This window comes from Leucoraja erinacea, chromosome 32, assembly GCF_028641065.1.
Source record: "Leucoraja erinacea ecotype New England chromosome 32, Leri_hhj_1, whole genome shotgun sequence".
NCBI classification, from domain to species: Eukaryota; Metazoa; Chordata; class Chondrichthyes; order Rajiformes; family Rajidae; genus Leucoraja; species Leucoraja erinaceus.
The window spans coordinates 11,339,372-11,550,535 of record NC_073408.1 but is presented as its reverse complement, the minus strand read 5'-3'; the positions used below and the strand labels follow the sequence as shown (position 1 = coordinate 11,550,535).

The following is a 211,164-nucleotide window of genomic DNA, read 5'->3' as shown; positions in this document are numbered from 1 at the left end:
TTTTCTTCATTTTGTGGATCTCTCTGTCTCCATCTCAGGAAACAAAAACGATCCACTAATATTGATATAAACCCACTGCCTCATAGACTATCTAGACTATACCTCTCCCCATTGAGTCTCTTGCAAGAATGTCATCCTTTTCTCCCAATTTCTTTGCCTTCACCGCATTTGCCTCAATATGAGGGTTTCTATTCCAAGACATCTAAAATGCCACTTTTCAGGAAATTTGCTTCCCATCTACAGTGGTTGATGGAACCCTCTCTCACATTACCTCAATTTCCTGGACTTCTGCTTCACACCTCCATGCTCCATTCAGAACAGAGATAGTTCCTCTATTCTGCACCGTTCACCCTGGTAGCTCCACATCCAGCAGATAATCCTTTATCATTTCTGCCAGCTACAACAGGCTCCCACTACTAGTCACATCTATTCTTCCCCACTCCCTCCGCCTTCCATGACCACTCTCTCTGTGACTGCTTGGACTTCTCATCACTCTCCACCTACTCCTCTCTGACCCCAGACAAATTCCCCTGCAACTGTTCCTACTCCTACCTCATCATCATTCAGGAACCCAAGCAGTCCTTTGCACACTTCTCCTCCAACGCCATCTACTGCATTCAGTGGTCATGCTGTAGCTTCCTCTACCCCCTTGACCCAGTGCAGACTAGATGATCATTTTCTAGAGCACCTGCGTTCTGTCTGCAATGTTTGTCCTGAGCTCCCAATGCCATTTTGACTCTCCTTCCTATTCCCACACCAACTTGACCAGACTAGACCTTCTCCACTGTTACGATGAGACCCAAAAGCAAACTAGAAGAACACTTCATTCCTCAAGAGAAAATAACGCCAGAGTGTAGTGACGTTTTGCCAGCAGCTGGGCTGGGTAATTTTAAATATGTACAATTTAAACTTTTAATGCTAACAAAAGCAGAATAGATCATCATAACGTGCAGACTCTTGGGCCAATTAGATGAAATAGTGATTACAATCCAGCTATCATCTACTACCTACTGTCTCACACCTCCCCCTCTCCTCTTTATACTGGCTATCTTCCCCCTCCACTCTCGGTCCTGATGCAGGGTTTCAATCTGAATCATTCCCATTTCGTTTGGCCTCTTGATCTCACAAAAACAATTAAATACAACTGTTGAAATGAATGAGCTGATACATGTTCACCTTATCCCTGCAATGAATTTGGGAGGATTTTGCAAAAATGGGGCTGTTGGTAATTGTAATGGTTTGGGGTGGGTGCTGTTGTTAGCCCATGTGTCAGAAGTATACAGGAGAGTGCTAGGTGAACAATTTGCTTTGTGTCTGAGGGAGTGTTGTTGGACTGATGATAGGTTATGGTTTATGTTTGTTTTCAGGATGAGGTTTTATTTTGTGGACGTGAAGCATAAGGTCCATTCTTTCATACACATCAGTGAATGAGATGACAATGACTTGGAACTTGTGATCATAACCAAGTCATTAGAGTATAGCAGCTTAGTAACTGAAATTGGACTGTAGGAAGGAACTGCAAATGCTGGTTTAAACCGAAGATAGACACAAAATGCTGGAGTAACTCAGTGGGACAGGCAGCATTCCTGGAGGGAATGGGTGACGTTTCGGGTCGAGACCCTTCTGTCGTTCTATCTGTAGCGGAAGTAATAAAGATTAAACAGTTACCCAAGTTTCCTTTCGGCTAGCTCCATTCTGATAAAAAGCTTATTGGAGATAAGGTGTAACACTATGGTGAAAAAGATTGAGGTGGCTGTGCAGACTTACTTGATACCTGTTTGCACAGGAATTGGGTATGTTGAGAGCCCATTAAGATCACAGCTTCCTAGCTACCATGCAGCAGATGCAAAATGTCAGCAGGTTTTGTATGGGGATTTGAGAAGAATGTTTAAGAATTTCTCAGTTAAAGGTTTTTGTGAGGTCAAAAGCCCCTGCATTTCTCTTGAAATTAATATGTTGTGAAGTTTATGTACATTTAACTTTTTAGATGGACAGCAATTCACGGATCAGCTTTTTAGCGTCTGGGAGGAGATAGTTGAGGAAAATGATTTGCAATTACTTTATTATTGGGGCAGTATTTGCAACAGAGCCAGATTGAAACAACTTTTATGGTTGTTCAGCATAACACCAAATTCTCTTGTACTGTTCAGTAAATGAGTCGATAACTTGACTTGGAACGGATGTCAAGAGTTATGCGGAAAAGGCAGGAAAATGGGGTCAGGAGGCAGAGATCAGCCATGATTGAATGGCAGAGTGGACCCGATGAGCCGAATGGCATAATTCTACTCCTATAACTTGTGAACAGTGATTTGTATCCCAATATGGGCATATTCAAGTATTACCTGCTTACTCCATTTTAATGAATGAGGTAACTTTTGTTTCAGACTGGAGACAATTAGGTATGTATGTGCGTGTGAATGTGTGTGCTCACTAATGTTAAATGGACATAGCCTACTGTAAAAGCTTGCAAAATTGAATCCCATTCAATTAAAGGCACAGTGAGAGTATAAAGTTGGCTGAGCAGAGTACTGTACAGGTGATGGAGGTATATAGTAGAGTTCTTCAATGTTGGGTCACTGCTGCTTTTGATATATATTACTGTAAACAAAGGTCATTAAATTGGATTTTTACATTTTCATCAGATCTGTTCCACCCCGCCTCTTTTGTTCCTGAATTTTTTTATTGGTTTTGTTATGTTTAGGTTTTTCCATTACAAAGCAAACCGAGCCAATTTCTTTTCATAGAGACACAAGAAACTAGAAATGCTAGAATCTTAAATAAAAAAAACAAAATACTGGAGGGATTCAGCATGTAAGACAGCATGAATGGATGGCAATGTACAAATGATGTTTTGAGTTGGAGGTACACAAACGTGTTGGAGAAACTCAGCGGGTGCGGCAGCATCTATGGAGCAAAGAAAATGGGCAACATTTCAGGCCGAAACCCTTCTTTGGACTGATGTAGGGTGGGTGGGGGAAGAAGAAAGGAAGAGGAGGAGCCAGAGGGCTGAGGGAGTGCTGAGAGAAGGGGAGGAACAATAAGGGCTACCGGAAATTGGAGAAATCAATGTTCATGCCGCTGGGGTATAAACTGCCCAAGCGAAATATGAGGTGCTGCTCCTCCAATTTCCGGTGGTGCTCACTTTGGGAGGTCAGATTCGTAATGGGAGGGGGAGTTGAAGTGCTGAACCAGCGGGAGATCAGGTAGGTTATTGCAGGCTGAGCGGAAGTGTTCGGCGAAACGATCGCCAAGCCTACGCTAGGTCTCACCGATGTAGATCAGCTGACATCTAGAGCAGCGGATGCAATAGACGAGGTTGGAAGAGGTGCAGGTGACCCTCTGTCTGAGTTGGAGCCCTTCTTGCATGTGATGATAAGTTTGGAGGTGGTGTTGAACGCCAAGTTATAGTTGGGTAGTGATGGACAACAGCCTGACATACTGTACGTGTTCTTATTTTCCAAGTGGTCAGAACCTTTGCAAAGTAATTTGGAGTACTTCAGGGTAGGGATCATGATCCATTGTGCACTCTAGTATGATTAAGTTACTTGTAGCTAGAGATACCTTCAAATTACACCATTACAGTTAAATAATTTAAATTTGAATAATTAAAACTGGAATAGAAAAAGCTTGTTACAAAAATTAAAACTGGTTTACTAATATCCGTCAAGAGGAGGGTCCCGATCTGGAATGTCACCGATACATGACAATAGACAATAGACAATGGGTGCAGGAGTAGGCCTTTTCACCCTTCGAGCCAGCACCTTTCAATGTGATCATCCCCAATCAGTACCCCGTTCCTATCTTCTCCCCATATCCCCTGACTCCGCTATTATTAAGAGCCCTATCTAGCTCTCTTTAAAGCATCCAGAGAACCTGCCTCCATAGCCCTCTGAGGCAGAGAATTCCACAGACTCACAACTCTCTGTGAGAAAAAATGTTTCCTTGTCTACGTTCTAAATGGCTTACTCCTTATTCTTAAACTGTGGCCCTTGGTTCTGGACTCCTCCAACATCGGGAACATGTTTCCTGCCTCTAGTGTGTCCAAGCCCTTAACAATCTTATCTGTTTCAATGAGATATCCTCTCATCCTTCTAAACTCCAGAGTGTACAAGCCGAGCTGCTCCATCCTCTCAGCATATGACAGTCCCGCGATCCCGGGAATTAACCTTGTAAACTTACGCTGCACTCCCTCAATAGCAACAATGTCCTTCCTCAAATTAGGGGACCAAAACTGCACACAATACTCCAGGTGTGGTCTCACTAGGGCTCTGTACAACTGTAGAAGGACCTCTTTGCTCCTATATTCGATTCCTCTTGTTATAAAGGCCAACATGCCATTAGCTTTCTTCACTGCAGAGATGGTGCCTGACCCGCTGAGTTACTCCAGCACTTTGTGTTTTATACAAGATTCCAGTGTCTGCAGTTCCTTGTATCTTTACCAATAACCTTCATGGAAGCAAATCTGCCACCCTTACACGAATTGGTCCATCTTGTGTATACAGACCTACGAACACGATTGAGTGTTAACTGTTGCATGAATTCAGGGGTAATTAATGATGAACAATAAAGGCCCGTATTGTCAGCAACATCTACCAAACAAAATAAATAGCAAATTTTGTTTCTGGATGTCGCTTATTTCTAGGTCAGATTCATGATAGTTGTCTTTGCAAGGTAAATCTGTGAGGAATATCATTGATTCCTCCTTGGCCTGCTGAGATCATCCAGCAGGTATTTTGATCGAAAGTTATTGTTTTGGGGTCTTTGTTGGTTTGGAAATTACCCTAAAACGGAGCCTCGAAACTGAGGTTCGTTGCATCCTTACACGTCCCCCAGTTAATTTAGGGCTATCTTCTTCTGACATACTGAAAATCGTTAGCAGTCTCTTGCGTGTCCACTATCATTGATCTGTTTACCTCAAATTAGTGGAATGGGCATCACTCCCTGGGAATGCAGCCCATTAACCGTGGGTGTGTCTTTCTGCCGGTCCCAGGGATCAGTCTGTGCACAATGCAACTGGTTGTGGAGGTAGAGGACGGGGGTTATACCATTCGCCACAAATAATTGGATGAATAGATTGCACGTTATAGCGGCGGTGAGAGCCCTTGTTTTCCGCGGTCTAGCTTTGGGCCTGGGTCCAGGCCTTTGTTGCCATGGTGATGCCGCGGGGAGGTCACGTGTCGCTGCTGTTTACGCATATCACGTGTTTGCTGAAAGATGTTGTGACGTCAGCTCCGCAGGCGCGTACTCGGGAGGCGCGCTCTCGCGGCCGCTGTCGGCAGCAAAACAGACCGGGAGCGGAGGCGGGAGGGTGAGTGAGTGAGGTCCGGGGCCGTGTACACCGGTGGGTGGGGAGAGCGGGGCGACTCCCGGCACAGCAGGGGATGGAGAACACGGTGGTGACACCGCGGCCTCTGGTGACTGAAACGGGGCGCAGAGACCGGGCACAGGCCCGAGGAGGGGGGTGTCAAGTTGGGACGGGAGGGATTAAACTGGGAGAGGGCATTGGAAGAAGGTCGAAGAGAAATCGCAGGCCAGGAAAGGGTTAAAAGGAGAAGCAGGAGGTCACGGTGGTCAGCTGGGCGGAGCATATCAGTGGAGAAGGATCAAAGTAGAAGCTGGTCAGGGGAGAGGAGGGGACATCGAGAAATGGGTTTCAAGATGGAGAGAAGAAGGTAAAGGGAATTAAAAGGATTCAAAGAGAATGACGAAATTGGCAAATAGAGTGGAGGAAGGACGATGAAGGAGACCATGGTTTGTGATGAGGGCAAGGGATGTGGATTGGGGGAAAGAATGTTAATGGGAAGGTTTGATGTATATTACAAGTTGGGTGGGTATGATGCAAAAGGACCAAAACAAATCATGAAGACTGAAGTTGGTTGTACCCTTACGGATTCCCCAGTACAGTGTAACATTGCCATCTTATATGACATCCTGACAATGTTTTAGCATTTTGTTCAAAGGTCAATTGCCTTCTATTTCTAGATGTCATTTCTGTCGGTTGTTTCTAAGGTAATAATAATAATAATAATACATTTTATTTATGGGCGCCTTTCAAGAGTCTCAAGGACACCTTACAAAAATTTAGCAAGTAGAGGAAAAACATGTAAGGGGAATGAAATAAATAGTAGACACATGACTAGTACACAAATTAAAGACAGAATTCAATTCAAAACACAATATGAGGCAATTCAAGCACAGATGAAAAGAGAGGGGGACGTGGGGCTAAGGATAGGCAGAGGTGAAGAGATGGGTCTTGAGGCGGGACTGGATGATGGTGAGGGACACGGAATTGCGGATCAGTTGGGGGAGGGAGTTCCAGAGCCTGGGAGCTGCCCTGGAGAAGGCTCTGTCCCCAAAACTGCAGAGGTTGGACGTGGATGGAGAGGAGACTGGCTGATGTGGATCTGAGGGACCGTGAGGGTTGGTAGGGGTACCTTGTCCCTTTCTCAGTAATCATAAAGGGTATATTTGTTTACATCCTTTCAGTATTTTCATAAGAGCCAATGTCAGACTGATAAACCTGTGCCTTCCAGGCTTAGGATTGGTTTCCTTTTGGAACAGTCAGGTGCCAGTTTAAGGAAGCATTCTGCTATCCATCTCTATTGAAGTTGTGGGCATAAGTCTCAGCAAATCTATGTCCCATATCTTTAATCAACTTTGGAAGGATATGTGGACCCAGAGTCACATCAAGTATAAACTGATTATTTTGTCTAAATTGCATTACTTTTCTCTTTATTAATTTCAATAATAATAATATAGCCAAACCAATCTGAAATACTAAGTATCATCTACCAGAGTATAGACATGCCAGATTAAGTATTTCTTAACTCTGTCATAACTTATCTTTTTTTTTGTCAATGTCTTCATTCCACTCTGTTTTGCCTTGCTTGGTTTGTTCCTTTGGTGGTCCCAAAGGCTGTGCTGACGGGTATGGTTAGGATGTTTCTATCATCTGTACCTGAATCTATCTCTTCCAGTGCAAGAGCTGCAGACTTGTTCTCAAAGCCAAAGATACAATCCATAGTTCAGAAGGAAGTGAAGTCAATTGGAAAATAAGATTTGCCCATCGTCTAATTGGATTTTTCACCAGGTATTTTGAATTCTTCCCTTCTTTTACTTTGCAAGTTGGCTGCATAACAGACTCGGGGCTCCAAATAATTAGAGCAGATGAAGGAACAATAATGTCTAATATTGATTTTTTTTTGTTTGCAAACTTAAATATATTCTAATTTTATACTGGAAATACTCTTCTCCAGAAACTGGCTTGGATCTATGATATATTAAAGGATAAGAGAAATGAAGCGGATATCATACCGAGCACAGAAAGCTGCAGAGATATGCAGCTCACCTGACATTGAATGCTGCTTTGCAGGTCAGGCAACATCTCTGGAGAAAAGGAATAGGTGATGTTTCAGGTCGAGACCCACCTATTCCTATTCTCCAGAGAGGCTGCCTGACCTGAGTTATTCGAGCTTTTTGTGTCTATCTTCAGTGTAAACCAACATCTGTAGTTCCTTCCTACACATTGAATGCAGCTTGCTCCATTCTTTGTTCTCAGAGCAATTGCATCTCCATTCTTTTGGACAAAAGTTGTAAGTTGTTGAGGAGAGCTGGATTCAATAATGATTAGATAGAGAAAAAAGCTTAGATTGAGAGAAAACAAAGGGAATTCAAGGCTATCACACTTTAATAATTCATGATTATAATAAAATTAAAGGGTATTTTTATGACCGATAGGGTATTGTTCAATGTTCAATTTCGCAGGTGCGAATAGGTGATAAAATAAAGGATGAGAAGACTTTGAGTGAAGTTTAGAAATTAAGTGATGGGTGTTAATGAAGAAAAAGTGTCTGCTCATCAAACTGTACTAGATGTCAAGTTGCCAGTCAAGAATGCTGTGTATTTAGAAACATGATTGTGTCCCTGTGATTGCAAGAACTATTGATCTTGGAAGAGATAAATTTGGTTAATAATTTCAAAATCTGTGTGACATTTGTGCACACTCTCAGGGTTAAGTAGTGTGCTCTGGCAAGGAAGATTCTAGTAACTGTTGAGTTCTTTTGTTGTGCTCTAGTTGCCTTTGGATACCTGACAATTGTAGTTGTTGGATTCCATTCCGGAGCGGTTCTATAGACTCAGCAATTTTAAGGTTATCATAAATAAAAATCCATCAATTTGATCTGCCTCTGGACATTCCAATAGTAGGTTAATATTTTATATTTCCTTTATAAAAATAGTTCACTTTGCAATTATCCTTTGTGTGCCGTAGCTCTTGTGCTAGGAATAAGAAATAAACTTTGAATGTGTTTTTTAGTGGTTGGAGCTGGTCAATATTTCCTCTCCTGTTATAAGCTGTTGGGAAGGATTTACCACAAAATACTTTCATCCATTTTGTGCTCTTCTATTTCAATTGTTGCTTTTCATATTTCATGAACATAATCCTTAGTTTTAATGTGGAGGCTGGCCAGTATCATTATAGGATTATAGATTTTACTGATTTTAAGTCACTGCCTACAAGCTAGTTTTGTTTGCCATAACATGTGTTTTCAATGGTTTGATTCTTTTAAAAGGGGCCACTTGCCCTTCATGAATACTTTACCTGTTCAACAGCAGTCTCGAAAATCAGCACTATATCTGAAATTGTCTTCCAATAAAATATCTATAATATGATTAATTATCTGCTGCTTTGGAAATTTTATCTGATGTATTAAGTTTCCAATTGCAAAAGCCTGCTCCTGATTCTTAAGGAACACAGCAGGGGTTATCTGTCAGCCATCCTGAGCTGTATTTCTTCTTTTTTCAACCAGAGCTTTCTCATTCTTTAACCACCTTCTCACACTCCAGTTGTCCTTGATGCAAGGATGCTGACCAGCGATAGTGTTGCTCCCAATTATACACTGGAGTTACGGTAGTTCCAGTTGTATGTGGATACAAGAAAAAATGCAATTAGTTGTGATATTTTCAATCTGGAGTTTGATCAGAATTGTGCATCCCTTTTCAATCGCATATCCATTTGAATAAGCGAGCTTGGTATTCCGAAAAACGCAAGGAATCATGGGATTTGTCAAAGTCATTCGCGATAAAGAAAAAGTCAACGTATTATTGGCTGTATAAGCTGTGTATGAATTCTTATCTTTATTCATAATTTCTGTGTAAAAATATATTTAATTTGAACGGGGGTACCAGGTAGCTGGAGAGCGGGGTGTAACAGCGAGAGAGAAGGGGCATATTCGAGTGGGAGATGGGAGAGAGACTGGACCGGCAGAGAGACATTCTTGCTGCTGCGCGCACGCAGACCTGAGCTTCATCCGCAGCCAGGATCGAACCCGGCGGCGTAAACGTGTGGAGCCAGCGCCGGCTGCCAGCCTGGGGCCGCCCCGGGCCACGCCACGCCAGCCCAGATCCACTCCGGCTGCTCCTGGACCAGGACGGGACACCCAGGAGGGGACAGGGATGGCCAGCAACGTCCGCAGCGCTGGAAACCCAGGCCCGACCACGGACGAAACGCAGGCCTGCGCACACGCAGCAGCACAGCTGCCGAGAATGTTTATAGCGAGTGACCTATGACCTGAGCATGCACAGTCGGAATACCAAACTCGCTTATGCTTATTGAGACAGGTTCACTTGCACTTCCTCCAACCTTATCTACTGTATCCACTGTTCCAGGTGTCAACTTCGCTACATCAGAGAGACCAAGCACAGGCTCTGCGATCATTTCGCTTTACACCTCAGCTCAGTCCGTCTTTACCTACCTGATCTCCCGGTGGCTCAGCACTTCAACTCCCTCTCCCATTCCCAATCTGACCTTTCTGTCCTGAGCCTCCTCCATTGTCAGAGTGATGCCCAGCACAAATTGGAGGAACAGCACCTCATATTTCACTTGGGTAGTTTACACCCCACTGGTATAAACATTGACTTCTCTAACTTCAGATAGCCCTTGCTTTCGTCTCTATCCCCTCCCCCTTCCCAGTTCTCTCACTAGTCTTACTGTCTCTGACTATATTCTATCTTTGTCCCACCCCCACCTCTGCCATCAGTCTGAAGAAGGGTGTTGACCCGAAACGTCACCCATTCCCTCTCTCCAAAGATGCTGCCTGAGTTATTCCAGCATTTTTTGTCCCTACGTTCTCAATCTCTCCACCTACTGCTCCAGTTCCCATCTGTTAATCCTTTTCCAAGTAGCACAAGCAAAGTTCCCTGCAGGGAAGTCTGTGCCCTTTTGGTTTAGGTCCAATCTTTCTTCCTTGTGCAGGTTTCATGTGCCCTGGAAGAGATCCCAATGATCGGGCATCTGAAGCCCACCTTCCCTCTAATAACAGCTCCTTGGCCAAATATTTAACTACTGTTTCCTATTTCTTGCCTCACTAGCACCTGGTACAGGGAGTAATCCCAAATTGACAATGCTTGATTAATCCATGTCTTTAAATGGTTTATATTTCTCTCAGCATTGATTCCAATAATTTGTCACTGAACTTTAATTGGGCTTTAATTATTTGGTTATCTCTTCCTTGTTTGAACAACAGTACATTAAAAAAGCTTCAATCCTTTGTTAACTGTGGTGTAGATAAGGATGATTCAAAAATAATTGTCTTTCTAATTTCCTCCGGTGTTGTTTTTTTTAAACATCCTGGATATATTACATTTAGGATGGTGGTTTATTCACTTTAAGATAGCAACCTCCTTGATTATTTCACTACATGTTTATCCCATCTATTTCAAATATATTGACGTTTTCTGTACAGGACAGAACTGCAGATGCTGGTTTAAATCGAAGATAAACACAAAATGCTGGAGTAACTCAGCAGAACAGGTAGCATCTCTGGAGAGAAGGAATGGGTGACGTTGCAGGTCGAGACCCTTCTTCAGAGATGCTGCCTGTCCAGCTGAGTTACTCCAGCATTTTGTGCCTATAAGTTTTCTGTACATCGGCATGTAATTTATAAGGTGACAAATAGGAAACTCAAATATCCGTCTTTGCACATTTTTTTGACATGCTTTGGATTATTATTAACTGTATTTTCCTTATAGTGTCGCAGGCAGGTGGATGCATGGGTTTTGTGATCATTTGTATGCAAAGGTAGAGTTAACTAAAAATATGTTAATTTCCGCAAGGATTTGTTAACTTCCTAATTTTAACATGGCTGATAGGAAAATGCCAAATTCCAGTGAGTTGGTTTATGGAATTCAAAAAGATCTAGTTGAGGCATTTGTTCAAAATTTACTTGATGACCTGTGAGTCCCCATGTCAAATAAATGGAAACACAAAGCCTTAATTATAAACAGAGCTGTCAGCCTTGCCCTCATGGGCTGCCAGCAATTTTGAAACCATGGAAACCATATAGGGTAGAACATCATGAGGACAAAATCAGCACTATATAAATGCAAGTTCTTTATCTTGTTTTGCTTTTTGAAATAAATACTACTACCTCTTTATTATACACAAGATAAAGGTTCTACATTTTGACATTTTTTTTACATACATATTTTAGGTATGTTACAAAACCTACCTGAATCGTCATTGGGAATCTGCCCAAAGCCATGTCCGCGATTTTGGCGCTGTTTGGAGGGGGCGGGTTTAAAACGCGATTTTTACTAGGCTGTTCTAATCGCAGATGTTCAGCCTAGTAAATCATTAACGAAAAATTGCTGCAAGACCCGGTCGCAAAAGGTATTATTAGTTTTATAGGCCTCGAATAATAGTTATAATAATTTTAAAATCACTCTCTCACTTCGCAACCTCTCGCAGCCCCAGGGTTTTATAAAGCAAACAATTAAAGGTATGTACCTTATTTTTACATTAAATGGGGCGTGTATATAACCCTGTTTATAAAGTTTTCTATAGCGAGTAGCTCATTTTGGGCTTTTTATATCCCGCAGTATTTTTCTCGGCATTTGAGGGCACTAATCCAGCGCGATGTGAACGTTCTAAACCAGCGCGTTCACAGGAACCCACTAGAAAGCCGATTTAAATGGGCATTTATTTACAGCAATTGAACACTAAATTCCTTCCATTTGGCCTATAAATTAATGTAAATTAGATATAAAATTCATGTTATATTGTGAATTATTTGTGAATAATCTTTGGACACTTAGGCTATTTAAGAAATGGATAGATGTTTATATCTAGTAATTGAATTTTGATTAAACATGATTTTCTTTTTTAGTATTTACTATTTGTTTTAGCGTTTAACTTTATAATCTCTACCTTTTTTTCTAAAATTGAAAAATTGAGGAAAAACAACGTGTACAGAGTTGCTTATTGGTTGCAGTCTGAGGAGTATGATGATGCTACTGATTATGATATGCCAATGTACCAGCTAGCAGCTGATCTTCTCCATAAAGACTTGGTCTTTTGCTAGAAATTGTAATTTATTTACCTATCCATAACTGACTTACAGCATATTATACAATAATATTAAAGTTCTGATCTTGAGAATATCACATTTTTGAATTTTCAAGGCAGCCTGGTTGTTTATTACCATTTGTGTCACATCGGTCAATTTTGTAATTAGCTACAATTATGTAATGAGCTAATTATATGCTTTAATTTCATGTCATCTAAGTAAGATTGTTTTATATTTTTTTAGAATGCTTCAATCTATGATAGGTGAAAATTTCATTCAGTTCTCTTAATTCTTAAGAAAGTTACGGGCTTTTGACTATCCAAGATCACAGCTTTTTTGTAATGTCCATTGAAAATCAATAGGGAACAAGATGCTAATTTCCGAGTATGAAAATGGCCATAACTTTTTTAATACTTGAGATATGAAAGTGAATTTGGTGTCAAATTAAACTTGTTGTTATGCTTTATCTGATGGGATAAATTGCAGACTTGATTTTTAAAATCTCAAAATCTTGTAACATTGCTACATATTTAAATAGTTAATAATCTATTAGCTTGGCTAATAATATACACAATTGTTTCTCCAATGTTGAAGGTCTAGATTTGTGTGGGATTGTAAGTACTTTGCCAGTGATTTAGATCCTATTATTAATTAGTTGGTATTGCTACGTGGGACTTCCATTTAGGGGTCGTAGTACTTCCACCACATTTGAGGGAACCTAATTATTTGCAAAGCAATGGTGGTTCTCAAAGCTAATATATTTTATGCTGCAGCATTCTACTCAAATGAAAGTTTGTTCTGAATGCAAACTTTCTCGTGCTGTAAAATCTGTAAAAACAATGAAAACATCCTGCAGTGGAAGATTAACCATGTATATGCAGTGAAATGCATGATGAAAAAAAATAGTTCCAATATTATAAAGACAAATGAGTAGGATCCACTCTAAACTTGCGTTAGACAATTTTGCATATCTCAAACAACTTCAATTAATTATATAATTTCTCTCATTATTATGGGTGTTTTGCATGCCTAGAAACCATACAAAATTATGATTAAGCATAACTTGGTCTCATTTTAATACTTTGCCTGCATTCCTCTAATCTATTTGTACAGGAATAAGTTTAATTATTTGGCTCTATCTCTACAGTCTGCAGACTGCTCTTGTCAATTGAAAGATGAGTGTTACACGTGGACGCAGTTTTGTTGAGGTTATTTGTGAGAAGTACAGCCCAGAAAACTTCCCGTATCGACGAGGAATGGGTATTGGCATTCACATCGCTTTTGGGCCCCAGGGCTCACCTGTGAAAGGTGAGTGAGCCTCTATATCTGCCACAAAACCTAGTTCTTGCTTGTTTTCTTGCAGAAAATCACCAATTTACCACTTATGTGGTCCTGAAGTAAAATGGATGTGATGATTGCAGACCCCAAGCAATTCCTTACATGTTCAATGCAAGCTTCACTCTTTTATATATTTTTTCTAGCATTTGGGAGAATTATCAATATGAATCTAGAACCAATTTGCAAAGAAATCCAGTTTTGAAAGGCAGGTTTTGGTATGGCACTATGGAAAAGGTCCTTTAATGATCACCGTTACGTTTTTGAATTCTGAAAGAAGGTTCTTCAGTCTGAAGAAGAGTCACAATTCAAAATGCTTGTTCTCCTGCGATGCTGTCTGACCCGCTGAGTTACCCCAGCACTCTATGTTGTCTTTTGTAAACCAGTATCTGCAATTCCTTGTTTCTACCTTTAAGTTTTAGACGTATAAATCCAAAGTATGAAGGTACATTTCTCATTACTTTTAATCGAGATTTCTCCTGGGGCAGGGATGACCTGTACAAAAGGGATGGGTTGCACCTTAACTGGAGGGGGATCAACATCCTAGCGGGCACATGGCTAATACTACACGGGAGGAAATTCTCACTTGCTTCTGACCTGACAACACAGTGAGGATAGGCAACAAAATATCCTCCACAATAATTCTGATCATTAGTCCCCTGCAAGAATGCATTCTCAACCCTTCACTATACTCCTTGTACAAATTCTGGAATTTTTTGAGGATGTGACAAGTAAAATGGATGAAGGGGGGGGGCAGTGGATGTAGTGTATCTAGACTTTCAGAAAGCCTTTGATAGGGTCCCACACGGGAGACTGGTGACTAAGATTAGAGCACATGCTATTGGGGGTAGGGTGTTGACGTGGATAGAAAATTGGTTGGCAGACAGGAAGCAAAGAGTAGGAATGAACGGGTCCTTTTCAGAATGGCAGGTGGAGTACCGCAAGGTTTGGTGTTGGGGCCGCAACTGTTTACCATGTATATATTAATGATGTGGAACGGGGAATTAGGAGCAACACTAGCTAGTTTGCTATGACACATAGCTGGGTGGCAGTGTGAACTGTGAAGAGGATGTTAGGAGGTCGCAGGGTGACCTGGGCAGGTTGAGTGAGTGGGCAGATGCGTGGCAGATGCAGTATAATATAGATAAATGTGAGGTTATCCACTTTGGCGGCAAAAACAAGGGGGCAGATTATTATCTCAATGGGGTTAGGTTAGGTATGGGGGAGGTGCAGCGAGACCTGGGTGTCCTTGTACACCAGTCACTGATCACTGAAAGTTGGCGTGCAGGTATAGCAGGCAGTGAAGAAAGCTAATGGAATGTTGGCCTTCATAACAGGAGGATTTCAGTATAGGAGTAGAGAGGTTCTTCTGCAGTTGTATAGGGCTCTGGTAAGACCACATCTGGGTATTGTGTACCGTTTTGGTCTCCTAATTTGAGGAAGAACATCCTTGTGATTGAGGCAGTGCAGCGTAGGTTCACGAGGTTGATCCCTGGGATGGCGGGACTGTCATATGAGGAAAGATTGAAAAGACTAGGCTTGTATTCACTGGAGTTTAGAAGGATGAGGAGGGATCTTATAGAAACGTGTAAAATTATAAAAGGACTGGACAAGCTAGATGCAGGGAAAATGTTCCCAATGTTGGGCGAGTCCAGAACCAGGGGGCCAGAGTTTTTGAATAAAGGGGAGGCCATTTAAGACTGAGGTGAGAAAAAACCTTTCCACCCAGAGAGTTGTGAATTTGTGGAATTCACAAATTCCACAATTCCCAGAGGGCAGTGGAGGCCAAATCACTGGATGGATATATGAGAGAGTTAGCTAGGGCTCTAGGGGCTAGTGGAATCGAGGGATATGGGGAGAAGGCAGGCACAGGTTATTGATTAGGGACGATCATCCATCATCACAATGAAATGCGGTGCTGGCTCGAAGAGCCGAATGGCCTCCTCCTGCACTTATTTTCTATGTTTCTATGAAACATTTCCCATGATGGTCATTCATTAGAGAGTTGAAGATCAAATTCTGATCTTCATGGAGTTATTGAGTTTATCACCATCAAAAATGCTTGTAGCAGGCCATCATATAACAAATTCAACATTTTAATATACTAGATCTACACAATGAATTGACACTGAACTATTAATCTGCACTATTTCTTGCTTCCTTATATATTGGTCCTTGTGTACTTTGGTTGCCTGAATGTATTGTGGTTTTGAAGTAAGGAATGATTTCCTTGCGTGCAAACTTTGGTATCAGAAAGGAATAACTTAACCATTAATAGAGCAATTATGTCATTCCCATCTATTGTCTCTGAGGGGAAAATATGCAAAATAATTATCTGTTAAAGTTGGTCTATTTACTCCATTGTTCAGAATTAAACAGAGTATATGTTTCCTTTAGCACGTCTAAACCTTCCAGCTATCCTCGTGCTGGATGGTTGTGGAATTAACACTGCTGGAGAGGAAACTGACATTGCTGCCTTCTGCTCGCATGTTTGTGAACTCGACTTATCCAATAACAATCTACAAGACTGGTACGAGGTAAATAGGTTATGATCCAAGAATTGCAAAGTACAGATGGTAGGTTTTACACACATTGCATGTGCCGCTGTGTCTTTTGTATGCCATTTCACTGACATGGTTTAAGAAGACTTGCTCTTTATTCGTGAAATTGATTAGCTTTTTCTCCTGTTTCATTTATGGCATAATCAATTTTTTTCTCTATTAGTCTTCTCTACTTGCCTCCTTTTACAGGCATTGTCTTGTTAATGGCATGCAGTTCTAAGGTAGTTACCGTTAAAAATGGAAAACTCTGGAAACATGATTGAGATCAATCAGCAATTCAGGAGAAAACCAGCAAGCTAGCTTTTTGGGTGCAGCTCTTTCCTCAGAACTATTTTCATCTCGTGCTTCTCCCAGTAAATAATGTTGGCCAGCAATTTAATGCCACATTGGCATCACGGATAATATCAGTTCTCTCTTCTGATGTTGATCAAACTCTTTCCAGTAGAGATCACTGGGTCAGAAATAAGAACTTTGAGATTTTTCTCTTCGGGCACAGTGGGCGGCACAATGGCGCAATGGCGCAATGGACGGAGTTGCTGCCTTCCAGTGCCAGAAGAGACCCAGGTTCGATCCTGACTACGGGCGCTGTCAGTAGGGAGTTTATGCTTTCTCCACGTGACCGCATTGGTTTTGTCCAGATACTCCGATTTCCTCCTACAATTCAAAGACGTACAGGTTTGTAGGTCATTTGGCTTTGGTAAAAATTGCAAATTGTCCCGAGTGTGTAGGATCGTGAAAGTCTGCGGAAATTGCTGGTCTGTGTGGGCTCGGTGGATCGAAGGGCCTGTTTCCGTACAGTATCTAAACTTAACACGTGTATCTCTATTCAAGCCTTTCACTATTCAGTAAGTTTCTATGAGGTATCCCTTCATCCTTCTAAACTCCAGTGAGTACAGGCCCAGTGCCGTCAAACGCTCATCATATGTTAGCCCATTCATTCATGGGATCATTCTTCTAAACCTCCTATGGAGCCAGCTCCACGTCCTTCCTCAGATATGGTGCTCACAATACTCCAAATGCAGCCTGACTAGCGTCTTGTAGAGCCTCAGCATTGCATCCCTGTTTTTGTATTCTAGCCCTCTTGAAATGTTAGCATTGCAGATATGGAGTAAACTCACTCAAATATCATGGAGCTCGTAGATAAACATGAAGTCTTCGTCACCTCTACAAAGCAATCATTAAAAAGTAACAAATGAGATCTAAATATAAGGCAGGAACAGAGATTGGAAATGAATAAAGGATGTTGTATTGACTTTCACTGTCACCGGTCAGTCTTTTTATTATTTTTTTGTTCCTGGCACTCAGTAACTAGTGGAAATATTCTCCTTCACCACTCAGTAACTAGTGGAAATATTTTATTGCCTACAATTTAAGTATTCGGTACCATAAAGCAAAATGTTCGAATCAACATAAGCAAAAAGGTTTTAAGCATTGAAAAATGAATACTAGTGACTGAAATGTTCACGTGTGTTTCGTATAAGAATTGTAAATTGACACCAAGTTTGCAAAAAGCTTTCAGATAATTTCCTTTCTCATTGTATTCTTAAACTAAAAATAAATTGAATATCTAAAATAATGTGGAAAATCCCAAATGGTGTTTCCATGTCTCATTCAAAATGTAGTGTCTACAAATTAAAGGTGTACCATGGCTAATCCCCAACCTGATTAGCCAAAGAAGGAGGATAGTCTTGTTGGGGAATAGCTCCAGCAACTGCAAGTTGATGTTGAGTACTTTTTAATGTGGTTCACTTAAGGACTCTGGATGTTGGTTGCAAGGGTAGCATTTATTACTGACCTTTATTTGCCCTGGTGCATTTTATAAATGTCACGGTATGCAGGTCATGGAGGAAGTGAATATTTAGTGTGCAAGATTGTGCATCAATTATGCAGGCTGCTTTGTTCTGGGTAGTTTGAGACAACCAAAGTAAATGGCTTGTGTCTTGATGGAAAGTCTCTGGGGCGCAAGGCCACAGTATTTATGCAGCTGCAGCAGCAAAAATTAAAACTGCATCAGTACATATAGACCCATCCAACATTCTTCAGGGCACAGGGCTGACATTTACCCACACCTGATGCTGTAACATTGTGCCAAAACTTGGATCTCAATGTAAATGTCACAACTACTACCATATAATTAGAATGATCCAGTTAAGTTTCTAATCAATATTTAATTCTACCCCACCTCCAATCAGCAATTTTCTAGGAAATACAATGCCGGTAATGTTACTGGCATGGGGAATTGGTTAGACACTCTTGTTGAAAATGGTCAAAAGAACATCATGTTATTTGCCAATCAACCCATGGCAAGTCTTGGAGGTAATATTTGAGAAGTTGCAAATAGATGAGGTTACTCGTAGCCATTTGTGGCTTATGTTTGGGAGAGGTAAAATAATCGCCTGGGATCTGCATAGAAATGTCATCAGTACCAAGTAGAACTGCAGCTGTTTCCTTTTGTAAGTTGCAGAAAGTTTGGGGATTCTACATAAATTACCAGTTATGTGATGGTGATTCTCCAACTGCATTTCACTACCAAACTATAACCGATTGTGGAAGCCAGAATTACTGGCTGATGTCCAGCATTTGCACCTGAGCAATCAATTACCAATCTCCAACATTTCTGCCAAGTTCAATGTGATCCCATAACCAGTTACATCATTCTGTCTGACCACCTTTTTGTTTTTCATGGAGACCACTATCTCCACAGCTCCTTGGTTTGTTTGTCCCTGTACACCCAACCCTTCCCCAGACAATTTCCCCTGCAACCAGGGGAAATGTACCACCTTCTGCTTCACTTCCATTCAGCAGCCCTGCCAGATGCAACAGACTTTCATGTGCACCTCTTTAACCATATCCATTGCATTTAATGCTCCCGATGTGGCCTCCATTACATCAGCAAAACCAAGCGTAGACTTGGCAACAGGTTCACTGAAACCTTGTGCTCTATCTGCCAAGGCTTACTGAAACTCACTATTTATAAGAGTAGAATTAGGCCATTCAGCCCATCGAGTCTACTCCGTCATTCAATCATGGCTGATCTTTGTGTCTTAATCCCATTTTTCTGCCTTTTCCCCGTAACACTTCATATCCGCTGGTTGCTAACTATTTTAAATACCTATTGCAAAACCAACCTTTTTCTCCTCGGTGTCCTTCATTGCCAGAGTGAGACCACTTACAAACTGAAATATAACACCTCATTTTCCGCTTGGGTAGCTTACAATCCACTTCTCCAATTTCAAGTAATACCCCTCAATTCTGCCCCACCCCAAGCCAGCCAGTCACCCAGCTCCTTTCCACTCCTCAGTGCACTATTCTCCCATCCGAGACACACATTTGCCATCTGCCAATCAACCTCCCTCACTTATTATTTGCATGGCTTTTCTCCTCCCCAATCTCCCCATTCCAGCTTTCTCCCCTTTACTCCATTCAATCTGAAGAAGAACCCCGACCTGAAATATCATGTTAATTCCCTGCACAGATGCTGCCTGACACCCCAGATAATGGTCTTATGTCACTGAAGTCATTGGAATCTTGCCACTGAGGCTTGGAAAGCTCTTGCTGTGAAATTACTCTGACTGGAAAAGTGGGCCCAACAAACCAGCTGCAAATAACTTGGGCTTCAGGCATATTCCTGGGAAACCACTGCAGTGAAGTCGTAATTAATCTGCAACCATAAATGGAGCACACATAAATGACCAAATCGCTTCTATTTATTTAGTGTCTTTGGGCTCATAACTCCATCGTTTGCAGATTTTTCGCTTTGATTCTCATTAATTTCTGTTGTACTAAGGCTTATTGATGGTCGGTTTTCTCATCTCATTTCTTGTATCACTTCTGGACCAAAGCTGTAAGATCTGGAGCTGAATGAACTAGAAGTCAAAAAATTCAAGATTAGCAAGAATAATATAACTTAAATACCAAGCCTGTGTGGAAAAAAAAAAAAAAAAATCCCCAGAAAGAAATTTCTGAAATATTTAACTTGTTTTCCAGCAATGTTCCTGGAAGACACAGGGAAACAAAATTGTGGAAGCGTTTGCTAAAGAGATTGAGATCGGAGACTTGTTGCAAGAGCAGTTATTGTTCTGGTTATTTTTCAGAGTTGATTGGAACCAGCCCAATTCCCAAATAACTGGAAAATACTAAATATAAAGCCCATTTTCAAAATAGAAGGGAGCTGAGCTATCATACCACATCTTTAAGCCTTGTAGATGGTAAACCGGATTAAATTTTGTGAAAATTATTTAAGAACAATCAATTGTGGATGTTAGCTGCCTGAATTCCAGGAATGTGTTTAATACTGCCCCATGTTTTGTGTTAATGTGTTCTGAGATGATATCTGATTTATAAATATTGTCTGATTAAAAATTGTTTGGTGAATGAGCAGAGAACATTGGCATCTACACCTCTGCTCAGTTCGCAATAACCAACCTGATCTCCCGGTGGCTCAGCACTTCAACTCCCCCTACCATTCCGAATCCGACCTTTCTGTCCTGGGCCTCCTCTGGCCAGAGTGAATTCCACCGCAAATTGGAGGAGCAGCACCTCACATCTCACTTGGGTAGTTTACACCCCAGCGATATGAACATCGACCTCCAATTTCAGGTAGTCCTTGCTTTCTCCCTCCCCTCCCAAGTTCTCCTACAGCCTACTGTCTCTTTCCCCCCCCCCAACATCAGTCTGAAGAAGGGTCTCGACCCAAAACGTCGTCTATTCCTTCGCTCCATAGATGCTGCCTCACCTGCTGAGTTTCTCCAGCATTATTGTCTACCTTTGATTTTTCCAGCATCTGCAGTTCTTTCTTAAAAATTAGCATCTAATTTGTTGGCAAGCAATTAACTAGATGTTTTGGTATTGGTTACACTTTTTATTTTAAATAAATAAATTTTATGCTAACTATTGGAAATTGTCAGTTAGATTTTTGCCCTTTGCACAGGACTGTAGAATTGTATTTTTAGGTATGCATCCATTTGTTTTTTAAATTATAATTGAGTCTGCATCCTTTAATCGTTCAGACAGTGCAATTCAGCTAATTCCGTCTACTGCAAAATAATGTGTTTTCTCATCTCGCTTTTTGTTCTTGGTTTTGCATTTGTATTGCTGAAAATTTACTCCTTCATACTTCTTGGCATAAAATGTTATCAACTATATATCTGTCCATTTTATGCTCCTGAAGTGTTCTTTGCTGTTTACCATAACTCCATGTTTTATGTCATCTATAGACTAAAGAATTAGCCAGGGTATCATCAAAGAGCATGCCGTATATATTCATTAGAAGTAGCACGGTTTCAATATACGAGGTCACCACAGTATACTTCACATCTATCTGATAAACTGCCAATGACTGCTGCAACTATTTTTCTTATTTCTTTCTTGTCGGTTTTCCATTCATGCTGCCACTTCCACTTAAATCTCATGGAGGTTTTGGTGATATCTGTCAAATGTTATTTGAAGGTACATATCTACAAAAGCAGCTATGCTGTCTTCAACAGCTCTCTGTTGCTTCATTAATGAACTCATTGTGTTGGTGACTATGATTTCTCTTTATCAAATCAGCACCAGTTGTAATATAGTAATCCTTATTGAAGTGACAGTTAATTTGGTCTTGGGTGATTATAAAATGTTCCCAACCTTCAATTGCCTGGCTGTATTTGTGCAATGTATCCTTTTTTTTAGTTTGTCCTATAAACATCTGACACTTTTCCCATATCTAAAGAAAATTGGAAGATTATGAGAAAGTCCTCTTCAATTTCCACTTAGTTACCTCTGGTGACCTGCTTGTATGCTGTCCAGAATAGATGTCGTTTTTACACTTGGTGAAGAGCCAAGCTTTAGAATTGCTTTGGAGATGCAGGGAACTACTGATTCAGGGATCTTGAGTAAAACACAAAGTACGAGATGAACTCAGCGGGTCAACTAGCACCTGTGGCAGGGCTGTATTAGGGCTGGAAAATGGGAGGAGGCAGGACAAAGGCTGGCAATTGATACGTGAGGGAGGTGGGGGTTGGAGATGCATAAAGGGGTGGGATAGTGGGAGAAATGAGTGTGCACTAGGATTGATGCGCCCCCTTCTGAAGAATGGTCCCGAACCAAAACATCACCTATCCATACCTTCCACAGATGCTGCCTGACCCGCCGAGTTACTTGGGCACTTTGTGCTGTATTTAAAATTGCTTTGCTTGTTTTCATTCAATCAATTTGTTTTCTACTTCTATCATTTATTGGCATTGTCCCCGTCTTCATTTGATATCTTAGAGAAGCCTTCTGCCTCCGCGAGCAGATCTCCTTTTGTATCCTAAATGCACAACTCCTCCTTTAACTTTTATTATTCTACTTGTTCAGATGACATCTGGGTGTCTTTTTACTCTTATTTCCTTGTCAAGTTATTTGCACTTCATGCATTCAACGTGGTTCTTCACCATATTTATCATATTGTCTTTTATCATTAGTCTCCTGATTTATTTTAGTTTCTATACCATTACCCATCTCAAAAATGTGGATGCTCTTTCTTTCCCTCCTGTTGGAAAATGCCTTATCTGTTCTTGACCCAAGTCTTCTTCAGCATTCTGAGTCCTCCTACTGTTCACTAATTATTTTACCTTCCAATCCACCTCAACCTATTCCCTTTGAAACCCCTGAAATTACTCCTTAACGCAAAGAAAAAAAACAACAGGGCATGAAGATGTGAAATTAAATGTTAGCGAACATCTATGGAGAGAGTGTTAATTTTGGGTTAATGTCCTTTCATCATTAGACCGGAGCATCCTGATTCTTGATTGTTACTTGCCTTTTTTTGTCACTATCCCATCAGTTATTATATTTCTCATTGAATTTTGCAACACCAATAAAACAAACAACAGATTTGTAAATGCACTTAATTATATAGTTCCTGTTTTATTGCTAGCCTTGAGTAAGATGAAGTTTATGAAACACTTCCATGAATTGAATCAAACGGAACATATTTTATTCAAATTTGTTTAAATTTTTTGTGCTAATGTTTAGTGATCTAAAAAATTAATGCAAAATTGGGACCCATAATAATGTAATGCCACAAATAATCATCTGTGCCTGTTATCTTGAGAAGCCTCCCATGCACATCTGTCATTCATCATTTTTGCTGCTTGCTGAAATCACTATCGCCCATTTCAGCTTCACACATCTGCATAATCCATATCCCATTGAACATCTTAGCTGATTTCAATGAGCCACTAACTTTTTTTTAAATTGGTTTCTATGCAAGTCACCAGCTTGGTTGGAATCAATAAAACTCTATGATGTATGTCTGCTGAAATAAAAACATTCAAACTGTATTTTGATGGTACATTCATGCAACATAGAACAAAGATTTTCTGCCGATCGCACCTTTGCATTATATACACAACATTCTCTTCACTCCCCCACTTTTTATCACAGAATTATAAAACCATAAGACACAACCAAAAAATTCATCTCATCGAGTCTGCTGTGCCCTGGCTGATCTATTTTTTCCTCTCAACTCCATTCTCTTGCCTTTTCCCCATAATCTTTGATGCCCTCACTAATCATGGAGCTAAAAGCATTGAAAAAAAGCCTTTTTGTCCATCTTGTTCATGCTGAGTTGGTATTCTTGGCTAATTCCATTTGCCTGCATTTGGCCCGTAGTCCTTTCAATAAATATGTCCAAACGTCTTAAAAATTGCAATTGTATCTGCATCTTTAGCTTTCTCTGGCAACTCGTTCCAGACAAGGGCTATCCTCTAAGTGAAGAAGTTGCCCCTGATGTCCCACTTCCCCACTCACCTTGTACTGTATCTATGCCCTCTATTTTTTAAATCCTCAACCCTGTGGAAAAAGACTGTGAGCATTCACTGCATTCATGCCCCTCGCGATTTTGTACATCTCAATAAGGTCACCTTTCAGACTTCTACCTTCCATGAAATAGTCTGAGCCTGTCCAACCTCTCAACTCAAGCCTGCCAGTCCAGTTAAAATCTTGATGAATCTCTTCTGCACCTTTTCCAACTTAATGACATCCTTTCCTTTAGCTTGCCAACCAAAATCATGAACAGTGTAATCTCACTAACAACTTGTACAGCTGCGTTGTGTACAAACTTTAGTTCTCACTGCCATTTCCAATGAAGGCAAGCATGCCAAATGCCTTTTTCACCTCACTTTCTACCTGACTCCCCACTTCCAGCGAACTGTACTCCCAGATTCCTCTGTTCTGCAGATTTTCCTTTTTAAGTACATAAATTTAATATGGAAAATCTATCTTTTAAATAATACACAAACAAATCCAGGAATTATGTAGACTCCCTGTTTTTTGTGTGTATTATTTAAATATGTTTCTCTTTGCTGACCTTCTTAATTCCACTTCTAAAATGTGAGGTGAAATCTGATCGCAAATGCCTTGTTAGTAGCTGAGCATAAGAGCCGAGCTTGTAATTGAATACGCAGAGTGGTAGTGTATGAGAATAGCAGCAGATTTTTATTCTTTTCCTGCACATTTCATTACTGGTAAGGCCACTAATTATCACCTTTCCTAAATGGTCCCAAGCAGATGGTGGTAAGCTGGAACTTGAACAATTATATTGGTTTGAAAGTTTCAGGATTTTAGTCCCAACCTTGCTAAATAAAGAACAATATATTTCTAAAACAGAATGGTGTATGAATTTAAGAGCAACCAATATCTGATGGTTCAAACTCTACTTGGAGGTAAAGCTTGTTGGTTTAGGAAATGCTGCTGAAGATGCCAAAAAGATTGAATGCGAGTTTATTTTGTCAATTTGACCACGTTCCTGTAGTGCCTTAATGATGGGAAGAGGGAACGTTTAGAGTGATTGGGCTAATCAAGTTGCTTTGCACTGCATGGTGTTAATCTTTTTTGGGCTGCATTTATGCATCGAGTATATCAAGATCTTCTCGATGTATTTTGCAGGCAGTGAAATTCTTTGGAGTCGAGATGAGTCGGTTGTCATAGGAGACCCAGTCTCTGACCTGTTAACGCAGCCAAAGTATTTATGTGACTAGTCCATTTAGATTTCTGGTCAATGGTGACCTCCCGAATGTTACTGGTGGTAGGAGTTGCTGGTAATGAAGCTAAATGTTATTGGGGAAAGTGGTTATTCTTGTTTGTTGGAATAGTCATTGCTGACAATTCCGTGCCCTGCGTTCTACACTGGCTGCGATGCTCAGGCACCAACAGGCCCTCACTCTGACATACAGCCTAGTCATTGCTGACATATTGACTCTGGCGTGGGTTGATTCAATATTTGAGGAGTTGTAAATGGAATTAAGCATGGTATCCATCAGAAAAAAATCCTTCCTGACATGGAGGAAAGTTCATCATTAAATTTCAGAAGATTTTGTGTATTCAACATAATGGAGTTTTTGCATTTGTGTCCGTGTGTTGAAATGATTGACCTTCAATCTTTGTTTGTTTTATTATGACTCTAAGCAATGGAGTACAAGTAAAGAACCTGTAGACCATCAAGCAATTCCCATAAAATTGAGACCAGTCCTTGTATGTCACAATGTTAATACTCTCCACAGGCAAGTTGGGAGTGTATGGATTCTGACTAGTAGATAGAACTAGTATACAGGACACCCAGAATGGCCGAGCATGCTCAATAGTCTAAATGCTCTCCTCTAATTCCTGTGATAAAGACCAAAAGTAATCGTATCATTTAATTAGTACTTAAAAAAAAAAAAAAGTATTTGTAGAAGTAAAGTAGAATTAATTTGGAAGTATTCCAGAGTTTTAGGCCAAGATGGTGTAACTGTTGTTGTTGGTGAGACTAGAAGGTGATAACACCGTGGTGTTTGAATGTTCTGGCATTGGGGGACTATGTGTTAACAATGCTGTAATTTCTACATGGTAAAACCAAAATGTATAAAAATGGCATTTGTTAAAATCTGACAATGTGCACTTTAACCACATGTGATTTTTTTTTTTCTATTACAAATCTCAAATTGTGGAGTACAGAGGCAAATAAATAAATGATGGGTCTTTGGCCCAATTATGGAGGGCACTGTATAACTGAAAACTTGATAGTGTGCCTATACTTGCAAACTCTCCTGGCAGGGATGTAGAAACCTGGAGAAAAGCTGAACTGGCAATATAAGGCATAGAAGAGAATCTGCTTTTGCTCAATGATACCTCAATCATGTAGCAAATATGACAGGCAAGCTGAAGGTATAGATGGACACATGGAAATATGGTATTTTAGCTGAAACCAAAGCATGGCTCTAATAGGGACAGGAATGGCAGCTTAGTGGTCCTGGTTACAGACAGGATTTAATAAAAACAGATGTAGCCATATTGGTCAAAGAAATAAATTGCAGCATGAGAAAGCCAGATATATCCGAAGGATCATCAAATGAGACTATATGGGTTGAATTAAAGAACAAATACAAATACAATAGCAGATTTGTCAAATTTCTGGCATATACAATAACATTAGGCCATGATAATGGAGGATATCAAGTGGCCTGCATTAATTAACATAGTTGGCATAAAAGGCATGGACGGCACAGAATTCTTACGTTCCGTTGAAGGACACTTTTAACCAATATGCACCAAGCCTGATAAGAGAGTAAGGCAATTCTGGAGTTAAATTGGACTGGTGGTGTTAATTTCAGTGGGTAATCATAATTTTGTCTTGGTAATTCTGTTAAATTTATAACAGTTATGGGAAAAGGCAAAGATAAAATTGAAATATGTTCTAATTCGGGGAAAACCAATTTAGCATGGGCAATAAAGAAAAGCAAAGAAAGGAATCTCATTCAGACTCTGGGAACTTAATGCAGCAGCAAGCCTAGGAGTATAGGAAGTTCAGGAGGGAAATTGAAAGGAAAAATTAGGAAAACAAAGAGGACATGAAAAAAATCGAAGAAAATCCAAGTGAGATAACTAATGAAATAGTAGGGCCAACATGTAGAGGTGAAGAATGTAAGTAAGGTTCTTAAAACTGTCGCTGTGTTAAAAAATATTATATGGGATTCACGCACTAAAAGAGAAAGTTTTAAGGGGTATGTTTAAAAGTGGATAAATTTCTAGGGACAGACAGATTAGGTTTTGGTTTGTTGGAAGAGGCAAGGAGGAAAATTGCAAAAATATTTTGATCTCCCTGTCTGCCCAAGTGATGGCAGAGCATCAAAGGACTGTTGATGGCCCTTGGGGTATAGTGTTGACATAGATAGAAAATTGGTTGGCAGACAGGAAACAGAGTAGTGATTAACGGGTCCCTTTCAGAATGGCAGGCAGTGACTAGTGGGGTACCGCAAGGCTCGGTGCTGGGACTGCTGCTGTTTACAATATACATCGATGATTTGGAAGAAGGGATTCAAAGTAACATTAGCAAATTTGCAGATTACACAAAGCTGGGTGGCAGTGTGAACTGTGAGGGGGATGCTACAAGAATGCAGGGTGACCTGGACAGGTTGGGGGAGTGGGCAGATGCATGGCAGATTAAGTTTATTGTGGATAAATGTGAGGTTATCCATTTTGGTATATAAAAAAAAAATCAGGAAGGCAGATTACTATCTAAATGGTGTTAAGTTGGGAAAAGGGGCAGTACAACGGGATCTGGGGTCCTTGTTCATCAGTCTATGAAAGTAAGCATGCAGGTACAGCAGGCATTGAAGAAAGCAAATGGCATGTTGGCCTTTATAACAAGAGGAGTCGAGTATAGGAGCAAAGAGGTCCTTCTGCAGTTGCACAGGGCCCTAGTGAGATGACACCTGGAGTATTGTGTGCAGTTTTGGAACCTCAGTTGAGGAAGGGCATTCATGCTATTCAGGGAGTACGGTGTACGTTTACAAGGTTAATTCCTGGGATGGCAGGACTGTCATATGCTGAGAGAATGGAGCAGCTGGGCTTGTACACTCTGGAGTTTAGAAGGATGAGAGGGGATCTTATTGAAACATATAAGATTGTTAAGGATTTGGACACGCTAGAGGCAGGAAACATGTTCCCGATGTTGGGGGAGTCCAGAACCAGGGGCCACAGTTTAAGAATAAGGGGTAAGCCATTTAGAATGGAGAAGAGGAAACACTTTTTCTCACAGTTGTGAGTGTGGAATTCTCTGCCTCAGAGGGTGGTGGAGGCAGGTTCTCTGGATGCTTTCAAGAGAGAGCTAGATAGGGCTCTTAAAGATAGCGGAGTCAGGGGACATGGGGAGAAGGCAAGAACAGAGTACTGAGTGGAGATGATCAGCCATGATCACATTGAATGGTGGTGCTGACTCGAAGGGCCGAATGGCCTACTCCTGCACCCATTGTCTATTATTTAATAAAGAAATAAACTAATTACAGCCGTTAATTTAACTTTGGTGGACAGAATTATTAGAATTGATTCAGAGAGACAGTATAGACTTTCATTTACGATTATTCAACCACAGCGTGAATTTGTGAAGAGAAGTAAATTTCTGACAAACTTGATTGAGTTTTTGGAGTGATGACAAGGAAAGCTTTTGAGGGCATTGTTTTTGTTACAATCTGCTTGAAAATAGAAGGCTTTTGGCAATATTGCATACGGCAGACTGGCCAATTAAGTAAATGCTCTTGGAAAGAAGAATAGTAAATGGGATGCAAAATTGGCAAAATAGAACAGGGTATTGGTTGGAGTATACGAGAATGAAGCATTGTAACCGGTGGGGTTTCAAAGGGCTTAAGACTTTGTCCTTTGCTTTTCACTGTATATATTAATGATTTGACCTTAAACAGGAGGCTTTCCTTTACTCGCCAAGGCACAGAATCTGGTGGTGGCATGGTTATGGTTGGACCATAGCTTGTGTACTGCGTATGGTTCTGGCGGCACTAGAAAGATATAATTCCACTGGTGAGGATGCAGGGGAGCTTACACGCATATTGCCTGGACTGAAAAACATTCACTGCCAGGAAAAATGGGATCAGTTGGGGTTGTTTTCTTTAGAACTGAAGAGACTGAGGATGACCTAAATGAGGGAAATGAAATTGAAAGATGTGGACAAGTTAAGTTGGAAGAACCTATTTCCTGTAGCAGTTGGGGAAGAAAATTGGGAAAGATTTAAATTAGGATTTGAGGAACGTTGAGAAAAAAGTGTGCTTTGCCCAGATGGTGGAAGGGATCTGAACCTCACTATCTCAAAGGGTAGGCAAGGCACATGCCCTCATCACATTTGACGAATCATTGGACATGCACTTGAGGCACTGCAAACTGCAGGGCTACAAACCAAATTCCAAGGTCTGGGATTAGGTTGAGCCTTTTCTGACCAACATGAACACAGCGGACTCACAATCCTTCTAATGTTTAATTTTCAATGATTATTTGATCAAAGAAAAGATTCAGGTGATATAATAATAATAATAAATGTTATTTATGGGCGCCTTTCAAGAGTCTCAAGGACACCTTACAAAAATTTAGCAGGTAGAGGAAAAACATGTAAGGGGAATGAAATAAATAGTAGAGACATGACTAGTACACAAAGTAAAGACAGAATTCAATTCAAAACACAATATGAGGCAATTAATGCACAGATGAAAAGGGAGGGGGAAGTGGGGCTAAGGATAGGCAGAGGTGAAGAGATGGGTCTTGAGGCGGGACTGGAAGATGGTGAGAGACACGGAATTGCGGATCAGTTGGGGGAGGGAGTTCCCGAGCCTGGGAGCTGCCCTGGAAAAGGCTCTGTCCCCTAAACTGCGGAGGTTGGATTTGTGGATGGAGAGGAGACCGGCAGATGTGGATCTGAGGGACCGTGAGGGTTGGTAGAGGGAGAGGAGGTCAGTGAGATATGTGGGGGCCAGATGGTGGAGGGCTTTGTAGGTGAGGATCAGGATTTTGTAGGTGATCCGGTGGGAGATGAAGCCAGTGAAGTTGTTTGAGGACTGGAGTGATGTGATGCCAGGATTTGGTGTGGGTGATGAGTCGGGCGGCTGCGTTCTGGACCAGTTGGAGTCGGTTGATGTAGGTGGTGCTGATGCCAAGGAGAAGTGAGTTGCAATAGTCCAGTCGGGAGGAGATGAAGGCATGGATGAGTCTTTCAGCAGCGGGAGGTGTGAGAGAGGGTCTGAGTTTGGCGATGTTGGGGAGATGAAAGAAGGAGGTTTTAATGACATGGCGGATGTGAGGCTCAAGGGAGAGGGTGGAATCAAAGATCACGCCAAGGTTGCAGGCCTGGGGAGATGGGGAGACAGTGGTGCCGTCGATGGTGAGAGTGGGTTTATTGATTTTGCTGAGTGTGGCTTTGGAGCCTATGAGGAGGAATTCTGCCTTATCGCTGTTGAGTTTGAGGAAATTATGTTGCATCCAGGTTTTTATAGCCGACAAACAGGAGTTGATATGGGAGAGGGGGGGGGGGGGTGTGGGGGGATTTGGTGCCAAGGTAGATCTGGGTGTCATCAGCGTAACAGTGGAAGTCCAGGTTGAAGTGGCGGAGTATCTGACCAAGGGGGAGGATGTAGATGATGAAGAAGAGGGGGCCGAGTACGGAGCCTTGGGGGACGCCTTGAGTGACTGTGGCTGTAGCAGAGGTTTGATTGTGGAGAGAGATGAAGTGGGATCTGTTGGAAAGGTAGGAACGGAGCCAGCTGAGTGCAGAGCCTTCAATGCCGAGGTCTTTTGAGTCTGGTGAGCAATGTATATTAATTCTAAGGACTGGCCAGAGCCAAGTACAGCAAATGATTCGGTCTTGCTTAAGATGAGAGTGGAAACCAGTTTTAACTGTGGCACAAATAAGCCAGTGAAGAAAGAAGGTATTAGGTATTTACGGGAGTCAGTATTGTGCATTCAATTATAAAGGCTGGAATTGCTTGTTGATGTTGACGGTTAAAGTCAGATTGAAGTGATGGGATGAGGTAAAAGGGTTGCACATGCTGAATGGAGATAACAATGTTGAGTTTATTATCATACACACAAAGTATGTTTAGGTAGGGGTACAATAAAAATCTTATTTGCAGGAGAATCATAGGTTGAGATAGCACACAAAAACAAATTAAATATGAGTTATAATGCAAAGAAAAAGACCACAAAAAATAAATGCAAAACACAATGAGAAAATTGCGTCTATGGTGTTTTGCTGAAGGGGTGAGATTAGGGTTGTGCAGGGTGGTTCAAGAACCTGATAGTTGAAGGAACTGTTCCTGAATATGATGATGGAACTTAAGGGCTTTTAGTACATCCTGCTTGATGATGGCAATGAGAAGACTGTGTGACACAGATTAAGGGGTTCCTTGGTGATCGATGCCACCGCCTTGAGTTCGGACCTCGTAGCTGTTTTTGATGATGGTGCAACATAACGAGTTTGGAAGGCATCAGTTTGAGAACTCAGCAGGTACAGCGTATAATGGAAATGAACTTGCACCAAGACAACAAGGATTGAGGAGAACAAGCTACTGGTTGGGCTGTGGAATTGGCGCATCTATTTTGATAGGTGATTCGGGCAGATCATAAAAACAACCCAAAATAGCAAAACTGAGTCGAAATTAATTATCTTAATGTGGGTAGTCACAAGCATGAACAAGAAGTGCAAATCATACTTGGATTGGTAAATTATGGGCTATTACATTTCATTTTAATAAATTAGCCACTGTTCACTTTTGATTCTAATTGCCCTATTCTGTTAAACTGTCATTTTGCATTTACAGATCAGTAAAATTGTGTCAAATCTTGCCAATCTGACCTTTCTGAATCTCACCTCGAATTCGCTGACTGAGGCCAGGTTAGACTCGAAATGTGCGGCCTCTTTCTCCCGAATACAGAGACTCGTCCTCAACAATACCAAGGTTTCATGGGAAACCATTCACACATTTCTGCAGGAGTTACCAAGGTAAGAACAAAGGATGACTTGCCTGTATGTCCTTGTGTCTATTCTCCCATTTGTCTTGGTTCGTTTCTTGCTTTACAAATTTCTCATGATGTTACTGAAGACTTGAGTTAACCATTTTTTATTTGGATCCTCTGTCGTCATCATCACCTTGAGTTTTGCTTTTTTCCATTCTTCTGGCAGGGAAGTAATATAGCCTCAAATTTAGATTCGAAGGTTCATATTTTCATTACATATAAATCTCTGTGCCTCTCTTAAGCCCTCCAATCCACCAGCATCCAGTCATCAGTACTCCTCCCACACTCATCTTCTTCCCCTGTCCTTCACCCTGCCCTGCCTCTAAAAATAATGAAGGCTCAGTGGAAGTTTACTCATTTATAATTGATGTTTTGAGCTATGGTGCCTCACCACTGGAGGTCAGTGTTGTTTATTTTAAATAAAGTAGCTACACGTCAATGGGATAAATCTCTGATTCTGTTGTGCTGTAGGGAAAAGATTTTCCTTTGATTTTTCTTTCGTGCAGATTCCAATGTATGGTGCTTGAACACCTCTGCGTATTGGAGTATTAGAAACTAAAAACAAATACATAAACCCTCATCCAACAAGATGTGGAATTTGTTCCAGATTGTTTAACTGGTTAACTGACTGGGGTTTCTAACTGAGCCCCATAGGAGTCTCTGGGTGTTGGTACAACACGTGTCAGAGTGTATTAGTTTTATAATCTGGTGTGTGCATACATGCTGCCAGTTTACTTTTTAACGTAATCTTCATTTTTTGAACATTACTTGGGGCATTATTGTTTTATGTAAATAGTAAGTTGCATGCAAAAGCTTTGATTAGCAGTTAATTTGCAAAGTACAATTAAATGTTCATCCATCTTATGTTCATGTAGCAAGATAGCATTCAGACTTCAATCTTAGCACCCTTACGTATGAATACATTAGATGATTCAGATGCTGGGATTTAACTATTCACATCAGTGTCTGCTTCTTCAGTCAGGTGGCAAGCGTGTTTGATATCAAATGCCACCATTCTCCTCTACAAGTGATTTATTGAGTATTTATGGACCACTTGGTATTTTTAACCTTCCAGTTGTTTTTTTTACATAGAATTCTGTGTGAATCCATTCTCCATACTGCCAATGAAACAGCACAGCAACTGGTCCTTCAGTGCACAATGCCTGTGCAATTAGAATATATTTTATGCTTTTCAACATTTTTATTTTAAGAAATAGTCTAGTTTGTTCTTCCCTTGTCTTTGCTCTGTCTCGATGATGTATACGAAACTTTAATAGGAAGATGGATGAGCTTCCGTCAACACCTGGAATACTACATAGTGGCACATAAATGATTTCTCCAAAAAGCGCCTGGTGTTTGAGCAATGTAGTGGGGAGATTAGTGCTGCACGCTATCATATTTGTTCCTTTGTGAAACAGTGCATTTGTGTTACATTAAGCACTTGGTCCCATCTCCTTTCCTCAGATGTAATACTTAAGCAATGAAGAGAATTAATTACCATGGCTCTGCGAGGAGAGATGATTGAGTTGCTACAGGTTTCATCTGCAGATAAAAACGATGACGTATAATTGTGTTGGATGGACTGCTAAGATTTAGGAGTGTAATATGGCCTGATTCATGAGTCTGTATGCCATTTATACAGTGATGAAGGATATTTGTTTTTCTGCCTGCACTTTTGATCTATTCTTCTTTCTTTCCAATTATTAATTTATTCCTGTGTAGTGCATATCCTGCCCTAAGCTGTGTTGTTACAATAAGTGTCAACAACCTGTTCCTGGATGTTGAAATTCTGAATGCATGTTCCAAATAACTGCATATAGTGTAGAAAGAGATGAATTCAACACTTGAAAATTCTGTTTTAGTTCGAAATGTATTTCTAATCTAAACATATTACCTAAATAAGAAAGGAAAAAACCCTGCATATCTCAATGCAATACAATACAATACACATTTATTTGTCATTTGAACCTCGTTGAGGTCCAAATGAAATGTTGTTTCTGCAGTCATACATACAAAAAGAAAAGACCCAAGACTCAACACAATTACACAAACATCCATCACAGCGCATCTCCTCCTCGCTGTGATGGAAGGCAAAAACTTATCCCTCCCATGCACTCCCCATTCCCTCCCGATGTCAGAGTCAAAGCCCCCGGCGGGCGATGGTAATTGTCCCGCGGCCATTAACGCCGCGCCGTGTGATGCAAGGCCGCACTCCGGGTCTTGTTGTTGGAGCCCCCGGCGGGCGCTAGCAAAGTCCCGCAGCCATTCCAAGCCGGGCGATGATGTAAGGCCCCGCTCCAGGAAATCTTCAACCCAACAACTCGGGCGGGTGAAGTCGCCGTTGCGGAAGTCCCGAAAAGCGGTCTCCCAGCAGGGACCCGCGGGCTCCCGGTGTTCCTGTCTGCCAGACCTGCGGTAAGCCTCCGAATCCCCGGGGTCGGGTCGCAGCATCGCGCCACCACCGCTCCTCCCGCTCCGAACTCGGCGAGCTCCGCAATGGTGAGTAAGTCCACAGCTCCGTGACTGGAGCCCCAGGTCATTCCGGTTGGAGGCCGCTCCACGTTGCTAGGCCCCAACGACAACGGAGACCCGACAGAGAAAAGGTTGGGTTCTCCGTGCAGGGGAAAGATTTTAAAGTTTTCCCCCACCCCCCGCCACCCACACCCACACACACCCACACACACACACACACACACACACACACACACACACACACACACACACACACACACACACACACACACACACACACACACACAAACACACACACACACACACACACACACACACACACACACACACACAAATAAAATAAATAAAAACTACATTACAACGAGACAGAAAATAATAAAAAAAGACAGACGGACTGCAGAGGCCGCTGCGACGTGAGTCGCGCCGTTCTAACATTTCATTTTTTCCTATTCTTTTGATTTTACTGTATGAAATGCCTATATGATTTCTAAACAATATCTTCAGAATCTAATAGAATGAGACAATTTATCTGCTGCTTGTTTATTTGTATGCATGTTACACAGGCACGATATGTAAAATGTAAAATTGTTATTCAGTATTTGTGTAAATATACGAGTTGTGCTGGTTTAGTGGAAAATCTTAATTTTTCTGGCGGCAATTCACATGTTTTGCAATGGCTATGTTAACGTGAATGTATTTCTTGAATGTCTCTGTTTATGAAACTAACTGTTCAACCCTGTGTATTCCTTTTTTTGATCTATTCCACCATTTTTCTTTGCTATATTCTTATTTTTGTGCTCTCTGGCATTTTTTTTATTCCCTTTCAAATGCAGGTTGGAGGAGCTTTTCCTGTGCTTAAATGACTACAGGACAGTTCTGCTATCGCCCTGTTCCTACCCATCACTGCGACTCCTCCATATTACTGACAATAATCTCACCGACTGGGCAGAGCTACACAAACTTGGACAGATGTTCCCAGGCCTGGACACATTAATCCTGGCAAACAACCCACTGACCAGCATCGTGGATTCACAAGAAACATTGGCACGGCTTTTCCCAAACCTACGATCAATAAATCTTCATAATTCGGGTATGAAATGAGATAGAATTATTTCACATCACCATGCTTAGAATGCAAATTACATTTTTTATATTGTCAACATTTGTTACGAGTTTCATTCTCGAGTCTATAAAAATATTTTGAGTCAACTTGTCAGTTTTACAAATATTGGATTGGGCATGTTAGCTGTGGTTCTTATCATTGCTATTCTACTCTCTTTTGTCCTTTGGGAAATTCCACTGACAGAAGAGAAAGTTTCATGGATAAAAATAAAAGTTTCATCTATCACAACAAATCAGTACAGTGTACACTGAAAATGATACCTTAATTCAAGAGAATTGGCCACCTTCCTGGAAATACAAATCCTTTAGATCATCCTCTGCAAAGTTTTTGAGCACTTTAATATGAGGCCATGCTATACATTAGCACACATGATTTGCCTAAATGTAACCTGTACCAGTGTAAGCGATCTATATTGTAGGAATGATCTGTTCTAATGACATTTCCTTGAACTATTTTAAAATGATACTGTAGCATCTGCCTCCAAACCAATTGTGTTTAAACTATCTTCCAGTAATCCTCAGCAAGAGTTTAAAAAAAAAAAAAAAACTATTTCCACTCCCGCCAGTTTCCAATTCGGGCATTATCTTATATCGTTATCAGAATTTCATTTCTCTGTTTCTCTTATTTTATTGGCACTGTTAGCTGACTGTTTCATTTTTGAATCATTTTTGTTTTGTTTGTATTTTTTATTCTTCCTTTTCCCCCAAATATACCAATTCATTCCTCCCCCATCCCCTTCACGTACCTGCCCAACTCTCTGGTTATTTTCATCTGCTTTCAAGAGAGAGCTAGATAGGGCTCTTAAAAATAGCGGAGTTAGGGGATATGGGGAGAAGGCAGGAACGCGGTACTAATTGGGGATGATCAGCCATGATCACATTGAATGGCGGTGCTGCCTCGAAGGGCCAAATGGCTTACTCCTGCACCTATTGTCTATTATCACCTGTATTTTTCTTGGCTTACTATGCATGTAATGAACAAACCAAGTATCTGGATCTGTTGATTTATGTGAGAAACATTCTCAGCACAACTAACTCCTTGAGCCTTTTATCCCAACCTCCCAAAAATCTGGTTGCTATTACTTGCCTTGTTTACTGAACATGTTAACACTCCCTTAATATGACCTGCTGCCTTCTTCAAAACACACCTTTTCAGTAAACTTTAACACACCTTATGAATATTTCATAAACAAGAAATGTGTATGATACATTTCACTTTAATCTATGCTGTGTGGTTTCCTTCAGCTACGTGCTCAGAAATTAGCATTTAGTCTTTCAGGAATTGTTCTTAACATATCAGTTCTTCCTTATTCATATCTAACCCCTTTTCTTCCACTTAATGTCATCATGTGTAGTGTGTTACTATCAGAGTTCCTCATGTTAGATCACATCTGATTTGCCTTTTTGTTTCTTTATTCTTGCCACTTTGAACTCTACATACTTGTTTTGTACAACTATTTACTTTGCCCTTTTGAAAGTTCCTGGTCACTTTTGCAAAGTTATTATCTCTCCGAACCTGTCTGCTTTCTTGCATATTTAGAGTTCAGAGATACAGCAGCCCTTTGACCCGCCGAGTCCACACTGCACACTAGAGGCAATTTACAGAAGCCAATTAACCTACAAACCTGCATCTCTTTGGAATGTGGGAGGAAACCGGAGCACCTGGAGAAAACCCACGTGGTCACAGGGAAACCGTGCAAGCTCTGTAGCACTCGCATCTTCCAAGCTAAGAGATGATCCTTTGGAAATTTCTTCCCCCCCCCCACCCACCACATCCATTAATTGGGAACATTCCCTTTAGCCCAACTTTCAGTCTCCCATCTTCTAATCGTTAACCAACCTATGTCACAGATACCTCAAATTAAATGCACTTTAATTTTGGTTTTCTATACTGATTCTTTAATGTTCTCGGGTAGAGTTCATCCTATCTGAAAGATCTGTTTAAAAAATGTTCCATTTATTTTCTTCATTACAATATGTTTACTTGGATCACATCCAGGCAACGTTTCTCTCTCTTCCTGTGGATAGATAGTAATCAATTTGAAATCGGGTGTAAAGTTTAGATATACTTTAAGTAAAAGCAAGATCAAATGGTAACTGCTGATGCTAATAGAGCGCTGTTATCCAATAGGACTAAGCTCATGGGATGACATTGATAAACTCAAAGCATTCCCTAAACTGGAGGAAGTGAGGCTTCTGGGAATTGCATTACTGCAAAATTATTCTGAGGAGGAACGACGCAAGCTCGTCATAGCTAGGTAATCAATCTTGAGAATATTCTGCGAGTCAGTGGTGTGCATCTGAGAATGTGTGTGTGTGTGTGTGATAAGTTTTGTATTCTGGTTGGGCTGTGGAGGATTCTCTGTCAGCTGAGGGAAGGATTGTATTAGGCTAATGGTGCGGTACTTTGGGTGAGGGGTGTTTATTTTCCCGTGGCTGCACATATCCTTTCTTACAGTGTTAAGATCTTTCTAAATATTTGGCATTATTTTAGTGGTTCATTGGTTTGTTTCTTAGCCATTTCCCCTGGGGTCAGGACAATTTCACTTACAAGCTGCTTAATATTTGGTGTACTTATGTTACTCAGATCTCAATGGGTAGTTTACAAATGTTGATGTCGTTGTTTGGACAAGGTTTTAAACATAAATTTTACCCTTCTCACCCTCCTGAACTGCGACTTCCACATATAATTATCTGAGCACACCTAAGATAATATGCTCCATCTCTAGCCCATGACGATCAATATCACCTCTCAACAGTGGCCAAGCAGATAACTGCACCTTGTGAATCAGAAGATTATATTTTAAACGCATAAGAATCTAGGAGGATGCCTGAGTGTAGTATTGGAGACTACTTCACCACCATAGACGTGGTGCTTTGGAGGAGATGTTGAGGTACATGGTTAATCCATGGACCCATATGCCCTTTCATGTCATTGTAAAATATCCCATGACACTTTTGGAGATGAGCCAGGAAAATAGGAAATACCCTGTAGCCTGGCCAGTATTTATTCATCAATCAACATTCCTTAAATTGTCTGGTCATTATCATATTACTCTTGCAGGGACTAGGGCAAATTGGCTGTCATGTCCTATGTTATAATAGACTCCAATTCAAGTAATTTGACTGTAAAATGCACGGGGATGATAGACCGCTCTGAAAAGCAAGGCAACCTATCTTTAAAATTATCCAGCACGAAATTGACCATAATTAGCTATTGGAGATGTAGAAGCTCAGCTCTCTAAGTCTGAACTAATTAGGTGAAACAAATCCCAAAAAGAAAAATGCCTGCTTCAGCTCAGACAATATGCTACACTCACTCCAACAGGAAACTGTAGGTTTTGCATCCTCATGGGCAAAGTCATACGTTTGCTTCTAATGGTACATTAATTCATGAAACAAAATTAAAGAGACTCTTTTTTTAAAACAGGTTACCATCAATTATTCTATTAAACGGGAGTAAAGTTGCAGGAGAGAGGATAGATGCCGAACGATTTTTGATACGTTACTACATAAAGCAGCCAGATGACGATTTACCAGAAAGGCAAGTGATTCAAATTAAAGATTCTGGTCATTGCCACCCGTTCCCTACTACCTCTACCTTATTACTACCTTGTTGCTTCAAGGTCTACCATTTTATACTTTTTAAATATATAATTTCAAATGAATATGGTCTGACTAGCTGTGGCTTTTTTTTAATTTAATTTTTATTAGAAGTACGGTAAATTACAATAATACACAACATATGTCTTAATACATTTTTTATACTGCTTCATTTTTTGAGCTTTAAGAAAAAGATAGAAGTAGAAGTAAAGAAAGTGCGCAAGAGTCGTGAAGGTGCAGGAGAGTGTTGAGAAAGGAAAGCCCCTTGGAAAAGAAGTTGGGTAAAGAAAGAAAGTAGACCCTAGAAAAGAAGGAAAATGAGAGGAGAAACAATCGCTCTATTATAACATTACCCAGCAATTCTCTCCCCTGCCCCCACCTTTATTCTCTCCTCTCTTCCCTGTGCCCAATCTGGAACAATTGTGTATTGAGCAACTCCCCATAGTTCTGTTTCATCATCCATCTCAAATATTCATCCTTCAGCAGAATGTTTCTTATAAATTTTGAGTAAAATATTCAGTTACATAAGAAATATTTAAATATACATATTGCGTCATAATTTTAAAAAGCTACTAGACTAGAGCGTCTATTGTCTTTCCCGGTATGAGTCCTAAAAATCTTCTCTATTTCCTCCTTATAAATCTATTCTACGTAATCATATCTTTCTTGTCCTGCTGTGTGGCAAATAACTGCACACAACATTTCAAGTGAGGCCTAACCAATATTTTATGCATTTGTAACATGACATCCTAACTCTTGTACTCTGCCTCAACTGATGAAACTAAGCATGCCTTATACCTGCTTCATCACCCTGTTGTCACCTTTAGGGATCTGTACACCATGGTCCAACTGTTCTGCAATTCTAATTATGCAATTTTTAATTTTGGATGCACATTGGGTGTAACTTTTTCATCAAACTGCCAGGCTTTATTTCATAATGTTTGTTGGTCTGCCCTTTCTCGTGATGTGAACCATGCATCCCACCCAAAGTAGGTTTGTAACTAGTTGCCTAACCATTGAGGTTGGATTGCCTAAAGCATCGATGTACAGTACCCTCCATGTTTGGGACAAAGACCCATCATTTATTTATTTGCCTTTGTACTCCACAATTTAAGATGTGTCATAGAAAAAAAAACATGTGGTTAAAGTGCACTTTGTCAGATTTTAATAGGGGCCATTTTTATACATGTTGGTTTCACCATGTAGAAATGACAGCAGTGTTTATACATAGTCCCTACCTCTCCCTCCCTCCCTCCCCCCTCATTTCAGGGCACCATAATGTTTGGGACATAGCAATGTCATGTAATGCAATGACTGCTTGAAGGCTGTGATTCATGAACATCACCAGTTGCTGGGTGTCTTCTCTGGTGATGCTCTGCCAGGTTTGTATCAAAGCCATCTTTAGCTTATGCTTGTTTTGGGGGCTAGTGCCCTTCAGTTTTCTCTTCAGCTTATAAAAGGCTTGCTCAATTGGGTTCAGATCGGGTGATTGACTTGGCCACTCAAGAATTGACCGTTTTTTAGCCTTGAAAAACTCATTTGTTGCTTTACCAGTATGTTTGGGATCATTGTCTTGCTGTAGAATGAACCGCCGGCCAATGCGTTTTGAGGCATTTGTTTGAACTTGATGCTACTACCATCAGTAGTTGTATCATCAATGAAGAAAAGTGAGCCACTACCTTCAGCCGCACATGCCCAGGCCATAACACCCCCAACCCTGTGTTTCACAGATGAGGTGGTATGCTTTGGATCTTGGGCAGTTCCTTCTCTCCTCCATACTTTGCGCTTGCCATCACTCTGATATGTTAATCTTCATCTCATCTGTCCACAAAACCTTTTTCCAGAACTGTGGTTGCTGTTTTAAGTACTTCTTGACAAACTGTCACCTGGCCATCCTATTTTTGCAGCTATTTCTGTTCATTTCTGTTCATGAAGTTTTCTGCAGACAGTGGTCATTGACAAATCCACACCCGACTCCTAAAGAGTGTTTCTGATCTGTCGGACAGGTGTTTGGGGATTTTGCTTTTTATAGAGAGAATTCTTCTGTCATCAGCTGTGGAGGTCTTCCTTGGCCTGCCAGTCCCTTTGTGATTAGTAAGCTCACCAGTGCTCTCTTTCTTCTTAATGATGTTACAAACAGTTGATTTTGGTAAGCCTAAGGTTTGGCTGATGTTTCTAACAATTTTATTTGTGTTCCTCAGTCTCATTAATAGCTTATTTGACTTTCATTGGCACAACTTTGGTCCTCATGTTGATAAACAGCAATAAATGTTTCCAACGGTAATGGAAAGACTAGAGGAAAGGCTAGGTGCTGAGAGCTCTCATATACATGCATTAAGGAGGCATTTAAACACATCTGATCAATTACAAACACATGTGAAGCCATGTGTCCCAAACATTATGGTGCTCTGAATTGGGGGAACTATGTATAAACATAGCTGTAATTTCTACATGGTGAAATCAAAATGTATAAAAATGGCCTTTAATAAAATTTGACTATGTGCACTTTAACCTCACGTGATTTTATCTATTACAAATCTCAAATTGTGGAGTACAGAGGCAAATAAATAAATTATGGGTCTTTGTCCCAAACATTATGGAAGGCACTGTATCTCAAAATGTAGTTGTACCTCCAGCCTGCAGTTCTCACTGAAAAACTGTGAAAGGCTTTTCGAGGACAAGGATGGCTTGAAGGGCAGTTTCCTACTAGAAGTGAAGGCGGGAGCCTCTGAGCTGCAGTGCATGCTGTGCATTCAAATACCAGAAAGAAGCAAGCCTGCGCTGAAAATGTCCACGTGGTTAGAGGCAGCAGTATTGTCATCAGAACCTGGTTCCACTGAACTCGTGAGCAACAATGGTAAGTGTAGGTCTACACTACTTCCTCAAATCACCTTTATCATTCCTTTCACCTTTGCTTCCTGTCTGTACAATTCCTTCTCAGCTATCACTGTCTCCTCTTTCCCCCTTTGGAGAATGTGCAGATAAGGTCTACTAAAATGCTGCTTGAATTAGAGGGCATCATCTATATGGTGAGGTTAGACAAACTGGGATTGTTTCTCTAGGGTATTGGAGATTGAGGGGAATCTTGATATGTATGTAAAATTATGAGACGCAGAGATACAGTAGTCAGTCAAAACCTTTTTTCCAGGTTGGAAATGTCAAAGACTAGGGGGCATAGGATTAAAGTCACAGGGACAAAGTTTAAAGGAGATGTGCAGGGCTAGTCTTTTTTTAAACACGGATAGTGGTGGGTGCCTCAAAAACACTGCCTGGGATGATGTGATAGCAGCATTTTAAAGGCTTTATTTAGGCACATAAATATGCAGAGAATGGAGGGATGCGGATCGTGCAGATGGAAGAGATTAACTTGGCAACATGTTCAGCATGGACTTTGTGGGCTTGACTGCTATGTTCTGTGACTGGGAGATAGGTTGTCAGGGATGAGCAAGATGTAGACAACATTTAAGATTAGATAATGTAGAGGTTGGAAGTGTAGCTGGGACAGCATTAGCCAAATAAAGGTATGATGAGGATTTAATTGTCAGTTGATCTGAAGCAGGGTCAGAATTGGGCATCATTAGAGCACAAGGGGTGGGAAATCACAAGGCATTATCAAAATCATGAATATTCAAAAAGAAGGATTACATCAGATGGATATCTAGCTATCACATTTCTTCACCTCGGCAAATATCAGCAACCTTCATATTTTCAAGCTGTATTGTCAAGAAAGACAAGGTGCTTTTTGTATCCTAACACATGTTCCTTTTCTCTTTTAGGTTCTTCTCGGAAATGGAGGTTCTTGCACAGGAGATATCCCCCTTGGGGCCACACCACCATACACCTCATCCACCTCAAGCATTCTCTGCACGTGTGTTACAGGGGAGACTCTAACTCCTGATAAAACTTCAGATAACAATGGCAGGGCAGCTCAGGAAAGACCAGGCCCTTTCCCAGCCCCTGAGGATGAGAGAAATGCAGGCTTCATGGATAAGAAAACTGCTTTCCTCCTTGAAATAGTTGTGAGGGAAATGCCATGGTGCTTAAACAACATGGCTAAGTGTGTAGAGGAATCTGCTTCAGGCCAATGTGGCATCAGTCCGTATGTTGTGAGCAATCTGCAGTTTTACTTTAGTCACTGGGATAGCTCCAGGATAGCAGCAGTCGATTCCTCAGAAATTACGTCTATTACATTAATTTATTTGTTCATTTAATACAAAATTCAAAAACTATATTGGAGTGATATGGTTACTGCAGTTGGAAAGTGTTTTCAAGTGTTGTCTCAAGGGCTTAAAGCCTTGAAGATCAACGATAAACATTTTGGGATGGGAAAAGAAAGTGACCATTTTTTTGTAATATTTGAAAGGGGCAGCATGCACAATCTGTCTCTGATAACAACATCCTGCCACTTGAATTATTACAAAGCACCTACCATTGTTTGTGCATATCTAGACTTGGGTGCAAGTAATAGGTGTTTACTTAACTGAAGAGACTAATACAAATTCTGCAGTTATCACAAAGGTGTTACCTACATTGCACAAGTCAATTCTATTTTACATTATTAAGAAGCACAGTGAACAACATGCCAGCATTAATCAGTACACTGACAGTGAGAGAGTATCTTCCAAGCAATGATTGTCTGATACAGTTTGAACAGATCAAACGTGAACCAAGGTTGACTGAAGGAATGCTATTCCAGCTGCAGATGTTGACCTGGGTTGAACTTTAAATAGGTGAACAAAATGTATTTTGTTTCTTACCTCGTATATTAACTGCAGTTGTTTGGCTAATTGATGCAAATGGAGAGCAATAAAACAATGTACTTCTGGTTACATTCATTGCAGAGCTGCTGTAAAACTATGCATTGCATAACAGTATCTAACAAATCCTAAAACTCAGGAAAATAAAGCCTTTAATAAGAGATCTCAGTTCCATTGTATCTTTTTTTTTATGGAGCAGATTATGCCCGATCCTTTAAAGTCTGTATCTCATTATTTGCTTTGTCATTGTGTAGAATTGCACTGTAATTGGTTGAAGTAATGAATCCTGACATTTGCAGCTACTGGCTATTTGTAAGCTGCACAAAGAAACGATTCATTGTAAAATACTAGTGTCATCATCTTCTGACTGACATTTAACTTTAGGAATGTGACTTACAATTTATCTTGGACTTTACTTGCAAATGTATGTTAAACAGGCTGCAATAGTTAGGAGGATGACTGACTTCTTAGTGAAAAGTTGCTTTATTAAACATTTTGATGTTTGATAGCTATCAGTATGGGTCATCTTTCTTGTGATTGGAACAAAATAATTGAATAATCATGCGATCTCAAAAAAGTCAATTGTCACTTAAATTCCAATAGTTAAGAAAATAAATCAGGACTTGGATATTGTATAAAAAGTTACATTAGTTGCTTTTGGCTAGAAGTCCCTGGTATGTGTGGAGTCTTGGAAAAACAGTATAGAAGAAGCCATTTAATCATTGATACCTGTACTTTGTAATCTGGCTACGCATCGGTATTTATTTAGTTCCATTCTAACCACCTGAAATTTGTTTCCATAACAATTTGTAGTTAAATATTCCATGTCACAAAAACCTAGTGAAATATTAGCCTTGTCTGTTGTTGGGATGAGGCATTAGCGTTATACAGCACAGAAAGAGCACAGAAATTGGTTCAATTTGTCCATGCTGACCAAGGTGCGTGTCTGAGCTTGTCCCATTTGTCTGCATTTGCCTCATGTGTCCCCTTTAAACCATTCACCTTAAAACTATGCTCTCGAGTTTTAGACTCCCTTACCCTTGGGAATAGCTATGTACTGTCCACCTATGCTCCACGTCATTTTATAAACCTCTAAGGTTGCTTCAGAGAAAACAGTCCCAACATGTCTAGTCTTCCCTTATAACTTAAGACCCCCTAGCAACATCCTTGCATCTTTTCTGTACTCTTTCCAGCATAATTACTTTCTTCCTATTATGGTCTCCACTTTCAGGGATCTTTTGTACTTGTACACGTAGGTCTCTCTGTTCTACAACACTCCCCAAGACCCCGCTATTCACTGTGTATGTCCTTCCTTAATTTAACTTGCCAGAATGCATGTCTTTGCACTTGTTCAAGTTAAATTCCATCTATTTTTCCTTACCCCGCTTTCCCAGTTGAGCTGAATCTTTTTGTAACCTGATACAACCACTGTACCTCCTATTTTGGTGTCTCTGCAAACTTGCTAAATATGCTATCTACATTCTCACCCAGGTAATTAATATAGATGACAAAGAATAAGGGGACCCAGCACTGATCTCTGTGGCACACTCTTGGTCACAGGCCTCCAATCTGAAAAGCAACTCTCTGCACCACCCTCGTGCCTCTTACCGTAAACCCATTTTTGTAGTCAGTTGCTAGCTCACTCTAAATCCCAGATGATGTAACCTTCCAGACCAGTCTACCATGCCGAAACTGTACGTATCATGCAGAAAGGTTACTGGAACTTCATCAAAGGCCATGCTGAAGACCATGTAGGCAATCACCTTATTTATCAAGGATTTATTTTGTCTCCTTCTGATTTCCTTCTTGAATGTAACCTGCATCGCTTTTCATCCATTCGCTGGCATAGTTGGTCCCAAGACCATCCTTTATGTTATTAAGTACACATTTTTATTGAGAATCGAGCGCACATTACTGAATTTTACCCTGCTTAGTCCAGGTGCAATACAGGCAAAAAAGTACTACCCCAACATCTTAACCTAATAATGTCCTGGTTATTGTCTTAATTTTATTCCCCAAGCAGTCTAGTTAATTTTAAAATTAAGTAGATTTATTTTTTAAGTAATGGTCAGGAATTCCATTTCCTTCTGGCTGCATTCCAAGTTCCTTTTCCCTACGAGTGTTCCACCATTGTAGAGTATTTCCATTCACTCTCTTCACAATCCAAAAGCATTGTTTCTTGAGATGAACAGCACCTGTCTCTTGGTTCAGTGCTCTATCATCCTCCGACAGCATTCATTGACAGTTTTTATGCCTTGTGTTTTGTAATTAATCATGCATATTTGTTATCTTTCCAAACAAATTCCAGTAACTGATTACTTGTTTTGTCAAGCTAACAATTCCTTTTGTCTTTTCCATTTTATTATCTCTCATTCTTTGGCACAAGTACAAATTGCTCCACTTATTGTATTTAGGAACAATCTCTAAATCTCTTTAGGAAGAGTCGAGAGAATTTTATTGTCATATTTCCCAGACAGAACAATGAAATTCTTACTTGCAGCAGCCCAACAGAATATCGTAAACATAGTACTCTATATGGAAAAAAGTTGTGAATAATTTATATACACATACAACTTTTCTTCATACAGAGTACTATGTGTACATACTGTTATGCTGCTGCTAGTAAGCATTTCTCTGTGTGTGTGTGTATATGTATATGTGTATATACATATATATATATGCATACACATATATATAGATAGATAGATAGATAGATAGATAGATAGATAGATAGATCGATAGATAGACAGATAGATGTGTGTATATAAATATATATGTGTGTGTGTCTGCATATATATATATATATATATATACAAGATACATTTAATTGTCATTTGGACCCCTTGAGGTCCAAACGAAATGCCGTATACATATGCATGTGTGTGTGTATGCATACATACACATGAAAACAAAACCAGCAAATAGTGCAAAAAGACAAATCCAATGCCCCCAAGTCTATGATCGACACAGTGCTGGAGTAACTCAGCGGGCAGGCAGCATCTCTGGAGAGAGAACCCATTCTTTCTCTCCAGAGATGCTGCCTGTCCTGCTGAATTACTCCATCACTTTGTGTATATCTTCGGATTAAACCAGCATCTGCTGTTCCTTCCTACACATTTTGTCTGCCATTTATGTAGTTCAGAGCTTATTTGCTGGTTGTAGTATTTAACAGCCTGATGGCTGCAGGGAAGAAGCTGTACCTGAACCTGGTGCTATAGTTTTACACTTTCTAATTTCCATCTGAGGTGTAATTCAGTTTTCAATTCCACAATTCCTTTGACGTCAGATCTGTTCAAGTGGTGCCCTCAAACTAGAATGTCAAGGAATATCAGTAGAGTCTGGCTAATGGAGGACCAGATTTGCTTTTCAGGCTCAATTGGAGCTTGTCTAAAAATGCATTGGTGTTATGCCTGGGAATTCTTAGATCATCTTTTCTTGCTGTAGCAATCCATTAACTACAAGGGCCACTTCTGAAAGGGAATCGTTCCCATTACTAATCAATGGAAGTACCTATGACTCATTTAGATATTTACATTGCAGTAACTTGGCTGACTTATTCCACAGTCAACATGACCCCATTCAATCTTGTTAATTTTTTTTGTGTTTCATGCTTCAGATCTTACAGTAATATCACGGCTTGGCCTTTCATCCAAGGAGCAAGTGGGCAATGTACATCACCATCATGAAAGCAGTTGAATTATTTATATTAGTGAATGGTTCAGGTATGAGGAGCCACCAGTCAATATTACAAAAGCAGAATATGAGGAATGTTTGGCTGATCTTTTATAAAAAGGTGTTAGCATTGTAACAGTGCATCTAGTAAAATAACAGTACAAATTGGCTTGGTGTACAATTGGATCTCTTTTGCAATAGAAAAGGTTGAGGTGACAGAGGACAAGGGGGAATCTCTAAGGAATCATTTATTCTGCTGAATGGTATGTTCTGTTTTTGTCAAATACTAATTATGCCTTGATCTGTACTGAAAGAAAACTCATAATCGTTTGCGTCCAATACTTTGCATTAAACCTGGAGGGAAAAGGCCAAGATAATGCTGGAGCCTAGGTTTACTGACCTATTAGTTCTTAATAATACATTTGTATTCTCTGTCAGGGAAAGATAAGCTCTTATTCCACCAGTAAGGAAACATCATACAATAAATTCTGTATTTTGCCCACTGCCCTATGATTTAGATGCCCTCTATAGAAACTTTGATCTAATGTATTAAACCTACTAAGTTTTCAGATATTCAGATTGATTGTTTAATTCCTGCTATGATCCAGGATTTGTTGTAGTTCGAGATCTGCAACTTGTTTCATGTGATCTTAATTATATGGTGAACTGAAATATTCTTATTTTAAGATTCTTCTGTCTGCATTGAAGCAGTCTCTTAGAGTGCTTTCAGAATCTTTATGCATGTACAACTAGAATCATTGCAGGTTTTGCAGGCTGGGAAAGTGGCAATTAGCCAAGCGGCAAAGTGGATTTGATTAACAGAATTGGAAAGTATTCCTTGCTTAAGGTATCATTTCAGCTTCTGATTATCTCCATTTTGAGTTGGGAAGAAAGCTCATATTGTGCAGAACTGCAAATGGTTCTAACTGGGACCAACTCTGTTAGTGAAGCGCTGCTGGAGTGAAAGTGAAGCCGGTGAGGTTCAGATCTCCAGAGACACTTTCAGGTGCTGGAATGTCCCTTCCAAACAACAGCTTTCTGTTCCAGCTTTGTATGAGCCCAACTCTCCCATGAACAGCTCATATTGCCTTATTTGTTGACAGGGACAGTTCCAAATACTCCAGGGACAGTGTTTCATTCTCGCATTCATTCTTTAAAACACACAGGAAATAAGCAACATTCGAGCTGTTATCTGGTTAATTACAAATTTATTGCTAAAATGATATTCTTTTCATAATCGGTTGAGCAATTTGTTTTTGCATTCTATATTGAACAAATCTGCTTTGATTTTATTTCTCTGAGATGACAAGCCTTGTCTATAGCCGTGTATGTAGTAAGGCTCTCAGTAATTGATGTTGTTGCTAGAAGTACTTAGATGCTGCACACATTGCTGTTTTCTGCAGAGCCTCTTCAGTAATTTTATATTGCTTCTGTGTGTTTCTTAATTAACCTCGCATTTATCCACAAGTAAACTTTATCTCCATTGGAGGCAAGAAAGTAAAAGGCAGATTGTTATCTGAATGGTATCAGGTTAGAAAAAAGGAAGTACAGGAGACCTGGGTGTCCTAGTACATCAGTCACTGTGAAAGTAAGCCTACAGGTACAACAGGCAGTGACGAAAGCTAATTGGCCTTCATAACGAGAGGTGTTGAGTATAGGAGCAAAGAGGTCCTGCAGTTGTACAGGGCCCTGGTGAGACCACACCTGGAGTATTGTGTGCAGTTTTGGTCTCCTAATTTGAGGAAGGACATTCTTACTATTGAAGGAGTGCAGTGTAGGTTCACAAGGTTAATTCCTGGGATGGCGGGACTGTCATATGATGAAAGAATGGAGCAATTGGGCTTGTATTCACTGGAATTTAAAAGGGTGAGAGGGGATCTTATAGAAACATATAAAATTATTAAGGGATTGGACACGCTAGATGCAGGAAACATGTTCCTGATGTTGGGAGTCCAGAACCAGGGGCCACAGTTCAAGAATAAGAGGGTAGGCCATTCAGAGCTGAGATGAGGAAAAACTTTTTCACACAGAGTTGTGAATTTGTGGAATTTTCTTCCTCGGAAGGCAGTGGAGGCAGATTCACTGGATGCATTCAAAATAGAGTTAGATAGAGCTCTTGGGGCTAGCGGAATCAGGGGGTATGGGGAGAAGGCAGGACCGGGGTACTGATTGTGGATGATCAGCCATGATCACATTGAATGGCAGTGCTGGCACGAAGGGCCGAATGGCCTACACCTGCACCTATTGTCTTATGTATCTCTTCCTTTTAAAATTCCATGATTAATTTACATATTATGGAACATCGCATTGTCAATGTGTGAGTTTTTCTTAACTGGATTTGCCCCAGTTTTCAAGACTCTTCTCTTGTATGATGAAGGCCTGTTAATTGAAAGTGACACCTCTAAAGGAATTCCAAATAGAAAGTGATGACTGGGGACAGTAAAGAGTGAGAAAATATGGTAAAAATGTGAGATGCAGAACATTGATGGAAGTCGGAAATAAGACATTGCTGGTCAGGCAGCAGCTGTAGAGAAAACAAAGGTAGACAAAGAATAACATGATATCCAAATTGAAAACAAAACCACTTTTATTTATCACTTTTCATTACATTACTGTTTGGACAGCAAAGATGATCCTGCCAAATGGTTTAATTCTCAATCCTCCTTGAGATCTCTCGATTTGTTAATCTCTTACATTGGGTTCTGCTGGTTCAGTGTAAGCTATAAGAATATGTGGAGTCTCATCTTCTGATAGCTTGGTTTGACCATCTGAAAATAATGGTCTTAAGGGTCTTGTCCAGAAATGTCACCCATTCCTTCTCTCCAGAGATGCTGCCTGTCCTGCTGAGTTACTCCAGCTTTTTGTGTCTATCTTTGGTTTAAACCAGCATCTGCAGTTTCTTCCTACCTACCTGAAAATAATGGTTGTCCATTTGTTTTCCAGATATCATGAACTGGTAGCACAATATGGTGTGTTGGAACCGTTGGCTGTGGTGGACCTCCGGCCCCAGAGTCGTGCCAAGATTGAAGTTCACTTTGAAGATAAAGTTGAAGTGATGAATATTCGTCTCGATCAGACTGTGGGTGATCTGAAGAAACGCCTTCGGACTGTCGTGCAGTTGTCAACCAATAACATGCGGTTGTATTACATTGATCAAGACATGGTAAACACATTTGGACCAGAAGAAATGAGATACAGCATGCGTGCCCTTCACTCGTTTAGTATTCGAGATGGAGATGAGATTCATGTAGAACCAAAAACAAAATAGTCTTGTGAATTTACTCAATCTTTGCACTTTTTACACAAGTATTTTGTTTGCTAATGAAAGTATTGCTCGGTTACAGCGCGTTTTCACAATTGTAACTGTTAAAGGGTTAGCGATCCATGTATAGGTACCGATTAATGCTGAAACTAGTTCACAAAAAAAAATCAACGTTCCTGCCAGTAATGGAAGAAAGTTTCTAAGATGGACATAAGAGAAACCTGTCTGAGGCGACCCAGTAACAACAGAGCCCGAGATCGCCATCAATCTTCGGTCAATAGAGGCGTGGTGTGATGTGATTATTGAATACAATGGTATAAAGTATCGCTAACTACTTTACTGTGTGATGTATCAAATGAAAGCAGATATTGAGTGAGGTAACACAAATCTGGGGTTACGGCCTGTGGATGAGTTTGTTTAATTACCAATCACTCAAGGTTTTGTGAACATACAGTATGTCATCAGTGTCATGCAATAGAATTTCTTATAAACAGGTCTATGGATAATGGAAAGCTGTGATAAGATGCAGAGCACAAACTGTTCTTGCTCATAACAACATTGGTTCATACCATGCCATAGTTTGAATTGCATCGCTCGCTCACTCGCCAACTCGACATCATTGTGTATTTTAGTTAAGGAGCTGGTCCAGACAAGATGAAGGGAATGTCCTCCACCGTATGATAGCTTTAATATCACTGAAAAAGCATTATGATTTTTGAAGCAATGACAAATCATTTCAGCAGAATCCATTTCTTCGCACTTGCAGTATCTGGTTCAGTCTTGATTGAGGTGTTTATATGTTGTATGCAATAAGCGCTGAACTACAGTCAGCACTTTGAATATAATTCCATACATCAAATGACTTTGCACACTGGCTCCAGACTCCATATGCACCAACACAGCACTTTAATAGTACCTGTGCAGTGTGGCTTTTGCATTCCATTCAATGTGTTGACTGTACAATATACACTCCCACATATATATGCAAATGTGTGTGTGTGGGTATATATTTGTCACAATTACTAATGCGGGTAGTAAAGCAGCAAAAGTATCAACTTGTATGAAAGTTCAGAATACATTGCGTATTGTCTCATCTATTTTAAACCTGGAGATGTTAAATCTTTTCAACACACTCCATGTTGCCTTAATTTCATTTCATGATGTTTTAGCAATTTGTGTATATGTTTAATGTATTGTTCACAAACTCAATTATGTTGCTTTTTTTACCTTGTTGAGTTTAAGACTCTTGGTGTGCACAAAATCAAATTCTCTGGGTGCGATTGCTGTGAACAATCCCATCTCGGGGTTCATTGTCTCATGATTTATAATGCTCGGCTACTTTTGGAAGACCTTAATGCGGTGATACTCCCATGCATCATTTGTCAGAAGTGTGTGATGTAATCTATTGTTGGCTGCAATGGAAAGAATTGATTTGTATTCTGGACTGAGGCTAGTGTAGAATCACCACAAGATGTGGTCTCGGCAAGCACTGTGATAAAAAAGGACTTTATACCTTATTGCCAGTCCCCAACAGAAGCTGAATATGTCTGTATGTGGCAATTGGCTACATTCAAAGGGAAATTAAATCTAAACAGTGTAATAACTAGTCGCCTGCAGTTTGCAAGATATTTGTCCAGGTTTAAAGTATCATACTGGTGTATCTGCATATATTGAACTATGTCAATACTTTCAATTCTGTAACTTAGATAATTTATTGGTTGTTAACAAGGTGGAAATCGGGAACCTGGTTTATCTGATTATGGCTTTATTCTCTGAATGATGTTTGCAATTATTTGATATTAGATACTGATTAATATGGGACTCTGAAGATGAGTTGGTCTGTAAACTTAGATTGCTTGTGTGCAAATTTATATACGCTAAGGATTTCTGCTGTGGTGCAATAATGTTACTAGATAAATATTGTGGAAATGGTGATGGCGGAAAAAAAGTGTGAATCTCAGTCTTCACAGGCAATGGATAGATCCTCTCCAGTCGGCATTCATAGGCGATCATAGCTGACTTGTTGCCCCTCGCCTACCCTTACCCCTTATCACTTATTATAATATTTTATCTCTTGGCAAAAAATGAAGGTGACGGAAGAAGTCTGTATTTTAAAAGCTTTAGTTAATTTATAATGTTTCCTGGAGATTTATAATTACATGTGCTGGGGATTAAACCATGCAGAGTATCCACTGGCACAATGTGTAACTGCCCCTCTGACTTCTGTGGAAGTGGTGTTACTGAATAGTCTAACAACACTGTGCAGATGAAGCTCAATGTTACTTGTGGCTGGCAGAATGTTAAGGTAAATGGCCACCATCCTCTCAAGAGCAAATCAAAATGGGCTTTAGATGGTGGCTTTGGCACTGATCCCAACAGCCTGTAAATGAAGTTTTTAAATGGTGGACAAAGGTGCATCTATCTTTTAATCAATCTCCATTTGTTCTTATTGCTGTACCATGAGATGGAATGCAATTATGAAAATTGAGGTATGAGGGCCACACCATTTTACAGTGTAAAGTTTGTAATTGGTTATTTAAACATTTGGTCCCAAATCTTAGTACGTCAAAGTTTGGGGCCCAAATTTTAAAGAGTTAGCAACAGCCATACCGCATACGCCTTTTAGTAACATGTCTTCTCAAAGCCTCTTTAAGATGCCTTTAATGTTACTTCCATTGCTGCCTCTCATGCTCAGTCTCTTATGTTGCCATGCAATGTCATGTTAGAATCTGCATGTTGATCAAGTTTAATTCTGTCTGATATATTAATGGAAAGCTTTCCCTTAATGATTCAAGTTCCACATTACTGAGTCAATCTCAATTATACTGCATGTAAATTTTTATTTTAGTAAGGGAGTGAGCATATAATAATTATTGATGGATAAATATAGGGAATATTTTAAGTACTGTAAAGCTTCATGAATTATCATGGCTAATAAAATGCTTAATTTCAATACCAAAAATTGCAAGTGATTTTTTTTAAACCTTAGATTTGAGTTTAGACAAAGCAAAGTTTCTCTAAGTGTAGATGCAGCAGGTTGTACTTGCATTGCAGTGAGAAAACACAGAACATTTTCACTTATACATTTCTTCTCTGTCTAAAATTAGCCTTTTCTAAATTAATTAGAACCTACAATATTATATACATAGAACCTTGTATTGGCAAATTCCCAAATTTATATGAGTGTCCCTAGTTGCATTGTGCAAGGCCAGTGTCCTATAATTTATCAATGTCAGCCAAAGCTGTTACTGAATGTAGACAAGAAAAGCTGGAGTAACTCAGCGGGCCAGACAGCAACTCTGGAGAAAAGGAATAGGTTTGACAGATTTTACTGAAGGTGTTTGTTTTGTGTCGTGTTTTATTGCCACAATACTGTTTCCCCATCGAGTCACTGCTGTGATCTGGTCTAATGGGGTGGCATTAATAGAATTTGGTTGAGTTCCACAGATCTCAGTTCCCATATCAAGGAGAGACTGAAGCTGTTCCCACAGTGCTTTCTCTCCATTTCTTATAGGACATTCAACATTGTACATTCAGGAAGTTTGAGAGACAACTAAGGTGGATAAGACAAAGGCGAACATGCAATTAATTCCCAAATAAATGACGTTGCAATAATCCAAAATATATTTTGATTCAAACATGACATGAAGTCAACATGTAGATTCACAGATGAGCTGAGACTAGTTTTTAATAGTCAAACCACAATATACTTATTTCAATACGTCTGTAGGCAAAGCAAGTTATTGGTCATAGAGTCGTACAGCATGGAAATAGGCCCTTTGGCCCAGTTAGCCCATGCCGGCCAACATACCCCATCTACACTAGTCCCACCAAGTATTCAACTACCTCCTCTGGCAGCTCGTTCCATATACCCACCATCCTTTGTGTAAATTAAAAAAGTTACCTCTTAGCTTCCTATTAAATCTTTCCCCCTCCCCTCTCACTGTAAACCTAAGTCCTCTTGTTCTCAATTCCCCTACTCTGGGCAAAAGAGTGCATTTACCTGCTCCATTCCTCTCATTATCGTGTTCCCCTCTGTAGGATCACCCCTCATCCTCCTGCGCTCAAAGGAATAAAGTCCTAGCATGCTCAACCTCTTCCTATAGCTCAGGCCCTCGAGTCCTGGCAACTTCCTCAATCTTCTCTGCATACATTCCAGCTTGATAACATATTTCCAATAACATTGTGACCAAAAAATATCACAATACTCTAAATGCAGCCTCACCAATGTCTTATAGAACTGTCAAATAACCTCCCAACTATATTCAGTACTCTGACCAATGAAGGCCAATGGGTCAAAAGCCTTCTTGACCACCCTATCCACCTGTGATGCCCGTTTCAAGGAACTGTGTACCTGCACTCCTAGATCCCTCTGCTCTACAACACTTCCCAGAGTCCTGCCATTCACTGTGTAGATCCTGCCCGAAATGCAACTCCTTGCACTTCTCTGTAATACATTCCATCAAACTCAGCTCACCTGCCCAACTGATTAAGATCCTACTGCAATTTTTGACAACTTTAGTGTCATCTGCAAACTTGCTAATCATGCCTTGATTATAGATGACAAACAGCAATGGGCCCAGAACTGACCCCTGAGGCACGCTGCTTGTCACAGGCCTCCAATTGGATAAGCAACCTTTGACCATCACTCTGCTTCCTTCCATGAAGCCAATTATTATCCAGTCATCTATCTCTCCTTGGATCCCATGCAATCTAAACTTCCAGGATAGCCTTCCATGTGGAATATTGTCAAACGCCTTGTATACAACGTCTATAGCCCTGCCCTCAGACTTCAGGAAGTGCAATCAGATTAATGGTAAGAAAAAAGGACACAAAATGCTGGAGTAATTCAGCGGGTCAGGCAGCATTTCTCGAGATGTGGATAGGCGAGCTGGTCGGGCAGCATCTCTGGAGAAGATTGACAGCTGAAAGGTCCTAGACGAAACGTCTCCTGTCCATGCTCTCAATAGATGCTGCCTGAGCCGCTGAGTTACTCCAGCACTTTATGCCATTATTTTGTAAACGCCATCTGCAGTTCCATGTTTCTACTGTTTATTATAATGAAGCTCGTTTTAAACGAGAGTTAGCCAAACCGGACTAAGCAAATGATTGGCGTTAACATAATAATCTCAGGAACAAACTGAGAGCTCACGAAAAGATTTGGATTAGCGTCATCAGAAGAAACTGTGTTGGAGAGGAACAACTGACCAATTGAAATAATTAGATTTAGTGTAGATACTAAAGTTATTAGCTTGAGCCTTTTGGAACAACGGGTGAAACAACTTTCCACCGACACAATCAACCTCGTTTGTCGGGTTCGCAACAATTAAACGTTCAGGCAAAAGTGAAGTTGATGGTTTTAACAAGCGGGTTAGAGGACAGCAGGAGGGTGTCCTCGCCTCGCCAATATTAATGGAGTTATTAGAAACAGCGGCTTTGCGATCAAGCACCCTTAGACTTGGCTAACGAGTAGCTGTATAATGACACTATGGACATATACAAGGACACTATATATAAAGGTCGTGAACAGATCAGACCAAAGACACGGTTTCACTGACATGGTCAGAGGGAGCAGAAATGCAATCTGAACAACTGTAGACATAGTGTAGGCATAGTGACATTGGTCCAGTCCACAAAGACGGGCTGGACCAATATCAGAGGTTATAAGGAGAAGGCAGAAGAATGGGGTTGAGAGGGGAAGGCGGGGATACGATGGGCCGAATGGCCTCATTCTGATCCTATCAGGTATGAACTGACAGGAAGAGCTGCCTCATATGCGAGCTGAAATTACCACCGATGTATAGCGATATTCCCAAAAGGGGTAGATATGCATTTTCTAGCATAACTGGAGTTATTAGGAACAACATTGCAAGCAGCAGAATTGATCTTGCTCAACATGGGATCGCATGGAGAAGAATCGAGGTGGTGGAACTGGTGAGGGTGCAGAGTTGAAGTTTGGATGTTAACGGGGGTGGTGGTGAGAGAGAGAGATGGGCCGGGGGTTTGCAGGCGAGGCTGCTGTGCTGCTGAATATAGTGAACGTGGGGGCGTCGTGTAGTCGCCAACACTGAAACGTTCTACATTTCCTTGAGCAGCGTCTGCTTTGATCTGTCCTTTTCACCTTAAATTCACTTTGAACCTCTCCACATCTCTCGTTTCCCTCTCCGCTCAGTCTGAAGAAAAGTTTGACCCGAAACGTCACTTTCTCTCCAGAGGTGCGGCCTGTCCCGCTGAGTTGTTACTTCAGTTTTTTGTGTATGTTCTCGCTGTTACAGCGTCAGGTACCATTGAGGAGTGGCCGCTGCAACCTTGGACATCAGGGACGAGCTGCAGTTTAGGCTGTGGGGAATGTTTGTTTATGAGGGGGTTTCTTAAGAGAAAGAAGGCTGTGTGTGTGTGTGCGCTGAGGTATCTGTCCCGATAAACAATTGCAGAGATACTCTTTCCTGCCAATGGAAACTTTATCTCCCTTAGTTTGAAGTCTTCTGTTGTGAATCCTCTCTCCTCCTGGGAACCAATTCGCCCTTATCACCAATTATTTAATCAAGATGGAATTTCCGCCACCAATTTCTGACAGCGGGGAATGCAAATGAAGAAACCAGAGCCAGACTGAGGGGGAAAAAAGGGAATGCTTTTGTTTGCGGGAAAAAAAACGTTGATCGAGGCCCGGGAGCTCGCGTTACAACCCAGACCCTCATCCAAACCTGCCTGAAAGTCACCAGCGCCGACCGTGTCGTCAGCTCGCAATCAAACTGAAAGGCAACTCTCTATTGTGGCGCCTCGCCCGCTGGCTTCGGGGGCGCATTTGGCAATCTGGAATAATTAGTTAAATTGTTCGATTTTAAACTCTGTCTGTTCCAGTTTCACCCCCTGTGCCACTACAGCGGATGCTTCCACGCTGCAGGACATGCGCCGAGGCTGAGATCAGGTATGTTCCTCTGTCCCAGTCCTCGCCTCCGATTCAAACCTCGCGTCTGAACTTCCAGGTGAAGTCAAGTCGCCTTTCACCCACTCGACTGCGCGGATCTTTCGGCTTCCATCGTTGGGAAACAACGTTGTAGACCAGACGTCAATCTGTAGATAGACACAACAAGCTAGAGTCCCTTCGTCAGGTTGCATAAAGTGCCATAGGGCGTTAAGGTGATTCCCAAAACACTCACTCAACCGTAGTTCCACTTCACAATGTGTTGGCGTGAGAAACTGGGGCTCAAGATCCCAACGCGCTCTGATAGTTACCAGACCAGATGGGAGTTTATGCCCATTGAACCATTATGAAAATACTCGAATTCCCATTCCCCGTTAACCTCAGCCGCTTGGACAAGTGCAAGTTGCTGAGAGGCAACCTGTGTCCAATTAAATTAATGATGCAGGTGCTGTGGTAAATGGACTTCCGAGAGGCATTTGCGAAAGTACCGCACTGTACTGTCATATCACGTCTACCTCGCCGGGATATGACAGCACACAAGACTTAACGCAATTGGCTTGTCTTCAAGATTCAAGCCGATGGAATAAAGTTAGTAATATGTGGCGATATGGGTAGTAAACTAGCCAACTAACAGAAGAGTGTTGAGTGAAAGGATGTTTCTTAACTCAGCGGGCAAGCAACCCTTCCCTCCAATGGGTAAGAGACGGAACACTTATTCAGACTGACTGGTTGGAAGAAAGCTGGAAGATATTAAAATATCTAAAGTCCAAGTATACCCGGTAAATTTCTTCTATTTTTGGAAACCATATCTTTGGAAATATGTCCCTTTGGAGAAGGCGCAGAAAACAAACGCTGTAATGAATGGAATGATGAGGGATTTTCATTATGTGGAGAGACTGGAGAGGCTGTGATTGTTCTCCAAGTTGGTCTTGCAGAACCAACTGTTGCAAGGAAAATGCAGGAAAATGGGGTTGAGAGGGGGAAATAGCTCTGCCATGATTGAATGGCAGAGTAGACACGATAGGCTGAATGACCTAATTCTAATCCTAGGTCTTATGATCTTGGTATCTGATAAAAAAAAATATTTACAATTATGATGAGTGTTACTGTGGACAGAGAAAAAACTGTTGCCTTTGGCAGAAGGGTCAAGAAACTGGAGACAAATACAGTGATGTAAAAGAAGAGAAGTCACAAATGATAGAGGTTAGAATTTGGAGTGCAGTGCCTGGGGTTGATCCCACTGCAGTGTTCAAAAGAGAACTGCATAGATACAAAGTATATGTGGGCAATGGGAAGAGGTGGTAGTATTTGACAAATTGGATTATTCTTGTACAGCCAATATGGACTCGATATATCAAATGGCCACCTTATGTGCTGTAACCATTCTGTGCATTTGTGGTTGTATAAGTGATATAGTCCAAAACTCCAACCCCAATAAGTAGGAATTAGCTAAACCATGTACCTGTACTAGTTAGACAGGAGAAAGGAAGAACAGAGGAGAGATTGTTCATATTCCATCCCAATATATTGAAATGACATGCTCCAATCACCCAATGAACCGGGATGTGAATATACCCAAGTCCTACTAATTCCCAGTGAGATGGTCCATATACCCCAACACCTGTAAGCAGCAGTCAGCCGACCCATATTTCTCATCCCAGTGATAGAGGTAATATGGTCTGTGTGCTTACATCTCCGTGATTTGCAAAGAGATGGTCCACACATCCCCAACTTGGAAGTCAGGTTTACTCTGGTCCATGTACTTTGGTCAATATGTGGTCAATATGTGATGCCATTGACCCATCATCTGTGGCATCATCTCGTGCAAATAGCTATTCAGTGCACTCTTTAAACAATAGGAAGTTGTTGGTTCTAAGTCGGGATTTGTGAATAAAAGTATCAGAAGGTATTTATGGAGCAGCAGCATACCTCAATTCTGAGAATGTATCAGCCACTTAGCACTGTTTCACTTTTCCTTTCCCAAAAGACTTTCTTGATTTGTTCCAAACATCTGTTTATTTTCCCTTTCATGATTGGTGATTCCAATTTCAAAACTAGTTTTGCCAGCAATTTTCCTGGCTAAAGTTGTAGCTGAAGGTAATGTTTTTATGTTTTTGTTAGCATCTTAAAGTGATCCAAATTAATTGACTAATGGCCCATCATCAGTGTATAAAGGAGAAAGATAGTCCATGTACCCCAGTCCCAATGAACCCGAGGAGAGATTCTTTGTGTGTCTCGTTCCAATAAACTGAAATGAGATACTTCAGTTGCCCAAGTCCTAGTGAATGTGAATGAGAATGTACCCGAGTCCTGCTAATTCACAATGAAATGATCCATATACCCCAGTGCCAGTCCGTAGCAGCAAACCGCTCCTTACTCCACAGTCTCATTGATGATACTGCATTCCTAATTTACTTAAACACGATGTACTTATAAGATTTTCCTTTACTTGACGTGTTATGAGCCAATGACCTTTTTTGCTCCAAACATAACACAACACCATTAAATAGACTTTTGGGGTATTCTATCCAATAATTTGTGCTGGTTTAATGTGCTCATGTACATTATCATTTTGATTTGCAGAACATCAGGTTGGCCTTTCATATTTAAATATCTCTGTAGTTAAATCCCTAAGTAATTCTAGTTTTAGCATTGTATGATCTCACCTTATTCGTATTTTTAAATATATTGCCTTGCTAATTTATACTATTGCACTACCAACCCATGTCTTGCCAGACAAGCAATATTTTTTTTTTCCTTTCTTGAACCACTGATCATAGACAATGTAGTTTATTGCTCTTTTTGATTTAGGGCAGGTTTGCTACATTTTCGGTCTCCCAGACTTATAACTTCCATATCTGAGAATATTTGGAAGATTGTTGCCAAAACCCTTGCTGCTGTTTTCTTCCCCACAATTTCTACAGTGTTTAATGATGCAGAAAGTTTATTACGTTATTTTAAATCGAGTTCCAACATTTTTCGAGACTATTGTTTTTAACTATTCCATGACAGTGGGAGAGTCTAGGATCAGAGGGCATAGTCTCAGATTCAATTCAACTTTAATGTCATCGCACAAATACAAGTATGAGTACAACGAAATGCAGTGGAGGTACAAAGGAGGTACTTTCAGAATGGAGATAAGGAGGAATTTCTTTAGCCAGAGGGCGGTGAATCTCTGGAATTCATTGCCACATATAACAGTGGAGGCCAAGTCATTGGGTATTTTTAAAGTTGAGATTGATAGGTTCTTGATTAGTAAGAGCGTTAAAGGGGAGAGGACAGGAATATGGTGTTGAAAGGAAAACCTAGAAAAGCTATGATCAAATGGCAGAGCAGACACAATGGGCTGAATGGCCTAATTCTGTTTGTTTATGTTATCAATCTTCCTCATACCCACTGCACACTCTGGTGCCACTTTATTGGCAATGACAACAATTAATCACATGGTAACTAACCTTGGACTACTGCACCATGTGCCAAAGTAGAGATGTTCAAAGCTTCATGTTCTTAGGATTAAACATTACCAGCAATTTGTCCTGGACTGGCCATATCGAAGCAATGGTCACGAAAGAACACCAATGCCTCTACTTCGATAGAAGGCTTAAGAAGTTTGCCATGTCCTCAACAATCATCTCCAACTTCTGCAGATCCACCATAGAAAGCATTTTATCGTGATTCATCACAGCATGGTTTGGGAACAGCTCCTTCCAAGACTGCAAGAAATTGCTGAGTCCAATTGCAAATTGGACATAGCCCAGACCATCAAGCCATTCTCCCTTCCACTCCATCTACACTTCACAATGGTTCGGCAAGGCAGTCAGCATAATCAGGGACATGTCTCACCCCAGTCACTCCCTCTTCTCCCCTCTCCCATTAGGCAGGAGGTCCAAATGTTTGAAAACACATGCCTGCGGGCAACTGAACCACACTATCACCACTAGAGAGCAGTTCTGACCAACCACCTACCTCATTGGAGTCTTCAAACTATCTTTAATCTGACTTTACTGGACTTTACCTTGCACTAAACATTATTCCCTTCAATATGTATCGGTAAACTGTGGATGGCTTGATTGTAATAATGTATAGCCTTTTTGCTGACTGGATAGCATGCAACATAAAGCTTTTCACTGTACCTCTGTATATGTGATGATAATAAAGAACATCTCCCCTGAGATTTCCTCTTTACCTTCCCCATTCAATTCCTTTCCACTTAATCTGTTGAGAAATAATTGACAGTTTTTCTCCATATGTTTCAATAATTTTTCTTTATGCAAATTGATTAAAGATACAGCATGGAACAGACCCTTCAGCCAACATGCCCACTTTGACCATCAATTACTTGTTCATTTTTGTGCTACGTTATCCCACTTTTAGTCCACACCCTACAGAGAAGGGGCAATTTACAGAGGTCAATTAACCTAAACGGGATGTGGAACAAAACCCGAGCACCTGGAAGAAACCCACGCAGTCCCAAGGAGACAGCATCAATGGAAGCTGATCCTCTAAAGATATAACCTTTCACAAAATGTTATCTTTGCTCAAAACGTTGTATCCTTTATCCGTTATCTTTGAACTGTGGACACCTTGATTATATTCGTATATGGTATTTTATTTTACTAAATAGCACACAATCAAAAGCTTTTCACTGTATCCTGGTACATGTGATGATAACGATAAACAACACCAAACTACTGATGAATAATGTCATTGAAGGAGTTGAAGATGTAACTCATAATGACATAGGAATGCGGCTGTCTTAAAGCAGGTTAATGGCATACAGACATGGATGGATCAAGACCCAAAGGTAGCTGGTACAGCATGTATGTGGAATGTAATAACATGCACTGCAGATACTGGTTTGTACCAAAGATAGACACAAAATGCCTGAGTAACTCAACGGGTCAGCCAGCACCTTTGGAGAAAATGGATAGGTGACGTTTTGGGTCGGGACTGTGGAAGCTGATCACAAGATTACTGCATTTAAATCAGAAAAATAGGAATGCGTTCAAGCAAAGGCAATGCCTACTGTGGTAAATGCTGAACACTGGGGAATTCTGAGTTTTGGAAGGGATTGTGTGCTATGAATACAATAATATGTTCACAGTCTGATCTTGGGAGAAGAATGGATTGGGTACACGATAAGGGATATAACCACAGATCTTAGCAGGAAAAGCAGTTTGACCGAATGGCACTTGACAAAAACTGCCGAAGAGTTGGATGTATTGGAAAGGGAATGAAGGATGGTGCCTGCTCTCAAGCCCAACTGCAATAGGAATCATGAAATGAACCTGACTAGATGGAATGGAAAAGAGCAGGAAGTGAGCGCTATCCAAGGGGAAAGTGAATTCAGATCCATGATGGGACAGAGAGGGAGAGAGCAGGAGGACATCAAACGGTTTACTAGGTAGGAAGGATCTGCAGATGCTGGTATACACCGAAGATAGACACAAAATACTGGAGTAACTAAGAAGGAACTGTAGATGCTGGAAAATCGAAGGTACACAAAAATGCTGGAGAAACTCAGCGGGTGCAACTCTGACAGGCAGCATCTCTGGAGAAAAGGAATAGGTAACGTTTTGACTCCGGAGTTTGTGACGTTTTGGATCGAGATCCTTCTTGATACCTTGTTCAAGGCTGAAGAAGGGTCTGGACCCAAAGTCCACCTATTCCTTTTCTCCAGATATGCTACCAGTCCCGCTGAGTTACTCCAGCATTTTGTGTCTATCTAAAAGGGTTTGGTGTTGTGCACAGTAATTATTTTGATACCGAAGCAGGCATAACATCCACCTTTGTTCTGTTGCAGGATCATGAGTCCCGGTTCTCTACTCGTGTGCATCTACAGCATTCTCACCATGGCCTGCACTGGAGGTCAGTGTTATTGGCGAAGTTGCCTAGAGCTTTGAGCATTAATGTTCGCTCCTGCCATGAACCTCTCTCTCTTTTCCAGTGTTGTGCTTAGACCTGTTGTACCCGTTTGGGATCGGGAACCTGGACAGCGAAACCCCGAAGGTGGATGACGGAGGATCCCCTGAAATTTCGCTACTAATCACCTTCCCATTTTTCGCAGTTGGGCAGAGGTCGCTCCACGTGAGTATGTGGCAGATGCGCCTCCTCCACATCACTGCTAAAGTGTTGTGTGCATTAAATGTTTTCAAAGCCCTTTGGAAGATTTTAATCAAACTCATGACATGTTAAGTGGGATATTGGGTTTAATCGATCGGAACGGACAGCTCCGTTGAGCCGAGTGATGTATAACTGAAGTTCTTGTCCAAAGAGAAAGTGTTTAATGAATTCTTTATCCTGTCCACCAGGTGAATAACAATGGGGTGCTATCCTTCAACGTGCAAGTCAGTCAGTTCACTCCCGAGGTCTTCCCTCTCTCCGATGGTCGCTCGTTCATTGCTCCTTTCTGGGCTGATGTCCATAACGGGATCAAAGGAAATGTGTATTACAGGGAGAGCGTTGAGCAGAGCATCTTGCAAAGAGCCACCAAGGACATCAGGAAGAACTTCAAGGACCAGGCTTCCTTCTCGGCCACATGGGTGTTCATCGCCACCTGGGAAAAAGTCACTTTCTATGGAGGCAGCTCGACCACCCCGGTAACGGCCACTCGGCCCGGCAGAACAATGCAGGGAACGTTCGCCAGGATGGGCGGCATCTGTGGAAAGAGAAGCAGAGCTCGCAGAGAAACTCAGCAGACCAGGCAGCATCTGTGGAGGGATTAAACACAACAACATTTCGAAGATAGACACAAAGTGTTGGGGTAACTCGGCGGGTCAGGCAACATCTCTGGGGGAAATAACGGATGGGTGACGTTTCCGCTTGAGGACCTTGTTCAGACCCGACCCGAAACGGTTCCCGTCCTTTATCTCCAGACATGTGGCCTGAGTTATTCCAGCAATGCGTTTATCTTCGGTATATACACGCATCTGCGGTTCCTTTCGACACGGGCAACAATTCTCCAGTCTGAAGAAGGGTCCCAACCCCAAAACCCATTTGCCCTTTTTCCTCCATCGATGCTGTCTGGCCCATTAAGTTCCTCCAGCAGTTTTTGTTTGGCTCAAGATGCATGTGTGGTTTCCCGTGTCTGTCATTGAGTCAATGGGTCACCTCTGGCAAAGGATCTCTGTTTTTCTCTCCACTAATGCTGCCTTGCTTGTTGAGTGTTTCCAACATTTTCTGTGTTTGATTTGGTTTCTGCTCTCTGCCATTTTAATTTCATTTACGGTAGTCAGACACAGATCTTTTCACACAAAGGAGTAGTTCTTTCAGCAGTGAATGGGGGTAATGCAGGCGTTAGTGGGATAACCAAGGGTTGTAGTTACTCCACGGGCGGTCAACCCTTTGGTGGGAGCGTTACCCATGTGAGTGCAGGTGGATGCCCCTGATGAGTGGGATATTAACTCTTTCAAGAAGTTCAATGGATTGAGGTGAGTAGTGGGGCGGGAGGAATGTACCCCTGTAGGTAGGAAGGCAGTTAACCCATGTGGCAGGCCAAGTAACCATGTTGGGGAGGAGGCAAACCTGTATAAGAGGGGGTTCATCCCACGGGGGATCTTGGTAACTATTTGAGTTCCCAATCAACTGTTTCACTGGCGAAGATGAGCTTTGCTCGCTCTGGGAGACTGAGCCCCACCGGTATCAGATTGAGCCGCCGCCCTGTACTATTATTCCCATGGTATACATACAGGACTGGGGCTTCTTCCTCGTACGGTTGTGTTACTGACATTGTTAATTTAGTGCATTTGTACATATTGTTTTGGTCACTTTCACGCCAGTTCCCCTCAGCAGCTTAATGAAACCTACTGCCCAAACCCCCGGACAAGCGTCAACTCTCTTTCTTGTTCCAGGGTGAGGTTGGTGCTCCTTTTCGACATTATTCATTGACCAATTCTTGTGGGTAACGCCGTGTGGTGCGTGACGACAAATCACAAGCTTTGCAATATCTCCGGAATTTTTAACCCAAGTGGACTGAGGGGGACTGGTTGCCAAGTGCATTCATTTCAAAAAGTGTGAGGTTTGCAGATAGCGGAGGGACACAGGGAAAGGGGGTGAGTGCAGGGAAATATCAATGGGACAATGGACAATAGGTGCAGGAGTAGGCCATTCGGCCCTTCGAGCCAGCACCACCGCCATTCAATGTGTTCATGGCTGATCATCCACAATTCCTGCCTTCTCCCCATATCCCCTATCGTTAAGAGCCATATAGCTAGATCAATAAAGACCTTATTAAACGGGGGAGTAAGTACAAGGGACTGGCCTATGCCTGCTTTCATTTCACCTGTTCCCATCAGCCTTCACCAAGGTTGGATTGTGTGAGCATGTTACTTCTCTCTAACCCTGTCATCCCCGCTCTACAGATGAACACCTTTCAGTGTGTGCTGGTGACAGATGAAAGGAATTCCTTTGCCATGTTTAACTACGCTGATATTTCCTGGACCACAGGGACTGCAAGTGGAGGCGACCCTCTGACTGGTGTTGGTGGCTCAGCAGCACAGGTTGGATCTTCCCATTTCCTAGTCGGCTCTGAATTGCTTCAGATCCTTTCAAAATGAGCGGTAACATTTCTGAATATGATGACAAGAAAATGGGTGGCAGTGGTTTGAGATAAATTGGTATAGCTGAGTCCCAATACAAATACAATACAAATACCAATACAAATCGAGCAACAGCAAATAAGAGAGGGTTAAAGAGACGTGTTGTTCGCCTGGACTCTCTTGAACATACATCCCTTATATACACTGTATATACTTCTATACACTGGCCTTCTATCAGGTCTCTCCGCAGTCTCCTGCATTGCAGGGAAAACAATCCAATTCTGTCCAACCTCCCCTGCAGCTAATACCCCGTAATGCAGGCACCTCATCTGCAGCCTTTCCAACGCCTTCGCATATTTCCTGTAAAGGGGCGACCTAAAATGCTCGCACTACTCCAAATGCAGCCTGGCAGTGAAGCTGCCAGTCTTTTTATCTCAGTTTCACCTTGTTACTTTAGACACGGTGCCGGAGTAACACAGCGGGCCAGACAGCATCACCGGAGACGCTGCCTGACCCGCTGAGTTACTCCAGCATTTTGTCTCTATCTTTGATATACGCCAGCATCTGCAGTTCCTTTCTACACATTATTTTGTGCGTGTCTCAGTTAAATTTATCTTAACCTGTGATCAATTGTTGCTTATCGCTCGCGTGTGTGTGTGACACGATCTAAAGAAGGGTCCCCGCCCGAAATGTCACCTATCCATGTTTTCCAGCGATGTCGCCTGATCCCTGAGTTACTCCAGTACGTTGTGTCTTTAAAAAAAAATAACCATCCCTCTCTCCCCTCCCGCGATGCACAGACGGGGTTCAACGGCGGGGACCTCAGTCACTTTTTCAGCCTGCCAACCTCTCGGACAACTGAGATGCTGAACATCGAACAAACCAGCAACGTGAACTTCCCCGGCCGCTGGATCTTTAAGATAGACGGGGAGGCGATTGACCCATCGAGTGGCTGCAGCCTGAACGGTGAGCTGATTCGTGGTAATACCTCCAGCGAGGGACAATACATATCCCTACAATATCGAACGACGCCATTCGGCCCATTGACTCTAAACTGGTTCTCAGTGCGATCCCAATAGTTTGAATCCATCACCAAACGGGAAATAACGGGGTGTTCAGACTGCTGGGATCGCACTGAGAATCTGTTTAGAGCCAATGGGCCGAATGGCTTCCTTCTATGTTGTAGAGAATGTGCTAAATGATAGACAATATAACGGGTTCAGCAATGGCATTGGGCCCTCAACTACATTTGCAGTTTTTGCAAGTGTCACAAATGTAACGTCACAAACATGGAAAACAAAACACGGTGGGGTTACACCTGCCTCAACCGTATTCCAGATCTCCCTTCGCCACCGTGTGTGGAAGGCCTGTCGCCCCGGACTGAGTTGCCATCCCATTGTTCGCCGTGTCCTGACCTGGGAACGCATGATGCGTCGCCACGCTGTGTTTTGCCCTGCTAGTGCCTAATCCTGCAACTTGGTTCACATTTTCCAGAGGTCTGTGAACGGGCTCCGCATCCGTGGAGATGGTGCATAGAACCATCCCCGGTACAGTGGCGCAGCTGATAGAGCTGCTGCCTCACAACATCAGAGACGCAGGTTCGATTCTGACCTGGGGTGCTGGCTATGTGGAGTTTACAGGTTCTCCTTTTGACTGGTTCTGAACAAACACATGTTGGCAAGGGGCTTTGTAGGTTAATTGGCCGCTGAAAAATATAGAGGGTGGGTGAGAAAATGGTCTAACGTGTGAACGGGTTATCGATGGTCCGAGTGGACTCGATGGGGTGAAAGACCTGTTTCCCTACTCTATCTCTAAACTCAAAGTCTCTAACTCTACACTACACACCAACTGACCCAGTAACCGGGTCCATCTTGGTTTAGGTTTATAATTGTCATATGTATCGAGGTACAGTGAAAAGCTTCATAGAAACATAGAAACATGAAATTAGGTGCAGGGTAGGCCATTCGGCCCTTCGATGTGCCATTCGTCATTGATCACAGGTTCCCGTACCTTTTGACCATACCCCCTGATCCCCTGAACAAGGGCCACATCAACATGTTGGCAAGAACTGGCTTTGTGGCAGGTTAATTGGCCGCGTGAAAAATATAGAGGGTTTCCCCTGAGAAACCCCTTGTCCTGGACTCCCTAACATCGTGTGAATCTAGGGTCCAACCCCTTATCGATGGTCCCCTCTCAATCTTCTAAATTCTAGAGAGTGGACTCGATCTTTCTGAAAGACAGTCCTGTTCAGTCTGGTGAACCCTACTCTATCTCTAAACTCAAAGTCTCTAACTCTACACTACACACCAACTGACCCAGTAACCGGGTCCATCTTGGTTTAGGTTTATAATTGTCATATGTATCGAGGTACAGTGAAAAGCTTCGTTTTGCATTGTTATTCAATCAGATAATACTGCACATTAGTACAATATATACGGACTCAAGTACGACAGACTGAACAAAGGAGACGCTATGGAGCAAGAAAGAACTGCAGATGCTAGAATTAAACATAGAAGCTAGAATATATTTACTAGAATGTTGCCTGGGTTTCAGCACCTAAGTTACAGAGAAAGGTTTATTCTTTGGAGCGCAGAAGGTTAAGGGGGAACTTGATAAAGGCCTTTAAAATTATAAGAGGGATAGACAGAGTTGGCGTGGATAAGCTTTTTCCATTGAGAGTAGGGAAGATTCAAACATGATTTGAGAAGTAAGGGACAAAGGTTTAGGGGTAACATGAGGGGGAACTTATTTACTCAGAGAGTGGTAGCTGTGTGGAATGAGCTTCAGGTGGAAGTGGTGGAGGCAGGTTCGATTTTATCATTTAAAAATAAATTGGATAGGTATATGGACGGGAAATGAATGGAGGGTTATGGTCTGGGTGCAGGTAGATGGGACTAGGTGAGAGTAAGTGTTCGGCACGGACTAGAAGGGCCTGTTTCCATGCTGTAATTGTTATATGGTTATGTAAATGCTGATTGGAATCGAAGGTAGGCACAAAATGCTGGAGTAACTCCGCAGGTGAGGCAGCATTGCTGGAGAAAAGAAACGGGAGGCGTTTCGAGGTCTGAAGAAGGGTCTCGACCCGAAACGTCGTCCGTTACTTTCCTCCAGAGATGCTGCCTCACCCGCTGAGTTACTCCAGCATTTTGTATCTACCAGAAGATATGGCTACCAGCAGGACCTCATTCTCAGCATTGTAGCGCATCAGTTCCATAGACAACGTCCAAAGTCTGCAAAGGGGTAGAGATGAATAGAAGGACCAGTCATTCAGAAGCCTGAAAATAGATGCGTAAGATTCAAACAAGGGGACATGACATGAGAATTAAGGGACTGAAGTTTAGGGGTAACATGAGGGGGAACTTCTTTACTCAGAGAGTGGTAGCTGTGTGGAATGAGCTTCCAGTGAAGGTGGTGGAGGCAGGTTCGTTTTTATCATTTAAAAATAAATTGGATAGTTATATGGATGGGAAGGGAATGGAGGGTTATGGTCTGAGCGCAGGTATATGGGACTGGGGGAGATTATGTGTTCGGCACGGACTAGAAGGGTCGAGATGGCCTGTTTCCGTGCTGTAATTGTTATATGGTTATATGGTTAATGGTTAACGTTGTTCTGACTGGCGCCCTCTGTTCCAGGTCAGTTTTTCCGCCGCGGGGATGTGTTTTGGATGGATGATAAATGCCAAACCAAGTGCCGCTGCCTGGACTTGGGTAACGCCATTCATTGTCAGAACCTGTCTTGCGGGCAGTTCGAGCAGTGCCACTCCGTGGACGGGGTTTACCGCTGCGTCCCCACCCAGACTGCCTCGTGTGTGGTGTTTGGAGACCCTCACTACCACACCTTCGATGGGCTCCTGTACCATTTCCAGGGAACATGCTCGTACATCCTGGCCAAGCCCTGCTGGGAGTTGGAGAATCTGCCCAGTTTCAGCATCGAGTCCAAGAACGAAAACCGGGTGGGGACCGCTGTATCGTGGCTGAGGAACATCAGGCTGGATGTGTACGCTCACAGCATCGTCATTCCCAGGGGAAACACGGGCCAAGTGCTGGTGAGTTTGCTTTGCTGCTCGGCAAAGGGCGAGACAATAATGGTTTAGGAAGGAACTGCAGATGCTGGAAAATCGAAGGTACACAGAAATGCTGGGGAAACTCAGCTGGTGCAGCAGCATCTATGGAGCGAAGGAAATAGGCAACGTTTCGGGCCGAAACCCTTAAGGGTTTCGGCCCGAAACGTTGCCTATTTCCTTCCAGACAATAATGATGCCGTCCCAAGGCAATGAGGATTATTGGCAGATGTCAGGCTGAGATTATCTGTAGAGAGGAAAAAAAACGTTTTGTTTTTTTTTCAAATTAATGAGTTTTCTTGTCATGCACCTAATTCGTGGTAATTACATTACACAATAAAAACGACAATTCTTGGAAACCTGAAATTAAAAGCATAATACTGGAAACAAAATATCTAGCCAGGTAGCCTCCGTGGAGAGAGAAACAATCGGGTCAATGATCTTTCATCGTTTCTGATTCCCAACATTTTTTTTTTGGTGTTGTACTTAAGCCTGGTTTCACGGAGTGCAGGATCTCCTTACCACAAGAAACCAATGGCAAATCTTCTGTATTCAGTGACCCCTTGCGTTGGCAGGAGGTCAGGTGGAAATCCTTTACTGAGGGAGACCCGGACAACACATAAAGCCCATGGGATTCAGGGCAATTGAATAAAATGCATCCAAAGTTTCTTGGTGACGGAAGACATAAGGTGATGGTCAAGAATTGTTTATGTATTTGGTAGCCTGTGTCCAATGGGTTGGTGTCAGGACCCTTGGAGTTCATCATCCGCATGAACAATCTGGATTTCAGCACTAGAGGCATGATGAGTTTGCTGATGACACTTATGATGCCATTGCACAGAAGAATACGCGTTGGAAAACGTGATTAGATAGATACACGAGGGGTGGAATGGACATGGTTTGTCAAAGGCCAGGCGAGGTAAAACAAAGACAATTCTAACTAATAACACTGGGGGCTCATTGAATAGGAGGGTCAGTGTCTGTTTGGATAAGAAGTCAGTTGAAGGGTCAAGAACAGTAACATGCTAAATGGTTGATTTTCAGACTGCATGGCTGTTCCCCAGGTTTAGTGCTTGCACCATAGGTTGTTGTTGTCTCTGAATGACTTGGATGTAGGAATAGACGGAGATTTCAAACTCTGCCACCAATTGCCTGGAAAATGGAAAATACTAATGGACTGAATATTGAACACATGAGGCCAGAATAGTCAAACCAAGTGGCAGGTGGAATTTAAATAGGGAGATGCAAGGTGGTGCAGTTGTAGCAGAAGGACTTGGAAATGGCAAATGGTCAATGAGGAAAATCTCAATAAGCTGCAGGTACAGAAATACTTTTATTTCTAAAGATCTTCAAATATGTCAAGATGTAGTTTGTAGAGCACATGGACCCTGGCTTTATAAATACAAGCATCTAGTGCAAAAGAGGGGGATAATACTGAGCATTTATAAAGGTCTGTTAAGCAGGCTTTCTGTGCTGAGCTTCCCTGTTTTCTGTCCACAGATTGTATCTGACCTCCAGCATTTTCAGTTTTAATTTTATATTTTGGTTGCATTGAGACCCGGCCACCACGTGTTAGGAAGGAACTGAAGGGCCATGAGAGGTTGCAGAGGAGAATTTGCAGGATAGTTCTAGGGATGAAGAAAAATTAACCCTGCAGATGCTGGAAATCTGAAACGAAAAGAGAAAGCACTGGGATAGGCCAGGCAACTTCTGTGGGGAGAGAATCAATGCTTCAAGACAAATATGGAGTTCCATTTCCGATTTGGGGACGAGGGATCACGATTTCAAGATTATGTAAGAGAAGACAATTTCTTTGAAGTAAGGGAAGGGGGGGGGGGGGGGGGGGGGGGGGGGGGATTTGACTGAATATAGAGCTGTGCAAGTCCATAGGTCAATGACAGTGGCAAACCAAGTAGACAGTGTTAAAGAAGGCGTGTGTTGTGCTTTCCTTCATCGGATGGGTCGTTGAGTAAAGATCGACACAAAGTGCTGGAGTAACTCAGCGGGTCAGGCATCCGACCTGAAACGTCACCTATCCTCTTTCTCCAGAGATGCTGCCTAATCGGCTGAGTTACTCCAGCACTTTGTGGCTATCTTTGGTATAAACCAGCATCTGTAGTTCTTTGCTTCCACATTGAGTAAAGACGCGCGTTTCAGCTTTATAAAAAGTTGGAGTGGGGATGAGAGAAATAAGGGACACTTGATTGCTGACACAACAAACTGCAGATGCTGGAATTTTGGGCAAAATATAAAGTGCTGGAGTAACTCAGCGGGTCAAGCGGCAACTACAGAGGAGATGGACAGGCGACGTCCTGGATGGATAGGCAGTCTGGAGAAAGGTTCGGACCTGAAATGTCCCTCTACAGATGCTGTGTGGCCCGCTGAGTTACTCCAGCACTCTAAGCTGTAAATGTTGGTGGCAGTCGGAGAGATGACCTCCCGTTCGCTGTGTTTCAGGTGGATGGGCTGCTCGCCACGTTGCCCGTGCATCTGGAGATGGGGGCGATCAAGATTTATCAGAGCGGAGTGGCTACGGCGGTGGAGACGGATTTCGGTTTGCTGCTCACATTCGACGGGGAACATTACGCTTCCATCTCGTTGCCCAGTTCCTTCCTGAATAACACGTGCGGTCTCTGCGGGAACTTCAACAACAACCCGGCCGATGACAACATGCTCCCAGAAGGAAGCCCATCCGAGTCGCTGGCGGAGCTGGGCAACGGCTGGAAGGCTGCCGACCCGGACTGGTACTGCCAGCACGATTGCGGGGACAACTGCAGCGTGTGCGACCCGCACACAGAGACCTTCTACTACAGAGCCGACTACTGCGGCATCATGAACAAGACCGACGGGCCGTTCCGCGACTGCCGAGCCGTGGTGGACCCCACCAGCTTCGTCATCAGCTGTGTGTACGACATGTGCGCCAACCGGGACAACATCACCACTCTGTGCCAGGCCATCCAGGGCTATGCCCTCACCTGCCAGGCCGTGGGCATTACCATCGGAGCCTGGCGCTCCCGCACCTTCTGCGGTAAGGAGACCTTGGAACACGTGCAGGTGGTGGTCTATATCGAAACTGGACACATGGTGCTGGTAATAATTCCGTTGGTCAGGCGGCATCTCTGAAGAACATGGACGGGTGACGCCTCGGGTCAGGACCCTTCTTCACACTGGGGTCCCGAAGAAGGGTCCCGAGCCGAAACGCCACCCATCCATGTTCTCCACGGATGCAGCCTGACCCGCTGAGTTACTCCAGCACTCTGTGTTCACCATCACACCGTGAAACATCCCACCCAGTCCGTATCCCTGTCCCTCCCCTTGTTGGTGCATCCTAATGCTTTTTTAGTTCCCGCTGGGCCAGAATGCGAGGGTCGTGTTGCAATGGTTGCAGCCTTTGCCGAGACTTGAGTGGAGACCCTACCGTCCATTAACGGGGAGTTGGGCAAAGCTCAAACTGGTGTCTTGTTGAACGGCGCCGTGAAATAGTGTGAGACACAGGAGAAAAGTACCATCTCACATGGACACCCACAAACGGTGCTCTGACGTTGATTCACTTTTCCTAAACTTTCAGTTATCTAGTGCTGACGCCAATGTCCTTGTCCGCAGCCTTCTCTTTCATATTTGACTTTTTGATCTCTATTTTCAGCTCCAATCGATTTCCCATGTTCCCATGTTCTTTCTGTTTTGTTTTAATTCCACTCGGGCCCCGAACCTCACATGGGTGACTAGTTGGGGGTTATCGAAGGTGAATAGTGCACTACATTTGCTGCCAGCTTCCACTTTGCTCCCAAATGTTCCCATCTCTGCCTCTCCCCTTCCTTCACTCGACCTATGTACCCACATCACAGGATATAGTCGAGCTATCAGTATCTGCAGAACCCCTCAGCCTACCTCCTGTACCCAATTCTCCCAGCCTCCACCACCCTGCTCCACCCTATTCGCTCAAATGATTCAACTTTGCAACTCAGAAGTCCTCTGCTCTGTACCTGTTGAGACTAGTTTCCTTTTCCTCGGCTCTCAGTCTGCAGAAGGGCCTCGACCCGAAACGTCACCTATTCCTTTTCTCCAGAGATGTTGCCTGGCCCACAGAGTTACTCCAGCATCTTCGGTGTAAACCAGCATATGCAGTACCCCCCTACACACATTGATTATAGACGTTGTGGTGTAATGTTATTTTTCCGTCGGGAAAATCCCAATAGGCTGCTCGTCGTGATAAGGTCTGCACAATTTAATGGGGGAGGCGATCGCGGGGGTCACTGACTTTGGAAGAATTAACCGTGTCATTGTGCCTCTCGCGTAGCCTTGCCGTGTCCGGAGAGGAGTCACTACGAGGTGTGCACCAGCAGTTGTCCAGCTTCCTGCACTGACCTGATCTCGCCTCTGTACTGCTCCAGACCCTGCACCGAGGGTTGCCAGTGTGACGAGGACCATGTGTTGAGTGGGAATCGCTGTGTGCCGCTGGACGGGTGCGGCTGCGAGTTCCAGGGGCGCTACTACGACTTGCAAACCAAGTTCTGGGCTGCGGACGACTGCACAGTGCGTTGCCTGTGTGAGGGTCACGGAGAGGTTGCGTGCACGAACGAGACGTGCTCGGAAGGGGAGTTTTGTCTGGTGGAACACGGGCTACTGGGTTGCTTCCCCAGGCGAGCCGCTGTCTGCACAGTCTCACGCAGCAACGGGCTGCAGACTTTCGACGGCGCCTCCCTCGATTTCCGCGACGAGTATGCCTACACCTTACTCAAGGTTTGTGGAGCAAACAGCTACAACCTGTCCCACTTCGAAATCAAACTCGGGAGAAAGAAAATGGTGAACGGTTCTTCGATAAAATCGCTGACTATAAAATTCCCTGACTATGAAGTAAAAATTGATGGCAGTGACAACGTTATCAAGGTAAGACATACTTCACAATTATTATATTCTCACAGAGAGTGGTGAGTCTGTGGAATTCTCTGCCTCAGAGGGCGGTGGAGGCAGGTTCTCTGGATGCTTTCAAGAAAGAGTTAGATAGGGATCTTAAAAATAGCGGAGTCAGGGGATATGGGGAGAAGGCAGGAACGGGGTACTGATTGGGGATGATCAGCCATGATCACATTGAATGGCGGTGCTGGCTCGAAGGGCCGAATGGCCTACTCCTGAACCTATTGTCTATTATTGGAATATTCTGATGCGCCTCTTTCTCTCACAAAAATACTTCCTTATTCATGATGCTAATAGTCTAAAATATCCTACATCTTCAGAATGGGAGGCTGATATAATCTCAGTGTAAGGCCGAGGGCATAACTACATCACTGTGACTCTGATACAACTTCAACCCTCAGCATAAACGCTGCACATTCGCCCCCCTCTCGCCCTAGTAACCTGTAACAGAATACTGTGAACCGTTATTGTACCGTTATGGACTCGCATTGTACACGCTGGAATTTAGGAGATTGAGAGGGGATCTTATAGAAACTTACAAAATTCTTAAGGGGTTGGACAGGCTAGATGCAGGAAGATTATTCCCGATGTTGGGGAAGTCCAGAACTAGGGGGTCACAGTCTAAGGATAAGAGGGAAGTCTTTTAGGACCGAGATGAGAAAATCATTTTTTACACAGAGTGGTGAATCTGTGGAATTCTCTGCCACAGAAGGTAGTTGAGGCCAGTTCATTGGCTATATTTAAGAGGGAGTTAGATGTGGCCCTTGTGGCTAAAGGGATCGGGGGGTATGGAGAGAAGGCAGGGATGGGATACTGAGTTGGATGATCAGCAATGATCATATTGAATGGCGGTGCAGGCTCGAAGGGCCGAATGGCCTACTCCTGCATCTATTTTCTATGTTTCTGTTTCCATGTTAACACAATCTGGTACAATCCTCGGTCCTCGCCGCGATGACACTTCGGCAATCACTCAGTGATGGCAACCCATCTTGTAGTCATCGCAAGTTCTTCGGTGTCATTCACAACATAAACCTCTCTGATCGATCTATGCCTGACAATCATCACGTTGCAAGTGACGAGGAGGGGCACAAAATGCTGGAGTAACTCAGCTGATTGAAGAAGGCATCTCTGGATAGAAGATGGGTCTCGACCCGAAACGTCACCCATCCCTTTAATCCGTCTAGAGACGCTGCCTGCCCCGCTGAGTTCCTCCAGCATTTTGATCTACAGTGTAAACTATCCCGAGTTTGCCCTTTTCGAACTTGGAGATTTATGGTAATGGCCACTCGCCGGTACTCAGGGCTCTCGTGGACATTTTTCATCATGTTGAAAAATCTTCTCGAGTCTTCCCGTGCTTACCTGCCTTTAGCTAGTTTTCCCGAGTATCTGCCGTTAGCGCTAAGAGACGTCCCCGAGCCCCGACGTACCCGCTACGTTCATTCTCCATGCTTACCACGAGTTGATTTTTTTTAAAACTCAGGAGAGCTCTTGGAATGAACTCGCACCGTGGGACAGGGCAATGTTACATTGGCTATAGCAGAGTTGACAGTGTGAAGTATGAGATACTCTACGACCCAAATGTTTTAGTGAAGGTGGATTACGTTGTAAAGGGAATATCAGAGCAGTGCTTTGAAATCTTTATCATGATGTATAACACTAAAGAGACAATAGGAATGTCAAGTGTTGTATCAAAATGTTACATTAAGGGGTTTTAAAAAGGTTGTTATATCCTGAAGGATATACCAGCGAGCTGGGACTAATGGAACTGGAAGGTCTATATACTGCAATCAATAAATTATATATGGGGATTCAATTGGAGGAGGAGGGGGTCTCAGATTAAAAATCGTCCAAGAATTTTAAAATGAATAGTATCAGAGCTTCAGTGAGCATTCAAAGTAAGTTTGTGATCAAGAAATCAGTTTCACTGTGTTGAGCATGAATATCTGCCAGTTACTGGAGTGTAATGCATGATCTCTTGCCAGGTGAATGCTTTTCCAATTTCCTTGCCATTCATGCATTCGTCTGGAAAACTGAAGATCTACAGGAATGGGAATTACACCATGGTGGAACTAGACAACAGTCTGCAAATCTTGTACACGAGTGAAGATCGAATAAATGTCATGCTGTCCACTGCCTACTATAACAACACCTGTGGCCTCTGTGGATATTTCAATGGGAATCCCACTGATGATTTCCGGAAAGCCAATGGGAAAGTGACGGAGAACACTGCAGAGTTTGTGGATAATTGGAAGACATTTGCAGATGATATGACATGCAATGGACAGTGTGAAGAGCTTTATACCGTGTGCACTAATGAGGATTTGATCCTGTATCAAGGAACCTCTTTATGTGGGATAATCAATGATCCCAATAACAGTTCTTTCCTCAGCTGCCATGAAGCTGTCAACTCATCTCCCTTCTTCAGAAGTTGTCTCTACACCATGTGTTTAAATGGCGGGAACATATCTGCACTTTGCAGCTCCCTGCAGGCCTATGCAGATGCCTGCACTGGTGCTGACGTCATGCTGGCTAACTGGAGAAGCAGCAGCTTTTGTCGTAAGTAATTCTGCGGAAATGTGTTCCGTCTAATACCTAGTCACTGTATCATTGCACTGTCCAGTGTTTATAGTAGCATTGTTCACACCTGTTCATCCAGTGACTGTGCCATGGTATATATTTATAATATCAGCATGCAACCAGTAACGGTGTCACTAGATCATCCCGTGCTCACTGTGGGTAACAGTGATACCCAGAGTCTGTGGTCTTGTCCAATGCTGCATCCATTTTGATAGCATTGTACAGTCCCATGCTCTGTGAGTTTTGCCATACCATGTCCATTGGCAGTAGTATTGTTCCAGTTAACACTCTGAGTTCAATGTTGTATCCAGCGCAAGTAACAATGTACCTTCCACAACCCAATATGTACCAGAGGTGAATCATTCTGCACCTCTTATGGGGAGGAGGAGGTTATGGGGAGAAGGCAGGAGATTGGAGTTAGGAGGGAGAGATAGATCAGCCATGATTGAATGGCGGAATAGACTTGATGGACCGAATGGTCTAATTCTACTCCTATTCCTTAATGACCTCTTATCAGTGTTGTTGTTCTAGTCTATATTCTTGTCTTTGAAGCATAAATTCTATTTTGATTTGGTAGAATTCTTGTACTTGGATTACTACATTAATTCACACTGTCAACGACCTATTAGATTAGTTACCCAAATTATTTGATCATACTCAGAGCTGCACGTTCACTGTGGGAAGGCTGACTGACCACGAGTGTTCTGCAGGCTGGGCATTCAGTGTGATGACCTGAAGCCTAGTGTGTGACCTTATGGGCAGCGACCTGTTGCCGGGGTCTCCCTTTTCCACTTTCCGTGATAGCAGGTCACCTACATGCTTCTTTCATGGTGTGTTTTCCAGGATCACCTGCTGAGGTTCTAGTTTCTTGCTATAAATGCGAGCCACAGTATAGGATTGGGAAGTGAGAGGGGCAAAGATGTTTACACAATCTTCAGCTTGTAAGTCAAAACTCGTCTCATCTGCCTGCACATAATCCACAGCCCTTCGTTCCCCGCATATCCAGGTGCCTATCTAAAAACCTCTCCAACACCACGTGTCTGCCCCCACCATCACCCCTAGCAACACTCCCAGTTTGTCCAATATATCCTTGCAGCTAATGCCCTCTAATCCAGGCGGCATTCTGGTTAAAAACAGAGTTAGTTTGACCCAGTTAATGATAATTAATTCCCTGTTTGGCAAAATATCCACCAACCGAAAGTCGCATGATTTGTGAAAGTCCAGAAGGTTAGATTTGGATACAGGACTGGAAGATTTGCCTCGAAATTCAATCTGCCCGGTATTCAACTGGCATGAAAAGGAAGACACAAACTCAAAGGGATGGGAGTCTATTTAATCTTCTGGACCCACTCAAGCATTCCGTACACCATATCACTGACACCAAATAAAAGTCCATTGATCACTGTCTTGAAAGCTTCAGTTGATAAGATCCATGACGTTTATGTAGGGAAGGATGTCTCAGTACAGATTGTTCAGCCCATGTCTGCTGGGTTTGGGTCAGGTTTATGTTTTGATCAATTATTTGGATTCAGAATGGGCCCTGCAATACCCGCACCTTTACCACACAGTGTATCCAGCTCTACCCCACCAGTCTACATTGTATCCAGCTGAACCACACTGGTCCACATTGTCCAGCTGAACCACACTGGTCCACATTGGGTCCAGCAATAATGCACTGGTCCAGCCTGTTCAGGATGGTTTGGGGCTGTATCCCGATCCGAATCATCAGTGTTTCATCCTCCAAGTCTATTTGAGGTTGCTGTATTTAGAGTGATGGTGGGTTTGGTTGTTGCCAGGTGGGGGCGTAATGTTATTTCTGAGCAAACTATCAGCTTGCACTTGATCTATTGCTTTTCTGTGATGAAGGGTAAGTACTAGTGCAATCTTCACAATCTCTGCTTCACCCGGGTTGTACACCATGAAGGGACAAAGGCAGTGAAAGGGATAACCCCCAGCTGCCAAAACAACGGGGCTTCCATAGTTTTCTGTCATTTCTCCACTCCTGCTAAGGTTTATATAACGGTAAAAACATAAAGGACTGGATTTACTTGGCAGTTCAGACAGCATCTGTGGACTGAACAGCCAGGCTATATTTGGGGTCAGGGACCTTCTTCAGACTGATTATAATTGGGGGAAGAAAAACTGGGAAGGGGGGGGGGGGGGGGGGGGGACAGGAGAGAAATCTGGCGAGTGGGACAAAGACACACAGTGCTGGAGTAACTCAGTGGGCCAGGCAGCATCGCTGGAGACCATGGATACATGACGTTTTGGGTTGGTACCCTGTTTCAGACACGGCGAGTGATAGGTGGATACAGGTGAGTGGGATTTGACTGGTAGATGGGTATATGTGGAAGATGAATATATATGCTAAAGATGGAAATGAGACAAAAGTGTGTCCGATACGTAAATAAGGAGGAAGAGTGAAATCTAAAGCCATGGGGGGAGATAAATGTGATGGGGGGAAGGGGGTGGTGATGGGAGGGGGTGGTCGGGAGGGTGGGGTTCGGGAATTGCGTCTCCGCTAAAGGCTCTCAATCTGCGGAGCGGACACTGGGCGGTGCTTCCACCCGCCGACTCTTCAAAGGAAAGTGTAGGAAGGAACTGCAGATGCTGGTTTATACCGAAGATAGACACAAATTGCTGGAGTAATTCAGTGGGCAAGCAGCATCTCTGGAGAAGGTGGATAGGTGACGTTTCGGGTCGGAACCCTTCTTCAGACCGAAAGATCTTTCTTCGTTCTTTCTTTGTGAAAAGGGGTTCCGATCCGAAACGTCACCTATTCCTCGTTCTCCAGAGATGCTGCCTGGCCCGCCGAGTTGCTCCAATATTTTGTGTTTATATCTTTAAAGGAAGGTAGCAGGAGACGGGATCCTAATTAACCAGTGGTCTCTTGTGTCTCAGCTTTGCCATGCCCCGAGAACAGCCACTTTGCCGAGTGTACCACGGCGTGCCCGCTCACCTGCCAGTCCATGCGGCACGATGCCGACTGCCACCTGCCCTGTGTGGAAGGCTGCCAGTGTGACCCAGGCTTCACTCTGAAAGGCGGCCGCTGCATCGCCATGAACGAGTGTGGCTGCGTCTACGAAGGCTCCGAGGTGGCGAGCAATGAGACCTTCTGGGCAGACGGCGAGTGCCAAACGCGCTGCTTCTGCAACGGCACGGACAACGCGGTTTACTGCGAGAGCGGCCCCTGCCGCGCCGACCACTTCTGCTCCGACCAGGACGGGCTGTTCCACTGCCTGGCCCGCGCCGAGGCGATGTGCATCGTGTCCGGATACAGCCACTACTACACCTTCGACACGCTGGGCTACGAGCTGCAGAGCACCTGTAGCCACGTCGTCAGCACGGTGGCCGCCGACACCCCTCACCTGCCCCACTACCTGATCCAGGCCAGGAATGAAGAGCGCAACACGTCGCTCGCCCTGTGGCTGCGGGAGGTGGAGATCACAGTGTACGGTTACAACATCAGCGTGTCCAAGAGCTACAAGCACACAGTGATGGTGAGCGAGGGGGGGGGATGGGGGATGGGGGGGGGGGGGGGGGGGGGGGGGGGGAGGGGAGAGCCATGACCAGGGGCAAATGCAAGAGGGAGGGGAGAGTTTGAGGGACTTTAAGCGGTGTTCATGACTGGAAGAAGCATTAGATCTCGGGTCAGCGATACAGCTGGTCAACAAAGTGGGGACATTGTCAGGGCAGGTGACATTGTGGACGCATGAACTCATTGAAAAAAAAAACACTTATTTCGGATGTGGGTGTGGCTGGTGAATTCAGGTTAAAGGTTGGTCCCTGATCGGGAAGGGCTGGAATCGGGAATGGCAAAGGGATAACATATGGGAGGACCGGGAGCGAGAGGAACACAGGAGCTAAGGGTTACCGGCAATTGAACGAGTCAAGGCGACTGGTACCCTAATATGCGTTGGACCTCACCCAGGTAGCGGAGGAGACAGAGAATGGACTGATCTGTCACCTTGCAACACATGATGTAATTACAATGTTCCAAATACATTTGGATAGGTCCATGGTTAGAGAAGGTTTCGAGGGAAGTGGGTCAAATAGAACTAGCACAGGAAAACACCTTGGTCTTGGGTGAGCACAGGAAAACATTCAGTTCTGGTGCAGTGTCTCGATAATTCCTTCCCCTCCTCAGATGCTGCTTGACCCGCCGATTTCCTTCAGCAGATCGTTTAAGAAGGAACTGCAGATGCAGGAAAATCGAAGGTAGACAAAAATGCTGGAGAAACTCAGCGGGTGCAGCAGCATCTATGGAGCGAAGAAAATAGGCAACGTTTCGGGCCAAAACCCTTCTTCAGCAGATCTCTTGTTGCAGAAACCAGGAACTGCAGGTGCTGGTTAATACACAAAGGACAAAGTGTTGGAGTAACTCAGCAGGTCAGGCAGCATCCTTGGAGAACATGTATGGGTGAGGTCTTGGGTTGAGGTGTCTGAAGATCGCTTGTAGCTCCAGATTCTTGTGTCTCATAGTTACTGTTCCTCCTGCCAAACAATAACAATTGTTCTTATATGAAGTGGGTGGGTGTGATCATGGAGGGGTGTGGGTACCGGCAGTCTCTGGTCTTGATGAACCTTTCCCCCTCTCCCCAGGTCAATGAGGAGCGCCTCTACTTGCCCCTGCGACTGGGCGGAGGTCAGGTCAACCTCTACTCGTTCGGCTTCTACATGGTGCTGGAGACTGACTTCGGGCTCAAGGTGATGTACGACTGGGACACGCTGCTGGCGGTGACCGTGCCCCGAGCCTTCTCCAACGCCACGCGGGGTCTGTGCGGCCAGTTTAACGGCGAGCCGGATGATGAGCTACAGACGCCCAGCGGCGAGCCGGCCGGCAGCTTGCTGGAGTTTGTGAGCAGCTGGGCAGTCGGTGGCACATCCTTCTGCCAACCGGGCTGCAGCCGGGGCTGCCCTTCGTGCGACCGGGTGCTCAGCCTCCCCCTCCAAACGCAGCAGCTCTGCGCTCTGATCGTGTCCAAGGACAACCTGTTCAACCGCTGCCACGGGAGAGTCAACCCCACCTTCTTCTACCACAACTGCATCTTCGACTCGTGCATCGACCGCGGCAACAGGGAGACGGCCTGTAAGTGGCTGCAGAACTACGGCAGCACCTGCCAGGCGCAGGGCGTGTTGATGCAAGGATGGAGGAACATCACCAGCTGCTGTAAGTCCCGGCACACAGACGCAGAGTCCCAATCTCACAGTTTAAGAAGATAGACACACGATGTTGGAGTAACTCAGCGGGTCAGGCAACAGAATCATATAGGGGGAAACAGGCAATTCGGCCCAACTTGCCCACACCCGCCAACATGTCCCATGTGCACTAGTCCCACCTGCCTGCGTTTGGCCCATTTCCTTCCAAACCCATCCTATCCTTGTACCTGTCTAATAGTTTCTCAAACGTTGCAATAATCCCTGCCTCAACTACCTCCTCTGGCAGCTCGATCCATGCACCCACTACCCTTTGTGTGGAAAAAATAAACCCCCTCAGATTCCTATTAAATCTTCCCCCATTCACCTTAAACCGTCCTACTCTTATTTATTTAGTTGAACAAGATAGACACAAAATGTTGGAGTAACTCAGCGGGCCAGGCAACGTCTCTGGAGAAAGGAATAGGTGACATTTCGGGTCGAGACCCTTCATCAACTCTTATTTAGTTTAGATTATTATTGCCACTTAAATGAATGAATGCATGAATGAATGAATGAATACTTCATTGTCACATGTGACAAGTCGCAGTGAAATTATTTGCGGACATATCCAAGGTATGCAAATAGTCGCCCATAAAGGGCACTTAAAGTTGCACCAAGTTACAGTGGAGATAACTAGAAACAAAGAACTGCGGATGCTAGTTAATACACAAAATGACGCAAAGGGCTGGAGTAACTCAGCGGGTCAGGCAGCATCCCTGGAGAACATGGACAGGTGGCGTCTTGAGTCAAGACCCTCTTCAGCGCCAGCAGGTACTGGAATCTGGAATAACAAGGCTATCTTCAGACTTCTTGATCCGAAACACCACCTATCCATGTCCTACAGAGATGCGTCCACTGTTTTTAGGAAGTTATTTACAATAATCCCCTTTCATATAGTGACATAATTGTCTCCTTGATGTATATTATTGAATTGGAAAGTTATTGTAAACACTGTTGGATGCTGGATTATTAACTTGCATTGCACAACGAGATGAAACTGTTCTTGGGTCATGGAACAGTGCTGTAGTCGAAACAGGGTGGACCACGTAAAGGTTGCAATCTCCCACCCCAATGATGCCTGTCCCCTGAGTTACTCCAGCATTTTGTGTCTATCTAGACAACAAATTCTGTGCCTTAATTTGGGAACCTAATCCGAGAGCCTTTTGGCTAGGGCTCCTGGTTTTTATAGTGGTTGATTGGATTTATTTCTAACTATTACTTGGTTCTCAATCTGGTTGATATAATGAATGAATGGAGATATGAATCTGATTGATGCATACATTACTGTATAAGCCATACAATATCGCTTCATAATTGAATAATACAAGTTAATTTACACTGTAGAAATCTTTCATGGTCTCTTCAGCATAATTCAATTACAATTTTTTATAAGAGTGAAAAAGAAATGATCACACCTTGAAAAATGATGTTTTTGGTAGATAAATATGACCAATTCTATGGAGTTGATCCTCTTCACACAGTGAATCACTGTGATGCAAACAGTACACTACGAAAGATTGCTGATTTGTCAGTGTGACGCGGAGCCACGGTCTCCGTTCCACATTCAAAATTCCACCAAGGGGCCTGTAACCTATTACTGTGTGGGAGGGATGTCATTTTTTATATACACACGATGGCTACTCTCTTACTCAACGGCAGAACCTGTATCCTGCCCCAGGACTGCGGCTGTGTGGCAGAGGACATATACTATGAGGTACGTAGCAAACGTCCCTCAGTAAGCAGAAGCAATTAGGTTTTTGCACTGTACTGTTTTGTGATGTACTGAATTGGTTGACAGAGTTGGGCAGAGAGAAAAAAAAAATTTTTTGGTCTCTCTTTAAGGTTGTCCTAAACAAAAAGAAATGATGGGGTGGGGTGGGGGGGGGGAGGGGGAGGGGAGGGGTGCATAACTTTAAAGTTAGAGTCACCACTGGTCAGAGGTGGTTGGGAAATGTATTCTCACACAAAGTGTAATGGAAATGTCAAGCTCCAACCGCACACAAGAAGTGTTGGAAGTGCCCCAGGACTGCGGCTGTGTGGCAGAGGACAAATACTATGAGGTACGTAGCAAAGTCCCTCAGTAAGCAGAAGCATCATTTTGTTGACCTAAGGGGGGTAATTGGAGTTCATCTATATTATCTAGTTGATGATCAAACGTGCTTTCAGTCAGAAATCTCCTCCTGTTCCTAAACATGATGCATACATTTATATAGTTATACAGCACAAACAGGCCCTTTGTCCCAACTTATCCATGTTAATCAATCCCTTTTCCCTGCACTTGCTTCATGTTGCTCCAAAGCATTCTTATACATCCACATACCTGTCCAAATGTCCTTTAAATACTTGTTCCATAGACTCACCACCCTCTGTGTGGAAACATTTGTCTATCTGTTCCCCTATTTATCTTTGATGATCAAACGTGCTCACCTTCAGAAATCTCCTCCTGTTCCTCCAGTTTTAGACTCCCCAGCACAAAAGAGGCCCGTTCTCCCATTTATCCCTTTTAATCAATCCCTTTCAAGTGCACTCAAGTTCATTTGCTCCAAAGCACTTATACATACCACGACCTGTCCAAATGTGCAGTGAAATGCTTGTTCAATGCTCGCGGACCTTTGTGTGGAAAGACAAACAACTTATCAACCAAACCCCCTTTTAAAACACAATCATCTCACACAATCCATGCCCTCTTTTAGACTCCCCTACCCCAAAGACTATATATTTAGGTCTTTTCAACGATTTTATAAACTATTATAAGGTTAGGCCAAGAATTATTAGAAATCCACAATCTTAGATTGCCTCGTGCGTTGATCTTGCATCATAAGTGGTGCTTTCTGCTACCTATATCTTTTGGATGCTAATGTTGATCCGTGTTCTGCTTGATGCTGGAGTCGGGCTGTGCTTTTGCTCACTGTGCTTCTGTCTTCTTCAGGCTGGGCAGTTCTTCTGGAACACAAACTGCTCCAAACACTGTCGGTGCATGGGTCGCAATATGGTGCAGTGTGACTCGCGCCAGTGCAAGAGCGAGGAACTGTGCTCGCTCCGCAACGGCATCAGAGGCTGTTATAGCAGCAAGAGCTCCCACTGCATCGCTGCCGGAGGGGGCATATTCCAGACCTTTGACGGTGCTTTCCTACGGTTTCCTGCTGCTTGCTCATTTGTCCTCTCCACAATCTGTCACAAACTTCCAGATATCTCTTTCCAACTGATCATAAACTTTGACAAATGGAGTATGCCGAACATGACGCTGATCTCCCCGGTTTACCTTTACATCAACGAGGAACAGATCCTCATCTCAGGAAATGTTGTCCAGGTAAGTCTCAAACCACGGAAAGATCTTCAACTAAACCATCAACTGTGTTTCTTTTCCACAGATGCTGCCTGCCGTGTTGAATGGTTCCTGCAGTCTTATATTTATTTCAGGTTTCTTGCATTTGCTTATTTTTGATTTTCAAGCACTGGGATTTATTTCCAGACACTCTCATTCACTCGTACATCCATTCTCTCAGATATTTGCCATCCCTCACACATTCCCATCCAATATTATGCTTTCATGGTCCCAATCTCTGACACGGTGCATATCTAACACAATTCCTCACTTTGGTTTCTCTCACTATGTTATTTCCTTTATCACTCTCATCAGCTTCTCATTTTTTCGGTCTCACTCACATTAATCCTCACACAGTCACCCTTTATTCTTTTACATTCAAGTACTCGCATGATGCTTGTTTAAGAGGTAGTTCCAGGATTTGGATCCAGCCATCTAGAAATAGCAGTGATATATCCAAGCAGGAAGAGGTGTGATTGGAATGAATGCTATAATCGTGATGTCCCAGTGTATCTCTCGCCGTTGTCCAAATCGTGGAACTCTCTCTCAAACAAGTATCATGTGAGTTGGCGCCATTGAGTAGAATGGTCAATTAATTGCAGTGCGTTTTAATGAAAACAGCAAGTGGAGTGTGTGCCTATAACAGTGGCTAACACTATCCTATTCATCAGGTGAATGGAACCCCAGTCACGATTCCTGTTGTCACGGCGCTAACAAAGATCTCAACAGCTGAGGGATTCCTGATCATTGATACCATTCAAGGCATTCAGATCCAGTACAACTGGTTCAATTTGCTGTCTATCAGGATGGGTGAACGGCTGCAGAACAAGGTGTGCGGTCTGTGTGGAAACTTCAATGGCAATCCCAATGACGACGACTTAAGTTCACGAGGGAAACCCACGGAAACGATCCTGGAGTTGGCAAAGAGCTGGAAAACCAATGGCATGCAGAACAGGTAAAAAACCCCTCTCTGTCTCTATAGGCAGATGGATGCATCGGGATTAAATCAGGTTAGAGCTATTAAAGTTTGCTCCCGATGCTGACCCTGCCAGAATTCCCAATGTCTCTCCCGTGTATAAAACCAGTGTATGAACATTTCCATACAACAGTTGCTCAGAGACTGTAGCAGAGGTTAAAGACACTTTGAAAATAGATGATGGTCTCTTCACGAGAGAGGCTTCAGTGGCTTGGATTTAATACTCCATCCTCTCATTTGTATTGCATTTATGTTGTTTCACTAACAGAATAGAAATCCCTATCCCCAGCCTGGTTGCTGCGGCGACTGTACTTCATAAACTTTTCCCCTTGTTCTTCTGTTTAGTTTAGTATAGTTTAAGGATACAGCATGGAAACAGGCCCTTCACTGAGTCCTGGACGACCAATGATCACACGTACACTAATTCCACCCCACACACTAGGAACAATTTACAGAAGCCAATTGACCTACAAACCTGCATGACTTTGTAATGTGGGAGGAAACGAGAATACCCGGAGCAAATCCACCCGGTGCAAACTCCTTACAGAGAGCACCCATAGTCAGAATCAAATCCAGGTCTCTGGCATTATAAGGCAACAACTCTACCACTGCAAAATCCCTGATCTTGGTTCAAATGAAAGACTCTGGAAGTTCATAAGTTGTCAGAGTAGAATTTGGCCATTCGACCCCATCAAATCTACTCTCCCATTCAAACATGGCTGATCTAACTTTCCCTCTCAACCCCATTTCTCCTCTATTTTCTCCATAACCCCTGACACCCGTACTAATCAAGAATCTATTTATCTCTGCCTTAAAAATATCCATTGACTTGGCCTCCACAGCCTTCTGTGGCAATGAATTCCACAGATTCACCATCCCCTGACTGAAGAAATTCCTCCTCATCTCCTTTCTAAAGGTGCGTTCTTTTATTCTGAGGCTATGGCCTCTGGTCCTAGATTCTCCCACTAGTGGAAACATCCTCTCCACATCCATTCTAGCCAGGCCTTTGACTATTCGATAAGTTTCAATGAGGTCCCCCCTTCATCTTTCTAAGTTCTCCCAGGTCTTGCAAGATTCAAGTACTCTGTATAGAGCATTTGAGAGGTGGAGGGGGTGTGGGTTGCATGCAAGTTGCCTTGTCTCTTTGGATACTGAATGCACACGTCCCTCCCGCAGCTGTGATGAAGAGCAGTACACAACCTTATCCCTCACCTGTGATAATCGCGACATCATCCGGCTACAGAATGAGGGAAGCTGCCTGAAACTTACGGAAATGAAAGGTTTCTTCCAGCCGTGTTATGGCTTCATCAACCCGGTGCCGTTTTATGAGTCCTGTGGAATGGATGCCTGCTACTGGGACAAGAAGTCCCAAATCTGCAGCTCGCTGGCAGCGTATGGAGAAGCCTGTCGCTCGCTGGGGATCCTGAGCACCGACTGGATTAGGCGGGAAAACTGCTGTAAGGAGAAGCTGGTAACATTGGAGGCCGGGGTCAGGTGTCCGAGTTCAACCTGGGGTCAGGGTCGGGTGTTTCCTTTCTCTAACCTTCCCTTCAGGTACGGCTTCAGGACCACAATCTCCCCTGGGTTGGGGCTTTGATCTTCCTCAAGGGTCTGAGTTTAGGCTTTAAGCTCTTGCTGTGAGGGGTCTTCAGGTACCTGAGCTACCCCTGGAAGTTGGGTTCAGGGCTTCGATCACCTGACTGCAGTGAAGGTTCAGGGGACTGAACTTCCCCATGGGGTTTATAGTTCAGGGCCCCCTTCACCTCATGGGTTTGGAGCCATGGGTCTCTGATCAACCCCCTGGAGAGGGGGTGTTGTATTCCTGTTCCCCCCCCTTGGAGAGGAGTGTAGTTCGGGGACTGATGAACCCTTGGCTCAGGGTTTGGGGGTTCTCATCTCCTCTTGAGCGGGGGTGAGAGGGCAGGGTGGTCCAGAGCACTGATCCCTCTAAACTGCCAGCAGTGCTTTTGACTGAGTGGATGGGTCTATTGGGACTGGTGTTTCAACGACTGGAGTAGAACAAGTCTGTTTGCTAAGTGTAAGGGTTAATCATTTACGTCTGTCTCCTTTTAGCAGAATTGATCGAAGACCCATGTGCTGGAGGTATTTGCACCAACTACAGTTTATGCCGACAGGGTAACGGTGACCTGTGTGGCTGTCCTGAGGAACCCAGCCCCAACAGTGGTAAATACATTGTAATAATGGATACTTTAAACCCTGAGCAGGCGGATGTCCTCACCCCTAACATGCAAGAATGGTTTAGGCATTTTTTAACCAAGGAAATCCACGTGGAAGCTGTTCCTCTGGGTTTCCTGTTTCCACATTGTGACCAACCTTTGTCAGACTCAAGAAGGGAACTCGACCCGAAACATCACCTTCCATGTTCTCTGAAGATGTTGCCTGACCCGCTGAGTTATCCCAGGCATTTGTATTCTCTTGTCAAGTCATCACTGCATGAAAGTGAGTGGTATAATGTGGAAGTGTCCACCTCCTTGGGATGAATCCCCATTGCTCTGGGCACCACACTGGTGCAGTGAAGTTGTCAATTTCCTATAATGTATTGGTACTGCAGTGGAGTAAAGGGCCTGTCCCACTGTACGAGCTAATTCAAGAGTTCTCCCAAGTTTCCCCTGATTCAAACTCAGAGAATTATGGTAATAGCTGCTCGTCGGTACTCGGGGCTCTCGTGGACATTTTTTCAACATGTTGAAAAAACCTCACGAGCTTACCGTGTTTCCTGAGTACCTGCCGTTAGCGTTACGAGCCGCTAAGGGACGTCCCGAGCTCCAACGTACCGTCTACGTACATTCTATGTGCTTACCACGAGTTTGATTTTTTTTTTAAACTCGGGAGAGCTCTTGAATGAGCTTGTACAGTGGGACAGGCCCTTAAGTTGTGGTGAAGTTGTCAAAGTTTCCTGGGACAGATGGGGCCTCTCTGGTGTAGTTCACACCAGGTTCTCCGTGAAGATGCTGGCGAATGCTGGATTAGCTTATATTAATGTCATCAGCTCCCAGATATGAAATGGAAGAATCACTAAAACCCCTTTGTAAATTGTGGGGAATCTGACTCCTCAGGAAAAGGTATCGCCCAATGACTTTAAACATCTGAATTTGACCTTTTAGAATATTTAACTACGCTTGGAGCTGCTGGGTTAAAACTGATTATTAAATATTAACTTGAAAATTAAAGAACCTCAGATGCTGGAAATCTTTAATAATTAAAATCTGAAAAGGCTAGAAATACTCAACAGATTGGACAGTATCTGACAGAGAGAATCCAATTCAACATTTCTTATGGTTTTCATCCTGAAACATGAACTCAGTTTCTTTTACCGCAGATGCTGCCTCACCTGCTGAGTGTTTTCAGCGTTTCCTCCTCTCTATTTCAGCTGAGAATCAGATTGTGGGGGTTCTGCAGCAGCAAACACTTCACCATTAAGAAATATTAGGGTTTTGGCTGTTCCACATTGTCAAGGATGTTTATTCAAAAGAAGCCCCTATTAAAAGAGCCTCTTTTAAAAGAATATCTGAAAAAAACATATAGCAGCCATTGAATTATTCTTAGGTACACAAAAAAGCTGGAGAAACTCAGCGGGTGCAGCAGCATCTATGGAGCGAAGGAAATAGGCAACGTTTCGGCCCGAAACGTTGCCTATTTCCTTCGCTCCATAGATGCTGCTGCACCCGCTGAGTTTCTCCAGCTTTTTTGTGTACCTTCGATTCTCCAGCATCTGCAGTTCCTTCTTAAACATTGAATTATTCTTAACTGACAGTGTTATTGTGTACAAAGAGTCGCCAGTAAGCACAGCAAGGCCCAAGAATCAAACAAAACAGAATGCTTCAAAGACCCATTTGGTCAGATGGCATACACTGGAGGCAGAATTATTGGAGTTAATCTTTGTCCAGATGTTATGTGTACTCCTGCTATTTGCTGTCTGATTTCAGATTTCCAGCATCTGCAGTATTTTGCTTCTGAGAAACAGAAACCCATCCCAGCTGACATATTCTTTGATTCTTCTCTCCACTGTGGGCTTCTATCCATTCCTGCAAACTCCAGCATTTGTTGCATTGTTAGTGTTTGCTGCAGCTTGCTATGTAGCAGCAAGCCACACCTACCACTCTTTTTGGATGAATAAATTGCTCCTGGATTCTCTGTGGGTTGATCTTCTGTACAGTGATGTGTGTTCCCTGTGGCTTGACACATTAGCTCACAAATATGAAGGATGCGTGGGCTGGATCTTTGTTTGAACCGTGCCCAGCGTAGACTACGGCCTTGCTTCCCAAGCGGTTGCTGCTCTTTAATCCTTGCGGTTCTCTCCACTTTCCATTGCAGATGATATTGTCCAGGCAGACGTGGTGTGCAAATACTCTCAGATGGAGGTTTATATTTCCAAGTGCCGACTCTACCAGCTGGGGTTTGAACGCGGGGATGTTCGCATTAATGATAACCGTTGCATGGGCTCAGAGGGAGATGATTTCATTGCATTTCACATCAATAACACCAGACGAAACTGCGGAAACATCATGAAGGTGAATACTTATTGTCTGGTCTACATTGAATTCTGCTCATCGTGTTGCAACTCCCTGCAGCACTTTCTCTGACTTTGATCAAAAGTACCAATTAATCCATTACTTTGTTCCACTCTTCACACGCTACAGAAAACAGTTTTTTTTTAAATTCCCAGGGCCTTTGTAAAAATCTGCCGGGGTTGGGACAGGAGGAGGTTTGTCAGGAACACTTCCATCTTCTTTGTGAATGAAAACAAATGAACATAATATTTCTGTTTGTATCCTTGCATCCCTTCGTTGTCACCTCTTCCCCATAATTTGCTGCCCCATGTTGTTCTGGCCTTTTCCTACCTCCAGTTCCCTCCCATCTGCAGGATTCTGACCCAAAATGTCATTCATCCTTTTTCTCCGGAGATACTGCCTGACTTGCTGAGTCACTCCAGCACTTAATGTATATCTTCGGTATAAACCAGCATCTGCAGTTCCTTTCAACACAAGCAAAACATTAGAGCGGGTCTGAGCTCTTGCAAACCTTGCGTGCAAATTGAGGGCCAGTTGCCTGTAGCTGGGTCTTGCTAGGCGTAAAGGCTGGAGTGAATGATGATAACCAGGAGAGAGTAGCTTGAACTGGAGAAATAGCTCGTCTTGCAAAATGCACAGCGCAAAATGCTTGGGTAAAGAATAGTAATTGCCTTGGAGTTGTCAGCGTGTTCATTTAGAGTATGGCACCATTTAGGTTAAAAAAGATATGGACTAGATGTTGGGGTCGATGCTTGTGTATGTTTATCTGGTATAGATTACAGGATAAGAGCAGAGGTTTAAATTACTTCTGTGAGTTAGAGCAATCTTGTCTGAAAATGACTGTGTTTTAGTCGTTATTCCTTCCCACAGACAAATGAAACCCACATAATGTACACCAACACTGTCTGGATCGAGAGCCTGAACAACACAGGAAGTGTGATCACTCGCGATAGAGTCATTAACGTCGAGTTCTCCTGTGCCTATGAACTTGACCTGAAGGTTTCTCTAGAAACTGTTGTAAGGCCAATGCTAAGGTAAGCAGTCTTTCTAAAACCTGTTCTCACTCCTGCATTTTGTGGGAGATTGGGTAGATGGGGACTGGGAAACACAAGGGAGATGGGGGCCAATACAACCTGGACATATGATGGACGTTAGTTCTATTTAATCATTCTCCATTTTCTCAAAGTCTTCTTTGATTCTTATTCGTTGTCTTCTTGTAGTCTAACAAATGTACCAGACAATTGGTGCACAACAGATAATTTACATTAATTAACTTTGTTAAATATTACACATTGTTAAATTATATGTACTTTGTTTAATATTACATACATTTAACACCCAAGATTTATCTTGAATTGGGAACCCAAACCTGCCCACCAGTCGCAGAAAGGTTATTAAAAAGGCATCAGTTCAAAAGAGTACATTTTTGCTATAGGAAACTCACAGTAAATTTGACCCCCCACCCCCCCATCAGTCTGAAGAAGGGTTTTGGCCCGAAACGTCGCCTATTTCCTTTGCTCCATAGATGCTGCTGCACCCGCTGAGTTTCTCCAGCATTTTTGTGTACCTTCGATTTTCCAGCATCTGCAGTTCCTTCTTAAACACGTTGTCTACTCCACTGCGAAATCTCCTCAAGTATGCCTACTTTGAAGAAGTTCTCTTCTCTCTCCGGAGACAGTTTCACACCTCCTCTCTAACTGTCCCCCCTTCTGTGGACCCCCCCCCCCCCCCCCCCGCCCTCCAACTCTACGACCACATCCTGACCCAGACTTGATCCACTTGGGGAGTCTGCATCCTGGGGGCATGAACATTGAATTCTCCCAATTTTGTTAGCCCTTGCTGTCTCCTCCCCTTCCTCAGCCCTCAGGCTGTCACCTCCCATCCCTCAGCCTTCGGGCTCCACCTCCTTTTTCCTTTCTTCTCCCCCCCCACTCCCACCCCCTATCAGTCTGAAGAAGGGTTTCGGCCCGAAACGTTGTCTACTTCCATCACTCCATAGATGCTGCTGCACCCGCTGAGTTTCTCCAGTATTTTTGTGTACCTGATTTCATGTTGGCCGATTGTCATTTCAAGAACTGGTTTGCAATTTCAACTTGAGCAATAGCAAGAAAACTTGCAGATGTGGTAATCGTTAGTATTGTGAACTAAGCGCTCTATCTTGGCCATATTTGCAAAGTTCTAGCAAGGGGCTGAACAACACAAATCAGAGTCTTGGAAACATTCTGCTGCTCTAATGGTTATAGTGCATGAATGACAATATGAAAAGTCACTTGCCTGGGCCATCCTAGTGCAGCATAGGTGTAGAAGCAGGTACTCACTTGGGAAATGTAGGGTCATTTTGTTCCTCTGGATGTTAACTGATGCTGTCTGTTTATCTTAGTGTTGTCAACCTCACTCTTCCCACCAAAGAGGGTAGTTTCATCACTAAAATGGCTCTGTATAAAAACTCGTCCTACAAGTTTCCGTATGGAGAAGGCGAGGTGACACTCACCACCCGTGACGTCCTGTACATTGGGGTGTTTGTCGAGGGAGCAGATTCTACGCAGCTCATTCTCATCACCAATCGGTGCTGGGCCACTCCGTCTCGTAATCCAAAGGACCGACTACGCTACATGATCATAGAACAAGGGTTGGTGTGAATTTTATTTCTCCCCAAATCTTTACGGTGTGGTGTTGGTGTTCTTACATTGTGTACAAAATCTCCATCCTAAAATTGCCCATGACATTTGCATTTGCATCTTCCCAACCCCCCTAAGACAAGCTCGCCCTTCACAGGTTCGTGTCAACTTAGTGGAAATGGTGGGTCAAGCAGAATCTTCTTCAATGTTACAGGCATCTTGCGTTTGATTTGCACATTTTTGAAATAACGCGTTTGTTCATTTAATGTCAAATTTTGATTTATGCTCTAGTATTTTTGGAATAACGGACTCATATTTACTCCTGGCAGTGCAGTTGCGTATATGTTTAATATACACATTTATGAGGGAAAATTGAATGGAGATGTGGCGGGGCAAGTTTGTTTTTTTTTACACAGAGTGGTGGGAATCCGGGACGCATTGCCAGGAGTGGTGATGCAGGCAGATGTGATAGTGTCGTTTAAGAGGCTTTTAGATGGGCATAGGGAATAGAAGGGTATGGATCATGTACATACATGATCATACAACAAGAGTTGGTGTGAATTTTATTTCTCCATAAAAATGGAGATGAGAGGAATCGTGTTCGGCACAAACATTGTGGGCCAAAGGACTTATTCCTGTGCTGTTCAAAGTAAACTGTGAGATGCCTGTATCTGATTCAATTGTAGGGATGCTGGAATAATAGACAAAGACAGCTGTTATTGCTCACCCTTTTATTGCTCATCCATAAAACTCTGCAGTTACTTCCATCTCAGCCGGTTTCCCCCACCAACGAGCTCTGCTCAATTCTTCTGCTCCACTCCTAATACTCTCCACTCCTTCAGCTGCCTGCATTTCACTCCCAAATCTGCCTTTTAAAGTCTCCAGCAATTCTTCCGCTGGTCTTGCCTGATGCTCGCTTTTCCCTGAATCGGCCTCTGCTTTCTGTCAAGGCAGCTTTGAGATTTCCACTGCCATAATGACCAGGGGTCTTCACACGGTCTAAGACAAGCTCGCCCTTCTCGTCCATCGGACCACCTTGGTTATTTGTTTGGAGATGTTCCTTCACACCCACTGAGGATGTACAATCTGCCTATTGATTCCACTAACCAGGGCTGAGGGAAGGTGGCTCCAGGTTCCATCACATTCCCTTTGGGGGAAACAGCCAGACTTGTGTCCCACCCGCAGTGTTGATTGTGATTCCTGATCTTCACTCCCTCCACTACAGAGGCTATGTCTAACCTTATTATCCACCGTAATGATCTCTCTGTTCTTGCCTTGAGCAGGTGTCCAAACTCAAAGGACAGCACCATAGAGATGGAGGAGAATGGCGTGTCTCTCACCTGCCGCTTCCACATTGTTGTATTCAAGTTTATAGGGGATTATGACAAGATTCATCTACACTGTGATGTGTCGTTGTGTGATGCAAATATCAATAATTGCCGAATTGTGAGTAATAGCGTCATTCAATCGTACCAAACCCCGGAGAGAAGGAATGGGTAACGCTTTGGTTCGAGACCCTTCTTCAGACTGAAGTGGCTCGATTTGAAACGTCACCCACTCCTTCTCTCCAGAGACGATCCCTGTCCAGTTGAGTTACTTTTGTGTCTGTCTTTGGTGTAAACCAGCATCTGCAGTTCCTTCCTACACAAACCCTGTGTATTCCACACTATACCAGTAAGGGAATACAGAGGAGAAACTGCTCATTTACTGTCACCTACACAAACGTGAGGTGCCTGTATTTGATTAATTGTAGGGATGCTGGAAATATAGACAAAGGCAGCTGTTGTTGCTCATCCTTTTATTGCTCAACCCTAAAATCCTGCAGCTGCTTGTTGCAACCCTTTAGTCAGCATTGTGTAACTGAGAATGTACTTTCTCTTCGAACACCCAGCAATGCTTCATAAATTGAGTTCTCTATCCTGGTCATAGTTTAAAGTTTGAAAGGGGGGCTGAACAGTTAAGAAACACGGCTCTAGTAACTTTGGTGTGTCAAGTTGTAATGTGTCCAATGTAGTCTGGTACAGAATAACACTAGTGCAGGATATCGGATGTTGAAAAGGAATGATATTTCATAATCCCTCCAAAACCATGTCCAAAGTACTCATGAGGTCAAGAATTTACTTTAAACTTTTAGCAATTTTGTGCTCTGTTTGCTAAGTGTCTGCTGGCATAGGTTTCAGACACAGTGACTACATCTTTCACTCCTGGTTCCTGCAGACTTGCCCCACCAGCAGCAGGAGAATCGCAGACGATGGACAACTCGCAAAAGAGCAGATCCTCTCAGTCGGACCTATCAGGAGAAGAGGTTAGTTGCAGGGCTGGGGATGTGTATTCTGTGGTTGGGGCCATTTGCAATGTTTCTGAGGTTTTGAGTATGAAATATCCTCAACTTAAAGGATATAATGGAAACAAGCTCTTTGACCCAACTTGCCCATGCCGACCACCTACACTATTCACATCTGCCCTTGCTTGGCCCATATCCCTCTAAACCTATCCTGTCCATGCATCTGTCCAAATGTCTTTTAAACGTTGATAGAACCTGCCTCAACTACCTCCCTGGGCAGCTCCTTCCGTACACCCACCACCCTTTGTATAAAAAAAATGTACCCCTCGGGTTCCTATTAAATCTTTCGGCAACAAAGGAGAAAAAGGCACAGTTCATCTCTCTGCAACCTGCTAAGAGAGTGAGAAACCAGCAGAGGGAGTTGCTGGTAGTTAGGCTCAGAACTGCTGACCCACCTTTCATGTGCTCTCCTGTACCTGGTCAACTCTTCAGAGACTTGTCCATGGATCTTGTATGGCAGAGGGGAAGCTGTGTACGGACCCACAGTGAATTGGTTGTTACAATCCTTCCAGTGAAGGCTTGAAACTAAGTAGGACACTCAGGATATCGCCATCAACCACCAGGAGAGAAGACAGCCCACAGCACCATTAAACACATTGTGATACTGAAACTAGCATACATGTCAGTTTATCAAGATTTTGTTTAAAGAGGATTTTAATAGAGCCTGAGGGAGGATGTTCCAGAGCTTGGGCCATGATGTACCGTGAACAAGGACACTATTAATAGAACAATTATAACTGCAGGTCCAGAATTGAAGATATGGTTTATAGATACAGCACAGACATAGTTACCTTCAGCTCACCGAGTCCATGCTGCCCATCGATCACCTGTTCACACTAGTTCTATGTTATCCCACTTTTTCATGCACTCCCTACACATTAGGGGCCATTTTAGAAGCCAATTAACGCACGTCTTTAGATGCTGGAGGAAACTGGAGTACCTGGGAGAAACCTACGCTGTCACAGGGAGAACATACAAACTCCAGACAAAAACATCTTTTGTTGGATGGAACCCGGGTCTCTGGAGCCGTGAGGCAGCAGCTGTGCCACACTAAAGATGAATGGCTGTAGGACATTACAAGTGTCAGGAGAGACCAGGCTACAGAAGGATTTAAACTATAATCAAGTGGATTGGGAGACAAGGTTGAACGGCAACGATGTGTGGGTTCTGATACGGACAGCAAAGATTTTGATGTGCTCAGATTTACAAAGTTATCCTGCAACATTCAGGGAATAATTAAAGCATAATCAATGATTTACAGTAACTATCCCAACAGCAGGAATGGAGAACCATGTTATAAGAATAATATAGTGCTTTTGTGGGTTGAATATCAGGTTCTGGGCATTGGCTCCTGATAATGGGGCTATCTATCCCATGTCTGTGCTGGCTGCGTCTGTGTAAAGGGGTTGGTGAGAGTGATTAGAGGATAATGATTGATCTTGACCAGAGTCGTACAGCGTGGAAACAGGATCTTCAGCACAACTTGCCCACTCTGACCAACATGTCCCATCTACAGATCCCACTAGTCCCATCTGCCACTAAACCTGTCATATCCACATACCTGTCTAATTGTTTCTTAAACATTGCAATAGTCCCTGCCTCAACTACCTCCTCTGGTGGTTGTTCCATTCACACACCACCCTTTGTGTGAAAAGGTTACCCCCTCAGATTCTTATTAAATCTTTCCCCTTCACCTTAAACCTATATTCTCTGATTCTTGATTTCACTGGGCAAGAGAGTGTGCATCTCCACGACCCATTTGGGTAAATGTGAAGGAAGTTGGTGACGGTGTGGCAGAAACTCTGACATCATTGGCTCGACCTCTGTTTCTGCAGCAGCTGATTTGTGTGAAGTGGACAATGGCGGTTGTGAACAGATTTGTACAAGTCTTGGAGAGCGGGCAGTGTGTAGCTGCATCACCGGAGTCTTGCATTGGGATGGAAAGCACTGCCGAGGTAAGCCAGAGAATTCAACAATGCCCAGAATGGTTAAAGTAAAGTCACCTGCCATCTCCCAGAATCTATCCTGTATTCAGGGGTACAGGTGTTGGCTGAGAATGGGGTGAAGGACAATTTCACCAAATGCCTGGCCCCATTGCAAGCAGAACAAACATTAAGCATCAGAACCAAGATTTAGTGTCCGCCTGCAACATGGAGCTTAGAACTGGCACCTCGTTAATGCTGGCCAATAATATGAGTGGGATTCTTAGGGGCAAGGTTTACATCTGGTATTTATAAATACCTAAATCCAAGCCTGCAACCTCCAAAAATAGCACAAGTGTAGAGGACCATCACCATGTGCTGGCACTTTCCCAACTCGTGCACTGTCCTGAAAAATTCTTCCCATCTTTCACCAGACAGGTACATGTGATGGCTCTGCACTATTTTCTCCCCCAAGGGCGAATAGAGATGCCCAATTACGAGATACAAGATACATTTAATTGTCATTTGGACCCCTTGAGGTCCAAACGAAATGCCGTTTCTGCAGCCATACATTACAAACACATGGACCCAAGACACAACATAATTTACATAAACATCCATCACATCGCTGTGATGGAAGGCCAAATAAACTTATCTTATAAATTAAGTGCTGGCCTTGGTAGTTCATGCCCGCACCCTAAGTTTTTTAGAAAGTAGAAAATTACTTGATTAAAAACAAATTAAGCCATCGCTATAGCCAGGCTGCAAGTCCTAGTATGGTGATAGAAATGCGATTGTAACACCATGATATTAAGACCTTGATGTTGACACTGACACAACCCCCTGTGGTCCCAATGCAATGTTACTGCAAGTGTGATCTAGCTGCTGGGGATGCTCATTAAACAGAAAGGCCCACCTCGGCATGACAGGAAGTTGCTAGTTTAACTTGACTGACTTAACTCTCCTATACTTCTCTCTTTTTTTCTCTCTCTAGCTCTAAGCGCTTCCAGTGAGCCAACAATACTGCCTCAGCTTTTGGTGATCACTCAGATCATTAGTTGGTTATTGGTAAACACACAAAACCTGAAACTGTAGCAGAGATGGAGCAGTCAGACATGGGAGCAAGATTACAGTGGGATTGACCAGAATTAAACAAACTGCAATTTCATTTTTTTGGGGGAATCAATTTTATTTAATTAAATAATGCTTTTGTAGTGAAATACTGTAATATCTGGACTGTATCATGCATTTTTACAGAGTTGGAACTTATTCTTTATCCCGATATAAACAGCCAGGACTGGTGTATGTTTTAGGATTTCAACTTTTGAACTGTTGTGTTTAGGGTAACAAACATTGAAATAAAAGATTTATTGTCAATTGAACTGAGGGTCATTCTGATTCAAACCATCTTGAGCTCAATGCTCAACAACTAATCAAAAATTGAGATCTTTGCTCCATGGACAGTTATGCCATACAACCCCTCCCCACACACACACACACACACATAGCTGACATTCTTCCCAGGTGATCTCTCCACATACATGATGTGAACATTTTTGACTATTATTTTTGGTGATGTACCTTCATAAAGTGATTGCAGGATTTGCACCATGTAAAGGTTACTGCAGCTCCAAGGATTTGTATTAAAATCATTTTGATCCAAATCAATCTTTCGTGTCTACGGCACATTCCAAAGTAATGACTGGATTGAGGAAAAATGCCTCGAATTCTGGAACTTGCAGCAACACAATTGCCAAAGCTTGGCACAGTAAAATAGTTGGTGCCCGTGGAACTCATCCTTCAGTTTGTCTCTTGCACCTAATCCCGATGGGTCAGTACCAGCCGGACTTGTGGGGCAACTGGAACCAGTTCTCTCCCAAGAATCTGTGCCCCAGGTGGATGTGGTGTCTGACAAACACCTACCACAGAGAGACAGGAAGCTATTTTACAAAGTTAGGGAGACAATGTTTTACACCAGAATGCAATATCCATACCTTGACTAACTTAGCCATCGTTCCATCTCTAGGGAACACAGACAGGCAACATTTCAGGTTGGGATATTTATACGGATTGTAGGGTCTTAACCAGAATCATCACCCATCTATGTTCTCTATAGATGGTGCCCAATCTGCTAAGTTACTCCAGTACTTTGTATCCTTTTTATAAACCAGCACCAGCAGTTCCTTGTGTCTACATAGCTTTCAGCAAGTAGTCAAACACATATTAGGTCAAAAACAACAAAAGCAAATCTTTCCGCCACAGCTTTTTAATTATACGGAAACAATTTAATTATAATGAAACATTTCTTTAAAACCCAGATCCCAGAAACAGAATTATATTTGTTTTTTTTTCAAGTAACATAATATCATTGCTAAATCTTAAACGAGATGCTATTTTACAAAGTTAGATAAAACCAATTGAAATATGTCATAAACTTGAGACAAATAAAACTATAGATTAGGGGAGGCAGCAGAGTTAGTGTGTTGCGCAGGGTGATGTACAGGGCAACAACAGGAGCTAGAGCAGATCTGTACACGTCAGGGCAATAGGTAAAGTTAGGACATGCACTCACACCAAATCAGCATCATCTCAGAAGCAAGAGTGGTGTGAGGAAATTTATTGGAGAGTCTGAAGTATCTGCTTTAGTCAGAGTTAGAACTGATATCCACCAGGAGGGTGTCTTGTGCCTTGTTAACAGATTTTATGTTCACTTTACCATCAGTACCAAACAGCAAGAACTAGGTGACAGTAATTTCCAGTTATTCACACCTGATGGGCTCGCCAAAATTAAGTTTCTCCCTCGAGCCCTGTGTAACACTGAGATGAGGGTTGATATTGAATGGGACAGGAATTATGAGATGGACACTGCAGGTCTATGGAAATAGCAGCTACCAGGTAGATTTAGTTACAGCTGCTGTTTCTGCCAAATGGAATATAGGAAGCCACATGATTGAAAGTTGGGGTTATTTGTGGTGTGGAGAAACTAATCCTGGGAGGTGATGCTCTAAATGCAAATCAATCGATTATATAAACACGATTCTGGCAGTACAGAATGAACCAGACCCAGTGCCCACCACATCAACATTTCCAACATCTCGTGTCAGAAGTCTGCTCTGCTATTTTGTGACCAAATTGTTCCAAAACCACAGTATCAGTGAGAGATAAGCATCTGAAAAATAAAAGACGCGACAGTCCTGGCGATGTGTGGATGTGAGGGGTGAATGTGTTTGCCAAGTACTTAGAGAACAAAGAATAAGAAACTGTATGTTGCAAACACACTGCGTGCCCAGAGTAAAGACAAGTTAGAGAGGTAGCGGCTCTCCAGCAGAGAAACACCACCCTGTCCCTGCACCTGGTACTTTGCTCTGAGTGGAGGTTTTGCTACAAAGCAGCTTTGGTCCACAACCCTGATTCTACATCTGATCAGGATCATAACAGCAGATATAATGTGGATCTTGAACCTAACTGAGCTACCAAGAGCTTTGCTGTAGTAATGAACTGTGTAATAACACACCTTCTCTCACAGCCCAGCTGTGCTGTCAGTCTTGCAGTCTGTGCGCTAACTCTCTTTCGTGTAAACTCTGCTTGCTCCATCTCTCACACTCCAGGCACCTGCTCTCCCTTGCATTCTCTGTGCACTAGCTGTCTCTCTCTCTCTCTCTCTCTCTCACACACACATACCGAGCACTAGCTCGCTCGCTCTCTCACATTCACTCAAATTCCAGAAGTCCAGTAACTGACTCAACCCATGAAGCGTCTCACCCTCTCTCACCCTGTGCTTTAACCCTCTTACCTAATGGAGCAACTAATTTTCTCTCGCCTCCTCTTGCATACACCATCAGTACAGTAAGACACACACAGATACAAACACACTATTTCTCTCTCTCTCTCTCGCTAGCTTTTTCACACACACACACCCCAGCAGTGTAATAACTCTCTTACCCTGATTACATGGTAACTCTCCTTTACCCCCCAGCTGTCTATTCCACTGTCCCCATTGCTGGAACTCAGCACGTGGGCTCCATGCATTCACCAGATCTTAATCTTCATCTGCAAATCAGCTTAAAACAGGCTATGAAAATAAAAATTATAACAAAACAATTGCATTTATCATAGCAAGTGAATACAAATAAATACATCTCGATTTCATCAAACTCTAAGCTGATTTTCTGTACATTTGGTTTTTGGAGATGTGGAGAGCGAGATCAGTTCTATAATTGAAAGAGGTGTGTGCATACGTGGGAGGGCGATTTCATCGGCCAATCCGGGATGCACCCATAACTGGCAAGACACACCAATACAGGCAGGACTCACTGATACACCATCCCAAAAATGACCCAGAAATCAGCGGCATTTGAACAAACAATCAGTTCCACAAATGTCTCTAAAGTCCAGAGCTAGCAGGAGCTTCAAGGGGTCATCTCCAAGCACCCATATGTTCCATCACCAAGCCTGGCTTGATTCCACTTTAGAACAAACTCCATTAACTATCTCCTGTAAACAAAGCAGAGAGATTGTTTCACACACAACCCATAATATAGTTCATGCTCCCTTGCCCCTTCTCCCCAAACCCATCATTTGATCCATCCATTCTGTTCAATTTACTCCATGTATTCCACGATTGCATTATCCCTTTGATGAAAATAACTTTCAGAATTAATTTTAGTGACTCCCTCTATCACCCAATAAATTGTCATGCTCCAATCATGTTTCCTCACAACAGTATTTATTACAGCTCTGGTCATTATTGGATCCACAGAGACAGAGACTGGGCCTGTTGGCCTTGGTGTGCAGTGTACAGTTCTTCACAGCGGATTTTTCATTTCAACATTTGCTCCTGATTTTTCCAATGGGGAAAGTATTAATTGACTGGATATTTCAGGCAAAAGAAACATGGGGAATTCTCTCTCAACATAAGAACACAAAGACAGCAGTATGCTTATATTGCCCCTTATACCTATTATGTCATTCAGTGTATCATAACTGATTCCATATTTTCTTCATCTGTTGATACCTCTGGAGGTCAGAGAGCAATCAACCTCGCACATTTTAAGATCAACAATTGACAAATCAACAATTGCTGCCTGTAAAACGCTTTAAACATCTAACACCCTTTGTGAAACTTTGATCCCAGAAACCTTGGCTTTATTACATAAACCATAATTCAAATTGTTATTGCTTGCAACACCAAATGTTCTGTGGAACCTTAACATCAAAAAACACAATCTTATGGCACAGAAATGGACATTTTCATCCATGCCTGTGCTGTGTATCTATGCTAATCCTATTTGCTTAAATTATTCCTGTATCTCTCTACGAGGACCCCAAGTATCTGTCCAAATGCCACTTAAACATTGTAATTCTATCTGTTTCCATCGCCTTTTCTGACATGTTATGTCAGATAACAACCAATCCTTCAGATCTCCTTTACATTTTTACACTATCACCTTAAACCTGTGCCCCCTGGTTCTAGTTTCCGCTATCCTGGGGGAAATGACAGATAATCCATTCTACTTATATCCCTCATAATTTGACAGAGATGCAAGGTCGCCCTTCATTCTCCTACAATCCAGCCCATCCAATCTTTGTTTATAACTCCATCACTCGTTATCAATGAAGGTTGTCATGGTTGGAGTGTCCTCGACTGATAATTTAATCCCTGATATCCAAGCATCATTCTTCCAAGTCTCCATTGCACTCACTCCAAAGTCAATAGACCCTTTCAAAAGCACAATGCCCAGAGTTGCTCACAATACTGCAACTGTGATCTGACCCATGGCAAAGGCAGCTGCAGAATAATCTCTATCCTCACGTCCAGTTCTCCAGCATCCTGCAATTCTTTTTTGCTCTTGTCAATAATTGAATCTACATACAACCTTGGAATCCACACAGTCTATTTGTTCAGAAATAACTCTATCCTTTTAGATAATTCAAAGTTGTGCTACGGATAAGCAAGATCATTGTAAAAGCTAAGAATGCCGATGTAATTCTTTGAGTGACAGAGTGAAAAATAGGAAAGGTATGCTACATCTATATCGAACTTAGTTCAGACCACACTGAAGTATTTTGTATAGTTCTGGATCTCATGTTACCCAAAAGGATGCAGATGCAATGGAGAAAATGTACAAGGGTGATAATAAAAATGCTAGAATATACATATCACCATAGGGAGAACATGCTGGGCTCCTCTTCTCAAGATAATTGAAGGGACAGAGAAAGGACTATTACATGGAAAATAAAATTGATAAGAGATTAAGGAAAGCATGTTTCCACGTGGGGAAAAGTATAACTAGTGATTATTTAATTTCAATGATTACCAAGAAATCTGAATTGAGAAGAAATGTATTTACCAGAGTGGTAAGAAGTAGAACTCTTATTTCAGAAGCAGCTGGATTAGCAGAGGGAGAAGGGAAAAGTGGGTTACACTTGACTTGGATGAGAAAACACAGGAAGAGGGCCAAGTGGAATATAATTACCAAAATGGACTGGATGGATTGAATTACCTATTCTTTCGTCATAATGTCAAGACTGCAGAAGAAAACATTCATGGACATTTCACATCAACCACTCCTGTCACCCCCAAACAAAAATCTATCAGGTATTAACATTTTCAGTGTTCAGCTATCTGGTTCTTAATTTAAAAATAAAGTCTTACGGGACTATAATTCCCTGGGATGGGTCCTTGACCCAAAACATGTGGTTTCTCTTTCCACAAATCCTGCGTGATGAGGCCGAGTTCTTCCAGTATTTGGTTTGTTTCAGATTCCAACATCTGCAGTTTTATTGGTTTTAAGTAATTCCCTGGTTTTCCTACCAACTTTCTTAAGCAGCAAAATGACAAGCATAATCTTCTAATTTAAAGGAATGGTTCGTGACCCAAGACAATTATGGTAGCGCAAGGTTACAAAGTATCCCCTCTAACTGTGCAGACTGCTTTCTGTTGAGGGCCTGTCGGAGCAAAATGGTGCTAAACATCGCAATGTAATCAGACACTTGCCTGTTGGCTCATGCGTAGCTGAGAGCTCCAGGACCTGCTGACTGTGGCATTCCAGCTCCAACTCCTGAAATGAACAGTGAAAGAATAAGTTTACACACAAAAATTGCCTTCAGTTAGTAGCTAAGGCTACGGACTGCAGCTATCTTTAGCTCATTATTTCAATAGACAATAGGTGCAGGAGTAGGCCATTCGACCCTTCGAGCCAGCACCACCATTCATTGTGATCATCTACAATCAGTATCCCGTTCCTGCCTTTTCCCCATTATCCTGACTCCACTATCTTTAAGAGCCAACTCTCTCTTGAAAGAATACAGAGAATTGGCCTCCACTGCCTTCTGAGGCAGAGAATTCCACAGATTCACAACTCAAAAATGTTTTTCCTCATCTCCGTTCTAAATTGCTTACCTTTTATTTGTAAACTGTGGCCCCTGGTTCTGGACTCCCACAACATCAGGAACAGGTTTCCTGCATCTGCCGTGTCCAAACGGTTAATAATCTTATGTTTCAATAAGACCACCTTTCATCCTTCTAAATTCCAGAGTATACAAGCCCAGCCGCTCCATTCTATCAACATACGACAGTCCCGCCATCCCGGGAATTAACCTTGCTGCAATCCCTCAATAGCGAGAATGTCCTTCCTCAAATTTGGAGACCAAAACTGCACACAATACTCCAAGTGTGGTCTCACTAGGGCCCTGTACAACTGCATGAGGACCTCTTTGCTCTTATACTCAACTCGTCATGTTATGAAGGCCAACATGCCATTAGCTTTCTACACTGCCCGCTGTACTTGCATGCTTACTTTGTGACTGATGAACATGGAGCCCCAGGTCTTGTTGTACTTTTCCTTTTACAACGAGATCTGGGGGTCCTTGTTCATCAGTCACTGAAAGTAAGCATGCAGGTACAGTGAGCTCCTGTCAACACTACACAAGAAGTCAGCAAATGTGCTCCTGGGTTACTCGCTAATTGAAATGAGAGATAGTATTCACTGAAGCTCTTGAATTATCTTCAACCTTTTGTGGACATTTCTACCTTTACCCATTCTCTTACAATGTGCAACTCTGTTTGTGAGGATAAGACACACATACATTGCCAGATCCCGTGATCTCTATTAGAGTTTGCCCAAATTCTCAATTTCAAGCAGCCATTTTCATTGTTACCAGGAAATGTCAGTTTTCATTTTGTTACTTAACAATACAAAGGAAACTGGTGGTGAACTTAAGTTCAGGAAAAAGCAACTCTGATTACATGCTTTGAGCTGCTCTATCTGGGGACTATATCACGCAAAAACACCGAAGTCTGGAGAAGGATCCCGACCCGAAACGTCAGCTATCCCAGAGAGGTTATAACCACAGACCTTTCTTCTCCTCCTAATGATATCATTTATTTTTTGATAAAAACATTCTGAACACCGGCTAATTTTTTGCAAATCACACCGACAATGAAAATTCACCATTGAATACAACCTTGGGTTGGGGTGTCACACTAAAGATCAGATGCACCAGTACCAGGCTGTGCCGACTGGATAGATCTCAATACGCATATTACCTTTAAATATTTCAGATCAGACTCGATACTATGAATTAATTGGAGGATTTGGTTGCGCACATGTGATGTAGGAAGCAGCTGTCTAATTCCTGCCTCTGGGCCTTCTGCATTACAAGGATCAGTTGCACTGTTGCTTTCCCTCGCCTCTGTGCTCTGGGTGAGACAATCCACAGAATAATCAGATGGAAGTGTAGACATTTCTACTTCATCAGTGGAGCTTCCTTCTGTCTGTGGAAATTCATCCAGGGTTATAAAGTTCCCTGCCAAAGTGAACAAAGATTTTAATAAAAGTTAGTGATACCTCTTGAAGATCTCAGGCTGAAGAATGTTTCTTACAAAGAAAACAGGACAGAACCCAGAAGCTCTCATTGTAACTACCCAAACCAATACATTATTTTGAGTGACGTAACTACTCAACTCTTGTGGGAAGTCAAGACTAAACAATGGACAGTTGGTGTGGAAAACTACTTGGTAATTAGTCTCAAGAACTCAAAAAGGAGGACACATTTTTAATCTTGACTGAAGGGTCACAACCCGAAATGTCACCTATTCCTTTTCTCCAGAAACACTGTCTGACCCGCTGAGTACTCCAGCTCTTTGTGTCTATCTTCAGACAATTTCCCTGTTGGGAACACATTTCTTTGGAGAATGGACACCAGTTGTGCAAGCAGTTCATGCTTATAACCAACCTGATGAACGGGCTTGTGACTTTGCCTCCTCTTCTCTATTTGGACTTGAACTGTTCCCTTGTAATCGATGCTCATCCGAGTGATCTTCTGGGGCGTCGTAGAACCTATCTCCACCATCGTCAGCTACCAAGTCTGGTCCACGTCCTTCAGTTGGGATACGTTCGCTGTGACCCGCTTCCAGTGTGAACTGACGGGGAAGTTTAGTCCTTTCACTAATTCTTGTGTCAGCCTCTACTTCCTCCATTGTCCCATTGGCTATCTCCAGCTGATGCTGCAGTGCCTTGTTGGGTGCCCCACCTTGACAACACGTCGTGCTGTTGGATGGCTCATCAGTCCCCTGCTTTGGTGACGGCAGTACACTGTCATCTTCTGGAAGGTGCCGAACAGATGCTCCATCACTGGCATCATCTTCTGAACCCATCGCATGAGCCGACAGCAATCGCTTCAATGAGTGAACTAAAGAGATGGAGAGAAGGCTGCAGTGAATCAAATGCTTAGGAGCTTTGCAGCAATCAAGAAACATTTTCGCTTGCAAGCATTATTTACCTTTAAATATCTGGCAGCATGACAATGAATGGGCAACTGTGGTTGAGAATTGGCAGAGGACAAAACAGCCTGAAACAAGCCCTTGCTGAAAAATGTCAGTAAATGTAGGAATTGAGACCCCTGTATGTCCCACCACTGCAAAGTTTCCGAGATGGACCACTGTGACAAGTAGTCATTCCCCCCTTATCATACCTACAGCCCGAGATGACAGAGAGTGTTTACTTACGGTTTATTAGTGCAGCCTCAGCTCTTGAGTAAGCGATTGATGACATTGAACCCCGAGCCCGACTGGAATAGTGCAACTCAGTGCTTCTGTAAGGGGGCCGCCCGGCAGAGGGTCTTCGGAGGTTGTTATAGTCCTGTATGTACCTGGGCTGCTCCTCTGTCTCCTGCGTGGGGATGATCGCACTGTGTTTCTGCTTGTTGTTCGCTGAGAGATTCGCTGCCAGCGGATCATCAACCTCTTTACCTGTGACAGAGATCGATTACTCAGACCATGCAAGAAGAAGCTTATTTTGCCTGTGTTCCTGATGACCAGTGCCGGATTTAGATGAAGAGAGGCCCTAAGCTGTTCCACTTATGAGGCCCCCTCCACGTTGGTTTTCAGCACTGGCGGCGAGGCTATCCGTGCCTGGGCCGCCGGGCTCCACTCGCTCCTCATCCGCCGGCATGGACAGCCATGGCGGCCAAATCTCCCACAATTCAAAGCGAGGGAGAAAGTGCCCAGCGCCGACCAGTTGCCGTTGCAGTGCACATGCGCAGGGCGGCCGACAATGTGCTGGCCGTGGTTGTGCGCATGTGCAGGGGGTAGGACGTGCAGGACGCAGCAATGCGCATGTGCAAGGCGGCCTGCCGTGCCGGCGGATGAGGAGCCCGGCGGCCCAGACACGGATAGCGGGGGGAGATGGGGAGAGAGAGATATATAGAGAGGGGGGCCCGCCCAGAGTTGAACGGTAGGTGTCCTGCCTTGGTCGGAGGCCCCCCTGGACCTCGAGGCCCTAAGCCTAAGCTTGTCTAGCTTATAGGTAAATCCGGCCCTGCTGATGACCATTTAAGATCGTAAGGAATAATAGAATGAGGCCATTCGGGCCCATCAAGTCTACTTCACCAATCAATCACGACTGATCTTTCTCTCCCTCCTAACCCCATTCTCCTGCCTTCTCTCCATAACCTCTGATACTTGTACTAATCAAGAATCAAGAATTCCCTTTGACTCCAGGGAAGCACCTGTACATACAACTGCAGAGGGTTGCAATGGCATTTAATAAGACAAGATACAGATGAACAGGATGACCTTTGAAACATCACTTGCTTTTGGTTTATTTGAAGCCATAATTATATCCACACCTCTCTATACAAGCAGCTCACATTTTCTCTCACCCTTTGAAAATCACATTTTTTTTTACAGAGAATGTCAGGAAATCTAGAAAGAAAAGATCAGTCATTTCCAAACTGAATGATGATCCACAGATGGAAGCATATCAAACATGCAAATCTCTCCCATAAAACACCTAGAAAAGCAATCTAAATAACATTCTCATAAATAAGTGCCTCTGATTCACAAGTCACACTCATAAACAGCTGTGTATTGATTCAGGTATCTGTTCCTTGCGACATTTTGGTACCTTGTGTTGAATCACTGCTGTTCGATATCCTTGCTGTGGCTTTGCTTGATCCACCTTGCTGGACTGTGCTCAGATTCTCCTCATCCTCTTGCTCACTCCTACATTAAATATTCAATCATTACATTAGTTTGGGGGGCAGGGAAGAAACATACACACATGCACACCCACAGACAGCCAGTATTATTCTTGAACGAGGTAGCTTGGTATACGCACATGTGGGTTAGTAAAACAGCTTTGTTTCCATGACACCTCAAATGTAAATGAATATCTTCGGGGCATCAAACATTATGAATTGTTACGAGCAAATCTTGTCATGAAGGAAGACAATATCATGCTCAGATATGTGTTTTCAAAAGGGGTACAAAGGATAAGGAGGGAAAGAACTGCAGATGCTGGTTTCAATCGAAGGTAGACACAAAATGCTGCAGTAACTCAGCGGGACAGGCAGCATCTCTGGAGAGAAGGAATGGGTGACATTTCAGGTCGAGACCCTTTTTTAGACTGATGAACGATGATTAAGAGGGAACTGATCAGTACCAAAAATGGCAGGAAGTGGGCACAAATTTGTCACAAGAAGCCAGAATTGAAAATAACACAAGGAAAAAATCTGGAGACGACCTGACCCCTCAAGTCTGTCCCTCTATGCAATATGATCATAGCTTTAACTCCTCTTCTGTGGAGGAGTTAAGGCTATATGGGGACTGATGATGAGCAGAGTATATCCAGGTTGGGCCTCACCAACATTCTATAACAATACTTCCCTATTTCTAAACACGTCATAAAGGCCAAATACTATTTGTCTTTCTAACTATTAGTTGTACCAGTCTGTTACATTTTACGATTTATGCACAAGACCATTGAGATGTGGCAGGGAAATAATTGAAGCATCTTGGGGATGGTACCTGCGTTTGAAAAAGCATAAACCTATTTCGGAAAATTAGCATGGCTTTGTATGGGGGAGAATGTCTCATAAATTTGAGAAAGATAATGGATGGTATCTACAGTACATGTACTTTAGCAAAGCTTCAGACAAGGTCCCCCAAGATATGTTGGTCCAGTGGATTAAGTCAAATAGGATGCACAGTGGGTTGGTAAAATGGATAAGGTCACACACGCCTGCCTCCTTTGATCCAGTCGAAATAGTGCAAGCCAATTCAATCTCTCCTTATAACTTAAGCCCTCCATTCCAGGCAACATTCATGTGAAGCTGTTCTGCACCTTCTCTAGCTTTCCTATAGTGTGGTGACCAGAACTACACACAAAACCCCAAGCATAGCCTACTCACTAATTTGTACAACTAGAACATGATATCCCACTCCTATGCTTTGGCTGATGAGGGCAAGCAAACTATATGCCTTGTTCACCACTTTCAGGGAACTGTACACTTGTACCCCAAGGTGTTGCTGTTCAATAACGTTCCGCAGGGACCTGCCATTCACTCCGAGCCCTGGCAGGTATAACTTTCTAAAATGCATCACTTTGCATTGGTTTGTGTTAAATTCCATCTGCCATTCCCTTGTTCCCAGTTGATCTTGATGCTGCTGAAACCTTAGACGATCTACATTCTCCACAATTACACCAATTTTGATGTCATCTGTAAACATATTGCAATCTTCAAATGCAAACAGTAAAATGGCAGGACCCTTAGGAGCATTGATGTATGGAGGAATCTGGAGTCCAACTTCCTGAAAGTGGCAGTGCAATAGGATAGTGGTACAAAACTCATATGGCAGGAAAAATGTCAGGAGGTTACCTTGCGGTGGCATAAAACTTTGGTTAGGTCATACTTATGAGTATTGTGCACAGTTCTGGTCCCCACACCATAGAAAGGACACGGAGGCTTGAGAGAAGGTGCAAGAGAGATTTGCCAGGCTGTTGTTTAGATTCAACTGTATTAACTAGAAGGAGAGGTTGGACAAACTTGGATTGTTTTTGCTGGAGCAGGGTATGAGGGGATGAGATAGAAGTATATCAAGTATAAAAGGCAGGGACTGCCTACACTAGGAAAGAGACACTTGCTATCTACCTTATATAAGCCTCATAATGTTGTGTACCTCTATCATTTCATCTCTTAACCTCCTACACTCGAAGCTCTGTGGATAACTCAAGCCATCCATCCAGGCAAAATCCTGGTAAATCATTACTGCACACTCTCCTACTTAATCACATCCTTCCTAGACTGTGGTGATCAGAGCCACACACAATATTCCAAGTGTGGCCTAACTGACGTGTGTGCAACATGACATCCTACAGTGACAAACATCAAATATGTTGCATAGTGTTGCAAAGTCCATATATCCTCAACACAATGTGTTCTCCCAAAGATTTCTGGTAGAGAGTTATGGGTCCATATGAGATTTCTCAGTGTGGAAACAGTTACAGCAAAAGGGAATCATCAGCATTCTTTCTTGACAAGCACCAATTAGTGTAAATTCACAAAATGTATCCAGCTGTTCCCTGTTACACTGTTAGGCCAAAGGATGAAGCCCAACACTCGAATGAAAATACTCTGCTGACCTTTTTATCCTCCCCCCACCCTAATATTAACAAAGCCGCATAAAAATAGCTCCGATTATTGAGAAGCTTCATCACCACATGGATCAAGACAGTTACAGATCTGCTTTTCATCTGCAAAATATTTATGGACTGCAATGGTGGAGAACTCCATATTTTAAATTATATTTGATTAATTAACATTCAGTAACATGACACAATGCAGGTGAAATACTTACTCAGTGGCAGGCGGCTCAGGGGCCACATGATGGCTTGGTGCTTTTATCGATCCCGATGTCTGTGTGATTAAATACTGCCATCTGTAAATGTAACAGGGAAAGATCAGTGAGAAATGGCTTTCAAAACCCCACCAGACTCGGCCTTAAATTACTAATTTTAAAGGCACAGGAAGAGACTATTCTGCTATAATTGTTCCCATCTCCTGTCCATTTTAATGTTTTTTCCAACGTTAAAATACTTATGTTAATCGGGGCTGGCAAGTCAGTCCAAAAGTCTCTAACAATGATAACAGAGAACATGGAACAGTACAACACGGGAACAAGACCAACAGCTAACAATAGTACACAAAAAAGCTGGAGAAACTCAGCGGGTGCAGCAGCATCTATGGAGCGAAGGAAATAGGCAACGTTTCGGGCCGAAAGCCTTCTTTAAAAAGGTTTTGGCCCAAAACGTTGCCTATTTCCTTCGCTTCATAGATGCTGCTGCACCCGCTGAGTTTCTCCAGCTTTTTTGTGTACCTTCGATTTTCCAGCATCTGCAGTTCCTTCTTAAACACAACAGCTAACAATGTTTGTGCCTGTCATTTGTAACAAACTACACATGTGCATGTATGTGGTCTATATCCATCAATTCCCTGTCTATTCAGGTGTCTGTCTAAATACCTCTTAAAATAGTTTCAACTTGTAATGCATCAATTCAAATATGATTTGTGGACAGCATTAAGTTTAGATTTTAGCAAAACCGGTCAAGAGACTGCAAAAGCACACCAACTCCCCCTCCCATTCTGAATCCGTCCTTTCTCTCCTCCATTGCCAGAGTGAGGCCCACCGTAAATTGGAGGAGCAGCACCTCATATTTCGCTTGGGTAGATTACAACCCAGTGGCATGAACATTGACTTTTCCAATGTTAGATTGTCCCTGCTTTCTCCTTTCCCCTCCCCTTCCCAGCTCTCCCACAGCCCACTTTGTCTCCACCTCTTCCTTTCTTCTTCCCGCCCCCCCCATCCCGACATCAGTCTGAAGAAGGGTCTCAACCTGAAACGTCGCCCATTTCCTTCGCTCCATAGATGCTGCCTCACCCGCTGAGCTTCTCCGGCATTTTTGTCTACTCTCAAAACATACTGTCTACTCATTTAAAAGTTAAAGCCCTGTCCCATGGTATGAGTTCATTCCAAGAGCTCTCCCGAGTTTAAAAAAAAAATCAAACTCGTGGTAAGCACAGAGAATGAACGTAGCGGGTACGTCGGAGCTCAGGGACGTCTCTTAGCGGCTCATAGCGCTAACGGTAGGTACTCGGGAAGACTCGTTAATGGCAGGTAAGCTCGGGAAGACGAGTGGCCATTACCGTAAATCTCCGAGTTCGAATCAATTCATGTGAGTACAAGCCCAGCGATATCAATGATATGACTGGACCTGTACTCGCATTAATTTAGAAGGATGATGGGGACCTCATCGAGACTTACTGAATAGTGAAATCTGTGAAGATGTTTCCACTAGTAGCAGAGTCTAGGACCAGAGGTCATAGCCTCAGAATTAAAGGACGTTCCTTAAAGCAGATCAGGAATTTTTTTAGTCAGGGGTGGTGAATCTGTGGAATTCTTTACCACAGATGGCTGTGGAGGCCAAGGTAATGAATATTTTTTAAGGCAGAGATAGATTGATTCTAGATTAGTATGGGTGTCAGAGGTTATGGGTAGAAGGCAGGAGAATGGGGATAGGAGGGAGAGATAATCAGCCATGCTTGAATGGCGGCAGACTTGATGGGCCAAATGGCCTGATTCAGCTCCTATCACATGACCATATGAATCCTGAAGTTACTGTTATTGAGATATGTATACAATTATGGATACGCCCCACAAATCCCGATTCTGCACTTTCATTGCAAATTCCTCCCTATTTGCCCAGTCATCAAATCTGTTACTAAAAAATAAAATTTATTCCCACAATCTCAGGTTTCCAACTTTATTACATGGACCTACGTTTTCCGTTCAGACACTGTCTGGGCCACCAGCTCGTAGATCTGTGCACCATCAGCTGACATTGAGATGACGAAAAAAGCTTTGTTATCTGAAAATGGCAAAACTTGATCATTAGTGAACAAACTGGAGTTCTAAACATTCCACAGTTCACTATGGGTTTCGGCCCGAAACGTTGCCCATTTCTTTCGCTCCATAGATGCTGCTGCACCCGCCGAGTTTCTCCAGCACTTTTGTCTACCTTCACTATATCTATTTCCTAGTAGCAAAAATCTGAACCGTACACTCCTATGCCCTAACACTTTCAGCTGCTTATGCCTGCTCAGCATTCAATTTATCAAGGCTGATCCATATGCAAATTAGATCTATCTACCCGCCTCCATTATCTTATATACCAGCAGTTAACCAGCTTTCTGGCAATTTCAAACCCCCAGGCCTAGTAGTTGTTCAAGGGATAGAAATCTAGATTTCTATTAGCATTTGTATTAAGTGGTTGCTCACATCAGCAGAGCAGATCTGGTTGTCCCTTTGTTGTGGGCAACAACTACTGTTGTGAGTTGCTCCCCACAACCCAAAAAAGGAAACAATTTCTGTTTACCAGATCAAATCCTTTAACCGTAAACCCCATAAACAGATTAGCCTTTAATCTTCAACACTTACAAGAATACCAGTGTAGTCTCACAATCAGACTGAGAATAGGCGTTCTATGGTCACATCTGGATGACAGCATGCAGCCAAGATATCACACCACTCGGCCAGTGCTGAATGACTAACATCCACAAAGATACTGCACTCTCAGATGCATTGCTTCTGGCTACCCTTTTCATCTCCTCATCCTTGTAATTTTTAATTTCTTTCCACCCAGTACCAGCTGATTGCTATTCTGGAAGCAACTAACCTGTTGCAACTTCTCGCACAAGCACAGCAGAGAGTTTGATGATGGGGCTGAAGGTGTGTTTGGTATCAGCATTGGCAGCAAGATTCTTACTGTGACACTTCAACACCAACCGTTCATCCTGCTTCTGAGATAGAACCAAGATGTCTTCCAACAGAAGTGTGTAGAGATCTATGTAGATAAGAAAGGGCAGGTAGAGTAAGTATCCATAAAGTAATGCACATTGAGGACTACTGGACTGCTTTGTGTGAATTATAAAATTATAGGAAAATGCAAAGATTCTCAGGAAGCTAATTTCCATGAGTAAAGGTTAGATTCCATGCTGAAACAGCTTCCCAGCATTTAAAGGCAAACTGGTAAATCTAGTTCAACGTCCAAGTTCACCTTAGAAAATGGACAGTGTCCAGGACCACTGTTTAATGACATTGCAAACCATGAAATACAATTCACAAACCAATACCAAGGGAATGTCTGTGGAAAAATCAGTTTCTTTCTGATGCTATGGTCAGTAGAGTGATTCAACGCAGGCCAAGAGCTTTGTAAAATGTCCAGGATCACATCTTAAAGGTGAACTCTGAACAGAGCTTGGTGTAAGCCCTGCCAACATTTTCCTAACTACGTATAGCTCCAGTGAGCACTGAACACAGCATCTGACAAACTATGACTGTTTATCCGTTCACATTGATCCACTTACCATTCTCATAAAAAATCATTAAAAAAGACACCTCTGTACTGTGGAGAGGTTGTATAGGAAGGAACTGCAGATGCTGGTTTACACCAAAGATAGACACAAAATGCTGGAGTAACTCAGCGGGAGAGGCAGCATCTCAAGTGAGAGGGAATAGGTGACGTTTCGGGTAGAGTCAAAGAAGAGCCTCAACCCGAAACGTCACCCCATTCCATCTCTCCAGAGATGCTGCCTGTCTCGCTGACTTACTCCAGCATTTTGTTTCTGTGGAGGAGTTGCCTTTCTGCAAAAATGTTTGCATAGTGATTTTCCAACATTTGTTGCTTACTTTGCATTTTGTGTTTAGTTACAGTATTTTTCTTCCTCAACACAAGTTCTGGAAGTGCAATGTGAATTCCCATGACCCAAACTGCAATAAGGTGTAGGTGCACTCTATGGGTATGTGGTTAAAGCTCCAACTCCTACAACATCAATGACCAAATACAAGAACATAAAGAACCAATATCACTAGTACTAGACAGCCAGGATTCCCTGCACTGTAGAGAGCATCCAGTTGTCAGATATTTGTACTACTGCAAAAATAAGAACCAATACCGTGAATCGCAGGCAATAATCACATTTATAAATAGCTTAGATATAAACTGCTGCATCAACACTTGAGAGAATAAGTAATCCTATCGGCCGATACACAAGACTCACCTATTACAAATATCCAAAGGACTGAAATTCATAAAAGAATAATCCAAACACTAAATTCCATTTAAAAATACAAGAACTAGAACTGATAAGTATGTACCCAACATGCAAGATCCTGAGCTGTAACCACCCGTCTCCGAAACAAGAACCCTATACATTATAACAGAGACACGACTCCTTTTCTGTAAATACTGGACAGATGGAACCCTGCACTGAACTACCCAAGATAATGAAAACACGTAAATACAGAGATAAGATCCAGCAACGTAAATACGCTAAACATAATCCTGTATAGTAAGCATCTAAGTCAGAAACTTCCACTACCAATTGATGGAGCAGGAACATTCATAAATACCTGAAACCACAAACATCCCAAAGAGATATTTGTCCGACAGAAGTAATGCAGTATTCTAGTTTACAACATGGCAGCAATAAAGGTAATAAGAATCATTTTTCACTTGACATCTGAATACTTTCCAAAATATATTCTGGTGTCTGGGGTGTAGTGATCAGGAAACAATGTCCAATACAAACTTCCAGCAGTATACGGATGAGAGGTTCCTGCCTATTTTTCAAATGATTTCAATCTTCAAAAACTGCACTTGCCACCATGTTCTGAGGGAGCTCTTTACTCACCGATTGTCTTATCTTTATTCACCCGCCAAGTCAGGGGCCCTTCATGAATCATGATCCGTTTTGTAAGGTCCAGACTCTTAAATTGGGAGATACAGAAAAAACAAATTGTGCTAAATGCAAAAATGGGTCTCTGCAATGTTTTATTAATCATTTCTCATCTAAACTTTAATAATGCCGGCCTTTTCATATTTTCCCCATTAAATAACTTACCCGGAACTCCTCAATCAGTGGATAATCTGACTGCTTCAGGCCAGACAGGTCCAGGCGGCGCTGATAATCTTCCAACCGCTGACATAAGGAAAGAACCCATTAACTTTCACAAGAAAATACTGGGCAAATCACAGAACAGAAAGCATCTTGACTAGCTGATGTCCCCAACTCTTACCCTTGATGTTTCAATGATAGCCTTTGGCTCGTTGATAAGCGTGAAGCTTTATGAAGCTCACATTACCACACCATTTCCCTTTCGTTCTGGAACCAATTGTCTAACTCAGTTACCCCGCTCTCAATGCATACTGTTTCAGGCATGTCCAAATAATCCAGTCATAAAACAGGTGGAGGTCGAAAGGTAGAGAATGTGATTTGAAATAAATTAACGGAGGCAAACTAGCTTCAAAAAAAAATTGATTTTTGTAAGGAAATACTGTTCACTGTCTTGGACATAACAAGCCTTGGTTATTTTTCCTTTCAATCCCTTAACTTGTCTGAGTGAATGTTGATGCCAGTCAATGAAAACCAAGGGCTGATACTGATGCAGTCATAGCAAATAGTGGCAATGAATAGGGATGAAGCAGCTGGACTCATCCGACAACAGTGCACTATTTGTGCCTTTCATAAAATCCATTTTCAACCAAAAAAATATACTTTAAATAATATATGGGATTGATATCGAGAACTTTTCATATATATTGTACAAGAGTAAAGAAACGGATGTACATACTGTGCAAACGTTCAAACACAAAATCTACCATGTTTTAAAGGCAAGGATCAATGCCGAGTCTTCCCCACTCAAACCAACGTATCTGTGTGGCATGGTAGGGGTTCATGCATAGAGTCCTCACCTCAAACACTCACCTGCTTATTTTCAGCTTCCTTTACAGCCTGGTTCACAAAGTTCAGGATCTGACGGCAGCATTCCGCTGCCTGTTTTACCTTTTTCTTCTCATCGTGCTGTTCTGGATCTAAGAACAAGACCAATTGTCACTTTAAATAAATTTGTTCCATCTCTCTCCAGAGAAAACCGTACAAACTTCATGAAAACACTTGTAAAATGAAATATTAAGCCTGTTTTTGGCATTATGGTTTATTTATGTGCAATTATTGGAGGATCTTTTATCAAACACAGCAGAACTAGAAGAGCTTCTTTAGTTTAGAGATACAGCGCGGAAACAGACCCTTCAGCCCATCGAGTCCGCACCGACCAGCGATGCTCGCACATTAACCTTAGCCTACACACACTAGGGACAATTTACACTTATACCAAGCCAATAAACTTACTAACCGGTACGTCTTCGGGAATTGGGGAGGATACCGAAGATCTCGGAGAAAACCCACGTGATCACAGGGAGAATGTATAATACTTCGTACAGACTAGCGTCCGTTAGTAGTGCTTCCCATATATGTCATCCTCTAATGCTCACAGCATATACACTGCGAAGCACGAGGAACGTGATGAAACACAATTACATAGCTATCGTCCAGAGACCCTCCCACTGCCATCTCCTGTGTTCACATGTGTAACCTGGCGGTTCTATTTTAATTATCCCTTGGGTTCTCTATGCAGCTGACTCTAGACTGGACATACCTGTATTTTTAGCGATGTTCTCCAGGAGTAGTGGGTATTTGGTCAGGCGCTGCATTTCAGTTGGGATGATGTCTTTAAGTTGCAGCCTCCGGCATTGTGGATTACTCTGTGCCTCCTGCAAAATATCACCGTGTAACTAAGATAATCCACTTAATGCAGCACATCTGCTTCTCCAACCATGTGAAACATCACCAATGCCTTCTGCAATAGTCTCCAATTCCATCTACATTTGGAATTGATTCATATTGCTTGAAAATTACATTCATGAGCATAAATAATACCCAGAATAGATCTCCCCATCTGTCTGTGCACATTCACTGTGCAGTTTATGCTCTTGTACAGATCAGACTTTCTGTCCAGAAGCATTTGCAAGGAGCTTCAGCAAACATGCGCCATGATAACACCTCTCACCCCCAATGGAATGCCTGTAGGACATAGGGCAATAAGAGATGTGGAGAAAACAGGTGAAATGAAGAGGGGGTGGGGAAGACGATGGAACAGCATAGAGCAAGCCGTATGCTGCTGCTAACCCATAGTGTACTTAGTGGCATTGCAGCTAGTGATGCTGCCTCATAGCTCCAGAGGCTGGGGTTGATTGTGATCTTGGGTGCTGTGTGGTCTCACTGTGGATATAGAGCAGATATCCAGTTTCCTCTTTCATCTCAAAGTAGTGGTGGTAAATGCGCTGGCTTCTATAAATTTTCCATTTATCTATGTGAAGGGATAAAGAATGAAAGGGGAGGAGATAACAATACAAGAGAGAAGAGTTACCGGAATGTAGCAAGATATGGAGACGGTAAATGGACCAGTGGAAGTATCTGCTGGGAATTGAGAATCAAGATGAATCTAATGTGCTGATGCCACTTGTTGCACCCAAGTATGCTCCAAGATGTTAGAAGCTTCCTTTAAAATTCACCTAACCCAGATGATGATTCCTGCTCTATGTGCATTTGAAGGATACTTTACTTTCAAGGGCAGGAACCATGTGGGTTAGGTGCATTTTATGCACATTAGCACTCCCACGATGTAACTCATTAACAACTTTCTTGGTTATTCATGTACAAGTTTAAAGCATGCAATAGCTTGGAGGCAATTCAAGATTTGGGAGAGTTATCTCACCTGAATGATTGCCTGGAATCTTGACTCTTTCTTCTGCTTTGACTTGATTAGTTCCAAAGCGAAGGGCTGATTGCTGCAGAAAGTGGCTGCAGCCCGTTTAAACTTATCCTCTTCAGAACCGCTGAACTGAGAAATTAAATAAGAATTACTCAGACAGGAGGACGTGCAAGGAACACACACTACGTCTAGTCACTGGACAGGAGAGAGAATGCTGATCAATGCCATACTGTACAAGAGCTTCAAAGAGTACAAAAATAAATTTTCCATAAGATAGAAGTATCATCACATCAATTTCATTGGAATTCTGGTGTTGGTATTAATGCATTATTGTCAAGAGATACCATGAAAACCTGTTTCTATGCTGTACAGTCAAATCATACTACACGAGTACAATCAAGTCATACACAAATATAAGAGGTAGTGTAAAGAGAAACACACCAGAGTGAAGGTTAGAGTGCTACAGCATCATAGCAAGACAGCTGCAAAGTACAGACAAAAAAGATTGTGTGATCACCACAATGAGGTAGGTTGTGAGATTTAGACTACACTTATCTTTTGAGAGGACCCTTCAATAGTGATGGACTGGGTTACATCTAATTCTCTACATCTTGGGGTCTTGGTCAGAGCCGTCACCAAATCAAGCTGTGACGCATCCCAATAGGATACTTTCTACGGGGCATCTGTAGAAGTTGGCAAGATGCCAAACTTTCTTAGTCGTCTGAGATGGAAGAGGGGCTGCTTTGCTTTCTTGGTTGTAACTTCAATGTAGTTGGACCAGGACAAATTGTTGGTGACATTTATACCTAGGAACTTGATGGAAATGACAAGGAGGGCACCGAGTGATCATCATGTGCTCCAGCCCTAGTCTTTCACACACCACTGCGGTGCATTCAGAGTCGGAGATCTTGGTGCACAATAATGTAGGAAAAGGAATCAATGTCCATGGCAGGATGCTGTAATATTTGGCATCCTGTCGATTGTAGCTGCTGAAGCTACATTGAATCTGTTGAGTGGATGCCAGGTTCAACAGCAAAATTATCTAAATACTTTGCTCTGGATGGTACCTCTGTGCTTGTCTATGGGAGTGTGTTTCATTACAGTTCTGATTTAAGCTGTACCAGCTGCTCTACTGTGTCTCCCTTGAAACCCATGTTCTTAATATCTTGTCACAGGAAGGTCTTTTTAATCCCAATTACCTCAATAAATCTAATTTTAATGAATGTGCATTAATTTCCAGGAGTAATGCTGCAGGATGTTTGCCTATACTATCAGCCTTTGCACAGGGGAAAGTTCTATTCATCACTGTTCATATACAATTTATTCACGGACACTCACCCAGCTCAACAAGTCCTCGCCGATCTGATCAACCACAAAGTTATCATTTCTTTTCCAGACTTTCCTCATCTGCTCATTTAATGAAACTGGAAATAAAAAGAAAATCTGACTTTAGAATCATTTATTTCATTATCACTCCATATTAAATAGCTCCAGGGCAGTAAATCGTGGAATCATAATGCAGTCCAACAGAGGGGATTCCATTCAGACCATTGTTCCAATGTAATCATGCTCTTTGCAAGAGCTACCTAGTTTCATTCTTCCTGGCTATTTTCTTTTCAAATATAATTTTTTTTCAGTTCTTCTTTTAAAAGGTATTATTAAATCAGTCTCCACCAGCATTTCAGGCAGTGCATTTCAGATCATAAATGCTCTGTATAAAATAAATTATCCTCTTCTCCTCATATTTTGGGGAAATTGCCATAAATCCGTCTCCACTGATTATTGACTTTCCATCTCTTGAGCTTCTCCTTAGTTTAATAAACCTGTTTAGACCGTTTCAAGGAAAATGTCACATTAATCTTCTCTGCGATAAGGAGATCAATTCTAGATTTTCCATTATTCACTGCAAAGTTCACATCCTTATCTTTGACTATCATCAGCAATAATGCTTTCCATTGCCCAGAGATGCGTTTCTTTGTCTCAGTTACTACTGTGCACTCTCATAATATTTGGGCTCCTGCCCAACCACTTGTAGCTGCAGGGCCTCACACAGATTAGACTAGACTCTTACTGAAACCCAAAAATGTTTTCATTGCCAATAACTACAACAGTTGTTGAGAGAACCTGAACAATGTTGGTCTGGTCAACATTCACTTCAACCTTTAATTGTCCTGTGATGTGAGAGACAAGCTGGAGCAATTTAGAGGACATTTAAAAGGATGGCTCTGGAGATGCATTTGACCAAACTAGATAACAATGGCAGATTTCCAACTGTGGAAGACATTATTAAATCTGGAAGCTTCAGAACATTATTATTAAGTTTGGCTTTTTAATTTCATATTCGCGTGATTATAACTGTCTTGTTGGAAAAGCCCATCTTAATAGTCCAGAGCTTTGAATAGTCATCTGGTAAGTTAAATATCAGAGCCATCTGTGCCAGCAACCCCCCCGACAATCACAGCTTTGTCTACATTTACCATGAAGCTGCAGGATTTCATCGAGGTTGGAGAATATGTTTTTCACATCAGTTATGGGTATGCTGCCATCTCTCTTCATCTTCTGGTAAAAGATCACATCTAGAACCTTCAGCATTCGGATGTGAGCACGCTCCGTGTGGAAAAGTTCTGCACAAGATAATCAGAGAACAAGACACACAAATCTATAACTAATGAGAAACACTGCAGATTAGAGTCAGTGCTCATGGTAAACTCCCACATATGGATTTGCCAAATCTGAACTAAAAATGAACAAATCACTTGCCAAAAGTCAATAGTCGTGATGCCTCCTGGTGCGAAGGCCATAATCCTCTGCATTGTCTCCATGTGTGGCTGACCTTAATAGGCCCCTAGATTTGCTGACATCTCAACAGCAGTCCCACCACCTCATCCCACAGTTCATATCCTCACTGAGATTGCTCAGAACTTTTCATTCTTCCCAGGATCCTCAAGATATTCCCCATTTTCCCTGGGATCCTCCAGACACTTCCTATTGTTCCATGTATTTCCTGTCATTTAGCAATCTCAAATGCATCTAACATTCCACTGAATCCACTTCCATACACATCCCACCAATCCCTGGCATTGTCTCGCTCTCCAAAAGCCCTACCAATACTGCTTGTCCCCAAACCAGACGGTCCTCCCTATCCTTAATGATCCCAACCCGTCACTAACTCTTGCCTTACCGTTAATAACTTCCTGCCTCTTGATCTCGTGCGGTTTCAAGCCAGACAGGACATCCCGACTGACCAGCTGCTGCCAATTGGCTGGGTCCTGCTCCACATCCGACAAGTGCATTTGATCATCCTCCGTCTGGCTCAGGGAGTGAGTCTGAGAACCAGCCTCGGTCCATGCTCCATACCCATGCCCATCCCCTCTAGGAAACAAGATCATAAATATTACTGCAAGTTGAGGACCAGAGAATACAATAAGAGTACATACAGAACCGCACCAGTCCCACCATCTCATCCCCAGAATCCACATCTTCACTGAGATTGCCCAGAAGATTGCAGGGCCAGGAGAATAAACAAATGGGACTAATTCAAAAGAACCACCACAAGCATATTGGGCAGAATGGTTTCCAATTCATTTTATGATGTACAGGAGAAACCATTTGGCCCAAAATACTTGCAGTGCCAGCAGAGAGAGATCAAATACCCCACCCATTGTTTCTGCAACTTGACAGAAAGAACTTGGGAAATTGATTGGCTACCAATTTACAATACTGGTAGCAATATCACAGGAGAAATCCCAATTAAAAAAATGCACATTGTGCAAATGAGGATTATGTTCTTTCTTTGGAACTAATCCCTAGAGTACTGGTGGGAATTAAGTTGTTGTTTCACCGTTTCATAGTTGTAGCCATCTGTACCTCAATGTTATGCAGTGACAGATCAGTACGTACCAGTGCTGTATTTTGGTGATATATTCATAGACTGCTGTCCAACGGTATTGCTTCTCAGTGAAACCCCGGTACCCAGTACAATAGTAACTCACTGTTATGGTGCCAGATTTGCACTAGAATAGTTGTTCACCAGCACAGTGTATGCAGTGACAGATCAGCAACTACCATTACTATATCTGCATCAATAATGACACATTAGTTACCTAGTATTACAAAAAGGCCAGTACCCACCAGTTCTGTATCTTTGCTTTGTGTAGCTTAGACTGTGACCAAGCCCTTGTCCTCAACAGTATTCAAACCAGTTGAAAGGAGAATGCGAGAAAAGTAAATATCTGAAGAGGGGCTAGCTAGATTCACCATTTCTCTACAGCTGCAGACATTATATTAGTAGATCCACGTTCACAAACACATCTTTACATTGCCCATTCTTAGCAAAACCCAGATTTATTGGGAACTCACCGGCGACCTGGTTTAGGAGTACACGGGGGTGTAGAAATCTCGAGACTTCTGAAAGACAACAGAAGATTAGGCAGCAGGAACACAAATACCATAATGCAATTACCCGCAACCTTTGACACTTAACGCAAAGCGATCAGCAGACAACTACACTCTCCGACTGAACTCATCTCCTCTAAACACAACGAGAAGTGGTTCCCGGTGAGATATACAAGCCATCAGATCCTTCGAGTCCTGATCCAGTTGATCAGATGTGCTTCGCTCTGCAGCTGCTTTGCTAAATTGATCACAGAAAATTACTCACTTCTCTGACTCTCGGTCCTCCTCCATCACCTGATCGAGGGTGGATAGCTCGAAGGCTGACTTTGGTGTAGAAGTGCTGGAATCCCCAATGAATAAGTTGTCTGCTAACATCTTCAATGTCGCAGGTGTTGCAGGAGCAGAATCTGAGAAGGATAGAGGCAATTAGAGAGAAAGAATCATGTATACATCCGAGAATATTCTGCTGCTATTCCCCCATCATTTCTCACACTCATTTTTTAATGTTGACATGCTCCGTTTCAATCACACCCGTGAAAGGAGAGAAACAGTGATGCAGAGCAAGAGAGCCAAATGAGAAAGGGAGAGGGAGAAGTGTGGACTGGGGTAGAGTAGGGGGTGAGCGAAGCCCAAATTGGTTAATAGGACAGGAAAGGGCAGTGGGAGGGCAATGTGACAAAAACTGGAAAATAGAGTGGAGGGGAAATGAGAGAGGGTGAGAAAAGGAGGGAAAATGAGTAGTATGGAGCAGAGAGAGGGAAGATGATCGATAAAAGCAGAGACAACAACTTATGACAGCAACAACATAGTCATCACATACAAATTATTTTGTGCTGGGTGCTGGATACAATTCATTGCACTGCATTTCCCGGGTACCTGTATCGCTCTCTGAGATCCCATCATGAACAACGTTGGCCGACGCTGGACCTGATGAGCCGGTCACCGCTGACTGATCGCTTCCCTCGCTGAAGAATGGAATAGATTTTGATCTCTCGCTGTGGTCAGAGTGAGAAGTAGATCGGCTATATGGTCCCATTTGCCTCTGATGCAGTAACTTGGCCTTTTCAACTACACAAAGATGTCACAGATCAGTCTCCTGATGCTTTGATCCTACATTTAATAAAGAATAGCCAAATAGCGCACTGCACGTCCAAGTCCCACTTACTCGCGTTGCGATCCTGTTTGCTTGTGCGCCGGATGGGATCCAGGATGCTCTGGAAACGTTTCCTTTTCTCATCATCTTTCACCGTCTCCTTTTCTTTCTTTACACTTGGCTGTTGGTAGTGCAATGATTAAAGGCAGAATAAGACCACAGGTAGAATCACGCCCCAACTGATAACACCAGAAGTGGAAAACTAATCAGCACATCGGCTAAACTGCCACCTCTAAAATAATCAATTAAGTCTGCAGCATTCACAATTCTTACTGCTCTCAAAAGCCCGGAGAGAACATCTTTACTCACCATCCCAAACTGAAACCAATTAAAAATACCAGCTCTTCTCCTCCATGAAAACCTGATAGTCTACATCACAAAACACCCACCCCAACGTTAAATTTCTCATCAATTTAGAACTGAACGGATCTCACTTTTCCATTCTTATTACTAACTTCGGTATCACAGCACTGCAACCAATTTGATTCACTCCAGGGAATATCGAGAAATAGCTGGATCCAGCACTAGCCATGGTCCCAACAATATCCTGGTTGTATACTCTAGAATTAAAAGCACCTCTATCCAAATCAGGCACGTGCCTTCAGGGTAGGGAAGGTAGGCACTGCCTACCCTGACTAAAATTATAAAATGATAATTATTAAATATAAATAGTAAAGGCACGGGAGAATTATGCCTACCTAAGAGATCGATCTCTGGGGCAGGCATAATTCTCCGTGCCTTTTATCCTACAGCAGTACGTGTAATACAGGAAAGTGGGTGCAACCCACGTGCCCTAGTCGCTGCTTCAATCCGTCAATTTCAAACAGAGCTGAAGGCAGCTGAAATTCTGCCTTTGCAGCGTGACTATGTACTGCGTATGCGCAACGCAAGTGGGAAGCGGACAGCACCGCTGTGGGGGGGGGAGGGGGAGGGGGGGGAAGAGTTCCTTTCACAGTGTGTGGTGAGTCTGGCCAGCGGTAAAGTTGCGGGAGGGCAGGAGCATTGAGAAGGAGGGGGTCGGAGATCATGCCAGAGCAATCAGCTCAAGAGCGGGTCAGCGGGCGATGGATAACAGGACAGCGGGCGGTGGAGCTTACTCCATGTGTCAGTGCAAGTAACCTCAATTGGTCCCTTGTTCGCGCTGACACAGGAGTTTCCACTACCCGCTGTCCTGTTATCCATAGCCCACTCCGCTCTATGATCTTTGCTCTCGAGCTGGTCCCCTCACTGTTCAAAAGGAGAGCACTGCCAGAGGCGAGCGGGCCGGCAGAAGGCTCTGAGGTTCGGCGGCCGCTCGCAGCCACCCGAGCTACCTCCCTCCCCGGCCACAATGCTGTGGCTCAGCGCCCGGAGAGCCACGGCAGCAGTGAGTGAGTCGCTGGCATGATCCCCGACCCCCTCCTTCTCAACGCTCCTGCCCTCCCCGCAACTTTACCCCTGGCTAGACTCACCACACGCTCTGAAAGGAACTCTCCCCCCAATTGGTTCCTTGAACTAGTATTGTCATTCAATAAGATCGCAACTGATTTAACTTGTCCTGGTGCACTCCCGTTTTTCCCCACCATCTCTTCACCTGCCATCACGCTCCACCCATTCAATAATTCAGAATGAAGGAGATTTGGAAGCCTTGGGCAAATTGAATTGTTACTTTCTTTATTTTTATTCTTTATTTTTATGGAGAGGAGAACAATCTGCACATGCGCGGTTTAAGAATTTTTAAAAGCCGACTGACTGCCTACCCCGAGTAATTACCCACGGCATGTGCCTGATCCAAATGCTATAGACACATACCTTCTTCTTTGGGAAGAATGCAACTCGTAACCTGCGATCTCTGTCCAGGTTCCTCGAATCCTTCACTTTCACGCCAAGCTGCTTCATATAGATGAGAATCACATCCGCAACCGAATTACTGCCACAGAAAGAGAGAGTGGGAATGCAACTCAAATTTCACTGTACCTTAGTTGGTTAAGTGACAATAAATACAAACTTGAACTTGAAGAGTCTACTGTTTGCCAGGAAAAATATCACTGCCCAAAGAGGAAGGACAGAAATTTTTGAGCGCCAGGAAAAGGGCTGTTTATTAGCTAACATTGGGTGAAGATGACTTGTTTCACTAAGAAAAGCAGGTATTCAAACGTGAATGAAATGCTTAACGTAAATCAATGAGTTTAGCTGAAAAAAGTCAGTGATTGCAATATGCAACGAAGAACAGGAATATTGAAAATATAGATGGGTATATTAAACACGTCATTTGGCCCGTTATGCAGTTGAGGTGAAGTTAAGCAGCTAATTGTCAAACTTACCTTTTTTCTTCTTCAGACGGGGACAAAGTCGCTCTAAAACCAAAAAACAAAAATAGTGAGGAATTTGACAACATGAACAAACAAGGAAAGTCCAGCAGGTTCAATCATTCAACTATAACTAAGAATGACAAGTCCCAGTTTGATGAACAAATTACTCCTAAACAGCTTGAGACCTGTGTGGGAAGTGTAGGCTAAGTAGTGGTGAGCCAGAAGACTTTAAATAATTGGGAAGGAGTACAGGAACACAAATGAAAACCACTCAGAAGAGAGACAAGGTGTATAAGTACAAGTTGAAGTCATGTTGCATCTCTACAAGCTTTGGTTCGGCTGCATTTGGAGTATTGCGTGCCGTTCTGGTCGGCCCATTACAGGAAGAGGAGGGGGCGCAGAGAAGGTTTACCAAAATACTTCCTGGATTAGTGGGTTTAAATTACAAGGAGAATATGGATAAACTTGGATCATTTTCTCTGGAATGGCAGAGGTTGAGGGGAGACTTGATAGAAGTATATAAAATTATGAGAGGCATAGATAGGGTAGATAGTCAAAATCTTTTTCCCCCTAGGGTGGAAATGAGCAACACTAAAGAGAGAGTTATAAGGGGAGAAGGAGAAAGTTTAAAGGAATTGTGCAGGGCAAGTTTTAGATTTGATTGTGGAGTTCAAGAGCCTTTTAGATAGGCACAAGGAAGTGCAAGGGATATGGATCATGTACAGGCAGATTAAATCAGTTTAACCTGGCATCATGTTCAGTGCAAACATTGTAGCCCAAAGGACACTCTTTCCTGTGCAGAACTATTTTCTGTTCTAATGTAGGGCAAAGATTAATAGGAGGGTTCAGTGACAGGGCTGAGGCAAGTTTGGACATGGCGGGGAATATTCACACGCATATATGTGCAAGTTACAAGGGATTATGATAAAGCGACAATAATAGACGTGGTTTAAAGGAGGGGCTTCATAATCTTCGGCACAACATATTCAGGAGAAATTGTGAAAGAGAGAAGATGATGGTCGATGTGGGAATGGGCCTATTGCATGCAAGACGGTAAAGAGCTGTAAGGAAATGTGACAAAAATTAGGATATTGGATCTGTGTTGTAAAGGGAGGGCAAAAATCTCAGCATGACATGGGAATCATAATGTCAGTTGAGGGAGTGCAACTGAAAAGTAATAAAAAAAATAGCAGGAGTAAATAACAGGTTGTAACACAGAAAAACCTCAAGGATCTGAGTGTTCCATATCAGGTTCGGAAAACTGTAGTGCAAAGACTGCAAGTACATTGATCACGATTTTCCAAAACATTCCAAACATTTTGAATTCGACAATTGTAATTGTAATACTGTTCTTTAAGGCTGGTGGAAGTAAAATCTAGAACTCAATTGTGGCGAAATTAACACATCATTAATCCAGATGGAGACTGGATAATTGAATGAGTCGGAGCTAATCACAGTATGGATTTGGAGGTCATCAAATATCTAAGTTGAATGAATCTTGTCCTGAGGCCAACAACGCATCCACATCCAGCTGCCTTCCCAGAGCCCTTGTTTGTAACCAGACAATCTGAAACTTAAGGCCTGCAACAATACTCCCTTGAGGCTGGATTTTAAACCGATACTTACAGGACCTCGTCGATCTTCTGTAACAGTTGCTCTGCACACACCCGCTCCTTCTGTTCTGCTGCCACGCGATCCCGCATTCGCTCTGCATCTAACTTAGCCAATTCATTCTCTCCGATTGTCATTCCCATATTCCGTTTTTGTCTGTTGGAGTACAAATATAGATTAAATTTAATCCTCTCAGACACAGCTTTGAACCAGCCAACTCCATTATGAAATCTCAAAGCAAATGGCTAAACAGATGAGTGATTGTATTGTCATTGGTCAAATGGATAACATATTTACAATTAGTCAGACTCTTACCATGGTTCTGGTACATAACATGGAGTGCAAAGGTCTGGAATGCAAATCACAAATGAACAATACATAAAACTGAAAAGAGTGCAGCACAGGAGCAGGCCCTTCAGCCACACTGTCTGTGCCGAACATGATGTCAAGTTAAATTCTGCCTACATATAATCCATGTCCCTCCATTCCTTGCATGTCCATATGCCTGTTTAAAATCCTCTTAAATGCCACTATTATATGTACTTCCACCACCATCCCAGGCAGCATATTCTAGGCATTTACCATGGATGGCACAGCAGCACAGCTGGCAGAGCTGTTACCTCAGTGCCAGAGACCCAGGTTTGATCCTGACCTCAGGTACTGTCTGTGTGAAGTTTGCAATTTCCCCCTGTAACTGTGTGGTTTATTCCAGGCGTTTTCCGGTTTCCTCCCACATCCCAAAGACATGGAGGTTTGTAAGTTAATTGGCCGCTGTAAAATTGCCCCTAGTGTGCAGAGAGAGGATGAGAAAGTGGAATAAGATAGAACTAGTGTGATCGGGAGATCGATGATCAGTGTGGACTTGATGGGCCAAATGGGCCGGTTTCCAGACTGCATCACTAAACTAAACGCCACTGCCATTTCTCTGCTCATATCTGTAACTGAACTATTCCCACTGTATCCTTTGGTAGCCTTCTTCACGGTCAGCAACCACCAATTTTGTTGTCTTCAAATTTACGAACCAACCCACCTACAATTATGTCCATGTACATTACCAGAGGTTCCAGCACAGATCGCTGCAGAACACCACTGGTCATAGGCCTCCAGCCAGAATAACACTCATCCTCCACCACCCTCTGTCTTTATAGGCAAGTGTGTAGTAAATCCAAATCACCAAGTGGATCCCATGCATTTTAATCCTCTGGATCAGACTACCACGAGGGGCTTGATCAAATGCCTTAGTAAGAGCCATACAGATAACATCCACTGACCTACTCTCAACAATCACCTTAGTCACCTCCTCCAAAAAACAGAATCGCATTGGGGAATGCAGGAAGAGGGAATCAGACAAGGGACAAGGAAGCAAAACTGTACCCAAACATTCTCGACAAAACCGCAGGAACCATTAAAGTATATGAAATGGATGGAATGGTAGGGACAGGTAGCAGAACTCTGTATCTCTGGCAAACATAAAAATGAGACAGGAAACATGGCTATATATATCTCTTTATATCTACTGCAAAACTGCAAGAAACCTTAAGGATGTATTCCCAATCTTCCAAGGAAAAGATTAGTTAAGATAAATGTGGGTCAATTGAAGACAGAAACAGGTGAATTTATTATGGGGAACAAGGAAATGACAGATGAGTTGAACAGGTACTTTGGTTCTGTCTTTACTAAGGTAGACACAAACAATCTCCCAGATATACTAGGGGACAGAGGATCAAGGGTGATGGAGGAACTGAAGGAAATTCACATTAATCAGGAAATGGTGTTGGGTAGACTGATGGGATTGAAGGCTGATAAACCCCCAGGGCCTGATGGTCTGCATTCCAGGGTACTCAAGGAGGTTTGCTCTAGAAATCGTGGACACATTGGTGATCATTTTCCAATGTTCCATAGATTCTGGATCAGTTACTGTGGATTGGAAAGTAGCTAATGTTATCCCACTTTTTAAAGAAAGGAGGGACAGCGAAAGCAGGGAATTATAGACCAGTTAGCCCGACATTGGTGGTGGGGAAGATGCTGGAGTCAATTATTAAAGAAGTAATAACGGTGCATTGGGATAGCAGTAAACGGATTGGTCCAGGTCAGCATGGATTTATGAAGGGGAAATCCTACTTGACTAATCTTCTGTAATTTGAGGATGTGACAAGTAAAATGGATGAAGGAGAACCAGTGGATGTAGTGTATCTGGACTTTCAGAAAGCCTTTGATAGGGTTCCACACAGATTAGTGAGCAAAATTAGAGCACATGATATTGGGGGTAAGGTATTGACATGGATAGAAAATTGGTTGGCAGGGAGTAGGAATTAACAGCTCCCTTTCAGAATGGCAGGTGGTGACTAGTGGGGTGCCGCAAGGCTTGGTGCTGGGAACGCAGCTGTTTACAATATATATTAATGATTTAGATGCATGCTTACTTTCAATGACTGATGAACAAGGAGCCCCAGATCTCGTACTTCCCCTTTTCCCCCAACTTGACACCATTCAGATAATAATCTGCCTTCCTGTTTTTGCCACCAAAGTGGATAACCTCACATTTATCCACATTAAACTGCATCTGCCATGCAACTGCCCACTCACCCAACCTGTCTAAGTCACCCTGCATCCTCATAGCATCCGCCTCATAGTTCACACTGCCACCCAGCTTTGTGTCATCTGCAAATTTTGAATCCCTTCATCTAAATCATTGATGAATATTGTAAATAGCTGCAGTCCCAGCATCGAGCCTTGCGGCACCCAACCAGTCACTCGTGTATGATTAGATTGCAATCATCCATGGTATGATCGGCCTGTACAGCACGCAAATCCAAATTATTCTACTGTATCTCGATATACCACGTGACAATAATAAACCATTACCAATGCCAGGGGACTGGGAAAGAGAGGAATGCGTTGATGGTGGCTCATCTCTTCCCTTGGACAGGTCAGTTCTATTACATTGCATGGATTTGTTGCTTGGGACTTGCTCTGGTAGTTCATGATGGCAGTGACTCTGTGCTTACCTGAAATCTTCCAGATGTGTCTGAACATCAGGCAGGACAATGTCCTGCATCCCCTGCACACAACTACGTTGCATTTCCTCAGACTGATCTCCTTTTCTACGTTCTGAAACAATTGAACAGAGAGAACAATTATGCTGATACATTTGCCACTTATTCAACGAATGAGAGACCACATTTTGGTCATGAACACCACATCACTGGAAACAAATTGGAGCATTTACCTCTGGTTAGCAGCTCTGTACAGAAGCAGTAGAAATGTCCTCCTTGCAGGTGAGCTTGTCTCTGGCTTACACTCCTCCACATTGAAATATGAAAACCAGTTATGGTTTAATGCCACCAAGACTGGTGTTGGAGCACAAACGTGCTGGAGGTTGGAGCAGAGGCACTCGCACATACCCCTCAACTTTACACCAGATGAGCAGATGAGATTTATTTTTAAAATCTTATTGTTTCAAGCACTTTTTAATTATTGTTGTAATTATTTAAGACTGCATTTCTTTCAAATGCGTTTGATTACCAGAACAAATAAAAACAATCTAGTGATCTTTTTGAGACTAGTAAATGTCAAAAGGATTTAAGGCATTTGACAGGTCTCAGAGTTTCACCATCTAGTCACCCCTTCATGATTCTAGAGTATAAAGGATCAACGTGACTCGTTAAGTGAATGTGGGCGAGTGCGATAGGAGGCAAATTCAAAGAACAGATGGATGTAGGATCAGCTCGGAATAATAATGTATCAATATTAAAGATAATCAGAGCAGGCAATTGCAGAGCAAATATTTCAATTCACTCAATAGTTAAAAAGAGAACACTAAACTGTTATTGAGACACCAGGGGATCAACATTTTTAACCGTATTGGAGGCGTTGGCACAAAATAAGTCCTAAATTGCAAACTGATTTATCCAGTGTCGATTGATCTCAGTGCTACAATCTGTTGACCACCTATGTATAGGTTGGGCCGAAGGGTCTGTTTTCATGCTGTATAGCTCTATGACTCTATGACCCTAATGGCAAAAGGGCTTGCGATCACTATGATGTACACAGACTGTTCAGATCCAAGGAGTTGTTTTTATTCGATTTCAGGAAGCATCGATTACAGGTAATGTCAGCACGATAGAAAATAATATAATCACATGCATTCTTCAAGATTCAGATTAGACCATGTTCTCTCGAGTATTGGAAGCAACAGGCCCGTGAGGTGCTGCTGAAGATAATTTGGCAAGAACTGACTGACGCTACGTGGCACTGGATACCAAAGAGCGAGCAACAGTCCAAACCGTTTCGGAGTTGGAGACACCTGGATTGTTATTTTGTGTTATTAAGCGGCATTGTCATTCTTCCTATATCAAGGCATTTAGTCAAAGTAGTGAATGCACCTGGGTCTCATGAAAAATATAGGTTTGGAAACATATTGGCTTTGGGGACTTACCTAGTTCTGTGCTGATCCATTCTGGTACGTGAACTTTGAGATTCTGGGAGAAAATGCAGAACAAAAATGCAATGAATAAACCAATAGGTAAATGCAAAGTGGCATAAACACCATAATGCAAGCAACATTGAAGCTTGAATCATTAATTGCTACAAACACACATTATTTTGCATCCACAGTAGTGAACAGCAGAACAAGGCAGTATCCACTGTTTGTGGTTTCATAGATGTTATGTTCAACAACTTGAATGTTATTGCTATGTTGTTATTGAATATGAATATATATATATATATATATATATATATATATATATATATATATATATATATATATATATATATATATATATATATATATATAACAAAGATTGATCTATAGATACTATAAACCATACTAGGACATAAGCAATAACATTCAAGTTGTTCCAGATAGCACATAATCCTTGTGCCAAAGGTCTGGACAATTCCAAGATACAGAAAGTGTCACAGCACTATTGCACTGTACGACTCACCGAGCCCTTCTCAAGGAAAAGGTGGCAAAACTCGAGAAAAATTCGTCGATGATCCTTGGAGTTTGTGTGATGGTAGAGGTCGGCGTAGAGGTAACAGAGCTGAGTAGAAAAGAATAAACCACTAACTATTAAAAAGCAATTACCAGTAAAACTGATCTCTTGTCCAAAAACTAAACAGCCCCTTTCATCACTGGCAGTTCTAATACAAAAATGTGACCCTTCCCAAACGTCAAGACCACACCTATATACAAACCCCAGCACCAATCTTCACCATCTGTCCACATCCTTATAGCTGACACTACAACTTTTGCTCTCAAGCAAAAAAAAAAAACTGTCGGAGGAGCTGAGCGGGTCAGGCAGCATCTGCAGAGGGAATGGTCAGGCTGATGGAACAAAGCTGGAAAAGAAAGGTGGGGGTGAGAAAGGGCCTAGTGGGGGGAAGGGCTTGAGGTGAAAAGGAGACAAAAGAATGTCAAATATGATATGCAGTTGAAGAGGGATATGGGTGGAAAGGAAAGGGGGAGGCGAAAGAAGAAATATCAGACTTTGGAATTGGAGATAAGCGTACATTCGCAAGATTGAGCATAGACTGGGCAACTGTTTTGCTGAACTCTTGCACTCTGTCTACGAAGGCTGCTGGAGCTCCCAGTTGCTAACTCCCCTTCTCATACTGATCTTCCTGTCCCGGACTTCATCCGTAGCCAGAGTGGGGCCACACGCAAACCGGAGCAACAGCATCACATTTTCTCCTGGGTAGCTTACAACTTAATGGTACGAACATTGAATTCTCCAAGTACAAGTAATACTCCACCTACTGCCCCTCTCTTTCCCCTGCCCCAACCCATCATTTTATCCTTCAGCCTCTTTAAAGGCACATACATTTCTCCCTTCCTTATACACCCACGACTGAAAGCCAAATACAAATGCAACTCAGTTTATAAATTTGTAGATACCACTGTACTGGGTCGGATATCCAATAATGACGAGATGGGGTACAGGAAGGAGTTTGAGAACCTCGAAACCTGGTGCCAGTCAACAAACCTTGCCTCAATGCCAGCAAGACAAAGGAGACTATGATCGACATCAGGAAGCAAAGCAGTACACATAGCCAGGTATACATTGACAGTGCCGAAGTGGAGATGATCAAAAGCTTCAAGATCCTCGGAGTAAACATCACCAGCGACTTGTCCTGGACCAGCCATATCAAAGCAATGGTCAAGAAAGCACACCACGCCTCTACTCCCTTAGAAGACTTAGGACGTTTGTCATGTTCCCGATATCCCTCACCAATTTCTACAGATGCTTCGTAGAAAACATTTTATCAGGATGCATCATAGCACGGTTTTGGAGCAGCTCGACCAAGACCACATGAAATTGAAGAGAATTGTGGACATAGCCCAGACCGTCATGCAAACCAGCCTCCCTTCCATCAACTCCATCGACACTGCCTCGGCAAGACTAGCTACATAATCAATGTTGAGTCTCACGCCAGGCGCTCTCTCTTCTCCCCTCTCCCATCACACAAGAGATACAGAAGTGTGAAAATGCATAACTGCAGATGCAGGGAGTCGGAGAACGACTTCGAGAACTCCAAGCCACAGAAGCGTCGATCGTCACGACACAAGAGCTTCGATCGTCACGACGTGGGAGTTTCGATCGCCCCGGCCGCGGGAGAATAAAGGAAAAAGATTGGACTTTATTGCTTTCCATCACAGTGGAGAACCTGCTGTGGTGGATGTTTATGTTAACTTTTTATGTAGTTGTGTGTCTTATTGCTTTTTTAGTATGGCTGTATGGTCATTTGAATTTCACTGTACCTTAATTGTTACATGTGACAAAAAACTGACCTTGAAACCTTGACGGACAGTTTCTTCCCAGCTGTTATCAGGCAACTGAACCAACTAGAGAGTGGTCCTGACCTACCGACTACCTCTTTGGTAACCCTCACACTATCTTTAATCGGAGATTACTGGGCTTAATCTTGCCTGTTCATTCCCTCCACACGTGCTGCTTATCCTGCTGAGTTACTCCAGCGGTATGTATTTTTGCTCGGGGTTCTATCACCTGCAGACACGTGTCTGAACTTTACCTCTCACCTTAGTTCATGATCCTTACCAATGGAGCTGCTTCAAACTGCGACACGACATGATGTAAAAATGCAACCAAATGTGCCGGCCGGGATTTCACCAGGTCAATAGTTTGGAAACAGCTGCACTGGACATCAGTCTGTAAAGTGAGCAGACAGCAATTACAATCTAGGTAGTTTCACACTACCTCTGGTCAAATTAACTTCAGCAATGGACACTTACCTGCTCAGCTTCGGTATCAAAATCATCATCCTCCGCTCCAATTATCGGCACTGCAACCCGTGGTGGGCTGAGCCCGGAGGACGGCGAATCCTTCAGGTAGAGAAAGAAGAAGAAGAAAAGCTTATTACAAAAACTATAGTCAAATATTTGACATTGACACCAGCTTCTGCACTAGCTTACCTCCATCATTTTATCCTTTAGCCTCTATCTATGTTTACTTGCTCAGTAAAGGCTATTGCCCCGAGACATGTTCGAGCTATCCTCCACTGTTGCCCTGGCTGATGTAGGATCATTATTTGCTACAGGTGCACAACCTTTTATCCCAAGTTCCAAATAACGAAAACCTCCGAATAGCGACATTTTTTCAGTCCTTGAAGAAAGGTCCTTGAAAACGTTCACCGAGGGCGGCCCGCAGAGGTGACAGCGGAACCTCCGGTCGGTCCTCGAAGAAAGGGGAACTAAAGCCCCATTCATAAAAGAGAAGGTGAGGGTATATTGCGCGGGAGGGTTAATAATTGACAATCTGCTGCTGCCTGCCCGCTGAGTTAAAAAAGTTCCCACGGTAGACTCACGATACACAGTGTATCGTGAGTCTTGCATGAGAACTTTTTAACTCAGCGGGCAGGCAGCAGCAAATTGTCGCTCCCTTAAGTTTCACCCCACCTACACCCCTCTGCTTCCAGGCCATGTGTGTGACCCCTTCCCTCCCCTCTCCAGCTCCCCGCCCATTGCACCGGCGCGGGGGTTTTGCACTGTCTTCACGTCGGAGCTAGTGCCAATCACCGGAGACGTCAGGACCAACGGGACACCGGCCCCCAGGCCCACTGCAAGCACGGAGATCCCAGAGACCCACAGCCAGCAGCAGCCCAGCCCCGTTCCAATTCCAGAGGAACACGCTCCCCGTAGGGACCGAAGCTGATGGTGTGCAAGGTACGTCTTGGTCTTGAGGTTGCGGATGAGGGGGCGCAGCTCGGGCTGTGACGTCTCCGGCCACCCCCCTGTACAGGAGCTGAGACTGGGAACTGTGGAGTTGTTTGCAGTTGCAGAGGGAGGGGGCAAGGGCGGTACAGTTCCCAGTCTCAGCTCCAGTCCAGAGGGGTGACCGGAGACGTCAGGACCAACGGGACACCGACTGCAAGCACGGAGATCCCAGAGACTCACAGCCAGCAGCAACTCTAGCCCAGCCCCGCTCCAACTCCAGAGGAACCCGGGTTGCGGATGAGGGGGCGCAGCTCGGGCTGTGGGCGAACTGCCACTTGTCGCCATAGCGGCGCATCGGGGAGCGGATTCCTCTGGAGTTGGAGGGACAGGGAGACACAGCGGCTTTTGAGAATGGTGGGCAATCACTTCCAAAGTTCTGCCCACAGTCAGTACACCTCTCCTACACTTGTCTCCCGCACTAAGATCATCTCGCAGAGAATGATCCCAGCCTAACCCTCCCTATTCTCTCCTATTCTGCAAGAAAAAACTACATTGAAGACTCAAACTCGCGATCGAGTAACTGCCGGGATCGAGGCGCAAACTCGCGACCTTGCGGATATGAGCCAAGCACTCTGCCACTCCACCAGCCATTAAAATCTACGCTAAAAATCTTCCATTCCGAAAGCCGAAAAATTATGAATTACGAAAAGTGTCTGGTCCCAAGGCTTTCGGATAAAAGGTTGTGCACCTGTACTAGGTTGGGACTCATCCTTCAATCAATGAAGGACCAGTCTCACCCTGGTCACTCCCTCTACTCCTCTCCCTCATCAGGCAAGCGATACAGAAGTTGGAAAACGCATACCTCCAGATTCAGGAAAAGTTTCTTCCCAACTGTTATCAGACAACTGAACCATCCTCTCCAACTAAATCCCATTCCCAAACTGCCATCTATCTCATTGGAGACCTTCAATCTTTAATTGGACTTTATCGGACTTCCATGTTATATATTTGCACTAAATGGTGTATTCTCTATCTGTGCACGGTGCACAGTTTGATTGTATTCATGCATGCTAAACTAAACTCTCTCACCCTCCACCCTAGTCACGCTCCTATTTATGGTTCCAATCCCACCCATGAGTTCCATGCCCAAAAACATTTAGTTTCTTTGACTGGATATAGCAAGCACTCAAAACCTTTTCACTGTACCTTGGTACATGTGACAATAACTAAACACAATGTTACTGCTTCATGGCAGCCCACTCTCTTGTAGAATCCTTCAGATCATGTACCAAAATGTTGAGTACTTCAAGGAACTCACTGAAAATGGATGTTTGGAACAATTGCATTTACAGCTCAATTATAAATATGAATATTCGTGGAATTCAAAAATAATTGTTTACAACAATCGACAAAAAGGACAGAAAGAATTGACAGCTTCCTGGGGGGGCAGTTAAAGTAGTGCCTGATGGTCAGAAATAAACCATACCCAGTCCTGGTTCTCATCGACGTCCATACTCTCACAGAAACTGCTGGCATCTTTTGGGGAGATCTTGGGGCTACTGTTGAGGGAGTCTCGGTGAAAATGGCCATCACATGGGGGAGACGGGCTACTTATTATAGACTGCAAAAGGAAAAACAATGCAAACTCGATTAAATACTCAACCTTTCACAGCCTCGACATGCCTCAATGGGCTTCACCTAATTTTTGACGTGCAATTGTGGTTCATGCATCTGTAGGATCGTTGGATTGTTCAGGCTGAGCCAGCTGCCATGCAGAATGTCATAACCTAATAAGGCACCCCCATTTGCTTTCAGCAGGAACCTATGCATATCATCGTGATAATGCCAGTGCCAATACCTATGCATATCATCGTGATGATGCCATGGAATCAAGGAATATGGGGGGGAAAAGCAGGAATGGGGTACTGATTTTGGATGATCAGCCAAACGTCGCCCATTCCTTCTCTCCAGAGATGCTGCCTCAACTGCTGAGTTACTCCAGCATTTTGTGTCTACCTATGGTTGATCTATCTTTCCCCCTCAACACCATTCTCCTGCCTTCTCCCCATTACTCATGACACCCATACTAATCAAGAACTTATCAATCTTCATCTTAAAAATAACCATTGACGGCTTCCACAGCCTTCTTCACAGTCCCACCACAAGGAAGAGTTGTGCATGAGGACACATTTGGAATCCAGGGTCAGGACACATTTGGACACAAGGGGAGATCAGCAAGTATGCAAATGCTCACCACTCCCTGGAACTTCGGGGCCAACAAATAACCTCCCACTATCATCAATCAGAAGAACACATTGGTTGAAATATGGGTATCTCAATATTTAAAAGAAATGTAGGACCTTTGAGGACAACAATTCTTTTCAGGGGCATTTAGTTTTGAAGTGTAGTCTTTATGTCGTAGAAAATATGAGTCAATTTGCACGTAGCAATCTCCTACAATTCAACCAGGTGATAACAACCAAGTGTCTGTTTTTAAAATTGTCATTAACTGAGCCATTTGTCAGGTCCCAATTCTTATTGCTACAGGATCCTCTACATCCACCTGACACCACAGATATGATCTTCATTTAACAGCTCATCTGAAACAAGGCACCTTTGCCATATTAACATTCCCTCAGCACCACGTAAATATTCAGCCAAGATCTTGAAGCTCTGGTTGCCGGCGCGGAGATTGAGAACACCATAACAATTTCATCAACTAAACCACAAGTAGCAAAGGATCAGAGACACTACTCAGGGAAAAATTAACATCAACATTTACTCTATTGAATTGTAACTCAGTAAAATATTGCTAAAATCCAAAATCATAAAATTGTTTGGTGCTTGGCTTTATAATTTGTATTTAAACAATTTTAATATTTGTAATTGTTATGTTAAGAAACAGGAGGATTTGAGTGATTGCAGAGCTACACAAGTTGCACGCTTCAACCACTGTCAATCATGCAAAATGCAAGATTACAGAAAAATATAAATCTCATATAAAGTCATACAACAAGGAAACAGGCCCTTCAGCTCAGCTTTCATATCCATGCCTTCTAACTGTTGTTACAGTTTCTGTCTCAACTACCTCCTCCTGCAGCTCATTCCATACACCACTCACCAAACTGTGTGAAGAGGTTGCCCTTAAGATTCCTATTAAATCTTTCTCCTCTCACCTTAAACCTATGTCCTCTGGTTCTCGATTTCCCTACCCTGGATAAAATACTATGCGTCTACCTTACCTGTTCCCCTTCATGATCTTACACACCTCTATAAGATCTCTCATCCTCCTACGCTCCAAGGAATAGAGTCCTAGCCTGCCAACCTCTCTCTATAGCCCAGGCACTCAAGTCCTGGCAACACCCACATAAATCCTCTCAACATTCTTTCCAACGTAACATCTTTACTAACATGCTGACCAAAACTAAGCACAATACTCCAATTGAGGCCTCACCAGTGCCTTGTAGAAATGTAGCATAAGATTCCAACTTCTAAATACCCTGCCTGAAGAAGCCCCATGTGCCAAAAGCCTTCCTGACCACCTTATCTACCCGTAATGACACTTTCAAGGAACTAAGTACCGGCACTCCTAGATCTCTCTACACTATAACACGGTTCCCAGAACTTTACTCTTTACCGTAAAGGTCCTGCCCCAAAATGCAGCATTTATATGCACTGCTCACCTCTGCACGGCTGAATGAAATGCGACTTCTATCGGACCCTGTATTCTCACTCGGTGATTGAAGGTCATGCTCCCAGTCCCCTGCATCTGATGAGTGAACAAGAATCAGTCAGAAGACAGAAAACAGCAAATATGCAATTGTACTTGAACAAAGGTGACACCTAGCAATTCAATGTTCTCTAGCTACCTGGAGAATGCAGTCGATATATCGTCTGCTTAACTGACCCAGAAAGCGGTACAAAACTCAAAATAATTCAGCAGCAGAATCTGCAGCAACCAGGCAGAACCTGGTGCCACCAACACTCCGAGAAATGCTTAGCAGGAGTGCTGTCAAACAAGATTTGACCCGAGGCTAAAGACAAAAATGTTGGGCTGTCTGTCTTCTGACAGATAAACACATCAGCCATCTTAATATTCAGTTGCATGATGTTTTATAATCCAAGATTGAATTTTGGATTAACGGTTTGCTAAATTAGGGACTCGGATAAGAATATCACAGATCATGAGGCGATGTAAGCATTAAAAGAGTTGATATGCTTATTCCAGAACCATTCAAGATGGATTATTTAGTGTGATGTTTGAAAGGACGTCACAAAGAACTAATCTGAAACTATCATGATATGAATTCTAAGAATTTAGAAGGTAATGTGCCAAAATCAAGCAAATGGGACTAGCCCAGAAAGCCAACATGGTCAGCATAGATAAATTGGGTCGAAGGGGCTTTTTTCATGGTACATAAGCTCAATGACTGGAAAAAGCAGCATCAACCAGTTATTCACAGGTTCCACATCAATACCAGTGGCTTTCTCTCACTTGATTTGGAAAGGAAATTAGATAAGGATTTGAGATAGATTAATTTGCTGGGCTTTGAGGAAAGAGCTGGGGAATGGGACAGAAGTATTGCTGATGAGCAGAAATATATTCTGTAACAATGCCACAATTTACCTTTAGATCTAATGCATTATATTGCCAAAGCAAGTTACTAAGACAGTGGTAGGTAAATGACTAGGCAAAAGACCGATTTACAACAACAACAAAAAATGTTTATAAAATGTTTAATGGATCATTTGATGTGAGAGATAATTTTAGAACAAGAGACCAACAAATGTTTTGAAAATGAATTAAAGAACAAAGAGATTATCAAAGGATACAGGGACTGAGCAAATTAGTGAGATTAGATGGATTTGATGAGCAGGGTTACTTCTCTACTTCTTATGCAACTAGAAATTACTAAACGTCCCATTCCAAATACCCTGCAATAAAAACAAGTCTACTATATACAAAAAAAAGGGTAAAATAGGGACACTTGGATGTTTGAAAAGATGGAAGGAATGGAGGAGAGGGAGGGTACAAAAAGGGGGTGGATTGGATTGTGAGGTTCCCAAGGGGGATGCTATTGTGTACAGGAGGACAATGTTGAGAAAGGAAATGGATGTGTGCAAAAGTGCGCCAATAAAAAAGTATGCTTAAATAAACTAAATAAATTAAGTAGCTGACAGAGAGATCTCATTACTGATGTTACTCAGGATTTCTAATGGTTGTTACAAATAAGGAAAATAAATAACGGTTTTCAACGCTACACATTTTACTGCAATAAACCTGACAAATTGAGGTGTTGCTTGAAACACTGAGAGAACATGGCTGCCAGATCAAAAATAACCTCCTTCAAAAGAAAACTATCATTTTGCTTCTGTAATGAGAATCTCTCTCCCCAGTATCTCACCCTGGCGAGACCATGCGCGTTGTTCTCAGCCTGTAATCCATTACAGCCACTAGAAGACATCTCAGTCCAGGATCCATATACATCCACAAATCCCAATTAGGGATTTAGATTAGTAAGTGAAGATTTTAGGTAAAGATTGGACTGTTTAAAGAGTCACTCATCAATAAGGCATGAAGAAACAATTTAGTCCTCACCTTCAGTCAGTCTTTCAACAATAGATAGTGTTTCCGAGTGTCGACCTGCACTTGAGCCATCCTGAAGGAAAAAATAATAATTAGAATAAATTACTTTAAAAACATTTAGAACAGGGATTGTAGGTGGAGGATGGTGGGAAGGTAAAATCAAGGCAGAGACACAGCTTCTTCTTCCACCATATAGATAACTAAAAGATTGGATTAGTTACATTACAGCAAATTAACCCAGGTTTATTTAGAAAACACCTACCCAGAGTACGAATTAGCCATCCAACAATAAGCATCTTCTTAAGGCAAAGCATGGATTGTGACATAAGTAGTAATAAGCTCACAAAGGTTTCTTGCCCCAGAGGATGGACAAGGGGTTGTTAACAAGTTCTTACTTTAGACAAAGACGCCTCACCTGTAAGGAACCTGTAGCTTTGCTAAGTTGTTCCTGGAGTTGCTGGATGTGCTTCTCCACCTCCTGTTGATCTCGAAGTACCTGTGGCGATGGATTCTTTGTGTATTTCTCCTTAAGTTGCTGTTTTTTAAAAAAAAAGCACCACAAATTATCAACCCTGGTCTTGAAATTGAGTTAACATTAGTGTTGGGCCAAAACAGTCCCAGTGGAAGGCAATAGATTCTTCTGTGTCTTATTTGTATCACCCAGGATTATTTGGTGCACTGCCCAAAACTTTGTGTAAACATTGGTGAAGAGATCCCATCAGTTCCAGCAAATCGCTATCAAATCGCCAAACTGTGAGCAGCTGGCGATAAACAGACAACTCACACAGAGATGACAATGACACTGAGCCTGCAAATGCAAAGGGACTGTGTGAAGGATGTTTTATTCAATAAATAATCCATTATGTATCTGGCATAGCGACATTTGTGGTCAATATTAAAACCTGCACTTGTCAGGCACACGACCAGAATGACCTGTGATCAGAATCATCAGTTCAGCAGGTGAATGTCAAATTTCATAGGTTTGCAAGATTTCATGGGATAGAAGATTTCCATTTTTATCTGCTTTTCTGTTAAACAAGTTGTGGCTTGAACAATCTGACATACCTCCAGCTGCCGTAACTCTGTGCCCAGCATGTTCCTCAGAATTTCAACCTTCTGGTTGTGCACAATGTTATCTTCCTGTGTAAGGAATAGGAGAGAGTCAGACTCCATTCTGGTCACTCACTTCTTCAAAGAACTCGGTGCAAGTCTCCAGTTTATATTAAATGGACAGAGAGAGGGTAGACAAGTGACAGAGAGAGGGTAGACAGTTTTTCTTTTGGAGGGTGGCGGGGAAAGAAGCAGGTAGGGGCTCATTGTGAAAAGGCAATTGAAAAGATACTTGGAGCGAGAGAGAGATGCACTCATTGGTAGAGAGAGGGGGCTAAAGCTTGACGTTTGCTTGTCTGGCTCTTTTGAGCAACACAAAGTTCAAGACTATTAGACTGCAACAATTTATTTATGTTCCCTTTAGGATAAGAATACTTTCCCGTTTACTGGTAGAATGTGATGGTACGGGCTCCTGTCAACACCACTCAATGAGAATTTAATTTTGCAAACTATCACTGCTTAAGTGATGAAATACTATTTCCACCACTAGAGGGAAAGAAAACACCATTCATGCTTTTTATTGCCAGGCAGCCAGACTTGCCAACGTTGATCAAGAGACAGGCGAAGAGGATTGTGGGTTTGATGATCACATGTTAGTTTACAATAACTTCTGTCGAGAGTAGTGTTCCATTCACACAAAGGTGCTTGGAATTCTGCCACTCAAAGAACAAGCAGATCTGACAATACAGCACAAATCCTGTAGGAAGCGAGTGGCAGATTGATACTAGAGGGAGCCAATAACAGTTAACTCTGAGAAAAAGTAATATCTGAGCCACTGCAAATCAGCTATGCATGGAATTAGAATAAAGTTTTGCATACTCACCGCCACAGGCATGGGGCTTGTGATCCTCTCAGGACAACTGCTGCTTGAAGAATGGTGGGAGAAAGTTGGATTTGGGGCCATTTGACTTTGTTGACCGGGGAAAAAGAAACCGCCAGCATCTCCATCGACAGAAGTCAATGGTATCTGGGGAGAGCCAGGAGGACGGCCCAGGACCGTGAGAGCCACGTACGACCCAGCTGGTAATAGAAAGCAAAACACAGTGTACACATCTCCTGCAATAGGCCCAAACCAAAACAGATTTAGGTTCAGTCAGTCTGAGCAGCTCGACAATTGAGCAGCCAATATTTAGTTTTAGTTTAAGAGATGCAGCGTGGAAACGGGCCCTTCAGCCCTCCCAGTCCGTGCCGACCATCGATCACCCTTACATTAGTTCTACCCTACACACAAGGGACAATTCACAGAAGCCAATTAACCTTCAAACCTGCATGTCTGGAATGTGGGAGGAAACCGGAGCATCCGGAGAAAACCCACGCGGTCACAGTGAGAATGTACAAACTTCGTACAGGCAGCACTCAGTCAGGATCAAACCAGTGTGTCTGATGCTGTGGGGCAGCAACTCTACTGCTGTGCCACTGTGCCCTTCCTAATTCTGGGAGTATAGGAGTTGTTTTGTATATATGCGACTCTTTAGGCAGTCACCTCAATGGGTAAAAATACAGATTAACGAGTCATTATTTAAAGATCATTTGGGTGGGGATCTATGCTCCGCATATTGCAAGCTTCTTACATTACAATAGTGATTACACTTCAAATATACTTCAATGGAAGTAAATGCTTTCAGATATTCTGAATTCTGTAGGATGTTGTAGAATACAAGTGTTTCTTTCTGATCGACAATGAAAGGCAACGCTCATCAACTGCTCAATGAACAACGGGCAAAGCTAATCTTAATGAAACACGCCCACTGCCTTATCGCAAAGTCACCCGACATTTTAACTACTAATTCTGCAGCTGCTTCAGTGAGGAACTTGTGACAAAGTGACTGTGGTCTTAACTACTTCCCTAATGTGGAACCAAGATTACACCGAGGCACAGAGCTCTGGTGCAGACCACACATGTCAGCTGTAACTTCTGGAAATCTGCAACCACCGGCAGTAACCTTAAAACCCTAAATGGACAGCAAACTGCAGATCACTTTGCTTCTAGGTTTATGCTGAAGGCATGTCATCAGGACCTAAGTTATACAGACACTGTGGATTTTGCACTTCATTGGCAAACATAATTCAGAATCGAACACTTCTGCCCGCAATCACTCAGTTCAAATTTTCTCCGGGGCATGAAATAGCAATCTGGCAAAGCATGGCAGGGAGGGAACAGGTCTAAGAGTGGCAATCTATTGGAATGGGGAGGGCACACAGTACACTGCACAGTCCGATGGGGCAATATTTTATTAGTAACCGTGACATACTTTAGATGAATCATTAAATCTGTATGTCTGGAAAGTAAAACATTAGAGTCTGTGGCATAATTCAGTTTTCTCTTTCACCACAACTAAGGCCCACTCTATCTAGAAACTGTCAAGCTGGAAAATGTGTCACCACTCAACGATGATGGAATTTTAAAGGTATATAGTATGAGCCTCACATTTCTGTATCCAATGCCCTCCATAATGTTTGGGACAAAGATCCATCATTCATTTATTTGTCTCTGGACGCCACAATTTGAGATTTGTAATAGGAATAAAATGACATGTGGATAAAGTGCACATTGTCAGATTTTATTAAAGGGTATTTTTATACATTTTCACCATGTAGAAATTACAGCTGTGTTTATAGATAGTCGTCCTCCCCCCCCCCCCCATTTCATGGCACCATAATGTTTGGGGCACATAGTTTCACGGCTGTTTGTAATAGCTCAGGTGTGTTTAAATGCCTCCATAATGCAGGTATAAGAGAGCTCTCAGCAGCTAGTCTTTCCTCCAGTCTTTCCATCACCTTTGGAAACTTTTATTGCTGTTTATCAACATGAGGACCAAAGTTGTGCCAATGAAAGTCAAAAGAAGCCATTATGAGACTGAGAAACATGAACATTAAATTTTAGAGACGACTTTTCAAAAGTTAATGCTTCACTTACATTTAATTAACCGAACCACCTCCACATGGTTTGAATGAGTGACCAGCGTCCCATTAACCTGCAGACAAAACATCACCATTGACATACTTCATATTTCTAACATAGGAAATGGGCACACAGCCCAATGCTAGCTCTCGGAGTTGGAGTCCATCAATTGAATTCCCCCCGATTGTTACCCCTCAACCAGTTCCTTTTCACATCAACTCCTCATACGCATTCTGATCAGGTCCTCCGCACCTCCGAGTCTTCTGCCAAGCACTGATATTTCCGCTACCCAATTAACCTATACATCAGCGTGTCATTGGGACGTGGGAGGAAGTTGGGCCAGCAGAGGGAAACAGACAGTCATGGGAAATCGTGTAAGTTCACACAGGCATCATGAAGGTCAGGATCAAATCCATGTCGCTGGAACTACAAGGCAGCAGTGCTGATCTGCATCAAATCTGCAGCATGGTGATACAATTCAACATTTAACTAAACGTCTTTAGACCTTAATAAATATCTGTGAAAGGTTACCAGAATTAAAAGAAATTACATACATGTAGAATCTTAAACCGACTGCTGTTCGCAGATTTAAAAAATGTTAATAAGACAATTATCCTCGTGATCAAAATCCTATAGGAAGGACATCAGAAATAATTCCACCTCATAGCAAGGGAGGGTTCTAGAAGGCTAAAGTTATGAGTGTGTGATGGTTAGAAATTCCCCACACATATATCCTTAAATTTATTTTATATATCAGATCTCTCTTAAACCCGTGACGTTCCAGAAAAGACAATCCATGTTTGTCTGACCTCTCCTTATAGCTGATACCCTCAAATCCAATCAGTATTCTGGTGAACCACTTCTTCCACCCTTGTCAAAGTATTCTTCCTGTAATGAGCAACCAAAACTGCACACAATATTCAAATTGCAGCCTAACCAAAGTCCTATCAAGCAGCAACATGATTTCCTGCATCTTTTTGGATCTACAATCAAGAAGAACACCGATAACCTCAATAATTTATTATGGAGAAACAGCAGGGATGTACAAAGGAGACACATGGCCCTATAAACACCTCAATTTTCTGATGCTGTTATGGACAAGGCAGTTGGTTGAAATTACTGAAATAATTCACTTGGACTTTTGACAAACATCTGAAGTTTCACATGAAAGTTTTCTATTACACCAAAGATTTACAGATATAATTTATCAGGTTATACAAAGTGTTAAACATTGGTTGAAATAATGCGAGTGAAAAGCACAAGTACACAAGGTGTGGAATGATCTAAATACATATATGATTACATAATTCCACACCTTATGGTCTTGTACTTTTCAGTCACATTTTTCAACCAATTTTTAACACTTTGAATAACCTGCTAAATGCAAGACGCATAGTTATATTTGTCTCTTGGGCATTACAGTGACTGTAACAAGCATTTAGATGTCAAATGACAAACTCTTCTGCTCCTGCAGAGCAGTTCTCACCTGGATACACTGCTCACTCACGCCCATATGGGAAGGGCCATCAGTAAACAACAAACCACAAATACAGCTCCTGGGAATCATCAACTTTAATAATGGTGAATATCAATTCCCATTCACACATCATGCTCAATCAGAAGAATTCTCCTTGCATATGACTGGCACCAGTGAATGCTGTACCTCACCTTAATGATTCTGTCGCCCTGCTGCACACCTGCACGCACAGCTGCTCCATCTGCAAAACAAACATGTGGAAAGTTGGAGCTTAAAATGGAACCAGTGAAGACATTCTGACTCCCGTTTCATGTTGAGCTAAAATATTTCACTGAAATTTCCACATGCAATTTAACAGAATAGGACCATGAAAGCTACACTAGATTGATCGGAAAAAAAAAAAACATCACCAGACATTAAAGAGCAGAGTAAGTGTATAAAATTACCCTCTTTGACAGACTGGACAAACACTGGGTTATCTCCACTGACCGTCAGGCCAAACCCATTTTCATCTCTCTGGATTATGACACAGCGCTGAACTAGACCTGGTCACAAAGAAAATGAATAGAAATCAGTCAGTCAATGAGTAATTTACCAAAATGCGAGACAAAGGAAGCCAGGAACTGCCAAGACCCACCTCACTACCCCCAATTCTTGGGATGGGAAGGGCATCTAATCACACCTTTTGGACAGCAGAGTGGGTATACAAGTAAATATATGGATGCGAGGGGAAAAAACAGGGTCTTTTTTTGTTTTTGTTTTATTGCATATTATAAAAACACATTTAATGACAAATCAGCATTTAATTTACACCGTAATATCACGATTTTGATTAGGGGAAATTAATTATAAAATATAATTAGAGTGATCAATTTGGCACTGCGTGTTGCACACTGCTGCTTATTGACTGTCCTTGGGCTTCCAACTTTTTAAACTAAGGCATTTAGAACAGAGGAACCTACTCAAAAATAAAATACTGCCGATGTTACAAATTTGAAATAGAAATTGCTCAAAATAATAATGAAACATCAACTGCATTTCTCTCTCCATAGATGCTCCTGGTATACTGAACACATGCACCATTTTCTGCCTTATTTCAAAGAACTTGTTTTAATCAATTTCCACTCATGTTAAGATACGACGAACTACTCAACCCGCGGAACAACTACAGAGAGATGTCTAGAAAAATCAAAACATAAATTTTCAATGGAATAGATATTGGAAGAAAGGAAAGCAACATACAATGTTTATCCCATGGAGATGATCTACTGTAAGAATCAACATGTAACAAAGCACCCCAAACATTTAAGAGGCCACAAATTCGCATTGGAAAGGTGAGAGAAGCACAGCTAGATTTATGATTGGAAAAGCATGGGCACGTGATTCAGGTGAGAGACTTGACATAGGAGCACCGATGGGTTGATCTGACACCGTGGGTAGAAAGGCAAGGCCATGCTGTAGCACAAGCACAAGTTTTTCTGAGCCAGGAGCGTTTGGCCAGGTTTAAACAAGAAGAAAGGGTTACAAACAGTAACTGGTTTTGATCAACCAGGAAAGGACTTAAAAAAAAATAAAGCACAATATAAATAGAACCAGGATTAGGCCCTATAGCTTATCAAGCGTGCTCTGCTACCAATAAACAGCCACAAGAACTCCACGTCCCAACACATACAAGACTTGTTCATGTTATGAAATGCCACCAAGTACACTTGACGTTTTCCCCTTGGAGTCCAGTGATTTGACATTGTAAATATGTTTGGAGACTGAACTTAATTTCCCAAAAGCAAGTCTGGCCAAAATATATACTACATCTGGAACACAGAGGTTCTGTGGACTCAGCAAGGTGGGAGATGGGTGATTGAAACACATCCTCTATTCCAACCCACTGTAAGATAGCAAAGCAGCTTCTGACACAACAAGCACATAGAATCAGTCAGTGGCACCAAGCAAGCTGACAGCCAGCAAAGCAGACTAGTTAGTGCACAGATTAACAGGACTCACATTTATGGTCATTGCAATTGAACCTGGGCTTCTTTTGTTTAGACGAGCTCTCTGCATAACAGCAGAAAAAGAGAAGGGTAGGGAGAGGGTGGGGTGGGGGCAAGGAGATGTATGGAAACATGTAGATTCACTACTCATAGAAAATGGTATATAAATACACACACATATCAACACAAAATTGGAAAATTTTGTACAGACTCAATATATACAAGAGGAACTATGACACAAATTAGGTTAATGTGTAACGTGATGGGTTAAGAAATGGAATTAATTGTTTTGACAAAAAGCTGGTAGCATAATTAACACATTGATGTAACACAGGAGACCATCCCCCCCCAATGGCACCAACATACCATGCAGTTATGTTCCGATATGATTTAGTCACATCAAATGGGCCAGCTCAATACTAATTCCCCGAGTTATACAACAGTTTGCTGGATAAATTAGCTATGGAATGCAGATTTGTGAACTCACAAGAATGTCATGACTGCACAAAGCAGAAGTAGACAGTCAATTGCAAGCACCGAGCAAACCATTCAGAAAGGCAGCCAGATCAATACGAGTGGTGGGAACCCTGGACCTACCGCATAGCTCTTGTCCAACAGAAGACATTGGTATTCTAGCAATTCAAACTACATTTGGGAAATGATGACTTTATCTTGCTTTTCAAAACCCGACATCTCAGATTGTGAAGTCCACATTAACTATTTGATATTTTTGGTCAACAGCCTGAACCAAGATGGAACAGTTTACTGTGCAAATGCGCTCAGCCATTCTTCTCTAAATGACATGGAGAAAAAGCCTTCTCCATTTCTCCTTCCCTTATTATTTCTCTTTCTACCATATCATTTCCAGCCTGTCTGCCTCAGTAAAGCTTTTTAGTAAAGCAAGTTAACTTTTGGCCTGAAAAGAAAATTCTAACTTTCCTCTGAATCCCATCCCCACTATCAATGACCCTTGGAATACTAGATGCTGTTTGCATCCAGAGCCCCAGAAATGTAAGTGCACTTCACATAAGTCAGTCGGTCTGAGACTGCTTCTATAACAAATTTTGTAACAGCCTGCAGGTGCAGAGAAAACCCAAGGGAAGTGGCCTAATAGATACATCCACATTCCACCCTAGCTCAGAACTATTCCCTCCAGCAGTGAAACACCAAACATTGCCAGCACTCTGACCCGTTTGTTGAAAAATAATGATCCATCCAGCAAGCTACCCTAACCAGTTTATTCACTAAGCATTAAAGCAGCGTGGTAGAATGTATTCATCAACTCACTCACTCTCCTGTTGATCAAAAAAGTGCCTAAATCTACTGTGGATGAGCATTAAGGTAATGTAAACCATGACTTATCAGTAAGAAGGCAGCAAATGAAAGAGTCCAACGTGTACATAGACACAAAAAGCTGGAGTAACTCAGCAGGACAGGCAGCATCTCTGGAGAGAAGGAATGGGTGACGCTTTGGGTCGAGACCCTTCTTCTCGACCTGAAACTTTACCCATTCCTTCTATCCAGGGATACTGCCTGTCCTGCCGAGTTACTTCAGGTGTTTGTGTATCTTTGGTTTAAACCAGCATCTGCAGTTCATTTCTACACAGGCTAATGTTTGTGACCAAAGTCTAACCATTTGAAGCCTGGAACTGAAAACGGCTCAAAGACTCTACAAATGTATTACCTGTTGGGTCAAATTCATACAGAGATGATTTTTCCAAGTTTTTTTTGTCATACTTTTTATCAGGCGACAGGTCCTTGTTCAGTATGCTTCCTTGCCTGTAATAAAGAACAGTTCACATTTTGACAATCCAACCGCAGCACAGATATACAACATACCTAGTACTTATTCAGCTTTACATAACCTGCACCCCTTGTTCCAGCTTTTGTTCTGAGGCATATCACACATTCTTCCTGTGTACTGGGGAATCACCCACATTCAAACTGACACCAACAACCCTCTCTTATCTTTGCAACAAACTGAGACAGCTGCCAGGGAGTGGCTCAGAAACGACACAGAGTGCAAGCAACAAAGGTTGTAACCAATGTCTTTCATTTTGCCAGTATAGAGGATACATTTGAAGACATAAGATTGCAGAAGGTAGAATCTAAAACAAATAAAAAACAGGGTGCTGGACAAATTCAGCAAGTCAAGCAGCCCTTTGGAGACAAAACATGAAAGCTGACATTTTGGTCAGAACTGGGAGGGGAGAAGAGAAATTACCAATGTATAGCAGTACAGGTGGGTGGGGGTGGATAGAGGATGGTAGGCGATAGGTGGAAACAGATAGGATGGGGGGCAGTTGAAGGGTGGGTGGAACTATACGGAGGGTGAAGAGGGGGAGGGAAGAGGTGAACAAAAGTGAAAAGGAAGCTAGGTGGACAGGTGAATGTTCATGTTCTAGGATTAGAATTAGGCCATTCAGTCCATCCAGTCTATTTAGCCCCTGACACCCATATTAATCAGAATCTGTCAAACCCCACTTTAAAAATATCCATCGACTTGACCTCCCCAGCCTTCTGTGGCAATGAATGCCACAGATTCACCAATCTCTTTAGTCAGAGATTTCTGCTAATTTCCTTTCTAAAGGCACATCATTTTATTCTGAGGCTATGGCCTCTAGTCCTAGACTCTATTTATAGTGGAAACATCCTCTCCAAATCCACTCTATCCAGGCCTTTCACTATTCGGTAAGTTTCAATGAGGTCCCCCCTCACTGGGGCTGTGAGTTAAATGAAGTAGAAAAATGAAATACTCATAGCATTGGGCTGCAGGTTACCCAAGCAGAATAAAGGAGACACAGTATATAGAGCTTGGACGTCTATGCTAAGGATGAGAGGCTTGGGACCAGGGAATTGGAACGGTAGAGGCCCTGAGAGATGTCACTGATGCAAATGCAAAGGGACTGCACAAGGAAAGACAGAATAGAGTCCAGGTATGAAAAAAAATGGTTAATTGGAGCTAGAGCAGGCAGAACAATGTGTCTACCAGAACCGTCCTGTTTATGGATCTTGGGTGAGAGATTGAAACAGTGCAGGGTTGGGGCACTTTAAAGGCTGAAGGTTGTGGAAGGGTGATCTCCTGATGTGATGAAATCATTGTCCAGGAGACAATGGCCTGTGTTTATTATCGGGGTGATGGCCCAGTGAAGGCACAAGATGGTGACAGAAATTTGGAGTCTAACCTCCGTAACATGGAGGTCAGTCACTAGACTACCACAGCACCTCCCTTTTCAGTGGGTTTGATGGCAAAGTCAAAATTGGGCTGATGTGATTGGCGTGCTGCATGTTCATAGGCTGATCGGCAGAAGGAGACTAGCTGATATGACAGTCATGTTTGACAATGTTTTTGTCAAATTTAATGTTTGGGGTTTGGAATATGCTGCTTGAAAGGTTAGCGACTATGGTTTCAGAACCTTCAAAAGGTAATAAATTTACATGCAAAAGAGGGAAAAAAAATAAGTATATGAGGAAAGAAGAGGATTACAAATCTTCAAAAAGAGTCAACATAAACTCCGTGGGCCATGACGTCTCAAGCAGTGTACTATTCTAAGATTCCTTAATTGAAAGAAATGTTTTTGGACAAATCAGAACACATGAGGGGGGTGGGGGAAAAAGGGTTGAGAAATTAGGAGTGAAAATGCAAGGCCTTTGAAATAGAAGATAGATACAAAAAGCTGGAGTAACTCAGCGGGACAGGCATCAATCATCTCTGGAGAGAAGGAATGGGTGATGTTTCGGGTCGAGATCCTTCTTCAGACTGGGTGTTTAGCCTTCAGCCTTTAAAATAACTGTGCTCATTGGCATTAGGAAGAGGATTGCAAGGTTTGAAGACTGATATAAGAAGGTGGTTCAATTTTTTGGCAATATGCTGCGCTGCTGGAATTACTGGGCTGGAACCAAGCCTTAATGGAAAGATGAAGGAGAGACCAATAAATGTATGCCTGTGGAAAGATGACCTGGTGGAAAAATAACATCTCTATAATCATAAAAAAGAGGGTTGAAAGATCAGATCAGCTTTGGAACAAGTTGGAAAATTTCCAGGCATCAGTATGTTCAAAATGTCAGTAACATAATATCTATGTTGCAGTCGACATTTCAGAGTCATGGTTAGATTAAGTGTTAAATCTTCCTAGCTATACAATGTTTTAGAGACGACAAAGAGTTGGAGAAGGGAGAGCAACAATATTAATAGAAGACAATTTTGCAGTAGGGATTTCAGTAAAGGCAACAAGGCAGTGAAAACAACACGGTTCGAATTAAGGAATGGCACAGGATGGAAGGCTCTGACAGATGTTTACAGACCTGACAGTGATTTGTAGGCGAGACGTACAAATACCAAGATCAGGGAAGAATGCAACAAAACCATTGGTTATATTAGAATTTTATATTTTTCATAGACAGAGATGAAAGACAACCCAACAGTGGCAATGGATTTCCAGAGAGCATTAGAAGCTGTTTTCTAAAAATATGTTTTAGAATTGACATGGAAAGAGAAACACTAACCAAATTTTATAATGAATCTGAAGCCTGAATTAGTCAATAATTTGATAAGTGAACATTTTAGAAATACATAAAATATGATTGAACAATACTGGATTTTGAGGGAGAGGAGGAGACTTTAATAAGAAAACCCAAAATAGTGGGGGGTTTTTTAGAGGTACAGTATAAAGCTAATTTTTACCCACAATATGTAGAGACTACACTTGCCTATTGAAGCAACAAGATATACCAATGAAAAAAATGACTATCACGTTAGACCAAGTTACCAAGTTGTGTGAACTACCAAGTTCACACAAACCGCTAAATTGAGATTCAACAGACTGGGAGAACTATAAAGAACAAAGAACATGAGAAATTGTTGCAATCGTGGCCAATCATTCTCCGTGAACCTTCTCCACCATTCAATAAAATAATGAATAACCATTCTCCAATCCAATCCACATAAATCCCATGTTCAAAAATATACTGATGTCAGCTGTGAATATACTCAATTGAACACTGTCATTTGGAGTGAAGCAAACCAAAGACTATGTGAAGAAATCAGTCCATGTGTCGGCGATGCAAAACAGCATTTCATACGCACACTGAAGTAGTTTTCGATTTTGTGCATTTCAACATATAGGGTCACATCATTCTCTCATCTCCCCATGTTGTCTAAACACTACGCAAATTTTTTGGTATGGAGCCCAAAATTGTTCAAATATAAGCCCACCAAAGCCTTAAATAATAACAAAAAATCTAATATTACAACTAACTTCAAATGACGACTTCCCCAATTGCTGATTGTTCTGTGTTGATTTAATGAGATCTTGTTTCACAGGAAAACAAATTCTGCTGCAAACTAGTACAAATCTCTCTCCTTTAAAAATTGTTTTGCTTTTCCATTTGTTCCACTGCATTATATGCCAGCATTTATTCTTGTCCACACACTTAACCTTATTTGCTTGTCTTGGTAAACATTTTGCTTCCCCTGCCCAAATTATTCATTTGCCCTCTTTTGTACCATCAAAAAACATGAATGCATGACAAAATCCCCTTGTTTAAAATCAATGAAAAAGATTAGGAATAGCCGAGCCTGAAGCATTGATCTAGGCAGCACCCCACCAGTTAATCCTTCTAACTTGAGAATGGTCAATTTATTGCTACTTTATTTTGTCCATTGCTAATCCTCAATCATTGCTAACAAACTAATTTCATCCCAATTCCTATGCAGAAGCCTCTTATGTGACTCACATCTTATCAAATACCTCGTGAAAGCTCAAATGCATCATTTTGTCCTCAACCATCCCATTAGTTTCATTGCCAACAAACAGTTTTCCCCCCCCCACAAAACCCCGTTAATAAGTCCACAAATTATTTTATGATATTTCCTGTATCCAGTTATGGAGGGAAATATTAAGTTAGTATTTATGAATGGGGGATAAATGAGATGGGGGCACTGCCAGAGCCCAGCATGTGAATGCGGAGCAGAACAGCAGACAGCCAACTATGTCATCTCTAGGTGCCCGCTCCGCCACCCACCAAATGGAGCTCAGGGCCTGGCATACATTGACGCAGAGACGACAACCTGGCTGCTCAACATCCGGCGAGATCTAACTATTCCTTTAGTTTATTTAATGTTTCATTCGCAAGAAGAAATGGATAAAGAAATAATAGTCATGAAAGAAAACAAAAACTAAAAATAACTGGTTAGATTTTTATGTATATTAAGAAAGGAAGTAGAATTGTGAAAGAGGCCCTTTTAAAAACTGGTGAGAATATAATGTACAATAAAGAAAAAAAAATACTTAAGGAAAGAGTGTCGGTTTTCAAAAACAGAACCTTTATTGGTTTTTGTTTTAGTGGACATATTTACATTGACTCTGCAGTTTTAAGTGCCACCGTTCACCTATCCCAGGACATTTGGATGAACTTCACTCACTCAGGATATCGAATTTGTCCAACGAGTCTCTGCCAAGTTGATAAGCGCTCAGTTGAATAAAATTTCAGTTTTCAGTTGGATAAACGGTCCCAGACAATGAGAAGAACAAGATAGTGTAGACACAAGCAATCTTCCCTCTCTACTCCCATCCTGATGCTAGGTTTCGTCCTAAAACAGGCTTTTCATCTTAACCCCCCCCCCCCCCTCTCCACTGATGCTGTTCAACCCACTAAGTTCCTCCAGCAGATTGCTTGTTGCTCCAGGACAAGATAATATCATTTGAATTGATTTAATATAATTAACTTGTTTTTGTGTTCTAAACATTTAGTATTTTAAAATTTATTCTTTGAATGTTTGCAGACTTCACAAAAAAAACATTTAAAGAACAGTTCTGACTGTGGGTGTACCCAAGGGCGGGTCTCACACTGTCAAAACAATTAATGGAGCAGAGCAAGTCAGTTATTCTGAGACTCAACCAGACTTGCCAGAAGAATGCTTCAGGGTCCCATTGCTAGAATGCAGCAGCACTAAAGGCACGTTTGGGTGACTCACCAGTCCACTGAAGATCCCCCCACAACATATGAATTTAGCATGAGTAACACAAATCTTCAGATGATTGCTTCTCCACCAGGGTGTAAAGACAAGACAGAAAATCACTTATGCCTCTGTCACAATTTTTCAAAGATCACAATGATTCAAGACCTTAGTTTAAGCTTTGTTAAACGGCAGATGTCATGTCGTCTAGGGATCTGTTCCAGGGTTTCAAGCTTTTGAGCACATATTACGGTGTTGAATTAATTATTAAATGGCTGAGGCTACAAGCTCTGGAGCGTATTTAAGGAGTATAGAGAGAAAGGGCAAGATTGAAAGGGACAGATATAAAAGCATGTAAATCTACAGCAAGTAAAGTTAATTGAACGGAATTTTGAGCCTATGAACCTTGGATTTGGGAAAGGTAATTTGGAATATAGTTCAAATAGTGAGAAATCGGGATCAAGGACAATGGAGAGACAGAGACATTTTGGGATTTGTATGCATGAATGCAAAAAACATCAAAAAGGAAATAAAATATAAATTGTATCTCAATCTTCACAAATTCAAAGGAGAATTTAAACTAAATTGTTGATAGTTTCAAATAAATGCCCTTCTGAAGCAGTGCATGCAATTCTGGGCAATACATCTTAGAACAGATACCACAACAAAACAGGTTTAATACAAATTCACTATAATACAATGGGTTGCATAAACATTTCTTGTATTCCCTTTTGAGTAGAGAAGATTAAGGATGATTTTATTCAGGTTTATTAATTGTTTGAAGGATAGAGCAAGATGGACAAAAATAATCTTTCTTGTGGAGGAATCCAAGTACATGGTGACAGAATGCTCCGAAGCGATGCTCAGAAACTCCTTTTCCCCATAAATGATAGTGAGAAATCTAAAATTCCCTTCCCTAAAGGGCTGTGATTGCAAGGAGTCAACAGACACTTTTAAGATCAAATTTGATAGACTTTTATTCAACAGGAGTCTCAAGAGCTCAGGGGCAAGATGAGGAAAGCAAGTTAAGCTTCAGACCAGCTACAGTTCAAGTAAATGTTGGAAGTGTCAAGAGGATGAATGGTTTCCTGCTGACCCCATGATCTTTTATATTCCTGACAACCTTCATTGCTCTTGTACTTCGATTTTTATTCTATTTGTGCAGTTTCAGATGCCTTACAAACCACATCAAATGCAAGACCACCAGCAGAACTGGTCAGATGGCTTCACTTCCCGCGCATAACTATTCTCATCCATGCAGATTTGTTATGACAAATGTATAAAATGATATAGTGGCTCAATGTTGTCAAAACCTTTAAAGTTTGAATATCTGTGTCATATTGTTACAAATAAATATTTATTTAAAGATCTCCTATTTCTCCAATATCTCTTTGTAAAGATAATTTCAGAACTCGGGGATCTTCTCTTTTGCACCTTTTACATTCAAAACTGGGCATTGCCAAATCAATAATTAGTGTGGATTTCACGTTTTATTTTATTGTAATTCATAAGAAGTCGGCTTCAGTGCCAAGGCAAGCACTTAGCCATAATCCCTACATGCCCAGAACGATACTGGTGAACTCCTACAATCTCCATAATGAAAGCGCTCCTACAGTACTGCAAGTGGCGATTTCCAGGGCTTTAATTAAACAACGAAGGAGGAAAAGCAAAACGTCTCCACATCAGAGCAGAGCAGGATTTGGGGACAAACTCACAGGTAGTGTTGCTGACATGTGCCCATGCTCCTTCATTCTAGCTAGTAGAGGTTGTGGGTTGGGCAAACAACATTGAAAAGCTTTTGTGAATTACTGCAGAACACCTTGTACATGGCACAATGACAGAAGGATCGAGCACTGAAGGAGATAGGTACATTGCCATCAAGTAGGCGGTTTTGTCCCCAAATAACATCAACATTTGGAGTCTGCATGGGCTGTACTCATCTAGACACTTACTAAAATGAATTTGAAATCCATGTTTATTAACACCAGGCTACATCAACTGTTCTTACTACTTCCAATTTATGTAACTGAAACAGCAAATCTCTACTTAGACCAAAAATCTTTTGCACTTCTCACCTCATCATGAAGCTCTCCAAGTCACAGGCCAATCTGGATATATATCAGCATTCCTTCATCATCCCCAAGTCACAATCTTAAAGTCCATATCTAACAGCACTGGGCGAAGATACCTTCAACACATGGAGCACAGCAGTTCAAGAGAAAGGCCAACTATCGCCACCTCAATGATAACTAATCCCAACCTTCTCTAATACCCACATCGACAATTGACTTAAAGTACAAAAGCCTGACCAGGAACATTTGAAACGGGAATGTCTTTGTGAACCGTGTTTGTCGGATATTAATATATCCGGAATATTAGACAAGCTAATTTCTAAATTTTCCATTATCCTTACTTGTGCTGCAAGTTCCATATTTTCCAGTTATCTTATTAACCCAATTCCATTTTTTTTGTCTTCTAACAGGGCAAACACACACAGCAGGTAAGAGATGTCAGGAAAATGGACAGGGATGGGGATCTTAGAGCATTCCACTCATACGTACAAGTTGCTAAGCCTTCTAATTGCTGCTTGGACAGTCAGAGATGGCCAATCACTTTCACCCATTGTGTCGAGAGTTCTTACCTGGGAAGTCTTCTGATGGGAAACCTGGAATTGAAGAGAGCAGCTCAAGTTAGTCTTAAGAGGGCTCAGTGTGTTCCTACAGAAATCCAACCACTCCAATTCATTTAAATCCATTCACTCAATATTTGAAGCCTATAGTAAATACAGAAGACTATTCAACATATTTTGCGTGTGCCTTTTGTTATAAAGAAATTATTCAATTAATTCCACTCCCTGTAGACCAGGCAACTTTTCTTCCGAGTAGTAATCCAATACCCTTTCAAATTATTAGCGAATTTGCTTCTACCAGTTATTGCGTCAGAACGATCTGCATCGCAAAATAATTTTGCAATAGAAGTCATTCAGATTCCTTGACCAAACAATTTCTTATTTGGACACGTATGTCATTCAGCTTATAGGGTCCATGCAAGGTCCCAACCATGCAGTCCCATCAGCCCATTCGCGTCTCCTTATTTCACTTTCGCCCTGCATCTCATCAGCCACCAACTTCCCCTTAATTATTTTGCCACTTAGCAACTTATAGTTGCCAGTTAACGTACCAGCATGTCTTTGGAATGTGGGAGGGATACAAGCACCAGGAGGAAACTATGTATTTACAAGAACATGCAAACTCCACGTAGATAGCACACAATTTCAGGAACAAACGAGTTATTTAAGCTGTGAGCTGACAGCACTAATTGCTGCAGCATTATGCCACCCTTAAATACATCTCTTTGGTTACTGGTACCCCTCACACTGGAATCAATCTTTATTTTTCAAATTGCACTCTGATCAATCTTTATTTAACAAAATGTATTACGAGTTTCAACTCTTTACCTTCTCCGCTTTAAGAAGAACAACCGTTTTATCCAGTTATCTCTCTACATAATTGAAGTCTACTAGGCATGGTTCAACAAATCATTTTAGTGTGACGACCAGAACTGCTACAATACCCTAAATTCATCTTTCAAATTTTATACAGCTGCAGCATAACTTCAAGTTCTAAATTCAATGTCCTGACTTGCCTCCACACTGCATTCAACCTGCAGCAAGCTTTCATCAGCTTGGTTATCAATCTATCTAGACCACTTCCACCACCCCATAGGAAAATGCTCCAAAGACCCACCACCGATGAGAGAAAAGAGTTTAGTCTCATCTGTTTTGTACATGCTGACCACTAGTTCTAGAGTTCCCCAAAACAACCTTAACACATCTGCACTGCCAAAACCTCTTCGCAACTTGTGTTTTCTCACTGAATCTTTGAAACTCCAACAGATAAAATTCCAACCTGAAGAAGATTCAAAAAGGAAATACAGGATCCCGAGGGGTCCAGACGCGTAAAATAACCAACCTACTTCAGGAATTTGTCCATTAAACCCGAGCCGAACTGCTTCCAACAATTATCATCCTTCTTTCCATTAGGACACTATTTCTGTACCCTGTACTCTAAAAATGGCCTTACCAATGCCCCTACATTTGCATTCATTTTCTCTACACCATGTAGAGTAGTTATTTCTACTTACAGGAATATACAGAAATGGAGAGTATATATAATATGTTATTGGTAACTGCAATAGTGAATTCAACAGAAACATTATTACCAGACAGTGGTTAGAAGCTGACACTTCCAATCAGATGAGTAATTGTGGCAAATGGCACCGATGTATTTAATAAGTGCAACAAATGAAAAAAGATACATCAGGCGAATGAGATAAAATTGTACATGGGCAAACTCATCTGAAGTATAAATGATGTTGACCTAAATAGTTAGTTTCCTGTGGAAAAACAATGTAATACTCGACAATATAACACTACGACTGCAAAATTTGAGAGTCGGTTGGGATTGCAATCACTTGGTGATTGTCATCCAAGGACAGTCAGTGCCTATAGAATCACATCCCAGTGACAGTTAATGTCAATAGGATTTAATGTCGGAAGGTCAGCATGAGAAGTAACAAGAAAAAGGCAATTCACTCTCCTCACATCTGTCCTAACCCCAAAATACCCTGCTCGAGGGAGCTTGGATATACAGTCGTTGTTTCTGTGCCTCGAGTATAATATAAAATTGCACTGATTACTTGTGACAAGCTACTGCATTAATTTGAAAGAAAATAATTACTGAAGCCAGTCTTGGAAGATGGAAAAGTACCACATATTCAAGAGTGTGGGATATAATATGTACAATTAATCTCAGTGTCACAGCAAAATCAATTACCGGAGGCACTGCAATTATAAGCTCAACATAAATAGAGGCGGTGAACACAGCACTGATAAATGGAAATAAATATCTGAACTTTTTTCAGAAATAAAAAGGAGAGCATTAGGTAAATGTGTTAGGGAATGAAAGTCAAAACATTTACTGGCAGTGCAGGCAGCTGGATTCAGCAGATAGTTAGGACGGAAAAGAATCTGCAAAGGCGTGATAAATGTGGCCCCACCCTCAGGCTGCACAGCTCAGCCCTGCAGTCCAAAATCCGTCACAAATAAACCAAGGGCTAGCTGGAGCTTTTTAATTTGTGTTGCAGGTTTATAATTTTTCTGAGAATTTATTTTTCTTTGATCACTCACAAAAAAAAATGGGTTAAAATATCTGGAATAGAGTATCTGAAAAATGACCATTGTTGGAAAATTATCCTGAAATTTCAAAGAAGCAACATTCAGTTACAAAATCCCTGGTAAAATCTAGCACAAAAGTTTAACAAAATATTGTGGAACGGCAATATGATTTTTATCACCCTATTCCTATAGATACAGCAACCTTTTCAAAAACAAAATAAGCTCGGCTATAACTCACTGTGACGGCATAAAACTGCTTAAGAGGCAGGATAAACAAGTCACTAATATTTGCACCAATTGGCATTCAGCTGGAAAGAGGGGAGAAATAGGCCAAGCGTTTGATAAACAGTTCTGTTAATTAAATCATCCCTTGCAGAATGATTGAAAAACATCAACATTAAGTGAAGTCCACAGACATTTCTTGGCTGCAATAGAGTATAAACGGCTGGACCTGCACTGTTTACCTGAGCATCAATCAGACCAAGTGATTCCCATCCTAACTTATCCCTTGACTGGATCAGAGTGAGGTGACACCAAGCCAGAGGCTCTTCGTGGTGCAGATTCAGAGCAGGTTAAAGAGAGTCATGGCAGCCTGCTCCCTACCCTCATTCTAAGCCTTTAGCGTGCCAATAATGACAAATTCAGTGCTGATCTCACACACACACCTCACTGAGCAATCTCACACATCTTCTCCAGTCAAGTCTTAAAAGGGCAATGTCTTGTCAAGACTCTTAAGTCTCAACATGCTTTACAAAAAGGCATCCACTGTCACTTCCATTCCATCAGCTTCATGCAAAAAATCATGATAAAGTCCATAAGCACCAATAAAGTAAAAATTGAAAGCAAAATTCTTCAGTGGACATGAAAATACTAAAAGCATCAATTTCCCTATCTTCAAGGAGCAATTGCGATAGGGAAAAAGGGTTCCTGCCCCCTAGTCCTTACCTTTCACCACATCAGCCATCACATACAACACATAATTCATGACATTTACGCCACCTCCAACGGGATCCCGCCACTAATCACATCTTTCCATCGCCACCCCATTTCGCCTTCCAGGGACCGTTCTCTCCACAACTCCCTGGTTAACTCATCAGTTCCCACCCGAACCACCCCCTCCCCAGGTTCCTTCTCCTGCAAAACCGGTCCCTATACTTCCTCCCTTGACTGTCCAGGGACCCTGACCGTCCTTTCAGGTTAGGCAGAGGTTCACTTGCACATCCTCCAACCTCATCTACTGTATCCGTTGTTCAAGATGTGGACTCTTACACATCGGCGAGACCAAACATAGACTGGGCAATCATTTAAGCTGAATACCTTGGCGCAGCCCGCCAGAACCTACCTGATCTCCCCAGTTGCTAAGCACTCATTTCCCTTCCCACCACACTGACCTTTCTGTCCTAGGAGTCCTCCATTGTCAGAGTGAGGCCGAATGCAAATTAGAGGAACAGCATCTCATACATTGGGCAGTTTACAACCCAGGGGTATGAATATTGATTTCTCTAACTTCAAGTAACCCCTGCATTCCCTCTCTCTCCATCCAAGTCACACCAGCTTTTTGTTCTCACCTAGCAAACAGTTTCCTTTATCATTGTTACTTTTGTGTATATCTTTCATTCATTTGTTGTATATCTCTCTCTCTACATCATCGTCTATATCTCTCGTTTTCCTTTCCATTGACTTTCAGTCCGAAGAAGGGTCTCAACCCGAAACGTTACCCATTCCTTCCCTCCAGAAATGCTGCCTGTCCCACTGAGTTACTCCAGCATTTTGTGTCTTTGGCTCATGGTTCAGTTCAGTTTATGCATTTTCCATTTCAGTGATAGTTGGTGAAACACTTGATGCAGAATTAATCAGGATTCTACTGTTACTTGGGGAGAGCAGGGAGTGCAACAGCAGGATCTGAGAAAAAGCAAATATGGAGGAAATTTATAGACTATGCGAGAATAAATAAAATGAGAAAAATGGAAGAGATGAGATAGCAAACTTAGCTACTTTGATAAGTTGCGGAAAGTGCAAATAACTAAGTGAGGGCATCACAGTGTTATCGATGCAAATAAGAAACTTGAAAATGTTCTTTAGCCACTTGTATGCTAGCAATCAATCATCATTCTCTGTCTTTATTCCATAACCCTTATTGCAAAATGGCTGGTTCTGTAGAAAAATACTTCCGTGGACATGAAAATACCAGTAGCACCCGCAGTGTAACCTCAGTTTCCCTCTCCACAGATGCTACCTGGCATGTCGAGTGCCTCCAGCATTTATTCTAGTAGTCTTTTGTCCACTAGCTTGAGGCCGTCTCTATACATAAATTCCCAAATCACTCGCTCTTCGACAGGTTCTTATTTTTGGATTAGAAGAGAAAAAAACGAGACAAATAGTCCAAGAAAAAATGGATAGTCATGAAAAACAAAGGAAAGCAGGTAATAGGAAGAGATGGAAGATAAATGAAACAAATTACCAAAGATTATAAAACTAAATGCAAAATTCAAAAATGCATATTTCAGAATAGTGAAAATCATTCAATTTTTATTTTATGAGATGTCGTCTAGTGTGGTTTCTTCCCCCACTCCTCCCATTGCAGAGCCCCACCTTGTCTGGAATATTCTATCTCTTGCGTCTTGAAAATACATGTAATTACTCTGCCTTTCTACCAAATCTTACTCCAGGCAACTCTCACATTAAAATTGTTAGAAGTGAATCATTTATTATAAACCGCACTGCCATAATCAACATACACCATGTTGAAGTAAAGGCTATTTTGTGTTACTGGAAAAGATAATTACATTTGCTCATCAAGAAAAGGATTCAAATCTCGATGCTCCTGCAAATCAAAGGAAGTGGAATAACATGGAACGAGTGATCAACAATTGGCATGGACCCATTTAGCCGAAGGGTCTGTTTCTTCAATGGTATGAATTAGTAACTCTGTTAGAAATGGCAGTTCATGGGGTAATGATACAGTGGGGTGGTGGGGGAGTGGGCTAAATGAAGAAGCAAAAGCATGTAATGCAAAGCCCCCTCACAGGTCACATCCAATTTTTCAAGAGCGGCAAACTGCAATTTATCCCATTACTCCAAAGGGCTTATCAACCGTTCCCAAATGCAGTGACTTGTAGAACTTGTTACCAGTCTCCACAACAAACTTTCAAGGGGCAAGAACGTTTAATTATCATACGTGCCAAAGCAGGATAACATTCTTAAGGTTTGCTGGACATTCAACCACCAGAAAGTACCAAATCACAGGAGCAAACAAACCATCCCACCTCTGTCGTTGTGAGATTTATTTTACCTTGTTCATGAACACTCTCCACATCAACTGCATGGACTAAACCTGGAGAAATCTATTTGAAACTCAGAATATCCTGAGATTTAAAATTTAGTTAACCAAGCAAAATTTGAATAAAGAAGCAAAATTAGCTGTGCTAGTCATAAAACTGTCAGATTATATGAAGACGTAGTGCTTCTGCTTTCCTTACTCAGTAAGAATTATCCATGAATGCAATCCGCACTAATGCGGTTCATTCACCTGTCTTTTCAAAAGGGCCTAACAGTTGTTTAAGAAGGAACGGCGGATGCTGGAAAATCGTGTATCAAGTCACAACAAGAATAAAACAGGTAACCTACTGGCCATTGCACCTTAATTCTCAAATACGATAAAAGCACTCGCAGCACAGGCAACATCGAAAACCTCTCTCCACCAACAACGAATAACATGCCAAGACTGCAGAAACAGGCCCATGGCCTCAATAACCTGCTGCAGGATACAGGGAAAGAGACAGGATGATTTGTTTCCCTCATTTGAGGCAGGGTCACAAGTCTTGAAAGTCTCTTCCTCAAAAGGTCAGTAGAAGCAGAGTTGTAGAATATTTTAATGTTAGAAGTAGATAGTTTCTCCATCAGCAAAGAGGTGAATGCGTACCTTGGGGAGGGAGGGGACGGGGATGGAAAAGTAGAGTTGAGTTTATCATAGAACAGTACACAACACAGGAACAGCCATTTGTCCCATGATATCTATGCCAACCATGATGCCAAGTTAAACTAAACTTGCCACATCTGCCTGCACATGATCCATATCCCTGCCCCCTCTGCATGCTCATGTGCCTGACTGAACATCACTGAAATCTATTAGATCTCCCCTCAGCTTCCAACACTCCACAGAAAACAATCCCTGTGTGTCCAACTTCTCCTTTCAGTAATATTAGTCATTAGTTTATTGTCACATGTGCTGAGGTATAGTGAAAAGCATTTGTTGCGTGTTCAGCAGTCAGCGGAAAGATAATACATTAAATGAAAATGCATAAATACATTATTCGCTAATCAAGGCAACATCCTTGTGAATCTCTTCTGCACCCTCTCAAGCCTCCACATCCTTCTTGTAATGGGGCAACCAATCTGGCCAAACCAAACTTTTATACAGCTACGATAAGCAAGTTTGTTATTCCGACTGGGCATGCCCAGGTAACTTGTCATAAACATTGTTGGTAGCTGAGCAGCTAAACCTTCGTTTCATCCATATTTTCCAGCTTTGATTCTTTTAGGTAAGAAAAATACTGCTTTCAAACTATGAATTAGTTGTATTCATTGTTCCTTTGTACAAAGCTACGATGATTTTGTCATTTTTATTGTTTTATGCTTCAGTGAGTGAGCGAGATCACGCTGCAGCGTGGGGTCGAGGTCCGGCCTGGGTCTCCAGCACTGTTGAGTTGCTGCTGGGCCATCCCCATCCCCTCCCGGGTGTCCCGTCCCTGTCCAGGTGCAGCCGGAGGTGTCCAGGGTGGCCCTTGGCTGGCAGGGGCTGGCTCCAGCTGGGCTCTGCTCTGACTCCCTGGGGCCCCGTTTCCTGGAGGGCCATGGACCATTGGCTGCGCCTCTCTCCTTGTCCAGTGGCTCTCAGTTAACCCCCTCGGTGCCGGCGAAAGCCGAGCACCAGTCATCAATGGGAATACACACAAAATGCTGGAGTAACTCAGCGGGACAGGCAGCATCTTCGGAGAAAAAGAATAGGTGACGTTTCGATCGAGACACTTCTCCGGAGATGTTGCCTGACCCGCTGAGTTACTGCAGCATTTTGTGTGTATCCCCGTTGGTGAATGAATGGTGCTCGGCTTTCGCTGGCACTGAGGGGGTTAACCAACAGCCACTGGATAAGGCGAGAGGTGCAGCTGAAGGTCCCCGCCCCGTCGGGGAACGGGTTCCTCGGGAGTTGGAGCCGAGCCGAGCTGGAGTTGGCGAATCTTCTCCGCGCTGGCTGCAAGGCTGGGGTCACCACTGCTCCGGGCCAGTATCCTGTCAGTCCAGGGTCACCTCGGACACCTCCGGCCACCCCCTGACAGGGATGGGACACTCGGGAGGGGAAGGAGACCGCTCACAAATCTGCCTCCTGGGGTTGTGCAGGAGAGGGGTGCGTGGTTCGCCCCTGTATAATAACCCTGTATAACCCAGGAGGGCAGCCAGAGTGAGAATGGAACTCATGCACCCAGGCTGAGGGGGACCGAACTGTGATTCATTAGATTGTCACTGCTGAGATTTCTGCATGGACCAGTGGAGAAGGGAGAAATAGTGTTGCTCACTCCAGTAGCAATTCAACAGCACTTGCAGTGCCGTTCAATCCTGACTACGGATGAAACGCAGGTCTGTACACACACAGCAGCTCAGCTGCAACAAATGTGTTTCTCGAGTGACCTATGATCTGAGCATGCGCAGTCAGAAGACCGAACTCGCTTATACGAGCCCTCGAGCTGTCTCCTCCCCTCCCCCAGCCCTCGGGCTCCTCCTCCCCCTTTTTTCCCTTCCTTCTCCATGCCACCCCCTATCAATCTGAAGAAGGGTTTCGGCCCGAAACGTTACCCATTTCCTTCGCTCCATAGATGCTGCTGCACCCGCTGAGTTTCTCCAGCGTTTTTGTGTACCTTCGCTTATACGACTTCCTGATTCTTGAACTCAATACCCCGACCAATATATGGCAAGCATGCTATGTGTTTTTTAATGACACTATCTAGAGATTGTGGCCAAAGGGCCAGCTCCTGTGAGATACCATTCTATGTCTATGTTAATATGTACGTAATCATACCTGCCAAAGATGCTAATCTTCAATCAATTCTAATCACCACACAATCTAATGTGAGGCTAAACACAATACAGCAGGGCTCTAAAGATGTACAGGTTTGTAGGTTAATTGGCTTGATATAATTGTAAATAGTCCCTAGTGCGTACGATAGCGTTAGTGTGCGCGGATCACTGGCTGATGTGGACTTGGTGGGCTGAGGGGTCGATTTCTGCGCTGCATCTCAAACTAAAGACTTTGGATACCAATAGCACACTGAAGTGTTGAAGACATGTACTACAGAACTTGTCCACAGCCAAGCTGTTCCACTAAAACTACAATGCTAGCATCTATTTGACAGTGACAAACAGTATAGTTTTGTCCTTTCCACTGAAGGCAGGATATATTTAAATGAATCAATTACTGCCCCTGATAGTTTACTATCAATCATCAATAATGACAGTATCCATTTACTCACAAATAACCCAGCTTGGGATTGCATCAGAATCATTCAGCTCTGGGGCTCATTACAATTTATGTCTAAGTGTGGAAGAGAGTTGAATTATATAGATGAGCAGAGAATAACTGACTTTGATATCATTGCAGTATTAAACACACTGCTGTGCAACAGCCCGAGTAAAATTGAAGTTAGAGTAGGAAAACTTAGAACAAAATGGTTGTTTCCTGGAGATTAATCATCTTGGCCTCAAGTGCATTGCTGAACCATACCCAATCAGTGCTAATTATTGATCAGTTTTCAGTTCTAACCGTACTCCTTAGATATTCTAGCAACAACAACACTTAGCAAAACTGGGGTAACATTTGAGTCTGGCTTAATAAGGCAATGGGCAGAAACAATCTAACCAGGTTCTCTTGGTACTTCACATCATGAACATTGTCAAATCCCCACCTTCAACAGTTGAAAGTCACAATTATAAGTGGCCCAGACTCAAATGCTGTGCCTATCAAAATCATTCCATGGATAAATACTCTGGCATCTTCTATTATACAGCCTAGCTCACCTATTGACTCCTCAAATGCTAACAATCCACTACATAATACATTCAGGAATATCATTTACTGTAGCTATAACACTTGAGAAGCTCGACATCCAAAGGACAATGTATGATCAACACCTGCCTCGTAGGCCCCCCTTGGTCATGACTGACAATGGGTGATGCATCCTAGTTGTTGGCTGCTTGCTCCAAACCTCAGCTAGAGCAGTGTCACTTGTGGCTGAAGAGACCAATGCAGGAGTGACAGTCTGTCGCAAAGATCACATTTGTGTGTGGTCTCTGGTTAGTTGAAGTTGCTGCGCTCCTTTCTGCGTGCCTGCTTGTCTGCTGCTGCGTTCAACAGTTTCTCTTCCCCCGTTTTGCGATGTTGGTTCAGGGTAACTCTCCACCTCATGCGGTCAGCTGCAAGGTTCTCCCAGGACTCCACATCGATGTCGAGCGCCTTCATATCTCTCTTGCAGACATCCTGCCTACCATCTTAAATATTCACCCTCGTCTACACCAGAACACTAGGTGCAATCACATCAGCCATTTGCAAAGATTTCTATGGGAGATACCCAAAATCTGCAAATCTACCACCGAGATGAACAGCAACCACATGGGATCATCACCAATTGCATGTCTATCTCCAGGTATATCACGATGATGCCTTGGAAATGTGCATTAATTGGTCAAAATAGTAGAACGATGGTAATCTATTCAACACTTGATTGCAGCAGCTCGACAGCAATTCGTCATCCCAATTTGACTGTCTCTTAACTTGCTCAATCACTCCTTCACTTCAATAATATAGGGATCAATCAATGAGTCTCAGATAATTGTAGCTCAAAGAAATCGAAGGGCTGTGCGAGAGAAAGTGAAGAAAGATAGTATTTCAGTGCTTAGATACAAGAGAACGAGAGGATGATCGGGGTCAGTGAGCAGGGAAGATTGGGAAGTAACTGAATGGATGGTTTGACATTAGTAACAAAACTTCTCTGATTTCCCAGTTGTTATTACAGACAAGGTGGAAGGAGCAAGGGAGCAATGGAGAAGGAGCAGTGAAGAAGCTGTGGGATAATCTGTCAAGTTACTGTCCGTCTTGCTTATGCAGTCTATAATCTTCTACTAATTAAAATCCTTCTGCTCAAATACATGCTTCCTCATTGTTCAACAGTTAATTGTATCAACCAACAAACAGCCTGAAACTTAGTTTAATAGTTTATTTTAAAAAAAAGACAGAATGTCTCGAAGAGGCAGACATAGATACAGAAAAGGCAAGAAAAACGAGAAGAGATAAATACAGGCCGCTATGTTTATAATGTGATATTGAAAACAATTGTTCACATATTTATAAGTTGCTATGATATGGGAAAATACAGGCAGGTTCTTGGTAAAAAAAAAAGCTAATCATTGCTTCCCTGCCACTGAACAAAACATTTGGAAACCTCTTTCCAAATTCAGTAACTATAATTACCCACCCCAGCAAACCCCTCCCATTCACAATGCATGTCCACTAACCTCTCTACCTCTCTCCCTAATACACACAAATAAACTGGCACAACATAAAATCACAGTTCTGTCCCCAAGGTTATTAGATAAACAATCACAAATGAACACGCTCTCTCAAGAAATGCGGATGAAGGAATTGACATCTGTCCAGATTTTAAATAAGTTTCCCGCAAAACCTGACTGAGAGTCAATGTGTAGGAGGGAACGGCAGATGCTGGTTTAGACTGAAGATAGACACAAAATTCTGGAGTAACACAGCGGGACAGGCAGCATCTCTGGATAGAATGAATGGGTGATATTTCTGGTCGAGACCCTTCTTCAATGCTTGGTTTACTGACTGTTTTGCAAAGTACCTGCACTATTTTCCATAGGGATAACTGGGCTTCCTGTTGCCCACCAGGTAATACTACATCCCAATCACACTTCAATTTATCTGTGATCTCCTGTACTGTTATAACAAAGTCTAAACCAAAGCTAATTAACCTACGCACTCTTACGTCTTTTTGAGATGCGGGAGAAAACCGGAGCATCCGGAGAAAATCCACACGGTCACAGGGAGAATGAGCAAACTTCATTCCGACAACCCAAGTTAAGGATCGAACCCAGGTCTCTGGAGCTGCAAGGCAGCTGTTCCACCAGCTTCGCCTCTGTGCCGCCCTTGCATCAGCTTTAAGGAGGCTTACAAGCTATAATATTAACCAATGGATCAACAAGAGAACTATTCTCAGTATAGGCAAATGTCAAACAGGGCTCTGCCAATGCACGAACACTTTCTCAATCTGCTTACTGCAATGTTTTGTCTGACCTCCAAATTTCCAGCGGTATGGAGTTAATCATCAGAACTAATAAGAAGATATCCGATGTTGGGGAAGTCCAGGACAAGGGGTCACAGCTTAAGGATAAGGGGGAAATCCTTTAAAACCGAGATGAGGAGAACTTTTTTCACACAGAGAGTGGTGAATCTCTGCAACTCTCTGCCACAGAGGGTAGTTGAGGCCAGTTCATTGTCTATATTTAAGAGGGAGTTAGATGTGGCCCTTATGGCCAAGGGGATCAGAGGGTATGGAGAAAAGGCAGGTACGGGATACTGAGTTGGATGATCAGCCATGATCATATTAAATGGCGGTGCAGGCTCGAAGGGCCGAATGGCCTACTCCTGCACCTAATTTCTATGTTTCTATGTTTCTATATTCACAAACAAACAAAGCAATGGTAGACAATGCAGTAAAGAGCTTGACATATTCTAATGCTGTGTGTTCTGAACCCCACTGCTGCTAATCTGAAAATGTGGTTCCTCATCATTAGCTCCAAAGTGAATAGAAATGGTTATTATTGTCCAAAAATATTTGGATCAACAACTTCTATTGTTGCTAATATATAGGACCCAATTCGATTGATACATCTTTACTATTCTCACCCAACTCTCTTTATTGTTGGACCCCATATTAATATTGTACTCATTAAAATAGCACCACTGCAATGCGAAAGTTATACCTTTCTTAACATTATAATCCTACTTGCACTTGTGTCAATCATTGGCAAATATTTGTTCCCGATGTTAGCACTAAAGAAGAGTTCAGAAACTGCTTTGCATAGTAGAAGTAGCAGAACTATAACACAAGGATAGACACAAAAAGCTGGAGTAACTCAGCGGGACAGGCAGCATATCTGGAAAGAAGGAAATGGGTGACGTTTCGGGTCGAGGCCCTTCTTCAGACTGAGAGCCTGGGGAGGGGGAAACTAGGGATATGGAAGGGCAAGGTGTGAAAAGGCATACAATCTGAAAATTTAATCATGAGTGGAAAACACAAGGAAGTCAATCAGGGAGGGGATTAACCAACAAATCTCTATGCTATTATTCCTTTGGTGATAAGCCCAGCAAGGAGCAGAGATACGAAAAAATAGGTGCTAGCTTCAGCAACGGCAGATCCATCCTGTGGAAAACAGTACTGTGGTTAGCAACAGTCCAATTGGCAGGGTACGAAATAAACCTACAGAGAAAGAGATAGATCGGTGCTTAAATACAGCATCTGAAGTGGCTCTAATTAAAATGGACCAAAAACATGTACCAATTTTCAGGCAGACAGAAACACAGACAGCCAACAAGGTCTGCTTTTGCTAGGAGGGTAATCTCAACTCTAATATCCAGTCTGTAACCCTGCATTGCAGCAATATCACGCCCAAATGAAAACCATTCATTTAACTAGGCAGCGACCTTCACAGCCTCACTGCACCACTTCACAACCTCGTGGATTCATCAAATCACAGGGATTGCATCCTTGGTTACAATTGGTAAATAACACACTGCAAATGTAAACTAAAATAAGAATGGACCAAAATGTGCGCACATTAACCCCCATTCACTGACATGGTGGCATTCGCTTTTTGCTTCTTAAGGGCCTGTCCCACTTAGGCGATTTTTTAGGCGACTGCCTGTGACGAGGCTGCCACCACACGGTCGCCGGGGTGCCGCCTGTATAGTCGTGAGTAGTCTCCTAAGTCGCCCAAAGAGTCGTATCGTTATTCTGGTCGCCGCTGGATTTTGAAATGTTCAAAAGTTTTCAGCGTCAGTCGGCGACCGTGGGCTTATCGTAGCTTGTCTACTCCCGACATAAGTGCTGTCATTGGTTGTCACCAGGTTACGTAGGTTGTTGCCGGTGCTGACCGGTGAATTCCATTGGCGACTACCTACGTCAACATGTAGCGCCGACTGAATTGTCTTAAGTTGTCGCCGACAGGGCCGTAGCTTGTCGCGGGGTGGATGTAGGTTGTCGTAGGTGGACGTCCTAATGGGTCATTAATAGTCGGTAGCTTGCCGCAGCTTGACGTCGACTAGCTGGTAGGTTATTGTAGACATTGTCGTAGACATTGTTGGAGGGGGGGGGGGGGGGGTCCAGTCCCCATTTTTTCGGTGACCTGCTACGACTATGACAGTCGCCGAAAAAAATCACCTCAGTGGGACATGCCCTTAATTCTAACAAATCTGCTTCTGTAGCAACAATTTGCAACAACTCAGGGCCTACAAATCCAGTCCTCCCCCATAGAATCTCAAAATATTTATACTCTCTAAAGTAAACAAGGGCACCAGAATAATGCAGGGCTCTCTTTTTTGGCAGACCAGCCTGTATTCTTGCACAACAACAATATCGGAACGGACCCGCAAGTTTTTCACACCTCTATGCTTGCTGGTCCTCGATTCTTCTTCCCACCAATGTCCCAGCCCCAACTCTACTACGTCCATTTCTGTAGACCCCTCCTCTAAGCCATCAAACTCCATCGAAGATGCACGTGAAACTCTTCTCCCATTGCCTGCACGTGTTGAATGTTAATAGCACGAGTTATGGGAACTTTAAACCTTACAAATTCACTGGCTGCAGAATTCTTCACTGAACCTTAAAGTTTGAATATTCTCTCTGTTACAGAGCACGAAGAAAGGTTACGGTAGTTGTTACTTAAATCTACTCTCCCCCTATCTATCCAACCAACGGAAGAGAAGTAGTGAACGTTGTCCATGCCGCATTCAGCAGTCATTTACTGCATGGATGGTGCAAGCCTGCCCTTAGCTGGATTTCAGTTTAATTATGAGCCAAGTTCTGAAGAGATGCCAACAATTACTTTGTCACCACCAAAAAGCAGAAAACGCTCATTTACCAACTGCAAGCGCTGCCAGAATGATCTGTCAGTATCCATTCAATGCTCTTAACCTGGCAAAACTAGAATTTACTTCTAATATGCTTTTGAAAAAGGTGGTGTAACAGTCAGAGCCCAATAGATTCTGTGCCACCGACGTCCACCATGCAGTATCAGAATCTTCAGCTTAACATTCTGTAACAGTTCCACAGCCGACCAAATGTGAACATCATGACAGGTTCGGCCTTTAGATCAAGTCTGTGCCAGCCTGGCTGCCTGCCCCAGCACAATTCCTGGAAATTCTCAACTCTGAACACTGCCTTTGGGATTCTGCCTGGTGTTGCAGTGGACAAAAGGCTGTTCATGCTCCTTACAGACTCCTTGTGGAAATTATCTCAAACTCTTAAATTTAAAAAATCATAACAAACAAAGAGTAAAATCAGACACGTTCTTGCTGTGGATATACTTTTCCCTTCTCATCAGTCATCTCTCTCTCCTGCTCAAATATTGGATCAGCTATTTCAAATCAAACACTATAATTTTTATACATGAAACTAATCAGAATTCTACAATGATCTTTGAATTTAGGGATAGTGGCAGAGTTCTGGAGAGTGGTGAATGTTACCCTCTTGTTCAAGGTGTAAGCATGGTGCAGGTTGTTTGGTTTACCCTCAGTGGCGAGAAAGCTTTTAAATGTAGGATTAATGTAAATGGGTACTTGGTCAGCATGAGTTCAGTTGGTCCAGTGTCCCGTTTTCCATGCTACATGACTTCACGACACTGAACACCGACTCTGAACACCGAGCAGGATATATATTCACTTGGAGAAACATGTATTACTTTTTGACAAACCACTAAGGACAAAATGCATTTAACTAGTTTATTAGAAGTTTTTTTTCAATAAAAGATAACAGATAGAGTTGGTGGTAATGCAGTTGATGTTGTGTACATGGAGATGTTTTTGACCAGCAAAGTTTTTGATAATGTTACGCATGGCAGGCTGCTCTGGAAGATTAACTCACAGGGTATCCAGGGAGATCTGGCTGCCTGAATACAGAATTGGCTTCATTGGTGGAAGGTTGTGATGCATGCGATTGGGCCCGTTGCTGTTTGTGGTTTATTTTAACGATTTAGATGACAATGTGCAAGGCATGATTAGTAAGTTTGCAGTTGACACTAAAGTAGGTGGAATCGTAGATAATGAAGAGGGTTAACAAAAATTACAGCAGGATCTTGATCGGCTGGGCAAATGGGCTGAATAATGACGAATGAAATTTGATGCAGATAAGTGTCGGGTGTTGCCTTTTGGAACATCAAATCAGGGCAGGACCTTTACAGTGAATCGTACAGTGCAGGGCAGGACCTTCACAGTGAATACTACAAGGATGCATTAAAGACACCGGGACTGTTTTCTTTCGAGAAGACTGTGGGAGGTTTGAATATGGGTATATAAAATGAGGACTGGGCTGGGCAGAGAGGATCATAACACATTGGTGGAGAGTTCAAGGACTAGGAGAAGAGGTATAAAATAATGGGAGAGAATTCAGGGCGACACGGTGCTGCCTTACAACGTCAGAGACCCGAGTTTAATCCTGACTACGCGTGCCGTCTGTACGAAGTTGGTACGTTCTCCCCGTGACCTGCGTGGGTTTTCGCCGAGACCGTTGGTTTCCTCGCACACTCCAAAGACGTACAGGGTTGTAGGTTAATTGGTTTGGTTTAAATGGAAATTGTCCATAGTGTGTGTGTGTGTGTGTGTGTGTGTGTGTGTGTGTGTGTGTGTGTGTGTGTGTGTGTGTGTGTGTGTGTGTGTGTGTGTGTGTGTGTGTGTGTGTGTGTGTGTGTGTGTAGGATAGCATTCGTGTGCGGGGATCATTGGTCAGTGCAGACTCGGTGGGCCGAAGGGCCTGTTTCCACACAGTATTTCTAAATTAAACTAATTAAAAAAGATACAAGGTATGGTGTGGTAGGTTCCAGAATTGCCTTCCATAGCAACAACATAACAATATGGAGGCTAAACATTTCCAAAGCTATAGTAAGAGGTCAGGGATGGAACTAGTGAGTCACTCTGGCAGTGAGTCATGCAGCACGGACCAGACGGACTCTTTCTGGGCTGTACTCTGTGACACTGTGATTCTATAATTGATATTACAAAATTGGTATGCAGCAGCATCAAGAATAACCCATTTAGTTGGTTGAGGGGTAAATATTGGCAAGTACACAGAAAGGATTTCCATTGTTCATCCTTCAATAATATTGTGGGATTGTTCAATCACTGAAGTTAGACAAGCATTGTCGCAAAGATGACATTTCGAATTTCGAACATTTTCTAAACTACCCCTCCAACAGTCCCATGATCTCCCTCCCTCGATGCCTCTGGTCGAGCCCAACTGGCCTCTGCATTAACTGAACTATGCACGTTTTCAAAGTTAGACCGAGAGTTCTTGCCCTATTCTCATCAACTTCCCCCAGATCCTACCACTTGCCTACAGACTAGGTCAAATTACAATGACCATTTAACCAGCCTGCATGGCTTTGTGACATGGGAGGAAAATGGAACGTGAAGTGGAAACCACAGTCACAGGGAGAATATGCATACTCCGATAGACAGCATAGTCATAGAGTCATAGAGTGACAGTGTGGAAACAGGCCCTTCGGCCCAACTTGCCCAACATGTCCCAGCTACACTAGTCCCACCTGCCTGCGTTTAGTCCATATCCCTGTCCTATCCATGTGCCTGTCTACGTGCTTCTTAAATGCTGGGATAGTCCCAACCTCAACTACCTCCTCTGGCGGCTTGTTCCATACACCCACCACACTTTGTATGAAAAGACATCAGGAGTGAACCAGGTTGCTATAGCTACGAGGCGGCAGCTCTATTAACTGTGCCATTGTGTCACCTAAACTTTCTTCTCAGCTCAAACTTTAGAATATCTGTTGTATCTCTCCTTATAGGACACTAGACCAAGGGCAGACCCATTGGACTCGCTTCCCCCCCCAACGCAATATTCCACCAAACTGCGCATGCGTGACGGCCGCATTCAAAGTTGGGCCGTTCACAGCTGAAATTGATGGGGCTGTCCCACTGTACGAGCTAATTCAAGAGTTCTCCCGAGTTTCCCCCGATTCAAACTCGGAGAATTACGGTAATAGCCGCTCGTAGATACTCGGGGCTCTCGTGGACATTTTTCAACATGTTGAAAAATCTTCACGAGTCTTCCCGAGCTTACTGCGTTTCCCGAGTACCTGCCGTTAGCGCTATGAGCCGCTAAGAGACGTCTCGAGCTCCGACGTACCAGTTCTGTACATTCTACGTACTTACCACGAGTTTGAATTTTTTAAAACTCGGGAGAGCTCTTGAATTAGCTCGTACAGTGGGACAGCCCCTTAAGTTAAACTTAATAAATTGAAGAGAGGACCCGTGGAGATGTTTGTAAAAGAGAAGGAAACTTACCCGTGGAGCCGTTGTGTCCCCATTCTGGGGCCAGGCAAGTACAGGCGAAAGGGAAAAAAGATGGCGACCGGAAAATTTACAAAGGGCCCAACTGCGCAGTCGCGGCTGAGGGGTTCCTGTTGTGACACCAGAGACCCCCATTGTGACGCGCAGGGGAACCTTCCCCCAAATGCGCATGCACGGATGGGGGCGCTGTTTTAAGTTATTTTAAGTTTTAAATGTGAATTACGTAAAACATACCATCAATCTGAACGAAACTGGTTTCATTTACATCGCAGGACAATAGTGAGTAAGGTGGGCCAAAAATTGTAGCGCTATCGTGCATCGTTTTTGTGCAAAGATAGGTACAATTTACAAACAAAGGTACAAATATAGGTACAAACAAGATGAGTTTGAGAAATATAAATAATATTTTGATATAGATATCCCTTGCCTCCATCCCAGCAATCTATCTATTGAGCCTGTGTTGCCCTCTCTAGCATAAGCATACCTTAGAGACATTGTTCTAATACTATCTTCGACCTCTCTGGCTAGCCCAGACTGGTTACATTTTTCCTTAACTATATGTATTGTTGAAAGTTGTGCATTAATCATTCAAGTATTAGCCACTGCTTGTTAACTGTTATACTTTGAATGTCATCTTCCTATCTACTTTTGTTTAGATTTAAGGGTCCAGTTTCCTCTGCTCTCACGTTTATATGCTCTGCCCATTCCTTCCCAATTCTAGTTATCATTACTCATTTTGCTGTCCTGTACTGAAATCTTGTTTCTTCTCCTCAGCTTTATAAATTTCCCCTCTCCAGAGCTCTCCATCTTAACTACTTAGTTTAAAGTTTTCCACAGCTCTGGGTATTTCACTTGTTTGAATAAATACTGTGGCCACTACGTCTGAAGAATGGTCTTTGTGTCCGTCTCCATGAATTGAAGCCCATTTATTTTCGCATGCAAGCTGCACATTCAACTCTCTGATTTTGTTCATCTTATGTCAATTCGCACATAGCTCAGATTTGAACCCAAGCTGCTCCTACACCTTCAGAAGAAACTTCTCTTTTATCTTATCTATGTTATTGGTTCACACATTACTCACAACTACCAGGTCTTACCTCCTTCCCCTCTTGAAGGGTCAATTCTACAGTACTTCATCTTAGTGGCGTGACTGCCTTCTCTTAACAAGACAAAATGTCCAGCTACCTTTCTCCTTCGCTGGTGCATCGCAGTACCAACATCTTGGCCTTCGGTTCATAAACTCTGCGCTTAAATTTGCTTTGAGCTATAAGACATTGCAAATGTTGCCATGATGGATCACAATGTCTTAAAATCACCTTTCCACATCATGTATTACATCTTTTACCCAACAATGCTGTTCTTAATTAATGTCGTCAACAGAATATAGTTGCTAAATGCCTTTTAATATAATGCTGCACCATTACCTATACTCACCACACATGGTGGGCATTGCACACTGCTAAAACATACTTCACTTTAACAAAACCCATATATTCCCTATTCCCACACGTTCAGTTAGATGACTTTATTAGTTCGAGCTGGATACCTAATTACTTGGCAGGTGACTTTACTATTTTAAATGACTGATTATCACTACAAATGAACCCTATCAAGCAAAACTAACCATTAAACCAAATTAAACCAATAAATATTTAAGACAAAAGCACCTCCTTCAATGCTAAAGCCCATAATTCATACTCAGTAGCATGCGTCAGTGCGCTATAGGAACAGATATGGGCTATTTAGCATCTGTGAAATGCAGATCTTAACCATATAACAATTACAGCACGGAAACAGGCCATCTCGGCCCTTCTAGTCCGTGCCGAACACTTATTCTCCTCTAGTCCCATCTACCTGCACTCAGACCATAACCCTCCATTCCTTTCCCATCCATATAACTATCCAATTCATTTAAATGATAAAATCAAACCTACCTCTACCACCTCCACTGGAAGCTCATTCCACACAGCTACCACTCTCTGAGTAAAGAAGTTCCCCCTCATGTTACCCCTAAACTTCTGTCCCTTAATTCTCAAGTCATGTCCTCTTGTTTGAATCTTCCCTACTCTCAGTGGGAAAAAGCTTATCCACGTCAACTCTGTCTATCCCTCTCATAATTTTAAAGACCTCTATCAAGTCCCCCCTTAACCTTCTGCGCTCCAAAGAATAAAGACCCAACTTGTTCAACCTTTCTCTGTAACTTAGTTGCTGAAACCCAGGCAACATTCTAGTAAATCTCCTCTGTACTCTCTATTTTTTGTTGACATCCTTCCTATAATTAGGCGACCAAAATTGTACACCATACTCCAGAATTGGCCTCACCAATGCCTTGTACAATTTTAACATTACATCCCAACTTCTATACTCAATGCTCTGATTTATAAAGGCCAGCACACCAAAAGCTTTCTTTACCACCCTATCTACATGAGATTCCACCTTCAGGGAACTGTGCACAGTTATTCCTAGATCCCTCTGTTCAACTGCATTCCTCAATTCACTACCATTTACCATATAATAATAATGTTTTGTTTATGGGGACAGTGCATATTAATTAACATTTGCATATAAATATGCGAGATTGTAGCCGATCAGCAGCTAATTTCCGTCTCTATATACATCCTATCTTCCTCAGAACGATCCCGACTAGCAACATGCTCTGTCCAAATGGCCCCCAAAAGGCACGCAATTTCCAAACCCCTCTTCCAACAAATCTGCACTCCCTCAAGAACTGAATTTTTATGAGTGCCATTTTATGGCTGACCTATCATTTAACTACTTACATTCATATTTTTCCCCATCTCCTTTACTACTGTTGGTTTCACATTTAAAAGTTGAGATCTATCAAGCTCAACCTCACCATCTTTTCTTGAAGATATCAAGGTCCTCAAATGAAATCAGTTTTGGAACAAACACACACCTGTCATGGAGAGTGGTAGCAATGACTGATATGCCATCAGTAGACTGGATCATCCTGGATCTGGCTGTTGCATGAACTTGCTGCGCGATTGCACTAACCTGTTGTGGAAACAGAGAGGCAGTCAGGCTGACCCTCCGGGTCCGCAAAGTCGAATAGACTCTCTGTATTAAGCTTACCTCAAGCAGGGGAGTCACAGTTGGTTAAAGATTGGAATTTATTTTTTAAAGAAGTTAGCAGAAATAAATTGAAGTAAAATTTAATTAAAAAATTTAAATAAAATATGGAAGCCAGTAAGCTTTCTATATCTTTTCATAAAGTTAATGGGAATGGTTCTGGGACCAGCAATCCCGATGCAAAACTTAAGAGTCAGGGGCAATTTGCACCCAGCCCCTCACCACAACACATCATGGATTTCTGTATGGAACAGCCAGATGTTGGTCACTTTGATCCAGGTCCACATTTTGTCACTGATTGAACACCCTGAGGGTGACAGAATGACAAGTCTGCATCAGAAGACAATTCTACTTATATAATAGTGGATTTAACTCCAGTATCTAACATGCTCTGCACCAGATCAGAATAACATGTCCTTGCTCAACATCACACTTAATGTCATATTCTTAACATCCAACTTTGCTTATCACAGCTCATGTGCTGCTGAAACCCTCATCCATTTATTTTGTACCGTCAAGCTTCATTTTTCCATTACGTTTTTGTCTGGCCTCCCATTTTCAGGGTTCATCCAAAACAGTTTTCCATTTCCCAACTCTCACCAGTCAAACTCATTCATCATCCATGTACTCTCTGATGTACAATAGCTCCCCGAGCAGGAATACTTAATTAAAAAATGTTCACCCATTTTTAAATTTCGACGTGCCCTAGCCCTTCCTCGGAACACTGCAAAATATTTACACTCCCTCAATTCAGCATTTATTACATCCCTGACTGCAATCAATCCACGGTTGCCAGCAATGTTTTCAGCTTCAGAAGACATAAAATTGAAATTTTCCCCTTCTCTTTTGATAAGTGCATTTTTGACAAAGTCTTTCAAGTTCCTTGCTTGCGATGTAAATTTTGTTTAATAAAAATTCTGTGAATCATTAAAGTTAGGCATTGCAGTTCTTTGTTTTCCATTTAAAATACAAGGTGCTGATAATGACATTGTCAGGGAGGTTTACCCTGTACTTTCTGCGAGTTGATCAACTACTATTTCACAGCTCGAGGCTATGAGTGCTTGCTGTCACAGTGAAATTGGAACTTTGCATTGTTCTCACCCCTGCCCTGGAAATATTGTACAGTGATACCGGATGCAAAATATCTGGAAATATACATCATTCACCAGTCTGCTATATCTCACCTTCGCATGTATGAAGCCTAAATGCCCTACAGCCATAATAATAAACATACTTCAAGCCTGATGTAATCTGTTTTCTGTGGCTGGACATTCATCCAATTCTACTATGCAATATTTAAAACATTATAGAAAGTTATTGACACGCATGTCACATCAGCCCCTGATACAGTGCCCTCTATAATGTTTGGGACAAAGACCCATCATTTATTTATTTGCCTCTGTACTCCACGGCACAGTTACCTGTCAATACACTGATGTCACATCTACAACACTAAGAGGGTAGAAAACTAAAAAGCCAATAGCAATGAAACAAAAATTCCCAATATAAACAGAAAATCACCAGAAAGGGGAAGGGGTAGTCACTGCCCGGAGGTAGGGCCCCGCATCTCTCTAACCCCCACTATCATCGCCGGTACCATTCCCTTTCCAGCCACAGCTCCATATTTTATTTATTTTCTCCACAAGAGAGGGGTGGAGGGGATCAATGCCCTGCAGCCATCACCCCCATCTTAGCTGTCCAGGTGCCCCGGTCACCCGGAGCCCACACGCCCGCTCGTGGCCATGCGTCTCACCCGCTCGTGCTCTAGTTCCCTCCGACAAACGGGCACCGTCACAACTCGCACGGCGCAGCCGGGCTGATCTCAGCAGCAGCCAAAGAGCGCCGTTGTGTTCCCTCTGCCCACGGCCTCCCGCTTGTCCCCCCCACCATTGGCTGACCTTGCTGACTTCCATCATGAATCACAAGCTTGCCCGCCTCCAGATCGGTACCTCCATTGACTCTCCTTCCCTCACCCCTTTATTTTACAATCTTGCCAACTAAACTGTGTCAAAATCGGGCACAAAAAATTTGAAAAATCTGATTCATTGTTAGGAAAAGGAAAAAAAAAAAAAAAAAAAAAAAAAAATCGGGAATTCTGATTTAAATTAGAAGAACATCATGCCTGAGACTTCATGAAAGAAATACAGAGGCTACACGGCAAGATGCAAACCACTGGTTAGCTGCAAATATAGGATGGCCAGGTTACAGTTTGCCAAGAAGTACTTAAAAGAGCAACCACAGTTCTGTAAACAGGCCTTGTGGACAGTTATATCAGAGTAATGGCAAGAGCAAAGTATGGAGAAGAGGAACTGCCCAAGATCAAAGCATACCATCTCATTTGTGAAACACGGTGGTGGGGATGTTATGGCCTGGGCATGTATGGCTGCTGAAGGTACTAGCTCCCTTATCGTCATTGATAATACAACTGCTAATGGTAGTAGCATAATGAATTCTGAAGTGTATAGACACATCCTATTTGCTCAAGTTCGAAAAAAACGCCTCAAAACTCAATGGCCGGTGGTTCATTCCACAGCAAGACAATGATCCCAAACATACTGCTAAAGCAACAATGGAGTTTATCAAAGCTAAATAATGGTCAATTCTTGAGTGGCCAAGTCAATCACCTGATCTGAATCCAATTGAGCATGCCTTTTATATGCTGAAGAGAAAACTGAAGGGGACTACCCCCAAAACAAGCATAAGCTAAAGATAGCTGTAATACAGGCCTGGCAGAGCATCACCAGAGAAGACACCCAGCAACTGGTGATGTCCATGAATCGCAGACTTCAAGCAGTCGTTGCATGCAAAGGATATGCAACAAAATACTAAACATGACTACTTTCATTTACATGACATTGCTGTGTCCCAAACATTGTGGTGCCCTGAAATGGGGGGGGGGGGGGGGGGGGGGGGGGGGGGGGGGGGGGGGGGGGGGGGGCTACAGAGGCAAAATAAATTGTGGAGTACAGAGGCAAATAAATAAAGGAAATGGGGGTCTTCGTCTCAAACATTATGGAGGGCACTGTATCAAAATACCCAAAAGGGGAAATAAGTCTGAACTAGGTTTTTTTCCTGTTCCAATTCAGGAAGCTATCAGTGTATCAGCCTGCACTAGGGAGACAATATTGCAGAGAGTGGGTTTCACGAATCATTAACACAGCAATGAAAGGGTAAATGAGCCCATAATGAAAGACCAGCACATTGGGAACAGGCGCAGTAATTACATGGCCGGTCCGTCTCTCTCAGCCTACACACCTATTTATAGAAAATTGATGCTGGGAGAGACTGGGTCCACGCCCAGATTGGTAGTCACCAGCTCCTTACAGTAATTAACTGGCAGAGAGGCCTCATCTACCGCACAGAAATATGAAGCCGGAGCAACAAAACAATGCATGTGTTTAAACACAGAGCTGCAATTAAAAGCCACATTGCCAGCATTCCAACACTTACCACTTCAAAGGCAACCCAAATCCACCTTGTGATATCACTGCAGAGGCACACCGTGGACACAGGAAAAAAAAATGGGTATGTATCCTAATTGACATATAACCTCTCCCAAATCCAGAATAGATGACTGGCTGTGGCAAACGTGGACCCTGCCAACCAGGGTTTCAGGTATGCATCAGTGCAAGTGAAAAGTAGGGAGTAAATGGCAGGGATGCAGAAGAAGACAGAGGGAGAGGCTGCCAAGGGAGACAGTGAACAAGAAAGCAGAGAGGGAGTGCACAGGCAATGGGAAAGAGAGTATGGGACTGTGAGAGAGACCACAAAAGGAATTATAGAAAGAGCAAAGAGTGAGGATGGAGAATCTAATGGCAGAGTGAGGAGTGGTACAGGGAGCCAAAAGCCCTGAAACCGCATTTGTTCAAAAAGTGCAGCCATTCTGTGATTTGATTCAGCCACAATTTCTCAGCTTAAGGCTGTGGGTTCCTCAACCTCACAATAAATCTCTGTGACTTCCCGGCCGGAAACCACTTGGGTTTCAACACTCACCACACATTTCAAACATCTCAGAACGCAAGCGGCTCAAGCTAGAGTGCAGCAATCGGTGAGAAAAAGGAAGGTCGAGGGTCAGAGGTGCAAAACGCACCTGCCAGCGAGACCAAAAGGGAAAAACAGGTGGTTGCAAGGTTAAACGCTGCTTCAACATTTGCTCCAAAGCAGGCAGGCAATTTAGAGGGCACAAACTGTCCAATACCTCTCAGTCACGAATATCAGAGAAAAATATTAGGTTTGATGGAATAGGAATTCACACCTCTGCCACCAACTCATGAGGCTTGGTGAACCTATGATAGAAATCTTTAATAAATATCTCTAACTCTCTCTCTCTCCCACACTTACCTAAATCTTTGGTTATACCAGCATAAACCCGCATCTGCAGTTCCAACATACAATATCTAAACCGGAACAGATCACTATACCGATTCCAGACAGGGAGAGAGTCAGGCCAGAAAGTTAACATTTAAAACAAAAGCCTTTTCAGTCAACACTCTTCATGGTGGTTACAGGGCAGTAAACCTGGCTAAGAAATATGATGACAATCATCTGCTACTACCTCTCACAGTATGAAAGCTTGCCTTTCCATAAGAGTGGTTCAACACCAATATTCAGACCAACCCTCCTCCCTCAGCAGTCCATGAGTTCCTCAGAAATAAAACCAACATTTCAACAGCAAATTATGCAAATGGTTTTTAAAAATTCCATCAGCCATAATCATTGAAAAAATAGGACTTCCACTGCTGGAAATCACTGCTTTGATTACACTCCAAACAGCAGACAGATCGCTGCTCTTGATTCAAGCCTTGTTCAGACTTGTGACAGCTTCTGCTGTTCAGACCATGTAAATGACTCGGTTTTTACACAGCAGCCGCAGGCGACAGGGCGTCAGCACAACACCTCTGGTGGATCCAACAACATGCATTCCACCTCATGTTGGCTTTGGAAGGTCAACAGCAACACGAGTCATTGGTCCACTGCGTAGTCAACATTTAACCCATTATTTTCATAAGTTATGGAAGCAGAATTGGGTCGTTCGGCCCATCAAGTCTATTCTGCATTCAATCTGGGCTGGTATATTTCCCCCTCAACCCCATTCACCTGCCTTCACCCCATAACTACCTCACAACTGTACTAATTAAAAATCTGTCAATCTCAGTTTTAAAAGTATCCATTTACTTGGCTTCCATAGCCATCTGTGGTAATGAATTCCACAGATTCACCATCCCGACTAAAGAAATTCATCCTCATCTCTTTTCTAAATGTATCCTTTTATTCTGCGGCTATGGCCTCTGTTCCTAAGCTCGCACACTAGTGGAAACATCCTCTCTACATCCACACTATCCAAGCCTTTCATTGTTCAATAAGTTTCAATGAGGTTACCCTCATCCTTCAAAACTCTAGCGAGTACAGGCCCAGTGCCGTCAAACGCTCATCATATGTTAACCCAATCATTCCTGGGTTCAAATTGTTCAAAAGCCAGGCTCAACAGGAACGAGCAAAAGCCAACATCAGATAATCCTAGCGTGAAAGACATAGTAGGGAACAGACTAGGTGTACTGCTCTGTACAAGTATGTGGTGCTCCCATTTGTCGAGATGGGATAGAATAGGATGGATACAGGCTGTGCAGGAAAGTTCAAGGATGTAGTCCTAACGGATTTGGAATCCATCCATCTCATTTGACTCTCCCAGCACTTTGGGACAGGTGGTTCCAAAGATACATTATCCTCAGGGGGAAAAAAAAATTCACATCAGCCTTAAAATGGTCACCTCACAATTTTGAGATCACGACCCCAGGTTCTGAACACAAAAGTAAACATACCTTTGGGATTTATCTTGTCTAGCCGCTAAAAATTGTACCGCTCATTCTTCTGAAGTCAAATTATTACAGTTCCAATCTGCTTACTCTTTCCTCAAAGGACAACTCTTCCACATCCAGAACAATATCAGTGAAATAGTCTGATTTGGCTCCAATACAATAGGGGCCAAAAATATTCAATGTACTTCTGATGTGGTTTATCCTCATGCTGCAAGTTGATAAGGAACTGAGGAAACAGGATGCAATGTAACCTTGTCTGGGGTGTCCAAGCATTTAAGCATCTGTACACAAATACAAGGTACACAAAGCTGGAGAAACTCAGCGGGTGCAGCAGCATCTATGGAGCGAAGGAAATAGGCAACGTTTCGGGCCGAAACCCTTCTTCAGTACACAAATACACCTTGTCAGCTATGTTTATGCTTTGTGCTGGTCGTCTGAATTTCAATCAGATCCCTGGTTTAATGCCCTTTGTATCTGCGCATAGCGGGGTCAGAGACATACAGCACAGATTCAGGCCCATTTATACAACCCATCCATGCTGACCAAGGTGCCTTGCTGAGCTAGTCCCATTTGTCTGCATTTGGCCCATATCATACTAAATCTTTCCCTTTAGAGTCAAAGATTATTCATCATAAGGCTACCCATCTTCAGCAGCTTCAATGTTTTTTTTCCATTAAAAGATCAGAAATGAGCTTGGTCATTCAGAGTTGTACAATGTTAAAATTTTGCTGCCAAAGAAAATAAAGAAGCTTATGTCTGCATTCAAAAAGATCCACTCACATTCAGGCATGATCTGATAAGTGGTAAGTGACATTAACAACACATATACCAAATCCCAGAACTCTCTTCCCAACAATATTGACACAATATTCCCTCCACCTGGCACAACACAGGGGTTTGGAAGTTGGCTCACAACCACATCCTCCAGGGTTTTTGTGGGCCATTAAATGCTAACTTATGACGCTAAAGCTTCCAGTGACAACTAGATCCCAAAATTCAACAAGTAAAATATTCGACTTTGATATATAAAAATGTATAGCGTATTCCCTCCTTAGGTAATATGATCCTTTTACAGTGTAGTTTCCAAAACCATCCAGATAATCGGGTGTGGTCTAACATGCCCTTTGTACAGCTACAGAATAACTACTGACAACTTGTATCTTTTAAATATAAACCAAGAATTCCAATAGCCTTTGATTATTTTATGTACTTACCAAAAGCAGAAAGCTTCTAACTTTTCATTATTTAAAACATACTGTTCTCTTAGGTCAAAAATATTTGATGTTTGCCTCCATCAAAGTTTATTTTCTGCAGTATTGTACATCACGTAATCTATTAATGTCTCTTTGTAACTCGATGCTTCCATCTGCATTGCTTACAATGCCACCCATCGTTGTCTCTTCAGCAAACATAGTGATGTGGTTTTCCATAACGTCATCTAAATATTTCATAAATAAGAACAGTTTTGGCCCCATCATGTATTCATCAATCCAGCAGATCACTGGTCAAATCCTGCCCGTGTTATCACATTATCCCTGTTCATGCTACCCAGCAGCACAATTTCTAAATCAGATTAATAAATTGCCTTCATTTCCATGCTCTGACTTATCTCATAAATATTCTATAATGAGTTTAAACAAAGCTTTATAGAAGTCCACTGCCCTGTCCACTACTTAAGTCCCTTCTACAAAACATTTGATTCACATTTATAAAGTATAACTTCCTCCTTGCAAATCAATGCCAGCTCTCTCTGATCAACTGAAATCATTCAGTGTTTGGACACAGGGTAGTCGCTAGCAATTTCCCCTTGACAGATGTTAAAGCGACTAACATGAAAGCTTTATTTTCTTTCTCACTCTTTAATAAGAGTGAAATATGTAATTCTTCAATCTAAAGGAACGGTCTCCAAATCAAACAGAATAAAAATCCAAGATTAAAGTTAGGGTATCTACAGTGTCTTCTTACACTTCCTTTACAAGTCATAGAGTTGGAGTCAGAGTGCAGGAACATTTTAATTAATGTACAAAAATCACAAGGAGGAATGATAAAGATAGAAATGAGAGAAAGTTAGGAGGCAAATAATTACATTTCAATTTTTAAAACTTTAATGATAGTTAAAGTCTGAAAGAATGAGACTCTGAGCTTACATAACTATTTTCAGGCTGGAAAGCCCTAACATTTTGTGCCACATTTACTAGATATCGAGTGGTTAAATAGTCCTATTTCATACAACCTCATGGGTTGAAATGGCAAGTCTCTCTGCAAGCTACGAGAGCTGGAACCTACTGAAGCGAATGGATACCAAAATCACCGATTAAGTTTTCTGACAATGAGCGAATGAATAAGACAGTAAGTACAAACAAGAGTCAACCATTCAGGCCTTCGAGTCTGCTTTGATGTTCATATCATCTTACATTCTTCAAGTCCACCTTTTCACCCTTTTCCCCTTACCCTTCATTCTCCAACTGATTAGATATCCATCCATCTCAGCATGGACCCTCACAGCACTATGGGCCAGGTGGTTCCAAAGATACATAACCCTTAGAAATAATATCCTCACCTCAGCCTTAAAATGGTCACTTCACTATTCTGAAATCATGCACCCAGGTTCTGGACTGTCCCACAAGAACAAACATTTCCTTAGCAGTTAGGAACACAAAGTGCTGGAGTAACTCAGTAGGCCAGGCATTATCTTTGGAGAACATGTACACGTGACTTTTCGGGTCGAGACTCTCATTCAGACTTAGCATGTGTAAAATTGGCACATCAATGAATGCTGACCGTTGTTGCAGCCTCTGAAGTCTGTCAATGACGACTGAGCAGTCCATCAAAATCTAAAAAGCGGATTGTTCAACTAATCCAACTAAAAAGACACTCTTGAAAATTGTGAAAACCAAATCTTGAAATACAGCAGATGCATACCAGTGTTTCCACTCTGTGCACTCACCTGCATTCATCCACAAAAAAATCCAGCATCTTACAGGCCACGTTAGAAGCAGCTTCTCAATTAAGAAGACATGGACATGCTTGTTGCCCAATGCATCTATTGCAGGGTCTATCACTACGCACATATTATTTGTGAAAGCCTTACTCAGACACATTTAATAATCATCACACGCGACAATAACATTGCACAGCTCTTACGCACAATGCAATGGCTTTGGCATTGCATGGCTCCTGCGCAAATTACAACAATGCACTTAACCATTCTCTCATATTCTCCACCATACTAATAAAATATCAATCAATCACCCCAAAAATTATTATTACCGTCCCAGAAACCAATGAACTGAAAGTGACCCAGAGCAAGATGTGATGGGAACACTTAATCCGAGAGATATGAAATTATGTTGGGGTTTTTATCATGAAGCAAAAGGTTGGTGTTCCTTATTTATCACCTTTCCTTGCCAAACTCCAGAAACATATATGTATAAGTCAATCACAGAAATTATTATTTTTATTCTCCATACTTTGAGCCACTCCGCAAACTGAATTTCTCGGTTGTTATTTCCCAAACATTATGTTGCCATTCTGATTTGTTGCTTTCCAATTGCTAAAGAGATTGATTAATCTGTTATCCAAAACACACTTCCTTTCCATTGATCTGTCCGTTCAAGTTTCTAACTGAAGCTACCATATGCTACTTTCGTCCACAAGCACATTAGTTTCAATTTCAATTAATGCATAAAAATCACAAATTTAACCAACCTTTTCTTCGGAACCAAAAAGTTATTTCTAATCAGACCTCTGGATGTTCTGTCTACCATGAATGGACCTACCGTAAGAACATTTCCACAATCTTTAGCACTTGCACAATCCTATATTGTGCAGTAGATGGACTAATTGCAATGTGATTTGATTGTGCCTTGGTCTCAACTGATGGGGCAACCAAACTTTTTTTTGTGGGTGTTTGGTTCAGAGATGCACAAAGCTCACAACTTGGTGCAACTTTCAGAAAATGGTAAACCATGGAAAAGTTCAACTATCCTGGTTATTTAAATTCTTCCAGAACTGAACAGAACTGAGGATCAAGATACCTTCACATAATTTTTTTTTTTAATTTGAGAAACACAAGTTTCTTTCTCTATCACTGCATGTTCCCACCAATTACTTATACATCATCGATTAGAGACCCTATGAAGAGTTAGTTTGGTATAACAGGTACCATACCACTAATATATTTAAAAAAAAGCCTTTAATACCATTCCACAAAAGGAGATGTTAAAGCAGAACAAAAGAAAGAGATACAACTTTTGAAAGTGAGGTGAAGAAAGTAATTCTGAAGCTCTTGCAAATGTTAGCTAAAGGCATGGACTAAACCTTTGGAGCAATTAATTTCAGTTGTCAGGTGATCCGAATTGGACAAGCTTAAAGTGTACATTAATCCCGTACATTTAGAGTGGCAGTTTTTAAATGTCTGGGCACTTGCAATTCTAATTCCTGGCATCGCTGTTATATCTTACCCCAACTCACCGAAACACAGATGGAGTTGCTGTAAATTATTCTTGTAAAAAATGCTAATTTTGATCTCTCTTATTAGCAGCAATCACAAAAATGCAAATAATTAAAGGCAAACATATGCTGTTACCACAGCGCATCTGCCTATTTTTATAATAGCAGGGCTCCTGCAGCAAATAGGTCTTGATTAAATTGCACAGTATATTCAGCTCATCATCGTCATACCAGCTCTTTGAACAAACTATCCAATTACTCCTACTCCCCTGCTTCTTCCTCAGAGTCCTGTTAATTTCCGCCTTCAACTATCTGTCCAACTCTCTTTTGAACTTTATTAATGAGCCTACTTCCATTACCATTTCAGGCAAGTCCCGATCTTAACAATCTATATTTAATCATTTATTTTATAATCTATACAAAATAATTCTCATCATCCCTCTGCTCCTTTGACAATTCTATTGTACCCACTGGTATCCAGTAGCATTGACAGTGAGAAAGAGTTCCTCTCATTAACTCCATCAAAATACTTCATGATTTTGAACACCCCTATCAAATTTCCCCCTCATTTTTTTTCTCCACTCTATTTTTTAAAATGTCTTTAATGAACTCTTGCCATCTCAGGTACCACTCTGGTCCGCACCCTTCCCAAACTCTTGTGAAATACAACCAGAGTTTGAACAAACAATACAGGGCACAATAATAAACTTAACATACAGCCAGATATTGTACAGGAACACCACGGGTGATCACACTGTAAACTGTACATTCGAGCCCCATATAATCTATATTCCCTCCCTTCCCCCATTATCACGCCCTCCATTAATCCCCACATTGATGTGCTGGTTCTAATTCATATTGTGTACTCTTACCTCTCACTCAGCCCGGACGGTGTCACGCTCATTTGGCTCCTCTCACTGATTCCTGTTCTTACAATTTATCCAATTCTCATTTTGTTTCGCAAAACCTTGATCGATTGTCAATAATCCAAGGAGAATATAGAACCATATAAAAACGTAAAATCTCTCAGACTCTTGGAGCAGGTCTGTCCTGATGAGGCTTCGGATTAATAAACTGGATCAGAAAAGTCTCAGACCAGCCCAGAGCCAAGTCCAGGACTAAAGCCCATTCCAGAAACCGAGCCCAACCTTAACCCGGAACCAAGCGCTCCCGTTATTGCAGCTCCTACAAGGAATCAATCAGGTATTGACACTAATCAGTTCAATCTGACAATCCACCGTGATACTTATAGATTCAGTTTAATCCACTGTGGCATCGAGCAGTCATTGATCCACACTCATCATCCTGTGCAGCATTGATCAGGCTTATCGATTCAGACTATTTTCCAGCGCCGCATCCATCAGGAGTCGATTCAGTCTCATCATCCAGTATGGAATCGATGTGATATCGATCTTCGGTGCGGATATCAATCCAGTCCCAACTCGGAGGCCAAGTTTGGATCAGTTCGGTCCCGTTTCTCTATCGATGGCGTTTAGGGAGCAAGGCAGAGCCACGGTGGCTTTGTGGGCCGGGCTTGGGCTCCAGGGCCCGGGCTCTGGGCCCGGGACTCTGCTGCCGGACACTGGCTGAACTCTAGGCCCTGGTCGCCCTAGGCCCGGCCAGGCCTGCGCCGTTCGGGCCCGGCTGGCGGTGGGTGTGGGTGTGGGTGCCGGCCGGCCTTGCCCCGCCTCACACTCCCTCTCCTTCACTCACTCACTCCCCCGGCTCCATCACAAGCCCGGCGCTCGCTTCACTTCACTCCCCGATCGAACCCGGTGTTGGGGGAGGAGGGGGCGTTGATCGGCGGCGGTCAGTCAGTCAGGTGGTGGTGGTGAGGGTGACCCGGTGGCTGTGAGGGGCGGCTCCGCTTCGGCTCCCGCTCCGGATCGGCGCCCAGTTCCGCTCCGGTTGTTACTTTGTTACTTCGCTCGGACCGCCTCACCTCCGGCCGCTCGGCGCTGCTCCGTCCGCCGCCGCCGCTCCGCTCCGCCCGGCCCTCTGCCGCCGCTCCCTCCGCGCAAAGTAATCCCAGGGATGAAAGTCAGCGGCTGCCCCGCACCTCCACCCACCCACCAACCCAGCCCGACAGGAGGGGAGCTCCTAGACACCGCGGGAAACACACCCGAAACAACCCCAACCCCCCACTAGCCGCTACACTTAAACAGGAGAGAAGGAGGAGGAGGAGGCAGGCAGACTTTGTGTGTCCTGCTGGAAGAAGGCGTATCAAAACAACAATAATGGGAGATCAATCCTCGTCCAAACCCAAACCTCGTCAGTCTAAACGGGGAACCAGGACGGCTGGCCATTAATGGGGGCGCATCTCACACGGGATTTCCAATTCTGCACTGGCTCTGGCCCGACTAGAATCTGACACCTTCCTGACTAAGTTACACGCCGAAGTTTGGGTTTGGGAACCCATATTTACAATGGGATTTGCTGATATTTGGTACTCCCACAAAAGCACCTCAAGCCCCTGAGGTGGGCTGACGATTGCTCATTTTCAGCCTGCCGTGTTTATATAGGATTCTTTAATATATAGATATATCATTAAAAATGATCGTACGCATAGTTCTAAAAATAACAACTAAAATGGGCATCCTATAGTCCTTGCCATCTCACTACTCCACATAAAGACCATACATTGATTTGTTGCATCAACTTTAACCCTTAAATAATTCCTTGTACGTTAACAAGTCTATTTATAAGTATGACATAAAGTAATAAGGATGTTTATATTGGACAGAAGCCATGGCAGGAAACAAAAACTACTTCAAAAAGCAACTGCCAGGCCCTTTGAGTTACTAAGATCAGTAATGTTTCTGCCTCACACATACAGCTCAAATGGAAAAGGCCTGAAATCGAGTCAGTTATGAGACAGGATACTCATACAGAGACCAATACGTTAATTTCCTTCTTGAACGTCCATAATCGTTTTCCTGCAGTGCAATGTGTAAATCTCTCCAATCAGACTTACACCTCCACCACTGTAGAACCCACATCAAAGTCATAAGTGTCCCAGCTGAATCACACAATGGTAATCTGTCCTTATTGTTCTCAGCCTGTCCATAACATTTAACAAAGTTGACCACACCGTTCTCCTCAGCTGTCTAAGGGATAAGGGCAGCCCTTACTTGATTCCATTCCATTCTGCCCAACTGCATCCAAATAATACTTACAAAATGTTCTTTTTCCACTTCTGGACTTTTACTTTTAGAGTCGACAAGGGATCTAACTGCCCTCACCCGAACAATTATTTAGATTTGCTCCACCTCGGTGAAACAAAAATCATCCCACATGTACACTAGTCTGACAATTATCTCAAACCAGTAAAAATGCTGGAAACCCGTAATAAAAACAGAAAATGCTGGAAATATTCTCTAGGTTAGCTACATCTGTGGAAAGAGAAACAAAGTTAATGTTTCAGTTCAAAGATGGCTTCGGCCTGAAATGCTGGCTCTGTCTCTCATCAAACTCAGACCTAGCTGCTGAGTATTTCCATTATTTGTGTTTTTATTATATCAACTCATCTTGTTCCAATTTAAGTACACATCCTTGAATTAAATAGATCAACCAATGGTATCTCTTCTTAACTGCCTGGATCCTAATTTTCTCTCTATATCTCACCCCACTAATTTTCTTTATGGCGCCCACAAAAATGTACTGGGTCATCTCCCATAATATCTCATTATCTGGTGCAAAAATTAAGCCTGTGTTAATGGTGTTGTGTAAATTAAACTTTTTGTTGCTAATGGGACCACAATCTGCTAGGACTGAAACCCCAATATCTATACAAAACCTAATATTACAGAATACGATTGTAACCCAAAAGAAATAAGTCGTATCCCCAGCCTGCAGTCAAACTGTTCGGGATATTGGGAAAGAAAAATAGAATATTCTGACAATAGACACACAGGGGCGAGTAGCTTCTTGCATTTGAGGCAGCAGACATGTGCAGCAGGGTGATGCCATCCGGTTCGACATCCGTAGGTGCCTATGACCATTCATTAACAGCAGCAACTGGTAACTCGAATTTCACTGTACCTTAATTGGTACATGTGTCAATGAACTGATCTTGAAACCTTGAACCTTGAAATTGGGTAGAATCAGATTCTGTTCCTGTAGATTACATTTTAATTTCTGACTGCTAGAATATCATGTTTGGGTAATTTAGATGATGTTCTTTACCATTAGTTCCAACTGGATTAAGTTTTTGTCTGAGTGAATTCCAGTAGTCCATTTGATCACACGTGGACATTAGGTGAGGTCAAGTTGAATTTGTTGTCATATGTACAAGTATGGAGAAGTGCAAGTACAATGGAAATCTTGCTTGCAGCAGCATCACAGGCACATAGACCATACACAAAAACATAACATACATAAATTACACATAAATTCTGCAAGACAGTAAAAAGAAAAAAGACTGTGCAAAACACAAGACATTAGTGCAAAATACAATTTGAAAAAACCCAAATCCATGGTATTGCAAGAGATAACCTGTTGTGTTCTGCTGCTGAGGTAGGATTGTGCAGGTTGGTTCAAGGACGTGATAGATGCATGAAAGTTGCTGCTCTTGAACCTGGTGGTGTGTGACTTCAGGCTTCTGTACCTCCTGGCCAATGGTTCAAGTTCAAGTTCAATAGAGTTTATTGTCATGTGTCCCAGATAGGACAATGACATTCTTGCTTTGCTTCAGCACAATAGAATATTGCAGGCATAAATAAATACAGAACAGATCAGTATGTCCATACACCATAGAATACATATATATACACACACAAATAAGCATATACAGTGCAATAGACTATTAAAGTTCAGATTTTTGTTTGAGTTGAGTTTAATAGTCTGATGGCTGTGGGGAAGAAGCTGTTCCTGAACCTGGAAGTTGCAGATTTCAGGCTGCTGTATCTTCTACCTGAAGGCAGCAGAGAGATGAATGTGTGGCCAGGATGGTGTGGCACCTTGATGATGCTGCTAGCCTTTTTGAGACAGCGACTGCGGTAGATTCCCTCGATGGTAGGGAGGTCAGAGCCGATGATGGACTGAGCAGTGTTTACAACTTTTTGCAGTCTTTTCCGCTCCTGGGCGCACAAGTTGCCGAACCAAGCCACAATGCAACTGGTACCAGCAAGAGAAGGACCTTACCCAGAGCTTGGGTTCCTTGATGATAGAAGCCACCTTCTTGATGCAGCGCCTCAATGGCAGGCAGGGAAGGCTGTGCCCATGATTGCCTGGGCTGAATGCATCACCCTCTGTATCCTCTTGTGTTCTAGTGCAGTGCTTCTTAAACTATTTCAGTGTAATTCACCCTTGAGTCTTTATCACAAAATTTCATTCACCCTCGACTAAATTTTCTTATGTTTTTTTTGGTAATTTTCGTCTTATTCTCCCTTGTGTATAATTTTATATATAATTTATTTTGTCACATGAGCAAAAAACATAAATTAACTCATTTCTTAAGTGTTTATTTTATTCAACTTTTTGAACATCCTAAAAATATGTAAAGAAAATTAGGAGTGAAAAAAAAAAAGTTTAATTACCACTGGAGTTGGAAAATCATTCAATTAGAATAATAAAAAAAAATTCCAATGTCTAAACACTGGGCTTCAGCCCCATCCTACCCTTTCTGGCTTTGATTACTGCAGTTTTAAATATAAAAATATAAATATCTGAATAAATTAAGTCATTCACCCTTCATTCACCCCTCTAGTTTAATTCGCCACAAAATAATTTTATTCACCAGTTTAAGAAGCACTGTTCTAGTGCATTGGAATTGCCGAAACAGGCCATGATACAACCAGTGCAGATACTTTCTATATTACATCCATAGAAGTTTGTTATAGTTTTCAGTGGCGTGCCAAATCCCTTCAATTTGTAAGAAAGCAGAGGCGCTGGCAAGCCTCTTTCATGATTTCATCTTTATGCTGGGCCCACGACAGGTCATCCGAGAAGTTAACGCCCAGGAATTTGAAGCTGCTAACACAAGTCCACTGCCGACTCACAAATTAAAACTGGTGCATGGTCTCCCAATTTCCCCTTTCTGAAGTCCACAATTGGCTCCTTAGCTTTGTTGACATTGAACAAGAGGTTATTGTTGCAGCAACAGCCAACCAGGCATTCTATCTCTCTCTTGTATACTGATTCATCACTCACCCATGATTCGGTTAACAACAACAAATTTAAAGATGGCATTGGGCATGCAATCACTGATTGTGCTGACTGCAAATGCTGCATCCAGATCAAAATGGAGGATTAAACCAGGTCATTTGACATATTCGGCAGAGGAATAACTGATAAAACGTAATCGTGAAAATGTGACATGATTCATGTGGCAGGACCTATACGATAGGATATGTATAATAAATGGTAGGTTGTGGTGGTGTGGCACTGGTGGCAGGAAGATGGAGGGGAGGGGGGAAGTTTGGCACAATGTTGCAGAGACAATTTTCAAATTGAGACTACTACTCATAGAGAGAATTTAGAAATAATAGCAATTTGGCATAAATTTGTTACATGCAAATCATGGCTACCTGACATAATTGATTTCTTTGTTGATGGAGATGGATGCAGTAGATATTGTGTATTAAAAGGGATAACTTGGCACAAAATTGATTAAAAGATACGAGGTAGAGAGTGATTTTTTTCTGATTGAAGATAAGATGCCACGGAGTCTCCCAGGAATTGACTTTTGCACAAATGATTTTCTTGTTTATGTTTATTCATTCACAGGATGCGGGCAACACTGAAAGAACAGCATTTATCGTTTAGATCTAATTAAGCTGGAAAGGTGTCAGTGAGCCACCTGAACTGCTGCAGTTTAGTCCTCTTGCTGAAATGTTGCACTTTGATCTCAACAATCTTCTTGCAAGAGTGGAGCTGCTCTTCAGTACTAATAGAAATCGGTTTAACCCCACGATGACTGCACTCTAGAACTAAGAAACTCCAGAAGCCTGCCCCATGAGGCGCATTCTGTCCCATCTGTGGGAGAATATGCAGTTCCCACACTGGTCACATTTGTCACCTCAGAACCCACAGAACTGGGGTGAAGTGGGTCATCCTCCATCTCAAGAGTCGGAGAAGACAAACTCTCGCAATGCTTTTGTTGGATTCCACAATGATGAATGAACAGCAAGTCAAGATACATTTGCATGTATCTGCTGAACCTGGTGGTTTAGAGTTTAGATATACAATGTGGAAACAGGCTCTTTGGCCTATCTAGTTTGTGCCAACCAATGATCACCCCCTAGACTAGTTTAACCCTACACTCTAGGGACAATTTACAGAAGCCTATTAACCTACAAACTCGCATATGTTTGGAATGTGGGAGGAAACCGGAGCACCCAGAGAAAACCCATGCGGTCACATGGAGACGTAATCAGGATCAAACCCGGGTCTCTGGCGCTGTAAAGCAGTAACTCCACCACTGCGGCACTGTGCGGAAACTTAGGTTCTAGGTGATTTAAGTTGCAGATTTTGGTATTACTGTCAAAGAAGCCTTGGAACGTATCAGAGGTGTTTTTCAATATGATACATATTGGAGCCACGATGTCCCTGTCCATGAAATCAAAGTGCATGGAAACAGCCTCTTCTGTGCACCGTGTCTGTGGGCCATTACCTATAGTAATCCCAATTTACAGCACTCAGTGCATAGCCTTTCAAGCCTTGGTATTTCAATAGCTAATCCATAGACTTTTAAAAATTTGTGGGAGTATTTCCTCCACTATCCTTTCAGGTGGTGCATTTAATCTGAAAGGACTTTCAGCAAGTATTCTACCTCTTATCTTAAACCAGAGCCTTCCGTTATAGACTCTTCTGATAAGATTTTTCTTCTCACTATGTACCCTATGCCTCTCCTTGTGTAGTTTACCTCACCCTGATTCCCCCTTTGGCCTTCTCCGCTCCAATGAAAACTAACCCAGCCTTTCTGTCTCTCCTCCTGTCTGAAGCACTCCAACGAGGCAACATCCTGATAAACCTCCTCTGCACACTCTCTGCATTTACATCCTTCCATAATTGCACACAGTAATCCAAATGTAGTTTAATTAATGTTTTATTAGACTGTGCCATAACCTCCTTGCTCTTATATTTTATGCCAGCTAATGAAGGCAAGTATTCCGCAAGCCTTCTTAACTACCTTATCAACATTTGCTATTGCCTTCACGACTCCTTGAACATGTGCACCAAGATCCTGCTGTTTTTTCAGTACTTCCTCAAATCCTACCATTCATTATATATATCCTATCTTATAAGTATTACCACATGAATCATTTCACATTTTCAGGATTAAATTTTATCAGTCATTCCTCTGCCCAATATTTCAAGTGTAGTCTCCCCAGGGTCCAATGTAATGCAGTAATCTTTACTCTGGAACCTAAATCTTACTGCAATAAAGGCCGACATATCATTTGCCTTCCTAATTGCTTGCAAACGGCACATTAACTTGCAATGATTCATGTACGCAGCTCGCTTTTAACACCTTTGATCTATCACCACGTAAAAACATTCCGCTGTTATATTTTCTCATTCATATTTTTCAACATTATATTCTATCTGCATGTCCTTATCTAGTCACATCCAATATGTATCTAAATGGATGTTCTGTGCATCCTCCTTATAACCCCCTCTGGCACCCAGATTTATAATCATTGAACTTGGATAAATCATTTTTGGTCCCCTCGTCTAAGCCTATGATGATAAAGAGCTGTGGCCTCACCACAGATATCTGCAATATCTGAGTAACAACCTCTCAGTCACAAAATGAACCATTTATTCATACTCTGGTTTCTGTCCTTTAACCAATCCTGAATCAATGTCAGAATAGTACTCAATTCCCTTATGCTCAAATTTTGTTTAATAACCAAATGTGTGGTATTATATTGATCATAGAACAGTGAAATACAGAAATGGGCCCTTCGGCCCACAATGTTTTTGCCGAACATAATGCCAAGTTAAACTGATCCCACCTGCCTGTACCCATATCCCAACATTCCTATGTGCTTATCTAAAAGCCTCTTAAGCGCCGCTGTCATATCTGCCTCCACCACCACCCCTAGAATGCATTCCAGGCACACACTACTCTCGGTGTAAAATACTTGTCCCACATGTCTCCATTCAACGTTCTCCCTCTCACCTTATAGCTATGCCCTCTAGTGTTGGACATTTCCACACTGGGAAAACAGTTCTGACTGTCTATCCTTTCTATGCCTCTCATAATTATATATAGTTCTAACAAGTCTCCCTTCAACCTCCCATTTTCCAGAGTAAATAATCCAAGTCTATCCTGCTTCTCCCCATAGCTGAAACCCTCTAATCCAGGTAACATTATGGTAACCCTCTGCACCCCCTCCAAAACCCCCACATCTTTCCTGAAATGGGGTGAGTAGAACTGCACGTAATACTACAGATGTTGCCTTACCAAATTCCTATACAGCCGCATCATGAACTAAAGTCCTCTCTAGCTGCATCATGAACCATATTGAAGGCCTTCTGAAAGTCCAAACACACTGGTTACCCCTTGACTTTTCTGCTAATTGCAATCTCGACAAAACATGTACAGCTTTTACAATCATTGTTCTCCTTTCATAAATCTATGCTGATTCTGCTCAATCCTGTTACTATTTTGCTAAGTTCCTTAATACAAGCATTTGCTGTACTGCTGATAGCAGGCTAACTGATCTATAGTTCCCCATTGCCTCTCAAAGTCCTTTCTAAAAATGGTCATGTTATAATATGTGAGGACGACACTAGAACCAATGAAAATTTGAAAGGACTATTATTGCATCCACCACCTCTTAGCCATCTCTTTCAAAACCTCTGGATGAAGATCCTCAGCTCCTTGGGATTTCTTGTCATTCAGTCCTATTAATTTAGCCAATGCTATTTTTATAATAATGCTAATAACGTTCACCTTCTCATTGCTTCTTTCTCCACAATCGTTCAGGTTTCTGTGCCCTTTTTCAGTGAAGGCAGATAGGTGCAATTTCTCTACCATATCCTTATTTCCCAATATAATTTCTTCTCTATCTGTGGAGGACCCATGTTTTCTAGATTATTATCTTCTTCTGTGTTCCATTTCCTTATAAAAATATTTCCCAATCTCCAGGTATTTTGCAGTTTTAGGCAACATTGTAAATCTTCCCCTATAATGTAATACTTCAGCTTCACTTATTAGCCACAACTGGGCTCCTTTATCTATAGTGTTTCACTTTCCTAAAGGGATATATAATATTTTGTTAAATATGTAATTGTTCTCCATTGCTCGTTTCCAAATATATATTTTAACGCAATTTCTTAATCTACCAAAGTCACCCCACACCCTATAACTCTGTAGTTAGTTTGCTTAGGTTTAAGATCCAGTAAACATAGCACAGAGACTAAAATTGGCAACAGAATTTGAAGGAAAATTAGAAGAAATTTCTTCTCACAAAGGGTTGTTAAACATGTGATGGATTTTGATTCCATATGAACATTTGAAGGACAATCATTCATGCATTTTTAAGGATGATTGCAAGTACAGAAAAAAAGGACTGATTGTAGAGCAAATTCAAAAAACCACCACTGGTCTTTGATCAAACAGTATCTAACAGTCTATGATTCTAGCACAACCAATCTTTGTTCACATGCACACATTTCACCAGGGATGCATTTCTCTGGTTGATTTCTCAAAGAAAGTCCTAAAACTCACAGAAGTGGACTAAGGAAAAAAGCACAGAATGTGGATTCATGAATCATAACAGTAATTGTAAACTAAGCAGCCACCAAAATAGTGGGAAAAGATCAGGAGAAGCAATGCTGACTGATTTTGTCTCGCAAATAATGAGGTACTGGTTCAAATGATCATTGAACCTGGAGCACCTTAATGCATAACTAAAGTATTCATCTAATCTACTGAGTCATACATCTAGTAATTTACTGATGACAGTGAATGGATTTCTTGAATGTAACACAATATGTGTTAATTCAGGTGATAATTACTGTTAAACGACAAAAAATACTGCCTACTTCCAACTTTTGGCACTAAAATCTATATCAAAGAAAGAACACAGTCTCCGTGTTTAAGGAGTATTCAGCATTTAATCTTTACATGTTTAAATTTAATAATGTTCCATAATGTTCTGTAATGACTGTTGTGGAGGCACATGGTGCTTTGCACCTCATCATCTTGCACCTGTGTCCTTGGAAGCGTAAAAGCTGACAAAATCTGACATTCAGAAATGAATCAGCCTCACATAATAACCATCAAAACTTGTCTTCAGAAGTGACTCATTCACATGAACGCATGTCTGAATGGCAGTGAAGCTAAAGGAGAAAAGGAAGGTTGTTTTGCTCAGTCTTTATCCTGAGGCCTTAACTTGGTTGATTACTTTCCATGATTTTCAGCTACCCATTTGTTTTTCAAAGGGACCGTCCTAAAACTCACTGTAGTTAACTTCAGAAAAAGCACTGAACATGAATTCAGGAGTCATAATAGTAATCCTCTTCGTACCCTTCCATATCTCCCGTTTCCCTCTCCTCTGACTCTCAGTCTGAAGAAGGGTCTCATAGATACATAGATAGATACATTGAAAATAGGTGCAGGAATAGGCCATTCGGCCCTTCGAGCCTGCACCGCCATTCAATATGATCATGGCTGATCATCCAACTCAGTATCCCGTACCAGCCTTCTCTCCATACCCCCTGATCCCTTTAGCCACAAGGGCCACATCTAACTCCCTCTTAAATATAGCCAATGAACTGGCCTCAACTGCCCTCTGTGGCAGAGAGTTCCAGAGATTCACCACTCTCTGTGTGAAATTTTTTTTGCTCATCTCGGTCTTAAAGGATTTCCCCCTTATCCTTAAGCTGTGACCCCTTGTCCTGGACTTCCCCAACCCGACCCGAAACGTCACCCATTCCTTCTCTCCAGAGGTGCTGCCTGTCCCATTGAGTTACTCCAGCATTTTGTGTCTATCACAATAGTAATGGTGAACTAAGTTGCCCCCCAGAATGACAAGCCAGATAGAAATTTGTACACCACATAAACGGTTTCAACTCTCTTTCACCCACCTATATCCATGATGATAGTTTAGTTTAATTTATTATTATTCACCAAGATACAAATCTTTGTTTTGTGTATTATCCAGTCAAATCAGATCATACATGAGTACAATCAAGCCACACACAACTCAAAGACTGTAACGATTGTCGAGGATGATAGTAAATCTTCTCTTCTGGGACAGACCACAAAGAGTATCAAACTCTTGCATTTATCAAGTCTCAAGTGTCTGCCAATGTTGAGTCCGAGTGTGAGGATATTAACGATGTAGAGAGGCAACCAGGGGTTCCCTCGTGATGCTGTCGCTGCCTTTCACAGCTGCTGCTGCTCCATGCAGCTGCTGCAAGCTGCAATTGATGAGCTCACTCACCCGGCTGCTGTAGGGCCTCCAGCAGCTGCCTCGCCCTCCTATTCCCACACCATGACTTGCAACCAATGGCCCTTTAGACAACAGTGCCGACTAAAGGAAAACTTGAGTTGCCACCATCCTGCAGCTGCACCTCCACTTCCGTGCATTGGGTCACTCATTCCCTACACAAACTCCCTCCAAGCTAACAGAGATTCAAGCATACACAGCATTGGGGTTGCTGCCTCACAGCGCCAGGGACCTGGATTCGATCCTGACTACGGGTGCTGTCTGTATGAAGTTTGCACTTTAGTTTTCAGTTCAGTTTAGTTTTTTGTCATGTGTACCGAGGTACAGTGAAATGCTTTTGATGCATGCTATCCAGTCAGCAGAAAGACAATACATGATTACAATCGATTACAATCATAAGTTCTCCGTGTGACCCCGTGGGTTTTCTATGGGTGCTCTGGTTTCCTCTAATACTCCAAAGAAATACATGTTTGTAGGTCAATTGGCTTTGGTAAAAATTGTTAATTGTCCCTAATATGTAGGATACTGCTGGTATATGGGGATGATCATTGGTCGGCATGGACTCGGTGGGCTGAAGAGCCTATTGGCAAGTTGTACCGTTAAAGTCTAAAGTAATTCCAACATTCCTTCAATGCCAGAGGACATGAATTCCCTCCTTCTTCTCTTAAGGTACAACATTGCTCTGAAAACCAGAGTGTTGGTTTTGGGGTCCTTGTTGTCAACATTGGGGACTGACTGAAACTAAGACACTTGGGTGACATGACTTGGCTCCAGGTGTAAATGTGAACAAGGCTTGCCAGTGCCTCTACTTTCTTGGAAGTTTAAAGAGATTCAGCATGTCATCGATACAGATGTACTGCAGAAACGTCCATATCTCCAGTTTCCTGGCTGATTGCATCATGATATGGCAATTTCAATGCACAGGAATGCAAGAAGATGCAGAGAGGTGTGGACTCAGGCCAATCCATCAAGGGCACAGACCGTCCCAACAACAAAAACGTTTACATGAGATGCTGCACACCTCCCGATATATCAACTGCTACTTCCAAAACAACTATCAGGTTCTGGAACCAAGCTGCACAACTCTAATCATAACATGACAATGGAACACTATGGACCTCCTTTTGCACTACCTAGGGCTTTATTTTTCAAATTGTGTTTCACACAAATTTCGTGTTATTTTTTGCAGTCTTTTTCCTTTTTACTGTCTTGCAGAATTTGTGTGTAATTTACGTATCATTTAGGTATAATAGTGAGATTAAATGAGAACTTACCAGTTTGAAGTTTGATCTGTATTTTATGAGGAGTTACGATGAGGGATTACGTGAAGAGTCCGCTCAGCATGCATGCGCGGCATACTTCAAAGCAGCGGTGTAGAATCACAGATAGACACAGTTATTGAGGTAAACATAGTAAAGAAAAGGAGACATCAGTTTATCAGTTTGACCCATATTATTGAGGGTGGGAACGGAGGGCACGTAATCCCTCATCGTAACTCCTCATAAAATACAGATCAAACTTCAAACTGGTAAGTTCTCGTTTAATCTTACTATTTTACTTCGGAGTCACGTGAGTGATTACGTGAAGACTTCAAAGCTCTGTGATTTCAAACCGTGTAACAGGTATTACTTCACGCACTGCCGAAGTCCTTGAGGGAGGAAGTGTGTTTTCGTAATCAACCAATGAATCTGTTTGTAGAAAAACACAATGGTATTTTTTAACAATAACAACAAAGAAATTAAATTGCTCCCCTGGGCTTAAATTAAATATTTGCAGACTGTAAAATCTTTTCTGCAAATAAAACAGGTTTTGCCAACGGCTTATTATAAAATTTCTGAACGGTCTTTCCCCCGATCATCCTGCTGTAGCCAGGATGTGGTCTATAGGCACGTCCATTCTTTTAGCCGTCGACGTGGATGCTGCCCTGGTGGAATGAGATTTGTACATGTTAGTGTTTATCCCAGCAGCTTTTAGCACCTGCTTGAGCCATCTCGCAATGGTTTGGCTCGCCACCCGACCATAAGGTTTTTTATGACTGACCCACAAGGCTTTTCATCTCCCTCGAATATTTTTGGTTGTGTCTATGTAGGATAGTAGGTGGGTCATGGCACATAACCGTGGTTCTGGCGGGTAAGCCCGGAATTCCACGCCTGGATTAGGTGTTCCTGGTCTGCTCTGTTTGATCAGTCCCTGGATAACGACCGAGATCTGGTCTGGAGCTGTGAGCATGCTGTCCAGTCGCAATAGGTGTAGTGACTGGACCCTCTGTGCAGATACAAGTGCCATCAACATGAGTGTTTTGAGCATAGATTGTTCCAGGTTGAGGGATCTGGCTGGTGGCCATCCCCTGAGGTATGTCAGGACCACACTGACATCCCATATATGGGTGTACCTTGGTCTAGGGGGTTAGAGTTGTAAATACCCTTCATTAGTTTGACCACCAGCGGGTGGGACCCCATGGCCTGTTGTCCTGGAGCTTGTTTTAAATAGACAGGCAGGGCACTTCTAGCTGTGTTGATGGCTCTGTAGCTGAGTCCTTCATCGTGGTGAAGGTTCGCCAGGAATTCCAGTACGTTGGTAACTGTAGCGGTTGAGTAGGTGGTCCCTGTATCCAAGCAGTACTTCTCCCATTTTTTGATGCTGGACAAGTGCTGTTTTTTAGTGGATGTTCGGAGGGATGCTGACATGGTGTCGACGGTTTGTTCTGATAATCCCAGTCCCAGAAGTGGTTTTGTGCAGAATCTGCAACCCAGGAGTTTGATTTTTTCATGGCACGGGTGGCTTGTGCCCGACACTGGGTGTTAATAACTCTGGGTCACTGGGGAATACCATCGGAGTTTCAACAACCATGTCATGGAGTATTGGGAACCATGGCTGCATAGGCCAGTCGGGTACTATCAAAATACCTGAAGCAGAGTCCATTTGTATTGTGCGTAGTCCCCGACTGATGAGGCAGAAGGGAGGAAATGCATAGAAGAAGAATTTCCCCAATCCAGCGCGAACGCATCTACCGCTGCTGCCTCAGGGTCTGGTTCCCAAGCGACATACATAGGTACCTGGTGATTTAGCCTTGATGCAAATAAATCGATATCTGGCGTGCCATATTGCTTGATAACTTTTGCAAAAAATTTTTTGGGGTTTTAACATCCATTCGATGTTGTCATTAAATTTACATGACCTGGTGTCTGCCACTGTATTTAGCTTACCTGGCAGGTAAGTTGCTGATAGCCAAATATGTCTTTCGACACACCATTGCCAAATTGTGTTGACCAACTTGTCGCATGATACCGATTTTATGCCGCCCATATGGTTAATGTAGGCCACCACCGTAGTATTACCTATTTGTAACCGTACATGCAAGTGATGCATATTTGTGCATATGCTTTTAAACCATAAAAGTCACCCAACATCTCTAGATAATTAATGCCCAGTGAAAGTGGTAATGATGACTCTGGGTTAGTCCATCTACTACTTGTGCTGGATATAGAGTTAGTTGCTCCCCAGCCTTGAGCACTGGCATCTGTTTGGATAACTAACGTAGGGTTAGTGATGATAATAGGGCTGAAACTATGCCAAACGTTTTTTGCCCACCACTGTAGTTCTGATATTGCTTCAGTGGGTAACTTTATGACACGATCATAATGACCTGTATGTCGTTTTGGTGCCTGTACCTTTGCTCTTTGTAAGTTTTGACAGTGCAAAGGTCCGAATCATTAAATTGTTGCATGATTGTGCCAATTCAACTGTTTTGTCTCTTGGCAATGTTACAGTCACGTAGACTGAATTAATTGTGAAGCCCAAGTAGTCCATGATTGTGGATGGCTTCAACTTAGATTTATCTGGATGTAAGACAATCCCAGGGTTTCGAATAACTGTTTGGTAGCTGATACAGCTAACATAGTCAATTCCATGGTCTTGCCTATTATTTAAGATATCATCAAGATATGCCATGACAATATGTTTTTGTCTTCTGAATATTGCCAGAGCTGGTTTTAGTATCTTGGTGAATAATCTTGGGCTGATGTGAACCCATTGGGTAACGCTTTAAACTGCCATAGCTGCCCCATCCAGGTAAATTTCAGGTATCTGCGATGATCCTTGTGAATGGTACTAAATAGTAAACATCTTTAAGATCAATGCTTGCCATGAAGTATCCTTTGGAAATTAGTTGTTTGGCAGTAACAACCGTTTCCATTTTGAAATGTATATACTTAACAAACATATTTAGTGAAGTTAAGTCAATGATGATGCGACATCCACCATCTTTTTTGGGTTTAGTGACGAATATTTGATGCGAATTCCAAGGGTTCATGCTTTCCCATGATACCCTTTGTAATTAGTCTCACCAGTTCAACTTGTCCCTCTCGTTTCTTTAACGGAGAGGGAAAATACCCTCCGGGGTGAATGTTGAACTGGTGGCAATTTTTCTAGCATGAATTGTATTTTGTATCCACTAATGCCATTGAGTATATACTGATCACTCGTGATAGACTCCCGTGCTTCTTAAAACAGGTGTAATCTCCCCCCTGTTAGTATTAAGCCCCTATTTTCTATATGCTGGTAGGAACCAGACCCACCTACCTCCATGGTTATGGGTATTGTTCTGTTTCCTGCCGGTCCAACGAGTCTTGCACGTCGTCTGACGTGGCGGTGATGTTGGGGGGTGGCGCATTTTCCATGGGGTCCGCTCTGGGCCCTGGTCTAAAGAAGACTTCCGGGGATAGAATGTGGACCCCGAGCTTTACACCAGTCCCGTATGGTAGACGTCAACTGATGGATGCGATGGGGTGCTGCTGCTTAGGAATTATTGTTTTTGGTTTGCTCGTCCTGGGGCCTGCCCTCATGAGACCGAATGTTTTTTAAAGCCTCTTCCATATCTTTCATATGCTTTGTGAGGTTTTTGCCAAAGAACAGTGGGTCTGGCTCAGTGGCTGTGGTATGCACAACCCCACAAATTTAGGATTTTATGGCAGGTTTTATGATTTGTTTACGAAGGTTGTGGTCATCTCTGTATTTGTCCACGGAACGAGCAAACAATGTGATGGCTGACGTCAGGAGCCTGAGGATCCGCTGCAGTTTTCTAAGGCCTTATTGACCACCTCTCCTGTAGGGGCCTGTTGGAGAGGTGGTTAATGCTGGCCGCTGGTTTGGCCTTTAACGGCCTCCTGCATGTGGGGTTGCCACGTAGCGGTCCACCACACCTAGCAGCTCTTCCTGTTCCTGCACCCCTTGCATACTCCCGAGATCTTCAGCCATCGTCCCCTCTTCTTGACCAGCCCAGTCCTGGTCACCAAAGCTACCCTCGGGTAAGGAGGAAGCAATGGGCAGTGCACAAGGCACTGTGGAGGGAGTGCCTGAACTCCCCCTGCGAGAGCGCCCCTCACGAAGCGCGTCTCGCTGGAGCTCCTGCTCCAGGAGCCACTCCATGCGGCTCAGGCGGCTGTCTCTCCCCCGGGCGGGTGAGAGACGTCCCCGTCCGACAAGTCGGAAGCTACCGGCCGGACGCCTCTTCCGTGGCTTTACTTCCAGCCCGCTGCTCAGGCGCTAGCGGGCTGGGCTCGTCACGGTGTCGGGGAATAGCGGAGCGCCGGGTAAGCGGTCCTACCGCCTTGTTGCTGCCCCCCGCAGATGGAACGCTCCTCCGTTGAGTCGAGCGGGGAACAGGTCTTTTCAGGCGGCTGTCTTTCCGCCCATGCGGGTGGAGAGACGTCCCCGTCCGACAAGTCGGAAGCCACTGGCCGGACGCCTTTTCCGTGGCTTTACTTCCAGCACGCTGCTCAGGCGCTAGCGGGCTGGGCTCGGCACGGTGTCGGAGAATAGCGGAGCGCCGGGTATGCGGTCCTACCGCCTTGTTGCTGCCCCCCCCAGATGAAACGCTCCTCCGTGGAGTCGAGCGGGGGACAGGTTTGTCCAAGAGCCTTTCTTCTCTGCCTGAAAGCAGAAGGCTCCCTGTGAAAGTAAACCCGACCTCAGAGCTTACCTGACGGTCCGTTCTTTCCCCTGTAGCGGGAGCGCCTGACTCCGCATGCGGCCGCTGTTGCACTGCTGAACGTAATGCCGCGCATGCGTGCTGAGCGGGCTCTTCACGTAGTCACTCACGTGACTCCGAAGTAAAATTAATGTTTTT

General features: G+C 42.6%; 3 protein-coding genes across 17 annotated transcripts; 2 read left to right on the top strand and 1 right to left on the bottom strand.

Annotated features, from left to right (window-relative positions):
* The first annotated feature begins 5,193 nt into the window (after positions 1 to 5,193).
* tbcelb (tubulin folding cofactor E-like b) lies at positions 5,194 to 51,181 on the top strand. Of its 3 annotated transcripts, XM_055660771.1 has the most exons (10): positions 5,194 to 5,308; positions 6,978 to 7,090; positions 11,029 to 11,077; positions 13,492 to 13,652; positions 16,077 to 16,216; positions 31,837 to 32,018; positions 35,338 to 35,594; positions 37,758 to 37,884; positions 39,057 to 39,170; positions 50,602 to 51,181. In XM_055660771.1, the coding sequence occupies exons 4-10, from the start codon at positions 13,520 to 13,522 to the stop codon at positions 50,924 to 50,926; spliced, it is 1,278 nt and encodes a 425-aa protein (XP_055516746.1). In that variant the 5' UTR covers positions 5,194 to 5,308; positions 6,978 to 7,090; positions 11,029 to 11,077; positions 13,492 to 13,519; the 3' UTR covers positions 50,927 to 51,181. The 3 variants fall into 3 exon arrangements, with proteins under 3 accessions (XP_055516746.1, XP_055516745.1, XP_055516747.1); XM_055660770.1 differs by lacking the exon at positions 11,029 to 11,077; XM_055660772.1 differs by lacking the exons at positions 11,029 to 11,077; positions 50,602 to 51,181 and adding an exon at positions 43,006 to 44,149.
* A 5,645-nt stretch (positions 51,182 to 56,826) lies between these two features.
* On the top strand, positions 56,827 to 99,831 carry tecta (tectorin alpha). Its single transcript, XM_055660477.1, has 25 exons — positions 56,827 to 56,854; positions 57,782 to 57,848; positions 63,649 to 63,713; positions 63,793 to 63,932; positions 64,157 to 64,444; positions 66,206 to 66,343; positions 67,183 to 67,348; positions 70,016 to 70,428; positions 72,901 to 73,471; positions 74,741 to 75,330; positions 77,340 to 77,913; positions 80,836 to 81,434; positions 82,537 to 83,143; positions 84,714 to 84,847; positions 86,063 to 86,443; positions 87,130 to 87,413; positions 88,611 to 88,891; positions 89,508 to 89,618; positions 90,512 to 90,517; positions 91,770 to 91,966; positions 92,837 to 93,000; positions 94,347 to 94,595; positions 95,868 to 96,030; positions 96,802 to 96,889; positions 98,764 to 99,831. Exons 1-25 carry the CDS (start codon positions 56,827 to 56,829, stop codon positions 98,991 to 98,993), a joined length of 6,534 nt encoding a protein of 2,177 aa, XP_055516452.1. The 3' UTR covers positions 98,994 to 99,831.
* Positions 99,832 to 101,100: 1,269 nt separating this feature from the next.
* Positions 101,101 to 194,455, bottom strand: LOC129712382 (rho guanine nucleotide exchange factor 12-like). Of its 13 annotated transcripts, none has more exons than XM_055660756.1 (43): positions 193,503 to 194,455; positions 182,190 to 182,287; positions 161,095 to 161,118; positions 153,180 to 153,274; positions 151,509 to 151,559; positions 149,954 to 150,052; positions 149,699 to 149,748; positions 148,046 to 148,103; positions 145,952 to 146,148; positions 145,084 to 145,158; positions 144,434 to 144,553; positions 144,031 to 144,091; positions 142,115 to 142,200; positions 139,918 to 140,052; positions 137,511 to 137,600; positions 137,317 to 137,427; positions 135,202 to 135,300; positions 134,691 to 134,733; positions 133,261 to 133,363; positions 130,268 to 130,408; positions 128,654 to 128,686; positions 128,142 to 128,259; positions 126,363 to 126,471; positions 126,074 to 126,265; positions 125,463 to 125,604; positions 125,162 to 125,209; positions 123,984 to 124,174; positions 123,280 to 123,426; positions 122,141 to 122,226; positions 120,806 to 120,931; positions 119,687 to 119,801; positions 118,957 to 119,063; positions 118,093 to 118,170; positions 117,883 to 117,958; positions 115,866 to 116,033; positions 114,971 to 115,058; positions 112,991 to 113,071; positions 110,259 to 110,356; positions 108,860 to 109,102; positions 108,088 to 108,543; positions 107,399 to 107,658; positions 105,848 to 105,911; positions 101,101 to 103,344 (listed from the first exon to the last, which is right to left on the bottom strand). In XM_055660756.1, the coding sequence occupies exons 2-43, from the start codon at positions 182,240 to 182,242 to the stop codon at positions 103,334 to 103,336; spliced, it is 4,728 nt and encodes a 1,575-aa protein (XP_055516731.1). In that variant the 5' UTR covers positions 182,243 to 182,287; positions 193,503 to 194,455; the 3' UTR covers positions 101,101 to 103,333. The 13 variants fall into 13 exon arrangements, with proteins under 13 accessions (XP_055516731.1, XP_055516732.1, XP_055516738.1 ...); XM_055660757.1 differs by having other exon boundaries at positions 125,162 to 125,206; XM_055660763.1 differs by lacking the exon at positions 182,190 to 182,287 and adding an exon at positions 160,529 to 160,641.
* Between the last annotated feature and the right edge of the window lie 16,709 nt (positions 194,456 to 211,164).

What these genes read in the sequence shown, in the direction of transcription:
- tecta (XM_055660477.1), top strand. Translation starts at nt 56,827, where the DNA reads ATGGAGAAGAATCGAGGTGGTGGAACTG. An exon ending in TGCGCCGAGGCTGAGATCAG is followed by an intron (nt 57,849 to 63,648) that starts GTATGTTCCTCT and finishes GTTCTGTTGCAG; the next exon opens with GATCATGAGTCCCGGTTCTC. An exon ending in GAAACACGGGCCAAGTGCTG is followed by an intron (nt 70,429 to 72,900) that starts GTGAGTTTGCTT and finishes GCTGTGTTTCAG; the next exon opens with GTGGATGGGCTGCTCGCCAC.
- LOC129712382 (XM_055660756.1), bottom strand. Translation starts at nt 182,242, where the DNA reads ATGATCCAGTCTACTGATGGCATATCAGTCATTGCTACCACTCTCCAT. An exon ending in GCGAGGACTTGTTGAGCTGG is followed by an intron (nt 120,932 to 122,140) that starts GTGAGTGTCCGT and finishes TTAATTTCTCAG; the next exon opens with TTCAGCGGTTCTGAAGAGGA. An exon ending in GAACATCGCTAAAAATACAG is followed by an intron (nt 119,064 to 119,686) that starts GTATGTCCAGTC and finishes TCTTGTTCTTAG; the next exon opens with ATCCAGAACAGCACGATGAG.
- tbcelb (XM_055660770.1), top strand. Translation starts at nt 13,520, where the DNA reads ATGAGTGTTACACGTGGACGCAGTTTTGTTGAGGTTATTTGTGAGAAG. An exon ending in ATCTACAAGACTGGTACGAG is followed by an intron (nt 16,217 to 31,836) that starts GTAAATAGGTTA and finishes TTGCATTTACAG; the next exon opens with ATCAGTAAAATTGTGTCAAA. An exon ending in TTTCTGCAGGAGTTACCAAG is followed by an intron (nt 32,019 to 35,337) that starts GTAAGAACAAAG and finishes TTTCAAATGCAG; the next exon opens with GTTGGAGGAGCTTTTCCTGT.